Source organism: Argiope bruennichi, chromosome 5 (genome assembly GCF_947563725.1).
Source record: "Argiope bruennichi chromosome 5, qqArgBrue1.1, whole genome shotgun sequence".
Taxonomy (NCBI): Eukaryota; Metazoa; Arthropoda; class Arachnida; order Araneae; family Araneidae; genus Argiope; species Argiope bruennichi.
Window position 1 is genome coordinate 53855545 of NC_079155.1, and position 288358 is coordinate 54143902.

The window sequence follows — 288358 nt, forward strand, 5'->3', positions numbered from 1 at the left end:
GTTAGCAATTGAATCAATCTGTTAGTGCTGCCATCTATTGTGAAGATACTTATAATCAAACACGTTTAATGTATTTAATTAATATTTGAAGTTATTTCATATTATCGGAATTTTTCAGAGCATTTAAAAGAATATTTATGCATTTTCTTTTCTGGAACTATAGTTCTAAACAGGTCATTTATCAAAAAATGGCAGAATATTAAATAAAACCCTTTTCCATCAGCAGATTGTAGCACATTTTTCTAATGTTTTCTAATTAGAGGAATTGATTTAATATAATGCTTACTTTTTATTATAAAAACATAGTAATATTTCGATTTAGGTTATCTTCAAGAAAACTATAAATTTAAATAGATTACGAAATTTACAAATAATTACATTTAATAAGAATTTTTAAATTAAACAATTATAACAAATGCAAACCGTCATGCATTCAAGGAAATAAATATTTTATCCCGAACAGAAATTTTCAATAAACACGATTTTCAGTAGAATGGAAATCTTTATATACTTTTCCGAAATAGATTTTCGTCTTTCCGAAGGCAAAGAGAAAATCAGAATGGAAGACATTTCTTTTTCAAAATAAAAAAATACAGAATGATCTTTGAAATAGAGTCTAGTGCATAAATATAGCATTTCAGCAATTGTATCTTCAACAACTTCTATCTCTCAAAGGTGAACTGATATTAACTTATGAAAACTATTAACTATTTACAGACAGCGCAGGACAATAAACTTGCTGTTAGATCTATGTAAAACTGAGTTGATGGATTGCGCAGTCTTTAAAAGCATGACACTTATGTGATTGTGGTTCATACAGAAAAATTTGGCGATGTTTATATATAGCATTTTCCGACCTCTTTGTTATATATAAATTAATAATGTATTAAAAACGTCCCACATTAAACGAGATAGTACATTAATTTAAAATATTTCATAAAGGGGTTTCTTTAAGGGGTATTTCTAGTTTCCATATATTTTTATTTGGTAAATTTGCAATAATATGTCTGCCTTTGAGTTTTTTTATTATTTATTTATTTTTAGTCCCATCATTTCCAAAAACATTTAAATTACTGTAAATTATCACATATTTTTCCACCAACTTCAATCCCTGTACTTCAATAACTGCACTTAATTATCGCAAGCATCTTCTGGTCTAAAACTTTTAATACTTTTTTCTCTCACACAGCTAATTTATGCAGAAAAAAATTCTGTTTTAAATTCAGTTACCTTACTTTCATTAGTTATTTTTGTAGTGGAATTTTATTAAAAATTCTGAAAATATTGTATAAAGAATGAGAAATTTAACAAAAGGATAAGATAATATCGATTACGAATCGCTGTACGAATATTTTTGACCAACTTCGTTCGCATATGAAAACGATAATTAACATGCGCTTCAGTTAGGCCATTTTTTCTAAAACAATTCTCTGTCTTTCATAAAATCGAAAATATTTTCTAAGAATGAACCATCTTAAGAATGAATGCATTATGATTTTTATATGATTTTATACGATACCTTTTATATCAATCAGAAAATTTTCAGTTTTTCAGCAGAGAGACAAAACACAATCCCTCAGAATTAATTCGATAATCAATAATTATATCATTGATTACCATCACCATTTGTATGATTATCGACTTTTCAAAACCATTTCAGTAATTCGAAAAGTCTATAATTACAAAAATCATGATGATTACAAAATAATTTGCTATTTATTATTATTATTATTGAAATTTCAGTTTAAGCATCAAAAGAAATTGTTTCATTTAAATTATGAAATTAAATGAATTGCTAAATGTTTTTGATATATAATAATTTATCTAAATATTTGTTACAAATAAGTTTTCTATTCAATATTATCTTTTTCATGTACGAAAAAACACTGAAAGAATATTAATATCTTTTAAAGAATCAATTTTGAGATTTAAAAAAATTCTTTCATTTCAGACTCCAAACACGGAAAAAAAAATCGTTTGCATCAGTGAACTATAAGAACACCGCATTCTTCACAGGAACAATAGTCATATTCTGAACACAATAATTGTGTAAACAAAATGATAAATCAAATTTTGCCTGGAATTTTTGCATCAAAATTCAGATACATAGGAATTTTTGGGCCTCATTTCTCAACAAAAGGAGGCACTTGACTTATGCACAGGCTCGATTTTCTTTATAAAAATTAGATTGCATTATTATTATTATTGGATAAATTGGAACTTTTAACAACAAAGACTGCAATCCCCTAATGCCAAATTAGAATGTAAATATATATATATACATATATTAATAGATTTCATTACATATGCGTTGCCATTCACAAATATCATAGATAGTTTTTAAAATTGCGTTGATTTTCTTGTACGTTGATCGTTTGCACTGAAAATATTTCTTAGAATTTTAATCACTGCTTGTATTTTTATTTTCTTATGAAATAACATTCCATACAATGCAAATATTAAATATATTTTATTCTGAATATTATTTGTATTTTTAAAAAATATTATTCAAAATATATAAATAAAAGCTAAATTTTTAAATATTAGTAGATTTAATTTTTTAAATATATTTATTTTATTTTAAATATATTTATTATATTTATTTATATTTTTATTATATATTATTATTTATATTTAATATATTATTATTATATGAACAAATAGTCAAAACTGTTTCTTACAATCAAGATTGGCGAAAAGCGAACACTTACGATTTTTTAAAAGTAAATATTGAATTGTTTCTTGAAAATTAATCTAATTTATCATCTACCAAACTTAACCTAGCACCATTTCTAAAAGAAATCTTGTCCTTTTTTTTTTTTTTTTTTCTTGAAATTTTATTGCCACTACCTTTACCAACACGTCAACAAACTTCTGGGCTCTATTAAAAATGTCCCCATTGTATGGAAAATCCCCAGCATAACTTAACACAAATGAAATCATCAGCTTCGCGTCGATCTGCAGAAAGTGGATGGTGAAAGATTTCTTGACTGACTTGCAAGTATAATTTCTTAGTTCTCTGTCTAACTGCTTGAGCAACCGGGTATGACAGTTCTTGGAAAGCGGTGGAAAACCGCCAGAGAAAGGTGGTGATGAGTTATTAGCAGGATGACGGGATTTTGTAGGTGGAAAATTGGGCGTTTGATGAAAGGTGTCAGTGATGACAGGTTAAGTTAAGTTTTCGCCAAAATCTATGAATAAAGGGTTTTACCTTCGTATTTCAAATTATGTCAATGATAATGAAATTTATTATTTTGAGTTTAATTGAACAAAACTATTCTTGGAAATTTATTGAAATAAAAGTTTTATCTTGATATCAAAGCCTTGATATACTCGTGTATATAAGTTGCTCTTTAAACTTTAATTTCTTTTTTCTCGTGATTTTGTAAAATATCTTGTTTAATATTTTAAACATTTTTTTCGTTACTTTTATCAATAAATTTGAAATTGAAAACTTGTTTGAACTCAAAAAGACTGATTTGGTAAAGATAAATGATTAAAATCATAATTAATCGAAAGAAATATAGAGCATAGAATATGGATTATTTTAAAACTATTTCAGACACAAGTATATATATTAAGTTTCACAAAAACGGGGGGGGGGGGGGAGTGGGAATGATTTTCCTAACATTTTTTGGCACACTTTTTCATTTTTGGCTTATAAAGAGGCTACCCCACCCCCCTCCCTCTCTTGAAATCGTACAACTTGGATAAGGCCATGAATCTCATGCATGGCATTGGAGAATAAGAGTTAAAAATATAAATCTTTGACTTGAAGTCCTACTAGATTCAGAAGAGTTTTTATTGATGCTAGAATGTGATCTTTAGAGATTAATCGCTGGTATACGGCTAATGTATAAGCGCGTGAAAATCGAATACTTATTTTTAAAGACTTTTTTTCTCGTCCTGATACTTTGAGACATTTAAGTAACATATAAGTTAAAAAATCTGTTTTATGGAAAAAGAGCGAGAGAGAGGAGAAGGGATTTGATTGTGTTCTCTTAAGCTATCCGGAGGAAACTGATCTTCATTTGTGTTTCTCGTAGGAAAAAATCAGAAAAACCGTCAAAAGGCAGCCAAACCACGGGGAAAAGTTTGTTGCTAAAATACACATTGATCTATAGTTTAGGAATAATACCTAATGAGAGCTAATCAGAGAATAGAAATTATAACCATCTTCCTCCTATTTGTAATAGTGTTGTAAAAACGGCATGCGGTTCTATTTAATCCTTCATTATTAATGAGCAAAAACAGATTCGAAAGCCATTTTAGTTAAATAAAGAGTTAATAGTGAAACAACTGTTGTGTTAACTGAATCCACATCACAAAAGGTTATGAAATACTACTGCCTTAGGGATACTATTCATACTTTTTAAAAAAAATGGAATTCTGCTAATAGCTTTTACTGCAATAGTGAAACTGAATAAATTATTCTCACATGAAAGTTCTGATTTCCAATTAATATATGGCTGAGAAAATGGAATTCGCAAATATACATTAAACTACATTCTGGCAAATCCTTTTTTGGTTTATGGTCTATTCTTCCTTCAAGAGTTGGTTATTAATTTGACTAGCCTTCGTGACGGCCATACACTCTTCATTCACAATTGCCCAAATTTTGGGGATAGAGCATTCATTTGCCCTAAGTGTCATATTGATTTTACAAATAGCCGCATTCTGATCGACTACTTCGCGTTTCATTCCAGTCGCGATAAATTTTATTTTTGCGTATACGAAATAAACAAAGTAATGTAATTGTCAAAAATTCAATTCGAGATTTTGATGAATGAAGTGCTTCAGACCTTCTTAAATCTATAAAAAAAACATTTGTGGAGTTATGTCTGGCCATGAGCATGATAAAATGCATTGAGCTAGATATATGAAATTTAGCATGTAATCTTTACATTAAATTTGAAATTTTCCATTAAATTTTGAACGGAATCCATTCGGATAATATTTGTCTGTCCGAATACAAGGCAGTCCATAGATAAAACACGAAGATGGAAAAAATATATGTAATCCGATCGATGAAATTTGGTACACAGTTCTGGCATCTAAATTGTAAATCCTTATTAATTTTTGAATCAAATCCGTCGAGCGGTTGATCGTCTGTCGGTCTATATATGTAAACATGATAACACAAAATCGCAACGACTTCAATGAAATTTGTTATGTGATTTTTTTTTTATTAAAATCGTCGTTGTAGGTCGAATTTTAGCTTCATTTAGAAAAAGTTATTAAAATGCACATTCGATTTTCTTTACCGTATTAAGAAGCACACAACGCTCATGCGCGGAACTCAGAAAAGAGAGAGAGAGAGAGAGAGAGAATTCATGATATTCACGGCTGTGCCCTAGGTCGATACTTTTATGCAGTGGGGAGATGAGATTAGAGAGTAGGAGAGAAAGTTTCAGGCAAAACCACTCTTGCTAGTTGAATTTCTCATTTATAATATTGCATCACCTGGCGGGTGAAATGCATCGTCGAAATCTTTTAAAAGGTTTTTTTTTTTTCTTACATATTTGACATTTCCCACTTTGCTTTCTGACTGCGAATCTTCATGTCTCTTTCTTTTAAATAGTTATACTATTTTACTCCTCAAAACATATTTCTGGAGTTTTAATTATTGTGTCTGCGAACACAATTACTTAAAAATGCTTTGGGATAGACTGGTGAAATTTGGTATATGGTCTCTAAATTTGTAGACTTCTATCGATTAAATCCATTCAGAGGAAACTTGCTCCGCTGTTCGAATATAAATTAATATAATAACTACAAAACAAAGAAAACTAAATGAATCAAATTTGTGCAGAGACTTTACATCTACAGTATAGGTGTGTGATTAAAAATAGCTACCACCCGCCCCAAAGGCATTTGGAAAAATTGAATGAGCATAACGGCGCAAAAGCATAGGCTGGAGCTATAGTTGAGGCCTAAGACCAACGTCACCCATTGTACAATCTCTCCTGTAAGAGGAACATCTCATCATCGGTAGGGGGTAGCCAACCCCGCATCATTTCTATGCAAACTATGGTTGTGAGCCAAATTTTAGCTTTATTCAATGGGGAAAAATGAGTTCAAAATATATATTCAATTTTCAGACATTTATTTATTAACATCATCCCAGCGATAATTGCCCCTAAAAAAATCGCCAAAGATCGCACTCTGATATGTTGTTTCATGATTATTGTTTACCAATGACATATAGCAATAATGCACAAATATATTTATTAGAAAATAGGCAATGAAATTTCTAGTAGACCACTTCTTCTGATTATATATAATTTTATTTGCCTTAACAGCAGCTGCTAACTTTTAAATTTCTTTCTTAATTAATTTCGCTTGATTCACTTTTAACCATATGCTTAAGATAGTTTAGCCATGGATGATTCGGGGCCAAAGACTCAGAAACCAAACAGATCCTAGTTTAATTGTTAAATCCACTGCTTATCTTTAAGGAGGAAAAACATAAAGCAATGGGGAGTTTGATCTTACATGATACCCACCTTTATTTTTGTCATGTGACTGTGACGTCACGTTATTTCATTACACTCTTAGGTTGAAACATCGGTCATGCATTCTGGCCTGCGAAATTTTTTATACCAATTTTCAAAAATTAGAAGCGGATAAAATCATAAACATAAGGAGAATTTAATTTAAGAAGAGAGGCGTTTTTAAAATAAATTATGTTGTGGAGAGAGGTTTATTATCATCTCATATATCAATTTTGAAACAGAAGAAAAGAGGAAAATTCTTAAATGAGAAAAGCAGATATGATTTGTCATTTATGCATCAGATATGTAAATGATTTTTTTTTCTAAATCCCATGACTAACAATTTAATGTTCATATTTTGTCTTTCAAAATTTACTGTTTTAATTCAATGAACTTTTAAAATAGCGATAGCTCCGTCGAGTGATAAAAGTTCTTTTGAAAAATACAATGCATTATTCTTGAGATACTTGAAGTCATAAACCTACAGTTGGACTTAACTGCGCAGTTGGGAACCAGCTCTAAGATGCACAATTTGAGATATAGTTGTTTTCTTCAGATATTAAAACATATAATAATATGCAGTTGAAATAGAATGCAATGATCATGATTAAACACAATAAACCTGCTAAAAATCCTGCAAAAAAAAACATTAAAAAATGAGTATCTAAACGACAGCTTTATTTTCGATTTTCAGATATCGAAAAAATTTAATTTATTCATTTGAAGTTCCTTCCGTTGACACTGATGACCATCTGGATTGAAAAGACCTCAATAACAAAGACCATTTGCTAGATTTAAGATTAATATACGCCTGCCAAAGTTAAAATTACTTTGGGACGACTTTTTGCCGAATATAATCATGACAACTTTTATTGCAATTCTAAAAGCCGTCAGTCACCATTTTTGGCAGCCGTCCAAGATACCAGAATTTTGGCCGATTGGCACGATTTTGACTAGCTGAGTGAGAAACTGTGCATTAATCCTGTCTTACCGGATTATTTAGTAAACAAAATTAAATTGTATAGTAGTTTCCAAAGTTTTGTGTTCATGTTCGGGGCCCTTTTCTCTTTACAAACTCGGTAGAAGTTCAAGCTATAATACGACTTTTAATTACTAATTCATTTCTTAATATTTTAACCTGAAATTTCGTTTAAATACTGTTTCGCTTGTTCACTATGTTTGCTTTATTGAGTGCTATTTGGGTAAAATAGAGGAATCGGATACTATGTTCTTCCCAAGGCAGAATATATTCTATCCATATCTATATCTCGTCAAAGTAACTAATATAATAAGAAATTTTAGAAAAAGAGTCCCACATTTGGTGATTTATTGACTTTACAAAGTTACTTGATGCTATTAGTCACGGTTTTCGATTTTCTTATGGCCATTATTGCCTTCAGGATATAATCTCAACAGTTTTATATAGCTGTAATATTTTAATAATTTATAATGTTGAACTAAATTGGTGTCTCATACCCTCTTCTATCCGCACTGTCGCAAGTTGTGAGGAGATGCTGCCGAAATGATAACCCTCTTACAACAAATAATAAAGCCAGTAAAAATTGCCCGACTTCCCCTTTCATAAATAATATGATACGCTTGGTATTGAAATTGGTTTAATTTTGTGTATCAAGCTAATACATGTTTAGGTTCAAATCATTGCATTGAAATAAAAATAAACTAAAATTTTCTCTGATTATCTAAAGAAGACAAATTTTTTATAAGAATTTTAATAATAGAAAAAGAAAACTTTTTTATTATAGTATATTATCTAAGAGAAAGTTAAAAATACAATGTTTCTCCAAAAAACTGAACCTCCCAAAAAATATCCCGCTGTATGATTTTTCAGAAAGCTGACAATATATGCCCTTTTTCCAAAATAAGTTCTAAGCTTATCAAGTTAAGCAGATTATCAAGCAAGTAGATTCTGTATGTATTGTCGAGTGGTTAACTAAAATGCATATACAGTAGACAAGCACTATTTATAAATAATGATCATGGCTGCTTCTAATTGAAATTTGGCGTGTGATCTGTGCGCCAAATTTGAAGATGTCAACCAAATTTTAAAACAAATTAGTCAACAGAAAAATAATTTTTTTTGAGTGCTTGATTTTGCGTTTGTACTTTTATTTTAAAAATACTTACATATACTCTTTAGCTACTAGAAAACGCGCGCGCGCGCGTTTTCTAGTAGCTAAACAGTAATGCTATTTTGGTCAGTAAGCTAAACAGTAATCAGTCAGGTAGCTAAACAGTAATGCTACACACACACACACACACACGCGCGCGCGCGCGCGCGCGCGTGTGTGTGTGTGTGTGTGTGTGTGTGTGTGTGTGTGTGTGTGTGTGTGTGTGCGCGCGTGTGTGCGTGCGTGTGTGTGTGTGTGTGTGTGTGTGTGTGTGTGTGTGTGTGTGTGTGTGTGCTCACATACAAGAAAAATATACTTCTATATTGTTGTTTTGGGCCGCTGTCGCCTGGTGCTAAGGTCTTGGCTTCGAAAACGAAGGGTTTCAGGTTTGAGACCCGATTCTACCAGGGACCCGTCGTACAAGCGGCTTGGTGCACGCTAAGTCTATCAGGGCCAAACTCACTCTCGCTGATGTGGAAGCTTGGAGAGAGGGGTGCTAGCTCAGGTGTCTTCCTCGACATCTGACCGCGGTTCAAAATTACGAGGTCCGTCTCAAAATAGCATTACTGTTGCATTAAAACAGGACGTTAATAAAACTAAAGAGAGCTCTATATTGTTATTTATTAATTTGCACATTGTAATAGCTTCTAATTTAGATATCAACTGTATTCAAGTTATTTTGCAAAACCGAAGAACTAATTCTCTAGCCCTCACTAATCACCAGTTTCTCCACTTTTTATTTCATTTATAAGCTCGTGACATTAAGACACTTCATCGTCCTCACCTTTATTCGCTTATATTTCCAGGAGAAGTCTCAAAGGATGCAAAGTTCGATTATAAGCCATTTCCCCCCTTTCTAATATTCACGAATTTTCTGCTTTAATCACCATTTCTCCGTTCCTATTAAGAGGGAAACTTTTCCAAGAAAGCTTTCCGTAAGAGTATTCACGATTAATGAATCAACTGAAGATTAATTTTCTGGAAGTAATTCAAGTGATGAAGAAGAAAAGTGTGTTGAAGTTATTTCATGTATCTTTAAAGACGTAAATCATTTCATTGAAAACCTTTGAACTAATTTATTTTGCTTATCAACACTTTACTGAAAAAGCATTAATGAACTCAATTCGATTGATTATGTTATGCTTAATATTAATGGACAAACAGATAAATATTACAATTTTAAATTTTTTTTTAATTCCTATCTGCATGAGCATAAATTGCCTAAAATAACCAGTGGGGGTGGTTTGCATAATATTTTCTCGCATACTCCCTAATAAAAATGGAATCTCAAAGAACGCCTTGAATGGGATTGGCGTACAATAATTACGAAATATTAACTTTCTGCGTGAATTAAGCAATTTTTCTGAATATACCGTGTCAACTTTGGCAATTTTTTTAACGATTAATCCCTGGTATGCGGTTAATAGTATCCGAAAATCAAATTTGCATTTTAGACGCCTTTTTCGCAACCGATTGAAACAAAAATTTGACCCAAAGCTACACTTTCAGTCAGAAGATCCCATACCAAATTTAATATATTTAAGTCATTGCGTCTTTGAGTTATCGCATTTATACATTTCTGAAAGTACAAACCGACAGACGGTCAACCCCTCAATGGATTTAGCTTAAAATTTGATAAGTGTGTAGCAAATTGGTATGAGCGAGGATAGAACCTGGGACCTTGTGGTTCGCAGCCATTAACATGACCACGATACAAAAGCAATTGCCCGTGTAGCGTAGCTGTTAACTGGCGTATAAGCTTTCACCACAAGTGTCTACACTATAGATGTTAAATATGTGCACCGAATTTTAGTTTTGTAGTTATTGTGTTAGCTTATACTCAAACAGCCGGACAGACAGACTTCCTGTGAACATTTCTTTGCTCAAAATTTAATAGAAATCTACAGATTATCACACAAATCGAGCATCAAACTTCATCCGTCTGACCATAAGCGTTTTATTTTATCTTTGCCACCGACAGACAGACAGGCATTTTCCAAAAATAAGTTTTTCAAACTCAAAATTGTCTGAAAAGGGGAGATTCATCAATCTCTATATTATGCATACGGGAAAGTAAAAAAAAAAAGAAAGAAAAAATTCATAATATTCAAAATATGCATTAGATAAGATGATTTTCCCACTTTTATAATAAATGATTAATGTTAAAATTTAATTATTATTTTCAATACTATATAGTGATATAGTGATATATTAACGCTGAAGGAAACTTTAATATTATTTTTTAATGAATTTGCATCAGTAGTATTAAATTTTTAATGGTCGAAGTTGTTTATTAAAATTTCAAGCATATGACTTCACAGTTATAGGTCGTCCTTTCAAAGGCAGCAAATTATCGGTGGTACCATACATAAACTACTGAATTATTTTATAAAATAGAAGTTCTCATTTAATCCTTTCTAAGGGAAGTATGCTTCCCACCAAATGTATCAATCTTTGTATGAAATTATGTAGGTTGGCATAAGTTCTGACAATTTTTTTTAGAAAGACAGAAATTTAAATGATTTAGTTCTTTATCTCTCACAAAATGATGCGTCTTGATTTGTTACTTAATTATTAATTAACCAAATTAAATTTATCTAATAAGCTAAATGAATCCCTTTTCTTATTCTAATTTCAAGCCAAAAAATATTTAAACATAATATGACTAGAAAAATACGGCCCTTTAAAGGGTTAAAACGTGATGGAGAGGGAAATCTATAGAAAAATAAAACTTTTTTTCAAAAATTTCTGTACATAGAAAAATAAATATTACCACAGTAAGCATTTTATATGAATTAAGAATTTCGTAACGTTTCAGGAAACATCTGAATTGTCCTGGTTGCAATCACAAGCACCGTGTTTCTTTCAATTTAATCTTACAGTTTTCTATAAAGCTTTCAAAATCCGTTATTTATGAGAGACTGAAACAAAAGAGCTTAATCAGGTGATAGCCATCTTCCTTTATTTTGTGGTCCATTTAAAAATGCATTAATGATTACAGTGTGTGTGTGTATTTTTTGTCTTATTTCATTTAGCGCTCCTCATTTTCAACGTTGTTACCTACTTCCTGTATATTCTTTTCCAAATGTTTACCGTTTGCCATTAGAAAGTCAAGGCTAATTGACACAAATATTAGCTTGTGAGGCAATGGAAAGGCTTCCTTAACAGGATATTTCATGGTTTTTTACATTAGAAGGATGATCCTAAAAAAGCGACTTGTTGATCTTTTGGAGCATTCAAATCAAAAATGTAAAAATTCATGGTTGGTTGGTTGATGGAGTTTATTGGCGCAAGAACCATTTTTGATTAAACTGCACCAAACATACGGTAAGATTTAATCCTATTTTAAAAGTTTAAAAATTTCTTTCTAAATTGCATTGCTTTTCTGATTAATTAATTGAATTAATAATTTGTAAAAATTCATGCTTATAATTTAGAGAAAAATGAATCCCAATTTTAAAATTTATTTCTGAACTCCAGAATTTATCTGCTTGAAAGCATTGACACACACACACAAAAAAAAAAGCCATGAAAAGACATTTTTGATAAGAAAGTATCCTTCAAATGTTTAACCTTTATTTATTTATTTTTGCATTTTTATTTCTGTAAAACTTTTGAGTTTATTATTACTCAAAACCGATTTTATAGCAAGTTTAAATTTTCTAAAACAATAAAAGTCTCAGTAACATCAATTTTATCTTTATGAAATTTTTTCTTTAATTTTAACAAATTTTCAAAAATAATTTTGAGCATATTTTAGAACCATAGTTTTCATTGCTTTAATTAGCAAATTTAAATGCGCGTGTTTTTTTTTTTTTTTTTTTTTTTTTTTTGAAAATGCAAAGTTTTGCAATTATATAATTAAGAGTAAATTTAAAAAAACAAAATGAAGAAAGATGAATTAAGCTTTATACATCAGAAAAAAATTTAGATAGCCCAATTTTATTCTATGACTTAATTTCGGGACAAATTCATTTACAAATTCAAATAAAATATTAATTTCTCTTTAGTTAATGTTAAAGTCGATTTGTTTGATGAATTAAAATATTGACAAATAAAATGAAACTGAAATTGGCTATATAGAAAACAAGCGAGAGTTCTCTTACCGACAGTTCCTCAAATACTCTCTAGTAAATATACTTGTGTGTTATTAATCATATGCCAACAGCGAGCAATACTTACGAAAAAAACTATTGGCGTATGATATTAGGAGATATTTTCGGCGATTAATCGCTGCTATGCTTTTAATACGCCAATACTAGAAAACCAAAAGCGTAATTTGGACCCCCTTTTCTGGCCGAAATGAAAACAAACAGACACAGAATTAAAAGTGTAATCTCAAAATCACCGACCCAACTTCATATAATTAAGTTATTGCACTTTTGAATTATCGCATTTATATACTTGTAAAAGTACAGATAGGCTGCTAACCCCTTGATTCATTTGATTCCAAATATGATATATATCTACATTTTAGACATTAAAACTGTGTATCAATATTAATTTGGTTTTGTATTTATCGGGTTAACATAAGTTCAGAAAACGGGAATGCCCTCCCGCTAGTGTGGTGCGGAAGTTTGGAGAGGGAGTGCCAGCTCATATGTCATCCTCATCATATCACCGTGGCTCAAAATTACGATGTTTGTCCTGAAATAGCCCTAGTTCTGCTATAAAAAACGAGACGTTAATCAATTAAAAAAAACAAAAACAAGCGGACTGCTAGATAAGCGAATTTTCTCTAAATGAATTTCATTCAAAATGTGTTAGAAGTCTGCAAATTTAGAGTAGAGAGAATGCTCTAAAATTCATCAATATAGCTCAAAGCGTTTTCGAGTTATCGTGTTTATAAAGAGAAGACAATTAATTTAGCGTATTTCCAAAAATGTAATTTTTGGTTTCACGGAGGCCTGAAATTTCTGTTCACATTCTTTGAAAACTATAATGCTTTTTTTTTTTTTTTTTTTTTTTTTTTTACATACTTCGTATATGATAGTCAAAAATCTGATCAACTTTCTTCAGTAATAAGATGACAAAAATACGCTGTACCATCAGCGTATTTATATTTTAGTTTATAGGTAATATATATTTAATGAGTTTAATTTTATATTCTTGAAGAAATTTTGGCAGAAGTAAATAGCGAGTTCTTTGAATTTTATGGAAATCGAGTTTTAATTGATGGATAAAAAATACGAAAAATACATAAATATATTATAACGAAGACAGTAGACGCCAACATTTAAAGATGAATTGATCTTAATTAAAGGAAAAAGACGAATGTTGCAATATAATTTATGCAATACATTTTTTATTAATATTTATTACAATTACTTCATTTTACGTATTTCTTAAATATAAGCTATAAATGCAATACAAAAATCTATATATTGAAGCTCATTTCGCAGAAAATTAGTATTTAAAACAATAAACTGAGCCAATAGTTTATTTTTAAATTGTTAAAAATAGGCATTTACTTCAAATGAAAAACACTTTAAATATGTAAAGAGCTATTTTTTTTTAATGTTTTTGTAGTCAATAAGACCATGAATGCTTTGTATGGAATTTGCGAACAATAATTAGGAAATGTTGTTTTTTTATTTGAATTCATCATTTTTATTAAATCTGTCTTCTGATCCGTGGCGATTAATCCCTATAGGAATCCGAAAATTGAATTTTTGATTTAGGCATGTTGTTTGTAATTAACTGAAAACAAAATTTCGCACAAAATTACAATAAGTCATAAAAATCAAATACCAGATTTCATATATTTCATGTGTTTTAGAGTTCTCATCTTTATATACAAGTGAAAGTATAGAAAGACAGATGATCAAGTCTTGAAAGATTTGTTTCCAAATTTAATAATTATCTGCATTTTAAATGTTAAATCTATTCACCAAATTTCATTCATCAAGCTATCTTCCTTTTGTTTGTCCAGCTATCGTATTAACTTATAATAAGACAGACGGACAAATAGACTTCCTTTTAATGAATTTCATTCGAAACTTAAAAGAAATCTACAAATTTATTTTAAAGACCATACACCAAATTTCATCCAACTAGCTGAAAACGCTTTTGAGTTATCGCGTTCACAGACAGATATTATTCCAATAATGTATTTTCCACACAGTGAAAGGTCTGAAGCATGTGGATTTGCCATTACCTTCAACCCTTTGGAGGAGTTTGGTTTAATTTTAATAGATTATAGATATTTTAAAAGTGAAATACGTGAGCCGAATTTTATCCGTCAGTCTTTTTTCGTTTTGTAGTTATCTCATTCATTTATATTTGGACAGCCGAACAAGCAAACGTCCTCTGAATGGATGCTGCTCAAAATGTGATAAAATCTATCCATTTGGTTTAAAAATCATGTACCAAATTTCATCGGTCCAGCTCAAAGCATTTTTGAGTTATCTTTGTCACCTACACAGACAGTGAGGTATAATACCAAAAAATTGCTTTTCGAAATCGAGAAGATCTGAAAAATGGAGATTCATATAAGTCTCAAGTTTTTGGCGATTTTGGCGTAGAATTTTTTGGCGATTTCAGTACTTTATTTATACTTCCTATACAAAAAAGTAATTAAAAAAATCAACGTTTTCCAATGCCACAAATGTGCATGAGTTTAGCAGAAATGGAAAAAAAACATGAAACAGCTTAACAGATGATACTGACATTATTTAGAAAATGAGTAGAATTTTATTATAATACTATTTCCTTACATAAGATATTTAGAAAAAAAAAAACACGTAATATTTTAAAAAAAGGTTATTAAATATTTTTAATCGAAACTGTCATTCACTATTTTAATGATGCAACAGATTTTATCGATATAAGTTTCTTCTGAAAGTTGAACTATTCGTCATTTAAAAACAGTTTTTTTTTTCTTTTTTTCCATTAATGACTCGTACAAAAAATACCTGAGACATTTTTTAAAATGTCATTTAAATATGAGAGGTGTCTAGAAGCTGAATTCCACTAAGAAATTAAAAAAAAGAAACGATTATTATAAAATCTTTTTCATTGAATAATGAAGTAAAATCGAAGATTAAATTTTTAATCATTAACCATCAAATATTTAAACATTTTTAATTTTTAACTGCCAAATTATTAAACACGTATCATATAATTAAAATATAAACAATAAGATTTTCTAATAATTTTTTTCAAAGCCTTAAATGTTGTGCAAATAATTTTATAACGTTATTCATAATATTCTACAAAAAATAAAATATGAAAATCTTTTCATTTAACTTTTAATTTACTTGTATCAAACCCTCTGAAGTTGATTAATTCTACAAGTAACTTAATTTTTAGACTTAATTTTTTAATTGATTTATTATATTTTACTTTTTTGCATGTTATTGAAATTAAAGTTCTTTAATAAAGATTGCTATTACATTGGAAGTATTTTTGCAATGTGTACTTATAATAAATCACGTGTTTCCTATTTCAAGGAATTAGCTTCAGAAGCTTCAAATAATCAATACTAAAATGACCAATCTATAGAATTGTTGTAAGTATTTTTGAAATTTTATATATACACAATTCCTGTGATTAGGGATTGCAATACCGGTATACCGAATACCGGTATTTTGAGCCATTTGTACAATTTTGTAATACCGGTATTCACAAGTTTAAATACCGGTTTTTCAGTATTTAATAGAATTTTTTAAAATTGTCTCCACTATATGTTCAGGGATCGCCAACATAGCTAAATAGTATACATTTTTGTTTTTATGTCTCCCTATCGGGTGAAATTAATTAGCTAATTAATGGCTTAATTAATTGCTTAAATCTAAATTAGAGAAACATGGATTATCCCTGAAAGAAGATATTGTATCCATAACGACTAATGGAGCAACAGTTATAAAAAAATTGGAAAGTTGATTGGTGCAAATCAGCAATTGTGCTATGCTCATGGAATTCAGTTAGGAGTAATAGATGTATTATACCAAAAAAATAAAGAACAGAAGAATCCAAATACTGTGGATATAGAAACTTCGGATTCCAACTTTGAAGAGAGTAAGAGTGAGAGTGATATTGGCAATGAAGATAATGACAATGTAATTGTTGAAGAAAATATTGCTAATGAGGATGACATATTATATATGACATAACCCATCAAGAATTGCTTCTTATAATTGATAAAGTAATAAAAATTGTTAAGATATTTAAACGTTCCCCTACAAAAAATGCCATATTACAAAAATATATACTAACTGAAAATAAAACAGAATATATGTTAATAATAGATTCTAAGACACGTTGGAATAGTTTACTCCTAATGATGGAACGATTTTTGAAACGGAGAAATCCAATCCAAAAAGCAATAATCGACTTAAACCTGTAAATTAATTTTTCAGATAGTGAATTCGACTTAATATCTAGAACTATATCCGTTCTACTTCCAATAGAGGATTATATATAGACTATAGAGGCATTATGTCGGAGAGATTTTAATTTATTAATAGCTAATTCAACAATAAATTTCATTTTTCAGTCGTGAAAGAACAGCACACATCACTATTTGAAGAATTATATATTACATTGAAAAATCGCACAGAAGAAAGGCATACCAAAATAGAAAATGTCTTACGGTATTTACATAATTATAATGAATTTAAAATGAAAATGAAAAAGAAGAAAAGAAAATAATCAATTCAAATCTGATTAAGTTTATAGTAAATTTTTTAAAAAAATTTTTTACCCACAAATCTATCCACATTCAGAAGAATTCGGTTCAGTTATCGAAGAGTATGATGACACTACTGTCGATAGTGAAAAGGAATTGTCTCTTGAACAAAAATTAGAATTAGCGATAAATAAAAAAAATTCGACGAACCAAAATACAATACAGAAATCAGCTATATCCAAAACCATCCGTCGAGAATTTGATTTATTTGCAGATGAGGGATTTAGAGGTAAATACTTGGAAAAAGTATATCGCGCATTGCTAACAGTATCACTAATTAGCGTAAATGCCGAAAGAGCGTTAATTTACACAAAATTTATAATTTTTACACAAAATTACTTTTTAGGCTTAATGACAGTACAATGGATGCATTATTTTTTTTAAGATCACATTTCAAAAATTTGTAATAGTACCACAGACTGAATAGTGATATTTACACTTTTTTTGTGATTTAAATAAATAAGTTGTTCCTTTACTTTTTTTTGTAATTCTTTATATACTGTTATAATTTATAAGTTACATATTATTTTTTGTGATATTTACACTCTCTTATGAAACTGGCAAATAAAAAAAAGAAACACCTGTGTTTTCTTTCTTTTTCTAAAATTTCTAATACCGGTATTAAAACCGGTATCCCGGTATTAAGATCTAAAAAATACCGAGTACCGGTATTGAAATTTTGGTCCGGTATTGCAATCCCTACCTGTGATGTATAGAGCCTGTTGTGCGTTTAAAGTGTTGATTCAGTATCATCGAAGTCATACCATAAGTTTGTAATGCTTCATTTGTATTTACTATGGGTTGCCCGCTCTAATCATGGCCCAGTACCTAATTTCTTCATCTTTAGGAAAAGATATATATTTCCGATTAGATAAATACCTTAAATGATGAAAAGAATCCTATTCTATATTGTTTGAATCCTTGAATATATTATTGAAAAAATTAGGAAGTTCGATTTTTTAATATCGTCTCCCGTAGTCCTATTAATCATACTGAATATTAAACATCAGTAAAATATACAAAACAAAATAATATTTTAAGTAAAAAAAAGTTCCACACTTCTATGATTAAAATTGATTATTTAAAAAGATATTGATATCTATAATTTAGGTAATTTTAGACCTTTTCAATAGTGGCGCTTATTCGAACCGACCATAATTGACAAAATAATGAAATTAAAAGCTTTTAATCTCATTAAATTCTGGTAGTTTTCTTTAAAATTTTATGGTGCCAAATATGTTTTACTCAGTATGAATAATAAACAGTGGGGCTATCTAAATACTTATATTTTGAAAATTCTTCTCAAGGAACAAAAAATACGTTTTTAGAAAGTCTACGTTAAAAAAGTTTCATTTAGAACATTTTTGTAATTAGAAATATATGCTTATCTCTCACGACGTAGAAATTTGTTTTAGGGCCATGATTAAAGTAAACACACAGCATATGAGATACTTTAAATAAAACATCCAAATTCATCGCCTCCTTATACAAAATATTCCATTTCTATTAATAATAATATTCCATTTCTATTAACAATAATATTTCCATAAAATATTCTTATTCCATTTTTATTAATAATGTTTGCTAAATGGTTATAAATTACCTTTTGCTTTAGCAACTTTAAAATTCAAAATATCTTTTAAATTAAGATTATGAAACATATTTCAAAATTTCTTTCTTTTGTCCTTTTTAATAAAAGAATGTTCTTTCGAAGATGTTATCTAGTGAACCTTGCCATTTCCTTAAACAGTATAACCTGCTTGATTTGTAAAGCGAATTTTGCTTTCTTAAATTTCACAACTAACGTATTTGACCATCATTTTGTGTAGATCCATATCTACAATCCTATTTCGCTAATTGCTTTAAAATTCTACGTGTATTCCTCTGCACTTGTGTAAAGATATGATAATGACCCATAATGCAAAATTGTAATGATTTTTATGGTTAAATAAAGATGGAATACGTTATGTGAATGCATAACTCGTTGAAATAAAATATATGTTTTTCTTGAAATTCTATGATAACTTTAAAATTGATTTGTTATACAAGATATTAATGAATAAAAGTTTGTGATTTTTTTTTTCAATTTAATTTTGTTTTTGATACAGAAAACTATAGCAATATTGAATTTCATCAGAATTCAGGATAAACATTATATGATATGAAGCATATACACATGATCCGCTCAAATTGTCGCACAATAACTTATTTCCAAATACAAATTCTAATTTGTTATCAAAATTCTTTAAACAATTTGAAGAACTGTAGTTTATGTTACTAAGCATTTAATTTCTAAACAATCCTATAATACTATGAATTACATTTCATAAAATATTTTTGACACAATTAACGTTAATTGTGTTAAATATTTTAACACAATTTTTTAAACTTTTTTCTGCGACTAAAATTGACAAAAATTATACTGAATATAACCATTTTAATAAATGATTAAACATAAAATGTAAAAATCGTTTGCAATAATATAGCATACATGAATGTATAAATTATTTTAAAATATTTTAAGGATTAACTAAATATTAAATAATTAGGATTTCGCTGTAAAAGGGGAGCATGAGCAGCTTGAATATATATTAGCTTACGAATGTTATGAAAATTAGAACGTTTTTGTGAAAGTTCCGCTGCAATTATATGAAACGTTATTTACTTATTTATTAAAAATATAAAAAATAATCTTTAAAAAATTGAAAGAAAGAAATATGTATAAAAAAGCAATTTAAACAATATTAAAAAATTATTCATGGTAAAAAAATGCAAATAATTTATTTTTTTGGATAAAAATCTATATTATCCAATATATTATAATCTTTGCATGTATAATCTATCAGTGTCATCTGATATTTATAAAAGTATCTATACATATATTTAATATTTTATCTCTAATGTTTTATCTCATAGAAATTTTAGGCGCATTTTAAAAATTTGCTTCCGAGTTGCTTCTGCCTATGTTTTTAAATCTTTAAAAAATTTATTCGTTATTTATAGAAAAAAAAAATTAGTTTTCAGCGTGTTTTAAAAATCATTTAAAACAGCTGCATTTTTTAAAAAAAAAAAATATTTAAAAATTATATGGTGAAAACTAATATTTTTCGTTTTTATTAAAAAATGTAGATGCAGACAATAAGTGAATTTTGTGTATTGAAATTCGAATTGCAATGGCGGTACATCGTTACTGAATTAAACGAACATTAATAATCGTTCTTATCGGTTATTTTTAGAATAGAATGCATAAAACATTTTGTTTTATATAGCTGCCAGTAGTAAACTCAAATTAGCAACAAACTATTAAAATACTATATTTAATTACATCATAACCTCAATAATAAAAAAAGATTTGATTGCCTGTTAAATTGTACTCCTATATTTGGAAAAAAAATCATAAAAATGACAAACCAGCTTGTGGTTTTTCTTTCACCAATTGCGCCAAACAAAAGGCACCTCTCAATGGCTAGAAAGAAATAAAAGATAATTTTGGCGAGTTGTTTTCCCCTAGCCTGGTAACCCTGCGCCAATTGTGTCCGTTCCTACCAGAGAACCATCACAAAATAGCAGGTGTCCGTAGAATGCCACGCGACGAAAGTGCTCTTGAGCTGGATCGGAACGGTGAGTTCGTTTTCAGAAAATTCTTGTTTGTTTTTATCGTCTGCTAACACGCGTCATTTCAGCCCGGTTCCGGTTTCTTTATATTCTAAAACATTATTTTTAAAGTATATGAACTCTAACGAATCTATAATTCCTCACTCAAGTAAGAGAATCAATGTTTATACTTAGTGAATTGTCAAAATTTATTCATTATATACTTTAAATTCATTATGATAATGAGATAGGTATTAATACAGCAATGATATTTACATTCACTTTATTTTATTTCGTGAAAGATTTTAATACCGTTATAATTATTTGGAATTTTTTCCATGAATTAATCATAAAAAAAATTAACATTATAAAATACATGAAAATATTCAATGTTATTAAAATTTTGAATGCATATAATGCATATTTCAATTAATTTACTATAATATAATTTCAATATAATTTACTATATATATATATATATATATATATATATATATATATATATATATATATATATATATATATATATATATATATATATATATATATATATATATATATCAAGGATTAATTTTAAATATAATTTATTAAAAAATTTTTATAAATTAAATTCATGATTCTGCCGGTTCCTTTAAAGTTTATCATTATCGTTTATTTCGATATTTATTATTATTATCATCATTTATTTTAGTTTTAAAAAACCATTTTAACATTTCTAATCTAACATAACATTTTTATATCTGTTGCAATCATATTATATCTCATATTTTTTTACTGTGTTTGAATAATTCATCTTCCATTAGTATATCCACTTAAGTAAATTAGTAAATTTCATAAATTATTGAACTATTCATGAGAAACATGTAAAGAATGTTTTCACTGATGCTTATATATATTTTCTGCTTGTTCATTTTATATTTAATTTTAATAAATAATAGAAATAAAAAAATGTATACAAGAGAAAGAAAAATGACAGATTATGATTAAAGGATCTTCATCTTTTAGTCTTTATGAAGGTTATCGGATGCCTGTGCTATCTTTGATTCTATATAATCTTACGAAGTTTAAGAATTTGTTAAATTTTGCCGAAGATTTAATCGTATGTTTTTTCTTTGCCAAAAATATTATGCAATATCATCTAACATTAATCGGTTTTTGTCTATCATTTTTTAACTAATCTCCAAATTTGATAGGAAACTGAATTATTGAAATATTAAGAATATATTTATCGTAAAGCAATTAAATAAATTGAACACAATTCATGTATTATTTAAACATTTCTTTGAATAGTAATTTTTTAATTCAATACCAATTTATTTCTAATTTATTGATACTTAAAGCTTTATTCTGTTTCATCTTTCAATCACTGCCTGTTTAATTTATAATTTTGAAATTCATATTAATTAATGGTATACAGTTACATAAAATATTATTTTATAACTTAAAATTATTTTATTTTATGCATGTTTTGATAAATTTGCTCCTCTTCCCCGCTTTTTCAGAGATCGATTCTAATTGTTCCATTATTAATTTTCCACTTTAAAATGAGATTATTATTTTTTTTCTATTCCACAGTCGAATCGAAATTAAAATTGATAAGACTCGAAAATCTACAAAAAATACAATTATAGATATTATTCAATAAAAAAAAATCTTCGAAAATTTTTTAATAAATATCCAAATCAATTGAAGTAAAATAACGCCTGAATATGATCTTTAAGTTGTTATAATTGAAAAGAAATCTTTTTAATGTTCATTAATATTTACAAATAGCTAAAAAAATTAAAGATTTCTACGTATGGAAGATTAACCATAATGAAAGTTGACACCCACATAACCAGATTTGTAAATAAATATCTATTATTTAAAAGCAAAATAAAAACTCTACCATTGGCATGAAAAAAATCTAAATTTTTAAAAATTAATCTATGACATCATTTATACGATCTAAAATTCGATGAACTAAATCTGAAATTTTGTTTATAAATAAAACATTTAAAAAAACTACAAACCCATACAAAAAATAAAACCAACAGACCATGTTTATCAAAACATTCCATTGATAAACCTCCCTGCATCCTCTTTTCTCGGAAGTCTACGTGTTACGAGCGTGATTTGCTAACCTACTAAACGTTTTTGTTTATATTTTGACCGGCGTCTAATAGCGCAGACGACAATCTGTTATGCGACAGCCGGTCAGGAACAGAACGATTAGAAAATGAAGTTTGGATCGGCTCTGACGCGTTGACAGAACACGGAGAGTTAGATTCATCTTCTTACGAATCAACGTTTATATTGGCCGATAGCGTGCAAATAAATGAATCTTTGAATGAAGTTATTTTTTAATTAATTAATGGTTTTTTAGACATGTTTTTTAAAAGCCATGGCAAATAATCTAGTCTTTTTCAAAACAAAACGCCGTGACATGTTTCCTCGTCTAGAAATCCTTTCAATTCTTTTTTAATTGGTTTTATGAATATGAAACCAATTCAATGAATCGATTCAACAAAAAGGCATGAGATCCAGCCTTGGCTTATTTTAAATATGAATAAATTTTGTACAATTTTCTGGTAGACATGAATATTCAATATAATCAATATTAATTACGTAAATATGAAAAATACTTAATAATATGCATTGACTAATACATAAACATAAAATGGATTTATAAAAATATAACTACTTAAGTAGTTATCAGTATGACAAATACGAAAAATATAATTAATAACACACGTAATTATATAATTAACATAAAAAATTTAATTAATAAAATACATAACATTAAAACCAATTATCAAGAAATAAATTAATAATTTATGTTATTATGTAAATCCTATTACTAACAGTAAATTGTTAAAAATTAAAATAGTTTGTTTTTATTTTTTTATATAAATAATATATGCTAAATAATTTAGCAAGACACAATATGTAGTAAAAAATATTTTAACAATTAGCGAAATCTTATTAAAGAAATATCAATCCATATCGACAAATACAGAATGTTAAGATCTTAACCACGAAAATAAATAAAAAAGATAATGTTGTCGGAAGATAGAGAAGGTAGTAAATTTGAATCTTCTTTTGAAAAACTCAATATTTTCGCTAACAATATTTTTAGTGAGATCGCATAAAAATGATGTTAAAAATGAATAATTTAGATTTGTTTTCATATTGAGAAAATACTGCTAATCGAGATAAAGAAGTTGGTAATATTTTATTATGATTCATGCAGAATGGGAAAGGAAGACAAAGATATCAGGAGGCATAATTTTATTTAAAATTTGACAGTATATATTACAATATGTATCTTTTTCTTGTGGTTATATAGATTCATTTAGCTGCTTTCTCAAGTAGATCTTTATAATACATTAAAAATGAAAAGTTCGAGGAATTTCGCTCAGATTAATTTATTTTAAATTTGAAATCAATCTAACTACCAATGTACAATGAACATATAAATTAAAATGGTAAATATGATTACGAATTTTTAATTGTGCGTATGCAAAGTTTACAAATATATATATATATATATATATATATATATATATATATATATATATATATATATATATATATATATATATATATATATATATATATATATATATATATATATATATATATATATTGTAGTGACTAAAAAAATTCGACCTCAAAATTTTGATAAATTTGCACTATCCGTTTGTCTATGCCCATGTGGAACATATCATTAGAATTGAGATTTATATATGTTGATGTTGAACTAAATCTGTTTCAAATTTGACCGTTGGTCAATTTTTATATTGAGGACGCTATAACGTATTACTTAGATCATTGGAATTTGGTATGTGGTTTTGTCCTCAACAATGTACATCTGTATCATATTTGGTTTCAAATCAGTGGAAAGAAAGATGATTAACACTAGAACTACCAAGACCGTCATTTTGACGGTTTTCTTTCATGCTTAAAAATTTTGATATAATTTATGCATTGTTTTGGAACATTATGACAACTTTTAATGAAATGTAAGAACAATTACATATCCCTATTCAGTTTGAAATAAGCCATTTTAACTTCCATAAGCAGTATAACCTATACCTACTTTTACCCGTCAAATGACGGCTCTAGTAATTTTTAAGTTTATAACATTTTATGGATCATCTATGCAATGATGGAGATAAATACATATTTACATTCATTTATACATCACTTTCAGACATTTCCTGGAAAAATTTGAATTACATTTTTCATATGAAATTACATTGATTGATCCAAAGTGTTCGACAGCCGCTGTAATGGGATCTATTTTATTCCGATTATGATTCAATTTAGAACTAAAAGCTCTAACTGAATATCCTATAAATGCAAATACAAACTGTTTTTCTTGGTTATTTTTATTAGTAATTAATGAATTATTCTATTAAATGTTGTTTTTGTTAAATTATATTCTTTTATTTACATAAGCTAATTAGACGAGAATGGTAAAACTAGGTATATACTTAACATCGGCAGTTCTAATGTTAAAATCCATATTCATTTCTTTCATTATGGTAAACTGTAACCACTTGTTCTAGTTTTTATCGAATACAAACGAGGTTTCATATATCAGCACAATGTCAGATAAAAGATTATCGATTAACTGCTAGATTCAAATGACTGATGACAGGCAAGGCTGCAAGATTACGCGTTAATGAAAGCCTTAGAAGCCGCCAAAGCAACTTTAATTTCTTCGAACTAAGGTTCACATTACTTTGTTGTCTGATGGTAGTCAAATTAAAAAAAAAAAAAAAAGAAGTTTAAAAAGATTTCAACGAAGTTTTGAATTTAACTTTCTTTTGAGTTTCTTTAAAACGTTTAGTAAATGATTGATAATAAACATATGAACTTTTTTGCAACTTAACTAATTTAACAAACTTAATAAATTAACACAACAACGATTCAAATTTATATCATTTTATTGATTTTTTTCTTGTTTTATTTTAAATCATTTATTAATAGATTAATAAAATTAATTGCTTATTTCTTTTCTGATATGAAGTACAAAGTTTTAAACAAATCAATAATTTAATATTGTAATTATACTATAGTTAAAAATAAAAAAGATTAAAATTAGTTTTATTGAATTAATTTAATATACATAAAGGTTTATAGCTTTTACTGTAAATAAATGCCCAGATAAAGTTTAATATTTAAATTAAAAATTGAATAATTAAATAATAATTAAATTGTTTACATTTTTACTAATCAAGTCGTGCAATCATTATCGAACCTGATAGAAATCTGTATGTCTCCAAAATTTATCAAATCTTATTAATTTTCCTCTAATATATATTTCCATATTTATCCAAAATATTTTTTATCCATTTCTTCATTTCCAGTTTTGATATTAAAAATAACACCATTAAATTTAACAATTGCAGTAGACATAAATCAAGATTTAAAATCAAAATCGAAAATTCCCCTCAATAATTTTGAGTAAACTAAACATTCTTTTCAAGATCTTTAATTTTTAGAAAAATGTTTAAAATCGACAATTTTATAACTGAACGTTAAAAATTGCAATATTTGCTAATGATATAATAGAATATTAAAATGTTGATGACTGCGAAATTAAACTGCATAAAGTTTCTAAAAAACAAACACAGAATATTTACAAAAATTATATATAAAAGTTCTTTTGAATTAAAGGAAAATATTTAAATTGACTAATTTTTAGATATTACCTATATCTAATGCATTGTGCTACAAAGGCGAATCAAATAAAACAATCTATTGATTGACGTTTTCCATTTAATTATGAGTCCAAAATATTTCCTTATTTTTATTTATCTTCGGTATTCCTCATAAAATTAGTAATCATAAAAAGTAAGCGTCAGATTTGAAATGCATGAGAATTACCTTTTGTATATTTTTTTATATGCAAATACGTAAAGTCTTTAGATACCATGCATCTCTAAGTTATCCGAAACTTCTTTTTCCTTGTGAGATTTCATATAGACAGCTTTAATTAGGATAAAGAATTTTTAATTTTATGGACCTGTAAGTACTTCTGAAAACCGAAGTGAAATCAGTTTCTTTTCCTGATGCAAAAAAGAAATAATGCGCTGCTTTCATTAAATTAAGTAGTCCTGAATCTACTGATTTACGATAATGGAGTGCGGCGTTAAATAAGAATTTGCAACTGAGTTTTGCTGTTAAATCTTTGAGCAAAGATTTCTATTCATATATAAATGTGCATAAAATAAGGAAACATGAAATGAGAATAGGAAAAGGAAGCATCAATTAAGCCATTTAAAATGTAAGTAAAAAAAATTAAGCCATTTAATATCACGAATAAAAATAACTTTTAGAACTTTTCTTCCATTTACTGTTTTCTATCAGTAGTAAACAGATTTCACGATATCCTTTTTGGACAACATTTTTATTTGATTCAAAATGCATACATAATTTTTTTTAATAAAAAGACGAAATAATAAAATGAAATATTAATGAATAATAGGCAAAAATCTAACTTCATTTCTTATATTGAAATATAAAGTTTTAATGAGTTATTCAATTAAAGGAATCTTTCTATATTATTTCTGCAAATTTATGTTAAGGATTCGCTTATATGATTGTAGCGGTTGCATAACTCTACTACCTTCTCTTTTGATACAACAGAGGGCGTTACTTTATTAACATCAAGGTATATTTCCCATGACCCTGCTTGTGGATCATTATTAGATTGCATTCTAAGTGAGTGTACTGTATTTTCGTGTTCGTTTTTGTTTTGTTTTGTGAAATATGGAACTTAGAAAATAATTAAATAACTATTCCTAAAACTTGTTTAGGAACAATTATTGTTAATTGTTTCCTAAACTTATTATTAATTGTTTCCTAAACTTATTATTAATTGTTTCTTAAACTTATTATTAATTGTTTCCTAAACTTATTATTAATTGTTTCCTAAACTTATTATTAATTGTTTCCTAAACTTATTATTAATTTTGTAAAGAATCTCTACATGATTTGATTTGCGAGATTACCATCCATCCAACAACAAAATATTTCAAAATAAGCTTTGTAATTCGCTGTTATGACCAAATGGTGTGGAAAATATTAGTATTGCCACCATATTTTCCGCGGTTTCTTGACTTGTGGCAACATAAAGCTTGCACTATGTCCATATATTCCATGCACTTCGAATCTGAAATCCATGTTCATCCATTCCAAATATGAAATCTTACCATCAAACCACATCGATCATCACAGGAGTTCATTAATATCATAACTTACTCAACCGCAAAATTCGTGCACTCGGTCCCTTTGATCTGTGGTTTAGCCATTATTTAAATGAGCTAAATATTGCTACTAAATGTAGTTTCAAAAACTGAATTATAAGCAAAGCACAACAACCTGCTGCTTTGATAATTATACAGGGTGTCGGCTCTCATCGGACCCAATATCTAACTTTTAAAGCATTAGATAGTCGTATAGTTCTAGTTGGAAAAATTATCTAAATGACGCTAAGAATTATATTTTATGTTATTTGAGTTAAAAATGTATTTCTAAAAAATTAGAACTTTAATTTTTATGCAAACTTTATGTTTAATTTATCAGATTTAATAAAATATTATAAAATGGACACTCCAGTATTTTAAAATAAAATATTTCATTCAACGAAGCGCGCTGCGTTATTCGATGAATTTTTCTCAAGGCGGCTGAAGTATTTCTGAAATAGTGGTATACAAAGCTTTATAAATCTGTCAGTTTTAATCGCAAAAATGTGGAGATTTTTTTTTATGCTAATTGTGTAAAAAATATTGTACTAAATAGGAATTGTAGAACAAGAAGATTATGTAAAAATTAAAGCTTCGTAATTTTTTCGAACACATATTTATTTACTGAGGCAACATAATATAAAAATGCTTTCGGCATTTAGAACATTTTTTTTAGTTGGGAAATATTACGTATTTCTAACAGTTAAAGAATTATTTGTAGCCTATCTGCTACATATTGTAACAGTTGCATTGCTCTGTCTTCTCTTTTGGATAATAGATGGCGATGTCTGATTAGGTGCGCATTCCATAATGCATTGCGATTGGTATTATAATGAGATGAGATGCTGTTCTGTTAAGGTGTGCGTGTCTTGTCTTCGTGTTTGTGTTTGTTTTGTGTGAAATGCGATCATTAAAGAAATGTTCCCGAAAACATACGCCCTGTTGCTTCCACTATACGGATAATAATGATCTTCATTCCACCACAATATCATATATAAAGTTTTCGAAACAAATTTATTTGTTTACTTGATATGATTCTTGAGGATGATGATGGAGTTTTAATCGGCTTCATGTTCTAGACAATCAAATAATCATAAAAAACATTTTTCGGACAATCTGTCGGTTGTTGAAAGAATATACGGTGTTTTATGAATTTTCTGAATGAATTATACAGATTCAGGGCTTACGTAACAATCACAATTAAATATATATAAGTCCTCGGATTTCTCAGAGAATAAAACTCTAAATAAAATGTTAATTAACATTTTTGTTATAATCAGTTTGATACTTGTTTATATTGATTAAACTTTGACAAAAGAAATTCTTTTATGAGTTATCAAAGGAATTTGTTCGATCAACGTTTTGATTAAATTAGATGTTCCAAATAAAGAGAAGCAATTAAAATTTTCCACAAGATCATATTTTATAAAAAATGTTCCCTTTTTTTCATTGAGTTATTAAAATAAACTTTGTTTCCCAAAATGATTTAAAATTCAAAAACTTCTTTCTGGTGTCAGAGAGCTAACGTTTTTGCAATAATTATGATATTGCTAATAATCTATTAATTCCTTTAGCCATAAAAATGTTTTTCAAAGCTGAATTTTAAAATACTACAGCTTCTGTTTAGACATTACAGCAAATATATCAAAACCGTGTCTGCAATATAGTTTCAATTACGGCAATTTAGAATGAAATTTGCAGATTTTTTTTTTCTATTTGATGTGATTGTATGAGATGAAAAATAGGTTTACAATTTATATGAATGCGTAATCATGTTCTGTTGGGCTCGTTAAACAATGCCTTTTTCCCAAATTAATTTATTAATTAACCTGTCTCAATTACAACGACGTTCGTAATAACTCTTATATGTTCCCAATCACCCTAGAGACTTCTTACATACAGCCCACCGTCCGCCACCACTGAACGAAGCAGTATCGACAGCTCACCCTAGAGATTATGGGGTAATTTAGAGCGTCTGTTTTAGCTTCTCATTACGGTAACGAATTGATCTGAAGGGATTATATGTGAAATGATAAGAAATTATTGTTTATTGCTTCAGAAATTATTTTACCGTCTGTTACCAACTTCCCCAAGATATGTTTTTAACAATTATTCGATTAAAATATAATATTTATAGGATTTCATATAAATTATTATAACTATTTATTACTTTTAAATTTATATAATTTATAATCATTATATCTCCAATTTTATCAAAATTGAAAATGAATATTTATAAAAACAGAAAATATTGAGTTTCATAAGACACAAGAAGGAAATATGAAGACTTAGAAATGCATTTAAAGTGATTAAGACCTATCAGTTTAATATAATAATAGAAGGTACAGTTTTCACTTAAAGAAAGATGTTCAGTCTTCTATTGATTTTTCTCTGACAGTTAAGATTTCTGAAAACGTTTATTCAAGTGATAAAATCTGATAGAATAGATTTATTTGACTCTTGGAAATCTCAAACTGTCAATATCTGCCTAAAACAAATTGTGATTTAGTCAAATCTGGTCTTTTTAAACTCATCACATTCAGTTGACCATCACATTCGTCGATTCCATTAGTGACGCCGACTTACGAGAAACAGGTTTTCATTTTGGTACCTTCAACATAATAGATCAAAACATATATATTTGTTATATAGCCTCTACATTTCTCACAGTCTGTACATTTTTTTATTGAAGTTGAAGAGACAAATCATCATCTTCATATTCCTTCCTCGATATCATTTTTTTTTCTCGACATAAATTTTCTCCTTACTTGAATCAAACAGCATCACATCATTATTAATTACCATCTTATAGTTTTGAAAGTTAATATATATATGTAGATCATAGCGTTGATTCTTTTGAAATGCCAGTTGTTAATATGTGATAAAATAATGAGCATTATTGCCCTGATAGAATATGGTAGAGCTCCGTCAGATCGTATTACTTCCTATCATGCAAAAAATTACACCAACTGCTTGAAAAAAGGCAGTTTTTTATTACATTAAAACTACCACTCGATGAAAATTGTCAGGAGTATCTGAGAGTGCTTACCTGTTTCTAAGTAAAAAACGAAAATTGAATCTTATGCGTAGCCATTGGATCTTATAAATCCAAGAAAATTATAACTTTGGCAATTACCTTTCAATCAAACAATACAGAGAATAAATTATGATAATCAGGAAAGCTTTGGTCTTGCTTTAATTGTAGATAGTTGCAATTAAGCTAAACAAATGTTAAAAAATAACATTAAAATGCCAGAAAGTGTTGTTATTCGTCTGTTGTTGTTTCCGATGGCACTTATCATTGACAAGGCCACTGTGTAAGTTAGCGAATTTAAGCCGAAATTTTTGTTTCTCTTGTTTTTTTTCAGTAACGCCATTTAGGGCCAAAAGTACGACTTGTCCATTCACGCGTCACAACCCTTTTTACGGACCGGTTTTCATTCATTCAACCACATTTCGTAGTTTAGACCTGAACCAGAGATGGTATTACTCTCAACATGGAGACCTGCCACCACTACACACGGAGAGTCTTTGGCTGGCGGGTTCGAACTCACAACCCAAAGAATACGAATACAACGTCCTACCAACCAGGTTATCTCGGCCCGCTTGTCTTCATCTAAAGTGCCTTAACGAAGACGCATGTTTCCCTGTCCTCTAAGGCAACACTGGTGCTAAATGAAGTCGTTCCCAAATACTCCATCTTCTCAATTACCTTCCCCCCCCGACCTAATTCAGTTATTGCCTAGCCACAAATAAGAATTTCTTAAAATAATTTCCCATGCTGTGATTAGTTAGTTGCGTTAGTACAACTACTTGTTTTTAAATATTTAAAGGAAAGGGAATAACCTCCCTCAAACTTTCTCACATATACTCTAACAAACGTATTAGTACCAAGGATCACTCTGCATAACATTGGCGTACAATAGTTACAAAATATTAACCTATGGCTTGAATTTAGTAATTTTTATTGAATCTATCACTTCATCCTTGGCGAGGTATTTGGCGATTCATCACAGGCATGCGTTAATAGTATCCAAAAATCGAATTTGTGTTTTAGACATGTTTCTCTCAACCAACTGAAGCAAAACATTTGACACAAAACTGTAATAAAACTGTAAAACAAACAGCTGATCAGTCCAATTCTGTATTTGGCTCAAAATCTGATAAGCATCTAGACTACAGATGTTAATTCTTGTATCGAATTTTATTTATCTCGCTCTCTTTGTTTTGTAATGATCGTGTTAAATTATACTCAGACAGTCGGGCAGACAGACTTCCTCCGAGCAGAATTTCACACAAAACTTGACAGAAATCTACAGATTTGTCATAAAGACGGTATACCAAATTTCCTCCATCTCGTTCAAAGTGTTTTTGAGTTATTTTTGTCTCAAACAAACAGACATGCGGACATTTTAAAAAATGAGTTTTTCGAAATCAGAAAGGTCTAAAACGTGGAGATTCCTCGAATCTTTTAACAATTACTATACTTTCTCTATATTATGTATATGAGAGAGTAAAAAAACAAATATTCAGTATAAAATTAATTGACATTTTTCAGGTCTGTTTTGGAATTATTTTTTAAAAAAGAAGATTGGTTTTTATGTAAGGAGAGAAGAAACGCTCTTGCCGCTTTTTATCTTCATAAGAAAAGCATTTCTAAACCTGTTTATTACTATTCAAATATCAGGAGAATAATATCCATGAATACGATATCATTTTTTTTTAAAATTCAAGTGGTCAATCCTAGTATTAAATTATAAAAAGTAAATATAAAATTATAAAAATTAAATTCTGGGTTATAAGAAAGGATTTTATGTAGTTTATTTAAAAATGATGGAAATAAATGGTATAAAATGTTTATAAAAATGATTTTTTTAAAGCTTATAATAATTTTTAAAAAAATGGGAACTTCTAGCTGAAAAACAAGTTCGGCGAAGTTGAATCAAAGGTAAAAAATATAATTGGAAACTAAAATTATAACAAATATTGAGTGCCATGTTTTAAAAAAGTGTTAGGAAAGCTCTAAATTTAAGTACAGCTTTCCTAACGTTTTTTAAAATCATTTTAAGTATTTTTTGCCTTGATACTTAAAATAAATTTTAATAGGATAATGTCTGTGCACTAACATAGTATCTGAAAACTGCGTGTTGACAAAATTGATGAAAATGCACTACAGGGCAGCACATTCGACTTGGAACTATTAAATTTGTTTATAGTTAATTGCTGTTTAGAGAGAAAGAGCAAAATAAGAAAAGATGTTGCAATTAAAAAAAATTAATCATGAATTAATTGAAATTGTGGTAATTTTATGAAAAGTGTAAAAAGGTAGCTATTTCACATACTTCCTTAGCTTTCTGTATGATAAGAAATTACAGGTGAAATTGTGAAATGTATCAGCAATTCATTTTCGAATATAAAAGGTGTTCCAAAATTAAATTGAATTTGCCACGATTCGTGCAGTAAAATGTTGGTACCCCTATTTAAAAAAAAACCATTTGACAGCTGATAGTTTAGATAGTTTAGTTAGCTGATAAAAATGCAGTGTTACACGATAGAACAACGTGTAAACAAAGATTGAATTAAATAAAAATCACAGTTTTTTTCCCTTGAAATTCTTATTTCTTTATTGAATCGTAAAGTACACAGGATAGGATTATATATGGAATAATACATGAGACAAATGGCCTCCACGGCTTTTGCTGATACACACGCATTCTTTTGTCGAAATTTTCCATGACCATTGTGCATAAATGTGGATGCAGCGTTGAATTTCTTCTACAATGCATGCGTGCTTGTGGACTTGTTGGCATAGACCTTTGATTTCAAATAACCCCATAAAAAGAAATCCAATGATGTTAAATCACGAGATTTAGAGGGCCAATTCTCAAATTTTTGAACTGTAGCAGCAAGATTTTCATTATTCTATAAATACTGATCAACAATGAAAACACGCTGTTCTATCATGTGACGCTCCATTTTTCCTACCCTAAACTGTCAGCTGTCAAATAGTTTTATTTAATAGGGTTGCCAACACTTTACTGCAAGAATGGTGGCAAATCTTGCATTAATTTTTGGACACCCTTTATGATATATATATATATATATATATATATATATATATATATATATATATATATATATATATATATATATATATATATATATATATATATATATATATATATATATATATATATATATATATATATATATATATATATATATATATATATATATATATATATATATATATATATATATATATATATATATATATATATATATATATATATATATATATATATATATATATATATATATATATATATATATATATATATATATATATATATATATATATATATATATATATATATATATATATATATATATATATATATATATATATACAGGGTGTTTATAAAGTCCCGGACCCATTTTGATGTTTAATAACTCATAAAATAATAAAGATAGATTAAAATTAATAACATAAATGGTTAAATAGACTCAAAAAGTTTCATGACCCTTGTCAATGAACTTCCACGTGTGCCCCCTTCGTCGCACGGAAAATATCAAGTCGATAGTCAATTTCACGCCAGGTAGCGACAAGCATGTCGGTATCCACAGAGCCATTTGCGCACATTATGGCGATTAACAATGCCAGAAACATGAAAGGATGTTTCGGCGGAGAACATTATGCTCTTCAGAAAATCAGCAGCATCTTCTATCCTCCTTAGCATATCTGTTGCAAAGGCCATCCTCCTAGGCCTAACGTTCGGTTCCAAAATTTGAACAATTTGAACTTTGTATGCATGCAGTCTTAATTTTTTCTTAATAACCTTGTACACCGTCGAAATTGGCATATCCAATTCTATTGCCTCTGACCTCACAGATATTCTAGGATTGTGTAAAAATGTCTCTCTGACAGGCTCAACATCAAAATCACTTGTGCAAGGACGTCTGGAACGTTTCTTATCTTCGATACTTCCAATTTCTAGAAAATTCTTTTTCCACCGCAAGGTGCTGTTTTTGGATGGAGGATCTTTTTGGTAAATTCTTCTGAAATTTCTCTGTGCTTGCACTATCAATTTCATTTCTATGAACCACCATAAAATCTGTGCTTTCTCTTGTGGTGTATGCATTCTCCTTAATATCCGATCGAATAAAACATCACATACAAAAGTACTACATAGAACAAACATATCAAAAGTAAACATAACATTGCAATAGTTGACAAAAACAAAAGAGAGAAAAATGCAATTAATAAGCAGACAATATTTAGAAAAGTGCAGATATTTAGACTGGAAAATGAAATTATCTGAAATTAACCACACGCGCAGACGATATTTACAAAAGTAAAAATATTCAAACCTGAAAAGGAAAATATATGAGTTATTCCATCAATAAATGTCATAAGTGTGTTTATATCTTTATTATTTTACGAGTTATTAAACATCAAAATGGGTCCGGGACTTTATAAACACCCTGTATATATATGTCTTTTAAATATAAATATTATTAAGGCCTTCTCTTCGTAATTTGCTGAAATAACGTCTATCATTCTGTACAATATCTAGAAAAGTATGCTACATTTTCAAATAATTCTCATCTAATTTAGACTGAAAAAATGCCTAGGCGTTCTGTAGATGGCATTTTACATATTACCAGTTTCAGAACTAGAGAACTTGTTCTTTTCAACAATAATGCTTAAATAATGTTTGTGGCGTCACTGGTATTTAGGGGCCAGGGTGGTCTGGTGGTAAGGTCTTGGCTTGTGAGGTGTAGGGTTTCAGGTTCGAGACACGATTTCATCAAAGAACCGTCGTGTAAGCGGGTCTGTTGCACGTTAAATCAGTCATGCCAAACGTCCTCCAGCTGGTGTGGTGTGGAGAGGAGGGTGCCAACTCAGGTGTCGTCCTCGTCATCTGACCGCGATTCAAAATTACGAGGTCCGTCCCAAAATAGCCCTAGTGTTGCTTTCCAACGGGACGTTAATATAACTAAACTAAACTAATCTAAATCAATGGCATTTAGTTGATATATATGGTGTTTTCTCTTTTACTTATTTTACCATCTTTTAATTTTTCATGCTTTCATCGGATTAAATTTCAATGATATTTAGTTGATATCAGTGGTTGTTTTCTTATTTATTTATTTTATCATCCATTAATTTTTCATACTTTTATCGAAGTAAACTTCAGTAATGTTTAGTTGATATCAATAGAGTTTTTTCGTTTATTTATTTTATCATCCTTTAACTTTCATGCTTTTATAGGAGTAAATTTCAATATTATTTAGTTGATAATCAGTGGTGTTTTCTTACTGATTTATTTTATCATCTTTAGTTTTTCCTGCTTTTATCGGAGTACATTTTAGTGATATTTAGTTGATATTAATGCTTTTTCTAATTTATTTATTTTATCACCTTTTAGTTTATAATGCTTTTATCAGAGTTAATTTTTCAAAAGATGTTTCTTTATCTGAATGAATCGTTTTAAATCCATCCACATCCCCAATAAAGCATCCTCCTTTTAAGGGTAACATCCTGCATTACTAGATCTTCAACGGTTTCTGTCCTGCTCACATATGAAGACTGCCAATGCATTCTCTAACTAGTAAATTCTCGCTTAAAGCTGATTTTGATGCCCTAAATTCATAGGACCTCCTACAAATTATTCTACGGTAAATTGCTCTTCTCCCTGCTCGGTGAACCATTCTCATTTGAGATAGGACGGAATTATTAATAAGCCTGCTGAGACGCTTGGGGCGGTTTCATGACGATGGGGGCGAGTTATTAACAAGGAATGCAAATCAGCACTCCTGTTTATCCATTAATATTGTCTAATTACCGTGGAAATGAAAGCTAATTAGATGAATTTGTTATCCCATTGATGCGAACTGATAACCCTTCATTGTACTTGCAGATTTTCTATTTAACCCTAATTGGGTTCAGTGTTATAGAAAATATAGGCTTTTATCATTTCATAATTATAATTTTTCATAATTATAATTTTTCATATTTACTTAATTCCAAAACTATCCATACTGAGAAAAATCAACTGGATTTTTTTTTAAAGTTTATTGAGAAAATTCGTGATGAATTTGAAAAATTCACTATCACAAATTTTTAAGGCAACCGTAGCCTTAAGAATCTATATGTGAAGCAAAGAAAATTTTATTTTATGCTTTTTAATTCGTTTTAAAAACGCGGTGTATTTAAAAATTTATTAAATAATAATTGTCAGATTTTTAGTCGTGTATGTGTAGAAAATTTTGCTTTTCATTTTAAACGGACTTTTCGAAGAGCCGCGTCTGACGACGCAGTTTGTACCTAATTGCAAAAAAAAAAAAAAAAAAAACGGGCTAATATTGTCTTGTCACGCAGTTCTGAGATATGCTTAAAGTTTCATGTCTCTAGCTCATCGAAAAATTGCATATTAATAGATTAGTTTAAAATAAATTGCCAAATTTGTATCGAACAAACAAACAGAAGAAGAACAATAAAATGAGTGAATGTAAAGTGCTAAAAAGGTTTAAACTTGTTCGATAATAGTCAAGTCAACCAACTGACTCTCCGACCCGCCACGAAGGCACACGTATTTAAACCATAAGGCTGAATGACAGGACCGCCGCAACAGCAACACTGGCGGGAACTGTGGTTGAGTCCTAAGGGCCATCACCGGCCACGGTACAACCCTTCCCGAAGGAAGTACGTCCCGTCATCGATAGGAGGAGTCAGATCCCCCACCTATTTGTGTACCCTCCAGGGTGGCGAGATCCAACCACCTTGCCGGAAACATCTCATCCTCATTTCGAGGTTCCACCCCCGGGGGTCTTTGTTCGATAGTAAAATAAGCCAAAAATTTTTACTATTTATGCATATTTAATATTCGATAATGTATGATTTTCATGACAAGAGCACCCACAAACTATGTACTAGTATGCAAGTCTTTATTATTTTAATTATAGTTGAGGGAAAAACATGTTGCTGTTTAGTTCGATTTTTCGTATATTTAATTGCAGTATATGTAAACTTCTCTATGTTGACTATTTTGAAATTAATTTAAAATATGTGTACCTGTTTAAAATTATATAGAATTAGAAATAAGAAAAAACAGTATATTACAGCAAAAAAAAAAAAAAAAAACATAAATACACACAAAAAAAATAAAATGTAAATTGAAACCGATTATTAAGACACTTGCTTTTTAATTGGCTTTATGATAGCATAAGACTTGATTCTAATAGGTACTATTTGATTTCACGATTATTAATAAATATAAATGTTTGTGCTCCAGTAGCCACATCGGTTAACCCAAAATCACCAAACGTGGCACATATATACTTTGTAGGGCGGAAATGTGCACCTCGGATCGATTTTTAAAAATTTGTAATTAGAATTTCGATTAATTAAAAATTAAATTGATTTTTTGTGTTTTCCCGACAACATGGAAATCTATTATTGCACAAAAATAAATTTTTCACCATTTCAAAAAATTCGTTTTTTAATGATACCAATTTAACATTCGTGTGAATTTTCCTGCATTTTGACAATATTTTAAAAATGTTTCTCCCCTAATTTTTATCTATAGATTATATTGTTAGCCTGGAATTCCAATCGTTCTCATCGTTTTTTTTAAAATATTGAGTTGTTTGACTTTCTCCTATTGTTAAAATAGGAGAAAATATAGATATGTTTTTTAAAAAAAATATCTATGAGTTTACAAGGCACAAAAGTAAAGACACAATATAGCGAAATATAGAACGGCACAATTACGTTATTCATAGCGATATGATGTTAAGGACCATCTCCATTAAAAAAAAGGTTCATGTGCACAATAAACAGAACTTAGAATAGCTAGACTTTAATGTCGAATTATTTAGTGAAATCATGGACAAGGAATTATATCTAAACATTAGAGAAAACTAGCTGGTCGCCAGAATCGTTTAGTCGCCATACCGTTTGACTTATATATCTATCACATTTGGCACATATATACCTTGGAAGGAAGAAATACGCACTTCCGAGGGATTTCTAGAAATTTCAATTAGAATTTTAATTAATTAAAAATTAAGCTGAATTTTAGAATTTTTTCGCAATAATTTCGAAAAATAGTATTGCACAAAAATAAATTTTACACCTTTTTCATGGTTTCATTAGCTATTTGTTCGCAGGATTTTCTCCTATTTTTGGGAATTAAAAAAGAAGGATTTTGTTTAATATTTGTGAAATTTACTAGATGGATAAACAAGTGAAGTTTCGATACCGCGAAATTTATAAGATTCTAGAACCACACATTTGCACTTATAATAGCCTCATGATGTCATGGGACTATTCTCCACTAGGAAGTTTCATGTACATGACAAGCTGAGTATATAGAAAGCAGTTAAAATAATATATCTGTAATGTCTGGAACATCTGAAGTAATATCCTTTCAACTGAAAGTCAAGGTAACCAATAACCACGTTTTTAATAGCGATATGAGGCTATTTGAGTGTCTCTGTTAGAAAAATTCTTACATGCAATAAATAAAATTAACTGAATTAATAAAGAAAGGCTTTAATGTCAAATAGATCATTGATATATCAAATGATAATCATTGACATGAAGTTATATCTAAATGATTTATCTGAAAACAAATATAACCAATATTCTTGGCGAACCAGCTGGTCGCCTGAGGCGACTAGTTAATAAAAAAGATGATTGCGTATGTGTACGTCTGTGTGTTAGCGTTCTACAGGTCTGATAATTTGACCTACAGCTATCACATTTGACACATTATACCTTGGAGGGCTGGAATGTGCATTTTGAAACGATTTCTTTTTTGAAATTTTAATTAAAAATTAAGCTAAATTTTAAAAAATTTCCGTTATAACTTCCAAAAATATTACAGGAAAAAAATGAATTTTACACACTTTCAAAATTTTATATATTTTATATCTTTTATAATTATATCTATTTAGTAGGCGTGATTAAATATTTTGATTATTTGGGAATTAAATAACATTTATTTGAGTTTTAGTAATTAATTATTTATTTATATTTTTGTCTGATTTCCAATAGGAGAAAACATAGTTGCTTTGAAATTCACACCATTTTCATTGTTTCATCTAATATGTAATTACTTGATATTCCCCCATTGTTGAAAGCTAAGAAAAACAGATTGTATTTCATATCTGTGTGGTTTAAAAGACAAATAAAAACAATTATGTTACAGTGCTATGAAAAAAGAAGATAAACCCCACATTTACGTTTTTTTAATGCGCTATTATGTCATACAACTGATATCCATTAGATAAGAATGTAATAACAGTTATGTAAAAAATTAAAGTATCACAATTTTAATATTTGACCATTTGATACGAAATTATATCTAAACGATTTAGCTGAAATTAAATATAACCAATATAATTGGCGAACTAATTTGTCGTCAAAGAAAACTAGTGAGACATAAGACGTGCCATGCTATTTAAATATATAAGAAAGTCTAGGAAAAAAAATTGTAATGCCTAATACCGGATTTAAACAGTTTAAGGCCATTAAGCCTTACTTATTATGAGCCCACATTTTTTGTAAACTATTTAATTAAACTTCACATTTCAATATATTTTTAATTTAATCTACATATTAACAATTCATTTCAAGCTATTTTTTTTATTTTAAGAACTTTTTGAAAATGTGTATCCTTTATTAATTATGGAGTCTCAAAATAACGCGGCATCCATATTGACGCGCAATTCTATGTAAGCAAACGTTCGTCGTTTATAAATACTGGAATAACAAAATGAAAACTCATGAAATAAATAGGAAAGTATCTATTCCAATATTATAGAATTTTTATATTTCTACAAATTTATTTACTTGGCAAGTAGGCTATTAACATTGTTTAATCAACTTACAGAGTCCAATCAGCCTAGCAACCCTAAGCAAATGTCTAGTCTGTCGAGTTGGAAATTTGCCACTACTTTCAGCCATTAATGAATTTAATCGTAGTAGTAGCAATTATAGTAACTAATAGTGGACAAAGATACTTAATCATATAAATGAAACGTAGTTGCAATTTTTTTTTGTACAGATAAAACCAAAGATACGTCATTTGAATGTATGTTATCAATATCAAGATTTGCAATACTAATCCATGTTTTAAAAGTGAGTATTTGTGGTTTTACGATAAAGCAAACTGATATTCCCTTACTTTGATCTCGCATGTATTTATTGACTTTTGAGTTTGAGAGAGATATCAGCTGATAAAGGTTCTCTTCTTGTAAATTTCGAGAATGAAAAAAAAAAATGTATTTAAACAAACTCTTAAACATAAATGATGTCAAGGGATTATTTGTTCAGCATTCACTTATAAAATTTTTCAACAACAATCACATTTAGAGTGATTTCAAAACAGTAATTTGAGAAATGAAATTTCAGAGAGCATGTCTAGTAAGAGTTTATTGAGGTAAAAATATGGAACTCTTTTTAAATTTTTATTTACTAAAATTTAACATAATAAATATTTTTAAAAATATTAAATTATATTTCTTAATAAATATAAAGAAACATTCTTTTATATTTGTATATAAAATCATAAATAAATAATAATTATATAGCAAAGCATACCGCCTGTGCTTTAAAATTTTTGACTTTATTATTCATAGTTTTATCTTCATTCGCTTTTCTTCTTGAATCCAGTAAAGAAGATAAGTGTCTATTTTTAATTCTTAAACAAAAATAATGAAATATAAAATTTTGAATCAGCCATAGATAATGAATGTATAGCTATCGCATAATTAAATATTTATTGCAAAATAAGTAGCACTAAAATAACGAATATTATAAAAATAATATACAAGTATAAAATATTATGAAAGTAATATATATAATATACATATATATAAATATTAATAAGACCATATACAAATATATATAATATACAATACAAAAAAAAAATTACTAGGTTTATATTATTGAAACGTTTTGAAGCAAATCTAAAGTTTTATACAAGTTAGCAAGAACCGAAAGCTTATTTCTGCATTTTAAACATATTTGTAGAAATTAACAATAGTTTGCAATTATTCTTCGTTCAATTAAATGCTCAGAATATTGTTTTATGATTGTCGGCGTCCGGGCACAGGGGTAACGCGTCTTCCTCGTGATCTGAGTGTCCTGGGTTCGAGTCCCGGTTCGGGCATGGTTGTTCTTCATCTGTGAAATGCGTGAATGTGCCCCCGCTGTAAAAAGGGGCTGTGCAATCGAAGGTGAAGCGTGAGTTGCTAAGATGTACTCTTGGACCTAGTTGGCGCTGCTGAAAAACAAGCGATGCACCCTCGGCTTAAAATCGCTGACTTTGTCAGCGAGCCTGTCCATGGCAAGTGCCATTAGGAACAACAAGAAGAAAAATCGAATGCTTTTCTTAATTAAAGTTGGAATAAGATCTTACCTGTTTCTGTTTTTAATATTTCAGTTATATCTATTAATTAAACAAAAGAAAGTTTTTTTAAAAAAATTATTAGTTTTCTTTAAATATACTTCGGTATTTGAATGCAAACAGCATGTCATTGACAAACTTTAGGCTTAACCGCATGCCATTGGCAGCGTTCTGTTAGAAAAAGAAAAAGATGGGGAGGGGGAAGAACCTCTTGAAATTTTTCTCCAGTTTTATATTTATTTTGTTTATATTCAAAAAAATTTCTGTTCAAATGATTGAAGATTAGAGATAATAATGAAAAAAAGAAAAGAAAAGAAGAAAAAAAAAAAAAAACACTTCGCATATAGCGAAATTGGAACAGAAATAACTGAACACGATGGTTTTTTTGGAACGAAAAACAAAACCCTATAATCGCTTCTCGAGGTTTAGAAAATAAGGACGATATTTCATTCAAAATGCATTCTCTTTCTTTGTCCCAAGGTGTGTTTAATGCTGATTTTCTTCTTTCCTGCTATCATTTTTGGGATAATTGCACTCTTGTGAGCAAGAAATTCCATCTTTTGTGTTTATTCATATTAAACGAAGTAACTTAACGACCCTCTTGTTGCATTTTTCTTTTTCGAAAAAGGATAGATGTCATTACAACCAGCGGTGCTGTTTGCTTATGCCACAAAAAAGGTTATAGTGTTTATAATTTTCCAGCGATCGGACTTCTTATCAGCCTATAATCTAACGCAGTTTCTTCTTCTTCTTTTTCTATTTCTTTTCGGTAATCCGATATTTTAAACATATAGTGAATGTGTTGTGATTTTCTAATGAACTGCCCGGTTTTAAATATAATATTTTTAATATACACACACACAGCTACACTATAAAATTTACAAACACACATAGACAATTAGGTTAAAGAAAACAGTGTGGCGGAGGGATTCCACCGGTTCCAGCCGAAAGCAGCCTGCATTAGCGCAAGAGTTGCGCATGGGAAAAAGTGGACCTCAGGATGCAGGTCTCCCGTTCAACTGCTTATCTCTAAACGCCACAAGGAGGTGCTCTCTGCTCAGGGGGGAAAAAGAGGTGCCACAAACATATTTTTTATATGTTTAGTTTAAGTACGTTTAGGAAATAGATGTTGGCGTTTTGTGGGTTGAGAATTTAAAACTAACTTTAACCATTTAACCAATTATATCATTTATTCGATTATTTCGCATTTTTGAAATAAAATTATTGTGAAATTTTGCTAACTTTGTAAAAAAATGCCTTCAGAGTATGTGTAACGCACACACACACACACACACACACACACACACACACATATATATATATATATATATATATATATATATATATATATATATATATATAAATTTGCAAAACCAAGAAATTATCCTCCAGCCATAACCACTAATCCGATTTTCTTAATTTTTACTTCATACTAAATCTGATCCTTAGATACGTCAACAACAAATGAGTTCCCCACCCACTCTTGTTTTCGAGAAAACCCTCATGAACATAATTTTACTGTATACTTTATATGTAGAAAAACCTTGACGTAATTCTTCAGCCCCATTTATTGCCTCGATTTTACTAATTTTTATATTCTATGAAAGCTCAAGATCCCTTTATATATATATATATATATATATATATATATATATATATATATATATATATATATATATATATATATATATATATATATATATATATATATATATATATATATATATATATATATATATATATATATATATATATATATCATCAATGATCACTTTACTTTATTTTCCAGAATAAAATTTTGACAAATGTCACAGTTTCAACTACCAAAATGATTATTTATTTTACATGACCTTTCACGATTATTTATTTTTATACTTTTAGTGCCATCGTATAAAAATTATGTTTTTTTAGACGGCAGGGGTTTTGGATTCGATGAAATTTAGAAAAAAGTTAATACGTGGCTTATTTATATAACATAAATTGTATTCATTTGGATACAGATGACGCTTTATATAGAGATAGGTTCGCAGAAAGAATTTTGAAGTAGGATGATAAATTCTTGGTTATGTGATCGGATGAGCACACTTTCGGGATCCTCCAAATACAGAACAAAATTTTGTTGCCAGGTAACAATCTGGAGAGTAGAATGCTCGTTTAGATAGATGCTGGCGAATGATTTAATTAAATTTTAATTCCATTCAAAAAGATTCAAGAATCCATAATATTTTTAGTAATGGATTATATAATACATTGAAACCCAAAAATAGAAAACGATTAAAATAAGAAAATCTGTTTTTTTTTATCTCCTGATAAAAATATAAATTAAAGTATATTTTTATTAAATTTATTATTTATACTTTTTAATAACATAAAGTTTTCTGATAAAGTATTTTGAAATTGGAATCACTTTTACTGACTCTTTACCCACCTTATCATTTCCTTATAAATGTTTGAATGTTCATTGTTTTAATGTTCTCTGAAAATGAACAGAACATCACCATCATAAGTTCATTCGTATTCTGTCTGTGCAGACATGAAATCTTATCTTTTCAAGGTTTCCATAACTTCTATTCAGTGACAAAAAAGATATTAACTGTTGTAAATGTAGAAAGAAATGCTAATAATCTTCTGAAAATTTGCGTTGCTAATAAGAGGATTTTTTTAAAAAAGTTTCATTTTGTACGCCTCAGGAAACAATCTTGTAAGCGCCATCTTATATAAAGGCTTTATACTACCGTGACGCATGTCATTAATTGAAATGTTTCCTACGTATGTATTATCACATACATCTCATTGTACTAAGCTTGAATTTTGGCATTTTGATGCAATCAATTCAAATATTTGAACTTCTGAAATGTGTAATCGAAATAACAGGAAAATCAGACCTAGAATATTATTATATTTAGTTAAAAATGACCTTGAAAAAATGACAGAATATATCTACTTGTAATCAGAATATAACTCAAAAAGTCTCTTACATAATCTGTAGGGTTTCTGCTTTCACTTATACGATAAAATATTGCAACTAAAGAAAGTTTAGTTTAGTTATATTAATGCACCGTTTTAAATCGACACTACGGCTCTTTTGTGACGGGCCTTGTTATTTTCACTCACAATCAGAGGACGAGAATGTCACCTGAGCTACCACCTCAATCTAAGATTTCACATCACACTAGCGAGAAGGCGTTTGGTCCCGACGGATTTAGCGGGCACCAGACCTGCTCACACGACGATTCTTCGATGGGATTGGGTTTCGAACCCAAAACCCTCTGGTCTCGAAACAGTGATCTTACTACAAGGCCACCGCGGCCCAGTATCTAACGAAAAATTGCAGTCAAAATTTTAATAATATTAAGTAGGGGAAAAATATGGAGTTATATGTTTTGATTGCGTCAGCTTTTCTGTGTATCAAGTCCAGTTCAGTCGATCGTACAAAGTGTGTATGCCCGAAAGCAGTTTCAAATAAAGTGTAGCTGTATTTAACAAAGTGTAGATTTGTTGTTTTACCATCGAATGTCACCAACTTATTTTAAGATAAACGGGCAGATCACAATTACATTTATACGTATTTGTAAGAAAGCTAAGGAAAATAATTCTATAATAAAAGCTTGCTGTTTAAACTGATTTTCTGCATTATCATGTTTTGTTTCCTATTAATGTCTTCAAGCCCGCCTTAATTAATGTCTTCAGGAAAGGTAAAATCTTGGGAACGATGGCAAGATAAATATATAACTGAAGTGTTTGGATGTGGAGAACAGCGTAACACAACTTTACCTTGGGGAATGTCCTGGACATCTTTAACAGGTGTAATATGAAGAAATGGACTTTTGCACAATTTTGCAGGCATATGAAAGAATATTATGTCTATAATGAAGGTTAAAATTTAAATTGTGCTGGCTAATGCTTAATGCTTAAATGAATTTTTTGAAAAGAAATTTTCTGTAATTCTTTTCAATATTAAGAAAATGATAAAAATTTTAATTTTAAATAAAATAGCTCTGGAAAGATTAGGCAGCTGAAATTAAATGGCGCAATAGTATCTTTGTTTCTAGAATCGGATCGGTTGTGTATATTTGAACAGAGTAATTCAAGAAAGTCATGAAATTTCATAATCTGCCCTTATACTTACGCATTAAGTCTCTACCAAATTCTTGTATCAAAAGCAAACAATAAAAATTAGATTTTCTTCCCACGAATTTGAATTCTAAGAAAATGTATAACAAGTTTATGACAGGAAAAAACATGAGATTAAAAAGTGATGAAATAATAAAATAGAATTAATTTTATTACAATAAGTTATGTTATTTCTATAAAATATAGCTAAAATATTCAAAAACTATAGATATTAGTTTATGAATGTCCATAGATGTAGAAATAATAGAATGGAGCTAAAATTGTCGAAATCTTAATCATTTAATTGCTTTGTTTACTGTTCTATAAATAAGGTTACTCATTTTATGAAAATGTTTTGTTACATTATTATAACTAAAGGCTCCATAGAACATGTGAGATATTTATGTATTCCGTATATTTTATAATGAATTATAAGGTTATCATTAACATTTTGTTAATTCATAATTTCAAGAAGAAAAAAATTATTCACGTGTGATGCATGAACTCAATATTCAAGAGATGAAAATAGAACAAGTCGGTTTTTTTCCTAAAAATATTGAAAATTGGATGTCGAAAAGCATCAGATTTATATATTTAAAAAAAGTATAACTAATCATAAATGAAATAGATTTTTTTTAACTCTTATCGGAGAATTAAAATTAATGTACGTCCTAATTTTCGAATTGTTCCAAATCGAAATTTTTTTTCCGGATTCGTAATAAATCTACTAGGTTTTCCTGATCATTACTGATCAATTACAATGTAATATTAAAAAGTGTTGACTTAATCTTTCAAAAAGTAAATTTCTGAAAAAGCTGAAGGCTCAATTGAGAAACGATTTAAATGTCAAAAAAATTAATCTCGTTAAAATGCAATGATCAATATCCATAAAATTCAATAATGAGAAATGTTTAATAATTTGGTAAACGCGAAAAGTGTCTGGCAATTCTTTAAATAATTAATTTAAAAGAGTCTATAAAGAATTCGTTATTGTGGTATCCCTACGAACATTTTTTACTTTTCAACATTTTCGCTTTTGACACTTGGACGTTTCCTATTTTTTAGTCCTCAATTCGTCCTCCCTTATATATAGAATATCTTCATTTTATCATAAATGATGTGATGGCTGTTTGATGGTATTTTAAATACTTATAGATGATATTTCTTTATACCTTGCTACTTTAAGTTTCAAAACATTTCATAAATAACTATTTCGTTGTGTCAAATTATTTTGAGGTTTTGTTTACTTATTCAGTTTTTTTTTTCTTATCCCCCATCCCCCACAGCCAGTGTCCTAGATTCTTGATCTTTTGGATTCAATCCAGAAACTGCTCACTTTAAGTTTTAATATTTCAAAATTATTCGATTATATAATATAAGACACAAGAATCTTTTATGCCATAGTTTACAAGTGACAGTTTTCTTTGAAAATACAATATTAAGAAGACAGGATGATTGTCCGTTTTTATCTCTGGGAAATATTGCACGAAATTTCCCCCAAAAAAAATTCTTTTTTCATGCCAATGAAATAAATGTTTCTTGTGTAATCTAAACGCTGATTTAAGCATTATACAATATAAATGGAATAAAGAAGAAACTGGTATAAGCACATATGAAATAGAGCCGAAATTTTCAAACAAGGGAATAAATTAGAATAAAGAAAAATTTGTGTTCATTTCACTACACCAACCCTCCCCTTTATACTTTTTTTTTCCTTTCTATTCTCTGAACAAACGGCTGCTGCTCCCTAGATGAAAAAGGTGATCCATTGCACTGTACTACCTTTCCTGTTCACTTACGATCTCCTAGCATTTCCAAATTCTTGCTGCAGAAAAAAGGACTGCAATGGTTTAAAACCATTTTCAAAAATTGATGAGAGTAATCTTCTTGAACATGATTCTTTTAAAACTGATTATCATATCCTGCAACCCAAAACTTGGGCATGTTTTTTTAATTATTCATCATATACTTTTACTGTTTTTATTATTCTCATAATAAATGTTTTGCTTGGTTGCCGTTTATTTGCTTTGATGTGTTTTGTGCATTGTTTGCCATCGGTTTCTAAAACCTTCCTCGCTTTTGCGCATGCGTTAAGATGAGTTTAACTCGAGAAAACAGGTGTGAGAGGAAAGTTTACAGAAGAAGTAAAAGAAGCTTTATCAATAAGTAAATTCCGGAAATGCGCGCATCCTTCTGCGTTTCACCCCTTAGTGAGATAGAATCGTCGAAAAGCGGGTTTTCTCAGGATACTGAAATGAACAGTACATATCTTTTATTTTATACTTTTTTTATTATTTGTCTTTATAAAAAAGGAAATTTACTTCCGTCTATATTACTAAAATGGACATATAAGTGATATAATGTAATTTATATATTCTATATCATGTTTTAAATTTCTTTTGCAATTTCTAATATCAGTGATTTTTAAATATTTTTTTTTCTGTCTTATAGGTAAAGAATGATATATCTGGGAAATCATGAAAGTTTTCCTAGCACAAGACTATTTCCATTTCAAGGGAAGTGTGATTTTAGATGAATAAAAACATATCCACTGTTTGTTCCACCCGCAATTAAGTGCTCTCTCTATCACATCTCTCGTTCACTCATCTATCATCAAAATCTCACGTGCTGACAGCAAACAGAGATAAAAAGTATTTATTCTCTGGATTTAATTCAGACTTTGATGGATGAAAAGCTCTGTATCTAAGGTGGGAACGTAAAAGAAGAAAACGAATCAAAATGATAAAAAAACGACATGGTTCGAACAGCAGTCGCCTCAAAGTGAATTCGAGCGATGGAATTTTTGTTTTCTTCCCTTTCGATTGAGTTTTTTCCCAGAAAGAGAAGTTAATCTTGGTTTTATAGCCAATCGATTTTAATTTCCTTGGACATTTAATACCACCAGTTTGAAATTCGGAAATTTTTTTCTTAATAAAAGAAGATAGAATATTGTGATTTATGTGAAATAGGTAGTGTACAACTGTGCCATTCCTTCATTTGTGGATTTAAAAGTGAAACTGTCTTATTGATCGTTTTTTACACATTATCTACTCCCTCAACATAAAACTGCATATCAACTGCAAGTCATTCTCTCAAAAGTACGCCGTATTTGTGACTGATACATACAACTATTTATCCTCTTTGCTGTGGCTTTTTTGGAGAAAAAAAATGTGTGAAAGAATTTTATACATTTAATTGGCGATATTTGATTTCGATAATCGATCTTTTGATACAGCGTGACGGATACACGATAATGCCAAATTTTAATCATTAGTGAATAAGTCATTGCGAAGTTGAACTGTCGAAAATGGCTATTTCCCCTACTGCCAATGGTTCCGCCAATAGACCAATGACTCTTGCACCACCGTCTATCGGCAGACCCAGGAAATACAGTTTACCCGTTATTTACCCTAGACCTTCTTTGTCCGTGTACGCAAATGCCGCGGAAACCACGAAAGAATCGTTGTCGCGACGCAGGAAGTTCAGTCAGGTTGGACAGGTGATGGGACATCGTCTGTCCACCACAATAGGATGGCGCAGTCCCATTTCCCAACATGATGTCGTCAACCAAGCCAAAAGTTTGTGCGGGAGATATCTAAGAGCCAAGCTCAGGTCCTGTTCCGCTGTCCACAAGAAACTTGGTCTCCAAAGACTGAAGAGTGTTAGCAACTTAGCTTGTGGCTCAAACACAGCAGAGATAGCCAACGAGCTTCGGTAAGTAACGCTTGATAATTTAATAAGTGAAAAAAATGTCAATATCCATTTAGCATTTCTGGTGCTAACATCGGTTCAGGAAGTTATGAATGAAAGATCATTCGGTTACGAAAGCGTCTCCTATTTTAAGACAATGCAACTTATAACAAATATGTAAAACTTGCATCAAATTAAATTATGTGGATTTTTCTTTTTCCTTTTATAAATCTTAAGTATTTCTAGCATTTAAATATTTTTTTAAATCGGAAATTAAACGTTGAATTTAAATACTTTGCATATATCTGCTTCAGTAATCTTTTCGAAATAAATGTATGTGGTCACAATAAGCGTACAAACCAATGAATACATGAAAACTGCTTTCGATATTTTACGACAGTTTTATTTAGTTGTATTAACGTCCAGTTTTAAAGCAACACTAGGGCTATTTTGGGACTTACTTCCTAATTTTGAGCCTGAGCTGATTGTCCCCTCTCTAAACTTCCACACCACACCCTTGGGAAGAGTTAAGTCCCGACGGATTTAACGTGCACCAGACACGCTTACACGAGGGATCTTCGCCGGAATCGGATCTCGAACCTGAAAATCTCTGGTTCCGAAGCCGAGATTTTACCACGAGGTCACCGCGGCCTCTGCTTTGCCATTAAATCGATATAAAATGTTACGCTCTTAGTGTATTACAATTAATTTTTCTTCATTTTGTGATAAGAAGTGAGGCACAAAACATTGCCACCAGGGTTGAATGTGCGACTAGAATGTTTTACCGGAAGAGGAGGACAGCATAGAAATGTCAATTAAAAAAACTTATTACTATGATAACAAATAAATTATCTAAAAATACAAATTTTATAAATTATTAAATATTAAGTTATACTAGCACTTTAACGAATATAATTTGTCAAGTTCTTGCATTTTTCAATACATTCACGTAATTATTACAGTATTTTTGAAATTATTGAATTTCCATTTAAATGCTATTATATACTTATATGGATACCGAAATCCTAAATAAAATAAATAAATTTGTCTTCTTATCTTTATTCTAAGCGTTATTCTAAAAGCCTATTAAGAAAATGTGACAATTGTTCGCATTTTCCTCCTTCAAAATTCGATGTTAGTTTGCGCCAACACAAACATTATGTAGAAAGGAGATGATAAAATTCATCATCTGTATTCATATAAAAATTCAAGTTATAGTAAATATTTTATATTTGTTTATAGCTTTTCTGTCTTTAAAGAGTCGCCAGGAAAATTTAATGAATATCATCGAACCAATACTGTCAAAAGTACCAATTTATTTTCAGTTGTAGATTCTTGTAATCGGAAAATAATGTTTTCCCATATTTTGCATTTAAAAAATTCAAATACATTATTAGTTGCTTTGTTCTTCAAAAATAATCATTGGTTCACTGACGTCTCTGCCATTAAATTCAATTTCGTTGCCATTAATATGCCATTAACTGTGTATCTTAGAAGGATTGCATTTCTCCACGTGGTAGAATAGATAAAAATCTGCGAAGGATTTTTTTTTTCCTTGTACATTACGGAAATATTTCCCTGCAATAGAGACGAAAGTATTAATTTGTCTTCAATCATTTATGCCGTTAGATTAAATAAAATAAGGAAGCAAGTTATTTGTATAGCTTAAATATAATACAGATCACCAAATCATCGCAAGAATAGACAGATATCAAAGACATAAAACAATTCCTTATCTAAAAACTTTCATAACATTCGAGGTGTTTTTTTTTTTTTTTTTCAAATTATCAGTGGCGGATTTCCAACACAGCATCTACTTAAGGTCACTGATCCGAAGGGAAGAGTTCATTCAAGTCATCAAAAATAGTCATCATCCTAGATGTTAAATAAGTGAATGTGCAAAATATATGAATTCTATAACTTATAAAATATTCATATAATATAAAATCTTTACCAAATATAATCGGCCAAGTTTCTACATATCTGTTTCAATTCTGTGACTTAGTTATTATACTTAGTATTTGCAATTTGTTTAATACCTGCTTAAATATTATATGAAAAAACTTGAATGCCATGCATCATGAGTCATAATAAATAAATGAGTTAAAGCATAAATAAGTAAAGTAAAAGAAATAACTAAAATAAACCATTTACATGTTGATTTAATCCAAAATTATTTTAAATATAAAACTAAATTATCGAAATTTGCACAGACTAGGGCCACAAAATACTTTAGTTTAGTTATATTAACGTCCCGTTGTAAAACAACATTAGGGATATTTTCGGACAGACCTCGTAATTTTGAACTGCTGTCAGATAACGAGGACGACACCTGAGCTGGCACCCCCCTCTTCACGCCAAACCAGTGGGCGGACGTTTGGCATGACGGATTTAACGTGCAACAGACCCCCTTACACGACGATTCTTCAGTGGAATCGGGTCTCGAACCTGAAACCCTACGGCTCACTAGCCGAGACCTTGCCACCGCGGCCTATCACAAAATACCTAAATCCGCTACTGAAAGTAATGTGGTTCTACCAATTTGATAAAATTTGGCACGAAGGGCTTTTATTCAAGTGCATGCGACTTGGATTTTCGGCGCAATTTGTCAAAATTTTACGCTCGTACCTACTTTCTCGTAATTTTCGGGTACGAGTTAATGATGTAATTTCTTCCCCCAGAACAATCCGAAGCGGTTGTGCGCAAGGAAGTTTACTCTCTCCAACTCTTTTTAACATTTATGTTAACGATCTACCTAGAGCTAGCAATTGTCACTTAGCAATTTTTGCAGACGATACCGCCATTCTTACACAGCATAGAGATCCAAACATAGTCATAGCAAACATTCAACAGTACATGACCATTTTGCAGTGCTGGCTCATCGGCTGGAAAATAAAAGTCAACCCAAGTAAATGCGCGTGCCTCCTATTTACTAAAAAAGTGAATATGCCTGACCTAGCCCCAATCCAAATATTCGGCCAACCCGTCCCCTTTGTAAATGAATACAAATACTTAGGGTTAGTTTTAGACGCAAAATTAAGCTTTAATAGTCATATTAAAGCAGCCCTCTCCAAAGCTACCAAAATGAGTTGTAAACTCAACAGCTTAATTGCTCCATGGAGCCAGCTATCGATTAGGCTCAAGCTTCTGCTCTACAAAGCCATTTTAAGACCAATACTGATGTACGGCTCCCAAATATGGGGGGCGACATCAGCCACTAACATCAAGAGGTTGCAAGTCTTTCAAAACAGACAACTGAGGAAAATAGTTAACGCACCCTGGTACGTCAGAGGAAAAATAATACATAACGACCTCAAAATTGAACCTGTTTCGGAATTTATTAAAAGAACGTCAATTAAGTTCTTTGAAAAATTACCCCAGATTCGCAACGAGTTACTAAATCTACCTGCATACGATCCTGCTTTACCCAGCTCTAGGAAAAGACCTAGAGCTGCAATTGATAATATTTACATTAATTTCCCAGCCGTAAAAAAGCTGAGGACATCGTAACTCTGTTGCCAATTTGGTGGCTTAAAATTCTCAAAATTATTACTGTTTAGGCCCTAGATAGCTACGATGTGCTACACGCGTGAAAATTTTCTGTAATTTTTATTCAGCCCAGTTAGGATCAGTCCCCCATAGAAAAAAGGCACGTGCAACGTAAATCCATTAAAATTATCTATTTACCCCATAAATAATCTTTTTTATTATTTTAATTAATTAAATGAGATCAAATATTGAAAAATATGTATAAATTAAATTAATTACCAAATTTCATGACGTTAGAGCTTTACTGCGCTCGTCTAAACTAGTTCAATTAAATTTAACTTTCCCTAAACTAACAAATTAAAGTATCTATTCCAAATTATGATGTGGAGGTGCTCGTGACCACTTTGTCACATCGCGGAACTCCGAAACATCACGACGTTGCCGTTGTGGTTCTACCAAAATACGCCTTTGCGTTTCCTCACACCCTTACGTTATATAACTTTACCGCTTCGTATACTCTGAGGAAACAAGAAAAGTATAGACTTTCTACAGATTTATTTCTCGGAAGATGAATGTTATGGAAAATTTATGGCATTAAATTAAACTGCAAACTGTCTATGGGAAATCTCAAATATCTGCTTTCTTTTAGATCTAATATATTTCCATTTTTACTTTCTTGTCTACAAACTATGTAGAAAGCATAGCAATCGTCAAAAAGTACGAACTCGAGACTTTGACGAATCTCCACATTTTAGACCTCTCTGAGTTCTGAAAACACATTAAAAAGATGTCCGTCTGTCTGCCTGTCTGTGACAAAGATTACTCAAAAACGTCTTGAGCTTCGTTGAAATTTGGTATACGGTCTTTATACCAAATTTGAAGATTTCTATTAAATTTTGAGTACATTCTGTTCAGAAATTCGTCAGTCTGGCTGTCTGAATACAAGTTAACACGCTAATTACAAAATAAAGATATCTGGATAGATAAAATTTGGTACACTGATTTAACATCTATATTGTAGACACTTGTCAAATTTTGAGCGAAATCCAACAAAGGGATTATAAAAGTAAATGTCAGTCAGTCTGTACTTTTAGAAACATGTAAACGCGATAATTCAAAAATGCAGTGACTTAAATATATCAAATTTGGTATGGAATTTTGTGACCACAAGTACAATTTTTGTCAAATTTTTATTTTAATCAATTAAAAAAACCGGCTCTAAAGTACAAATTCAATTTTCGGGTATTATTAACCGCATGCCAGGGATTAATCGCCAAATAACTCGCCAAGGATGAAATGATAGATTCAATAAAAATTCTAAATTCACGCCGAAAGTTAACATTTTGTAACTATTGTATGCCAAGTGTTGTTGTTGCTTATCCCCCTTGAATTGAACCCAATTCAAACCATGAAAGAGGTCGAGGAAAGAGGCATGCAGTAGCTTCTGAATGTAAGGACCCCTGAGCACCCGAGGGCAGACGTCTGACTTCAGTTCATATGAAGATGACACTCACACTCGCTTACACAACCCGTTTTTACCGGGGGGGGGGGCTCTTTCACACACCTCACAGATAGAATACAGCCATGACCGAACCAAGGTTCGAACCCGGGATGCCCAAATCAAGGGGAAGACGCGCAGCCCCTAGGCCAGGACGCCGGCGTATGCAAAGCCTTTTCTGCATAACAAGTTTAACACAGAGTATGCGAGAAAGTTTTGGTGAGACTACCCCCACTGGTCTCTGATGAAATTAGTAAAATATATCTGCAAGATAAAAATTCAATGTTTTTCTTTAGACATGGAAAGATAAATCAGTTCAGAATACTATCCCACTCTTTTGTTGTAAGTTATTTAGAAATAGACTTTTTCTCATTCATAAAAAAAAAAGTTTCCTTTTATTTTACATTTCTTACATTAAAGCGTCTTTTCAGCAAAGTCCTTTTTTCTTTCAGAAATTACTAAAAGTTCACTTAGAAAACTACTCTACTTCAATTTAAACTTGGATTTGTGTCAAAGTAAATCTTATCTGTGGTATTAGATACGCCGAATGCTTTCAAATTCGCTTATGCGTTTCATAGCGATCCTTTGGATTGAATCTAAAATCCTCATCGCAAACTTGATTTTCATTTAACCGTTTCCCATTGTACTTCAGTATTGATTGCTAGCATAATTTCGTAACAGGCAATCTGGATCCATCCAGCTTCTGAAATTTATGATATCGATTTGTTTATTAATAAACCTAGACTGTCCATTGTTACTCTAGCATATATTTCACAATCTTCTCTTCTAAATTCTATCTTAGTTGAGAATGAATTTAAAACATTTATCTTCCAAATTAAGCCTAACTCGGTTACTTTTTTCAACAGTGTTTAAATAATTAATCGTATTAGAAATCCAATGTTGTTGTTTTCATATATATGTTGATATAATAAAAAAATGTACTTTTCTCTAATATTTAAATTAGAATCAGAATATTTTTCACTTCTTTCATCCATCAGTCTCAATACGTTGCTGACGGTTAGAGAGACATAATTTCAAAACTGTGTAATTCCAACTAAGTGAATTTTAACTCTGAAAATTCGTCGAAATCTCGAGGTTGTGGGTTTGAAGGTTTTTTTTTTTTTTTTTTTTTTAATGATTTTAATATTTTGTATAAGAGAAAGTGCAAATGGAATTTTTTTTTTCTTTTATTTTTTATATGTACACTGGGGAGGGACTATTTTACATTTATCTACATTTCAAATTTATGCTGAAAAGATATTTTGATTATTTCGGCTTAATAGAGATAGTAAAATTAAATAATAGCAAGAATTCTAAATAACATCCAAGCGTAATAGCCTCGTATCTAATTCTCGGTTTCGGGAAAACGGTCTAATTTCGTCAAAGATTTTCCGTTTTCTAGTGTATTCTTAAATTTGTCAATATCTGTTGTAAGAGTGAAATATCCACTAGCTGATACGGCATGAAAATTTGAAGCCCTCATCATCTGACCAATATTCAAAGTTATGAAATTTATCCAAAATTAGCTCTTATGGTATTACAAAAAAACATTTATCTAATTAAATCATACTAAATGTTTCTGTTTATGGATTTTAAATGAAAATTGATATAACCACATCGGAATTACCCCAATGCGCTCTAGGCAGGATAAAGAGAAATAATGATAATCGTCTCGAAAACTTGGGAGGAATTACTAAGGTTTAATCTTAATGGCCATCACCGACCACTCTACCATCCTTCATGAAAATGGAGGTAACTTGTGCGTACAGCGTTAATATACCTACCCGGAAACCGAGAACTAATCACCATGCCGGAAGTTTTTTATCTCCACCTCTGAAGAACTCTTTTGGTTGGATTAATAATCATGTAATTTGTACTTTTAGGGACAACATTAAGTTTATAAATATTACAATCCCAAAACATAAAATTCTAGCTATTGCCTTATACGGTTGAGTAGTCAAGATTCTTTCAACTTTTGTTGACCTTCGTTTTCTTACGCAAAAATTTGGATAGTTATGAACATAACAGCCAATCACAATAATCCCTATTTATATGGCTTAATTCTGAAGTAGTGAGGTGACTGACTAACTAAAAAAAAAAGGTTGAATAGTTTATTTTTATGATATAAATATATACTTCTAATTTTGTGGTTTTCATAGGTTATTTTCTGAACATCGTCCAAAAGATATATCTTTCTGCTTTCAGGCCCATTAAGTTTAACACATTTATGAGTCAGAGGAAATGACATTTCTTTTTACCGAAAGGATAAAATCATTCATTATATAAAATGAATTCCAACATAAACAGGAAATTCTATTATTGTTGAATTCCTGGCATTCATAGACAGAAGAATAAATTCCCTGGTAACCCAAAAGAGAAAAGCGCCACTTTTTTTTTTTTTAGGTCTGTTTGCTTTTTTCATATTGTTCTTGGAATCAAAGATTAAATAAATAATTATAAAGCTTAAGTGTTTTTAATTTTTGTACTCTTGTTACATACGTTAAAAGAAATTATTTTCCTTAAGTTCCTGCCTTATTTACCATTGTATTTATTTTTTTGTAATGCTCTTAAAAAAAGAATTAAATAAATAATTAGTACGTTTAATTTTCTTTTTCTGTTTCGTATCTTTGAAAAGAATTACTAGCTTTTTAATGATTTTTTTATTTTATTTGAGCAAGCCAGTCAGTTGCACGAATGAAACAATAGCACTGCAGAATATGCAAACAAATTGCAACGACTGCAATTTGAAATATTTGTGACGTGATTGTAACGTATTTTAAAATCATTGAAAGCTGCATCCGCTATAATTTAATACCATAAGAGGAATGAGAGAAATGCACTGCCCTTGACCATTTCTGGATTGAGACTTCCAAATAATTGTGGGCGTTCCATTAATTTTCAAAATGTGGAAACAAAGGTTTGAATAAAATAATTATAGGATCATTTTCTTGCATTTAGGTTCAACATTATCTCGTTCATAATACATTTATCTGTTCCTATTTAATTCCCAAAGCATTTTTATCTATGTTTTTCAGGATTTTTTCCAGTTTATAACTCTATTCTTCCTATCCCCTGCAAATTATATAAAAGGAATGGTATTGTAATTAAATCGCTAAAAATAAAATATTGTAATAACAGTATTTAATCTCTGCAGTTTCTTCAATATTTTTTTTATACTTTCTTGTAAAACACCGGGGGGGGGGGCACCTCAAAATGAGGATGAAATGCTTCCGGTATGGTGGTTGGATTTCGCCATCCTGGAGGGTACACAAAAGGTGAGGGATCTGGCTTCTCCCATCGATGACTACTTCCTTCGGGAAGGTTGTACCGTGGCCGGTGATGGCCCTTAGGACTCAACCACAGTTTCCGCCAGTGTTGATTTTGCGACGGTCCGGTCATTCAGTTTTCTTTATCCGTGTGTTATCGCACGGGTCAGAGAGTCAGTGATATGACTTACTTTCTTGTAAATGCACAAAGAGAAAGCATTGTAATCGTCAAAAAATTCGAACTCCAGATTTTGATAAATCTCCATATTTCAGACCATCCAAATTTCAAGTACGCCTGTTTGTCTGTGAGCACAATAACTTAAAAACGTTTTGATCTAAACGGATGAAATTTGATATATAATCTTAACACCAAATTTATAGATTTCTATCAAACGTTAAATGAAATCCATTCAGAGAAAGTCTCCTTGTCTGGCTGTTCAAATATAAGTTAACGCAATAATCTGAAGATGAAGATGGATAAAAATTGTTATACAACCTGTATACCTGTTATACAATTGCCCTGTTTCAAATTTGGTTTGAAATCCATTACGAAGTCACATGTCTGTGTATCAAGTTTGTTGTTGCTTCTTATGGCACGTGCCACGGACAAGCCCGCTGTTCTAAGACAGCCGATTTAAGCCTAAATGCGAGCGAATCTTGTTTTTTCGTAGAGCAAACTAGGGCCGAGAGTACGACTTGACTACTCACGCATCACTCATTCGCTTGCACAACCCCTTTTCACAGATGGGCATATTCGCACACCTCACAGATAGAACACAGAAGTAGGAGAACAACTACGCCCAAACCGGGACTCGAACCCGGGACGCCCAGATCACGGGGAAGACGCGCTACCCTTATGCCAGGACACCGACGCATCGGTTTTTTCACAAGCATGTAAATACGATGACTTAAATATGTGGAATTTGCTTTGCGATTATGTGATTATGATTGTAGCTTTGTGTGAAATTTTGGCTTTAAGGAATCACGAAAAAGGCTTAAAAAAATACACATTCGGTGTTCTGCTACTTTTGTATTAGCAGCAACCCAGCGATTAATCATGAAATAAAATAATCAAATTCCGCATGCTAATCAGCTCTTTTATGACTATTTTTCGCTATTGGTATACTGTTAATAATACACAGGTACATTTTTAGAGAGTATGCTAGAAAGTTTTGTGGAAATCACTTCAGCTAATTTTTTAATGTAATTGCTTGTACGTTATTTGCAATTTTCGAGTCATTCCTTAAACATTCCTTAAAAAAATAATAGTTTTTTGCCCAGAAAAAAAGTGGAAAATCTGCAATTTTTATAAACCTTTCAAATGAAAACACAAAAATGATATTTCTATGAAAGGTTTAAACTCTTCAACTTTGCTTTCAATGCATAAATTTTGCTCTAAACATATTTTATATTGGTAAGCATTTTATTCGAGATAATTTTAGTTCCTTTGTTAGCTTCAAAAAATGCATATGCTGCAAAGTTATGAATGTTTCTGATATTAGAAATATTAAAAATGGTTTTGTTGAAATTATCAATTATTTAGCCGTTGCGAACTTTTTAATTTCATAATGTGAGTTATTTATTCCATTCTTTCATGGTTTTTTTTAATAAAATTTTCATGCAATTAAATTACTTGCATTACTTTATTTTTATCACTCTACTTTTTTAAATGTTTTTCTATAAGAAAATTTATATTTGATGCAAAATTAATATATTAAAATTAATGCATTTTAATAAAAGAGGTAATGTTTTAACTTCAATTATTTTATATTCAAAGCCGGTGGAATTCGTAACATATCTCGCAATCACAAAATACCATTTTAATTTCTTTAAATTCAAAACATCATTTTTTCATTAATATAGTGAACGTCGCTTCATGTGATCACTGTTAATGTTATCACTCGTTTTATGTTATCAGAATCCTTTGATTCCTAGTGTACATATGCAAATATACATAAAAAGGCACATTTAATGTGATCACTATATCGTTAATGTTATCAGTAGCGAGCTAAAAAATTCGACTTATCCATTATTTTCAACTAGCATTAACGATTGACATTCGGGAAATTTCTCGCTTCACTTATAAGAAGAGATTTTGGAGTTATTTTCCCCACGTGATAGGGTACATGTTCTTTTATCTGGATAAAACGGTCTGGATTGGTTTAAAAAGACGGTTACGGTATCAAGTGTGGATTGAAATTTGAATAGTCATAAGTCTCTGTTACATGCAATTGAATTACTAAATCAAAATGCATGGAAAAAAGAGTTGATTTGGGGATTAAGGAAAAATTGAAATTCTTAAAAGAAATGAAAGTTAAAGAAGAAAGAAAATCAACGCAACATTCTGGCACAGTTGAACGTTTGACATCCTTTTCTTTGTAAATGTTTTGATGTTGTTGTTGTTGTTGTTAGAAATAAATGTTGACAATTCTGGTGGGGATGAGTGTGTTGAAGAAAACCTTCCAACAAACCCCGAAATAAGTCAAGGTTTTTTTATATAGGTTTTTCAATGCGGCGTGTATTATCATTCAATAAATTTTAAAAAACATTAGAAGTACGAATAATATATGTTTATTGTTAAGAAATAATTGTGGACAAACAACAATTAAGGATTTATTTATTTTTTTAAATAAATTATAGATAGCCCTGGTGTAAGTGTTTTTCTTCTTTTCTACTGATGTGATAAAAATATGGTTATTTGTATCTAATTTGATTATTGTAATCGATAATTTAATGTTATTACAATTCTTAAGTTTTGGAATGATCGCATTAAACAACAACAAATGTATTAACTTTATTTAATTGCATCTATTTTTATTTAATTTTAGTAAATATTTAAAATTATCTTTAATCTAATAATGCCTTTCATTGTTTTTCTAATAGTGTTATACACATGCATTTTCCAATGATATTAATTATATTTTTTGTGTACATGCAATTACTACTGTTTAATTAAGAGTAAATTTTGCATATAAAACCAAATTTTTCAAGCAAAATATTATCATTTTGTGTTGTTTCATTTGCATATATTTTATGCTTTTTTTTTCGAAATAAGCTTATTTTTTATATAGCTTGCTTTTTATAAGCTTATGTATTATTATTACTAATATTTTAATTTCTTTCGTTTGATTACTTTTAATTCATTTAATTTTTTTATGATTAAAGCGCCCTTCTTTTCTAGTCATGGTATATAAAAGCATTTTTAGGATTGAGACTGGCTTAAGAAAAGTGATTTATTTAGCTTATTAGATAAATTCAATTTGATTAATCAATTAATTTTGTTAATAAATAGGTAAGTAACAAATTCAGATACACAATTTTGTGTGAGATAAGGAACAAAAGCATCTAAATTTCTATCCTATAGAAAAATTTGTCAGTACTTATGCCAGCTTACATATCCTTACACAAAAATTGATGAGTTTGGTGGGAAACATACTTCCCACTGTCCAAAAAAAGAGTTAATAAAGATTCTGTTGTTTTGAAAGTTTAACGCCATCTTTAAACGCATGCAATTAACACAATAAATATACTGATATCCTCTACATTGATTTTTATAATTCACTGAAAAGCAGACAAAACTCATCAAAAACAGGCGAATCGATTATAATTTATATATATATAAAATGCTATATCCCACGTGATGAAAGCTCAGAATTTTGGTTTTAAATTAATGGCAAATATCTAGAATTCGAATGTAGTTCTGCTTGTCATAATTAGGTGTAATATCGTATGCACCGTTTCGGAATATGAAATAAAACGTGAGCACATTTAATGTTCTTTCCAAACCATATCTGTCATTTCCTTATTAATCAAATAACGATCTCGTGTATGGCTGTGCACGTGGTCGCCTCGTTTTCCTGTTCAATCAATGGTGGATTTCTCTCATTTTCCCAGAGGATTCACTTACAACAGGAAAACGTGCTCTGCTGAGATCACAAGATAGAGAATCTTTAGAAAAGTCATTGATAGTCTCAATTAATCATAATTTTGTCAATTAAATTGTCACTTTCATTGTGAATATCTTGATTTTAATTTGATACTTTTTCTTTGGAGAATCAAGTTTTCTTTAAGTATGTCAATACTGATAGCATAAAGTATGATTAAGACATTCATAAATATGTCGAATTCAGTATATAGGTCTTAAACAGTTTTATCATTTTCTTTTTAGAAAGTAATATCTGCTTAGCAATTACTCACACAGATGACACCTTTACAAGGCAAATTATAACTTGTTAATTGAGAATTTAGCTCTAACTGGTGTTTATTTAAAATTGGAGTAAATTATGCTAAAATGTTTTACTGAATTTTAAAAATATTCTGTTTATATATATATTGATATTACATGATTTTTTGAATGCTACCATTTTATTGTATATTGTATTGTAAAATCATTTTTATCCAAATGAGTAGCAATGTCTGGAAGTTAAGAACTTTTTAAGTCCAAGCATTCTGCAAAAGCCCCTGCACATCGGCAACCGATTGCTATTTAATACCAAGAAAATTTCTTGAGATTTCCATTAAATTTGATTCTTTGAATCATTTTTTGCCATCGTCAAAAATATACAAGCAAATAAATGAAATCTTGATAAAAATTTACAGAGACAGTAAATTCGATCACTTAATGGCTTATTGGCTTACTTTCAGCTTTGAGGTTCCAAGCGTCCGGATCTCATAGTTTCTAGACTTGTTCCAATAGAAATTTCGGTGTTTGCAGAACGTGGTACGTTTAGTTTGCTGTGTAATTACTTACGCTGTAAATACTTACACAGTATTGTTTAGCTCAATAAGATGCTATCTTTGATGGTTGTGGCTCAAAATTACAAGATTCGTCCTTAAATAACTCCAGTATAGCTTCGATAGGAAGGTTTATTGGAAAAAAGTACAAAATTGAAATACTAATTTTTAAAATTAGATATATGTTGCTAGTTTCTCTATGAGTAAATTTAGAAAGTTATTTTAGATTCTTTCTAACAGATAATAAGTCATTCCATATCAACCGTTGCAAAAATTTAAAAATGCTACTCTAATTTTAAATGAAGTGTTGTTAAGTAACTGTTTCTATATATAAAACATTTAGGCGTAAAAAAATACTTTAGTTTGATAAGAGTTCGAATTAGAGGTTACTTAAGAAGTTATTTGGGAATATTCTTTGCCATCTTCAACCTCAGTCAAACTGCAAAAATGACATCTTTGATTTCAACAAGTTACTTTGGATGATCTACATAAACATGAGGAATGCACTTGAACAATATATGCTCTCTAAAATTCTGTAAGATATCATCAGCAAAAGGATATATAATTCCAATGGATTTATCCTGCATCAGTTCTTCAAAGACATGGTTCTAGAAAACAAAGCATTTTTGCATTTTGCTTATAAATTTAATATACTATTTTTAAAAGGTTCGTCAATAATATTACTCTCAACATACCAAATTTTTTTTATTGTCAAGAATATCACCAACAAAATGTATTTCATAAAAAAATGTTTAACGAAACCTTTATAAACAGATACATTTCGTTCTTGAAGGATTTTCATTTTTGGAAGGAAGATATTTACTAAAACAAGCCTTGACTCATTATTTCTGAAACACCGAGTTTTGTTGTTTGTTTGTTTCTTATGGCACTTGCCACTGACAAGCCCGCTGTTACGAAGACAGCGATTTAAGCCTGAGGGGGAACGTCTCTTATTTTTTATAGCAGCGCCAACTAGGGCCAAGAGTACGACTTTGCCACTCACGCATCATTCATTCGCTTGCACAACCCCTTTTTACAGGAGGGCACATTCACACATCTCACAGATAGAACAACAGAAGAACAACCATGCCCAAACCGGGACTCGAACCCGGGACGTCCAGATCACGGGGAAGATGCGCTACCCCTATGCCAGGACGCCGGCACACCGAGTTTTAGAATTTTAAAGGAAAAAAGTTTTTTAATGAAAGATTTTTTTCTCTGAAAAAAAAAAGAAAAAGAACCACGCTACAATTTATGTTTTTATGGATCTTTCGGGCTTTTTTTAAGAAGCGACTTTTTAAAAATCTTACTTTAATTCAAAAATACATTTCATATGGATTCTTTATTAGTTGTAGAGGAATGGACAAAGATACTGTCAATTTGTTTTCTAAATACTACTGAAATAATAATTAATGATTTAGTTTATTTTCCTTTTTTTTCGCAATTGAAAGATTCGGCAAACTTACCAAACGGTGTCATACATTCGCAGAATTTTTGTGCCTCGGTCATTGTCGAGAAAAACACGCTTAAATTACGTACTAAGATGAGAATGTCATACGAATGGCGAAAATGGCTTCTTGCTAAGTGTTCAGTAACTTATGCCGATTGAATCTCCACTTTAAGAAAGAGATGATTGCCAGTTGATGACAAAAAAAGGACAAAAATCTTTCATTTCACCAAATCAAAGTTGCTATACTTACCGACCTAGCGACAAAATATTGCTCAAATAAGAGATTCATACCATGCATAATGAACATGAAGTTTCTGAAAGAGGCGAGTTATAATATTATCTTTGACTGTGAATGATTTTAAATGCTTTCATTAACCACTGAAACATTCATTGTGAACTTTTTTCAATTCATTTGTTTCTTAACCTCTCATATTACTTAAATAAAGCATTACTGTCCCGTATTTGTGTTCAATATTTTCTCGTCACTCATAATACATTTAATATGATCTATCTGATTTCCAGAGCATTTTATTTTTTATATAAGGGATTGCTTAGGATTTTGTCCCTGTTTGCAAAATTAAAAAAGCAGAACAATATTGTAATTAAAGTAATTCTTAAAAAATATGATGTTTTTATTAAAAGCATTCATTTCTCCATCGGGGTACTTCAGAAATGAGGATGAGAAGCTTCTGATATGGTGGTTGGTTCTCGCCACAATGGTGGGCAAAGAAATGGTAGGAGTCACCTACCTCCTATTGATGATGGGACGTACTTCCTACGGAAGAGTTATACCTTGACCGGTGATGGCCCTTTTGACTCAAGCACAGTTCCCACCAATGTAGCGGTCACGGTGGTCCGGTCATTCAGATTTTTCCGTGTGCCTTCGGGCAGCCCGGAGTAGCCGGTTATGGTTATATTAATGACATTCATTCTCTACTCTTTTATCAATTTCTTTCATTTTATTGTATAAGGAATATACATAAAGAAAATATGGCAATCGCCGAAAATCCAAACTTGAGATTTTAACGAATCTTCATATTTCAAATCACACCAAGTCTAAAAAACACATTTTTGGAATTTTGTCTGTTTGTGAACAATATATATCTAAAATGCTTTTAGCTAGACGAATGAAATTTGGTATGTGATCTTTATGCCAAATTTGTAGACTTCTATCAAATTTTGAATGAAATCCATTCTGAAAACAGCCCCCCGGCTCTCCGTATATAAGATAGAAAAATAACTACAAAACGAATGCAGCTAGATTGATAAGATTTGGTATACATATTTAATATTTAAAGTGTAGATATATACCAAATTCAGAATCCTGTCTATCTGTTCATTCATAAGCATGTAATCACAATTACTCTGGATATTTTTCCTGATTAATGACTATTTATTAATAACTTTTGGCTTTCACTCTGATTATCCCTCCTACGTTAAACATGTTCTGCATGTAACTATCACCGAAATAAATGTTCGCTCGAACACAACGTGCGCCGAAGCTAAAGTACGAAGCCAGCGAATTTATTCCTTTGTGATTTAATGATTTATGCCCCTGACATTGTTCGCGTCGGCTGAAAAGTTAATAAACTCAATTACTAGTTCGGAAATTGTAGCTGGCAGAGGCTGTTTATTCACCGCTAAGAGTAAATAACGATGACAATGGCGCAGCTTGCTTGGAATATTTCCCAGGGGTTAACACAAGAGTTTTCCGATTGTTAGGGATTTGTTCTATTGAATGATAATGAATATAATTTTTAAACTGTGTTTGTAAGGTTATTCGAGGTGCGATACGTAGTATTTATTTATAAACTGTGCATTTTGAAAATTTTTAACCATTTTCTCTGAAATTGATACTGGGGACGAATGTAATTCTTCTGGGGTGTATTATGTTAACTATTTATGAATATTGTCCGTTCTTGCAAATGAACAAACGGCAATTTGGTAGCAAATGAATTAAATTTAACTAAAACAGTTATTTTGTATTTTTCCTTTTACGTTCCCATTTAAATACCTGTTGCTTCTACAATTATAATTAGATTATAATTTTTAGGTACTAATACCTTTGCTCAATGGAAATTTATTGATAAATTGCAAAAGTCGTGAAAAAAAATTGGAATTGAGATTGGAAGTAATGGCATTAACCTTACAAGTTCATTGTGTAGTACTTGATTATAAGTTTTTATTTCCATTTATAAGCTTCACATGGCTGTTCTAAAGGGCAACAATGAGTGACTGGAAATTCCTTTCTTAAATTCTTTATGCCTTTTAATTCCTTTTTTAAATCCTTCCTTTTTTTTCTTGATAAATATTTACTGTAAAGACCGATATATGGCAATACAGGAAATAGAATAAGATTTATTCTGGAAGATTGAAAAAATACCGATATGGCTGTTGTATGAATAGTTCTACCATAAAAAATACTATCCAAATATTTTTTTTCTTTGCATTGTAAAAAACATATTGGTTAAATGGGACTTTTATTTTTATTGCAGAATTATTATAATGTAAGTTGGGTCACTGAGATATTGTTTAATTCATAATGTAGCCATTTGACACATTTTATTATTATTTTTTTAAATTTTACAAAAAAAAATTAAAAAATTTTAAATTATTTTCTTGAATACTATGCAATTATTCAAAAATACATTTTTTTGGCAAAAAAATGAATAAATAAAAAGTTATGCATTTTAGGATTAAGATACAAAATTGACTTTGAAAATGAAAATGAATTTTTATTTCCGTTTAATTTATATAATTTAGTATTAGATAGAAATATTTAACATTTATTTATTCATAAAAATAATATTTATTTGATATCAAAAAATAATTTAGTAATTAGTGATTTTCATGTCTATGCTTATTTATTTGTTTGCAATTGTTTTTGAAATTCTATATCGCGGTCAGAATGTTTGTAAGTTCATTAAGATGAAAAATTTCAAAAAATTTGTGAAATTTGAATCCTGAATTTGAATATGCGTTTCACATTTTGAAACCTAACTTTATAAATAATTTACCAATCAAACAATTTGAATCATTTTCGTAATAAGAAAACATTCTAGTTTCAAAGAAGAAATACATTTTTAATTTTCTTTGTCTTTTTGGATTGCGATATAGAATATCCCTCAAAATCGTATTCTAATATTTTATTCCTAAAACTTTAGCGATAATTATATACTTCCAGTCAGATAAATGCCATCAAAAACATAACTTGTAAAAAAAAACCAAGTCTCGCAACTCAGTTCTTCTGTCGTAAAAAGTTGTGAGATCCATGTAATACCAAGTCGGTCCATTTATTCAGTCCCTACTTAAGGGTCCTTCTGCCTTAAGTTATTACGCAATTAGCTAACCTAACAACATCTTATAATGACCATATCAATATTGAAAATCTTTTATGGTTTAAATAAATAGATTGACTTGGCCATCGCACTAAATAATCTAATTTAATATAATATGTTAATGTAATCTAATTTAATGTAAAGACACATTGTGTTTTGCGATAGCCAAGTCAATCTATTTATTTAAACCATAAAAGATTTTCAATATTGATATGGTCACTATAAGATGTTGTTAGGTTAGCTAATTGCGTAATAACTTAAGGCAGAAGGACCCTTAAGTAGGGACTGAATAAATGGACCGACTTGGTATTACATGGATCTCACAACTTTTTACGACAGAAGAACTGAGTTGCGAGACTTGGGTTTTTTTACAAGTTATGTTTTTGATGGCATCTCATTTCTTTTTGTAGATAGTCATTTTCTTATTTTTGTATGTAGTCTTCCCTTTTTCTTTTCCGGTACTACTTCTTGAGCTTCAGCTACAGTTTTTCTCAAAGCCCACTCCCTGTCTCTATGGGTTTTTCTCGTAAGCTTTGATGTTACAATTTTTGACAAGTCTGGACGGTAAATGCTTCTTAGCCTGTTGTATTCACAAATTGAGGATTCCTGCGCTTTAATACTTTCAAATCGACATTTATTCGATGTAAGCCGTCCAGACTTTGTATTTATATTCTTCTACCATATATATTATAACTTGTATATATATATATATATTTATATTACATATTTTGTAATATATATTTATATTACAAGTTATATTTATATTCTTCTGCCAGATTGATTCTCTGAAATTCACCCATTACGTTTGCAGCTTCCACAGCTTCAAATTGAATTATTTCAAATTAGATATTGTTACAAACCTGTAATTTTGCTTCCAAAGCTGTCATCATAAGAAAGACCGTTTTACAGTAATCTGTATTGGATGCTGTCGGATGCCGAGCCAGTGATCCCAGAGCTTGGTGACAAACTTGGCGACCATTTGGCGACTTGGTGATGAATTTGCCGACAAATTGGATAATGCTCGAAACTTCAAAAAATTTATCAATCCATCCATTATTACATGGATATTTTAGTTTTTCCTTGATTTATACACTAAACACTAATTGTGTTCTAAATTTGAAGCTTCTATGTCTGCTAGAAGTGCCTTAGAGTTTTGATGATCTGTCAGTCAGTCAGTGACAAAATTAACAAACTTTGACTAGTTATAATTCTTAAACTACTGGTTCAAATTTAATGAAATTTGAAATATATCGTGTTTATATAATGCCTTCTTGGTTACTGAAAATTCTGGCTTCTAGTTTTATCCACAACGAAGTTATAGGGGGTCGAAAATGGCCTGAACTGCTTCGAGAAAAGGATGGTACGGCCGTGCCGCTTGGTTTTGCTCGACTTGGCGGGGGCACTGCCGTGCCTCCAGATGTTTTTAAAGATGTTAAAAGATGTTTTATAGGTTGTTTGTGTCGAATAATTGTACTGTTGAAAAAAGTTACGAAGTCTTAGTTTTTATATAATTACCCAGATTTTTTAGTCATATTTTGTCAAATAATTTTAAAACAGTAACAATCCTTTTAAAAAAAAAAAAAAAAAAAAAATTGTGACTTATTTTATCCTTTTGAAGCTTTCAACACAACAATTTTAAACGATTTAAAGCCATTTTAATGACCCATATTCCGGAAAATCCACCATCAATATGTCTGGACCTAAAAACACTGCATCATTGCATTTATAATCGGAGAAGTTGCCATTTTTTAGCTGGCAACGTTTCAGTTATCAATTCCGCTCACGTGTATATCAATGAATACACTTTTGAATTCTGTATTGTTAGTTAAAAATATTCTTATTTCAGTTTCAAGTCTTTTCATACTTTGTCTATGAATAAATTGCTATTATTATAACCTATATCTGCAAAATGTTTTTATGTATCCTGAGAATTTATTTATGTCCACAGACACAATGTTCGGCATTTTCTCAAGGCGGTCGTTGATTAGTCGCGATTGTTTTTGTAGCTGTAATTAATAATTAGCATTAAAATATGCATTTCTATGTCTTCAGGATAAGCATATATTGTACTTCAGGATCTAAAAATGTCCCGAACTGTGTTTTATGTTGTTTGAACTATTAAAGTATTACCTAAAAATTTACGAAACCTTGATTTTTATACTGTCCTGTGCTGAAATACTCTTAATGAAATAGTCTTAATACACTACCACTTTACGTTAAAAAATATCACTGCTCCCCCCCACCCCCTCCTTCCCCTCTTCCCATATTAATGGAGTTAAAATTTGTATACCATTATTTTATGCCTACCATTAGCCACGTTCTGGAAATACCGTATGCTTTCGGAAGGTTTTTCTCAAGGCAGAATCATTTAAATAAACTAAAATCATTTTAATTAGTGACATTTGAAATACTAAAACTTAGTCAGTTTTAATCACAAAGGAATGTATTTTTTAAGCTTTTAGATGTGAAAGCAATATTTTATTACATACTAGCCGCCTTTGGCGACCAGCCTGTTCGCCAATCTTAATGTTCGTTTAAATTTTAATAATTAAATAGGTTGAACGGGAGATTAACCCCCTTCTTCGCCAAGTTGCGATAACGCGCCAAAGCGAGCAGTCTTTATTATGCACTATAATTGAACATCTGCTCCTTTGCTTTCGAACATTTCGCAAGGCCATTGTTGGCGATTTTTAAAAATTGCGCCAAGCAGTGGGTTAAACTCCGGTCGTACCATTAAATATTTTACGCAATTCCAACTTTAATAGATTCTTCAGCAAAATATTTTAAAACTTATTTTGATAGTCATATAATTCACTCATAATATTATAAAGGCCTTCAGTCATAACGTGATATATATATCTCTAATTTTCTGTTACCCCTCGTAGAATTTATGCTTTAAATTAAAGTGAAATGATTAATCTGCAATTAATATAATAATATTTTTTACTGAAACAAAGCATTTTTTTTAATAATATGATTACTGATAATAGAGTCACTGAGCGTTTAAACTTTATGGGCACTAAAGAATATCTAATTTACATTTTTAATTTCCTTTATTCTGTGTTATTTTAATTCAAAAGTACTTCAGAACGAATCTGAAACATGGATTAATTAACAATGTTTAATTTTAAATGCATCAAACATTAAGAAAATAAACAGAATCGTTTAAAATAATCCGCCGAAAAATATTAACCCTAGCCTCATTACTGTTGGGAGAAAAAAGAAACTGAAGCCTTACTCATTTGGCGGTGGGGAAAATGGAAGATTTTTTTTGGTGGAAAAGTTGGCGGTGGGGAAAATGGAAGATTTTTTTGGCGGGAAAGTTAGTTTTTAATTAATAATTAAAATTCTAATTAAAATTTCAAAAAAGGGACCCCAGGTGCACATTCCCGACCTCTAAGCTATACATGTACCGAATTTGATAGCTGTATGTCAAATGACCTGGCCTGTAGAGCGCCAACACACACACACACACACACATTGAGCTTTATTATAAGTATAGATATAGATGACTAATAGAACGGAGAAAAAATTAATAAAAATTGTATAAAAATTAAGCCTTCAAATTTTTTTCCCAGGAATTTATATATTGCCTCAAACAACAATAAAAATATAATTTTATATGTTATTCAGAACAATTTTTTCTATTGTAAATATATATTTGTCTTTAATAATTTAGAAAATAATAAATGTCCATGATTAGAATAGATGCGCTACTTAAGAGGTATTGAATAAAACGTTCATATCCATTTCCTTCATACCCAAGATTTTTTATTTCTATGAATATGGTTTCTCAACTCACTAGAAATTTCTATGCACATTGACTACTATAAATTTTAGAGCTCAAAATATTCTTTAAGTAATGCTAAATAACACAATCCAAATATAGTTTTCTTTTGACGATGTCGCTTTCTGTAATAAAAGATTGTATTTCTGAAAAAGCTATTCAATTGAACCGTTCTATTTCCTCAAACAGCGTGATTTATTTATTTTGTGAAATGGATTTCTATTTAGTGATTATTGCAACTAATGTATCTAAACATATCTGTTTGTAGAACCGAATCTACAGCTGCATTCCACAAATAGCTTTCGAATTCTGCGGGCATTCTTTTATTCTTGTATAAACACTAAAAAATTTCCTTTTAGTATATTCATAATGCAAATTTTAATGATTTTATTGTTTCTAGATATGGCTGGTAAGCATTGTGTTAATATTAAAAACTCATTGCGAGAGCGAGTGCAGTTTATCCAAATTCTTTGATGATCTTAAAAAGACATTGATAACGAAATGTAAATATTCATGATTTAGTCCATTGCGTTAATTCTGATTCAGAATATTATAGCATTATTTATTTTTTGTAACATTAAGTGTTAATATATTTTTTTAACATTTACGAGCCTTTATACGCTTCAAAGATTTTTTTATTCAGTATTGAAGCAGACTGACTTCAATATATTGTATTAAAATAACACATATAGCTCTTTTTACAAATATTTTTTGTTAGTAAATGCAATGTGATTGATAGATATTTTCTGCCGGCGTCCTGGCAGTCCTGGCGTAGGGGCAGCGAGTCTTCCCCGTGATCTGGGCGTCCGGAGTTGGAGTACCGGTTTGGGCATGGTTGTTGTTCTATCTGTGAGATGTGTGACTGTGCCCTCCTGTAAAAAGGGGTTGTGCAAGCGAATGAGTGATGCGTGAGTAGCAAAGTCGTAGTCTTGGCCCTAGTTGGCGCTACTATAAAAACAAGAAACTCTCCCCCACCGGTTTAAAATCACTGTCTTCGTAGCAGCAGGCTTGTCCATGGAAAGTGCCATAAGAAACAACAACAGATATTTTCTAAATTTAAACCAACGGGAGTGGTTTTCTCAAAACTTTCTAGTAAACTCACTAATAAGCTTGTCAAGCCAGACAACTCCTTGTATGGCACTGGCATACAATAGTTAGGAAATATTGACTTTTGGTTGACGTTAGCATTTTTACATTCCGTGGCGAGTTTTTTGGCTGTTAATCCCTTGCCAAAAAAGTAATGAAACTATTAATAGTATCCAATGATCGAAGTTGTGTTTCAGAAGCGTTTTTCTCAATCGATTAAAACAAAGATTTGTTACAAAACTGCACTTGTAGTCACAAATTTCCATACCTAATTTGATATATTTAAGTCATTGCGTTTTTAAATTATCGCGTTTACATGTTTTAAAAAATTACAGATCGACAGACAGTCAACCCTTCGGTCTTAGCTCCAAATATGAAAGATGTACACTACGGATGTTAAATCTGTGTACCGAATCTTATCTATCTAGCTCTCTTCGTTTTGAAGTTGACGTGTTAGCTTATGCTCAAACAGCCCGACAGACCAACATCCTCTCTACATCAGTGGGAAAACATTTTGGACTAACGGATTTAGCATGCACCGGACCCGATTTCACGGTGGAATCGTGTCCCGAACCTGTACCCCCTCTGTTCTGAAGCCGAAACCTTACCATCACGGCATCGTAGCCTCAAATTTAGGATCAAATATGAGTCTGAATAGTGATATTGGTCTTGAACCAAATTGCGACAACTTATAATTAACTATCTGTTATAATCTCGAGTCAAACGAGAATATCTAGACGATTTTTGACTTGAGAAAAAACATCAAGGGCATGAGGTTTGGCTATAAGTTCCTTTGACTTTCATGAAAGAAGTATCGAACTAATCAAATTATAGATAGTCTCTAGATAATTTTCATTTATTGCTATATTTTGTTTTCTGAACATAACATTTTTATACTCAGGTATTTCAATCATTTATGATGGTCTAATTTTTTCAAGCTAAAAAGTATATTAACGGATTAATTTGAAAAATAATAAAATATTCTTCTACATAAACATTAGACATTGTTTCACATTAATCATTATTATTTCTTATAAAATTATTTTTTTGCTTTATTATTTTCAGATTGCTGACCAATGAATTGGAGAACCTACATCCAAAGCTGTTCCAAAGCGTGGCGTCCAATCTGGGCCTGCACAATCTTCCTTCTGAAGCCATGGTTCACAATCTATTCGCTGCCGTAGCTGAGGAGATCTTCCGGGGCGACGTGACGTGGGGCCGTATTGTGGCCCTTTTTGCAATGACGGGGGCCCTCGCCATGGACTGCGTGAAAAGTGGCCACCCGGAATACGTGCTAGGGCTGGTCCAAAGAATGGGCATATTTGTAGAAAAAGATGTGGCTGCTTGGATATGCCAACAAGGTGGATGGGTAAGTACATAAATCTACGAAAAACGAAATAATAACATTCTTCCCGACTGCTTTAAATCTCTGACTGCGTATTTTTTTTTAAATCATTATTTAGATGAGATGTTTGCAAATAAGTTCAAATATTTTTTAAACCAAGTGAACTGATACTATATGTTGCACTTTAATAATATAATAAAAATCTCTAATTTTTAAAAATAAACACTCTAAACGGCAAAAAACGCGGGATGCAATAGAAAATGGGCTGTTTGCTAACCGCGGAAATCGCGTGATAAGCAGCTTTAGGGTTAAAGATCTGTATTGTTAATTTTTCTTGTCCAAAATTGGTAGCTCAATATACAAAAAAAAAAAAACCCATTGTTTATTTATTTATTTTAGTTTTATTTATATTTTATTCAAATAAATTTTGTCAAGTATTGAATAATTTTTAAAAGGCAATTGATCTAAATTTAAATACAATGTATCATTACTAATCACTGTAGTCAATGATGTCTGAAATTGTCAATATTGATGAAAAAATTGAGTATAATGATTATATTTTCAAAATATTAATGATTATCATCTTAATGTTTAAAAAGTTTTTTTTTTTCTCTTATGATCTGTATATTTGAAACAAAGAAGAAAGCCAAAGAAGCGGCCCTTAAGCCTCAGTCACTAATTCGATTTATATTTATTATTTTATTTCAAACTTCATGATGTCTAGATGAATCATCAGTGATCATCTGGCCTCCTGTACTCTTCATTTTCGAGAAATATTGCAACATAAAACCTTGTCTTAGATCGGTTTTGCCAAATAATTTCGCCACTTTACATACCTAGCTAATCAATCTGAATGCTCTATCGACAATTTTGACAATGTAATGAGCAAATATAATTTGAAATGGTATTTGTTTATTTTTAACTCCCTCGATAAATCGTAAGAAAAATGCAAAGTGTAGCCAGGATTGACATTGGTAACTCGGAGTTGGCGATCTTGGCGTAATCTGAAAATCGTCAAACCCTTTACCATGGAAATGTTGGCGTAATTTGCTAATTTTCAAATAAACCTGAGAATGTAATTAACTTTATGAAACTTTGGCTTCATGAATATAAAGGAGCTTAGCGATTTTTTTATAATCTCAAAACGCCAAATAAACCTGGAAATGTAAACATCTTGGCGGAATATTGGCCTCATTTGAAGATCGTCAAATAAATTCAGAAAGGCTGTAAAAACAAATAAAATTAAAATAGTATTTTTATTTAGTGCAACATGATATAATAAGTTGGTTCACCAAATTAATGTTATTAATAGGGTATGTCAACAGCTGGTGACCGAAAGCGGTTGCTGCAAATTACATCATCATTTATTTATTTTATGTTTATGTAATCAATTAGCAATTACGCAAATAATTGAAAACATTTGCTAAACAAGTGATATAATTTTTAGAAATATATTCAAAAGAGTACTCAAATGGCGAAATGTGAAGGGCCATTTCCTTAAATTTAAGAGAGAGGAAATGATTGATTTGGACTGGAAATCGAGGTACACATACTTTTCACCTGAGAGCACTCGTTTAAAACTGCTTCATCATCCGATTGAAATAGAGGCTGCTGCACTAATTAACTCTTTTAACGAACAGTTCAGATGAAATTACAGCGATGAATAAGTCACGGAAATCGCCAAGTCTCATTTTAAAGATCAGTTCCTTATCCGCTTTAATAACAGATTTTATGAGCATGTATCTGAGCTTTTATCTGTATTCTAAAAATAAAGTCTAAAATTGCTTATATGAATGCTGTTTTAGCTCTCTGGAGTTAAATAAGGGGAAAAGTGTCTTTCGTAATTTAAACTTTTAATAACGATTTATGAGATTTATAATCGCATTTAAAAATCTCATTTTCTGATAGATTTAACATGATAGAGAAAATGCATTCTGTGCATTAAAAGTGAGTTATAGATTAAATTACTTCATCAAATACGTCACAAATATGAATATAAAGTCCTATATATTAAATCATATCTATGGACATCTCTATTTTGCAATTATCCGCTTAAATTGTTATGTTTCCTTTCTTATAAAATACTTTTATTAACAACTGTTTTAACTTAAATTAAACAATTCCTTTTACAAACTAGATATTTATGAATCTTTCGACCATTGGATCACTTTTAAGAGGGCAACAACTTATAACATTTAGCAATTATCAGTTCTATTTCCAATATGTTAACCCTTCTTCGTATGATTTTTTTTTTGTGAAATAAATCAGAGTGATATAATTTATTCTCTAGATTAAAGGAAAAATGCTTTAAAAAATCCAGGTATAAATATACAGGGTGTCTCAAAAACCTTGACCGCGGCTTTTATTCGTTAAATATTGATCACAGACATATACTATAAATTACAAAGTTGCATAAAAAAAAGGTGCAAAATGTTATGAAATCGATTAAAATTTTCAAGGGATTAAACTTTAAACAATTCAAAATTAAAATTTTTATACGGACCCTCTACAAAAAATAATTCCCAGTGAGTAAAATGTGCCCCATCCTCTAATAAGGTCATGTACGAAATTTTATCACAAAAAGTCTCAAAGATATGAAACTGCATAAATGCTAACTTAAACCACTTTCCGATTCTTGGATATGAGTTCTCAAAGAGGAAAAATAATGTCAGATATTCTTGTTTTAGGGGTCGTAAACAAATTAACAAAGAAAGTAAAGATTGAATAAATGAATAATAATTTTGCTATTTTTTAATTCAAAAGTATTAAAAATTTGTCGAAATAATAACTTAAAGGAAAGATTACATAACTTAAAGGAAAGATTACATAAAGGAAAGATTACTTAAGAAAAGATTACATAAATTGTTTTACAAGTTCATTGACTGTGCTATTTTTAAGTTATATTCTGTAATTCATGATATAAAATGTTAACGTATTTTTCAGGAAGCATAAATTTTAAAATTTGTATTTAAAACTAAAGATATGAAACATATTTTATTTCCCTATGATGCATTCCTGCTTCGCGTCATATGCACTGAAGCGGTAAACAATTGCATTTTAATTTGTGATTGACCCTTCACCAATTTTCTTTTAACATATCTTTGAGAGTTTTCATGATAAAATTCTGAAATTTTGTACATGACTTATTAGAGGATGGTGAACATTTTACTCACAGCGAATTTTTTTGTACGGGGTCCGTATAGTAATTTAAATTTTGTATTTTTTAAAGTTTAATCCACTGAAAATTTTAATTGATTTCATAACATTTTACACCTTTTTTGACGCAACTTTGTAATTTACAGTATATGTCTGTGATCAATATTAAAAGAATAAAAGCCGCGGTCAAGGTTTTTGTGATACCCTGTATAATATAAAATAATTAAAAAACAGTATGATGGAAATATCCATCTTCATGCAAATTTACATTAAGCTCAGTACAAAATCTTCAATTTCTTTCTCTACTAAATTTCTCCACTCATTATCACTTTTATTAGCAAAAAAATCTCAAATTAGTTATAAAAATTATTCAAGGAATCGCACGTTTCATCCAATCACAACAAACAGCGGAATGACAAGTTATAATGATTGTGACATTTATTATTTTTTTTACAGCTACTTTCCCTATTACGCAACAGTCGTGACAAAAGTTGCCAGCAACAACCAATTTACAGTACACCTGTTTTGAGTACAATTTTTTGTTCACTAAATGGAAATTTCCATCATTATACAAAGACTGGTTAAAATATTTTTATTTAACAGTTCTTAATCGAGCGATTATTTAAAAATGTATATATTTAAAACAGTGCAAACCATTTCAATTGTTGAGTAAGCAGAATTACTGAGACGAGAATCGCCTCAGTTCAGACAATTTAAAAAGAGTCCTATGTATTTTTCCCATAGAAATTAAAAATTATATTTTTCGGATACCCATTACAGATACGACATCTTTCGAATCTATATTCATATCTTTAGATATATTTTGATGGCAAAATCGAAAAAGAATTTTGATTGGTGCAAACAGGAAAATAATTTAAATAAATGCTAAAACATTAAATCATATTCAATTATCATTTTCTAATCTATTTTATTCCATCCCTACACGTGTAAACTTATTGGTATTCAATCATCAGTCACATCTTCAAAAACATATCCAGCATATACTTGTTTTCTTTCCGAAAGTTATGCATTCTCCCCGGTATATTGGAAATCAGTGTGTATCCTTCAGATAGTTATTGTTTTCAAATGTCGGAATTATCCATCAAATTTTCCGAATATTGAACTTGTGTCGTGGTACTCACAAGTGGTGAAACATAAATAATGATTGAAGTAAAACACATGGCTTCAGCTTTTTCTATGTTTTATCTATGGGTCATTAATAAATACTATTGACCTTGACTACTTTGAACCTGTTCATCTCGATAAACTATCTGTTCTGACATTCTACCATTTTCCTCTAAGTTTTCTTTAGTCCATTTTCTAAGTTGAAAGCCTTTTTATGCAAAATCTGTCTCTCTTGAATTCTAATGTGAAATTACAAAGATAAGTTAAAGCGAATATTGACATTGTTTCTGTTTCATCTTTTACAATAAAATTAACCCCGCGACTTCATTTAAAATCTTTCCAAATCTCACCATTTTTTTTTTTTTCAATTTGTTGAAACAGTAAGGGGAATGAACAGGAAATTCTGATGATGATGTCTGCAAAATAAGTGAAAAACAACGAAACTTCTTGAAACTCAAGAACTTTATTTTAGAATTCAATATTATTTAAAAATTCATGTCAAAAATTCATTCCTGGAATTCATCGTTATTTTTCTTCCACTGAATTAATTTTCTATAATTCAATAATATCAGTAAAAAGTACATTAAAATATTTTCCGCCGGCGTCCTGGCATAGGGGTAACGCGTCTTCCCCGCGATCTGGGCGTCCTGGGTTCGAGTCCCGGTTTGGGCATGGTTGTTCTTCTGTTGTTCTATCTGTGAGATGTGTGAATGTGCCCTCCTGTAAAAAGGGGTTGTGCAAGCGAATGAGTGATGCGTGAGTGGCAAAGTCGTACTCTTGGCCCTAGTTGGCGCTACTATAAAAAACAAGAGACGCTCCCCTCCGGCTTAAGTGCCATAAGAAACAAACAAACAAAATATTTTCCGTGACTACATTAAATGGATGGCTAAAAAGATCGAATTGGTTTTATTAAGACATGAAGCTGAAAAATATTCACGAAATGAACCTTTAAATGGGCTAATTAACAGATCTGAAGCAAATGCCAAATTAGCTTCTTACATTAAGATATTCAAGTTTCACGATAATGATAAACTAAAGGTAGGTAACTACGGTCCGGATAAATTCTTCGAAAAACATTCAAAAATTGTTATATTTTTTTGAATATTTCCATAAAAAGGATTGAAGAAACATCTATGAAACCAAAATACAAAGGGTGTTCAAATGAAAAAGCACGAAACAGCACTGTGGGTATAAATGAAGACTTTATTCAAAGTATACACCATAGGCCTGAGCACAACGATCCCATTGAATAACGAGCCGAAGGATTCCTTGTTCCCAGAATTTCTGTGGAATTCCAGAATTCCTCCTTGAGTTCGCCATCCAAGGTCGAACTTGTTGAATTCCTCAAACACAGAAGAATCCTTAACTCCGATATATACCGTGAGACACTCCGAAGACTACGCAGGTCCATCAAGAATAAAAGATCGGGGCTACTCACGGAGGGTGTGGTTCTGCTCCATGATAACGCGCGTCCACGCTCTCCAGGTCATACACCCGGAACTGGCTCGAAACTCCCGGTTCAAGTGGGAGCAGCTGAATCATCCCATCCTACAGCCCGGACATGTTGCCTTTCGATCTTTATGTGTTTGATCCCCTGAAAAAATATCTGAAAGGGAAGCGCGGCAACTATTACAGCGAACTCAAGGATGCTGTGAAGGACTGGGTCTCGTCACGGCCATTCTGGGAACAAGGAAAGCCAAGAATTCTGGGAACAAGGAATCCTTCGTTCGCTCATTAATCAATGTGATCGTTGTGCTCAGGCCTATGGTGTATGCTTTGTATAACATCTTCATTTATACCCACAGTAAGTTCCAAAGTGTTTAAAAAATTGACAAAAAGGCTTTTTTGCAAAAAAGAGGTATAAAGCAAAAATCTTGTAGTTTAGAGGTTTATTAAATGATTTGCTTACAATTTTGCAGATAGCTTAAAGAATATATTATCTAGTTCCTAAACTAAAAAAATAAGCTGTATTTCTATCCATTCTATAAATATTGGGGTTTGCCTGATAAGTAACGTGAAATTTTCAATTTTTTGTCACTTTGTGAAGCACTAAAACAACTACAAAATATTTCTAAAGGAATAGATTACTCATTCATTAGTTCAGGGACTGCTGAATATACTGAGAAATTATTATGCCGAATTGATTGATATAATATGATTAGATGTTAATTTGTGAAGCTTTTGTTAAGAAAATTCTATCATATTCTATATTTGAGAAAATAACATCTAGAGATGTAAAATAGCATTAAAAAATGCGTAAATGCAAGTATAAAAATCAGTATAACTTCCCAAAAATAGACTTAGGAACAAAATTCGAATAGTTTTATAAAGAAACCTGTTAATAAATTAAAAATATTAAATAAAAAAAATAGTTCCGCGAAAAATCGACTTTTCAAGGTAGTCACCTACCTTAACTTCTGTTCGGCTTAGATGGAGTGCATTCAGTTTCTTAAAATAGGCATTGCGACTTAAAAGGACATTTGGCTCATGCTTGCCTGGTCTTCCAAAACAAAATATGGATTAATTTCTTTTAATTAACTTACATTTAATTATAGCTGTGCTTTCAAAAAAGTTTTGTCATTTACACAATGCATCAGGACTAAAGCTATCACATATGATTAGTTAGAAACTAAGCGTGCAAGAAACAATTTCTGGGGTTTCCGAACAGTTTACCAAAGTTCTATCTGAATAGTCTTCATGAATTCTGCAAATAACCAAATTTTAATCGATTTCTTGTCATTTGATTAAATTAACTAATTGCGCTGCCTTCAAATCTTCCATACTGTGAACTTGTCGGAACGTAGCCATTTAAATAGACAGCCAACGCGACGTTAAATCTAATAGTATCATAAACAAGGCGGACTTTGTCAAAATCGAAAATCTGGTGCCGAAGTCGAAACTTCATTATTAGGATATCACACCCCCCTCTCCCTTATGATACTTTCCTTTATGATCCCTCTCTCCCTCCTTTATGATACTGTTATTTATGACTTTATACATTTTTGATCATTTGATCGAAACATATTTTCTTACACAATATTAATTGATAAAGTAAGCTTCGTTAGCAATGTACATCACAATTGTGCTGCTATTACAAAACTGCGCATGCACACCAAATGGTTTGAAGCATCTGGAACACATAGACATCATTGTAAAGGAATATAGTAATGGAGACGTTTCGTAATGGTTTGCATTAATGTTGTAGGAAATCAATATGCCTTCCGTGTGCCAATACGACAAATTTAACGCATGTCAACTGTCAACCTTTTACAGATTTCCAGCTGAAAAATATTCCCGCATGCCACTTATATTCCCTGTATTTATATTCATGTTAATTATTAAATCAGTGTAGAGGATGTGAAATGATATCTCGCTTATAGCCCAAATCTTGCTCCTTCTGATTTTCATATCATTTTACAATTTAATTTTTTTTCTTTTTGGAGCAGTTGCTTGAAATCAAACTATTATCATTACAGATGACTTTGTTCTTTGATAAGGAAATATAAAATATGTAGCCTCATTATAATAAATATCTCAGTGTGGATGCCAAGTATGCTTAAATGCAGCCTAAGATTGTGCCTCATTTAATAATAAAATGTATTATTTCAATTTTTTTATTGACCATGAAGACTCTGGATATTTTAGTTCAATTTTTATTTCTAGTTAATGCATTGTTTAAGTTAATTTCTCATACATGCATCTTCGATGCTATGCAACATTTTTATTAATTTCAATGTTACAAGTAAAAATAAGAACACAAAATTAGACTAAATTCAATAATGAATCCGACAGGCAGATGCCAATATTTGGATGAAAAATAACAGCATTTACATGACTCTTTATGACACATTTTTTTATCTCCTTAACTTTAAAAACAGCTTTTGTGCTTTTTTTACCTTAAAAGAGAGAAAAAAAATGAAATGTTAACCTCGTTTTCATCTTAAAAAACGCGTACTCTTTTAGAGCTTCTTTGAAAAAACTTTTATTGATAAATAATGCAAAAAGTGTAGGTTGAGTATCGATCATTATTCAAACATGAATGCCTAAAAGCTTTTATTTATTTTTAACGAAAAACATAGCAAAATATATTGAAAACCCATACGCAAACTTAAGTTGACGTTTTATAACACACACCCTTCACCTGAAATTGGTAATTTTTTATACCAAATTCCTTTAAACTGAATGATGGATTGCGTTTCTTAGGAAGAAAAATGTCTTGGGGGGGGGGGAATTCTTCCGAGAGTTAGGATTTTTTTTTTTTTTTTTTTAATAAAAGGGGTAGTAGAAAAGTGCGCGTTACTCTAAAAACTCAAAAACATTTATCACAGAATTGAACATAGAAGCATACATTCAGGAACTCCCATCAATTTTGAATGTATTTAGATTGAATGTATTCAAATGATCGGATTCAGAATCTCTCGTTACGGAAATAAGGGCGCTACAAATAGATCTATGTAATGGACTCTAAATCATAAATTTAAGAGCAAAATATATGTTATAAAGTTTTTGAATTCATAAAAGTCCTGAAGATTTATTTCGTGGCTATTTCTTTGTGACCAATTTATTAGACTAAGTTTGTCAGCTATAAAGTTTATTTTCTTAGCACAAACAATCACTTTTATCGTCATTTTTAGCCCGGATATACTGTATAATAAGAAATATTCCATTGAGTTAGTGCTGGCGCGATATCATTCGCCACCTAGTAAAATATTGGCGTCAGTTGTCGCCAAATATTGGTGACAGCATAGCAGCGTAATATAAATATTATTCAAATATAATTAAAAAAAAGAAAAATGCTGGCCAAATGCATTTAAAAAAAAGTATGAAACCAATACTCGTCTAACTAAACTGTTGGCACCACTTGTCGCTAAATATTAAATTGCCACCATATATTGGCGGTGACATGGCAAAGCAGTATAAATAATGGTCAAATATTTCGTCAGATCTCGGCACATTAGCGTGATATATAGCGTTCTATCGGAAAAGTATTCATATTCTTATATTTCGGTCATTTTCTAAAATATAAATAAGTTAGGAAATAAAATATATATTGAAATACAGGGGATTTTAATAAACTGCAACCATGTTTAAAACCCTTTTTAGCAAACGAATGAAATTAAAAATGTGTCGCTTGGAATTGGAAATGGAAACTGACTTTTTGAATCCTGAAACAAAAATTTATTGTTTATTATTTAAACGAATTGATAATTTTGCTATTTTTGGAACGATGCGTTAAGTAAGGTAATATCATCGTTGGATTATAAACACTTATTATTGTTTAGTTTGCCATCCTATATTCAGAATTCAGCTAAAGGCGAACAATAATTGTTAACAGAACTGAGTAACATTTTTGTTGCTGATTGTCCTAACATATCAGCAACAATGGTGTATTTCATAAACTAGCCGATCTAATCATAATTTCCTGAGTCACCATTTCTTATCAAAAACATTGCAAATTTTAAAAGACCCAAGATATAACTAAAAAGAATATAGAATTATTTTAATTGGTGTATTAGATTAAAGTTTCATTATTAGAACAACGCATCAAAAGCGTGACACCGGAATAATTCAAATTATTAGACGTTAAAATACATTCATTTTTCAACCTATCCTTGTTGGCTTTAACTCTAATCATTTTTTAATAAACGAAATAATTCAATATCATCCAACTATCAATATGGAAGCTTTGATATTAATAAAAATATTTATGACACTTTTTAATTAGACATAATGGAATTGTAGCGGTTTGGTTTGCGAGGATAGAACCTGGTACCTTGTGGTTCGCAGCCCAGTAACATGACCACGATACAAAAGCAATTGCTCGGGTAGCGTAGCTGTTAACTGGCTTATAAGCTTTCACCACAGAATATTGTGTAACAACTTCTGCCCTTACAGCTGAAAATTCCCATTGATTGTTAAGGTAATACTTGAATTTTGTATGTGTATTCTTGAAATCAGCTTTTACTATTAGATTTTTTTTTTTTCATTTGTTAGCTTGAAAAAATTTTAAGCAGTTACATGAAGAAATTCTAAATATAAACATAATTTAGAGTATTTTTCTTCATTTTTGCTGTCTTGCTGTCCGCCATACGATGTATAGAGAAAGTATAGTAATCGTCATGAAATTCGAACTCGAGATTTCGTCGAATCTCTACGTTTTAGACATGCCTGTTAACAAAACTCATTTTTGGAAAGTGAAGTCCGTCCGTCTGTCTGTATGTGACACTTCAGTTTAATTTCTATCAAATATGGAGCAAAATCTGTTCAGATGAAGTTTGTATGTCCGGTTGTTCGAATGTAACTATAAAAAGAACAGAGATAGGATAGATAAGTTTCGGTACACAGATTTAACAATAATGTAGACAACTATCAAATTTTGGACCAAATCCAAAAAGGGGCTGAACGTCTATCAGTCTGTACTTTCAGAAACATATAAACAAGATAATTAAAAAACGCAGTGACTTAAATATATCAAATTTGGTATGGAATTTTGTGACCACAACAAGTGTAGCTTTTTAAATAATGTTTGTTTCAATCGATTGGAGAGAACGCATTTAAATACATGTTCGAGTTTCGGATGTTATTAACTTCACGCAGAGCTTAATCGCCAAATAATTCGCCAAACATGACACGGTAGATCTAAAAAAATGCTAAATTCCCGCCAAAACTTAATATTTTGTAACTATTGTACCCCAATGCCATGTAAGTCGTTAGGAGACCACTTCCATTGGTTTAATCCAGTTTTATATCCGTAATTTGTATTGTTTAGACGTATTGTCGGATATAGTTTTCACCTTCTTCTCAGTTCTTCTTCCCATTTTCTTTTATATTTTAAAAGCCATGAAAATAAAGATTGAGATGTTGCTGACAAGATTAAATACAAGCAAAAAAAACGAGAAATCTCTCAGCCGGCAAATGGGTGTTTTATACATACCAAGGAGTAATACCATTAAACGTTGCCTACTGTTCTTGTGTCTCCAAGCGTGAAATGAACATAAAAAAAGTGCTCTTTCTGTCTGTATGTCTTTTTTTTTTTCCTTGAAAAAGCTTCAAATGAATGTGGTTTTCAAGTTAACCGCATGGTTACAAATATTACGTAATAAACCACCGTTTCCAGCAGACTAATTAATACTTAGCGTTTCCCAGCATTTCTTTTTCTTTTCTACGCATTCTTCAAGTAGTTTGTTAAATTATTTATAATACTGCATTACCTCGAGAATAACAGGAAAGTTTGACCTTGTAGAATTTTTGGGTTATTTGCAATATACTGGCTTTCATAAAAAATGATGTGAGTTGAAACGATTATCATTGTAATAAAACAGGCTCTTAATCCGATGACACTAACATGAAAATAAATCACTTGACGACTATTTTGCTTCAAAAAACAGGCTGCAAATGCAATTTGTTAAGTGAATACCATTTAAAGAATGTACAATTTTGTTTTTGAATAAATATAATATTTAGTTCGTTAATAAAAAGAGAAAAGTAACTATTTGAACACTAACAGAATTTTATCCTTGAAAAAATGTAAATCGTTATTCTTGAGAGACAAATCTTTGAATCTTTATTGAAAGAAAATAGATATAAAACAACTTATTTTCAAGAAAATAATCATTTGGAAATAAAAGGGCACAAATTATTAAATCTAGTTGATCAATTTTAATAAAAACAAAATCTGTAAATAATGGAATAAATAATTGTTATTCAACTCAAACTAAGGATTTCAAATTATTTTTAGTTTTAGTTTTTATGAAAACGATAATTTTTTTTTATGTACAAATTTATTTCATTCCCCTCCCCCCTCTCCCTTTTCTTTTTCGAACTAACTGAAATCTTTTTATGCATAATAAAACATACCTTATCATTTATTTATTGTGAATGAGTATATTTCACAGCTGTTCTCTTTTCTTCCTCTACTTTTTTTCTTGATTAGCAACTGAAAATTAAATTTTAATATGCTGCATATACTTTTTCCTGTTTCTTTTTTTTTTTTTTTTTAATATAACTACTTCGTGTAATTCCTTATATTTCTTTAGTTCTTTGCAAACTAAACATTAAATTTGAATAACTGCAAGCGATAATTTTCTTCTTTTTGTACATACATTTCAAAGTTATTCCAAGTGAGAGCCCCTCCCTCCCCCCAATTATATTTTTGTATTTCTTTGTCTAGACATCGATTTTTTTTATTGCTCGATGATGAATATTATAAACCGCAATGAAAAAAGCAAAAAACAGCTTCCGTAACTTCCGAATCAAACCAAAATATCTACTACCTAAAATTCGTAGCTTTTTTCTCAGCGCAGCGAAACAAATTGTCATTAAATCTGCCAGTGTTTGACCCTTTCATGACCTTCCAGCTGGTTGTTCTATCCTCCCTAATATGGTCGCTGACCCGGTAGTAGAGAAAGCCTTGTTCGGTGGGTGTGCGCCCGGTTCTGCGGCAGAAAACGAAGAAATAGGGGCCTGGTGTGGGGGCGTGGTAGTGAAAAAAAAGTCGTTTGTTGTAGTTTAAACAGAAGAAAATTACCGATCTGCTTTCGTGTTTGCTGGAAGAAAAAATCGTCAGTAGAGCAACAGAACTGTGAAAGTTTCGGGGGAAAAGAAAGAAAGAAAGAAAAAAAAAAAAAAAAAAGAGTCGATTTTTCTTTATCAAATGGAATTTATTTTTTCTTTAGGGTTGACTTCGGGCTATTTTTGGAGATGAGCATTCAGTCGTGAAATGGAGATAAATAATTGATAATTCAATATTAGATTAGATTGAATTTAATATTGGAGATGTATTTTATGTTTTGCTGCGCTGATCTCTATACTGTATATTAAATTTAACATAGTCTTCTCGATAACTGAAGTTGTATTGTACAGAATAATTTATGTTTGCAAAATCTTGCGATGATTTTTCTTGTTGGATCGTTTTCGAAATATGTTGTATTCCATATATCCTTTTAGAGATATAAATAAAACATTCTTAAATATTTTTACATCCAAAAATGCACAATTTATTTAAAATTCATTATGTGAAATTTTGTGTGCAACGATTTATAGTGGGGCGGTATACAACAAGAATTATTTAATCATATGTATTATGTAATGATATATCTTAATTTAAATCCTAACTAATTTCCTAATTTTTATCTTAATTTAGCCCATATTAACATCGTTCTTAAATGTTCTTTTATTTCCTTATTCAATTCCCACTTTTTATTTAATTATTTTTAACACGCGCTTTAGAAAACTGATGATTGCAGCATTCTCTCATGCACCGAATGGAGAGATAAAAATCTCTAATGTTTAAAACATTCTTTTAAAGTTATTTTAGTGTCTCTTTTCTAAATCGACACGTGTCAAAGAAATCCCTATCGAAATCTCATAGCAAAGCCACTGAAAGGAAAAATTTCTATCTCTTTTGTTCTTGTATCGCGATGTAGACTGATGCCTCTTTTATCATCATTTGTTTTTTATACAAATCATGCCTCCCAGTATGAAATAAATTGAAGTTAAAATTTCAAAAGTTCCTTCTTTTCAGCCAAGCGCTGTTAAAATATGCTTACGTGTATATAGTCCTTTTTTAGGGAGAAATTTAAAGTTCGGAGAAAATATTCGAGGCAAAATAACTTTAAATGGCTTTTTACAAATTAATAAATATAATTGTAAATATATAGATGTAGACTTTTTAGTCTTTAAGGTATGAAAGATTTTTATTAACCTGAAATTTTACCGCTGAAATTCGAAATCGTTTTCTTTAAGGATTGAATTTTCATAATTTTCTATTATTAAATTATCTGGAATTATTATGTTTAATCCGTTTTCGTAATAATAATAATTATTAATTTCAGCAACTTTTGATAGTTTTTATATTTGTTCAGTTCCTTGTCATGTGTTGAGTAAATTGTTCCACATACTTAGCAAATCAAAAAGTTCAAAATAATAAATAGATACATTAATATTTAATCATTTATTTGTTTTATTTTTGAGATAAATTGTGCAGCGAAGAATTGTTTACAAATTGCAAATCGACACTAATAATTAGAAATCGAGATAATGATAATAACTAGTAGACTTCATGGAAAAAAATAATTTTTAAACATTTTTTTTTTTTTTTTGCATATATTTTCAGAAAAATTGTTCTTTAGTTGAAATACATATATTTCATTTTTCATTTTTGAACATTATTTGTGACAATAAAATATTTCAAAAAGTTAACTTAATCCAAAAATTTCTGAATTCTGAAGTTTTAGATTAAAATAACCTTTCAAGATTAAGTCTGACTAAGGATATATTTTATTTCTAATATTATCAACTTTTTAAAATTAATTCTTAAATATAATTTTTAACGTCATCTTCCATAATGTAAGGAAATAAACTTATTTGTGTTACTTCGCTGTTTTTTCAGTGAAGGTATTGAAATTAAAACTTTTTGATTAATTTTGAAAATATTTTTAGCTACGATTTTAAACTTATTTTTGCACCTATTACGTTATGATTTTCGCTGGGAATTATAATGTTGACCTGAAATCAATTAAATTGAATCAGAAGTAAAATTAATGTTATAAATTTAGTGTTATTTGTAACATCACTTTCTGTAATGTAATTAAATGAAATTTGTTTTAGTTTATTCACCAATATTTTTAGAGAAATGAATGAACTTTTTTTAATTTTTTAGCATTTAGTGCATTAATTTTGCATTTTCCATTTAAAATTCGTTTTTTTTTTGTGAACTTTGAGGGATTTAATTTTTAACTACTATTTAAAATCGATTTTTGCAACTATTTTATATTATATTAAATTATGATAGTATTAGTTTTAAATCTATTAAACTAAACTAATGTAAAAACCATGCTATTAATTTAATGAATAGACGAACCGGTCGCCGAAAGCGGCAATTTTGAACGATAAAATCACATTTTTTTTAAAGTATATGATGTTTCGTGTCAGTGTGTTATGTGCATTCAAAAAATTATGACGCACAATCCATAAATCAAAATTTTATTTTGAATTATAAGGCAAATAATGTGTCTATATGTATTGTTCTGCAATGTAGAATCAATTTGTAAAGGTAAGTGTTGCCAAATTCACTTAAATAATTCTTCTTCATGAGGAAGTTTTGTGCAGCGAAAGCAAATCGTTACCCTGATCGTTTTTTAATGAAGACCAAAAACATAACACCTGATGTCTTCAATTACAAATCAAGTATTTATCTGAAACAATAAAATTTCATTCCACTCTGCAATTTATTTGAGTATATGATGTGCATTCAAATAAATTATTACGGAAAAAACTTAAATCAAAATTCTCATCAGAGACAAAAACGGTTTCCAAATTATTATTTTCATATGTCTGAAACATTGTATTCACGCTCTTACATTTCTTAAAATGAAATTCATCCTTCGTGTTTCTGCATCACAGTTCTAACGTAATAAAGTGTCTATGATGTGAAATAATGTCGGCTGTATGCGTCAGAAGTCTTAATGTTCGTACGTGCCTTGAAAAACAAGCTGTTAGTCTAAATTGTACTGAGGTTACTTCCGTAAATGGTGACATATAGGAATTCAAAGAAATGCTATTTCATTCACTCTAGCGTGTGGGAAAATTTTTAATTGAATGAAAGAAAAAGTTTTTTTTTTTTTCTATCCAATGACAAACATTTTGATTGTTAATTTTTTTACTTAAAAACTTAATTTATTTTTTAGAGAAATTATGTTTTACGATATATTCAGTATCCCAACATATCTCAGTCGTATTTATGATAATTTCATGGAGCAAAATTTTAATTTCAAATCTATATTATGATATAGGTACATTAAAAATTGTTTGTTTTGTTTGTTTGTTTCTTATGGCACTTGCCACTGACAAGCCCGCTGTTACGAAGACAGCGATTTAAGCCTGAGGGGGACGTCTCTTATTTTTTATAGCAGCGCCAACTAGGGCCAAGAGTACGACTTTGCTACTCACGCATCACTCATTCGCTTGCACAACCCCTTTTTACAGGAGGGCACATTCACACATCTCACAGATAGAACAACCATGCCCAAACCGGGACTCGAACCCGGGACGCTCAGATCACGGGGAAGACGCGCTACCCCTATGCCAGGACGCCGGTTACATTAAAAATAAATATATTCAGTAAAAATTACTGCGTAGTGGAATTTATGTGCTTTGATTAATGGCGAGCGAGAGTACATGACCGCTTCTATGAGGGGACAAAACAATTGGCTTCTTCCTTTTTTTTTTTTTTTTTTTTCATAATTTTTTGAGACAAATGTAGGTTACATTCTGATAACATTATACTGGAAATAAAGTTAATAAACTTACCTTTGCCAAATAATAGAATTTAGTTAATTATGTTAACATGCAAGAAAAAAAAGTTTAACTGTTAAAAATGGCAGTTCCTGAGAAGAGAAAAAAAAAAAAACGAACCTTTTCTTAAGGTATTTGAACACATTCGGATACCTTAAAGTAAAAAAAAAAGTTATTGCTTGCCAACGGTTTCTAAAACCCTCCTTGATTTTGCGCATGCATTAGGATGGATTTTATTCGAAGAAATAGCGGTGAAAGGAAGAGATGTTTACATTTAACAATACAGTAAATTCCGGAAATGCATTGATCATTCTGCGTCTCATCCTTTAGTGAGATAAAATCGTCGAAAAGGGGTCGTTTCAGGATACTGACAACGAGCAGTACCATAAGTTATATAAATGAAAAGCTTTTAATTAGCCACGAATAAAGCACCCACTACCTTTTAATTTGTGTACAAAAAGAATAAAAGTAATGCTTTTCTCTGAACATATTGTGTTATGTTTATCTTATCGAAAATCTTTCTTATAAAATTTCCAATAAGATTATTTTCCGAATGTCGATTGTTGTTGTTACTTATGGTACTCTCCATAGATACTGACAAGTTTAAGCCGAGTTTGCGCAGTAGCTAATGAGGGTAAAGGCCCCTGAGCACCCGAGGGCAGAAGTCTGACTTATAGCTCATATGAAGATGACACTCACAACTCGCTTGCACAGCCCCTTTTTATAGGGGGGGGGGGCTATTTCATACACCTCATAGATAGAACACAGGGTAAAGAACAACTATGCTCGACAAGACGTCGGCAATGTCGAATGATTATAAAAATAAATAGAGTTGGCCAATTACAGTGTCTCAAGAATAAGTGGCACTGTGTATATTCACTTTCATTTATAAATATTATGTACTCTTTCTTGCACATTGCTCACTTCTGTAAATAATTCATGCAATAAAAATGTGTCTTTGAGAGTTCTGGTGTTTTCTCTTAACAAAGAGTAACATAATATGCAGGCCAGCTGCAGGAAGTGTGTCTCCTACAAGAGATATGAAACAAATCTTAAGATTATGTTTTGTCAGTCAGAGAAAATACAAAAGCTTCTAAAAACACAAAAACAAAATGAATCACCACAAAATTGAGAAGCCTAGTAAATACATTTTAAGAAGCGGCTGACAAAATAACAGGTTTCTCTGTTTATTCAACTGTCTATTAAAAAGAGGACTTCTAGTCATAATTTTCAAAAAGTAATTTGTTCTCGTTTTCCGATATCGAGCAATTTGTCCCCATTGCTTCATTCAATTCACCACCTTTTGCTAGATAAAATCACAAATCTATTTATTTCTGGGTGCTTTATTTATTTTGTATAATAACGGTTTAATTACTTTTTACAAATATTGCGTAGAATGCAGATTGCACCATTTTCAATAAAACTGAGATTTTATTTGTCGATCGGACCAAATTGCAGGTCCATTAGAAATTACATTTAACATTATGTTATCATGAAATCTTGAGAAAACATTTACATTGTTCAAATAATTTTATTCATTGCATTGCATTATTAATTAAATTTTGGAGGACAAAAATTAATGAATTTAACATGAATAGTTTCCAGTAGAAAATTCTTTTCATGATGATACATGACGATATTATTTTCTGAGGTTCATCATCTGAAGCACTCTGGAATTGAAAGAACTGTATTTGTCTCTCAAATCATTTCATTTACTTTCATTCATAGCGAAGAAGAACCTTTTTTTTGTTGAAGAGTGAAAAAAAAGTCGAATACTTTTTTCACTTCTTAAATGTCAGGCATTTTCTTTTTGGAAGATTTATAGTTGCAATTTTCATCTCAGATAAACCTTTCCTATTAGAGAGAGTTCTCTTTCCATTCAATAAATGTTTCGAATGATTTAATGTTCTTACTGGGTTTTTTCTGTTGTCAAATATGTAGGAACTCTGTGTAACGAATAATCTATGTAAAAAAATATCAAAATACATGCCGGTGTTTTGAAATAATCAATCATTTTTATTTAACAAAAACCTATCTATAACATTAAATCTCTGCTCTAATAAACTTGAAAATTCAGTTTTATTCAGAGACTTTTGCGAATGAGATATCTTTCTATATTCATAAATTCACAAAGTTTTTCAATCAGTTAATGAAATGCCGCAATTATCTAGTGTCTAATTAAAAAACTATTTACTCACAAAAAGTTCATAATGCCAATAAGAATTATTGTAATTATACGAATGAAATGGAAGTGTAATGCAGAGGATACCAACATATCTCTTTACCATGTAATCTTCGCATTGACGGACGCGAAGATTATATGGTAAAGAGATTACATGGTTATCTAAGAACAAATGCATTCGTCCCATTTAAGTAGAAGTTATGCCCCTGCCATTTAATGACGTCTTAGGTGTTTTCTTGATTCTTTATTGGCCTTAAAAAAGCGTACTTCTTTGTAGATGTTCATTTTATTAGTGCGAGAACAAAATAATCATTAGGAACAAAATCAGGGCTGTAAGTGGATTGACACACGCTTTCAATTAGAAGTTTTGCTTCTGATCTTGTTATTGCCATATAATATAGGACCCTGCATTGTCATAAAAGATGATGACACGGTTATTCAATTACTCGATATATTTTCGTCGTTAGCAAAAGAAGAGACGTATATTTCCCACGTATAAATCATGATAGCCTATAAGAGGCGTATTACACAACTGACTTCAATGAGAAATAAATTTTTAACAACTCTGTATACTGATTTTTGTAATTATTCTTAAACTGCCTCTACACACAACATAAATGGAAAAAGATATCCATTACTGCTCTGATAAGGGCCGTCTGTTGCTTCTCCAAGGAAAAATTCTTTCCCATAAAGATTTGTTTACGATTTGTGAGATGATGAACAGAGTGCATGTCCTCAAAGTTCTTAAGCTCCAGGCATAACATTTGGATTGGAAAATGGTTTGGTAATAATATTATTTAACAAGATTATTGTACTTAATAAGTTCAAATGTGCTTATTAAATACCAAAACTAATTTAGCATAATGAAAAAAATGATAAAAGAAAGGAGTGGGTTTTACTTAAGAAAATTTATTGGAGAAAGTCGGTTCAGGGACAAGTTATGTGGTAAAGCTTTAAGTCTAATGGTCTAATCGCAGACAAACCTACATAGTTTCTTAGCGTTCATAAAACTAAGTTCATTGGGATTGTAACTGAATTATTTTAATAGAGGCATTGTCGTTGGTGTCAGTTTTTACGAAAAGTCTGGTGGGCATTTTCTTGTGGAAGTGTGCAGATGTTCATTAATAGTGCAGAGTTGAGGGTCTTTTCTTTTCTCATTATTCCAAACAAGCCATGATTTGCTGCTGTTTGCCTCACCATCACATTTTGGAGCCTTTCTAGTTCTGTGCATGCATCTTTGCAGCAGTCGCCCAAATGTTGGATGCATAAAGTATTAATGACATAACATGAAGCCCTCCTGTGCCCCCGATGACTCTAACCAGTTAAGTGAGCACAAAATGGAATTAAAAGAAGGGGGAAGGGAGAAAGAAAAAGACGACAAACATCCAGGGGATGTCCACAAAGAGTCACATCGAAGTCAGTTCATGGGCAGCTATATTTAATGTTTAGCAAAATAATAATTAAATGAAGGGAAAAAAAGGGCAAAAAAAAACGTATGGTGATAATAGGTTGAACCTGCAAAGAAACGTTGATATTTACAGACACAACCTCTCTACATTTTTGAGGCCGCTAGCCGGGTAAATTAAATAGAGATTATTAATTAAAATTGAAACAAAAAAAAATGAGAATGATAAAAATTTATAACATTGTAATCATCTGTATGACCTATATTAGTGCATAAATAAATATTTTATATAGAACCAGAAATCTGGAGCTACTGTCTGGATCCTATGGTTTCGATTTCTATTTTCCTTAGTAAGGGCGTGGTTAGTTGGTTTTTGGGAATATTGAAACTGATTTTGAAGAGTGATATGTAAACATTGTTTCGTAGATGAATAATTTTTTTCCCTTGATAGATTTGGTTTCGAGTTAAGGAGAGAATATAGCTTGGTTTTTGCTCCTTTATAGTTGCGTTCAATTTTGTTGAATATTTTCTTGAAGGTAAGGTGTCTATATAGGTTACGCCAAACTATATTATGTCATTGATTCGTGGTATGTTCTTTTTTAACAGGTGGAAAAGATAGCTTTTTTCCCGACACCACTTTTTCTTAACTGATGTTTATTTGGATTTTCCCACTGAGTGAATAATTTTTCTATTAAGTGTTCAGTAAGCTTTCTAGTAATGAAATCTGATTCTTTATTGGTGCAGAAGATGTCTGCGTTATCAGTAAAAAAATAATTTTGGTAACTGCATTCTTAGTTATCGCAGGTGTAGATGTTCAAGCAAGTAGGACTTCTTGTGATCTTTTATATGATTGCCTCGAATGTATAAACTAACATTTGGTAAGAAAAAATCTGTTCATAATCATTCATTAAAATTACTTCGATTTCAGAAAAATTTCTTGAAAAAAAATTCTTGTATTGCCTTAATAGAATCCATCGATTTTCATTTAACGCACACTAAATGCAAATGGATTAAAGAATGCAACTTCCAGGCAGAAAAAGAATATAACATCGCAATACAGTTAACGATAATTAGCTATTTGATATTAAATGCTACGTTATGTTTTTTCATATGATTATGTCTTCACATGAATTAATTTCCTTATTTTCTATGAAACGCTTCCTTATGTTTCAATCTGTAAAAAAAAAAAAAAAAAAAAAAAGGCTTCTTTTTTATTTATTAATTGAAAATGACCAATGACCAAGAAAATTCTCTCCATCATACATACATATTATATTTTATGTTCGTGTATGAATTCGAATGAAAAAAAACACACCTTTAATTTGTTTTATTTTAAACTTATTAAAAAAAGCTTTCTAAAAATATCGTTGAATATCTAAATGCTGCGTAATTTTCCACATATTTCACCATTTTGTTTAACAAAACACGTTCTCAAGAATACAATTTTGTGATTGAAATTATTTGTGTATTTAATAAAATGTTATGCGGTTTTTAATGAAACAAAAATTGCAAAATTAATTTTAAATCAAGAATTGTTTTAATTAAATGCCATTTTTTTTCTAATTGTTTTTTGAATTTGTGAAACACTTCTCCAAATATTTTAATGCATTTAGAGAAAAAAATGGACTTTCAATTTAGCAATATTCTATTCAAAATTTGTAAGTAAATAAATATTCTGCCTTCTACTTAAAATCCTGTTTAAATTATATATTTGAATGTTTATAAAAAGTTGATAAGTGGCTGCATATGTGTTGAAGACGCATTGTTTCTAAAGATATGTTATTATTTGCTAACCGCCTTTAACGACCAGCTGATTCGCCAGGTGTATTGGTTATGTTTTATTATAATTAAAACTCTATACAATACTTGATATTTAAGTGTACTTCCCTCATCCAAACAGTCTTAAGCAACAATATGATAGACATTTTACATCTCTTTTGTTTATTGTATACATGAACTACCGACGAGGCCGGGATAGCCTGGTTGGTAGAACGTCGGACTCGCGTACCTTAGGTTGCGAGCTCGAACCCCGCCGGCCGAAGATTCCCCGCGTGTTTGGTGGCTGACGCGCGTTAAATCTGTCGTGGTCACAAAGTCCTCCATGTCGAGAGTAATACCACTGGGGGTACTGGATCAGGGGTGATCGTTCTCTGATTACGATCTGTGGTTGAGTGAATGAAATGCGTGAATCACCGTAAAAAGGGTTGTGACGTGTGTATAGCTAAGTCGTTCTCTTGGCTCTAGATGGCGCTACTATAGAAACAAGAGGCGCTCCCCTTCAGGCTTAAATCAGCTGTCTTCGAACAGCGGGTTTGTCCATGGCAAGTGCCATAAGAAACAACAACAACATGAACTATCGAAATAAAGTCCCACCGCATTACAATACCGTTAAGTATACAATGTAATTATTTGAAATTCCTGGTTCTCTTTCACGATACAGTTATTTCATTTTTATATGCAGATAATAACCAAACTTTTTCTTCCTTCTCTTTCAATTATAGCTAAAATTCTCTAACTAATAGATGTTGCAATTTGAATTTATAATGAAAATTATTGTTGTAGATAATGCAAAAAATACTATTTCAAAATGAAAGAAAATTTTCATGCTAATCTTAATGGTATCATTAAAAAGCCATATATAGAATTTTAAATAATATAAAAATTATTTTTGTGTGATAATATTTTCGGAATTTATCACGGAAAGCGGCAAAATTTTAGTTAATTTTGAATTGCAATTCTAATTTAAATTTAAAAAATAGCTCTTATTTATGTACTCATTTCTTCCCTCTATAATATATTTATATCAATTTGGTAACTAGATAAAACGATCTGGCCTGCAGAGCGTCAATAGATGCCCAAATATGAATTTTCTCATTTATTATTAGCAAGTTCAGATATATTGATTTTCTACTTTATTGTATGTTGAATAAAATTCCTTAAATGCTTTCATGAAATTTGAACATTGGTGTAAAAAAATATTTCAACCCAACAAATTTAACTTAGAATTTTCATGACAGAAATAGAGGCTATTTGTACGAATGCTCAAAAATTTCAAATTTCGAAAGTTCTAGAAAGAAAAGCGCTTTGAAAATATTGTCTTGCACAAATAGGGAAATATGCCGAGAGAAGATGGGTTCTTTATTTGTTTTGGTGTGCAGGCATTTTGCCAAACATTTAGAAATTTCGCAGCTGTGGCTAGAATTTCGAGAACGTATTTCATGAGAAGAATAACTGTGATTTCGTTTTCGTTTCGCTGTTCAACGCCTACAGTGACAAGAGGAAAAAAACTTCTCCCGTTTGTTTTGTTATTTAAAGATGACAGAAATTTCCGTTTTATGAAAATTCTTTTAAACTCATTTATTTTCTCAGGTGAAATATTAAATTTTATTTTACTGCTCGTAAATTGCGAAAAAAAAACTTTTAGAATCAGCAAATAGTAAGACAATCCCTAATCAAAAAGCATAAAATATAAGTCCTTTTTATTAAGCATACATCTGAAATAAATTTTTAAATCTAATAAATAAAAATAAATAAATAAAGTTAATCTAATTAAACTAAAAAAATAAATTAATTAATTAAAATAAAATTTTAGAACTGAAATCAATATTATAAAAAAGTTAAGCTGCAAGTAATACTATAAGAAATAAAATTCTTAAATTTGCATTAAAAATTTAAATGTATTAAATGTGATCAAAATTCCAATTTGTTTAAAATATTCCTACAAGTGTCTCGTGCTTTTACAATTTTTTGTATCATTTTTGATAAGAAGTTTTTTTCTACATTTAATACGCTAATCAATATTTCTCTTTTATTAATCTTCCATAAGGTAATCAATGTATCATATTTAAAGAAATATGTTTTCGAATATTCTTTCTCATTCATTTTAATTCTAAGAATTTCAATAAAATATCCTTTTAATTAAATTTCAAATAAAAATTCTTTTATGACTAAAATGCTGAATAAAAAAATAAACACGTTTATTTTAAGTTGTTCCGAGAAAAAAAACATTTGAAACTCAGTCTTAAAGAAAAAAAAATACTAAATTGAATTTCTTATGCGGAACCTAAGCCTTCCAAAGAACCTCATAATTGAATTCGAAGTGCTTTGATTAGCATTATTTTTAGTCTAATTAGCTATCTCTTATTATTCATTCGAGCAAATATCCTATTTCATATGAGTATAAAAAGGAGCAAACAAGTGCGTAGATGAAAGGATTTGTTTAAATATCTTATTTGCTTCCTTTGACTCCGTAGATTTGGTAATTTGCTTTGAAATTCTTTCTCCTGTGACTTGCTTTTTATAAAAAAAAATATTTGACTATTTCTTTAAGTGAGGATTTTGTTAATACTGCAAGTTAAATAAAATAAATTTTTGATAATGAGTTCCTTTGATCTTTGAACGTGAGTGTTTTTCTGCGATTTAGAAAATGCGTATTTTTTAAAGCATATTTCTTTTGAGGGTATTTCTTAAACTTTTATCATCTCTGTTTAGTTGGTTTATACACTTTATTTTTAATGGTTTCTGAAACTGAATATATTTATAAATTCTTTCCTAGTTTAATAATATATTATTTCAATCAAAGGAAAAACATTTTTTTCAATTTTCTCGATTTGTAAATTTGTCCTATTTTTATTTTCTTGTATATGTAGCATAGAGAAAATATAAGAATAATAAAAAAATGAAATTCGAACTCGAGATTTTGACCAATTTTCACATTTGAGACCTACATGAGTTCTAAAAACACATTTTTAGAAAATGTCCTGTGACAAAGACAGCTCAAAACGCTTTGAATTAGACGGTTGAAATTCGGTATATATTTATACCAAATTTCATCTATTATAAAAAATTTGCAGATTTCTATGATTATGTAAATAGTTTCACTCCTATTCCTTTTTTTAATATATTGTCATTTTTTTTCTTTGAAATCAGTTTCTGTTTTTCAGATGCTTGATTTTTGCAAGTGAAGTTGTGTTAGGTAGCATTTGTTTGTAATGTTCACAATCGTGAACTTTGTTATTCTTTTATTTTCTTATATTATATCTTTTATATCTAATTTGCATTTCCGTATATCAATCCTGATATCGGGTCTCTCATATTTATGTTTTTATTTACTCTGTTTTATCTCAGAGAATTATGTACGTATTTTAATTAAAGTATTTAAGATTAGTACTATGCGACATTTTTAAATAGTTGAGCCGATTGGATATTGCATTTGAAAACTCGATACAAGAAACCCTTTGCTTATGAAGGAAGACCAGCAAGCCTGCTGACGAACAGACGGCCAGAGAGCTCGGATGCATCTTCCATATAGTCATAAGGAATGAAATTGCATTAAGTTACCGTATAGTCATAAGGCATGAATTTTATAATCATAAAGAATGAAGTCGTGTTATATTATCGTATATTCATAAGGAATGAGTCTTATAATCTTAAAGCATGAGTCTTATAGTCATCAGGCATTAAGTCGTGTTTTATTATCGTATAATTATAAGATATGAGTCTTATAGTCATAATGCATGAAGTCGTGTTATATCATTGTATAATTATAAGATATGAGTCTTATAGTCATAAGGCATGAAATTATATATTATTGTATAATTGTGTTATATTATCGTATAGTCATAAGGCATGAAATTATATATAGTCGTGTCATATTATCGTATAATCATAAGGCATGAGTCTTATAGTCATAAGGGATGAGTTCTTGTTATGTTATGTTTTCCTTATGCATGAGAAATGTTAAAAAATCAAGGTAAAATAATCCTTGCTGTAATTATTATGTCCTATTAAGAAAATGGATAAATTATTATAGAAAGGACGGTTATAAAGTCTATCTCTGATTATAAAAAATGTTACAAAACAGCTATTGAACATAATTATGTACATTTTGTTACTGTAGAATAGTCGTGTTCGTAATTTTTTTAGTCCAACAAATAATGCAACTAATGTGGAAATAGTGACTTTACATTTAATTATAATTAAAATGACATCATCGAAGGAAAAATTTCATTGAATTCTTCTGTTTCAAGAATTCAAACTGGCTATCACAGTTCAGTGTCAGTTTTTTAATTATATAAAAAGGCTGAGCATTTGCAACGCCTGTTGAAGATATTGATACATTCAAAATTAAGATCACAGATATTTCTAATGTGTTGGACAATACTTGGTGTGAAATGGCAGACCACCTTATCATTCTTCGAGCTATCAGAGATCGACACATTGAATGCACTAAGTGATTTTACTAAAATATTTTTAAATATATTTTCAATATATTGAAACAATTATATGCCATATTATACTAGTTTTTGTTACAATAATTTTTGTAATCAGGTAAAAACTTTGTCACTACCCTGTAATGCAACAACCTATTTCGTGCAACAAATGTCAGCGAAAATGCCTCATAAAACATTATTAGCTTCGTGACATGCCTGAACTTTGACAATTTGAATCAAATGTCTTCTAGAAATCCCAATTTCAGAAAAATATAGTTCTATATCACGGAACATTGTGCAGCTGCTCGTAAGAACACACTGCTGAAAAAACACAGCCGTATTGACACGCTCTTAATGCCAGGCATTTTTCATAACTAGTACCCTTATTTCAATCCCAGAATCGTTCTTTTGATTTAATTCCTCACGTATTATGCTTTCGTACAACACGACATATGCCCTTATTCAACATAAGTATTCGTATAAATATTCATCTGATTTCGATGGTCTTTAATTTAACATGTGGAATGTAATAAAATATGTGAGAGAGCTGTGATTAATTCAGGTTTCTTATGTTAAAAATAACCACAACGAGCTTGAGGAATTTTATATTGCTGGGATTTAGAAGTTTTGAGTTTAATTGAGTCAAAAGCATTTGTTATGCTGTGAATATGGCATAATCAAACATAATAATGTTTATAGAATGGCTGTCTGTAAATTGCGTCTTGTTACTGTCATGATGAAAGACATTATTCAAAAGGGTCTAAAAGCCAGACCGTTGAAATTGATGTATAAGATCTTTCATGCTTTTGGGTATTAATTGATCTCTAAGAAAGGTTTTTTCAAAATTATATTTAAATATTTAATTAAAAATTAATTTAAATGCTAACATTGTTCTTCAATATTTTTAAAATGTATAAATGCACAAAACTTTTTCTATTCACTTTAAAATTTAATATATAACCTTTTCAGTAATATCAGTTTTATGCACGTATGATTTTCTTTCTCTAATTTTATTAAATTTAAAAAAATACTTTTAATAAGCCTTTAATATTAAAGTATATTTGTTTTCACCAATTGAATATGCATATAAATGGCAAACACAAAAGAGCATATGAAAATGTTGATTTTTTTATTATTATTATTATTATCTTTTCTTATCATTATTTTGCTTCAGTTCTAAAGGTTCGAATTCTTGAAAATAATTTTTTAGAAAAGTATTTTCTTTTGTTATCACTTTTCATCGGCCGTTTTGCCTTCCATTTTTCTCTCGGGATCAAAATGGAAGCTCAGTCCCCCCCCCCAACACACACACACCCTTTCTCCTACTCTTCGCCATCTTTATCTTTTTCATCTAAATATTCGTTTCTGGAAAAAATTCAACTTTCTTCGTATGATATCGACTTTTTCTTCTTTTGTTAAACTATACCGTTTCGTTCTCGGAAGTCATTCTTTCGATTGAAATTGGCTCTTTTTACGCCACTTTTTGTGGACAGTTCACTTCTTTTTTCTTGGCGGGAAAAAAAAGTGAGTGACTTGGCGATTTTTTTAAAAACTTCTCACCGCAATATCTATTTTACAATGTAGGTAGACCGAGATGAGGCAAATTTCGGTGAAAATTAAATCCCGAAAAAATAAAGAAAAGCACTGAAAGGTTCTGAGAAAATATGAGCTGATATAACAGAATCGACTCTAGTTCAAATATTGTAAATTTTGGAATATATATATATATATATATTCTCGAAATATATTTTTAATCTTGCATTGTTCTTTAGTCTAAAATAAAATTATATATAAATAAAACTATTATATAAATTAAACAATTATATATAATTAAACTTTTATACTCTTGTGATAGCAAGCAGTGATGTATCTATTATACTTTTCGAAAAAGAAAATTATGTCAAATTTGAAAAACAGGAAAAACTTAGTAATCACAAACAAATACATCAGAAAAGCCTTCCTTTTACGCAAAAGTTTCATAAACACTATTATATTTGAAAAAAAAAATCATTTTGACATTTCAAGTCAAATATTCGGAAGTATTTTTGACGTTAAACTCAAAAGATTCTTTTATTGAAATAGATGTGGTTCTTTTAATAATAATTTATTCATTTTGTATGAAAAAAATCATAATTCTTATTAAAAATTTCATATGAAAGGTTTTTCTTTTTATGAAATTTTTTATTTAAATTGGTTGTCCTTAAAAACAAATGTACGAGCGCAAATAAAAATATTTTCAAAAAATCATAGAATTTGAACTCAAAATATGTTTTATTGAAATAGACATAATTGTTTTGTTATATTAATTATTTATCAACTGTTTAATAATAATAATAAAGGTAATATTAGATAACAGAAAAATGTGTACTGAGAACTAAGAATTTCAGATTATTTTGAGCAAAACTGCTTCATAATCTGCTATTTTTTATTATCTGTGACCTTGATTTAATTATATGTGTGATTTTAATTTTATTTCACTAAATATATCAAATGCTTACTTTCAAAAGTCCCTTATTTGAAAGCAAATTTGTTTTAATTATTATTTTTAACTTAATTCTTGATTTTTCAAACGCACTTCTCCTATATCCCTACCTCATCGTACTTTTTGTACTTATATCGTTTTTCTTCATTTCAAATTCTAAAGATTATTTGCCAAAATGAAAAATGTAGTGTCTACAAACTAAAAAAAATTGTGAAATGAAAGTAAATGAAACTTATTAAGATCTCAGGATGGAATTTAAATCGAAAAACTCATTTTTTTTTTTATCAAAACCTGAAATGAAATTCTTAATCCCTTTTGAAGGAATAGCCAAGGGAAATAATTATTTTAACTCTTGAGAAAAGGCTTCAAAGACATTTCTAATTTGTTCCGAATTTATCCTCAAAATTATTTTGAAGAGTAAATCCAATACCTTCATAGATCAAGATGACTTTTTTTAAATAAAATTATTTGAATTATGGTTCCCAGAAGGAAAAATTAATAAATAATAAATCATTCATTCAAAACAAAACTCATTAAAAAGAAGGAATTTTAGGTAGAATTTTATAGAAAAAGACTTTGATTCTCTTTATAATAACCTAAATTTTAATCTTTCTTTATTATTTAGATTTTTATAACAGTAGAAATTACTGTAATGCTATTTTCAATATGTGGATCTATTTAAGGTTACTAGTCCCTATTGTAGGTAGATTTATATTGGAAGACAATGGGTTTATATATATCAAGGTTCGATCATGGGTTTATATATATATATATATATATATATATATATATATATATATATAGCAGGCTAACTACAGTAATTTTGTTTAGATGTTAACATTTTACTTGGAATATGTTGTTAAAAATATAAAAATCACAGAGGAATTCGTAAATGGCCCATCTAACTCAAATTGAATGGGAATGTTGGGGGGGGGGGGTTGAAATTTTCATTTTATTACAACTTTCTTAATATTGAAGATAGAAAATTGATATTGAAATCGATTTAACAAATTAGCACTTCATTAAGACAAACAACTTTTGTATTTTAAGTTTTTCGATAACTGCAATATCTTAGAAGTCAGGGGCTAAAAATTGGTTTTCAAGCCCTAATATTGACTTTTCAAACATCAACAATTTATGTTGCCAGGTAGTAACTTAGATGTAAAGGTGTAATCTTTGCCTTCCAGCTTGCCGAACGGGATTTTTTTTTATTTTATTAAAAACTATCAGAATTCTCACTGAATTAAAATTCAAAATATAGCGTTATAAGAATAAAATAATACAACTAAAGCATTGGAAATAGAATTGCCAGAAATCTCTGATTCAAAGAAAATGTAAGCAACTCCAGTTCTAGTCCTAAAAATAGGTCTCGTTTATGCGTTTAAATTTCAGTCATTTCCATTCATAAATAAAATGAAAATCCCAGCAACTATCCAAATACAAATCCTATTAAGGAAAAAATGAAATGAAACTAATTAAAACTCTATCCACTATATTTGAACCCAGAGATTTCGCAATTTTATGAAAAGTTGAAGCGAAAAATCCCACTTGTGAATTCCCCAAAAATTCTTTAAAGGAAAAGCTCCGATGGGGGAAGGGAATAATTATTCTAATCCTTCAGGTATGGCTTAAGAAATTTCAAGTACATTTCTAATTTGTTTCGAATTCGCCCCGGAACGTGCTGGGACTTTGAAAAAAAGAGAGAAGCACCATTTATTGATCGGCAGAGAGCAAAGGACGAACGAAATTGCAGCTGCCCCCCTGATTGATCGTCAACTTCCCAGAGAGTTCATTCGGTTGTAACGGGGAATTACGGCCGAAGAGTATTTTATGCTTTCTTTGGAGATTGCTACGTGACGTGGAGCAGCTCTGTTGCTTCCATCTTTTCGATTCATTTTAAGGAGATTGCAACAATATATTCTTGTTTTCTGTTGTTTATTATTTATAAAGGAGGCATTAGTTAAAGAATAAATATTTGTAATTTATTACTTATATTTATTTTACGATAAGCTATTTTCTATAGAGTATTGCTATTTGTAGTTCTACTCGATTTGAAGCGATTTATATATATATATATATATATTCCATATTTTCTATTTGATTTTTAAAAATTACAGTCGAATATTTTGTAATCCTGCTTTTTATTTTATATGCGTTATATTATATAGATCACATACGTTATATATAAAATCAATGCGTTTTATATAGAACAGATATGTTATATATAGAATGAAAGCGTTATATATATAACAGATATTTTATATGTAGAATGAATGCGTTATATACAGAACAAATACGTTATATATAGAATGAATGCATTAAAATGAATGTGTTATATATAGAACAGATATGTTATATATAGAATGAATGCGTGATATACAGAATAAATACGTTATATATTGAATTAATGCATTTTATACAGAACAAATACGTTATATATAGAATGAATGTGTTATATATAGAATGAATGCGTTATATATAAAATTAATACGTCATATATAGAACAAATATGTTATATATAGAATTTAATGTGTTATATATAGAATGAATGCGTTATATATAAAATTAATACGTTATATATAGAACAAATATGTTATATATAGAATGAATATGGGGAATAAATTATTTATACATTCACATTTTAAAAATTCTTCTGTTTTATAAAATATGTATTATTTTTTTCTATTTTATTATATTTATTCATTTTATAAATTCTTCTGTTCTTTTCTTCTGTATTTTATGGTACTTTGAATAGTATGTATTGAAAGATAGAGTTAATATGTTAACCAAACTTGAATTTAACTGTCAGGTAAAAAAAAAAAAATAGAGGACAATCATTAAAAAATCCTCCATCACATGAATTAACTGTCAGAAAAAAATAGAAGAATTAAAATCGTCAAAAAAAATTAAAGTTCTAATTTAGATGCAGTGGTCTTTTACCAACACTTCTGAGTTTTAGAAAAAATCAGAATTAATGTCTGCATATCTGTATATCAATATCAAAACGTAGAGTTATATACATGAAATTTGAGACACAGGATACATCTAAAGTTCTGATCGATATCAATTTAAATTACATCAGAAAAAGCGATGACTGTTTGTTGGTCTGTACCTTCTGCATACATGTAAACGCAATACTCAAAAACTCAATGATTTAAATTAATTAAATGTAGCATACGACCTTGTAATTACAAGTATAGTTCTATGCCAAAATTTGGTTTCAAAGGAACGGGAAAAAGACCTCCAAAACACCTATTCGATTTTCTGATACTTGTGTATTAACATCATGGCAGCAATTAGAATAAAAATTGCGCCAAATATCACAAGCTAAATTCTGTAAATACGTTAGATTCAAGCTAAAAATCAATATTTTGTAACTATTGTTCGCCAATGCAATGCAATTAATGCACGTGTATCCGTTTTCTTTACTATACTTGGAAACTTACAACTCTTATCCTTGGAACTCTGAAAATGAAATTGTAATCATTCTTGGCATTCTTGGCATTCATGATCCAAGCTATGGTCCATGCTGGAGGAAAGGAATTAACACTTTTATCAGAGAGTATGTGAGAAAATTTGGTTAGTCCACTCATACTGGCCTGTAATTCAGTACTAATGTAATGCATTAGCTGGCATTTTATTTATTTTAGTTTTGAAATTCCTTTTCGTACTCAAATTCTCCATCGTCCATTCCAATTCCTTGCACCATATGCGCAGACTGTGTTAGTGGGGACAAAATAAAAAATAAAAATTAAATGCAAGGTTAGAAAAATGCGCAATAAGCAGCAAAACTGAAAAAATTTCTTGTGCCTTAGTGCTGATTCCTTCAAAAGAGAAATTAAATGAATACAAGATGAGCATTAAAGCTGAACAAGTTCTTTTTATAAAAGATTAATCGACGAAGTTCATGGTCACATGATTCTTGCCACATTCTTAATTTTGGAATTCACTTAACTTCTTCATAGAAGAAAAAGAATTTAATAATAGAATTCAACACAATTGTCATGAAATAAGATTAACTAGATCGTTAAAAGGAAAATTCTCCAAGTTTCTATTGCATTATATTTGAAATTGATGTAACAAGAAACAACATTTTGTAATTGAAAATCAAATGTTAGATTTCTGATAATTGTACAAATTCACAAATATTCATTATTTTGGTTTCAGATTTTATTTTAATAATTGAAGAAATATAAATGAAAATATATATCTTTCTCCTTTTTTATTCTGAGAATTTTAAAAACGGAAATATGGATTCAAAATTGTAAAATATTTTGTGTTTATTTTTTTTTAAATGTGCATTTCTTAAGCATATGAATCTTCTTATAAAGCTAGGTAAGAAAAAATAATATCATAAAACAATAAAGAATTGGTTGTTTTTCTACGTAACCTTAATATTGAAAAGTTAATGAATATAACTTATCTATAGATAATGCCAAAATTTTGTGCTAGAAATTCTAAATTATAAACTATTTAATAAATTCCACATTTATGTTTTCATATTTCATATCGTCTACATATCGTAAAGTATAGTTTTAAAAATTAATTTCCATATCATGCTATTTTTACATATTTGTACATAATATTTAGATTTAAATTTGTTAAAACGAAAATAGGACAAAACTTATATATATGCATATTAATATCAATACGGTAAAACTTACCTGAGTGGTCAATAAATTAATTCTGCATAATATATAAAGTACACAAATATTCAACATCATTCAATATAAATGTAGCTAATGGCTATTAATATCTGACAATACTGATGAAAGCAAACAATTTCTGATCGTCTTTCTCAAAAATTCCAATTATACCGACGTTGTAAAGAACTCCCACGCAAAGAAGCAATCATGTAGAAAATAATAGGCTTCGGACAAAGTTATGTTGTTCAAAATAATATCAAGTTCTATAATTATAGTAAACAAAGAAGAATTATTTTTTCTTTTTCTTTTTTTATCCACCAACAGACATTGCAATTCTTCAGCCGCGGAAAAGGAAGCATATCAAACAATGCGTTCACCTCGACGTTTAAGTACTGGTATTTTAAACTTCGAAGTTAATGGTGAATTGTATAAAAACTAAATAAATTTTCCTGTTCCTGTTATTTTTAAAAGAAATTTGAAAAATATTAAATTTTTTGCAGCAAGTTATGATTCTTAATCGATTTTCAAAACATTATTTTGAGGTGTAATTGCTGATTTCATTTCCTGATCCTGAAAATGCCGCTTATGATGGATCAAAATAATAGTTATTCAAGTAGGGATGATTTTAAATTAATGATCAGACCTCTAATAATACAGTTTTTCTGCAATTTCTTAGATATTACCGAAAAGTCTGTTGGTAAACTTACTGAAAAATCACTGCTTTTTATTTATAATGCTTTATGGATGATTGATACCACTTCCAAAATGTATTGCTTCCAGATGTCACAATTGAGTGCATTTTTATTTGCTATGGTCCTAAGATTGTTATCTTTGTGTGCATGGTGGGTTTTTTACCACCAAAGAATGAAAATCCGAAATTCTTTTCGCCATTTATACTCATTACGAAGCAGTATTACAAGTTCTGCAAGCTACTGCTCTGGATTGATTTTGAGACTAATAATCACTTTTCTTCTATTAAGCATATGTATTCCTGGAATTTATTCTGCATATATCTTTATGAAGAATTATGAAAATCATTCCTTAAGTGAAAGTTGGAAATGCAGGTTTTTCGTATGGGTTTCAGAGTCACAATACGAGGCATCTATAATCTATTTCTTATGGCAGTTACTAGACCAGCATCTCTCTTGGAATATACATTATGCTATAGCTGTACTCTATTGCTTTAGCTGTATGCAATTGAATTCAATCATTTGCGCGTTATATTCAAATGACAACTTAGAATCTCAAAGAATATGGCAACGATACTTTTCGATTAGAAGATATATGAAGGAAATCGAAGGAAGATATTCATTTTTGATTTTTATTCTCATGGGCCGAGTGTCTGTTGAATTCTTTAGAGTGTTGACATTCTTCCTTCACAAGAAAGAAGTGATAATTGATGACTTATTCAGTGTAGTGACAATTATGTCTTCTTGCATTGCTTTGATTGTGTTTCTGTGTGTAGTTTTCGGTGCAAACTCTTTGTTATGCAATTACCGAAAACTGTGCGAAGTGATGACTGAATTGCCTAGAAATATGTATTTCACCGATAAAGATTTAGAAGCTTCAAGACTTTTCATGAAGGTGATGGCCGAAAAAGATTCCTTAACACTTACAGGTTGGGGATTCTTTCAGATTAAGAAAAATCTGTTACTTACAGCAGCTGCTACAATGATAAGTTATGGTGTTCTGTTACATCAGTTCCGGTAGTTAACATTTTTCAAAAATTTTGAGGGCAAATATGGTATTTTTTTTGAAAAAAATATTTAAAAATTGATGAATTCTGTAAATATCTTTCTTTTGGAAAGAAATGATAATCAACTGAAATTTTTTCCTTGCATCTTTATATTAAAAATTTGAGGCAAACATGTCCTAATTTTATTGAATTTGAAATTATAAATATTTTATTGATAAAACTGCTCTTAAGGTAAGTGACTGCGATGAAAAGTCGATTCTTTGCAAAACTATAATTTTGTTATTCAATATTCTTAATGTTTGAAGAAGTTTCTTTATGAAATAGTAAGAATTTTGTTACCATTTCTGCATTTTGGGAAGTTACTTTCATTTTTGTACTTGGGTTTACATACCTTTCAACGTTGTTTTATATCTTTAGATGCTATTTTTTCAAATATAGAATATGATAGAAATTTCTTACGAAAAACTTCATAAATTAAAATCTTATGTATATTTTTTGTTCAAATTTGATTCGATAATTTCTCAATATGTTCTGCCCTTCCTGAACTAAAAAAATAAGTAATCTATTTATTTAGAAATATTTTATAGTTGTTTTAGTGCTTCACAAAATGAAAAAATTGAAAACTTTATGTTATTTTTCAGTCGAGCGCCAGTATTTAAAGAATGAATAGAAATACTGCTTATTTTTTAGTTCTAGAACTAGACATTATATTGATGATGATGATGAGGTCGTGTCCGCGTTACCACGGAAAGGGGGTGCAGTAGCTTCGGAGGGTAAAAACCCCTGAGCAGCCGAAGGCAGAAGTCTGACTTCCAGCTCATATGAAGATGAAACTCACACATTCGCTTGCACAACCCCTTTTTACAGGGGGCACATTCACACACCTCGCAGATAGAGAACAGATGAAGAACAACCATGCCCGAACCGGGATTCGAACCCAGGACGCCCATATCACGGGGAAGAAGATATTATATTCCTTATGCTATATGCAAAATTTGGACAGATCATTTGATAAACCACTAAACTAGAAGATTTTTGTTTTATGCCTCTTTTTTAGCTAAAAAATGCCTTTTTTCCAATTTTTAAAACACTTTTAACATTTAGCAGCTATATTTTAGTTCCATAGATATTTTTTCAATCTTTTGTATGCGAATATTCTACCATATAACAGCCTTCAAACGCTTTTCAAAAAATTCATTCCGAGCCTAGTCATATTAAAGAATCATACTGGTAGCATTAAAATATCTATTATTATTAAATGGCTGAGATCATCTGACTTATATGTACTGACTTATATGACGTCATATGTACTTAGACCTTAAGTACATATGACGAATTAAATGAAAATAAATATGTTTTTCACGATTCTTGAGTCGAATGTCTAGCCCTCTTGTCATCTTCTTCTAACAGATAACACTGCAAAATTTATGATCTAGGTATCCTCTGACAAGTCCATTCGGAATATGAAAAATTTTACCGTTCTCATCCTTTTAAAATTTTTTATTTATTTCTAAATAAAGATGCAAAACTATATGCTGTTTCTTTCGGCAAGTCTGGATATTACTTCATACAAGTTTTCTTTTATTGCCGTAAATCTAATCGCTCATGAAAAGTATATTTTTGAGCTTTATAGAAGACATTGAAGTAATCTCCTTAATTTATAAAAAAAATTAAAGCTCAAAAATTTAATTATTTTGAATTATTCTACAGAAAATCTCATCACAAATTGTGATGAGAATACAGTGAGTTGCAGTATTTAAATGTAAAGTTCCTTCTACTTTTCTCTGATTTTTAAAAGGCAAATATTTCAAAAACAAAGGACAAATTAAATTAAAGAATAAACTAATCTTTTTCCGTAAATATATAAGATTACTTTGTAATCTTTAATAACAATAAGTTTTTAATATGGAGGTTTACTTACGTAAATGGAAAATATGCCTGAATCAGTCATTAGTGGTGTTTATGTATCATAAAATCATAGGCATTTTAGGTAATCGAACAGCAAATTAATCTAATTCAAACATTTGCAAAATAACATAATGCACCAAATCGATACATCTGAAATAACCCCACGCAAAGAAGCAATCTTATTTGGAATTATAGTCGTGAAATAGAATCATAGAAAAAAAATTCTTAATTATAGTAAACAAATATTTATGCCTTGGTGTTTCTTTCCTTAAGGAAGGCATCAAAAGATGAATTACATACAATTTGAAAGGACACATCTTTGAATTCTCCTAATACATTTTGTTTGTGTTGATATTTTCTTGATCTGATAAAGCATCTTGGAAGTCAGAACATTTATTAAAACAGATTTTGAAATGGAATATTTTATGTGTTCTAAACTGGATGATAATTTTTCAAACAGTTTATAAATAACTATACAATAATAACTTGTGGAATGGCGGATTTAGAGAATAAAGGAAAAATGATAGCGAGTTATGAAACTTTTCAACGCATTATGAAACCTATACAAATTCAGTTCTTTTTCAGTTTTATTAATATTCTTACTGATAAACAAGCCTCTAAAATTTGTGATATAGCAATGCTTATTATATATAATACCTTATGGATCATAAGTATTATTTCAAAAGCAATATGTTTCAAAATCTCATTTGGAAGTGTGTTTGCATTTTCAACTCTATCAAGATTGATGTCCTTATGTGCTTGGTGGACAGTTTATCGTCAAAGGACTCGGATACAAAAATCTCTCCAACGGATATATTACTTGAGGAACACCCTACAACTTCAAGTATATTATCGCTCTGGACTATTGCTGAAAATATCGATCTTTATTATTTTAATCAGTATATTTATTCCAAGCGGTTACGCTGCAGTGTTGCTTTTTAACAGTTTTGAAAATCGCACGCTTCATAAAAGCCATGAATGCTACTTTTTGAGAGAGATTTCAAAATCTGCATTCCAAAAGGCCATTGTCAGTTTCCTATGGCAGCTATCAGATCAGCATATCTATTGGAGTATTCATTACGCAGTGGCTGTTCTGTATTGTTTCAGTTGCACACAAATAAGCTCAACCATTCAATTTCTATGCTCGAAATCCATTTCCGATCCGCAAAAGTTATGGTTACAGTATCACATTATTCGCAAATGCTTAAAAGAAACTGAAGAAAGGTTTTCCTTTCTAATCTTCATCTTCATCGTGCGTTCGTGTATCGAGTTCTTTAGAGTGCTATCATTTCATCTCCACAAAACAACAATAATCGTTGATGCAACATTCACTACCATTGCAATTTTGTACACATGCATGATTTTGATACTTTTCACATGTGTTGTCTCAAGCGCAAGCTCTTTATTAAATAACTATCAGCAACTCTGCGAGATGCTGATGGAATTGCCTCGAAATATGTATTATTTAGACAAAGGTATTGAAGCTTCTCAACACATTTTAAAAATCTTGGATGACAAGGAAAGCGTAAAACTCACTGGATGGGGTTTATTTCAACTAAAGAGGAAATTTTTTCTTACAACAGCAGCTACATTAGTTACCTATGGTGTTATTCTACAGCAGTTCCATTAATAAAATGTAATTGGCAATTAAGCGTGCACTTATAGCACGGTAGTTTGTTGGAACTGAATCTTGATGCCGATATTTCTTTTCATTCTGTGGAAAATAAATACGTCCTTATTGCTAACAATATGTACCAGAAAAGACCAGAGAGTAATTATCCATTTCGTCTGGTCAGAAAATCTTGCCGAGATTAATCTGATCACTCAGCACATTACAAAGACAAATAAAAAGTCATAGTCACAGACTGACTCACAACCCCGCACGAAGGCACACTTATAAAAACTGAATGACCGAACCGCCGCAACAGCAATACTGGTGGGGAGTGTGGTTGACTCTTAAGGGCCATCACCGGCCATGGTACAACCCTTCCCTAAGGAAGTATGTCCCATCATCGATGGGAGGAGCCAAACCCTCAACTTTTCGTGTACCCACAGGGGAGGCTAGAAGCAACCACCACTCATCCTCAGTTATGAGGTACGCCACCCATGGAGTGAGACAAATGGAAAACCTGCCGACGCAGCCTATCCTAAAAATTGCAAGAACCAAAAATAGTTTAGTAGAAGTTTCATCGGAGGTACTCGGTTATCAGTTGAACACTTATTGATCTGCAATCGAATGTTCTGCCATTGAATTACTCCTACTTCTGCAGTGAAATCCGCACGGAAGGCTAAATCCTATTGTTACAGATAGCGATACTATTGCTGAGAAATAAAGGTGCGGAGAGAATCTATGCACCATCTAGACATAGTCTGGCAAAATTTAGCCATTTGCATTTTGCTGAACTGAAGAACCCCAATCTCCCTGCCCAGATCTTATTTCATTTGTTTGTTCCAAGCCATCAAACCATACATTACACAGACATACGGAACAACCTGTAAGATGAGATGAATCAATTATTAGCTACTCAATCAAATATAGTACACTCCCGAGTACCTGGCCTAATGTGGCGGATGGGCTCACTGGATAACAAAACAGCCAGATAGACTTGAGTTCTATGAACTCATTTCTTTGCCCACCAATACCAGAAGACAAAGATTTTTATACGCAACTCTCTGTTATAATTCGTATTTTCTCATTGAATACTAAGCCCTCCATTTATCTCAAGCCACGTAGAATATGAATGCGGCCGCAATCTAATGAATCCTAGTAGTAGATGCCGGTAACATGCCGAATTAAAATAGAAGCCTCTGTACTGGTAATTTATGTATGTTTATATACTGCACTGCAATTTTCAAGAATTTCTTTGAGAAAAACTAAGTTAAAGGATATAAATTGTTCCCATTTTAATATAAATTTTGTAATGCCTGACTTAAATGCAGGAAACATAAACAAAACATTAACCTAAATCTTAGGCCTAGTTCTTAAGAAAATTGACTCAAAGTAATTTTATTTTTTCACTGATAAATAATTACATAGATATGAATAACTATATGAGTCAAAACTTCCAGTTTTTAGTTTTTGGAAACAATCTTTAATAGATGATTGCTTCTGCACTTTAGCCTGCTTCCAATGTTTTGGTAATATTGACATGCAACGCCTTGCCTTTCTCATTTAATTGCGATGAAGAAAAACTAAGCCTGATACTCGGGAGTGTACTAAATATTCTTTTTCTAAAGAATATAAAACAATTGACTGCTGTGTTGAACGTATTGGAAAGGACCATTGGAAAAATGTATTTCTCATTGAACTAACTTTATTTACTTAGTGTAGATAACTTTTCATTTGCTGTCATACATTTATTGCTTATCATTGACATTAATTAAATGGGTAAATCTTCTTAAAAAGCAAAATTAAAAATCTATATCAATTTTCTTAACTAAAGCTTTGTTTATTATTTATTTAATAGCCTCATTTGAACCATGAATTTCTGTATGGATTCTTACTGCATTCACGGGAAGATGCATAAATCTTTTTAAAATAGAAATGGAATGTTTATTCGGCTTTGTTCAGTTGAAAGAGTTTTGTAGGAGATAAGGTTTGAAAAGAGATATTCATCCCTTATGTCTCTTTCATAGATAAGAGCTCTTTCATGAAGCCCTGAAAAGATTCGCTTTGACGAAACGAGTGTACTTATAAACCAACAATTTAGTTAAAACTCCTAATTTATTACTTCTAACTGTGTTTTAAGGGCTGTATTTTTAATTTATTATGGAAAGTGATAAACCTTTCTAATCAAAGACAATGAATTTTTTGATAAATATGCAAAGTGACAAAAATATAACGTGAAAATGAAAGCGAATGTTCTTTTCATTGAATTGTTTTTATTTCAATTTGAAAATGTACTACGTGTTGGGAGTGTTTGGTAGGGGTATATAAAAAATATCAGAATGAATAGGCTTGTTAATATTTACATATTATTAACATAATGTTTGTTTAGTAATTAACATAATATTATTAATTGCAAGATGTGGAAAAATAGTTCCAAGCACTTTACATTATGTTAGATTTTGGAGTGAGAGACATCAAATTTCGCAAGTTATAATTTCTTGGGCAAGTTATAATATCTTAGAAATAGGCTATCACTAAGATACGGTTTTCCCAAAATTTGTCATATATTTTGAATTAGTATAGAGTATAAAATAATAAAAGTTTTAATGTTGTTTTTTAATGATTTCGGGGCATATAATTGTAGAAAAACCGTTTCGTCTCACTTTGAAGATTAAATCATAAGTTTCACATAAATATAATTTTGTCTGCATGCAATATTTCAGTAATTTTAAAATTAAAAAAAAATATTTTTGAGTAAGTTTACAACTACATTTTTTATTAGTTACTGAAAACGTAAAAGCATAGCGATATTAAAAGTATTTTTTATGAATACATTATCGCTATTAAATAATTAAATTTAACTTTTAAAAATAAAGATAAACGAATGAATCATCCTAAGAAACTACCATGCTTTGGTGTTTTGGATTAGAAGTTGGTTGAATCACCTTTAAGTTAGTTTCTTAATTATCTTTTTTCTTCATTTAATTCCATGGCATAATACCATAAAATGAATTAAGTCAGATAGCTTTGCATTTAATTATTTAAGTTAGGTTCAAAAATTTCAAAGAAAAAAATCATCTGGCAATTTTTTCAAGCATTTAAAAAAATACAAGTTTTGCAAACGGATCAACAGGAAATACGTTAAGTTTTAAATTAAAATTGTGAAATGAATTAAACAAAATGAAATATAATAGCTTATTGTTGTTTTTAAATTCCTCTTAAATAATAACTAGCACTTTTACGAATAAAATTAAAATCGAAATGAAAACGATTTTTTTTTTCGCTACGTTTATTCTTTTTTAAAGAAAAGTTTAATTAAATTAAATGATAAATGTGTAAAAATAAAGTTAACTGAATGTTTATTTTATAAATGATTCTAGTGTGTTTACAAACTCTATTGGTGAAAAAAACATGCATCCATTTTAAAAGCGGATATTTTGTATCTTCAAAGTACTCTTTCAGATATATTATTAGGAGAAACTGAGAACAAGATAAATTGTTTGTTTATATGCATAAACTTTCTTCTAGAATTCATTCTAAACTGTATGATTAGCTGTAGCCATTGCATAAATAAAAGTTGTTGTTTTTTATTAGAAAAGATGAAAGACAACACGCAAAAGTGCGATTTCGGCAATTTGTTTCGCGTGCTGGTTAAACTTCTCAAAGCATCGAAGGGAACACTTTCTAAACGACTAATAAGCATGTGATGCCCATCGTAAAATTTTAAAGGAACTTGTTTGGAAACATGATTTTTTTGTGTGTTAAATTATTTTTTATTAATTTTATCACGGAAAAAAATATAAATGCAAAGTTTATTTTTAATTTAATTAAAATTGATATTAACTTAATCAGTTTTTATCGTCTATCAGTTTCTAACTATTAATTCATTAATTTTTCATTAAAATAAGCAAATACTCATATTTCATATTGTAGAATATTTCTAAAATAAAATATTTATTTTTAAAATTAACAATAAATTTTTTTTAATTACTTCAAATCTAAATGTAATCGTAAAACTCTAAATGATCATTTTTGTATGATAAATTCTTTAATGTAATTTCATTTTTCTATATTTTACACCCCTCATTCTATTGTTCAGTTTTTCCTCTCTTGCAGTTGATTGATATTTTATAGAATTTATTTTAATAATTTTATATTTTTCTATAGTCCTAAATATTGCAATTTAATAAAAGGAACAATAAAAAAAAAGGTAATTCAATTTCTTGGAGAAATTTCAGTAGTTCATTTTTCAGTATAGATTTATCATTTTTTTATAGGTTTTGTTTAAAAAGTCATTTGTAGAACTGAATACAATGTAGTAATCCTATTATTCTGTAAGAATTTAATATTTATTGGAATAAAAATTCTGATTTCATTTCATTTGTTTTTTATTCCTTGACACAAAAAGCAAAATCGTTTTTCGTTTTGATTTTGTTCCTTTGTTTGTTTTTTAAATTAAAAATCAAGCTGAAAATTAAAATATTCAAATATAAACAAAAAAAATTGCGCAAATTTGTTAAGACATGCAAAAATGAAATAAAGTCGACAGGAATTCTCAATCTTCGACTTTCTAATATGTTAAAGCAATACAGAGTATTTTGTATTGGACTGCATTTGGACATCTTCCTATTGGTGAATTTACCGCAAAATTAATATCGATGTACATTTTTATGTAAAAATAGAAACCATATTCAAATTTAGAACTTGTTCCGTTTATGTATCACGGTCTCAAGTACAGATGGACAGGACAGATACTTCCCACAAACGGGTTTAATCGAAATTTTCATTGGAATCTATAAGTGTATTGTAAAGACTGGCACTATCAAATCATATTCGTCCATTCTTGGGCGTTTTTTTATTTTTTAATTGTCTTGTTTTAAAAGGGTATTATTTCAAATTTTTTGATTCAGAGAAGTTTGAAACTTGGAGATTCGTCAAATTCTGAATGGAGATTTGTGTATGTGGGTGCAATACAGAGCATTTTCTCCTTATACTACGTATGAGGGGGAAAAAATAGCAATAATAGTGAGAATACGTAGATTATTTTTTTTACGAATTTGTAATATTGCTTCCCTTCCCAATTAGTGTCATGGTAAGGAAGTTTTATTGATGTTTTAATGAATACTGAATGAATGCAAGGCTAATGAATACGAACTTTGCGATCTTTTGGCGACTCCGCGATAAAAAAGTTTATCGAAAACACAGGAATTTTAGTGATATCTCTATTCGAAGCAAAAATGAGGAATGTTTTAAAAGTTTTCATATTCTAACATGGAAGGAATATAAGAGAATATTAGCATATTATTGAGTCCAAAGAATTCTTTCTATCTTTGAAGGAGTTCTAGGAGAACATTCCCTAGTTGGAACCTGAGCGTCTGTGCTGTGCTTTTATTCATTTAATGAATTGTAGTTTGTCTATGTGCTGTTGATGACTGAAAGTGCTGTCTTGTGTACACCTCTGCTACATTTTACAACTGTATTTTGTTTTTTCTTGCATATAAAGCAAGAAAAATTCGATATTATTCATTATCGAGATTGTTGTAAGCCCAATTGAGTGATTTTTTGTAAAAAATGTGATTCCAGAATACTTAATTCTCTGGATAAAAACCAATAATTCTACTTTCAGCGGTCTTTGTCCCAAAACTATACGAGATAAACAGATATACTGATAGAAATACTTTATTGGTAATGGATGCAACTATTAAAAACTTCTGTTATTTTATTGGAAAAAATTGCATTGATTTGTTGTCGCATTTCGAATGCAACTAAGAATGTTTTATCTTGTAAGAAATCCATAACAAAGTTTCATTTTTATTCAAGGAATGTTAAAATATTACTGTAATTTAAAAATTACATTTTTTCTAATTTTCATTAGAATACTGATTTTTTTCTATAATATTGTTTGGTTTAATTGAATCAGCAATTTGCAGAAGAGAAAGAATCCGTGAATTATTTTTGGTGAAAATAAGAAAAATATATTATTTATTGTTTTTATTTATATTTAAAGGAAGCTCCTTACATCAGAGGTTTATTTTATTTGATATTCTTTTACCTATTTAATCTAAAAATGTGGGATACCATCATCTAAAATGTTTCGAATTAAATCTTACAAAATCAATTTTGGTAAATTTATTCTAAGATCGCCGCTCCCTAGATTATAAAGCATCTTGTTAAATGCAGATGCTGTTATTGATTGGAATTGTTTGCAGGAATTCAATAGCGAACATATCTTTGGAATCAAAACATTATTTGCTAAAATGTTTGCAAATAGTTATTTCTCTTTGTTTTTCCAATGAATAATCTTTAAAGATTTATGTAATGTAATTGTTTTCAGTCTGTAGGTACTTTCGAAATTCTCAATTATTTAAGCGCAATGGAATATGAATTATAAATTGTTAACTGATAATGGATTCAAATTTAATTAAATTTTTTTTATTTTATTTATACGATCTTGAAAGGAGAAATTTCATGTGACATTAATCACAATTTTACAATCGATAATGATTTTAATTGTTTATTTGCTGATCACTTTCGGTTATCCGTTTGTTCACCGGGATATCGATTGCCATGTAATTTCAATTGAATCATTTATTTTAGCACTTTCATTTGAATTGGATAATTTCACATACATACGAAATTCCCTTAACACAATATTTTTGAACTTCACATCGTAATAGATATTTAAGCAATGTTACGTTAGTAGCCTTACAGCTGCACAGCAGCATTGTGCAATCAAATGAATCTATTGGAATCAAATCACATGACATAACTATCAGCGATATCGGAAATCTATTTTTACGTAACAACATGTAATAATGATTACAACAGTTTTATTGCGATAACCCTTTTTGAATTACCATTATAACCAAAACGAGATTCTCCTGGAAAAATGATATTTTTAATATATTAAACTTCAAAGTTGCTGTATCATTTATTTGAAGAAATTGTTATTTCTCGAGACGTGGACTCTTGCACCAGAAGTGAAAATAATTTGGCGATGTCATGTATTTTTTTTTTTTTCTCTTAGAAATAGGAATAGATTTTCAGAATTTTTTTCTCAAGGAATGTCTGTGTAATTTATCGAATGTCTATTAAAAATTACAAGTAATTAAAAATTTCTATATAAGGCTTTTATTTTTGCGGGAAATGCTATTTTTTGCATCATAACTTCCATAATGTTTTAGCGTTTGATAATGAATACGTTATTCGATAAATTTTCTTATTATTGTATCATTTACAAGGCGTACGTAAGCTGCCAGAAAGTTTAGGGCACACAGGTGTTAAAAGATCGAAACACAAAAGGAGGAAAGTTATAAACACCGCATAAATAGAAAAAGCAAATGATTTTTTGGAATGGAACATATGCGGGTATATGTATCTGTTATCCTTGACTTGTTTCCGCATGTGTTGCATAAAACTTCTCTGCTCTGAATTCTCTTATTCAAAAATAAGGTCAAATTATCAATAATGATTGTTTTATAGAATAGTAGAAGCATGTAGTTTGATTTTGAGGTGAGATTTCAAAAGTGATTTTTATATAAAAGAAAATATTTTCAAAATGATTCATTTAATTGTGATCTTTTATAAATCTAAAATATTCTTACATTTCATGTTCATATTTTAGTCATAAATTTAAACCTCTTCTAATAATAAGGATGAGTTTGTGCGTAAAAGTGTGTTCGTGCGTGTGTTTGTAATAGTATGTTTGTGCGTTTGTCCATGCGTGTGTGTGTGTGTGTTTGTGTTTGTATGTGTGTGAATGCGTTTGTGTGTGTGTGAATGCGTTTGTGTGTGTGTGAATGCGTTTGTGTGTGTGTGAATGCGTTTGTGTGTGTGTGAATGCGTTTGTGTGTGTATGTGTGTGTGTGTGTGTGTGTATGAGTTTGTAATAATGTTTTTGTGAATTTGTCCGCGCGCGCACGTGTGTGTTACATTTCTCTAAATATAAAAAAATGTGTTAGATATTTTTGTATACTTTTTTTGTTAAATGTATTTAATTTTTGTATTTAAAGTTTAATATAGAATATATGTTAATTTATAACCTCTACTTGTAGCTTTTTTTATTGCTTCTTTCAAATCACGATTAGTATGTCACATTTCAAATAATAATATTAACAGTAAATCAGTGTCATAGGTTATATAAATTACTCTTAAAATGAATAGAAAACAAACAAAATCGATCAAAGGATAACGGTTGACTAAAACATGAAATATTTAAAATTAATTTTATTACAGCCAATCAATCTTAAGTCCTGAAAGCTGTTTCTTTAAAAATAAAATGTTGCTTTATAAAATAGTAAAGTAAACATATTAACTAACTATGCACAAGTTAAATGAGTTATGTAGTGACAGTCATTAGCATTATAAAATAAGCGATGAGATAACGCAAAGAAGTGATTAATTTAGGGATCAAGGCAAATATATCCTGTTAATGAATATTCATTATCTGAAAGTGTGGATGCAAAGTTTAAATATTACTTTATACACAAAATGAAAATACCATGCTTAGATTTATGTGCAGGAAATAAAATAAAATTTTCGCTGTCGTCCGAAAATGGTTGTGGTTGTTTATCAGTTTAAATTTTGTGGAAATTCCTTTAATTTAAAAAGTGTTCGGTAAATTTTCTTTTTATTTGTTTCATGAAAAATTATGTGTTAATTAGTGTTATTTCGGCCTGAATAAAATACATTTAACTTATTATCATCGCTTTTTGAATCTGGATAAAAGGATTTTTACTTTCTCGCGTACAAAGTATAGAGAAAATATTGTAATCATAAACAAATTCGAACTCGAATTTTTTGACATTACATACCTTTCTGAAACGTTTTAGAAATTATATTTATCAACTTATTCGTGTTTTCTCGCATGATTGAGCTAAACAAATGAAATTTGGTATGGGAAACCTCAGAGGAATTCTATTTGGCTAGCTATCTAAGTACAAATGAACATGATTACAAAAGTAATGAGCTTGTTAGATAAAAATTGTTACATGGTTTTAGCATCTAAAATTTAGATTCTTATCAGTTTTTAAACCAAATCTGTCAAAAAGTTGGCCGTTTACCATTCTGTACTTTCGCATACATGTAAGCGCAATAACTCATAAACAATGATTTAAATCAATAAAATTCTATGTATGATCTTGTGACTAAAACTGTAACTTCGTGCCAAATTTTGGTTTCAATCGGGAGGAAATTGGCCAAAATATGTATTCTTCCAATAGATTTAATAAAAATGGCAGATTCATGCCAAAGATCTAAATTTCTTGACTATTATTCGCCAATGCCATGCCAAGCATTCAAGGATTTACACAAGGATATAGTTTTATGTGGAAGGTGAAGGATATAACCTTTATCGGAGTATGCAAGAAAGTTGCGGAGAGACCGTTTCCACTGGTTATTACAAAATATCCTAAAATATCATGGTTTTTTTAATGCTTCTTTAATTAATAATGCCATAAACAATAAAAAAGCATTTTTACTTTTTCCGCTCACCTAATTTGATATTTTATTTTCAATTTAGAAAATATTAAATTACCAGTGGTTGATATTTAACGCAACAAAAATTTGGAAGATGTGCTAAAACCCAATTTTGCTATTTATTGCTTTAATCCTATTTGCTGTTTAATTAAAAACGCCGGCGTCCTTGCATAGGGGTAGCGCATCTTCCCCGTGATCTGGGCGTCCCGGGTTCGAATCCCGGTTCAGGCCTGGTTGTTCTTCATCTATGTTTTATCTGTGAGGTGTGTGAATGTGTCCCCCTGTAAAACGGGGTTGTGCAAGCGAATGTGTAAGTTTCATCTTCATGTGAGCTAGAAGTCAGACTTCTGCCCTCGGGTGCTCAGGGGGCTTTACCCTCAGAAGCTACTGCACCCCCTTTCCGTGGTAACGCGGATACAACATCATCATCATTAAAAACTTTAGAGTGGAGTTCAAGCATCAATAGAGATGCAAAATTAATTCCTTGAATTTGGAAACCTTTGGAAAAACTATTTCGCTAAAGGCATGTAATTTAGCTTTATTGTGCATTTTATGTTTAATCTGATTTGTGGCTACAAATTTATTGTAAATAATAAAGAAATTGTTTCAGTTTTTAAAAACTTTGAAAGTCTCAAAGGGAAAAACTCATTCAGTTTGGATTAGATATTTTTCTGTTACAGAAGACACAAATAGAGTCCACAAATGTGAAAAAGGCATCTAAATTTTGAGTTGGCGAAAGAAATTTCATTACATTTTCTATTTAAAATTGATTGCAGTTAAATTGAATGAAACTCTATAAATTTCTCCAAGTCAGAAAATGGAGCCATTAATGTTATTACACGTTATCAACTTTAAAAAATAAAGGAGTGTGTGGGGTTGTTGAGAGAAATTTGTCATAATAAATTAAAGAGCAAAAAAGTCTTTAAGAGAATTATGATTATAACATGGATAAAATATCAATTTTTCCCCCAAAGATATCGAAATAATTTATTATGTTTGTTTGTTTGTGTTTTCCTCATACAATTAAATTCTTAAGACTGAAAACTACTGTTGCATACCTGTGAAAAAAGGAGAATAATCATGAATTTGATATATTTTATCAGAATTCAAACACCAAGTTACTTCTCCTCTTTTTTAAATTCCTTTTCTTACTTTAAGAAAACTTAAGACTATATTAGTAATAATACGATTGGGAAAAAATAATATTTATGATAAATATTTTCAGTTCTTAAGTATCGAAAAATAATCAAATTGTTTTTGTATTTCAATCATTCTGCAATATTTGTTGTAAACTAAATACTATTCCATTTCAGTTAATGCAGTGATGCATTTTCATTGGTCTTTGCTTCTGTCATGGCCTGAAATAAGTAAAGACTAAACTAAGCTATGTGAGAATGCGTTCATCAATCATTATCATTATCAAAGTGGAATCTTATTTACATTCAGTGGCGGATTTTCGATTAGGCAGTCTAGGCGGCTGCCTAGAATTGCTAAGCTAAGAAGCAGCCTCAAACAGGTCAATAGTAAAAATTTATTTTCTTAGGTGGCAAATAAATAAGTTTATTTAAAAAATGCAAATTCTCTGAATTGAAAAATATTAGGATAATTTTACCTAATTTATACTAAATTTAACAAATTCCTTTAAGTTTTATTATCACTTCATCGTTCGCTTAGTTATTATATATACTTAACCTATAATTAACTACTCTAATAAACACTGATGTCTGTTTCAGTGAATTGCATACGTGGAGATCCGGAATTCTTGATTTGATTGGCACAAGTTTGGCCAAACATGGCTCTTGCGCCATGAAACTTGAATCAACCAACTGGAAATCTTGAGCCATATTAAATAAAAGAAAAAAAAACGCCTTTTCAAACAAAAACAACAATTTAAATAAATTAAAATAAAATAAATCATCAGTATATTGGTTATATTAAAAATATATTGAAATGTAAAACAAAATTATCCATCATGTTATAAGAAAGGCCGCACTGCCTAGGAACGCAAAATGTCTTAATCCGCCATTGACTACTTTATTAATAACATTTTTAATTGCATAATAACTAACAAATAAAATAAATTCAGTAAAAATCAATTTATCTTTTCCAATACGATATAATAAGGAAAATGATACTGAACCGAATCTTGATTTAAAATGTGATGATTATATTAGCCTTACAATATAATGGGCGAAGATTAATTTTCAATAAGATTTTATAGTATAATCATTTTAAAATACATAATATTCTAAAACTATATATAATGTTAAAAAGTATTAATACACTTAAAAAAATTCTTTTATTAACACCTTAGCAACACTTACTGATAATTACGGTATTTTTATTATAATAACTCTTCTTTAGTAAATACACATATGTAATAATTTTAATTCATCTGCCTTCTAAAGATAATTTGTATTAATCTCAGTTGTGAAATGCATTATTTCTCCATATTGAATCGTATACACGCTGAAGTTAAAATACTACCCCAGCTAACTTCTCTTCTAAATCTATATGAATTCTTAATACTCACTCGCGTTTCTATCTTCCTATTCGAGTTGGGGCACTGCTTGTTCTTGGTTTGAACAAAGAAATCTTACTAAGAGCTCAAAATGGCAATTCATAGTATTTTGTTGTTAGAATACTGTGATTTTGCTATTTGTATTTCAGATAGACATAATTTTTTTTTGTATCTTCTTTACTTTATTGTTTTTAAAAAAATAATATAACTGCAATCAACTGCTACATTATTCATCAATCAAACAAAAAAAAAAGCCCAAATTTAGGATGAAATGCCTACGAAAGCTGCCAAATGTTGTGAAGCAAAGGTAAGGTACTATTCACTTAATGCAAAGCTATATTAAATGAATAGTACCTTATTTTTACTTATCTTATTTGCCTTACTTTTTAACAGTACGGGATAAAACAAAAAGTGTTTAAAAGAAAAGTAGAACTAGATTTTTAAGAACTGAGAAAGATGCATCTGGTAAAAAACTCAATTTCATTATTTTATGCGATTATCACACAATTTCAATGATTCACCTCTTAAAAAAAAATTTTTTTATAACTGCGTATCAAGGCTATTGGTATAGAGAATGTGTCCGCTGGTTAATTTTAAAAAAATACTTTTCCTTATCAAGAAAATGCCATTTTATGTACATAATCATTCTCGCTGAATTTTAATCACTGAACAATAATTGTGATTATGTGTATTATATACATTCCGATATATATTAATCCAATATCTCTATACATCCCATGCCAATAATCTACCTACTCACTCCATATACACATTCCTATCAGCTAATTCACCATCAACTACTCTATACATGAGAGAAAATAGCTCAAATCACCCGATACAAGCTACTGCAGTTTAGTTCTATTGCACGGGAATTATATACAGAGGCGGATTTATATATTTTACAACCGTATGAAGGGTACATTATGACACCACCACCCCCTTTCAGTAATAATATATTTGCGTTTCGGCACATTTTTAAATTATTATAATTTATTTCAGGCTAATATTATTTTTTACTTTATCAACTTAATGAATACGTATTTGCTTTTATTAACCTCTGATAAGTCTAGACTGCTTTGCATCCATGTTTGTACAGAACACTATTGAAAGAGACGTTCAATTTTATAAATATTTTAATAATTAGTTATTGTCGTTGTTGCTTCTTACTCGCCATGGACAAGCCCGCTGTTACGAAGACAGCGATTTTAAGCCGATGAGGGAGCGTCTCTTGTTTTTATAGTAGCGCCAACTAGGACCAAGAGTAGGATTCTGCTACTCCTTTTTACAGGAGGGTACATTCATACATCTCACAGATAGAACAACGGAAAAACAATCATACCCAAACCGGAACTCGAACTCCGGATCTCGGGGAAGACGCACTACCCCTATGCCGGGACGCCGGCTAATAATTAGTAGATGTAAGGAAACATATAAGAACCTAGCTAATTATACGTGATGAAGTGTGAATATTATTCTAATATTTTATCATTCATAGAATTTATATTTCTTTAAAAACTTATTATTTGACAATTAGGAAATTAAAACTTTTAAATTTACTTGCTTGCGGTTTCTTGTCAGCCTACTGTCTGTAAGTGCCTACCTAGTTGGAAATACGCCGTTGAGTATATAATCAGAAAAAAAATATGGTTATTTTTAATTGATTTCAAAGAGAAAATAATTGTGATTTTCTGAATTCAAAATAAGCATCAAATATCTGTGAAACTATGAAAAATAATTTTAATATTCATATGGATTAGAATCAGAAATAGAGGAAACAACGACTTACAACTGACATGCGAAAGAGGTTTAACTGTATAAAATAATTTTTAGAGTACATTAAACATGCATTTAAATGCATTTGCGTTCTGTCATCCATTTGAAGCATGTCTACGAATTTCTACAAATGGAGCTGAAACCCGTCGATGAGTCTTGTTACATAACCAACTCACACAATTGTTACCTCACTCTGAGCAATATTGACGGGGCACACCCCATCGACATTTCGGACTTTGGAGTTCATTAAGTCGTTTTATTTGCATTCGTGATTTGCATTCGGCCATTTTTTTTCAGAGAGAGTCCTGTCTGGATTTCGTCGCTGAGTCACGCAGTTCGGGTCCGGAAGATGTGTAATAGGTCCAGATAAACCCGAATTTTGACCGTGAACTCGCCGCGACCGGTCATCCGGTCTGCTACTGCCGATCCAGTTTCTGCCACCCCAGCGCCCTTTCAAAGGATATCCGTTATTCTCTATCGCAGAAAATAGTTTGCTTGTTTTTCTCGTCCGGATGTCTTTTTCTGTATTTGGGAATTAAATACTGAGAATTCGGTCATCTTTGATGTTTCAAACGTAGATGGATTTTTGTCAAAACCAACGGAGAATGAATTCTTTCGTAGATTTTTAATCATTTAATTGTCGAAATCTTTACAATCATTTAATTTTTAATCATTCATTTTGTAAAAGTTTGTAGTAAAATTTTTAAATGAAATTCGAATGTCGAGAAAAGAATTTTTTAATCACTTGTTTAAAAAAACGTTTAATTATTTCGAAAAAATTTTCTTCCCTTATTTCGCAGTAAAAAGAAAGAGAAAAAAAAGCAGTAAATTTATCGTCGACTTTAGAAATTAATTTTTGGGTTTTTCTTTCTTTGGTGTTTATTTTACTATTTCATTTATTTATTTTTTCAAAAATTATTTAAATTTTTTGTTACATTTTTGCTGAAGAAAGTATTTTTTTAAATTAATTGTGAAAGAGAAAAAAGTCTAAATAATAAAACTAAATCAAATCTTTAGTGACGCCTTCAACTTTCTTGTTGTCGTTTAAAACAAAAGAATAAATTAAAAATAATAATAATAAAAAATTCTGATAAAGTGTCGTCAATCACATACCGGAGGAAAAAGATATTTGTGTAAAAATTATCATTTAAGACATACAATGTATAAAAGTCCATTGTGTATGTTTTATAAGGAATAATACATATTTTAAGTCTCAAATTTTATTTAGATATCTAATTTAATATCTTTAATTTTCAAAAGAAAAGTCATAGCTAATTATTTATGTATCTGCCTCTTGAAGTGTAAAATTCATTAAATAATCGTAAATCGTGAAAATGAATCAGTTAGTACATAATAAGAATTTGAAGCATTTAGAAATTATCAATAAGTAATAAATTTAAAGGGAGAAGTTTCAAAATCATTAAAGTCCAAAATCTAAACAAATGAAATATTGATTTGAAACAAATATTTTTTTTAAGGAAAAGTAAAAAATAAGTAATAATAAATAAAGTAAATGTGACAGAAAATTCGTTAACGGATCAACGAGTAAGGAAAAAAAAATATGCAAACGATTTATTTAAAAAAAAAAAAGCTTCTAAAGGAAAATAATTAACATAAATGGTTTCAATGTGATAATGTTAGTAGGTTGATATGCTATTTGTAAATATTTTATGTCACGCTGATTTTAAAAAAATTGTTCAAGCCGTTCTATAGGACAAATCATCAGACTTAGAACTACCAAATCTATCATGTTGTTATTTCTTAGATTATAGGTGCTTAATAAGAAAGTGTTTTCAAACTGTAAATTAAATTTTTAATTTAAAAAATAGTTAAAACTTAAACGATTTTCCATAATAACTTCGGAACGTATAACTGCATAAAACTCGCTTTGACACCACTTTTTAATTAATAAAGAGTAACTTTTCAACAGTATCAATTTTATTTTTTCACAGTTTTTTCCCTCTAATTTTGAAGAATTTTTAAAATATTTTTAAGCATATTTTTTTAAAAATACTCTTCTTGTATTTATAATTTGGTTATTATTATGTATTTATATTTGGTTATTACTGTAAAAATTCTCTTCCAGTATTTACATTCATGCGAATTGTCGTAATATTAAATAAATTTTTGTGCACGTTATTACTGGTATATTATTGAGAATACGTTGCATAAATAAAATAAATAAAGACAAATGAAACCTCAAACCTAACCGTGGTAGATATAAAAGTTCGAATCTTTAAATTTTTACTTCCATAGAGACAATTTAAAGTGAATAATCAAATAAATACAAAAAATTCGTGTAACGATAGTATCTTTATTTGATAAAACGACGAATGAAAATCCATACACTAAGTACTTAGGTAATGTAATAACTATCTATCAATCTATTTCTTGTGGTCATTTCTGTCGGTGCGAATTGTGACGTCACATTGTTATCTCCCTCATATTTCCAAAAATATTCCAACACATTTCTATAAGCAATTTCCCCTTCTGCGGCTGCAGGTGAAAGAAAAGTGCACGATCTTTTAGTGCGAAATTGCTCTCACTGACCATCTAGAAAGTCGTTCACTTTTATTATTCTTGCCACTTTTTCCGTTGTTTGTATGTGACCTTTAATGCTGGCAAATGTCATTTCCTATTTTCACCTGCATTAATTCCCTGAAGGAAAAGCTGTGCTTTGTTGGGCCACTTAGTGAATGTGTTTACTTGCTTCTAGGGCTCATTAAATTTTATTGCCAGCTCTTCGTTGTCTAGGCTTCTAAAGTGAGGGGTTTGAAATATTTTGCTGGTATAGTTTGTACTTCTTCATTATGAATCAAAAAATGAAGAATTGAAGATTTTTATGTAATTGATTATAATTTTTTGTTTAAATATGATTCATTTTATGATTATATTAATTAAATTCATTCCATTTTAGCAAATATTCCCAAATTCCGAAATTTTTAATACTTTAATTTTTTTTTTTTTTCAAATGGTGGCAAAATTTGTTTTTTTCTTTCAATGACAAATGGCAGATTTGAAATGTTTTGCTGGTACAGTTTGTAGCTCTTAGTTATGAATCAAAAGCGAGGAATTAAAAAATTTTTGTTTGAAATTTTGTACTTAATTATAACTTTTTTGTATAAATATGATTAGTTTCATATTTGTAATAATTAAATTCAATACATTTTCCACATATTTAAAAATTTTGAAATTTTTAATATTTTAATATTTTTTTTAAGCTTAGCTAAATGTTTTTCTCTCTGTTAATGTGAAATGGAAGATTTGAAATATTTTGCTATTTGTTTAGTTTGTTGCTCTCAGTTATGAATCAAAAATGAAGAATTGAAGATTTATGTGTAATTAATTATTATTTTTAGTAAAAATATGAATAATTTTATTATTATATTAATTAAATTCAATCCAATTTTTCAAATATTTCCGAATTTAGAAATTTTAATATTTTAAATGTTTTGAATTACAGCTAAATGTGTTTATCTCTTTCTGCGGCATTTTTTCACATATTTTTGAATTTAAAAATTTTTAATATTTTTATATCTTTTATCTAAAAGTATTCTCCCTTTCTTTCTCTTTCTGTCTGTGTTACGTTTTCTCATCATAATTTCCAAATTTTTTTTCAAATATTTCTAAATTTCAAAAGTCTTAATATTTCAAATTGCTTTATTTAATCATATCAAAATACACTCTCTATTTTCATTGTATTTTCCATTTTTTTTTTCCAAATAATTTTGTATTTTAAAAGTCTTAATATTTCAAATTGTTTTTAATCGTATCGAAATACATTCTCTATTTTCATATCATTTTTAATTTTTTTCAGTTATTTCTGAATTCCAAAATTTTCAGTTATTTCTGAATTTCAAAATTTTTAGTTATTTCTGAATTCCAAAATTTTTAATATTTTAAATTACTTTTTAAAATTGTATCTAAATTCAATCTCAATTTAATCACATTTTCCATTTTTTTAGAAATTTTTCTAAATTCCAAAAGTTATAATATTTTAAATTGTTTTTTTAATCGTGTCAAAATAATTCTTTATTTTCATCCCATTTTCCATTTTTTTCAAATATTTTTGAATTTTAAAAGTCTTAATATTTCAAATCGTATCGAAATGCATTCGGTATTTTCATAGCATTTTCCAATTCTTTTCAAATATTTTTGAATTCCAAAAGTTTTAATATTTTAAATTGTTTTTTAAAATCATATCGAATAGAGAATCATATCGAAATGCATTCTCTATTTTCATCGCATTTTCCATTTTTTTTCATATATTTTTGAATTTCAAAATGCTTTATATTTCAAATTGTTCTTTTTTAATCGCATCCAAATACATTCTCTATTTTAATCGCATTTTTTCAATTTTTTTCAAATATTTTTGAATTTTAAAGGTCTTAACATTTTAAATTGTTTTTTTAATCGTATCGAAATACTCTCTCTATTTTCATTGCATTTTCCATTTTTTTTTTCGAATATTTCTGAATTCCAAAATTCTTAATATTTCAAATTGTTTTTTTAATCTTATCGATATGCTTTCTCTATTTTCATCACATTTCCCATTTTTTTCAAACATTTTAGAATTCAAAAAATCTTTATATTTCAAATTGTTCTTTTTTAATCGCATCCAAATACATTCTCTATTTTCATCGCATTTTCCATTTTTTTTTTCAAATATTTGTGAATTTCAAAATGTTTAACATTTAGAATTTTTGCAAATATTATAGTTAAATTTATTTTCTTATTCTTTTCCTCTTCTTCGTTTTTATTGACTTTCCAAATTCCATTTCAGATTAAATAATTTTATTATTTTTATTAACCATTTCGCCGTCCTCTCCTGTCCGCGAAAATTTCTATTTTTGCTCTGTTAGAACAAACAAAAATAAAAACTTAAACAAGTAAACATTTACAAAGCGTTTTAAACGTTTAGAAGTTTTAAAATATAGAAGACCGCTTGAAGTGCGTTACGGCCGCCCTGCAGAGGTTTCACTTGAACGCGCTAGACTTTATGGACGACGAAGAGGTTAATATACAGATTACTGAAGCTTTTATCACTAGCTAACTGAAACTTTTTCCACCGTCTAAAGTTACTCCCAAAATACCTTATTAATAACTCTCTATACAGAGAAGAAAGCTTGACAACTGCCACCGCTCGGCTGAACCGATAACTTTATTTACAAACATCGTCCACGTATTAAGAACTCGCCGCCTTATCGTAATCGGTCCTACGCCTTCCGGGATACTTCTGATAAAGCAATTATAAAAAAGACCCACACCTACACGGTCTAGCGCGTGATCGGGCTTCTTATGCCTTGGAATTGAATTTAAAAGTAGGGCTGGGCAATGATGTAACTTCATCATCACGATATATCTTCCAATACATATCGATATTTTTCGATACATAGTGATAACATTATTTATCTATAGTTATTATAAGTTATAAATAGCATCTCTTAACATACTGACTGATCAGAACAACTCCAAATAAAAGGAAGTTGCAATTTATATAATAAAAATATTTGTTTCTTTTTGAATAAAAATAGTTAGAAAAAAAAATTGCCAAAATCCCTTTAATAAAGTATGTCAATGCCAAAGCAATGTCTGCATGCTACAATTTATAACAATGCGTTTAAAACAAGTATTTTTATATATTAGAATATGTCAGTATTTATAGGAATATTAACAAAAATTCTTTATAAAGAACAATAAAATTGAAGAGCAACAAAAATAAACACTAACCGGTAACGTAAACGAAATCGAAAACATAAATTAATTGTGAATATCGATTTATTATATAGCGATTTATCGTGAGCCGCTAAACAAAAGCTGAAGTATAATGGAGTTTCTTTTTTTTTATGCGAGTATACTTAAGTGTATAAATGTGAGCTGCGAATAAAATTGAGAATTTGCTTTTATTTCTGAAGATGAATATTTAGCAATTAAAGAAACAGCAGCCTACAACTTTGTGATAGCCGCAATTATTTATTCACGATGGTATCATTCAGTTTATTCTAAAATGACAGGTTTAAAACAAGCGCTTTTATATATTAGAAAATGGCAATAGAATTATTAATAGAAATTCTATATGAAGGTGAAAAATAATGAAGAGCAACACAAATAAACACTAAACGAAAGCACAAATTAATTGAATATCAATTTATTGTATAGCGATTTCTGTTCATGATCCTGATTTCGATATATTGATATTTTTTGAAAACTGACAACGAAAAATTGATTTTTTTTTTCAAAAATATCGATTTTTTTTTCGATAAATCGAAAATTTTCATAGCCCTATTTAACCAACTACTTTAGGAGGAGTACTTAGTTCAGGAGGTGGTGATTTAATAGTACATCCTATCGATTAATTATCTATTGTCAATAACTTTCTGTCGACACTCTGAGTTAACCGTAAAAGGAAAAAAAAATTGTGTACACATTAACCACTTACATAAAACCACTTTTCGCGATTCTTTTTCTTTTTTTTTTTTTTTCAGTTCAATTGTTAGATTATATTTCCCTGTTGCCGGAGTGACTTGCTAAGGACGACGCGAGATACACAATACATAGTGAAATGAATTCATTTCTGGGGTCACGTGTATAGTTTCTTAGTTTTAATTTCCATCTTCTGTCAGATACTCTTTCAACGCAGAGTGTCATTTTGTTTTCCTTATAAATGATTGATTTCTGTCAAATCATTCAAGATTCTGATTTGAAATGACAGCTGGTATGCATTTTAATTTCAAGGTCTTAAAGCAGACATGTATTCAATTTAAGCCTATAGAAAACATTATTAGGTCTTAATATAATAAATGTGAAGAAACAGTTTCTACATCACGGTCGTAAGCATTCTAGAATTTGCTTTTTTTGTATGAAATAAAAAAAGAACAATTATTATCAAAGAATTCGAGTTTTTCATCCCTCAATTGCAACTTCAATTAGCTCAAATATCGCATAGCGCAATCAAAATGATTGCTCCGATTTTTTTTGTTTGTTTCTTTGCTTTTAATAATTGTTTTGTGTGATTTTCCTTGGTTATACAGATGATACCAGAGTGGTACTCCGTTTGATGCTAGATATTATGAAGTATGATCGTAAATGCAGGTTAATTTTAGCAAGATGGCGCTGATGCCGTGTTGAAGCTTCTTATAATATGTTTTTTTTCCCTCATGTAAGCAGCAGACAGTACAACTCTGAGTTGAATGTAGCTAGTGTGATAAATCAACCAACACCTTCTTCGCTGAATAAATTTGTTATGTTTGAAAAACTGGAATCTCATCTCGTTACAACCTACACTGTCTAAACATGGATATAGAAATGGTGTGAGGGCAGTTACTCCCACCGATGATGGGACGGGCCTCCTGTGGGAAGAGTTATACTGTGACCGGTGAAAGCTTTTAGGACTCAACCAAGGCTGTCGTGGCGTTCAGTCATTCGAATTTATCCATATGTCTTCGGACAGATTGAAGTAGATGTATATGGTTACCCTGTCGCAAGCAGACAGGATCCCGTGAATTTTATAATTCTTTATGTACATTTTCAGCAACTTCGTATATCATTAATGGGTTACTGAATATATATTTAGCATGTACATCCAATAGGAGGATTCGTTTACCAAATCAATGCAAAAACGCAAAATTATATATATATATATATATATATATATATATATATATATATATATATATATATATATATATATATTTCTATAAGAGGACATCGAAATCTTCTGATATTGCCCAGAATGTCTTCATTTTAGGGGAAAATTTCGAAGATCCTATGTCGACACTTACTTTATATTTGACATTAAACAAACAGAAGATGTGTATATGTAATGTATAATACAATTAGTGAAATGGACAACCTCTTGACAGTCCTTGGCTATTTGACCAAGTGAAGTGACATAGAGTAATTACTATGGATGTTGCGGGTTAGCAAAATTTTATGTTTCCTTCTGTATAGTGTTCAGATATTTTCTTCCCGTCATTGTTAAGAAGTTGTAGTTTTTTGGCTATAGCTTTTTTTTCGTAAGTTTTGAATTAGTATTATAAAGTTAAACTTTTAAATGGGAATCAATGCATAGTAAATTAATTTTGAGACTCTGTTTTTATTTTATTTCAACACCTTCTTCCTGGAAAGGAACGAAACAAATAAAGTTTTAATCAGCCTTCACCGATACGAGAAAAACTAAAAAATAATCTTTCTTTTGGTTGCAGACGATTCCTATGATTCTCACCAAAATGAATACTTTCTCATTTTGGGGAGAAGATGAATATAAAACATAAAGCATCGCGTGTAACAGGCCTCTGCTCTGCCCTTCGCAATCGCATTATGTCTGGAGAAATATGTAATTTTTTCGTTTCAAGCATGGAAGAGTTTCCGCGAAAATACTTTCGAAGAGAAAATTAATGACGGTTGAATGAATTCGTTACTCTTGAAAATACTTTTCTTTGTTCGATTTTTGTTAGAATTTTTATTGTTCATTGCAGATTTCTTTGAATCAGATTACTTGAAAGATGTTAGGTTGTTAATTTTCATTTTCAACTATTTAAGATGAATGCCATGAATGAGTTCCCAATGTTGTAAAATGTTGCCACGAAACAGCCATTAAAAATAGTAACATCATGCTTTTAATATTACATAGTCTTATTCTCAAAAGTTTTTTTTTATCGTCGAATATATATGAAACTATAGAATAGAAGAAACCTTTGAAATTTCAAAACTTCAATTTATTTCGCCACGGGAGGCATAATTGTCATACAAAGAACAGGTAGTAAGAAATACGCCAGTCTATATCGCGACACAAAAGCAAAAGAAACTAAAATTTTTCCCTTCAGTGATTTGACTATGAGATTTTGATAGGGATTTCTTTGACACGTGTAGATTTAGGATAGGGAATTTTGGGTATCTTTGAAAGAATGTTGTAAGTATTAAAGATTTTGATCCCTTCACCCGGAGCGTGAAAAAATGCTGAAATGCTGAGACCAACAGTTTTATAGAGAGCGTGTGAAAGTAAATAACAAAGTGGAATTGGATCAGGAGATACGAGGACATTTTAGAATGAAGTTAATGTTGGCTAAATTAAGATAAAAAAAATTGGAAATTAATTAGAATGTAAATTATAGTAAGATACATCTTTACACACACACACACACACACACACACATATATATATATATATATATATATATATATATATATATATATATATATATATATATATATATATATATATATATAGCGCATCAGTCTTAAGGTAAAGCAAAATATAACTTAAATTTTAACGAAATGGCAGCACTGTAGAAAAATGTTCAATGTGGTTTCTAGTTCAATGAAGGAAATTAGTCATTTTGTTCACTGGGCGTTTAGATGCTATTTTGAGCGCTATTCCCCATATGAAATAGGCTCATAAGGCCGGATTTTTTTTAACAGAGATGACAAATGCTCCTGTGGTAAAGAAGTGGATATAGTTCCGCCCATTATCAAAGAGTGTGATTTTTGAAATAATAATCGTGATTTGTGGCTTTCTAGCTACTTGGAAAGGAAACTGAAAAATTTATTTAAATTTCCAGTTTGTCAGAAACTTCATCGCCCTAATTATTGAGAAATTGTTTACTAAAAAAAATAGTAGAATGTCTAATCAATAATAACTATGGACGTCATTATTTCTTTCTTAAGTACTCTTATATTTTATGTTTATTTATTTTTATTTATTTACTTTATGTTTTCTTTAACTTTAATTTCCTTTTTTTATTTTTACTATTTCATACTATTGTTTGGATTCCGAAGAACCTTAACATAAATAAATTGTCTGCCAGCCTTCATATCATTCTTTTAATGATTAATGATTTTAAGCTTTCTATCGAATGAGTGACTTTGCCCCCTCCCGCTCCCCCCTCCCTCACATTCTTTCCGTGTGACTTCGGATTGAGAAAGTTTTGTATCTTGTGTATAATTCCTAAGATGTCAAGACCCTAAAACAATGGTATAAAAATGAACTATATAGTATTAAAACAAATATGTAATCATATGTAAACAAATAACATATGTGCCATTTCAAATAGATGTAACCCCAGATGATTATTTCCATCCTTTTAAATACCTACAATAATCTAAATAACCACAGTCAAGATAGCACAGGCAGAAACTGATGATGGAATCCTGACAACTACTATAGCGACCCACCCTTTTTTTTAGGATGTTCAATAATTGAAGTGGAAATAACTCAACTCCATATCATTGCTGCAACCCACCAAGGAGCTCTTTCTTACTTGTATAGTAGCCATATATATATATATATCAGATAAAATGACATTTTATTTTTTCAATTCGGATTTGGATTACTTTTCTATTTTGGATTTGGAGAATAGAATGTAAAGCGACGAATCTTATAACTGTGGCAAAATTATCCACTGACTTCCCAGGATAACTTTGACGTGTGGCAGATTTTTTTTTATTTATATGTAGTGCTCTAACATTTAATCCAAGAATATAGCTATCTTGTCATTTGTTTCTTTTTTTTTTATTTCATAGTAGTCGCCTTTGGCGATCAGCGTATTCGAGAGGAGTATTGGCTGTATTTAACTATGCATAACCTTGATGTACCAAAAAAAAAATTATATTAAATATTAGGATGGGATAGATATTAAATCCTGGTTAGTTTAATTCTTTTCTGTTTACTGTGTACATGAACCTTTCTATAATATCTCTTCCTTTCTATCTCATAACATTATAGTGCTAATAAAACATAAATGTCTTGGTAATCTATTTCAGAATGCACATAATCTTTTGCGACAATGTAATTTAACTTTCTGATTCCTAATATTACTTTCGCAGATAATTAACAGAAACTTTCTTTCTTAATTTTAAATAAAGAAAGAAAATTATACAACAAGATATATGATGAAACTAATAATGTTATGACAATAAAACTGCATCGTTAAAAATTATGCAAAAAAAAATAATAATTAATTTTCCAAAGCTGAATTTTAAAAAATTGCGAGATATATAAATTAATGGTCTTAAAAAAGGCAGTTTTTTTATGTGAAAATCATTTTTTGGAACACATAATTACCACAGAAAGTCACCAAAATATCTTTATTCATAAAAATTCAAAAGTTTTAATTCAAGTATGAATTTAATTATTCGAAATTTTAAGAAATAGGTCCTAACTGCATATTTCTAACTTTCAAAGTGTATTTATGCCAAATTTGGCAGTTGTAGATCTAAATTCTTTTCCATAGATCGCTAAAACGTACTTTTTCATCTTATTAATAGTAGAAACAGCGATGAAATAAAATGAAAACACTGATCGTTGCGATTTTCTTCTCTATAATAACCAAATGGAAAAAAAAAAAATATTTGCAATGCTGTTCCTGACCAACAGATTTTGCATAATTGACAACAGCATTTCAAAAAAGTCAGTTCTACGAAATGGTCAGTTTTTTTTTTTTTTTAAATTCAGCATTTCGTGACTGAAATTTTCAAGGAAGTATGAAACGAAAAAGAAATGCAGTCATGCTTTATCAGGCTGGGAGTTTCCGCACCTGTCTAGGATGTTCATAGAATCAGGAGCAAGAAAAACACATGGCATTTGAACACTTTCAATGATCATGTGAGTCACTGATAAATAATTTTTCGATCTCTTTTCTTCCTCTATATGCAGAAAATGTAAAATAATCATTTGATGCCCTGCCTCAATTATCTAAAGATAACTTATCAGTATATGATATACATTGTTAATGGGAAACTCACTTTCATATTTAATAGAATAAAATGCGTAGAATGAAATCTTTCATTTTAAATGTTAGTCTGTAGATTTCAAATAATAACCAGAGGAAGTGGTTTCCCCAAAACTTTCTAGCATACTCTCTAATAAAGAAGTAATAATTAGCGTACAATAGTTACGAAATATTAAACTTTGATGTGAATATAGCATTTTTACTGAATCTGAATTCTTGGCGAGTTTTTTTGGCGATTAATCTCTCGCATGCTCTCAAAAGTGTCCAAAAATTGGATGTGGGTTTTCAGATGCGTTTTCCCAACCCGATTGAGATAAAAATGTGACAAAATCACATGCCAAATTTGATACTTTTTTTAGTCATTGTGTTTTCAAGTTATTGCGTTACTTGCTTCTGAAGGCAAAGACCGTTTGGCGATCAACTCCCTGTCATATTTGGCTCAAAATTTGGGAGGCTTCTATACTAAAAATATTAAATCGATGCACCGAATTTTATTTATCTAGCATTCTTCGTTTTGTTGTTAACTTGCTTATATTCGAATAATCGGACGGACTGACTTCCTCTAAACGGATTTTGCTCAAAGTCTAATAAAAAATCTACAAATTTGGTTTTAAACCTGTATATCAAATTTCATCCGTCTAGCATTCGTCTAGAGTTATCTTTGTCACAGACAGGCAAACATACATTTTCCATAAATGTGTTTTTCGAACTCATTTTTGGAGGTCTAAAATGTAGAGATTAGTCAAAATCTCGAGTTTGAATTTTTTGACAATTACTATATTTTCTCTATATTTCGTATACGATGAAGTAAAAATTATTTTTCAACTGTCATGATATAAAAGCTACATAACTAAGCGATAATTAATGCAACTGCGCTGTGACTTTTTTTTCCCATTGAAATTGGATTTTTCCTTGAAAAAGTTTGTCACTTTAAAATGCATAATACAGGCGGAGAAATAATGTAGTAGATTTCAGTGTTAAATTTTTATTTTATTTTTAAGATAGGATGATTCTAGAAACAAAGTAGCCTTTTTCACGTACGAAGCTCAAATTCTCAGAAACATTAAAAGAATCAAATGAATAATAACAAAAAAGGCACGCCTTAAATATTCTACTGAATCAACAAAAAAAAATCATGTTCTGATGTTCTTTTCTTTTATAATTAATCCAAACGTAACGTTGTTCAAAATATCAGAAAAGAAAGGCTTGGCTTAATTAATGATCAACAAATATTCCATTATTTTTCGTGTTAAAGTGAACGTGATATGTATGCTTGTTCAGCTTGTTTCAGAAATCGATATCTAACCTTGTTTGTAAGTCATTAACATCCATCTTGGAGCAACGTATTCATTTTATTCACATTTTCTTTGCTCGCGTCGAAACACCAACATCATTTATGTATTCTTAATATCAGTTAGACTTTTTTTTTCTTTTTTTTACGATGCATCTGCTCTGGTATGCATGAATTAACGGTAATTCATGACTTTATTTGTGACCAGATGTTGCCACTGATAGAATAAATTAGAATTTAAAACAATAAATTCAAAATATTTTTTCTTTATGTTGAAAATGTACTAAAGAATTCGAATTGTGGCTGCGAATGAAATTAATTATATTTCTTTCGTATTTATTCATTCATTTATTTTTTTCGAAATAGGATCATTTTTGCCCTTTAGAAAGTTTTTGTTGTTGTTTAATATGACCAAGACTATGCTTTTACTTTCTCGTATTCTTGGTATAAAAAAAGTATAGTAATCGACAAAAAATACGAACTTCAAATTTTGACGAATCTCTATGTTTTAGACATCCCTGCGTTCGAAAAACATATATTTGGAAAATATCCGTCTGTCTATCTGTGACAAAAGTATCTCAAAAATCGCTTTGAGCTAGAGGGTTGAAATTTGGTATACGGTCTTTACACCAAATTTGTAGATTTCTATCAAATTTTGAGTGAAATTTCTTCGGAGGAAGTCCGTCTATCCGGCTGTTCAAATTTAAGTTAAAAAGATAATTACAAAACAAAGAGAGCTAAATAAATAAAATTCGGTACATAGATTCAACATCTATAGTATAGAGATCTACCAAATTTCGAGTTAAATCCAACTACGGGTTGACTGTCTGTTGGTCTGTACTTTCAAAAACATGTAACCGCGATAAATAAAAAACTCAAAGATTTAAATATGTCAAATTTTATATGGGAGTTTGTGATTACAATTGTTATTTTGTGTCAAATTTTTGTTTCAATCACTTGAGAAGCACGTTTCTAAAACACAAATTTGATTTTTGGATACTATTAATGCCTGCCAAGAATTAATCGCCAAATAACTAGCCAAGGATGACACGATTAAATCAGTAAAAATGCTAAATTCAAGCCAAAAGTTATTATTTCGTAACTATTGTACGGCATGCATATACCATGTAAGGCTTTCTTTGGCATGACAAGTTTATGGAGTATCCGAGACAGTTTTGGAGAGACCATTCCTGCTGGATATTTTTTTTTGTAAGCATTTATTGTGATTTTAAATTATTATCTACAGTGATCCAGTTATATTTCATATTCGTTTCCTGGTACAGTTTTAGGGACGGGTACCATTTGGCGATTTTCCGCCAAATTTTTCTCGCCAAGTCTCGCAGACGCTGCAATTTTCAGAATTTAATTCTCAATATTATGACTATTTTCAAGAGACGCTGACGACTTTATCTTTAAAGTTTGGCGCCAAATTATCGGTACCCATCCCTAGGATTTAGCCCGTTGGTATCCTTCCTAGAAAACTAATTTAGTTTTTTTAAGAAAATACCTTAACTTTTTCCTCACAAATATTAATGCCAATAGATATTTTTCTTTCTGCTATACTCTTTCTGATAAGATAGCAGTACCGACAATATTTTGAAGCATATTGTTTTCTTTCAAAAAAGTTGGTGTGACGAAATTCTCATGGATGTCCAGTAAATAAATAGAGAATCCTGAACAAAAGCTTGAAAGCACGAGAAGAGTTATTGAACTTCGAAATTAAAATATTCAAATGAAATACAGGAAGTTGCAAAAAATAGGTGGGAAGAATGAGCAGGTGTTGAATAAACATTGCTTAACCAATGGCCATCATTCACGGTTTTTATTTATTTTTATTGTACTGTCTGAACTCGATTGCCTCTTATTTACAAGCCGCTAGCACGTATGCACGTGCATGAAGCAAGATTCTTTTTTTTTTTTTTTTGAGTGAAGCACTATGATTATTTTATAGTATATGTGTGTAGTCATTCTTATATTATTGTTTCAGTATTTATAATCTAAAAACATATGTATAAAGCAGTAATTTTTTTCTTCGAAAATTAGGTAATGGAGTCATTAGTTCAAATGTGGAAACGTGCTATACATATGAATTTAGTTTTTCGTTGTAAACATAAAATTTATCACATTGTTTAGGTGAAAGAATTCATCTGAATTTTAATATATAGCGAAGTAAAATCATAATAGAGTAAGGAATTTATTTATATCAGTGATTAGATCAGAAATGAATAAATTCGGCGCGTCCTTCATTCTTAATTTTTCTGAAATCCATCATAAATCTATAAATATAAAACGCTTACGTGGACGCAAAATCAGGTCGAATTTGTTAATCGCCGTTTGGCAACACTTCGAAAATGTCCGGGAACTCGCAGTCAACTCGCGGTTTGATAAGATTTCAAACGAACTCTATTTTTGCATCGGTTTGAACATTTTTTAAACAAAAAATGAACGGACAAAAACGGACAACATTTTTTACGATGAGTTTTAGTCGTGCCGTATCGATTTTAAAACGAAATCGTCGAAAAAGAGAAGACAGGTAAAATAAAAATGTTCAAGAATCGTTCATAAGAAGATCCAGTCGTAATGAACGAGATAGGGTTAAACGTTTTATGTGTACGGAGCGAAGTGTTTTTTTTTTTTTAAATTTGTATCTTTGGTGGATGTATACGGTTATTTAAATGAAAGGGTATTTGTGTTTATAAAGAACTTTAATGCAGTTGATTTCCGCGAGTTTACTTTTTCCTTTACATTTTTTATTTCTTTCATTGTTTTTCATATTTTGGAATAAATTGAATCTGAATATATCAGTTGCTAGACTAAAGTAGTTTAGTAGATCGCGAAGCGATCCGAGAGGAACTGCTTTAGCAGTTCCTGGGAGTTGGCGGGCATAAGCTAGCAGGGGGTGGGGAGCCCCCTAGTTTATATATAAAATATTAAAATATTTGAAAATATTTTTAAATACATTCTGTAAAAAGTTTAAAATATCGATTTTATTTGTTGGCAACAAGTATACAGATAAACGTTTAATGCATTCATTTGCAGTATGCAGATGAATGTTTAATATACATATCAACAAGCAAATGAAAGATTAATTAAAATCAGTTTAAGATTAAGTAAAATCTTTTGGTTGAATATTAAAAGAAAATAGGATATGCATTTTATATTTTGATTTTTTTAATAGTTAAAAGTCAATTTTAGTTCAGAAAAACGTAAAATTCCTGTGAAAATTCAGTAAATGTGCATAAAAATATTTCTAAAAAATTAGCATTTAATTAGAATTACAAAATTATTCACAGTTTTATTCCAAAGGAATTTACATTGGTTAATTGGGAAACAATAAGTTTAAAAAATTAAAAATTAAGCCTCTGAAATATTTTTAAATTTTTAAAAATGGCATTAAAAATTTTTTTAAATAATATATTTTGATTTTAAAAGTTTTTTTAAAGAAATTCGACGTATTTATATTTAAATACATGCTCATAAAACGTTTCATAAACCTAAGTGAATAATTCGCAAAATTACCAAATAGAATCCACCGTTCCCTTAACTATTATTAACAATATTTTTGTTGTATTTCAAGTAGTCTATATATTATCATAAATTTAAATAGTATCGTTAGTTCATGGAAGACGAAAAGATCAAATATCAATTGAGACCTATTTACTGCTATAAACTCACGAAATATTTTTTTCCCTTCACCACATGCATAATAATATCATTCATCGGTAGCTGTTTTACGTCACGGACAGAGCTATTCGAGTCACTTTCAACTATTAAACATTCAGCCATCTAGACAACAGAAAAATAACAGTATAAATTTATGGCTGGCGTACAATGCATATGTCGTAATGATAAAAAAAAGAATTATTGGATAATTGTTCCATCGCATTTCCTTGATTAATATCTTAACATTGAACTTAAACTGTGATCAAAGAAGGTCATGCCAATGTATGCATCATTGTTGAATTACTGAAAGTCGATATCTTGAAATTTCAAACTTAGTTTCGTTCGTGTATTAAAGTTCATAAAACTATTATTAAAATTCTGATTAATTTTTTTTTAGTTTTTAAAAACTGTTTTCTTTGAAGTTTCAGTGAAATAAAACTTTAAAAAGTATGGCATTTTTAATCTCGGGATAATTTCTTGACATCAAAATTTTGATAAAAAAAATTCCATTAATCTAATGGCAAACGATTTCTTTTTCATTTCGAATTAAAAGTGAAGTTTAATTCTAAAAAATAGAAAAAAATTGATATAGATAAAATCGAAAAAACTGTTTTTTGAACTCCTTTTATTAAATATTTCTTCTTTACCAAATAACGATACCATTTTCAAAGTGAAATATCATTTCGTCTTCGGATATAAAAACCGACATAAAACTCGGCGTTTCCAATTTAATTCCATGGCTTCAAATCACGGTTAGGCTCTTTTTTTTTCCTTCCTTTTTTTCAAATCTTTTCATAAAAATTTCGCAATAAAACTGTTTTCGATTTGCAAACTATTTTAAATTCGCAGAGAAATATTTCTGAAATGATTATTTATTCTCTTTTATACCCATTTTGCTGTTTTGGATAAAATTCTTTCCCTTTTCGTATTTTTTATTTTAAAACTATGTTAACCGAATTCAGATTTTTTCTACAAAAATTGTGTAATTCCTGGTCTAAACACACCAAGTCATGCAAAAAGAATAATTTTACCCGCTACATTTTGAGCTTAATTTCTAATCAAAATGAATTGAAGAATAAAAATAATAGTCTAAATATTTTTTAAAAAATATTTTAAAACCAAAAATTTTGCAATCATTAAATAATTTAAATATCAATCATAATTATATCATAGAAAAATAATTGAAATGAGCAGGAATATTGTCATCTCGATTTTTTTCGTATAAAATAGCTTCTTTTCTATTCTCCTTCTATTCTTCTTACATCCCTTGAAATAAGGGGAATAATATAGGGAAGGAGGCAGCAAACCCTCGAAGATCATGAAAATTCGAAATCGAGAATGTTTTTTGCCTCAACTTTCGTATGACACGCTTTGTGCTTCGTAATATAATGATAAAAGCTTAGTACGCATTTCGGAAATTTTCGTTTTACCGAAAAAGTCCAAAATTTGACACAAGTCAACGGCTGTAACTACAAGACCACATATTAGATTTTATTTATTTAAGACTGACTTTTTTTTTTTATTTATCGAGTTCATAAACACGGAACACCTCCTAATATACTTTAGGAGGTGTTGAATTTACAGAAAAAAGTACCCTCTTCCCTACCCCCCAAAAAAGATTTATATACATCTATTACTCAGATGATAAATTTAAATAAAATATTTCATATTTATTGGGAGGTTTTTTGTGTTTCTGAATGTCCATGTTCACTTGTAGACGGACAGATTGACAGGCAGACTACAGTTGAACAGATTTCGATTTAATTTTGACAGAAATCTACAAATTTAATATTAAGAGTGCATTCAAAATTTCATTCCTTCATCTCAGTGCGTTTTTGAATTATCATGTTCAACACAAGCAGGCTAATTTCAAAAATGTTTCAAACCTTATCGGCGTGTTAGAGGTTTAAACCTTGAGAATTGGTGAAATTCTCAAAATTTCAATAGTTTCCCCCCCCCACTTTTCTCTTTGGGAGCTATAAGAGGGTGCAAATCAGAAATAATAGTGATGTGAACATTAATCACTGTGGAACGCAAAATTTAATATTAATTTCACATAAATAAAAGGTTATTTTCCATATTATGTTTAAAGTTTTATCCGAAATTTATGCAATTTCAATACCGTTGGGAAGTTTCTCAATCAAATTATGAAAAGTTGTAAATTATTCATAAGTCAATAAAGTTCAATTGAGTAAGTTCAAAATTCAAGCAGGTCTTTTTTAAAGCATATTCTCGAAATAAAGGAAAATTGATATTATTGAACCTAATAAGTGTTAATTTTGAAAATGAGGATAATCATATAAGGATTCCCATTAATTTTCATTCCTAGGACTTATCTTTAATGCGCTAGAAAGAGTGAAATTTCAGAGTATTTTGGCATTATGGTTGTTTATCTCTGAACACGATAACTCAAAACCGCTTTGAGCTAGACAAAAGAAATTTGGCGTATGGACTTAGGATCAAATTTGTAGATTTCCTTCATATTTTGAATGAAATCCATTCAAGGGAAGTCTGTCTGTCTGTCTGGCGGTTCGATTATAAATAGACGCAAAAACTCAAAGAGATAGATCAAATTTCGTGCGCAGTTTATCATTTAAGTTTATCTCTTACTAAATTTTGAGCTGAATAAGTCAAATAGTTGACAGTCTGCCAGTATGCACTTTCGTATGCATGTGAAAATACATTCGCTATAACTCATAAACAGATTGACTTAAATTAATGAAGTTTCTGTAATGTTACCTTGTAACTACAGCTGTACTTCCATATCAATTTTGGTTTTATTCTGTCGTCAAAAAATTCATTCAAAATACATGATAAATTCAAGAAAAAGGTGAGATTCACGCCAAGCCACTTTATTGTAAAAACTATTATGTAACTATATTTCGTAACTATCGTTCTTTGGTGCCATGCAAGGCATTTGCCGTCTTAAATAAGGTCTATGCGGGGTTGAGAATAAGAACTTAATAGCAAAATATTTAAGAAAGTTTCCGTAAAACCTCTCCTGCTGATTTCCTGTTAATTTCATAAAAATAACACGATCGTCTCAATGTGCGACTTTGTGCATTATAAGGTTAATTTATTATTAAATTGAATCAGTATCGGTGTCAAATGACAAAATCTGATTAAAAATCTTTTGCAAATTCACAACTAATGATTTAAATTTTGATAAAATCATATAAAATTATTCATATTTTTGCTAATTTAATCAATACTTAATTATATCTTTTAACAAATATTACAAATTTAGTTATTGAAACATGTCTGCACGCCTTTATTTCTCAGTTAATCCATATTTAAAGCTAGGCTTAAAAATAATTGAATATTATTCGTGGTTTTAAACAATAATAGTCATTAAAATTTAAAATCTGTACACAAATATATTCTATTATTTTTATGATCTCTCTCTTTTCTTTTCTTATAGCTATGGAAAATCTAGGATAGGAAAATCTATTTGGTACTCCACATTGCTAAATCTTTATTATCCTCTATTGTAAATCCAGCATATAATGTTGAATAATAAAGCTTTCCGAGCTTGAAATTGTTTTAAAAATGGTGGGTGAATAGGATTTCGGGGCTTCAACTTTATTTGAAATCGATGAAGAGCTGTCACTTTAAAATACCCGCATTTTCTCTTCTTCGCACGCGTCGTTTGGCAAAGAATCGATGTTCTGGCTCCCATTATTAAGATCTTGCTCGGTTCGTTCGAAATATTCCTTTGATAGAAGAAGGTAATGGACCCGATCATTCTTTGATGGATGGGGAGTGATTAATAAAGGATTGTTTTATTGCAGAAAATAGGTGTCCCAAAATTAACGCCAGATTTGAATTTGCCACCATTCGTGAAATAAAGTGTTGGCAACTCCTATTAATAAACCATTTGGCAGCTGATAGTTTAGGGTTTAAAAAAATGGATACTTATATACAAACGCATTATCATTATTGAAGAATATTTCAAAAATAATGAAAGTCTGGCGGCCACAGTTCGAAAAATTGGGAATCGGACCCCTAGATCGTGTGATTTAACACCATTGGATTTCTTTTTATGGGATTATTTGAAGTCAAAGGTATATTCCAACAAGCCAACAAGCACGCATGCATTGTAGAAGAAATTCAACGCTGCATCAACGAAATTCGACCACATTTATGCAAAATGGTTTTGGAAAGTTTCGATAAAAGTGAGCGTATGTGCCAACAAAGCCATGGAGGCCATTTCCCTACGTGTTATTCCATGCATAACCCTATACTGTGTACTTTACGATTCAGTACAGTGATCTCTTTAGCTGTCGCGGGTTGCGTTTTCGATACTATTCCTTACATCTAATTACAAAATATTGAACATTTATTATGACCTCTCCTTTTTTAGTTTATCTATTTGCAAATTAGGGAGAAGTTATTATAAGAAAACCCATTATATCAAAAAGGTGCTGTAAATGAAAACAAACTTACAATAATAGAAATCCCCCCCACATGTTTTTTTTGTTTTGTTTTTTTTAATTATGCGATACATGATAAACACTGCAAAGATCAGAATTTATAAATGCAAAACTTTCTTTATTCAAATGATACAGCAAATAATTGGTTCTTCATAAAACGCACATTTCATATGTTTTTTTTTTATTTTTTTTTTATTATTATTATTATATTTGCATTGTCGGACGCATCACGAATTTGTCTTTGAAGAATAATAGAACTATCCCATTAACAAAGGTTCCCAATTCGCAAAGGATTATGATTCCTGTTAGTTTTCCAGGAACAATGATACACTCGCTATTTCTGAATGATTCGTGATTTCTGCAGTGATTTCACAGAAAATGGAGGGAAAAAAATAAGTTTTCCATTTAATACTACTACCTTTTCTTGTTCCTGTCATAGTTTTCATTGATCACGAGAATTTTTCCCCAATGAAAGATTGCGTTGTAAACAATAAATGGCCACCGGAATCGAAATAAAATAAAAATCATATCAATAAAATATGTTATTGAGCACTTAAAAGAAATTGAAATGTGATGAGAGAGAGTAAAAATCATGTGAGCGTGTTTTGCAAAACGAAATAAAATCGTATTTTCCAGCATTTGAAACTTAAACAGATTTTAGAAATAAAAATAATATTATTTCATATACATTAATGTAACATAAGAGAAAAACAATAATTCTCAATCCTTTAGTATATGTGCCCAAATCATAAGCTGCCGATGTCCTGGCATAGGCGTAGCGCCTCTTCCCAGTGTTCTGCGCGTCCCGGGCTCGAGTCGCGGTTCGGACATGGTTGTTCTTCTTCTGTATTCTGTGTGTGAATGTGTCCACTTGTAAAAAGGTGTGTAAGAGAATATGACGCATGAAGTAACTAAGTAGTACTTTTGGCCCTAGTTCGTGCTACAGAATAAACAAGAGACGCTGTACTGACTAGCGCCCTCTATGAACGAACTCTAAAAAAGATCAGAACGAGAGACGCCATGATGGATGATGGAGTGATGTGAAACGGTGTCTCCGCTTGTAGCGGAGACATGACTAACGTAAACGGTGTCTGTGATGTGTTTCAAAGAATATGACCTATTGTTAACAAACTTAAATGCTGAAACCACTTTATATATGTGGTGTGTGCAAGTAATTACCTATTAAAAAAATATTGGACAAAAAGGTTGTTGACCATTATTGCTCTTAAGAGACGTCACAACGCTCATTCGGCTTAAATCGCTGACAGATAACTGTCAGTAGGCTTATGTCTTCAATTTTTCTGATTTAATGATTTGTTGTAGTTTTTCTCCTTTCTTTCATTCTTTTCCAATGAATTTTGAGATTTTGGAATTTAATTTATATTGAATTTTGTAACTAATATGTGCGATAAATTATTCATTAAGCCGTATTAAAACGTGATACACAACGTTATTGTAAACAAGTGCCCGGATTGTAATGGCCATAGAGTTTTCACAGCGTAGAAACGAAATTCGCAGGTGGGGGTCAATCTCGTATTTAACCCGATAAAAAGGTTCAAGCATGGAATGTTCGAACACTTGACCCTTTGATAGGAAGCGTCTCCTCCCTATGAGCAAATTGCAGGAAGTCTGGAGTGAAAATCGGAAACTTTCGAATTACAGACACTAACGATACGTTCTAGATTTGTCAGACGAATATCCTTTTTAACCGCTAATAGTCATTTCCCTCTTTTTCTTTTTCTTTTGGTATTGGTCTAGCTGAGTTAAATAGTGGATGAATAGAATGATTCTGTTCTAATAATTGAAGAGCCTTTGTGTATATTAATTATTTCCTCGCTTCAAATGTAAAATTTGCTTTTATTTAGGAATATTTTTTTAAATAAGAGTAAGAAATAAAGTAAATTCCATTATTTAAAATATGCATTCAAATTTTATCCTTTATCGTTTAATGTCGGTTTCACTTCCATTTTATTTCTTCTAAATAATATTAAATAATAAACATGATATTTTTTATTCCTTTGTCTAAGGGATGGTAATTCAATTGAAATAGCTAATATAAGAAATGCTTTATTGATAGGTTCGAAATTTGGGAAAGTTATGCAAAAAAGCGAGTTCCACCTTTCAAAAGCTAGTCACTACTTTTAATGATATAGCTGCAATTCAATTTTAAATATATTATAAAATTAATCCTTTCTAAGGCCGTGGGAAGTATACTTCCCACCAAATTTATCGATCTTTGTATGAAATTATGTAGGTTGGCATCAGTTCTGACAAATTTTTTTAGAAAGACGGAAACTTAAATGCTTCAGTTCTTTATCTCAGACAAAATAATGTGTCTTGATTTGTTACTTAATTTGTTACTTTGTTACTTGATTTGTCTTAATTTGTTACTTAATTACCAAATTAATCAATTAATCAAATTAAATTTGTCTAATAAGCTAAATGAATCCCTTTTCTTATTCTAATTTCAAGCCTAAAAATATTTAGACATAATATGACTAGAAAAAAAATGGCCCTTTAAAGGGTTAAAGCAATTTTTACAGCATTTTTAGAGTCCCACAAATCTGTAATCATGTGATTATAGGTTCGAAGCATGAAAAGAACTATCCGACCCTTTGTTGTCGATCCTGTATCTAGACAAAGTAGGCTCTCATATAATGCGATGAAAAAAATGCGTCAAATCCCCATAGAGCGTTATGAGCAGTCTCTCCTTTCGCAATATATATATATATATATATCGTCAAAAATTTTGAACTCGAGATTTTGATGAATCTTCGAGTTTAAGATCTTCCTGAGCAAGAAAAATAATTATGTTTGTTTTTTTCGGTTATTATTTTGTCAGATTATTATTTTTTTGGGGGGGAGGGGTTAATACAAAATATCTTTAAACAAGAAATATGGTGCCAAGTTCACAAACGAATTTTTAAATTTCCTTCAAATTTTAAACGAATTTTATTCACAAGTAGTTTGTCTGGTTTCCCGAGTAGAGGTATTTCACTACCAGTAGTAATAAATTTGAGACATTTCTGAATTTGCATAAATAAATATTACGTACAGTTCTTACGTAATATTTCTTTATTACCTGGAACGTATCCTCGCTTTGTATGAGAGATCACTATATTATGCTTTGAACTTTGAAGACTATTATTCAGTTCATTTTTTTTCTGCAAAAGGAATTGAAAAAGTGTATTAATGATATAATATAAATACCAACCATAATGGCAAGCAGACAGAATAAAGTAGTGAAAAATGCTACGAAAGACAAAGAAATGCAACTTTTAATAATCTTGTTCATTAGCCACTTTTTACCATGTTGCAACGATTGTCTGGTGGTAAGATATTATCTTCGGGACCGGAGAGTTCCAGGTTACAGACCCGATTCAACCGAAGAACCAAGCGGGCAACTCGATCCCATCGTGTAAGTGTGTCTGGGGCACTTTAAAACCGTCGGGACCAAACGTTTCTCACTGGTGTGGTGCGGAAGTTTAGAGAAAAGATTGCCAGTTCAGATATCTTCCATGTCGTCTGACGGCGGTTCAAAATTACGAGGTCTGTCCTAATGTAGCCCTAATGTTGCTTTAAAAAGGACGTTAAAATAACGAAACGAAACTAACTTGCCATGAAAATATGAAGTTTTTATTAGACAGATAAAGAAAATTGTTATCTTTGTTATCACTGATAAGTCTTATTAACAAACAAAATAAATTGGCTAAATAAAACACACAAAAAATATCTGTTGTTTTATCAATATGACAAATAACCCCAGGATTATTTTCCTCTGAGTATCGAGAGAGGTATATCACTTTTCTTCCTTTCCATTCTGCTCAGACTCGTTACTGCCATTTTTGTTATTCCAAGAACTTATTCTTGCGATGATGGAAGAACTTTCTCGAACAAGATCTCATTTAATCATACACAAGCTCCATCGCCATTTTCCGTCATGACGAAGATTAACTGGGGACAGCAGATGAGAGATCAATAGTAATACTTTTCTTTGCATTAGCCCTTCATCATTGATTGGATAGTGGATAAAAACGTGACCTGCAATTTTTTTTTTTATTTATTTATGAGTGTATTATTTTTGTGTGGCGTCTGGAAATTCCTTTTCATTTAGAGGTTTAAATCAGAAAAATAATCACAAAAGATTACGACAATTCTTATTGTTGATCTTATTGTAGTATGAGAAATTTTCAGCATGGTAATATTTTAGAATTGAATTTTTTTTTCTGTAAATTATTTGTGTAAATAACAGTTACACGCGGAATGCCACGGCTGGTGCAATCAATACTGACGAATGAAGCCAAAAATACTATTATGCTACAATATCCCGAATAAGCAAGATGTTATTTTTTCTTTTATCAAGCAGATTTCTTTTATAAAATAGAACATATCTTATAATAATGCTTATAGCCTGGCATTCTCTGTAATTTTCACAGAGGATGGGTTATTCAAACCTTAAATAATATTTTTAGTTAAAAATTAAATAAATTGTTTGACATTTTACTGGAAATCTTGTTAAAAAAACCTACGTTGACACTTTTTTAAATAAAAAAATAAGAATTAACTTGAGAGTGATATCTGTTTTATTTCCGTACAATACTTATTCTTAATTTTAAAAAAAAATATTACTTTAAGTAAATTTTCTAAGAATATTTTTCATTGTTGTCGTTATTTGAATTTAAACGTGCTAGTTGCAGCGATATTAAATACATTTTTTGTACACGTATCGGTAGTATGAAATTTAATTTTGTGTGTTTAATTTAAAAACAATTTAAAGATAGACTTATCAGATCTAAAATATTATCATGCTATGAAATTTCAGACTTCTTTTACATTTTTCTTGCTAATGGCTACTTAGGGCTGAAGCAGGCACTAAGATCAGCTACTTAATTTCCCACCATTAATTATTATTATAATTTTTATTCATTTTTATTTTCTAAATGCAGATTTTTTTTGCGTGTGCGCGTGTGTGTGTGTCCTCCTTTAACTTTGTTAATGTCAGATAATGATATAGGACTTCTGTTAGATTTTCCTTGTTTTGTTTTACATTTTTACTTATTTCTATATTTTACAGTATTTTGATATAGTAATTTTAATTGATTCCATTGTTTAAAAATTTAATCTAATAAATTAAAAATTCTATTAATCACAAGCAGAAAAACAAATCTAATTTATTTCTTAATTAAAATACTATAATAAGTTTAATCACCAGGTTCTCTGAATGTGCTAGGAAGAGAAATTTATCATTTATGTTCATTTGAGAATTCGAGGCATTTTAATTTCTCGCTGAACCAAACAACGTTATATCCATTTAGACAAAATTAACTATTCATCCTCTGAGAGTTAATTAGAAGCACTTTCTAATTAGCATTTCAGTGAATTTTCATGGGGAAATCGGGAGCATTTATCCAACAAATCTCGTCCTTCCGTTGATTGATTGAAAAAAAAAGCCCATTTGATTTTTCATCCAATGAAATAAGAAGCTTCATTGCCTGATTACAGAAGATTTGAATCAGAGCATCTGAAGGAAAGTTTAATTCTGAAAGATCAAATTTTGTGGGAACATTATTCTGAAAGTTGGAGCTTTTTATTATTATTATCCCTGAAATAAAATGACCTTTTCATGAGTATTTTATAAAGAATAGAAAGAGAAAAATATTGTATATAAATACAACCGATTAGCACAATAAATCAACTTATAGTAAACCAGAATATGTCCACTAAAAAATTAACTTATTGCAAAACTGGGTTTCATAATTTATTCAAATGCAAAGAAATGTTAACTCATTATGAAATTACAAAATTAATCCTCCATTTGTCACAATCAGTAGTTACATTTAAGTTTATGATACAATTTTATCGCCAAGCTGACAGAATATTCAGAATATTCGCCGATCGTTGAAAGGCTTGCCAAACGGCCTCCATTTAAATTAAAAGAAAATGAAGTTTCGTTTGAAATGAAATCTATTTTCTTTTTTTAGAAATATTGTCGCATTGAAAAGAGACAGTCGACTCTCCATGGCTGAATGGTCATAGCACTGGTCTCTTAATCAAGAGATCGCAAGTTCGAACCCCTCTAGAGACAATGCAATTCACAGTCTGTGTAAATATTTAATTCCTTGATTTTATGTTTTCCTTTATTTCATGTTCCAGAAGATTCCGGACATTTCATTGGTTTACCAGACAAGTGTTCTGGACTTTTCTTACTGTCTTCAGAAAAGTATTCTGAACTTTCCCTGCTAGTATAAAAGCAGAAGATCTATCAGTCACTGTGCTCTCAGTTCACAGTTGAGTTAATAAATTGGTCTAGATCTACTTCTTGTGTGTGTCATTGAGTTCCACACTAAAGAACCTACGTGACAGTGTTAATGACATGTTATGGATTATCCCCTTTGACGAGTTATCGCTTTTAAAAAATAGCAGTTTAACGACAGTACCATTGTGACTATTATATATTATTTCCAATGTAAAGTTAAGTAATAATACCTTCGTGAAATACATACTTTCAGAAATAAAATGAAATAACTTATTTTCTCTACGAAACACCTCTGTCAAGTATGTCACCTCTGACACCTCTGTAGTTGAACTTTATAACTTTTCTGTAATTTTCCAGTATTCCCACTATCTAGAAAAGGGCCGTTGTCCAGCTTCTCTCTCTTCACTTCGCACAAGCGTGTGGAAACACACACACACACACACACTTGTTTGTCATTTCCCCAATCTGGATACGTAACCAGCGTCATCCTATTTATCTTGAAATCTCAGGCACAGTTTTGGAAATGAAAAGTAAAGTGTACGCCTTAGGCCCCAGTAAGTAAAAATTGATTCTTCATATTTGATGCAAAAAATAACTATCGTGTAATCTCTAAAGTAGCTCGTTCGTGATTATACTGTAACTCTGGGAATACGTCCCAACTGACCGATCTTCAGAATGTTGGTACAAGCAACGTAGAATATGGGAAACAAATGCATATATATCCCATGGAAAACAAATGCATGTATGTTCATAGCTTTTAATAACACACAGAGTGATTCATAAAGATAGGTCAAGCATAGATTCAACAAAAGTTTAAACAAACTGTGTTTCCTCATAGTTTGTCTTAGTTAATTGATATTTTCCAGTTTAAGATGATAATCAATGAAGCAAAATATTTCTTCTAAAGAAGAATTCTTTAACAGTTTCTTCTAAACGAATATGAATGTGTGGTATCAAGTCTACCTCTGTCAGTTTGCAGCAGTTATTCACCTCTATTTTTTCTTGTAGAGGTGAATACCTCGTAGTGTTTTCTTACAGGGTGGCATCTTTCTGAGTTGGTCTGAACTTCTTGAATTAAATAAAACAATATTTTAATGCGTATGTTTTACCTGCCTAAGCTATTATATCAGAACTTCAGTGGACAATTTTACCATAAAGGAATACAAATTACTTTTGTAAAATATTTGGCGAATAATTGATATATATTCTTAAAGTTCATCGAAAAAAATTGTCTTCAGTAATTACATCAGTAGCTTCCATCCAAAGCTGAAATAATGTTTCAAAATTTAAAGAAATTTAACGATACTGGATGAAATTATTCATTGACTGTTTATTTTTTATGAATTAAAAGAATCAAAATGAATCAGGGCTATTTTATTTTATAATTAAGACACCGTTCTTGGAAACATCTTAAAGCTGGAATACATCATCCCATTCTCAACTGAGAATTCGTGCCATTTTATTATCTTTCGCACACAAGCAACATCTCTCCCTCAACTAATGGTCCATCCTCCGGGACTTGATTGGGAGAGTGTTTCCTAATTAACATCTTTGAGCATTCTCTCACGAATCTTGCCATCTCATTGATCGGAAAAGACACAACAGTTTGTCTTCTGAACCGAATAATGAGATTCCATTCCATGACAGCAGAGCTCACAGTTCTTACTGTTGATAATATTGGATCGAAAATAAAGACGTGCTGCTCCGGAATTTGTATTATTGTTATTATTTACGGAATTTCCTTCATTGGAGATTAGATTTTGAATCAAATATATGCAATAAAAAAGATGCATTATGTAAACACTGATGATTAAAATTTTAAATTAGTGCCCGTCTGTTGTATATCTAGATCTCCAACTTTTTTCTTTTAATATCTTCTTCCATTCAGTATCTTCTTTTCTTAGATTAATGTTCCGTATTCGTCCTTCCCGAAGTTTCTTAAAGAAGAATCTTATATTCCTGAAATGGGATCAACTGATAATAGTACTGAGCGTGACCTTGTTGTTTAGACTTTCATTTCTAGTTCCTGATGACACATTTCATATCCTCCAAGCCTATAATAACAGAAGATATTCCATTAAAGGGAGTTTTGCTCCCCATTTGCCATAATGCGAGAATTAACATTTAAATGCAAATATAACACGTGTACTTCCATGCATGCATCATTTCATTCTAGAATCATCAATAATACAGGGTGGTCATAAAATCTTTCTCCAATTTCAAAAAGTCATTGTAAAGAAATTTTATAAATTGGCATATGGTTGATTCAATACATGGTAAAGCCTTTTAATAAACCACTTACGGTAGTAAATTTCAGTATAAGAACCCTTGGTAGCTAGCTCAAAGATTGTCAGTTTTCACCACGTATTATCCAACATTTTAGCTGTCACACTAGATACAGCATCTGTGATCCTAACTTTGAATGCATCAATATCTTTAGCTGGCTGTATAAAACACTCTGTTCTTTATATAATCACAAAATTGGCATTTAAAGTAATAGTCAGTTTGAATCAGTTGGTCAGTTTCTTGGAAAATCAAAAAACACAGTTATATTTTTCCTTCCTTGGCATTGCTTTGATTACAATCGAATGTAAAATCACTCTTTCTGCATTCATTGCACTATCTGTTAGATTTAATACAATTTAAGAACCAGGAAATTCTATATTAAAAATGTAACAGAATTTTATTTGTAGTGATTGGATTTTGAAGCGTTAGGAAATAAACGTTCATAGATGGCGCTAGACAACTAGCGCGAGTGTAATTAAAAGAGTGATGTCATTCGAGTGTTTGCTCTTGGAGGAGAAGGAGTTACTGAGCAGAGTAACTCGAACGAATCTGCAATAAATTTGTTAAGTTTTCTATTTGCCTATTTATTCAAAGCACTCACGAACCAGCCACGACAATATTCAATAGCACTTCTTTATCACCTTTTTCATAATTTAGGGATAGATGTTATAACTATCCTTTAATTTGATGTACTCATAATAGATCTTCTCCTCATGTATATTAACGTATGCACCCGCCACGATATGTAAATAATATACTACAGATCTTACCTCAGCCTATTATTTACATATAGATTATTCATAATAGATATGTCGTTCAGAAATACAATTTATTTAAGTATAAATAAATATGATTGTGAATATGTATACTTATTTCAAATCTTCTCCTAAACATTAATGACAGGAAAAACCATACTGACAGCTTTCTGATATACAATAATTCATTAAAATATTATTAATTCAAAATGAACTCACATTTTGTTCTTTTTTTTTCAGAGCACTCTTATGAAATTTTTATATGCCATCTCAAGATTCCAGATTTTACTTTTTCATTTATTTCACTATCCTGTCAGTACAATTTTTCATTGAATTTTTATTAATTTTTCAAGATTTAAAAAAATATTTGAATACCCGATTATTTTAAAAGAAGGAAATTTATAAATACTTCATTTTTAAATAATATTGAGAATATGACCTCTACCTTTATTTTTTTAATACTTCGGTTTTATTTCTTTTAATTTTTTGGCGATGTTTTTTAATGGTTTTAAGAAAATTCTAAAGTTTAATTAGTAAAAATAAAATTATCGGCAACACGACAAAAGGAGTTTTTGTTTTATATTATTTTATACAGAAGAATTTTACAACATAATTATTATTTATATTTTAAAAATATAAATAATATTTAATTAATTTTATGATTAAATTATAAACAAATCAAATATAAATATAATTAATTATTATTTATTTTAAATATATAAATATTGTTCTATTTAAAAATATAAATTTAAGGCATGAAAAAAAATGTTTTCATTCCGAGAATACCTGGTATATCAGCTAGCTTATATAACAAATATTTTATAACATATCTTTCCCGCTAATAATTTAAATGTTTATTGAGATTATTTATCATTATGAAGTGTTAAAAAAACTGGTTCTTTTCATTTTATTTATCTATTGATTGAAGTAAGCGAAATTAAATAAATTTAAAGTTAATTGTTACATCGTGTGTTTTTTTAAATCTGAGAAAAGAATGAAGTAAAATAAAAAAAAATTACGAAAAGTCCAATTATAAAGGTATTAAAAGCAGATCTAAGTATAGTAGAGAAGTCCTGCTTACAACCATTTATTATCATCTAATAAACTGTTTTGAAACATATTAATAAACAGAAAAAAATCAGCAACTCTCAGATGCTAAACTTTAGATCCTGTGCAGAATTTTTTCACGAATATGAATAAAATGCTTAATATCTCTCGGTTGGGTTTTTATCATTAATTAATCATCATGGCATAATTTTAAACAAAAAAAAACGCCTTTTTACTAATGAGGAAAAACACCTATCCATTAAAAAAAAATTGCTATTTTTTTCCGCATTGTCATTCCATTTATCAGTTGGATATAAATCCTTTAATTTCCCTATTTGCTTATGCATATCATTTCTAAAAATGAATAGGCTGAGAACCTGTCAGCAAGAATTAATTTAAACGCTTACAATGTTTGCTCAATTAGTCAATTACAAAATAATTCTATCGTAAAGAGACAGGTAAAAAAATATGAATGAATATGTATCAAGGAATAATTCTTTATTTTAAGATTGTTTGTTAGGGAAAATCATATGATGTGTTAAAATTTATAAGCACCGGAAAACTTCATGTGATATGTATAGTATTTTCCGTAATGGTTTCTGTAATAACATTATTTTAATTTCTATGTTTCTATTTCCTACAAAAGCAGTATAAATGAAACCTTTTAATATAGAAGTCATTGATGTTATATCTCTCACTTTGCAATGAATGACAACGCAGTTCATAATTAATACCCGACTTCAGGTTATATTTGTTCATTATTTAAGTGCAATTATTAAACTACGTCTACATATTTTTGCAATATGTAGATATGTTTCCATTGCTATTAATGTTCAACTTTGTAATCGCATTATTTATCTTCAGATTAGAATAGTGTTTATATTATCACTATTGATAAAATTAATATTAATATTCTTTAAATGATTTCATAATTACATAGTTTGAATAAGAGAAAAAGCAAAATAATTGCAGGAGTCTTAATTAACATAGAGAAAGAGAATAAGAGGCTTATTAACATAGAGAAAATATTTAACATAATTTAAAATAAATGAAAAATGTTTTATTTGTGTGATAAACTGGGCAGGCTTGTGCATAAAACATTATGAAAGTGTGACATTCCAAACTTTAAAATAGAAAAATATAATGATAAATTTAATTAGCGTTGCATAAATATAATCTGTAATTATTTTAATTTTCAACGAAATATTTGAATTTTTCAATGTATATTTCCTCTTGGAACTTTCAGCCTGCAGAGGAATGGCACACCTGTCTTCACAGACGAAGAAAATTTTTCAAAATAATCTGCAATTACTTTCAAAGTGCTGTCTTTTTACTCGAAACTGATTTCCTACTACTGCGCAAGCGCATTAAGAAAACGCATTCGGTTTTTCGCAGTTTTAGAAGGGTAAAAGATATTGTCCAAAATACTGTGCCAGGTTTGTTAGAAACGAATTTTTAAAAGATCTTTCTCTAAGAAAATTTTATATAAACTTTTATAAATAAAATTAATGTAAAAATGTATTATAAAGCTTTCCTGCAAATGAATGTGAAAATAGCATTTCTACATGTGTCAGTATTTTAACATTAAACTTATATGATTCATCTATTGTTCAACTACAATAGCACACATTTTTATAAACAAGACTAAGAAATAAAGGAAATATAATTAATAAAACTTATTATGAATTGTTATTGATTATAAGCAGTTACTTAAAGTTCTTAATTTTACTTAGTTAGATATGCTGCTATGAAATTAGTAAACGTATTAGTCATTGATAAATTGTAACACTTGAAGAAGGAAAATATAATCATATCCTTTTGATTACCATATTTCAAAGATATTGATTTAATTACTTACTGGTTTTTCTTTTTGTAAGTAAGCAAAATGCTTATATAGATTAGTATGAATATTATAACTTTCATGATATAAGAATTTAATTGAATTAATTTAAAATAAAACGTTTGAAAACCAATAAAAAAATTTGCCACAAATATCAAATAGACATTGTATGAAAGAAATTTGTATTTAAAAATGGAATGTGATTATATACGATGATATTCAAAAGCTTTTAAACAAACAGAAATTTTCTGTTTAAGCATCTAAATAAATTAAACTAAATTTTTACAATACCTTACATTCTTTGAGTTCTTTCAAAGCAAAAGTGGAATCGGAGAAATATGCGTGCTCCATAATTCTTCATTTTAAAGAATTTTGCACCCACCATTCTCAGTATTTTTAATAAATTTTATATTCCAATAAAGATGTGAATTCAGAAAAGATATTTATTTTATGTTAAAAATAGTATTATAATATGAGAAGAAATGTAAAAAGTCATGTTTTCGGAATACCATTTCACTTATTTTGTATTTTCCATCTGTTTTCGTAAAAGAATAGTCATAACAATGAAATGAGATACATTTCGTGTAAACCTTTGCATTTTCAACTAGTATACATCGATTTTTGCTACTAACACATGCACTATATAAAGAATGGAAGCTTTAAATTGATACTGCGCAGGGTATGAATCGGACTGCATTACCATTAGAACATATAGAGTTTTATAGTAATATCTTCAAGTTTTTGTCCCTAGCCCTGCTTGTCTGACCTTGCCATAATAATAAGACGGGCAGAAAAATTTTGTTATTTACAAAATTAAAGGAAAAAATGATGAAGGCTGAATAATGATGATTTATTCCATAATATCAATTAATATTCATCACTGCTTCGGTTTTCAGTATAGATGTACTAATAAATAGTTTATTACACATATCGCATGCATTTAAAGTTCAATTATTTTATATTCTTCATTTATTATATTTATTTTATATTCTTCATCTATATCCGGAGAAAGAAGTATCTCTCTCTCTCTCTCTCTCTCTCTCTCTCTGTGTGTGTGTGTGTGTGTGTGTGTGTGTGTGTGTGTGTGTGTGTGTGTGTGTGTGATAAAGAGTATCACTTATAAAATATAAAATATTTTAAAGAAACGATGCTTTATTTCATCAACTTCATTTTAGTGGGTGGGAGGAAATCAAATGGTCATTTATAGAAACTCGAAAAAAAAAATTTACACCATTTAAATTATAATAATTTTGTTTCGGAAAACTTTTTTTAATTCCGTTCTCAGTTTCTCTCTGTAGCTCGCTTGCTTTGTGTTCTTTTAAACATATCTTCAGTTATTTGTTTAAATGTTTATCGGTTGTAATACTCCAAACGGTACCGTTGCCACAAAAGAAAATAAATGTGCAAAAGATTTTTTTTCTTTGTTTTCTTAACATTATTTTACACTAGTAGCCTTCGGCGAACAGGGTCAAGATATTAGTTATATTTACTATCAGTTAAATTGTTTGGATATAGTATCAGGTTCATGATTCCATCAAGTTACAGTCGTGCTATTTCAACTGTCTTACACATTTTCTGTTCATTATGCACATAAACCTTTCTAATGAGGACCAGTTCCTTGACATCAAAGCGCTATGAAAATCATAAATATAGGCTCGTCTATCTTCTAAATTTCGCTTGTAACATTTATATATATTTTTTTATTTTTCTTGGAAGCTACAGTGATATTAAACGGAATCCTTCTTCTTTGGCTTCCAACAATGGAAGAAAAACACACGATTAAATATTTGATGAAGTAATGGAAACGGTTTGAATCTCAGGGCAACAAAATAATTTCTTTTTAGAAATTAGACAAAAATAAATCTTTTTAAAAATTTACCCAAATTCAGAAAAAAAATTGTAGGAATATTAAATGAGTATCATTGAAAAGAGAACTTTTTAAATTTTAAGATGACGTAAAAATTATTTTTTTTTCTGCAATATTTTCGCAAGTAATGGTAAAAGATATCAAGATTTTGATTAATTAAAATTTCAATAAGATCGCTTTGATGTGCACATTTCTCATCCGTCAAAATATACATGTGCTAAGTGTGGTTGCTTTGAGTCAAATGTCTGACTTGTTGAGAGCTAATACACAAAAAACATTTTCATCTTTATTATTAGTAGAGCTACATCATGCCACAGGCGATGGATCGCAAGTTTTGTCCCTTATATTAAATTCTGCATAAGAATTAACAAATATTAATAAAATTCGCCGAAGTAAGATAGAATAGAAATTTGTAAGGAGTTGATTGTATATTTGGAACTTCGAAAATGATTCCAAAATAGCCTTTGTAAAACAAGATGTTAATTTCAAACAGAACATTGTTCAAAATTCTTTAAAATCTGTTTTTGTTCTAATTTTTTAATAATATTCTCGTTTGCTCAGATATTTAGAAAAAGATCACAACATAGTTCTTCCATATTACAAATGAAATTGATAAACAATCTATAAAATTTAAAACGATCTATAAACTTGTTTCCGTGTATGTGAAACAAGTTTACGCGCTTTGTATCTGATTTTCAGTTCTTGTAGTTTCACATTTTTGTAGTTTCAAAGACAAGTGTCCTTGTCTTCGAACAACAAATATAGAATTGTCATTTGTTCTAGAACACCGACGAATCGACAAAGGTGGTGCGACAAGGTGCGCTTTCGTGACAACTTCTTGTTTGTTTACAACTTGTAAGGAGTAAAATTCAGTCAAGCGCTTACATTAAATTATAACATTTGGCGCTCAGGCGAAACATTTCTGGAACTTTTTAAGCGAATAATGGTAATATTCTGTCATCGTAAACAAGCTTAAATGGATATCGTCACGATTCTCGAGAACTCATCACTGAAAAGTAGAAAAAATCACTTGTTTGGAATGCAAATGATATTTTCTATTTTAAAATGCAGCTTTGGAGAAGCATGATTTTTCCATTCTGAAAACAAATAGCAAATGATATTATTTTGCTATTTGCTTTCAAAGTACGGAATATGTATTGGCTCTACTTAAGAGTAAGATACAATTTTTTCTTTGGGTGAAAAGTGGAATTCCTCATCAAATATGACAAACCTGACAGTTTTTATTGTAACCCTAAAAAAATCCTTTGTTATCATTTCTTGTGTTCATCTAAGATGATGGACATTTGGCGAGTTCCTGGACGGTTGGCATGATTTTGGCTAGAAATTTCACGTTATTCTTAAGTCTTATCAATGTATTTTGTAGTTCATTATTTGAAATTAGTATAGCATGCTTTGATACTGCAATGAATATATATAATCTATTTGACTCCTGCTGAAATATTAGTTCATTTTAGAAGAATTTAAGCATTTTACGAAATTAAAAGCTTAATCAGATCATAAAATATAAATCAAGATAATATAAAATAATGCTTTTTAAAGTAGCTTTTATAAATATCGAGTTTACAAGCGTCAAATTGAGAAATAGTTTATGGAAAATGTAACCAAACGTGATTCTTACTTTCTCTTTTTTATTGTGTCAACAAGAAATTCTGCTGGCGATTGTTGGGTTGGTTGGTAGGGTTCATTGGCGCAAAATCATGCTTTCCCATGCTGTATAGCACTTATAATGGATTAATAGACTCACAATGTAGGCAATTGCTGGGATCCTGATTTTTTTTCATTCGGTTCAATTTCTATCATGCATTGATTCAACATGACTTAAGAACTAACTGAGGAGAAACGGAGACAACAAATCCTACACGGTGAATCAACTTGCTTAAGATTATAGAAGGCATAGCAAAGAGTGGGTTCAATTTCTGCCTTTAAAGGCAAGCTTTGAACTGGATTGGACAGGAGGAAGGTATTCACTATCAAGTATTCATTCTATATTTAAATAAGCTATACAGGAAGAAAGGTAGTCTAATGTAATTTGAAATTATATTCATATTTTCAATTACGTAATTCTTCTTACTAGTCTTCAAAAAAATAAATAACAGAAACAATTACAATTACATTATACAATAAATATTTTTATTGTATAATATTGTTAAAAGAATGTTGTATGATACAACTGTATTCAATCAATATTAAGCAGTATTCTCTTTTTAAAAAATTCTATCAACACAATTTTCTACTCTCCCGGTTGTGGGATCTTTTCAATGATATTCGAAATAGATAAATCCGCATTTCTTAATTTTAAAATGGGTATATCGTAAAAACTCTCTGGTATATTTTAATGATATAAATCCATAGTAATACCTGTTATTTTGTTTGCATTGTTTTTGTTGTCACTTTTATGTTAAGTCACGCCGTCTTATAGGCAAAATTGAAGTTTCCAAGTTGACATATACACAGATCAGTACATTTTTAAAATGTAAGAGTGACATGTCTTATCTCCAGTTTGTTGAAGGAGTTTGAAGAAGAGCACTGTTTAAGTGTTATCTTCACCATCTGATCAAAAGTTCAAGTTCACGAGACTAAAAAAAAAAAAAAAAAAAAAATGCTATGTAGCTTCAAAGTAAGGCATTAATCTAACTGAACTGAACATTGTAACGCTGTAACTAAATTGGACATTATTTTTTGTAATTATTAATCAAAACTTTTTGTAATTATTAATCAATTTATTTTTGAGAATATGAAATTTCAATTTTTTCTTTTCATATTTTTTCAAATGAATAACATTTTGGTCATAATTATTCCTAACTAGTGTTCCAAATTCCGTACTATCTCTAACTAAATGTACCTGAAATATATTGATTTTTGATTTGTATAACCATTTAATTGTTCCATAACATTTATTATTTGATATTAAATATAAGCTAATGTTTTATTAATAGTATAACTTACACCATATCGTTTCTATTCTGTTATACATGGTAATAACAAGAGAAGTATTTACTTTCATTTTTAAGAAATAAATTCTCGCTTAAAAAGTGAAAAAAGTAAGTAATCCAGGGTTTAATATTTGATCAGCTATCATTTGAAATAATCAGTGGAAAAACAATCAATTTTGAGTGATCACATAAAGATACGAAACCTCTGATCGAGTTTTGCTTAACCTGGGCATTCTAGAAAGCAACCAGCCTACTGAGTGTGCTTCTGTTCAATTAATTTTGATTCTCTTCGCTCGCTTCCAAGAAAGAATTCTAAGAATGTTTTTAACAGGTTGTCAACCGCACTGACACCCATTGACCCGGCGCCACTTCACGAGGGAAGTCGGTGGATGGAACAAGTGTGGAATAAGTTTTATAATAAGAAGAATCGGGACTACCAAAATCTTTTTTTTTTTCCCTCTCTTTGTTAAAAAAAAATCTTTCTTTTCCTTTTTATTTCTTTTGCGAAAGATTCATTTTGGCTGAAAAATTGTTTTGTTACATTAAATATATTATTGTATAGGATCAGAAATGATTGCAATTTCATGATGAATATTAATAATTGAAATGTTTCATAAATTTTTCATTATCACTCTATTGTACATAAAGATAAAGTATTTTAATCATCGAAAAATTTGAACTCTAGATTTTGACAAATTTTCACTTTTCAGATCTCCCCGGGCCCGAAAAATACAATTTTAGAATTTGTCTGTCTCTAAATATGATAACTCAAAAATGCTTTGGGATAGACGAATGAAATTTGGTATTTAGTCTTCGTACCAAATTTGTAGGTTTATACCAAATTTTGAACGAAGTCCACCCAGAAGAAATCCTAGAAGAGGTGTAAACAATAATTATAAAACTTTAAGAGCTATGTGAATAAAATTTGGCACATAGATTTGGCATCTAAAATGTATATCCGTATCACACTATGAACCATATCCATTGAGGTGTTGGCTGTCTGTCGGTCTGTACTTTCACATGCATATAAACAGAATAACTCAAAGAAGCAAAGATTTGAATTGGTGATATTTAGCATGTGATTTTGTTACTAACATACTAGTCCTGTATCAAATTCTGGTTTCAATCAGTTTATAAAAAGGCGCCAAAAAAGTATATAGGGTTTTCTTTTTTGATATTACGAGTCGCATAAGCCTCATATACAAAATCGGGACAATATTAAAGTGTTACACCACAGACTTGCATAATACAATAATTAATTTTGTAAAATTGTATCAATACAACATATTTTATTATGTTCCGCAAAAATAATTACTTCAAAGTTTTATTGCTTACAAGTCAAAGCAAATATATATTTTAGAGTACAATCCTCATAACATTACTACATTCATTCAAAAAATACTGATATTTAACAATGGAAGCACCATGCCTATTTGTGGAATTTTTATTTAAAAAAATTTCACATAACAATGCGATCGCTATTTTATACTTCTTAACTTATAATTTTAAATATATATACCATTAATTTTTCATAATTATTTTTCTGCTTTACACTTCGGTAAAGACCAATTTGTGGGTGGCTGGACGGAGTGCGCGAACTCAATGTTCTTAACCTCCGAGCATGGGTGAAAAAGGAACTTTACTATGATATTACATAGCAAGATGGTTGTGCTTTGAAAAATTTAATGATAAATAATAATTATTGAAGTTTAAATAAAAGTTTAATTTTGAAAAGGAAAAAAAGGGATTTTTAAATTATTGAGTGATTTGCAAAGTTCGGGTCTCGGAGTTATGTTGGCGCCGTATAACAGCAAGTTAATGGTGGCCTAATTGCAGCTCAATTATCGGGGTCTCCTAATATCCTTAAAATGTTTAGAATTAAAAGTTCCAATTTTTTTAATTGCGACATTATCTCATTTATCTAGTTTGTTAAAACAAAATCTTGTAGACATTTTTTTTTTTGAAATTCCTTAATGGTGTGAATCATTGATGTATTTTTCGAAATTTTATTCATATTTGAATAGGCTAAACGAAAAAAAGAACGGATAGCGATTTTTTTTTATTTGTATAAAAATGGACAAAATAAAATTTTGTTCAATTACTATCTTAATTTTTTTTTTATTGATTAGTTCGTTATTAAAATCAAAATGTGCTCGTGTGCATGCTTTAGCAGTTGCTTAGCCTAAGGAAGAAACTTTTGAAATTTTAAAACTTCGATTTATTTCACCAAGGAAGGCATAATTTTCGTAAAAAGAATGAGTGGTAAGAAGTATGTTAGTCTACATCGCGACACAAGAGTAGAAGAGACCAAAATTTTTCCCGATCAATTGAGTCGATTGAGGCAAGGGAATTTTGTGTATCTTTAAAGGAATTTTGTAAGCATTAAGGACTCTTATCCCTTCACTAGGAGCGTGAGAAAATGCAGAGACTAGTAGTTTTATAGAGCGTTTGTAAAATTAATTAAATAAAAAATGGGAATTGGGTCAGGAAATAAGAAAGCAATTTAGAATGTAGTTAATATGGGCTATATATAAATATATATAGTCAGAAAAAAAATAGAGATTTTATCTTGCATTTTTGTTATAAAAATCTTTTTTTAAATAAGATTAAAAATGCATCAATTCCATTCTTTCAGATGTTTTTTTTTTATGAATCTTACTATATTAATCAGAATTAATGACAAGATTAAACTCTAACACTTTTCCTTAAAATGATTGTATAATAAAATTTGAATTGTGCTAGGTAATAACTTTTTGTGTTATCGTAATAAAATAGAAGTAGAAAACATATTTTAAGAAATAAAAATTTATTGGCACTTTTTCCTTTCACCTGTTTACTACGTGTTTGATTAAAAAACGATTCCTAGAAATCTCATTTTAACTTTACAGCTCATGATTTTCTTAAATTGCTGAGTTTAATGTTTCGGGTATTGAATGCATAACATTCGGAAACAACAGGATTTAAAGTATATTCGAATTTCTTGTCTTAAGTGAGTGTTCTTAATCCTTCTTGGATTTTATCTTTTCCTCAATTAAAAATTTAGCGGTGAAAAGTAGGAAAATATGGATCAATTATGCAACCAGAAGCATCCCATTGTATATTAGAACTTTCGCCAAACGATTATTCCCTCATAAACATTTTGGTGGAATTAAATTGTACAGCACTTGTTTTCCGCCATTATCAACCAAATTGCACTGAACATTAAACAATTCACTAAAACACTTGGAACCAGGATTTTCTATCTAAAACCTGGACTTTAGGGTTGCAACAAAGACGGATTGGGTTACCACATTTGCATATAATCCCCTTTAAAAAATCCAGTTTGACAACAATACCTTACACTTCAATTTAACTTAAATTTTTACTTTCACATAGGCGAAATATCCATAGAGAAAATAATATAGCCGTCATAAAAGAATCGCCTTTGAGGTCTTAACGCATCTTTATATTTTAGATCACTCTGAAACTATTTTTTTTTTTTTTGGTATGATGATTGAATGCCTGTATTTCTTAAAATGAAAATGATTCAGTAAACATGGCAGTAAAACTGCAATGAGATAGATTTTTCTTTAAATCAAAATTTTAATTGGAGAACTAATAAAACGTATATGTATAAAAGTTACTGTATCATAAGCGTTGCCATTTGATGAAAGCATTATATACATTTTTTTTCACTTCTGTTAATTAACAGTTATGTCCAGGAAAGCTCTTTCGTATTTTAATTATTACTTTCCTTCACACGCATCTTGAGATTGCTAAATTATAAAATACGTCCAGTTACAAGCATATTATGAGCTTTTGATCTAAAATGTTTTCTAATATGAAAATTACCGAAGAAAAATATATTGCCAAAGGAAGAAAATAATTTTTGACACAATAATATTTTTAGGTCAGCATTTTATTTAAAAAGTTCTTGAAGCGAAAATCGTTGTTTGAAAAACAAATCGCAGAAAAAGAATTAGTATTAAAGAATTGCCGAAAATGGACAGACAGACATTTTTCTATCTAAATTGCAAAGTACAAAATTATCTTGCTCAGAATGCAACGGCTGAAGAAATCAAATCCAAAACATTCTTCAGCTACAATATTTTGAGCTTGGAGTTGAAATGTTATTTTATTTATACATATTTTCTTTAATTTTTTTTTATATTCCCACTGTTATAGCGAGAAAATGTGAAATTTATCCTTTCGAAATTCATCTATTATAGACTTTTCAGTGGATAAGTTTGGTTATATAACACATTGACAAAATTATTTTTGAGCGCTGTCTGTTAATAACATTCTCATAAGGAAGTATATAAAAACATTCGAGGAATAAACATTTCCATTTTTTTCCCTTCTCTTATTTTTTTTTCCTGTAATTCTGTTTAGTGGAGAAAGATACTTGTTTTACACGAAAGAAATTTCCAGAAAAGAATTTATTGCAATGATGGAAGTGAAATGTGTTTGGAAGTATATTTTATTAGAAAAGAAAGTCCATTAGTAATTTGAAAAATATATATACTATATAAAATTAAGCGTGGTATTGATTTTGTTTATGTAGTAAAAATAAATGACTTCCAACTCTTTTTCCTGAAAATTCATTGCAATAATCCAGCTTCACAAAGTTCCTCCATCTCTTTATACGAATTAAACAGGGGCTTCTTTTTTTCTTCCTTTCTTTCTTTTTTAGAATTGTATTATGATACATGCCAGCTACTAATGCTTATGTTGCTTAATTATAACACATTTCTTTACGTTAGAGACAAACTATCAAAAGTAACAATTTTTGAATTTATTTTACAAAAGAGCCAAAATAAGTTAGACCTATGTATGTGTAAAACTTGCTCTATTTCATTTTTCGACAGTGTTTTTCTCGAATATTTTTCGACTTTCAAATATGATAATTTATCCATACCAAAATGTGGCTCAGATAATGCAAATACGATTAAAACATTAAAAGCAGCTCATTTGGACTTATTATAATTTAGTTTTGAAAAGCGAATTTATTTGAATTTATTATTTATCATATCTGATAAATTTTAAGCTAGTATTTGTACTGAAAAGTTTTACAAATATCTTTTTGACATATTTTTTTATACCCCTATTATGTTTAATAAATTTGCATCAGCTAGCATTGCTGCAGCTAATGTCTCAAAACTGCAAATCTGTATAATATATTTCTTAGAATACTCTAAGATTTCATTGAAATCTCTGCTAAATTTAATTGCCGTTTTGCCTTTTTAAAAAATAAAATTGTTCAAGATATTAATTCCTAAGAGTGAAGTAAACATACTTCTGAGTCTTAACCCAACAGAAAATAGTTTAAGGTGTATGTACACACTTCAAACTTCAAAAATTGTACAAAATATCGAATATTTTTTATTGCTTAATAATGTTGTCTGATCCTTTAGCTTTCAAACGATACCAAGATGTTATCAATATTCGACATATTTCTCGAGTTATAATTAGTTTTCTTGAGGTGCTTTCATTAATAACTCTAGTTACGGTGTTTTTAAAACTCATTTTATGAAGAATGATATTTTTCCACTATGTTGCTTCATTCAAACAATCAGAACTCAACAAGAAATTAACCAAATACAGTTATTTATATATCAAAATAATCTGTACGAAATAGCGGATGTTTTGTGCCTCGATCAAAGTTATATTTATAGAAATAAATTTTTAATAACTGTTTAAAAGTTAAAATGACAGAAAAAATCTCGCTTTTTCTATGCATCGTTGATGAAAAAATTGTTAAAAAAAACTATACATTTTATAACTTGTTTGAGGCAGACAACATGAAGACTAATATTAGGCATCATTTCCATCTAGAATTGTTTGTCTGTACAAATTAGAATTTAAGATATCATGTTTCAAAAAATAGGCTAATTAGCTCATTAAATATTATTTAATTAAATTAATAATTAGTGTAATATGGTTTTTTCTCACTGAAATGAGTTTAAACATATATTAATAACCTACTGTGAAAAAACTGGATTTTTAAAGTTAAAATTTAAAAAAAAATCTTCAAGTGTGTACGTACACCTTAAATTTAAAAAAAAAACTCTTTTATAAAATTGAAGATAGAGTTTATTAATAAAATTCATCATTCATGAATTTTACATTTGAATTGAAACTTTTAATAGAAAATGCCAGGTTCACAACTCTTAAATAAAAGTATAAATACAATGATGTGTGTCTGCTTTTATCATTGCTGTGAACCCAACAATATTAAATATTCAAACCATTTTTATTGCCCCATTCTCTCTCTCTCTCTCTTTTTTTTTTTTAAGAAATAAGATATCGAACTTTTTTTTAAGTGAAAAAGTGTCTGTAAAGTCTTTTTACTTTCAAATGTATGAAGCATACAGAAAGAAAGCATCATCTTAAAAAATTCGATTTCGAGATTTTAATCGCGTTGCACGTTTTACACCTTTCTTAGCTCGAAAAAAACATAAAAAAATTTAGCAATAAAGAAACAAAACTCTCGTAACGATTTTTTTAAACTCTGAAAATCAAACTTTGATCTACAGTGAACCCATTCTTGAAATTCAGAATCCAAGTGCATGCAGACATAAAGCTGCTTGTTTAAAAAGAAAATGCTCTCACACAATTTAAGTAAAGGTCATTTCAATCCCACAATTTAATTAAGTTAATTCTTTCTCAACTTCACAGGCATGACCTCAAATTGCTAATAAGGAACATCTTTCATTCCGCCGAATGAAAATTATAAAATCTTTTTAAGTCGCCACTTTTCAGTTGAAAACTTTTCGCCTCTTATTCCTTTTCTTCTTATTATTATTCTTTATCCTATAATAAAATATTGATTTACGATTCTTCTCTGCTACATAATACAATGATTCTTTTTTATTGCGTCATTCGTTAAAACGACATTCGAGTTAGAAAGTCGTTTTCTTTTATATTTATTCACTTCGATTCATTTCAATGCTAAAAGATAACTTTATAACGTTGGTGGTATTCTATAAAGCAACATCTAAGTCCAGAAGGAATTTATTTAAGATATAAATACAGTTTTCAGTACTTTAATAGAATAGATAATTAAATATCATAATAGAAAATCATAGATTTTTTAATAAAGTTAAAATTTGATATTTTCTTTTAAATTTCTCAAAAAACAAAAGAAAAAAATCAAGATAAATTGTTACTATAAAGATAATTATTTTAATTTCTATGTATTGTTATAAATTATCTAAATTATTGCGATGTGTTTAATAATGAGGTTTATATTTTATTTCATGCATTCTAACGAAAACTCAACATAAAAAAATATCAATATAAGGTTCCGCAGGAAAAACTAATTCCAATAAAAATGTTGTAATAATCATAACATAATGTAAAAAGTTTGTCTCAGTTTAAATTGAGATTCAATAGTACATTGCTTTATGGTAATCCCTTGAATGACCTACGGAAGACGTTTTAATACAAAACACAATTAAAACTTTTTTTAAAAAATCCGATTGTGTCCCCGTAATTCAGTCACTGTATAGTTAATTCATAATTTGTTGAAGAATTTCTATGTTAATTCAAAACAGTAAAATTTCTCTTCAATATTTAACTCCTTTACTCGCGTTTGTTTAAAATTTAGTTAACAGAGCAATAAAAAGCACTAATTATACTAAAAAGTAAAGAATTAATTTAACAACACTGTTCTTTCTTTTTAATCTGTTGATATTGACCTTAAAATTGAATTTGACCTACAATTTGAAGCCATTTGAAGTGTATTATGAGTTAGACATATGTTTGAACCATCGTGAGAAAAATATCGGCAAGACACATTTGAACTGACTCTCCATGTTCATATTTCCTTTCGTAAGTGTGGGCATACTAACCCATTAATATAAATTGAATATCCATCATGCCTACATACTCGGCGTGTCTTTTTTTGGAATAAATGTTGGATTAAGATCCAAACCTCCAAGTTGAAAATATGTCGCCAGGATACCGTGACATTTCATAGATTAGCAAAAACTTAATTAATAAAACTAAAATAAAGGCAATTAATTGTGCAAGTAAAATGACACAAATTTAACGGTTGAAATTAAAGTAATAAAATAAAATTAAGTAGGTTCGAATTTTTAATCTAATGCATCGTTTCTCGATAGTGTTTTAGAATTGCTTCGTCTATCCTTATTTTATTTTATAAATTTATCCTTAATTAGTAGCGATAGCATAACTATGTCGTCACAATCCACGTGGATAGAAATACAGCAACTGGGACGATTAAAAATATTGTTGTGAAATAGATTTTAAAATATTTTTTAAAAATTAGTAAAATTAAAGCAATAAAATTGGCATCATTGTAAAGATTGGCGTCTTTTTAAAAGTAGTGTAAAAAATGCGTTTTGAGCATTAATGTTCTCTGAAAACAGCAACGTAACTAGGGTGGGTCGCCTGGAGTATAAAATGAATTTTTTTCGCTCTTTTCCCATTATCAATTGAAGATTTTCAAAAATATAAATTCTGCCCTATCAATTATTACAAGATATTATATGGTACTCCCCCCCGTTGTTATTGAATATTCTGAATGCCAAATAATATCGCCAAGATATCATAACAGTGTAATTGGTCTTTTTTGCTAATAGGGCGATATGAAATTAGCTTCCCCTCTTTTTTTTATTGTCCCTTCATCGTATATCACTTCAAAAAATGGCATAAATGCACTGATTTTTCGTCTGCATGGTACCTATTAAAACTGGCCTCCAAGAAATCTATATTACCCCCCCCCTCCCCCCGCTTTCTGTCGTTACGCCATTATCCGAAGATATTGAAGAAATACTTTAAAATATTGGAGATTTCTTAATTAAAATTTTAAGTAAACGCATATTATTCAGAAAGCAACTTAATGCCAAAATTGGTAGCTTTAGATTTGACAGTCAGCCTTTCAGAGATTCTGAACGACTTTTTGCATCATAAAAAACCATATGACACACTTCGCAGATAGCATGCCAGATTATAAATAATATCACGATAAAATAATTAATTATTCAAATGAAATAACAAAAATTTCCTATTCATTCAAAATATCATTCAACTTTAAAAACTTTACTTGCCTTTGTGTTGTGAAACAAGATAAAATACCACCTTCAAAAGCAGATAAAATAAAAATACTCAAAAAATAAAACTATTTTTAACATAATTATTTAAAGTTTCAAAATTCTTTGGGAAGAAGGGTGATTAAAACTGTTACAGAAAGTTATCTTTCATATACTAAAGAGTCTAGAACCGGCACTTTAAAAGTAAACTTCTAAGTAATTTTAAATTTCAGCAACTAAAAGTGAAACGAAAATCCTCTTTTAAGTTTTCAAAAAATTGTCTGTTCGTTTGATTCATTTTCTGAAAGATCTCCGACGGAAAACTCTTAGTTCTCTAGAGAGCCACTTATGATCGGGAGCCTGCTTTAAATTACTTTCAGCAGAACTTAGTAGAGATATCTCGAGGTCGAAACTTGGGAGAATTTCAGATTTAATTAAGATAAAGCATCTGCATAAAACATGGAAAGAGAGACCGTCTCAACCTTGACAAAGTCGATCTTATGAAGCATAACTCAGAAAGGATGTACTTTTATTTCTTTGGTCATTATTGGAGAAGTTCTTGGTTAATCAGGTTAGATTTATTTCTTTGAGCTACAAAAATGAGAATTATAAAAGCATGTTAGAGAGATCAAAAGAATTTATGATCATGTTCATGATCATTTTTTTTTTAATTCTTTAATTTTAGTGGGAATAAATTGTTTTTGAATTGGGAGTAATTTTTAGGGTACGTTCAGAAATTATTCAAAATTTATTTTGTGATTCATAAGATATTTTAACGAAAAAGTTAAAATAAAAATTCTTTTGTTTCTGGCATTTTGCGTATTTATGGTTTCCTAATATTTAAAAGCTTAATTGGCTTTTTTTTATTACGATTTTGACTAATAAGTTCTAACATTAATCAAGAAGAGGGAAAAAAAGGCATAGCACTTTCTTTTTATTTAATTTTTTTTTCTGGAAGCATACCACAACTTCATTTTTTAAAATTGTTTACATTGCCTTATAAAGAATATAACTGCAAGTTGAAATAAAATGTATCTTTAATGCTTTAGACATTCAAATCCATATGCACGACCCAGAGGCGAATGATTGGCTATACATTGTCAAATAAAAGACATATAAAATTATTTATGTTACCTAATAGAGATAGGTATATCAGTTATTGAAAAACCTTTATAGTTTCTGTAAGGAGTATATTCCACCCAGGAGTAAAGATAAATTTATTCAGATATATAAAGAGAGCAGGGATAGAGAAAAGCATGTAGCTCTAGAAAGTCAGGCTGAACTTGCTTGTAGTATTTAGGTTCATTTCGCCCCCTTATCACCTTCTTCGAATTCCTTGTTTATATGCCACATTAGAAAAACCAATTAATAATTCTCGTGTATTTGTGCTATTACTCACAGAATTACAACAAAAATAATTATCATTATCATAATTAAGTTAGGTAATTATTGTCTTATGGCCGCATCATTATTACTAGCCTACTAGTCTCATTTGGGAACTAGCTTACCTGACGGACAATTTACAAAAAAAACATATGCCAAATTATAATAATTTTCTGCTTTCCTTTTTTTTTTTTTTGTAATTAGGCAGACATTTTGTGAAAATAAACCTAATGTTAAATTTTCCTTATTTTTAGAGTGAATATTTAAGACTTTATATATATTTATTATAAAAAATAATACGCTTCACAGTTGCTACGAGAAGACGTTATTAAACCTTCATTATTAATTGCGCAATAAAACTTTAAAAAAATGTAAATTATAAACAATTCTAACTAGTTATTCTTAATATTGTTTTCAAATGAACCGAAATTTCGAACTAATATTATTATTATAATTCTATTATTACAGCATGTAATATCTGATGACATATAATAAGCTAAAACAAAAACCTTTAAAATTATCAATTCTATACAATAAAAAGAAATTCTCTATATATGGGGGGAAAAAATTGAAATCAGGACAAATTTACACTATTTTAAAATACCCACTATTTTGAATTTTATCGAATAGTGCGCATGTATTATTATACAAAACTCATCTACCTTTACATGATGAACAGATGCCTATTTAATGCTATAACTCATTTCTTAAAATCTGCTGCATTATAATTTTTCTATAGTATTTTGCTAAAATATTTAAATTTCAAAAAATCTCTAAAATTTAGTGGATATTTTATTGTCTATTTTTATCAGCATATAATGCAAATATGATGTCAAAATACATTGAAAATCCCATTTTACTTGTATTTGTTTATAGAACTAGCCACCTTTCACTGTCAGCTTCTTCGAGCGAAATATTGACTTTCCAGACCAATTTCAAATTATTAATATGAAACGCATTTATTTTAAATTCATTTGTAAAGACTTGTAATTTGACAATATATATATATATATATACTAGTCGCCTTTGGCGACCAGTTGGTTCTCCAATCTTAATGTTCGTTTAAATTTTAATAATTAAATATTTTACGCAATTCCTACTTTAATAGATTCTTCATCAAAATATTTTAAAACTTCAAATTTTGATAGTCATATAATTCACTCATAATATTATAAAGGTCTTCAGTCATCACTCATAATAATATAAAGGCCTTCAGTCATAACGTAATACGTATCTCTCTCATTTTCTGTCAGCTCTCGTAGAATTTATGCTTTAAATTAAAGTGGAAAGAATTAATCTGCAATTAATATAATAATATTTTTTGCTGAAACAAAGCATTTTTTTATAATATGATTACTGATAACAGAGTCACTGAGCGTTTAAACTTTATGGGCACTAAAGAATATCTTTCTTAATTTATGTAATATCTCAAGAATTTGTCAACAAAATTTTCTCAGATTCATCATGACCAGATCGATTAATTAACAATATTTAATTTTAAATGCATCAAACACTAAGAAAATAAAATGAATCGTTTAAAATAATCGGCCGAAAACAGGTTTTAAAAAACGATGTACTTAAAACTATAAGCATATACAAAAAAATATATAACTAACATAAATACAATTTAGTTACAAAAGCACGCAACTAACCTAAAAATTTAAATCAGGAATCATGAGTTGATAATATTGTCAACAATCATAACACAATACGCATGCGTGAATTTTCAACGCCAGTTACGGTAACACAAATGCGTGCATTTTTCTACGCAAGTTGGGGTAGCGCTATGCAGATGAGAAATTTTTAATTTCCTTTATTCTGTGTTATTTTAATTCAAAAGTACTTTAGAATGAATCTAAAAGGTGGATTAATTAACAATGTTTAATTTTAAATGCATAAAATATTTAAAAAAAATAATAAACAGAATAGTTTGAAATAATCGGCCGAAAAATGTTAACCCTAGCCTCATTACTGTTGGAGAAAAAAATTGAAGCCTTACTCATTTGGCGTTGGGGAAAATGAAAAGATTTTTTGGCGGGAAAGTTAGTTTTTAATTAATAATTAAAATTATAATTAACAATTCAAAAAAAGGGACCCTAGGTGCACATTCCCGACCTCTAAGGTATACATGTACCAAATTTGGTAGCTGTAGGTCAAATGGTCTTTTCTGTAGAGCGCCAACACACATACACTCAAACACATTGAGCTTTATATATACCGTCATTGATACATTTGTCTGTTGCAATAATTCAAAATTCATTTACAAAATGAAATCAGTTTCAGAAACATTTATAAAATAATGATAAGCATTGTAGCTGAAGTGAATGATAGCTGAGTTGATGATAGCTGACATAACTTGATACGTATATGCAGTTTATTAGTAAAGAAATGAAAAACTGAAACAATTATTTTAACCATTTTTTATTATCATATCTTCAATAATTTATATAAAAAAAGATTAAATTTCATTTAGCATACAAATGAGTTAATATTTTTTTATTTTTTTTTATTATCCGATTAGAGGAACTTATTATTGGCTCGTTCACTTACCTTTTTTAAGATATCCTTAACAAAAGAAATAAAATCATTTAATTGAAAATTCAATGAAGGTAACAAATGTTATTGCCATACAACATTTTTCTTTGTAAACAGTCAGATAAAGAATAGGAATTCATTCAAAACGAAAAGTAATAATTATCCGTGTGCACCTCCAGGTATTTTTCCAAACTTCTTTATAATTAAAAAAAGCAGAATTTATATAGCAGCAGAATTTTAAAGCAGTATGTTATATTAATCAGTGATCCGTTAAAACGTTTGTAATTCATCATTTTCAAATAAAATATATTATTTCTGAGAATTGCCACCGTGCACAGTAATACAAAATTCGAACATAAGATCGTGATACTTTATCCGTTACAACGTATCAAATTTATTGTATGCATTAAAAAATAATTGTGGAAAATGATATCTTATTCCTGAGAAACGTTTTCGGATAGGATCATAAATAATTCGAACATTCGGATTCGAAACGTAACGCAAATGCGTGAGTTTTTCTACGCCAGTTGGGGTAACGCTATGCAAATTAGAAATTTTTAATTTCCTTTATTCTGTTTTATTTTAATTCAAAAGTACTTAAGAATGAATCTGAAAGATCGATTCATTAACAATGTTTAATTTTAAATGCATCAAACATTAAGAAAATAAATAGAATCGTTTCAAATAATCAGCCGAAAAATCTTAATTCTAGCCTCATGACTGTTGGGGGAAAAAACTGAAGCCTTACTTATTTGGCGGCGTTCCACCCCAACACCGCGCACGAAGCACATTGTTGGTGGTACTTATTTGGCGGTGGGGAAAATGAAAAGATTTTTTTTTGGCGGAAAAGTTAGTTTTTTTGGCGGTGGGGAAAATGAAAAGATTTTTTTGGCGGGAAAGTTATTTTTTAATTAATAATTAATATTCTAATTAAAAATCCAAAAAAAGGGCTATCCTATCTTTTAAGTTAGATCAAACTGCACACGGTGTGCAAATTTGATTAAAATCGGTTAAGTAGTTTAGGAGTCCATCGCGGACAAACAACGTGACACGTAATTTATATATATTAAGATATGAATTTAATGAAACCCATCTCTTACAAATTATTGCACATGCAAATTAAATAATATATATATAAATGAATGAATATGAAAATCTTACTTTGGAGTGAGTGTCCAAAAAACAAGAAATTTCTTTCTTGGGTTTTAACTCTGGTAAAACCGCGCGATTGGATGTTTGATGGGACACTAAAATTAATTGGAATTTTATCATAACAATAAACAAAATTGTTTCAAATTCTGTGTATCAAAATAAATTTTTTAAAAATTCTAAAAAATTGTAACGAAATGCAATATCATTAAAAAGGAATTGTATGGGTGTAAGATAGGGTAAAAATCATTTTACAGGGATATTTCTTTTGGGAAAGACCGCGGTGGCTTGGTGGTAAAATCTCGACTTCGGAACAGCTGAGTTTCGGGCTCGAGACCCGGTTTTATCGAAGAGCCACCGCATAAGTGAATCCAAACGTCCTCACGTTGGTGTGGTGTGGAAGTTTGGAGAGGAGGGATGCCAGCTCAAGTGAAATCCTCATCATCTGACTGCGGTTCATAATGACGAGGCCCATTCTAAAACAGCCCTACGATTGCTTAAAAATGAGACTAAGCTAAACTTTTGGGAAATATTGTTGAAAAACGCAAAAAGAATAGCGTAATTTTTAATAACACATTTTATTTTATTTTTGCACATAAAAAATTGAAAATGCTTTTACTTTTGTTTTGAATAGCATATGTGTCAAACTTCCTCAAGATTGGGCAATACCTGTATTATACAAATGAGCATTATATGTGCGTACGAAAGGATAAGAATATATTTTTTTTAAATTCTTACTCAATATTGTTACGAAATTTCCTGGGTTTGTTTGGATAGTGGGGGTTATATGGTACGAAGAACGCTCAATCACCAGGCGGCAGTAGAAAACAAAACAACGACGTTTATTTACACGAAGACACACAGGACAGCACAAAAAACGACAACTATATACAGCACAAAAGACGATTATCTTCAGCCGAGACGTGCAGCATACAACAGTATACACAGCAGCTCGACTCCGTCGCTGCTCCGCTAGTCCCTAGAAGACGAGTTCTTCACCGTCAATCCCGACGACTACTACTCAATTACGACCACTCTATTCATCGATCTGGTTCACGACCACCCAATTCACCGTCGACTCCCCGGCAGCTGAAGTTCCTTTTATAGGTCTCAGGAGGCGGGGCTAGAAGCCTCTCAACCAATCAGGAACGTTCGAGGCGTATCTCCGTTCCTACTGGATGGATCGGGAAAATTCTCTATGTTTCGGGTATAATCTATTTTGGCGCCAAAGTCGCCAAATTCGTCGCCAAGTCGCCAAATGGTCGCCAAGCTCTGGGATCTCCTATGGAACCCACTATGCTGGGAGGCCGCATTACAGATTCGTAACAATATCTTTATGTAAAGAGAGCTGAAGAACATCACAAGCTGTAGTGGTATCCCTAAAATTTCCTCGTGTATTCTCTAATAAAGGTATTATCCCAGAGAACACCTTGCAAGGAAATGACTTACATTACTTAAGAAATATTAACCTTTGCCTTGAATTTAGCATTTTTATTGTGCCATTAGCGTGCCATCCTTGGCGAATTGTTTTGGCGATTAATCCCTGCTATGCGGTTAATAGTATACGAAATTCGAAATTGTGTTTCAGACAAGTTTTTCCCATCCGACTGAAACAAAAATTTGACAAAATACTTCACTTATAGTCACAAAATCTCATATCAAATTCGATATATTTAAGTCAGTGCTTTTTTGAATGATCGCGTTTATATGTTTCTGAAATGACAGACCAACAGAAGGTCAATCCCTTGTTGGATTTGGCTCAAAATTTAAAAGTGTACAAACTATAGATATTAACTCTGTATATCGAATTTTCTCTATCTAGTCCTCTCTATTTTTTTTAGCTATTGTGTTAAACTATATTCTATTAGCCGGACAGACAGACTTCCTCTGAACGGATTTTGCTCAAAATTTCATAGAAATCTACAAATTTGATATAAAGAACACGTACCAAATTTCATATGTCTAAGTGAAAGCTTTTGCGGTTATTTTTGTCACAGACAGACAGGAATTTTCCAAACATGTGTTTTTCGAACTCAGGTTGGTCTAAAACGTGGAGATTCGTCAAAATCTCGAGTTAGAATTTTTTTGATAATTACTATACTTTCTCTATACTAAGTATAGGAGAAAGTAAAAAAGCTAACAAAAGACAGTGTGAAGTATCTTTAATGATTGACGCTAATTCGATAAAGAAAACATCCTGCTATTTCTTTCTGTTTTATGCATCAAAAGAATAGATAGTGTTATTTTCTTCTTTAAACGGATGAAAGAAAGATATTGCATTATATTTAAATAAAATGCTTCACATTTTTTTTAACAATTTCTATTTTATTTATTAAAATAAAATAAAGCTCTGCTGCTGATCGATGTTTTTAAATCTCCTTTCCACTGCAGATTAAACTTTCATTTTATAAAAAGAAACCCGCAGCTAATCTCTCTTCACTTCATCTCTCCAATGCTCTTTAATCTGAGAATGAGCTAACCAATACCGCAAAAGGATCTTATCAACCGTTTTTAAAGAACAAAAAGAATCGAAAATAATCCTATTTTGGATTTCTGAAACAAGATCTTTTTTTAGGGGGGGGGGGGGGCACAAGTAGCTTGGTGAAAAAAAGGATGTCCACACAGCGCAAGAAACAGAGAGGAAATCCGTCCAAAGAAGGAAGGAATCGGACATCGGGAAGAATAACACACGGTGAAAAGGAAAGGAATCGGATAATCGATAAACCGTTGTCAGCATATTTCATGGTTCTTGTTCCCTCGAAGGGGCTGCTTGTGGAGGAGGAGGAGGATTATCGGTGTAAGATCTTCAGAAGAAAAGAAGACCCTTGAGAAGTTTCCAGATGCCCAGAATGAAAACACAATTATGCAAATTAGTTTGAGGAAGTGGCTGTGGATCATGGACCTTTCTTATTATAGGAGCTTTCCATAAATTTTATGTTTGACACACCTACGTGCATAAGATATGTATTTGCGCCACAAAACCTGAATCGACCAAGAAGCTACTGCACAAAAATAAATTGCCTTAAAATAAATTTAATAAAGCTGTTTGTAAAAAATCCGCATTTATTAGTACAGTAAAAAGGTGGTGTTTTTTTTTTTTTTTTTGTTTATTTGTTTTTTCTCATTTTCATTATTTTATTAATTTTACATCTTAAATCCTCTCTTGCTTAAAAATTTTTTTAAAAAAACATACAAATACTTTATGTTTAAAATTATTTATTTATTTCGAATTAATTAATTAATTGTGACCGGTTTAATTAGATAAAGTGATTCGTTCTCTATCCATTTATATTCAAATTGTGTCGCAGTTTAGGTCCCCATTAAATCCACTCTAGCTTAGATTATAATCAGGGATACATGTCCCATGATGTCAAATGTCATATCAGAACAGTCAAAATTATATAATTATTAAAATAATGAATCATTATTATAAATATTATGAAACCTTGAAATCAATTTTTCTAATAATCATTACAAGATATCGCCTCGTGTACGGAATAAAAATTAAAATAAATTAATAAATTAGATAATAATTTTGAAAACATTAGAATAGTATTAAGAAAACAAAATTTCAAAATTCTAGAACATTAGGAAATGAATTGAAAATTGATTACAAAATTTCATTTTCACAAGCAAGTAAAATGTCAAGTTTAATGAACATGTAGGAAAGTATAATCCGTCAATTGTTAATAACTTACTTTAACCTAGTATAGCATAAATCTTTTTGAAAAATGCATCATACTTTTTATGTTTTCAAAACAAAGTCAGTAAATTATTAATAGTTTTTCTAAATATGAAAACCTGTTATAACATCTTTCAATTAATTAAATTTTAATAAAATAAGTTTATTTGTATCGCTTAATACTTATATTATTAATAACATACTAAAAAGTAATATATACAAGGTGTTCATTAATTATTGTGGGGGTTTCCGTACCTCATAACTTTCGAATAAAAAATATTACGCAAAAACCGATTACGTATTCGTAAATTACAACTCAAAGAATTTTATTAATGATATTAAAGTGTAAACCTTGCACAATTTGCACTTTGTAGGTATTCAGCTGAAGGTAATTCTTTGAGTTGTACTTTACGAATACATAATTCTTTGAGTTGTAATTTACGTATTCATAATTCTTTGAGTTGTAATTTACGAATATATAATTCTTTGAGTTGTAATTTACGTATTCATAATTCTTTGAGTTCTAATTTAAGAATACATAATCGCCTTCAACTGAATCCTACAAAGTGCAAATTGTGCAAGCTTTGCACTTTAATATCATTAATAAAATTCTTTGAGTTGTAATTTACGAATACGTAATTGGTTTTTGCGTAATATTTTTTATTCGAAAGTTATGAGGTACGGAAACCCCGACAATAATTAATGAACACCCTGTATATATTTTTTTATTTTAACTCAAAAATATTAGCAATTTCCAAATGTTTGTTAAACAAATAAAATTTTTATTTAATATAATGAGAGATATTAAGTGTTAGTCATTTAAATTTTTACTCAATTTTTTTAATATTATTCTTTATTCAGAATAAATTTTAATTTACCAAAATATACATATATGCTTCGACGTTACAAAAGATTCATATCATTGACTGTTCCCCCCAGCAATACTTTATCAAATGATGTAGTAAAATCAGAACAAATAAAAGAATTTTAAATTTTACTTAGGATACAAGTATGTTCCTTATTTTTTCCTTTTTCTAGAATAAATCTCGCATTTCTAAAAATTGATTTTGTATCTTTTTCCTTCGATTCCTATAAACATTTTGTCCTATAAATTGCCCCAGAGTGGAAATATTTCAGAAAATGGCTCTATTAACTTCTGTTGCTCTCCGATTTCTGTGGAGATTTATACACATCGATTTTCTGCGCTCTGTTTCAGCCTTAACCAAATGGATGTAAATAGTCTACAACAGTGCAATTCTCGAAAGAATCTCCATCAATCCAGATGACTTGAAATGCAACTCCATTTCCGTAGATAATGCATTCACAAGATCATTCAGCATTATGCAAAATAAAAATGGAAGTAAAAATTCTACTTCGAAGTTACTATCCAAGAAAAGTAATTTTTTAAATCTTAACATTGGTAAAAGCCCGCGATTAAATGTTTTCATGTATTAAATGAATTTAATGTTATGATATCGTCATGATCAAATTATCTTAACAATTTATTAAAAATAAAGAAGATAATTGTGCGTAAATTACATTAATATCATTAAAAAGTTGATTTTTATTTTAAGATAATTTAAAAATCCCTTTTGTGAGATAATAGTTTGGGAACATTTGATACTCGTTTCTTTACTCAAATTACAGTGATTACCTCGATTAAACCGTCTATTTGATGGCTATTTTAACATCTCGATTTCTTTTACATCTTCTTTTCCCTAACTGAATGGAAGTTTTAGAGACATGTCGAGCCCTCCTGTTTGCATTTCTAATAATATTAAATTTCCTTAATTAGCTAAGGGAAGCATTGAATTAGTGCAACGTTAAACCATTGAAGTACTTTAAAATGTTCGAATGACGAATTGTTTGTATTTGATTGTAACATTCGAAAATAAGTAATAAAAATGATTTCGGGCCATTTCGATAGAGTGTATATGCTTAGAAAGGAATAATAGTTTTAGAATTAAGGATGAAAAGTTTCCTTTTGAAAATATGCAGTGCAAATTTCTTAAGATTTTAAAATATATTTAATAAAAATATTAAAAAGAGTGACTTTTTCCATTCATACTTTATTGATTTAATTTTTTTTCAACAGCACATCTCTTTTTTTTTTATAAATTTATAAATAATTTATTTATAGTCTTCACTTCTGTCTATAAAACTACTATGTTAGCATTTTTACAGATTTTTTAACTTGATTTGTTTTATATTTATAAAGATAGAATTTTGCTATCGATTTCGATTCATTAACTAATGTGCTTAAGTTTCGTAATTTTGTACATTTGTGTGTTCTTCGTGACCTTTATTATTTTTGTTATTTTCGTATCTATTAATAGATTAATTTCATTCAATTACTTTTCCATAATATATTTTACCTTTCCATATAATATTTATAAATAATGAATTTTAAATTAAAGATTAAAAATAAAAATAATTAAAATAATAAGAATTCTACATTTCATTTAAAAATTTTCTTTTCCCAACTTGATTTATTTAAAAAATGAAAAATAAAAGTTGATCGTTTTGCCGTTGTGGCCCACACTTATGTGGCCTTTCGTAATTCCTAGGAGGCATTATAAAAGATTAATGAATTTCTCCAAACATTATGTTTCGTTTTTAAGATAGAATACTTTTTCATCATCTTTTAAAGTTATGTTGACAATCAGTTCCCCATGTTTCTGAAAAAAAAATATGGATTTAATATTGATAGAATTGTTTTAAAAATCGTGCAATTCACAAAAAAATTCCATCAAGCTGCAATAAAAAAATAGATTCTGAAATACATGAAAAATACAAGATCTTTAAAGTAAAGGCACAAAATCAAAATGGCTTTTTAAAACGTGCCTATTTTTCTGCGTCTTTCTTTCCTTCTAATATTTTTTATAAATATTAGAAGGAAATTTATACTAGAAGGAATTTTTCAATTAAATAGGTGCGAAAAATAAATATTTGATTGAAGCAATGCAGAAAGATCAATAAAAGAAGATATTATTTAATAAAATTTCTAAAATAGTTTGAAATGAATTTCGCTGAACTCATAAGCTTTTGTAATCAACTCAGCACTAAATCTAAGTAAATAATATCTGGAAGACTGTTTTATTTTTTTCGGAGAAAATATTTAGATACGAATCACTACTGATTTCATATGAATATTTTGCCTTCTTATGAACTGGTCATTTAAATTTTAAAAAAAGTATGAATGCACTTAGTTTAACATGTTATTCGAAACAATCTGCTATATTGCATTTACAGCTGCTATATTCATTTTGCAGCTTATCCATCATTACTTATATTTCTGAACTCACAAATTTACAGTATGATTAATATGGGTGTAACATGGGTAACAGTATGATTAAATCGGGTCTGGGATGGCACTATATGACATTGTCAGCAGAAGAGCAGATATAAAAAGCTTCTAATAGTTAGTTATAAAAAAAAAAAAGTGTTTTGTGCGTGTGTGTAAAATCGCGGATGTTTTTTTCCTAGGGAAGACACTTACACAAATAAACTTAAAAATCAAAAATATGAAATGTAAATACATAAGTTTTATGGCTATCAAAATTTGAAGTTTTAAAATATTTTGATGAAAAAGCTATAAAAGAAGGAATCGCATAAAATATTTAATTATTCAAATTTTAACGAACATTAAGATTGGCGAACCGGCTGGTCGCCAAAGGCGGCTAGTAAAAAATAAAGCAAAAAACGCGACTAAGCACGGAGGACCCGCAACACATGCGTCATTCAGGTTGTTCTGACCAATATACTGCATGGCATACACTTGGAAGTGGAAGTTCAATATACTTATTCGAATAGTTAATTATAAAAAATGTGTGTGTGTGTAAAATCGCGTTTTTTCAGGAAAAAACACCTATATAGACAAACTTAAAAAGAAAAACCTTATCTAAATATAAAATTAGATCCCAATCGTTGGAGCCGCTTCCGAGATACACGAAATAAATAAATTTATATGTATACAAAAATTGCTCTCTTAAAGTTATAAGATATGGTTTGATTCATCTGTTTCCGTGGTTATAGTTTGCCTTTTAAACAGGTGATAAATACAGAAAAATATATCATTTATATTCACCATTGATTGCTACTTTGATTAATTGATTATAATCGTATGCAGCTCCACAACATTTTGTGATTGAGATGATGAAATCATAAAATAATGATAAGACCATTCAAGAATGTTGGCTTTAAAAGCAAAACAAAATACACAGGAAGGTTTCATAATTTTTACTACTTATAAACTGTTACTGTGACTATAGTAAAGTGGTATGAACAGTTCATTGACTATGTTTTTTATCTTCTTTCAGGCAACTCTTCTGACGAGATTCAAGAAAGACACCAGCAATTCCTATGCAAAAGAGGCCATATGTTCTTTCTTCGTCGTAGTGATTTTAATGATCATCGTTTGGTGGATTTTCCTATAACCCTTTTTTCCTACCTTCATCATCCCGATGTGTTTTTGTGTGAATAAAGTTTAACTTATTTCTCCGAGGTGCTCCTTCTTTTTTCTCTAATTATCGCAGATACATGTAGTCTTTACACTGATTATAAAATAAATTATATTAAAAATTAGCCTCTATATCCGCAACGCTACCTGTTTTTATTTATTTTTTACATACAGGGTGATTCAAAAGTCCGTTAACATTTGAAAATTAGATAATTCAAGGAATAATGTAGGTTGAGAGGTATAAATTGACACACATGTTTGAGATGACATGGGGTTTTATTGAAACAAAAAAGAGTGCAAAAAATTGGGGGGGGGGTGATGACGATTGTTTGTCTAATGTGCTGTGGACCGACGAATCCCGTTTCAGATTCGGAAGATCTGTTAACTTCCATAACTGCAGAATTTGAACGACCGAAAATCCAGGAACTGCCATTTGAATCCCATTCTTTTCAGTAAATTTTAATACCAAACTTACAGTGATGCAATGTTCTACTTATTCATTATACCTTTGGGGACTTTACACGTGTAGGACGAGAAATTTCTGATATGGTGATTGGTTCTCGCTTTCCATATGGGTACATTAAAGCAAAAGGGTTGAATTGCTTTTTCTTCTGAGACGTACCTTCTTCTGAGTGGTTGTATCGTGGCCGGTGATGACCAATAAGACTGAATCTTAGTTCCCACCTTCGCTTTGTCACGAGACAACAATTCAAATTATCCTGAATGCTCAGGTAAGGCGGGAGTGACTCCGATTTGGTTATGCATATTTATTGAAAGCCTGGTTGGAAATATGCAAGAAAAATAAAACATATACACATTTTATTATAATAATTAGCTATCGCACTTCTATCTGTGTTAATCTATCTACGTTAAATCAGGATTTTGAAATCTTTTTATCTAGTATTTATATAATGTGTTTTTAATAGATCTGTCAATACTATATCCTTCCCCTGAGGTTAGTTTTCTACCATTTTAAGATCCGCATTATTTAATGGATTTGGATTATATTAATTTCAACTATCATTCCTTTTTCATCAGAGAAAAAAGGAAAGCATTCCAGGTTTTCGTTGGATAAAATTGCTTTTTAGTAACGAAAGGGAGTACTTTTATGGAAATCAAGAATGGATTTTGCCTCAAAGAGTACAATCACCTAGTGAAATGCCATCAAGTCAAACTCTTAGAATCTCTGGAGGTTAATCAGAAATTCTTTTATGCATCCTAAGCATAATACAATATTGCATCAATAATATAGCGGACAAGTATGACTGCTGAACATTCTGGAATCATACTAGATAAATAAAAACAAATACATATTCGTAAAGTTTATACAGTATAAAATATTAACCTAAAGTAAACCACTAACATGTTAAAAATATATTAAAATGTGGGATTAAATTAATTATGCTATTAAGAAAAAGGGTCTCATAATGAGCATTATCAAGGGTCGCAGATTATATAATATGAACATTTAAAAACGAGCCATTGATTTAAACATCGTGGAATCTTTTTTAAAGTTTATCCCTTCAAAAAACCGCAAATAATATTGTGTCAAGACAAATAAAGAATTCTGTATAATTTGATAAATTACATTTCGATAAAGAATCCACTGGCATCATGTTGTTTTTAAGTTACTCCCCATCTTTATCTTAAGCTTAACTTAGGAATCCTTTATTGCTCAAAGATGAAAAATAGATTTACATATTTTATGTCGCTGACTGTGGGCAGTGCTAAAAGTCATCAGATTTTATGACATGCCAACTTGAGAGAAAATATTTTGACAATATTAAACGTCTCGATTCATTTAATGAATCGGACTGAAAAAAAACACAGTCCAGTTCAGAAAAGAAGCAGTTTTTATAATTAGAACTTGAATTCGTAATTAAAATGTTTTATTTAAATTTGCTGTTCGGGAATTCTTTTCGGCAAAAGAAAGTGTCAGTTATTGTAGTGTAAATTGCAGCCATAATTTGCATTGGAATGTAAAATATATAGAGAAAAAATGCCTATGAAATTTGTTTCGAATCTTAACTTTATGAACGACGAAAGCTAGTCACAAAAGTTGTTGCCATATAAAGTAACAATGCGCTGTTCAGTAAAATAGCTTTTACAGCCCCTTATTCGCAAAGTCAATGCTTAGTGCACTAATCTTGAAATTGTATGAAAGAGTATGGCTTCAACCTTAAATGCATGAATGTTGTAAACAGAAAGTTTATTTGTTATTGGCGATTTCCAACATTATTATTTTAAGGAACATATCGAAGATTAAGAAATGATTGTCATTAAATACATTTAGTCGTTTTTTCTTTATACATATATTTTAAATAATTAAATAACAAAATAATATTTTTGAAATTTTAGTAGTTTTTCACATCCTTTTAAATAAAAAACAATAATAATTTTCTAATAATCAATCGATTACAAAAAAAAAAAAAAAAAAAAAAAAGAATGAAAAAGCTTACATTTTCTGGAAGTCAAAAGATATTAAGTTTAATTTCAACATAGAGCTTAGTATCTCAGCTATATGAATTTCAACAACTCAATATTTATTCTAGGATTCTTCATTTCTCCTATGCAAAACTAATCAGCCAATTTTTTTGGACGAAAACTTTTAATTTATTCATCAATAACAAGAAGAAATATCAACACTCAAAAGAGCTTAAATGGGAAAATATAAAACCTCAAAAAAAAAAAATGAGTAAAATAACTTTTCTTCCCTCTCTTCAAAGTAAACTAATCAAGTACTTAACCGCTCCTAAAAGAAGCTAAGAGGAGAATGATGTAGGAGGGGGGGGGGACGAATGGCATTATTTTTTGCTCAGATATGCAAAACTGAAAAGCAGGGTACTTGCGTAGAAAATTTTTTCTTCCTTGGGCAGCAAAGCAGAAATGGAGAAACAGCATAAGGTTTAAAGCATTTTTTTTTTTTTTTCATATATATCATGGATGGGTGCTTTCTTAAATTAATGCATAAAATTAAAAGTGAAAAAATCTATTGAGTTTGTTAGACTTATTAAAAATAATAGGCAAGAAATGTTTTCCTTGATTTGAAGCTAGGAATACGACTCATTTTTTTTAACATAAATAAAAAATTGTTTTAAAAATGTTTGCTATACTAATACATTTTTTCAACTAAACTGGTGTAAGTCAGAAAATTCTTTTTTAAGAGTTTATAATTCTTTTTCAAATAAATATTTTTATTTAACTTGTATTTCGTATCGTGTTAAAATATCTCATTGTAAAGATTCGTTCTTTTTAAATTTTATCGTTTCTAAATACATAGAGTTAAAATATTTGGCAAAATATATTCGTCTTCAGATTCATATTAAATTTCATCCACTTCCAATCAAACTAAAGTTATGAAATACATTTTCCTTTTTACATTCTCAAATACTTACATGTCTTATGATCTGTGATAAAAGTAATTTTGGCTAGATGATATGCAACCAGCTACTTTGGATTAGATTGACAAAAATCCTTTAAAACTTAACAGGCACTAGATCTGCAAGATAGCAAAATTGGATCTATAAGCCAAAACTATGTCATTTGACTACTGCTACTTGAAGACCACCTGAACGCACTCCCTTCTTAATAGACCTTCTGTAACTATTTAATGATTCACTGAAATATTTTAATTACCTTTTTTAAATATTAAAAAGGACAAGTTAGGATAAAATATAAGTAATTTATGAAATAATGTTTATTAAGTTAAACTAATGGAAAATATAACAATGTTCCCTATCTTTAAGATTGAATCCAAATAAATATATCTCAATAAAATTCTTGATATTTTAAAAATGCTCACATTCAAGCAACTTAAAAAGTTTTGAATTCTTTCATCACATCAAAAATGGGTATTATTAGAATTTTCAAAAAGGAGTATAAACCAATTACACTAATTAAAAATTGTGATCAATATTTAGAGAACTGTATTATCTTTAAATCAGTGGCCTACCAGTTTATCAAATATAAATATAACATTACAATCTTCTATTGATCAATTTTGCTTTTCTCTGATCCCTACCAAATGACATGTTAGTCATTTAGCTTACAGGATTGGACAATTGTATTATTACTAAAATATTAAGATCACTGCCTCTAAGAGAATTTATTAATCATCTTAACATCAAACAGTTAGCTTCACTCTACCCTAATTTTGTCACTCCATATTTAATACCTGCATTTATTACTGAGAGGGAGCATAAATATTTCTATTTTCTCTTTGAATAACTTGAAAATGGGAGAAAGCATTCCATGTTAGCAATGCTATAATCCCCTTAAAAAAGAAATGTTACGAGTTCACCAGCAAACAAAAATTTAAAAACATGAATAAATAACTGATTATCTCTATTAAAACAATTCCTTTTTATGCATAGAATAAATACCACTTTCAAATCTTTCTGACCATCTGTAATTATAAGGGACTAGTTTAGACTAAATTTACAACCTATTCTTTAACTCGCACACACACAAAAAAAAATTCTTACTCAACTTTCCTTCCAAATTCTTAAAATTTTCAATTCATAAAGCATGATATTTCAGCCATAAAAGACTCAAGAATCTTGTTTGTTTTTTTATTGTACTTTAGCAAAATCAAAATTATGTGTATATTAAGTATCCAAACTATATTATGCCAAGATTCTTATGCTTTACATATCTGCTATCATATTTCTAAAAGGAAAAGATAGTAAAAAAATTAAATAAGAATTACTAATAGATTATAAAATATTAGATTGATATTATAAGGATTGCTAATACTAATAAGGATTACTAGGAGATTACAAAATATTAGACTGATATTATAAAAACTCCAAACATGCTATAAAAATATAAAATTTTTATAGTGTAGTCAGATAACATGAAATAATATGATTCCAATCCTTCCATTTCAGAGAAAAATGAGCATCTGTTCAATGAGTGGAATTGGATATCTTGATGATATAAAGGTATTTTATTTAATACATTAAGTTCATCTATTAGACTATGATAAAAATTATAAATCAAAAAACATTTCAGAAATCTTTTCAATTCTGGACAATAGTCTTCAATTCACTATTATTTTGCAAGAAAAATAGGAAATGATTCTTTGCTCAAAAATTATTTTATTATATCTAAGGTTACACAGAGGGAAAAAAATCAAAATTTTTACCTGTTAAAAAATTTTTTATAACCAGTAGACCACTCAAACCTCGATTCTATTCATAGGAAAGTCAATTTCATTTTCATGAATAAAATGAACACATTAAAAATGTTCTTTTTTATTGTATCTAGGAAATCTAAATGCAATTCCAAAATTCTGAATAATTTTCAATTGGCATATCTCTTTCACATTACTCAGGTTTTGAACTTCAAGTATTATCATTTCATTTTTTTTAAAGATTTTTTCTAATAATGTAAGGAAATTGAAAATAATTTTTATTCCTTGATATTTTAATATATGTTAAAAGTCTTAATATAGATCCATTATTTTTTTTAAAATTCCATCTATTTTTTTTTTGATGAAAATGAATTTAATAAAATTTTCTGAAATTTGATTTGATTTTAAAACTATCTTAATTTTAATACTTGTACTATAATTAAAATGAAATTCATTGAAATCTATGTTTTAAAATGAACATACTGGAAACAGAGTTTAAAAAAAATGGCGACAGAATACAGTGATAAAAGTATTCTTTTATTATTCAATATTTTTCTTGAATCACACAACATAATATACTTTGGCAAAAATATGAAAGCCTCAGTATCACTCACACATGGCACAGACATAAAAAATATGCTCTTATATTGAATGTGAAGATATTTAACATACACAGTATTTTAAATGATAAGAGTAATATTAACAAATACGACTATTGATCTTATACATATTTCTGCCTATCATGAAAAATAAGAGCAAATATTAATCCATTAAAATGTACACTTTTATCAATCTTTTTTGTTTTTGTTTTTTTCCCTCTTTCTATTTCAAAATCAAGCTGAAATGAAATTCTTTTAGCTTATTTGTTAACACTTCGTAATAAATAAAATTTTTATCTGATTTTTTAAAGCAATATAGCAAAGTAGCACTTTGTAAACAATCCTAGAAAAATGCAGAAAATAAAATTGAATGAAAGTATGATTAATTTAAAAATATATTGTTGTGTTTTCTATACCTAATATTAAATTAAAAATCATTCAATCAAATATGCACAAAATAAGATCTATAAGCTATTTAACAATTAAAATTTTTAGAAGCACTTATTCAATACATGAGGCTTTTGATAATTTAAAAAAATAAAATTTTCATTATTTTTAAATTTGGAATAACAATATTTTTTTTCATCACAAAATAATTAAGATTACGTTCAGAATAATATAAGTTCATGTATAATTCAATGGGGGAAAAAATCAAATAATACATAAATGAGATGTATAACATTTATGACATTATCTTCTTAGTATCTGCAATTTATTGAAGAAAATAATACCACGAATATATTTTTGAAAGTTTTTACCAAAGTATTTACTAAATTTCTTTTAATCTGGTAATACTCTTTTTACACTAAACACAAAGAATTACAATAAATTTCTTAGAATAACAGTTCACAACTAAAAATAAAATATATAAATAAATAGAAATTTACATTGCAAAAGTACAATAATTAACATTATCACATTACATAGAAAACAGTTTGGAAATTAACTTAGTATCAGAAACATAATTTTTTTTAAAAATAAAAACGACTCTTATTATCATGGTATTTAGTTTAAAGATGCTGAAAAATTAAAGTTTATTTTTACAATAGCTCCAATAGAAAAAGGTTCCATTATTAATCAGACATTCAAGAATTGATAAATACCATGCAGTTACTATTACACAATGGTTTTGAAGAAATATAATACTTTTAAAATAAGAAACCTCTACTTGCAACGCTTTGCAATATATTATGCAATACGAAAAGGTAAACTTCAGCCTTTCAATAATCAGAAATTTCTTACTTTCGGTGAATAAGGTGTACACATTTATATTCTGTACAAAAGTTATTTGTACTCTGTAAGGTTTAAGTCACATTTAAATACAAATGCACTTTCAAAAAATGCAGCTTGCAGCAAAACTTCATCAATCAATTTAAGTCCAGTGCTTCATCTTATGAACTGAACTTGCTTATTTATAAATAATAAAATAAAATTTGTTAGTTTTACACTGCCAACCCCAAAAAGGAGAAGGCTCGACGAGAAATAATGCTTTATTTCCAACATTAGAAAATCATTAAAAACAGTGTAAAACTTAACAGCTAAGATCACAACTTAAAAAATCCAGTTTTCATAAGAAAAACAGTTTTTCAGCTTTCATTCAAAAGAATCACAGTGGCCATGTTGATGTCATTGTTGCATGACTGGAGGGCACGAACAACATTTTGCCGTTCAAATCCCATTTCAACAAGTGTTTTCACCTAAAAGAAATTTTATTAGTCAAAAAATAAAAACTCATTTTAAAAATAACACAAATTTGCTAAAAATATGACTGTAAATGCAATTTTCAGTGAATAATTATATTACAAATGTACATAATAAAAATATCTTTAAAAATTTTAATGCAAAAACATGGTAATTATTCTAAAAATCTGCTAGTCATTCAAATTTCGAGTGTTTTTTTTTTTTCAGAGAAGGGGAGGGGAGGTAGAGAATAAAAAAAATCTTTAAAAATTTTAATGCAAAAACATGGTAATTATTCTAAAGATCTGCTAGTCATTCAAATTTCAAGTTTTTTTTTTTTTTTCAGAGAAGGGGAGGGGAGGTAGAGAATGCAGAACCTTATAATTTTTTTAATAGAGTTTGATGAGGGCTACATGCAAACAAGCATTCCACTCTTCAAAATTTATATCATAGTAGCATCCAAAACTTTAATCCATTCATTCATCAAGTCTGCTTGATAGATCCTGGATGGAATTGGGTCTTGAACAGTAATTCCAATTTCAAAACTGAGATTCTACCACAAAATCATTCAAATTCTACAAATTTTTTGCAGTTTTACATAAAACTATGCAGATATTTGAAGTTACAATAAAAAAAATACTTTATAAACTTTTGAGTTTGTACAAATCATTTTCTATTTCAATAAGGGATTTGACTGTTGCAATATTATCTATAATTGGTTACTAATATTTGTTTTAAATTGCCACTTTTCTACTAATAATTCCTAATAAGTTGATTGTTACTAAGTTTTTTGAAAACAAGACAAAAGAAAACTTCAGAAAATGTACCTGATTTAGATGAGAAATGGATATATAACACAGAAACCATTTACATTAAAGAAAGAGCATTCAAAAGCACACAAATTTTGTCTAAAATTTAATCGCATACATCAAAATTAACATAACATTTGTATTTTATTTTAAACTTTTGGATTTTGAATTTTTTTAATTTTAAAAATTATTTAAAATAAAACAAGATTCAAAACTTCCTTTAAAAATTCTATTGGACATATCAAAATGGTGTTAATGCCATAATTAAGAATCAAAATTCTACACATTAATTCTTCCAATAAAAAGATTGACGTCAGTGTGAAGAAATTGAAAATATAATAATAATGCAGTTATTTTAAAACGAAAATAAACAATGTAAATTACTTGATCCTCTTGAACAGGTGTGGATGCATCAATGTGATTTTGATTTATACCATTAGCCATTTCTGCAGAATCTAAAAGAAAGTAAGAATTGTATGAAAATGACAACTTGCATACATTAGTAACACATAATTTTTAATTTTATTAAAATTATTACATATGATACTGTAGCATATTTTTGATGACAAATTGGATGAATTCAGAGATAAGAACTTGTCAAAAAAAAAAAAGAGTAATAATATCTTTAAAAAAATGAGTTGTAGTAGTCAATGTAAATTCCTTATTAAAACATAGCAGATAATATTAATAAGATAAATAATTGTTGCAAAAAAGAACAAAACCATGTAAGCATGTAACAGTTAAATTATAAAAGAAAAATATTGCATTATTTCAATAAATAATATTCTAATTTTAACATAACTGAATAAAATAAGACAGCATTTTATATATCCATTGACTATTACAATTCTAAATTCCATGCATATCAAGGCCAAAAAAACATTTAATGATATATAAGTCAAACATAATGGCATGATATTTAAATATTTTAGAGTATTTTTTTTTTTCACAAATATGAGATGAATGTGAAATTTAGTTAATTCCAGAATTAACAATCATTACTTCAAAACAGAGCACTGAAATCAACAGAAACATGTAATAAAAGTAACAAATTATTAAAAAGTGCTAGATTTAATATTGTAATCATGTGATGTATTTCTCTTAGTGCAGCATAAAGATATATAAATAAGCACCATGTAATAATAAACTGATTAACAAGTAAATACTTAATTCAATTTGAAGCATAGATTTGATCTGATTTATTTTTAAAGATTATATAGTGCCAGGCAAATATAATTTTAAAAACTTTTTATAGATAAAAATTAAGAGTTTTTTAAAAATATTAAATTAAATATATATAATTATTTAAAAATTCCTTCCATTATCTTAAACATTAAAAAAAGTTTTTAAATTGCAACCTTTGCTCATTAATTTGAATAAATTGCATATTCTAACAGAAAATTATTTAAGAACTTGAGAAAACATATTAATGTTTTTTAATAAAGAAATACTGGAATGAAATATGGCTAAACCTTGAAGTGAAATTTAACTGTCTAATTAAAAAAGTGCTGGCATTAATGAGTTAAATGATGGTGATACAGAAGAATAGTAAACAAGTCCAAAAAACAGTAGAAACTTAATATGAACTGTCAGTTATTTTTATTAATTATTTTCTTTCTTTCTCTCAATCAAAGTATTTTTTGTATTTCAATATTTCTAACTTTTTATAATAGCTTTAAATCATTCTATAAATTAATTGACACTGCATTTAGTTATATATATATCCTAAATTTACTGTCTGAGACATAACCGTTTTACATTTTTATTATTTTTATCAAATGAAAATAAGTTCTGATCAATATGTATTCATTTTATAATCATGACACATCCATTTAAAAATGCTTGTTGCATTTTCCTCAATTCTTTTCAAAGGATCTAATCCATTGCTTGCAGACCAACAATAATACGAAAATATAAAATTAAATACCAGCAGAACTGTCTGTTTCTCGTTGCCGATTCCTTCTTAGCAAGGATGTTGGACTAAAAGTGTTATTCCAAATATTCTGATTGTGAAAACTACCAAAGAGACCTCCATCATTAGCTGGTGGGACTAGTCTTTCAGCATACCCTTGGGCCATTTGTTGTCGATTATGAAATCGCTAGAAACAGAAATTGTATATTATATATATATATATATATATATATATATATATATATATATATATATATGCTATAAAATGCACAATTTTTTTTAACAAAATGGGGGGGGGGAATACTTAAAGAGAATAGAAGATATTCTATTCTCGGGAATCCAATCTCTCAACATTCATGCATACCAGTAGCAATTTCTATGTATGTGCAAGCAATTTCAGCTGCTAGGAGAGACAGCAAAATAAGGATATCCACTCTTAATGAAGAAACATATTTGAGGATCATAAAATTATAAATTTTAGACGCATTTTCAAATTATAAATAAAATGCCACCTTTATTCTTACTTATTACGAGTAAATGCTTGTGTGAAAAGTAGTACTATGGACACCTGTTATGCAAAGCCAATAATTAGAGTGCAAAGTGAATTTCAGGATAACAATGCAAGCGGCTATATGGTAAGTCATTGGATGGTTACTTTTAGTGTTATATAAATTACTACCGAGTGCTCACCTTACAAAATACATTCATATTCTCAAGGCAAAATCAAGTCACAAATTTGTTTTTCTCTTCTCTCATAATAAATAATGAATGTAAATTTTGCAAATTTTTTATAACATTTTAAGGATTTAATGATAAATTAAGTACTTTTCTGAGTGCAGCAAAATAAAATTCAAGAACAGAGGAAACCCTGGAAAACCACCATATCTGCATGATTCGGCAAAAATGGAATCCAATTAATAAGTATACATGAATAAAAATATTGTGTTTAAAATCCATTTGAATTGCCAGGAACTTGATTCTGAATTAATATTTTACAAATATTAAAATCACAGAACTTTAATCTTTTGAAAACAATTATTATTTTCCTATACTACCTGAACAATGACTGTATTTAAAACAGCTAACTATTCAAACTTAATACAAATATTAAAAAAAAAAAAAAAAGTTAACTCTTGATTACCCATAGGTGAGTTACACATTATTGTTAATTCCAAAATGTTAAAAACAACTCCCATCACAAATTTAACCACTTGAAAGTTTCCCTTCCCACTCTATGGTGATGAAAAAGCCTATTTTTCATTTTTTGGGAAATTACCAAACAGGAACGAATGCTTAAAAAAAATAGGTGCTAGAAAATTTATTTTATATCTATTTAATAGTCTTTTAAAATTTAGTTTTCATGTAGTAAACTTTAAATAAGGAGGCAAGTATAATCTAACATTATAAATGAGAAACTTTTTATTTCTTGATCATTTTCCCAAAAAAATTCTTTTTAAGTAGCACAAAAAAAAGCTGCCTTGTCAATCTCATTTTCTAGTCAATCGGAGCACTCACTTAGCGAGTCAAAAATGTATTTCAATCAGAATGCATTTTATGCATTTCATAAATAATTAAGAAATATATGACAAACTAAAAAGAAATAGCATTTGTAGCAAGTGATGTACTATGCTGGTAAAAGCAAAATTCTCACTTTTCCAGAGTGAAAAGAATAATACAACTTAGTTTCTTTTCCTGCTCTATATTAATTTAACAGTACTATTCATTATCAACTTAGAACAACTTAAGAACACCAGACTCTTTTGTTAGAAACACTATAAATTAAAAAAAGAGAAAAAATCAGTAGATTAGACAAGAAAAATAAGTTCCCTCGGCAAAACTTGCAAAAATTAAAGAAAATCTCTCTTATAAGTACCTGAATGACATACAGGGAAAACAATAAAATGGTGTTAAAAAAAACACTAGCTAGTAATTTTGTTAAAAAGTAAACCAAAAAATGTGTAAGCTTGGAAAAATATTATATATGTATGCATAAGCCTGCATAATAAACTTTCAAAAAAGCCTTTTCATGTCAATTTGCATCTTTTGTTTTAGCCATTTTGCAGATTATCAGCAAAATTTTATTATCCACAGTTGTTGCATGCATGACCCAACTCCACAGATAATAAAGATCAATGTGTAATAATTTACCATTTGAAATTTCATCGTAAACAAATTTAAAATATAAAAAAAGCTGTTGTTTGGCAACTAGAATTTTAGAACATAACCCAAGTCAAATTTTCAAATACAAAAGCAAAGATATATTAAATAGGGAGTAAAAATGCATTACATGATAAAACATACATAATTAATAATTCATTTTGAATAGCATTTTAATGTATTCCTTACCCCCGAATTACCTCCTCTTGACTCTCTAGCTCTTGAAAGCAGAAGCTGTTGCTCCATCAAATCTAATTGCTGCTGTCTTTGAATTTCCAAAGTAGCACCCATGGGTACAGAATTCTCAACTGGAGGAGATGAATCAAGAATCCAACCAAGGCAGGCTCCAAAGCATTTTGCAATGAATTTGGGTACTTTAATAATATCTAAAACATGTAGAAAATTCCAGCGACAAATCACTCCGGCAAGCTAAAAAAAAAAAAAATCCACTCAATTAAAATATTATAGTTTAATCTTAAAATGCTTTTTAAGCATGTTTTATTTAAAAGAAAATTTAGCAAAAATCAAAACTTTCCAATAACTTTAATTTATTACAATATCATATGCTGCATATAAAATTCTGATTACTAAATTACATTTTAAAAAAACCTTACAAACTGAAAGAGGAACTTAATTTTAAAGTGTCATTATAGTGAAGAAAAAAGAAAAGAACTTTATCCAGCATCAACGTTTAAAGAAAATATATTATTGACATGCTTTAACTTTAAATTAACAATACTAAAAATAATATTTAATTTTGACTAAACATTGCAAATTGATGACAAAATATTTATAGTATTTTTATAATTATTAGGTAAATGAATGAAATATGAAATACAATTACTTAGAAAAAACAGAATGAAATTCCTTTCATTTTAGTTTAAAACATGCACAAATATCTCCAATTTCCCATCTAAAAGTTGCATTATTATATGTTAAAACCCATGAGTCATTAAAAAAAGATGAATTTGAGTGAAAATTCAATAAATGAATCCAAATTAATTTTCAAATATAAAAGCTGAAATATTATATGCTGCAAAAATATTGAAATTAGGACAGAAAAAATTAAAATTTCTATAAAATATTTCAAGCCAGTACAATATCCTATCTTTATAGCAAAGAGTAAAAAATCCTAAATATGAAAAATTCATATAAGAATTCAAAGAGATGTAACATTTAATAAAGCAATTTAAAATTATACTTAAAAGAAGAACTTACTAGAGAACAAATACCAGCAATCATGGATTCCTTGTTACTACTTATAATCTAGAAAAAAAATGAAGAACATTAGCAACAATATACATTTGAAGTTTTGTAATACATATATATATATATATATATATATATATATATATATATATATATATATATATATATATATATATATATATATATATATATATATATATACAAATGGCAGTGTTTGCTTATGCGCGTCTTCTGCAGACTAAAAAAACTATTGGACAGATTTTATTCAAATTTTGTATACAGATGTTTCTTGGCACCAAGAAGTTTTCTGGAAAGTTTTGAGTTAATTAACAAAATGGTTAATTTTTCTGTTAACTAGAAACTATTTTTCACATCTCTGCAGTTTACTTCTTTGCCTAAAACCTATCTATTGCTTTTCCTATGTGTAGAGGGGAAAGGCTACTGATTTTTTTTTTCTATGATAATCAGGCAAAGCTTCTAATGGCAAGGAAAATTATTTGTATGTTCACAAACTATTTTTCTTGTCAGTAGGATTTTAGAAAATATGATAGCAAAGCATTGCCAGATCAGTTATTATCAATAAAATAATAGTTTGATTTTCACCATGATTAGCATGAATATATCTTAAAAAGAATTCCAGCAGAAATCATTTCTTTCTTCATTAATTTAAATTGGTGTATTATTAGATGTAATTTATTATTGTTTGCTCTTAAAATCTGTTTTAATGAATTGTTCATGTTATAATATTTCATTATTAATGTTCATGTAATAATATTTGTTAAAGATTTAACATTTGCCTTTATCACGGAACAGGGCAATATACACTTCTTTAGATATTATAAGATATTATTCTCTGGTGTAACAGATTTTATATTAATTCAAATAAAATAGCTGTTGATAGAAAGATCTGTATTAAAATAACTCATATAAAAGAACCTTTTAACAACAACAACAAAAAATGTGCATGTACAAGCATCTGTATGTTTAATGCTGGTTTGATATATAATAATTTAACTTTTACTATAAATATTAACTATACATTTTAAATCTTACTCACAAAATTGTAGTACTAGGGAGATTTTAATGAACTTTTTTTGGTAAATAATATTTTAACAATTTTAAACCATGTTTCATAAATAGGAAAGATTTTTTATACCAATTCACAATGAGAATTTCAGATTATTTATTCTTTTCTAGAGTTGCAAATTGTAATGCTTAATTAAATCCTATATAACGCTCATAAATATCATTAGCAATTTATGGAAAAATATGAAATTTGAACAGATTTTTAAAAAAATTTTGGTGCAGTTTGTAATTTGGTGAAGAACTATGGGATTAAAAATAATTTATCAATTATCTCCTCATTTTAATTAACAATTGATAACAGAAAATAGGAAGATTTTGCATAACATAATGTTTATTAGAAAGCATATTTACAATAAAAATATCATTTTTTAAAAATGCCTTTATATCATAGTAACATACCACTGAATGCTAGCATTAGTTAAATAATTTTATCCCAAATAATATCAGATATACCAGCTAGTTAACTCATAAAATAAAAGTAGACTTATCAATAATCAATAATTTTACTACAGTTAAATTTTGTTCTTGAAATTCAATACCAATACCACCAAAAATTAAAATTTTAAAATGTATTGTTTTTTAAAAACTCCAAAATCTAATGAAAATAAATTTTAAAAAATAAGATTAACCAAAATACTAAAAACTCAAATACTTTTTTATTACATATATAATATTTCAATAATAAAAAAAAATACTGTAACAAATTCACAATGCGATTTAAAAAAAATTATTAGCCATAATATGCTTCAGCATGAAAATAAAAGATGTTCATATATTCACAGAATGAAATGAAAAATAGCATGCATACCTGGAGTCCTACCAAATAAGTTAGTGTTTTTCCTGTTACTGGGACTCCCAGAATATATGATTGTGCAACTCTTGGAATGTCCATAAAATAATTTGCAAATAAAGGAAAAATGAGCCCATACCTGCATAAAGAAGTTTAAAAATATTAACTATATATTTAGAAAGTTCCACATCCAAAAATGTTATTTTTAATTTTCAATAAAAAAGCTTAAAATCCTTTTTGTATAAAGAAAGTTTTTTGCTTTATAGTAGAAAGCAGAGAAATATGGAAAATTCAAATGTAAGTATACAGGCGATAAAAAATTTTTTTAACAATAATATATTCATTTGAGAGCAAGAAATGCATTCCAATGTGAAATTTAAAATCAATTTCTATTAATTCTGTTCAGCAAAATAAACATATTCCAAAGACACATAATAAAACAAACTGAAAACATACTAGTTCATTTTGGCATAATATTTTTTGAAAGCTTATTCTATAAATATATTTAAGATTCCAATTACATTTTTTTTCCCTTCTGTTTCTGAAATTTTTGCATTAAAAAAAAACAAAAAAAAAAAAAACAGAAGAAATTTTAGAAGACTGGCAATTAGCCTTCGTGTTTAAGTCGTGTGCAAGTCATTAAAATATGGATAAGATTAAGGAAAACTGTGAAAACAGTAATTTTTAAATTGCAAATAAATGATTAAAATCAGTTATGATACAAACAAAACCTCATATAATTTTGAATTTTGCCAAACAAACACCTAAATATAAAATAAATATGATTAATTAAACAATAAGTTTATACAGAAAAAAGCAGATATTAAAAATATAGTAAAATTATTACATAAAAGAAAATTAAGCGATCTTAAGAATGATAAATTTTAATTCCAAAAAAGTTTATTAACATAGCATTTCCATGAAAAGAGTCGTTGAAATACTTGGCATTTAAACTTTAAAATAATGTTCATTAAATCCTGTAATAAACATTATTACAAAAAAAGTTACAAATTTGCCACTTCTACATTTTTGAAGCAATTATTTCTTTTTAACACATTCTTAAAAATATACAAAATAAGAAATATTAATGACTTACGGTCCAGTAGGAAGAAATGTGATCTGCACATCCAAGTGATTAAGCAAATACACAAATGATAATTCCAGAATAGTAGAAACAGTACATGCAGCTAATAAATAAGACTGAAACATCAAAATTAGTGATTATTATTATGTGAGAAATATAATCAATTAAATGAAAGCATATTATATAAAATTTTAAAAATCAAGCAAAGAATATTTGCATGAATACATAAAAATTTTTAATCTACAGATATACTGCATATAAATAATGTTTATTCTAAGTACTTGAGTTTTTCCCATCTCTACTGTCCGAAATCTAAGAAAAAATAAACATAACAATTTCAGACTCTTTTTTAAGACTTTAATTATTCAAAACACAATCCATTTTCTGCAATGGAAGTAGAAATATAATTGCCATGTAAAAATATAATTGCAGAAATACAATTGCTGCATATACTACCATGGGCAATGGAAGTATACTACCTTTTAGTTTTCTCTTAATTTCTTTTAGATATATTAAATAATATATATATAATTTTAACTTAATTCAGGGTAGTTGAATTTCCTGTGACAATGCTTTAGGGGGAAGGGATGGTATGTATGTATATTTTTTTAATTGTTTTAATAGTTTGTTAGCCTAAAAACTGAATATCATAGGGATATCTCTTATCCTTCTATGATTTATTTATTCCTTTTGTGTCCATTTATATTTAAATAGTACTTCATTACCTATTTCCAAAAATACATTTTAAAATCATTTTTTTTTATATTGAAAATCTTCATGTCACATTTTTTAAGATTTGGGGCAATATTTTTGGTTTTCAATCACTCAATGGCAATTATATTTCCTAGAAGGTATCTATTGCATTAAGATTGAATGTTTCATTTACTATTTTATTCTAGTTTGCAAATGCATTGTTTTGACTAACACTTGATTTCAATAGTTCTTGAATTTAAAAATTATAAGTAATTTTATGCCCAATGTAATTCCTTATTAAAAAAGACCCATTACTTCATCTTGAAGATGATCCTCAGAACATCAGTGTTTAGTTTCTACAGCAATTTTATTTGCTCCTCTTTCTAATAGTTGAACTTTGTCTAATTCACAAATCTACAACTTTTATTCTAGAGCTTGCTTGTTTGCATTGTATTTTTAGCATTGTGGCAAGGTAACCACCTGTCTCCTTCCACTGGGAATATATAAAGTAACTAGTTTCATATGTATAAGAAAAACCAACAGCTAATTAGATCCTTTCTTTAAACTACTTAAAACAATTTTCAGATTCCTTCAGCAGTCTCATTCTTCTGTCTCTCTCTCTCTCTCTCTCTCTCTCTCTGTGTTCATTTAATTATATGGCTTTCTCCCCCCCCCCACTTCTTGAGCTTGTTTACACTGTAACTGCTTTGAAAGCAATATAACAGGAAATCCGAGATTAAATACCTTTTCCTTTTGGTAATTATAAAATTAATAATTTTAGATATTTAAAAGAAATTATTTGATTAGGATTTTCCTAAATAAAACAATTATCACCATAGCATTTGTTCTTTAGATCAGAAAGGACCAGTAAACTTGAATAGTTTATCAACAGATTCTGAGACGATCAAATTTCAATGACTCCCTCTCATTAAGGGGTGAGACGGGGAAAGATTAATGCACTTCCGGTATTCCCTTTGACCTTGGATTTTGCCTATTATATACTAGTAAATGTAAACATCTCCTCCTTTCACCTCTATTTTGAAGAATTAAACCCATCCTAATGTATGCGCAAAAACACGGAGGGTTTTACAATCCGTTGCTGAACTATATGATTTTATACACTAATTAGGATCATTTGAAATTCGATAAAAATTAAACATGAAACATCATATGGTAATCAAATTACTATCACTTTATAAGCAAAGTAAAAGAGAGAGATTGTATTTTGCTTTATGTTATTGACAATAAAAAAAAATCAAAAATATAAAACAAAAAACAAAAATATAAAAAGTAAGTCTGAGTAAAAGAAAAAAAAATTAGAATACCAAATGATAAAATATATATATAAAGCATGCATAACAAAATGATTCAGTCAATTATATAATTTGGGATGAATTTAGAATACTTTTCCTTTATCGGTCAACAATGTCTGCAGAAAACAATATATTAGTTTTTAAACGTTTGAACAGATTTCACTCCTTGATGAAGCATCAATGAAATTTTAGCAGCCTTATTCTATTTTTGTTTACATTATTTAGCCACAACATTAATGAAAGTGAGTATCACCACAAATGAAGAAATTATAGTGGAAAACAATTAAAAATTCTGAACCAATGAATTCATTTTAAGATTTGATTACATCATGGAAAAATATTGTTACAAAGATATTATGGAAAAATATTGTTACAAAGATATTATGGAAAAATATTGTTACAAAGATATTATGGAAAAATATTGTTACAAAGATATTATGGAAAAATATTGTTACAAAGATATTATGGGAAAATATTGGGAGCAAAACTATAACCAAATATAAATGTTTATTAAACTTGAGATTAGATAGAAACAGTTATATCCAAGTTATTTAAATGAATTCAGGTACTAACAAGATAAGAGATATAAAGCAAACAAGAGTAACTGATATAGCTTGTCATTAATTTCAATGAAAACAATTGGTAAGCTTAAAGATATGATAGTTATCAAGTTTGGGTATGATCAGCTAGTAAAAATAATAGGATCTACTTCTATGCTAAATTTAAAATAAAATGTTTGGTTTTTATTGTCAAACAAAAACTATTATCAATTTCTAGAAAGAAAAGAAAATGATATAATAAAATGCCCAATTCTAATCCAATCTTTTTTTTCTTTTTTTTTTTCCCTTCAAGTTGATGTACATTATTGTTGTTTCACTTGAACAACAGTTTCTAACAAAAGTATGTGAACTGAACTTAAAACAAATTTAAGAAAAAAATCGATTTTAATTAAAAAATTTTGCAAAATCTAACTAATGTGATATTTTATAATTATTTCCATAATTTATTTATTTTAGAACTTAAATTAGAATAAATCTTTTTTAGCCAAAAAAAAAAAAAAAAGTCTATGAAATATGCAACAAGTTCAAACACTTACCGCAAATTTATGTGAGCCATATCTCCTTTCAAAAATCCTAAAATAATATATCAATAAACAACCACACACTAAGTCTTTGGTTTCTAAGAAGGTTAACTTAGATGTAATCACTCTCCATACCTACAAAAAAAAAAAAAAAAATCAAACATCAACTTTTTTTCCCCATATCTTAAAAAAAAATGAATTAACTAATGAATATGCAATACTAATAATATAATGACAAAAATGGAAATAAGTGCATTTTTCTCTTCAAATGTAAAATTACTTATACATTTAGTATCAAAATTGGAATAGGAAATTTTAAGTATTCTGGAAAAAAAAAAAAATGATTCCACAACATTAAAAATATTCATTAAAAAAATTAAAGATATTTTATTCTTTTATTATCAAGATATTTTGCAATATTACAAAGAATTACATTGAGGAATCAGAAGAATAAAATTAAATTACAGAGAAAAGCATAACAAGCATTTACCTTAAAAATTTGAAGATAACCCAAAAAAATTATTAATCACAATTTGTTTTTATGGTTTTGTACATACAATGTAATGAAATAATTTTCATAAAAATATTATATCTCATTTCCCTCTTTTAAATAATAAAGTCATTTTTACAATTTAAATCAGACATCAGAGATAAAATTCAAAAATACATTAAATTTCACCAATATTTATATAATAATTTTAACCAAAAATTATCAAAAAAAGGCATTTTTTTAAATTTTACAAGATTATTAATTATGCAATTCTATTAATTATGCAAAATCTATGATAGTGAAAAACAGGCAACAAAACAAGCTTTTGAGAAGAAATAAAAGAATAAGTATCATTTTCAGAATGCTAATGCATTTTACATGATTTCAGAATACACACACATACCTCTAATTTTTGAAATATACTGGGTATGTTATACATAACATATTGTTTTATATGAGCAAGAAGAGGCACATTTAAGGCGCAAGATGTTAAAAACATGCATCCAAGAATACCTTTGGATACAGGAGCTTTATCTGGAAAAAATAAAAAAATTGTAACTTGCACAATTTTCAATTGAAAATATATTTTTTTTAATTCTAGTTTAATTCTGAACAGATAATTAATATACTAGCATTTATAACTGTTATAAATCTGTTAGATATTAGCTTCAATTTCTTACTTTCTAACTCATTATTAACTAACTATCTCTGTTGATTAAATGGATTGGCTATATTTAATATCCATTAAATATCTACTAAAATAATTTGATAATCTTGTTTCCTTAAACAAAGAAGATTTAAATATAAAATTATCACAGATATTAAAAGCAATGTATGCAATATGTAAGCAATGCACATCTATGCAAGGTATTTATAATATACGCATTGCATAAACATGTTTAAGACTATTTTCAAAGCCTTATATATATTTTATATACTAAACATATGAAACTCTTTACTAGAGTCAAACCACATACTGTCATATTTACATGAAAAATTTAACAATTTAATAACACAATCAAAGAATTTTACTGTCTTACCTTGAAGGCATTCAATACATGTGTGAGAATAAATCACCAGAAACAATGAAAAGTAGACCTTATTATAAATAAATCATGCATATGAATCTTACAAAATTTGTACCCTTTTTCTTAACAATGAGAGCAATAACAAGCCAGCACTAATACTGAAGCAGATAAGTTTTAGTCAACAATGAGTAATCAATTTTTTTTATCAATAAAAGACATTAAAATATTTTTATTTAGAGCAAACTAAGTTATATTATCTGATATTAAATAAAATCTTAATTTTGATACTTCTGTAATTTTTTAATTTCATTAAATTAATAGGATATAACTATAGAAGAATTAAAAACTTAGAAAATAGGCACTTGGGTATTAATGACGTGTCACTCGCAACATAATCAAAATTTTTGCTATGATTAATGTAACATCTTTGATAGCTTTTTTTTTTCGCCATTAATCACTGGCATACGGATAAGAAAACATAAAAAATGCTAAATATTTTACATGATTACTTTTTGAAAATAATTAAATAAATTAGAGCAAATAAAGAAATCTAAAATATTAATAATGTACAAAGCCTTAAAGTGAACAGAATCGACATTAATAAGAAAGGGGGGAAAAAAATTCTAAATAAGGGAAAATATAAAAAGAAAGATTTCAAAATACTGGGGTGGTTAAATCAAATTATGACAGACATTAAAGACAATATTTTTATGCAATGCATATATAGATTGCATAAAAATATATAAGGCTGTCTTCAAAACACATAAAAAAAAAAACAATAATCAGTGCACATAAAAAAAAATTTCTTTAGTTCAGATTTTATATATATATATATAGCACAAAGCTTTATTAAAAGATTTAACATTCCTAAAGCAATGCACATAAAAAAATGAATTTCTTTTCTTTAGTTCCGATTTTATATATATATATACAGTGGCTCAAACAATTGAGAGTACACCTTACTTTTCCTTGATAAATCCGACTTTCAATATAAATAACACATTAACGAGAAGTGCAAACATGTTTTTATTTTTTACACATAATAAATGGTTGAATTTAAAGTAAAAACAAAGAAGAATCAACGAAAATTTCTAAATGGAAAAATTTTAGAAGCATTTTAAATAAACATATGCAGACTTTTATCTCAAAAATTGAGAATACACCAATGAAATTTTTATAATATCTTGCATAGAAAGAAAATGTCAATATTTAGTTGCATGTCTTTTGGCTTTTATAAAGGCCTTTAAACATTGTGGTACCAATTAGACCAATTTTTGGTGGTATTTGAAGATATTTTACCCCATTCTTCTTGCAATATTTATTTTAAATGCGTTTTGTTTCTAATTTTGTTTTTTTGGACCACTGTTTCTAGTGTTGCCCACAGATATTTAATGACATTAGTGTCAGGGTACTGTGGTGGTGTGTCTAATGCTGTTTACAATGAATAAGACACTGCATTTTGACATTACTTACATTCTGTTTGGTGTCATTGTACTGCTGGAAAATGAAATTTCCATATAAACACAAATTTTTAGTACCTTACTTTAGATTGCTGTGAAATATAGCTAAGTAAACCATATGATTCATAATGCCATCTCTAAAAACTTAATTTTCTACCCTGGATGAAGCCATACAACCCCAAATCATGATGGAGACACCACCATATTTAACTGTAGGACGTAAATTATTTGAATCAAAAGCAGAATCAGGCTTTCTCTATATGGTGCGATGGCTGTCTCTTCCAAAAATGTTGATTTTCTTTCATCACTAAATATAATTTTCTTCCAAAAGTTATTGGTCTTCAGTTGATGAGTTTTTGCAAATTTCAAACGCTTTTTCTGAATTCGCAAGCTGATGAATGGTTGGTCTTTAACAATTTGACTTTTATATCCAGCTTGTCTAATTACTTTCGTCTGGTTTCAGTACTTACACGTCTGCCTATGATCTGAGAAATTTCTGCAGCAAGTTGGATGGACCATATAGTTGCAGTAATCTAAATGAAAGTGTTAAAAATTTGGGTTTAGATTAAAATTTCATTTTCCTACAGGACAACGACACTAAACACACCGCACATAACATTAATATGTGGTATCTTTTTCATTATAAACACACATCACCACAGAACCCTGACATCAGTGCCATTGAATATTTATGAACCACACTAAAAACAGTAGTCCAAAAATGCAAAATTAAAAATAAAATCCATTTAAAACAAGTGTTGCAAGAACAATGGGGTAAAATATATTGAAATACCACCAAAAATTGGTCTAATCTGTACCACGACGCTTAAACACCATTATAAAAGCCAAAATACATGCAACTAAATACTTACACTTTCTTTCAATGTGAGATATTACAAAAATTTCACTGGTGTATTCTCAAATTTTTGAGATAAAAATCTGCATATGTTTATTTAAAATGCTTCTAAAACTTTTCAATTTAGAAATTTTTCGTTGATTGTTCTTTGTGTTTACTTTAAATGAAACAATTTATTAAATATAAAAATAAAAACATGTTTGCACTTTTCGTTAATGTGTCATTTATAAGGAAAGTTGGATTTATCAAGTAAATGTAAGGTGTACTCTCAATTGTTTGAGCCACTGTATATAGCACAAATACAATAACTATCATGCAAAAGTTATCTATCTAGGTATTAATTAAATCTAAAATAAATAAAAAACTTACTAATAGTAAATCTTAACTTCTCTCAATATATAGTGTGCATTTCAATAAGGTTAATTTGTTACAAACATACTTATTAAACTATTTTTAAAATGCAGAATAAAAAATACATGATTTTATAAGATAACTGTCAATAACCAATATTAAAATACCTCATTAGAATCAGGCAGCTTCCATAAAGACCTAAATTATTACTAATGTCTAAGAACTTTAAAAGTTAATTTGCTGAATAACTAAAAAAAAAAAAAAAGGGCGTGTTATTAACATGAACTACATTGACAAATTAAGATAATTTCTTATTTAAAAAATAAAAAAATCTGCATTAATGCACAACTAATTTCATTTTTACAAAATTCTTATGAACAGATTAAAAAGTTATCAGATTTAATAAACAATGAAAAGCATTAAAATAAGAAAAAAAATTACCTAATAAATTCAATGTATAATCGTTGTAAAGTAACATAAATCTAAAAGATGTTACTTATTTTTTTAAAGATATTCAATTAAAAAATAATTCTAATTAGTTTAATTTGTACTTAATTTTAAATATTTTTTTAAAAAAAGAAAATGATGAATCAATATATATTGACAATTAAAAGAACTTATGTAAAATTTTATACTAAAGAATTACAGATTTTTTAAAAAGTACACAGAAGATTAAATAATGATTTACTCACAGAAACCAGTCGAACTGTTTTGAGAGAGGATTGCAGCCATTTTATTAAAATGAACCGAAGTAAATGCTTTTGTCCAGAGAAAATTTTATTGAAGGACAGAAGAAGAAATTAAATATTGTAAAACTGTAATATTAATCAAATCAGTTTTTCTAAAATTATAATAATTAGGCATTATAGCATGAAGTAAGGAGGAAACACAATTTGCAGAAATAGATACAATAATTAAACTTGATTAGATTGAAACAAAATAATCTTTTACAAGAGTTACGGATGTACAGCACATTTTCTAAATTTTACCTGAAGATGACGCTGTAAGGCAACGAAATTTAAAATTAGCTGAAAGCTTAAAAATATTTCTTAAAGCTTTGCTTCATAAAAAAATCTTAAATATGAATTTATATAATAAATTTTCAATTATTCATCGCTTTCTTTTATAAGTATAAATATTTGCTCTTTTAAATATTTCAAGAAACATTAACTTTAACTGCCTTAGTCATATGACAATTATAAATTTTCTTTTCATCGATGTGAAAAATGAAAACATTCGCACATGTATTTAGTTTTAGTTAGTGATTTTGATATCAAATCACTGTTAAATATGTAAAATTATATTTTGTGACATTCGTGAATTTTGATTATTGTTAACTGGGCAAAAACTAAGAACAACGATTCTGGAGCATACGCCGGAGAACACACCTTCCTTCCTATGTAAAATTATAGGATAGAATACATTCTTTAAAAATGAATGATAATCAGGAATTTGTTTTACCGTTAAGTAACAAGAACCTCTTGCCAAAAAATAATTTAGATAGAGGTCTGTTTATTTTGATGTCTGTCGGCATTCCATCTGTAACGATATGGGAGTTGACAATTTTATTCAGATTTTATCCAGAACTGAATTTCAACTGTGTTTGTCACTTAATTGTACAGTCTATTTTATTTATAAACATTCTGAGTAATTTGTTTTATTTACAAAGAGTTGACTCATCAGGAAAAAGGAAAAAATTGCCACATGTATTACATGCAAATTGGAAATATTGCCATTTTTGCCAAATAAATTCACCCCCTAGGTCATATCACTGCCCTATATGTGATGAATGTATATTAAAACGAGATCAGCATTGTATGTTTGCTGGTTGTTGTGTTGGTTTTTATAACCACCGATATTACTTATTGGCAGTTACATATATTATGCTCGGTAAGTTCATGAATTTATACTACATTTGTTACCGTTCAAATGTTATTTTTCTGTAATTGGGAAAGGTCTTTATATTATTCCAATATTCAAACTTAGCTCTGTAAATTGTGCAGTACAAAACAGTGTCATAGACTCTCATTCAGCATGTGAATATCAAGGGGCAGATCTACCACATGCTTAAAAAAATGGACGATAAATTCAATTTCAGATTATCATTTTGGTAAAAGATTATTTAATATGAGACTGATCTAAGAAAAATTCCAAAGATTTTTTCCAAGCAATTTTAAAATAAAATTATGAATTAATCATGTAAAAGTCCACATTCTTTAACTAATATTCATTGGATATTTTATTTTTAGGCATTAATTTCTGTTCATACTGAATTATATTATTAATTTTATGTCTTTTCACTATAGCAGTTTTATTCAGAAAATGGTAATTATGAGATTTTCTTAAGCTATTAACATCCAGTAATTTATTCATTAAATAATAGCATTCAAAATCTAAAATAATTTGAAAATAATGATGTATAATTATTGTCTCCAATATTTGAAAATTTATCTTTCTGCTGTGTTTATAATCATCTGTTGCAATAGAAACTGTTTCAGATATATTTTCATGTATATGCTTGGGAGAAAAATTCTTTAATGTTAACTATATATTGTCATATGCTTTGTATGCATCTTATAATTTAGATCTTATTATATAATATGTGAAATATCACTTTTCTTACATTGCTAATGAAAGAATACAATTATAAGGATAAACAGATTCAATACTTTTTTGAACAAATATATTATTGTTTATATTGACAAATAAATGTAATAATTTTTCTTAAATATATATGTCAGTTGTAAGGCATTTGATGATTTTTTTATTATTATCTGTTGAGGGATGATCATTTTTAATAGAAAGTGGGTGTGTGTGTGTTGAATGAATAAGAACATGTTTATTCAACACATAAAGAGATGCATTTCTTATATAGTTTCTACCCTCCCTATCCTTATCCTTAGTGTTATATACTTTTCTTTTAATTTCTTTATGTAGTTTCTTTATTCCCCCATTTCCATTCACATTCTCAATCGTCTATTACAGAATTTAGAATGAAAACAGTATATTTTAACTTTATTGTTCAATACTGTTTCCTAGCAAGTGTTTTTAATTTTAAACAATCTGCATCAGTTTTATCTTTTGGTTATGTGACTGATGTCTTGACTGCTTTATTCTACCTTTTTTTCCTCCATCTGCAATTAATTTATGATTTTTTTTGTGTGTGTGTTCCTTAAATTACTGCGTGTTGCTCAATCATAGCAGTTGTAAGATATATCCCCCCCCCTTCTTTTTTTATATATCTTTCTGTTTTTGGCACTTTTTATCCTTCTCTTCCTCTCCCCCTCCCCTCGGTTTACTTACAGATCTTTTTTTTTTTTTATCTTGATTATGTGTGCACTTACATGTATGTATGTTAATTCTAAAAGTTATAATATTTGATCTAATCCTTACAAACTTGGCACCTATATTTTGGAGGGTAAGAATACGTATCTCAGGACAATTTTTTAAAAATTAAGCAAATGTTTGGTGTTTTTTCCAATGTAACTTTCAAAAATATTCTAATATAAAAAAAAAGTGTGTGAAGTGATAGTCTTCTTTGGTTTTGCAGTTGTCAGTTTAAATTGTTTTATCCTATATCCTTTTCATGTATGCATTTTTTAACACCATTATCTGAAAATAAGAGATATGCTAAAGGAATATTTTTATAATTCTTTCATTTAGAAAATAAAGTACTTATTGCATTATTCTTAGTAGTTAATTTTAAATGCAAAGAATATTACAAAAAATATCGAATTTTCTGTATAAAAGCATGATTATATTATCTTTTTCCAGGCATTCCCATTTTTCATAATCTATTATTGTTATTATTATTTTTTGTTTTTCCCATATTTTTTTTTAAATATGGCAAACTGAAAATAGATATTTATTTTTAATATTAAAATTTCTTTCATTAATTAATAGTGATTGATTATAAAATGATAAATGAACAATTCATTAAAATTATTTTTAATTAATATTTCTCATCCTTTATTATTAATGATTTTAATTGCAATTTTTTTTTCATTTAAAAAAAGTATGAAAAATTGTAAACATGAGAACTGCTTCCAAATAAACTCAACTTTTAGTTTTTACTACTAATGTTACATTAAATAAAATGTAATATTATTGATATAAATTTTTTTCTAAGAAAATAAAAGTATAAGCATTATAAGCATTTTTATTATTATTTTTAAATATACCAATTTTTTTCAAGGGATACACTGTTTTATTTATTATTTATATACAATATTCTTTTTGTGTGTGGGATTTAAAAGATTTTTCTATGTAAATTCTTAAATTAGCAAAATTAAAATTTTATTTCATCTAATTTTCTATTTCTATTTTCAAAATAGAACAATATTTATTTGAATCATCTTCATATTTTTAATTATATATAATTGTATTACAGGTTCTTTGTACTATTCAATCCTGCAGGGGCCTCATGTCTTTGAAATTATTGGTGGTTACCATTGGATGTCTATTGTGTGTATGTTAGCTCCACATATAGCTGTCTTATTTGGACTACTTAGTATTTATGGTTTTATCTGTGCAATCACACAAATTATTTTAAGCTGTGTGCTTGTTCTTACTACTTATTTATTCTGTGTTCAGATAATGTGTATTGCTCAAGGTCAAACTATTCATGAGAACAGAGCAGGTATCACTCTTTATGACTTAGGATGGAAAAAAAATTTTATTCAAGTATTAGGCAGAAAATGGTATTTAGCTATCATTTTTCCATTTGCTTCATCGCCAGTAGATGGTGATGGCATAAATTTTCTTACATTTTATGATTTGAATGAAATTAAAAATGTTTGATCTTTGAATATTTATTGTATTCATTTCTGTGCTAAGCATTGTAAGGCAGAAAAATTTGTCATATTAATTTGCCATTTTGTTGTGCTTTGTGATCAAATATTTTATAATAGTAACTCTTAATATTTCAAGTTTTTTTAAAAAAATTGAGTGTTAGATTCTTTTTTTAAACATTAAGTGTATAGGAATGATACGTTGTTTCTATACATTAGATTCCATGATTTTTCCAGTATTTAAAAGGCTTTTATTTGTTTTAGAGATAAAAGAAAACCTGTTTCTAAGTATTCAATATCAAAAATATCTATTGATCAAATATAAACCGCTTGCATGATATTTTTATAATATTCTTGTTAAATGCAAAAACAGTAAAAATGTGGCTAAAAGTAAAGTTAGTAATTAAAAAAAAAGATTATAAAATGCAGATTTTTCAGCTTGGAAACTGTTAAAACTGTAATAATATATATGTTACTACATTTCACTGATAAGTTTTGAAATATTTTATTTAATATTTGAAACTCGTAATCTTGGTTCTAAGTTTTTGGAACAGTGTATGTTCATTTTTAAATATTGCAAAAATGTTTTTCCTTTTAAAAATACCATTAAAAAAATGCCACAACTACCATGAATATTGGTAGAATATCTTCCTATGGACAAATCCAAGAATTTTACAAAAGGATCATGAAAGATTTGTGATAATATTTTATCGGTAATGATAAAATGGCTTTCAGTTGCATAGAGTTTATAAAAGAGGGAAATTTTACATTGAAAACAAGGTCTTCTTAGATGTTCTTGGAAGATACTGATGAACACCTATTTTAATAAACAGAAATCTATTTTATAAATTAATATATTTGTGTATGTCATTATTGTTAAGTTTGATTTTTACAAAACTTTAAGATTTGCTGTTGAGTACAATGACTTTTTTTTTTTTTTTGCTATAATTTAATTGATATATTTGTATGATTAGATAAAGTAGTTATAAGTTGTTTTGGAAATATTTGTATATTTCATCAGTATGAAAATAATTTTTATTATACAAATGTTATTTTCTGATGTTTAAATTACTTTTCAAGCAAATTTTTTATTTTATTAGAAGTCTTTTTTTTTTTTTTTTTTTTTTGCAGATTAGTTGCCAATGTTAATTATGTTTATTAGAAGCTAATTTCTTAAAATATTGTTCAGGTGAATACATTTTGATTGAAAGATAGGTAAGGAATAACAAAATAAAAGAGCTTATCCCTGATATCATGTTTTATAAATAAATTTTAAAATGTTCATAGTTTCAATGGTTTGAAATCCCTGAAACTAATTTTCTTCTTTTTACAGATATTCTGTACATTTCAGCTATAGAGATTAATATACTAGTCTTGTATATTCATGAACAGAGTTTCAAATGTGTTTATTTAATGAATTCTTCAGAATTATTACTCTAAAAATATTAGAGTCACCAATGAATTTCTGTTGTTTTAGTTAATTATTTTTATTTTTGAATTTTTGATTTTTATTGTGTTTTAAGTATAAGGTTTATATAAAGATATAAGCCTTTTCTGTTTAGACTTCCAATCCATATCCAAGCCATAAAATTTTGACTTCCAAATGAGCGTTTGTGTTATTTATTTTGTTGATTTTACTGCAGAGATTAAAACTGAGCTTAAGTTATTTTTAGTAAGCTCCAGAGTACAATCCGACTATACCTGATTATTTTTAGTTGATTTTATTTACTTGATTGATGCTTTCAAAGTATGAAGATGTTTCAAATGTTCCAAGTAAATTCTCAGGAAATAGTTTGAGGAACTGAGAAATATTTTTACCTCAATTATAAAAATATTTTATTATTATTGTGAACCATGATTGTGATGCTTTAGCCATGTCAGTTGTCTTATTATGTCGAATTTACTTGAAATTCAAGCCAAACTAATATTAGTGAATACCTGTATACTTAACAGTTTTGTAGTTCATAGTGTTTATTTTTCAGTTTCTAATGATATTTTTGTTTATTTGTTCAAATGTTTAGTTTCCTTTTGCTTTTATTATTCAAACAGTATTCTTTATATACTTGATTTGTTTTAACAGATTTTTTTGTGTTTATTTTTTATGTGTGTTGTGTATTAAAATAATGTGGAAATAAATAAATTAGCAAATTAATGAATTGATTGTTTTAATACTATTCTTACAAAACATTTTAATCCTTAATCTGTGTTTAATTTCTTTCTTAAAATATAAGCATAATATTCAGTTTGTCTTTTTTCTGATGTATAATAAAAACCCATCATTAATTTTGATGTCTATAATTCTAACCTGCAATTTTTTTGATATGCAATTCACTTTTATATTATGGACTAGAAGAAGAATCAGATATCTCTTAATACTGGCATTATTATGACTGAAAAGAATTTTCTGTCATTTTTAAGTGTATTAAAATCTTAATTATCTTTTCAAAATTATTTATTAGGAATTTTTTAAAATAAATCCACAAACACTACCACACTTTAAGACTTTTATTATCTCTTTTATTAAATATCAAACTTCTTATATGCTTTCTTGAAACATAAATTGGTGTTGTGAAGAGGATTTGTAAGTATTACCGAGTTTTACTGTTTCCTTTTAAAATTGTTACGAATCCGTAATGTTAGTTCTATCGTTGGAAAGATAGTTTTATAGTCAGGTCTATTGGATGCTGATCTTATGTCAGATCAATGACCCCAGGCTTGGCGACAAAACGGATGATTTTGGCGATAGGACCAATAGACGAGTTATGCTTGATTATTCAAGAACCTTCTGTGCCCTGTTCCTGAAGTTATAAACGGTCGGCAGTCTAAGCCAAAGTCAATCATATAATTAATCAGCGACGAATTAGTTGATCAATGCAGCGAAGCGTTAAATGGAGCTCAAGTGAATGGTATGCTGAGTTTTAGAGACAAGTGTAGAAGCAGCATCGAGTCATGTATTGAGTAGCCAGTCATTTAGTAGTGAGTCGGTAATTGGGTACAGTTAAAGTGAGAAGACAGTGGAGAAAGTAAGCGTTTGGAGAAACCTCAGTGACTAGCTATGTGGATTCTGTCTTCCTGCTTAGTTCTGTCTGCCGCTCTATGAGCTATTGTGTTATTTACTACCGAATACTATTTGTGGGCTGCTATTGGTTATAAATGCTGCTGTTATTGCTTGTATATGTTTTGCTGTCTGTGTCTTCGAGTTAATAAACATCGTTATTGTTTTTGAAGCCTGTTGACTGTGTCATCATACACCCACTACAGCGAACCTGTCAATTTGAACGGATTAAAATTTCGGATTTAAAGATAGTTCAATTTTATGGTACTAGTTCGGTTATTAGAGACTTCCGTTGTTACATATCCGGGTTATCGAGTTTTTACTATTAGATGACAGAGCCGAAAATAGAACAGGTAAGAAAAAAACGGGGTGGGTGATCAGCTAAGTGATTACAGCAGAGACAGAGTAGTTTAATAAGAATAAAACCTCAGTCGTTTACTAATATAATATACTATATCATACCCACTTATAAGTAAAGATATTTTTTTTAAATCCTGTTACAGTATCAATACTGTTTAATTTATTAAAAAATTATTGCCTTTAATTTCTAGATTAAAAATTTTTATCTTTATTGCGACAATTAATACTATCCTTATTTGAATTTTTTTTATTTCTTATCGTAAATCATTCTTAAGACATTCCTTCATGCCAATATGGCATTCAGATATTTTATGTAATAATAACATGAGAAAAATTCTTTCCAGAATGTTCTGCGTTTCTGTTAGAAAATTTGAGAGTTCGAATTTTTGTGCGATTTCTTTAATGTTGAAAAAATTGGATTCATTCTTTTTTATAAAAAAAAAAAAGTAGCTTATTTTCAACGTTTTATAGAGAATTATTCTTATGAGTATTTGAATTAACTTCTATTTACATGACAAAGCAATCGAGAGTTATTTTTTTTTAAAACTTAAAAATTATCTTGAAATAGAAACTCGATATATTTTTTGTTCTAGACATTATTGTAATACAAAAGCATATATATTTATCCTTAAAAATTTACATAAGCATATGCATTTATCAAAGCAAAAAATATGATTTAAAAAACTTATTACCTATTTATAAGTTTATATTTATCTGCATTCTTTCTTAAAGTTGCTTTCTTTTAATTTAAAAAAAAATATTTTTTACATTTTTTTTTAATTCTTATTTTAAACAAATAATCTATTTCAAAATTTTATGACTGAAATTGATGCACTTTTAGATTATAAACAAAAAATATCATTTATGAAACTTCTTGTTTATAGAAGTAAAAGTGAGTAAAGAAAATTTTTTTTATTCTCTTTCTACTGCATGATGCCAATTCTTAATCTGGGGGCACGGCAGTGCCCCCGCCAAGTCGAGCAAAAACAAGCGGCACAGCCGTACCATCCTTTTCTCGAAGCAGTTCAAGCCATTTTCGACTACCTATAACTTCGTTGTGGATAAAACTAGAAGCCTGAATTTTCAGTAACCAAGCAGGCATTATATAAACACGGTATATTTCAAATTTCATTAAATTTGAACCAGTAGTTTGTTAAGAATTATAACTAGTCAAAGTTTGTGAATTTTGTCACTGACTGACTGACCGATCATCAAAACTCTAAGGCACTTCTAGCAAACATAGAAGCTTCAAATTTAGAATACAATTAGTGTTTAGTGTGTAAATCAAGGAAAAGCTAAAATATGTGTGCAATAATGGATGGATCGATAAATTTCTCGAAGTTTCGAGTATTATCCGTTTGGGCGGCAAATTCGTCGCCAAATGGTCGCCAAGTTTGTCACCAAGCTCTGGGATCACTGGCTCAGCATCCGACAGCATCCAATACAGATCACTGTTAAACGGTCTTTCTTATGATGACACTATTTGCGCTGGGAAGCAAAATTACAGGTTTGTAACAATATCTAATTTGAAATAATTCAATTTGAAGCTGCAAACGCAATGGGTGATTTTCAGAGAATCAATCTGGTAGAAGAAGAGCAAACTGATCTTCAAAGTATGATCGCAAAACTTAATGCCGATCAAAAAAGAGTCTTTGATATGATAACAATAAAATGGACACATCTGATAATAACGCTGACGTTTTAGGCTGTTTTGTGAGTGGAACTGGTGGCACTGGAAAGAGCTTTTTAATAAAAACTCTGAAAGTTTGGTTTAAGATGTATTTAAACAAAAAATTGGCAGTTAGTGCTCCAACAGGAATAACTGCATTCAATGTGAATGGATTGACTAAACATAGACTATTTGCAGCTGCCTGTAGAACACAAGCAAACACCGAAGTACAAGCCACTTTCTGATGAAGTGCTCCAAGTTCTGAGATCAGATTTGAAAGAAGTAGCGTTGTTTATCATAGACGATGATATCCAATGTTACTTTAACATACATTCATTTACGCTTAAGTGAAATATTCGACACAAGCGACGATCAGAATGGGTGGTTTGGAAAAAAACATTGTGTAGTTTTCGGAGATCTCTTAGAGCTTCCGCTTGTAATAAAAAAGTCACCTTTTGAAAAACTATCAACTGTTTAAACTAACAAGTTGTTAGGTTCCCTCAGTATACCGAATCTGTGGATTGAACTATTCATATACGATGAACTTACAATTAACATGCGACAACTCAATGATTCTGACTTAGTTGAAATGCTAAATAGAATAAGATTAGGTGCGATTCCACAAAGACCGCGACTTAACTCTCGACTAGATTATTAACTCTCAAATCCAATTCAAATGAAAACAGATTAATTGAAATAATTGAGTACCTCTCGAAACTTCCTGATGATACCGTTTGCTTATTACCTACAAAAAACATGTGTCAACAATTAAATATTGCAATGCTTAAATTTCTTCCACATCCCGAAATAAAACTTACAGCTGTAGATAGCATAACTGCCCCAGATACGTAACAAAAAGAGATCGTGAATGCATAAAAAAAAATATGAAGACGATGCTTCTATGACAGCAGGCCTGGAAGAGAACATAATTATAAAAATAGGAGCAAAAGTCATGTTAAGGCGAAATATTGACATGAGTCTTGGTTTAGTTAATGGTTCTATCGGTATAGTGCAAAGAGTAAAGGTTGATCCGGAAAATACAAAAATAATTAAGAAAATATACATTACATTTAATAAAGAACATGTTTACGAGCTTAGTCCGATCAAAACTAAATTGGAAATTATTAATAGAGCTTATGTTCATCGCGAACAGTTTCCCATATGACATTCCCAGTGACTTGGCCATCGCATGAAACCACAATGTATCTTTACATTAAATTAGATTACATTAACATATTATATTAAATTAGATTGTTTAGTGCGATTGCCAAGTCAGTCTATTTATTTTAACCATAACAGATTTTTAATATTGATATGGTTACTATAAGATGTTGTTAAGTTAGCTAATTACGTAATAACTTAAGACAGAAGGACCCTTAAGTAGGGACTGAATAAATTGACCGACTTGGTATTACATGGATCTCACAACTTTTTACGATAGAACTGAGTTGCGAGACTTGGTTTTTTTACAAGTTATGTTTTTGATGGCATCACTTTTAGAGGCTTCTAAAACAACAAAAATACAATGGTGAGACCTTATTAGAAAATGTACACAGGTGTCGGACATACACTTGACCTTTTACAATCCCTCAAAATAAGTAGTTGGTTCTCGACTGACGTGAATGCTTAATTTTTTTTGGGCTGCTTAAGAAAGTCACTCGCGTTCTTTCAACATCCTCTTCAGGTATGCGTATTCATTTTACACACATTCCTTTACAAAGACATTCAGTGTCTTCGAATTAATGAAGCCACCTGTGCCGAAGCTGATGTGGAATTAATTTGTTAACTTCCAGAGAAATTACACAAAGGGCAAACAAAGAAAGTTGCATGCTCACTAGATGACATTTTCATTTTAGATAAGAAATTTCATAAATGACACATGAATGTTATCGATTGTTCAAAATCCAAAATTAGAACGGTTGTGTTTTGCTCCCATGTTTAAAAGGATAATGGAAATTTCAGCGCAAGTTGACCTTTGATCCCCAGCTGAGACGGAAGGGGTGGAACTTCTCTTCCATTTTAAGGAATTGATTATTTTTATCCTTCTATTTAACTTTGAAAAATTTGGAATATTTTTAGGGACATTAAATCATTTCAGAATGAAATTTCACGAAATGGAGTTAATCTACTTTATCTAATTAAATAATTATTTATTATTATTATTTATCACAACGCGCATTTTAATTTATTTTTAAAGAAAATGTTAAGATCTTATTCATTATTTCTCTCTTTTCCGTGAAAAGCTTGCTTAGATTTATTCTCATGAAAGCTTTTTTAAAAAATTACATCATTTTTATAGGGATGTATTTTTCTTCTAATTTATTAGTTTTTATTTAATTCAAACTCGCTCTACATTTTGATAATATTTTTGCTGTAACAAAGAAGATGCTGAATATTCCTTCAATAAAATATAAGGGTGATAATTTAAAAAATTTCGTAGCTATAAACTTTTTTCTTATTATTTATTTCCTAGGTTAGGTTTCTTTTTTACTGATAATGGAATACAACTCTAAAATCAAGTCAATTTTTTTTTATTCAAAACATTTGTTGTTGTTGTTTCTAATGGCACTTGCCATGAACAAGCTCTTATTTAATGGCTCTTGCAAAGTATTTAAGCCAAGGGAGCGTCTCTTGTTTTAGTAGCGCCAACTAGAGCCAAGAGTAAGTCTTAGCTACTCACGCATCACATTCGCTTGCACAACCCCTTTTTACAGATGGCACATTCTCGGGACTCGAACCCAGGACGCCCAGATGACGGGGAAGACGCGCTACCCCTATGCCAGGACGCCAGCTGAAAACATTTAAAATTGTATAATGAAGTTATTATCCTGAAATATTTCAATTTCGAGAGAAAAAAGGTGGGTGCGGTGTGAAGGTGTACACATTCCTTTGCATAGTATTGGATGTGATTAATATGTTTTGTAAGAAAAAGTGAAGATATTGACTGCGATAAATTAATCACTTTGTGATAAGAGAGAAACCTAATACAAAAAATCAATTGAAGTAATTTCAAGAGGACTTCTAAATATGAAGTGATTTTATTTTAGAAATAGAAAGCAGAAAATTATAGTTAAGCGAATATGATTAACACTACTGCCAGCTTAACTTCAATTAATTTTATTTCAGCATGAATTTCATTAAAAGTCAACAAAAAAATTCAACTAAACAGTGCGAGTCTGCAAGTTTTTTCGGTTTTTTTTAAATGCCACATTCAGTAAATTTTGGCAAAAGTTCTATAAAACTTCGGTATTAGAAATCATGTATTGTTGGGTTTTTATAAAGCATATATATATATATATATATATATATATATATATATATATATATATATATATATATATATATATATATATATTATTCATGCAGATGAAATATAACGTAAAATATTTGAAATCTCAGCCTATTGTTGAACGAAAAAAAATTATAAAAGAATAATATAAAATGTTAAGTATTCCTTATTTTTTTATTTTAATGGAAAAATTTGCCATTATAAATGCCACTTTATTTATTTTACCACTTATTTGCGATTATAAATGCCACTTTAATAACATTTATAAGAAATAATTGAAATACATATTTTATTATAGTATTTTTAGATAAAGCAAATATTAACACATTTCAACAAAAAAAAAAAAAAAATACATGCCTGAATTTTCAAAAAATTTGTATTTTATAATTAAAATTTCAAACTTATGACATAGTGTGAATAAAATTCTACAATTGGATCTTTAAAAGAAAGAAAGAAAGAGTTACGAGCTTGGTCTTGAAATAAATCAAATAAACCAAGTGTAATAAATAATATAGCGTGCGGGGTTTAAAATAAAAATTGTCTTTTTTCACTGCGTTATTTTTTTTAAAAAAATCATTTTAAGCTAGCTTTTGAAATTTTTACTTGAATGAAAGAATAGCAATTCTCATATCTCAGCCAAGAATTGAGTGAAATTATTTAATATAATTCTCTACTTATCTGAATAAATATACATTTCTCACTTGATAGTTTGGTTTTTTTGTACTTCTATAAATGTTATTGAAACTTTAGTCCCAGCAAAGGCTACAATCTTCTATTTGACAAAAGTATTCATTTCAAAATCATCTTTATGAATCAGAAAAATATAAATGATATCCTATTAACGCAAAATAATATTGATACTGCATCTTCATGATAATACGCAGTATTCAGAATATCCTACAACGTGGAGATATTGTACGAGTTCATTTTACTGCTGCTACATTAATTATCGCAGTTCCTTCTAGAATTAAGTTTTTTAAATCGTATGCTAATAGGGAAACGATTGCAATCATAGGATATCTTTCCTAATTTGTCTATTTACCATTTTGTGATTTTACTATTTTCAGTCTTCCTGGTGTCGTTATTTATTCATTTGTGTTAATGAAATAGTAAAGATTGCTATGACACACATGAGTGGTTATTAACCTAGGCACAGTACTGACAGTTCAATAAAACTAAGCATCCAGTGAGCAAGATTTTTATTTTATGTATATGGCTGACGTAACCTTCAAATTAACTGCAACTGTCATTCACACGTGTGTGTCACGAAAATATTTCCCTGAACATTAATTCAAGAACAATTCACTGCGATTTCATTCTTACGGCATTTCCTTCATAAATTCCACTCTGAAGCACAGAATTATGCATTAGTTATTGAGAAAAATTTATTTCACTGAGTTTGTCTTCCATAAAGATTATACAGCCTTGTGAGAAAATGTCGCTGTCATGGAATATTTTGTGCATTTCCTTCATAAACGGACTTCTTTGCGTGACGATCAACCTTCTCCGGAAATAGCCAGGTATGACTTCGAGCTTCCCAAACCTTCGCTGTGCGGTTTTGGTCACGAAGTAAGGGATACAAAGTCCATTCATGATAAAGAATAAACCACAAGATTACTTGGGTCCGGAAAAATTCAAAATGAATAAGGTGACATCTGTTATGAAATGTGAAATGAGTGTATGAATAATCTTCGAGCAATCTGTGTAAAAATGTTTGCGGCGGTTGTTCAAAATTGCGGACTGTTGTTTGTACTATTTCATTTCTTTAATCCGCACAAAATGATTTACAAGGTCGCTACCATGTAATTGTTACCAGTGTTGCTAATTTGTGGCGTGCGGCTTGTGAAATAGGAAGTAATAATGTAAAATGGCGGTTTTAATAAAAAGTTTTAAAAATTGTTGTAAATATTTAAGGAAACAATATTAAAAAATCGATTTTTCCCTTTTTTTTTTTTTTTTTTTTTTTTGTGAGTGTGTGAGAGAGGTTATCAAAAATTTAATTTTATAATATTAAGAAAAATTATTTCGTATTATTAAAAAAAATTGAAAAAATCTTTTTCTTTTCTGTGTGAGTATGTGAGAGAGAATATCAAATATTTAATTTTATAATATTAAGAAAAATTATTTAATATATAATTAGGAAGAAGAAATTTGAAAAAAAAAATCGATTTTTTTTATCTTTTCCCGCCTTTTTTTTATGTGAATATGTGAGAGAGAATATAAAATATTTATTTTACACACACACACATACATATATATATATATATTCGTTATGCGAGATGATGTGGCTTGGATCACGCAATCTGAGACTTTACTGTTGTCTTTGTCATTGACTTAGATGTGAATTGACTTTGATATTGTCTTTGCCAATATTAATCGTGTTTCTCCTTAGTTTCAGATGCAAAAAAGAATTAATGCCTTAGGAATTAATCTTAATTCCAAATGCAAAAAGGAGGGAATTTTCAGTTGTTCGTCTTCAAAGTTTTTAAAGTAATTTTCATAATTTCCGGGAGCAAAATTACATTTGACAAAATAAAGTTACATTTACCTTTTTTTTGTTGTATAATTTTGAAACATGCCTTGTCCTAAATAGTTTAAATTATTCTTCATAAAAGTATTTTTTATTATTTTTTTTTTCCATTTTACAGATTAAACATTATCATTGGTTTCTTCAAACTTTTGAGCCAGATTCCGTTCTATGCCAAATTGTAGAACATCTTTGTTACTTTGTAATATGCTTTTCTAATCAGTCTTCATCTTCAGAAAATGATTTTCAAGTATCTTACTGAACATCATTTCTCTTCATCCTAAAAGACATCAAACGCCAGCATAATGTCTTAAATTTAGCAATTTATTGCAATCTGAAATCGGAACTTGCTTTCTTCAGCCCACGTAATTTATAATAATTAATAATTATTATAATTTCCAGTTAATTTATAATAATTATCAGAATCAATATTTCCACATTTCTTTCCATCTTCGTTTTGCACCATGGCATGGATTTAAGTACAGAAACAGAACATGATACATCCGAGATATCATATATCTCGGATCAGTGACTCATAATACAGATTGTCCATCCATTGTTTGGGATCCATTGTACAAGAGCTAACAGTTTACAATTCTAAAACGCGGTAAGCTTTAAATTCGAATTTACAAAAAACATGCAATTTTACTCTCTGAATTATGCAGCAAAAACTATGATATAGAGGAAATTCTCAAACAATTCTTGTAATTTGTAATTAAAGAAATATAATTCTTAAATAATCTCACTTTTTATATAGAAAAATAGCAATTTGATAGCTGTATTCATAAATGCTCAGAACATTAAACAACATGTTTTTATTAAGTACTAATGAGCATTGCTTAGACAATTCAACTGTTTTATATAGTTAGCCCATATTATGATAAGATTTAATGAGCCAAGATTCACAATGTCAAAAGAACAACAGTCTTTCCTATGTATATATAATCCAAAGATATTTCAATTATATTTACTTAGAGCAAATAATAGTTCATTTGGCGTACTTTTATGCTGCATTAGAGTAATAAATATGATTTCGTCATTTTTCTTAATAAACACAATAAAGAACAGTTTTGATAAAACTGAATACCGAACACTTCGATTTAAAGAGTTAATCAGTAAATAATCTTTAGTAATTGGCGTTTGACATCTGCTTTGAATATAAGCAATTAATATTTTTAATCCACGATAGATCTATTAACATTTGAGCAGAGTTTTAATTACAAAATAAATAAATAAAAAAGCGAAACTGGAATATTTAGAATATAACATTGTCGCATAATAATGGTTTAGACTTGGGTCGTCTTGATCCCTTGATTCAATTTTAGAATTCATTCTTAAATCCAAAGCAGCAATAATGCGCACACAAAAGAGCTATTTAACATCATTTCAGCGTGTGATATTATAAATACAGAATCTAAAGGAAAATTATTGTCATAAAATGAGCTTTCAAATATATTTTATATAAATTATTGCAAACAAATTCATTTCATAGCACTGAATACGTTTTATTTCAATTTTCAAGAACTGTAAAAATAGTTTTTGTGCAGCAGTATACTTCTATACATTGATTAAAATTTTAAATGATACTTTGAAAACGTTTATCAAATGAGCACCTTATACATTCCGAATTTGTCAAATTCGATAGCTCTTGGTACAATAATCTGCTCTGTAGAGCGTTTCGAACAATTTTCCAATTATGCGTGTCGCAATTTATTGACTCTATACCAATTTATAAAAATCATCAAGTTAAAAAAATTACAACAGAAAGGTATTCTTTGCTGCTGAATATCTATTGTAACGATGCACAGCAGATATTTGTCTCGGAATTTTAATTGGTACTTTAATTAATAAAAGTAGCGAAATTTGATTTCCCGTGATGACTTCCAAAAATATTATTGCTCAAAAATGATTTTTATTCCATTTAAAATTCAAAAAATTATTCTTTTAATATTATTAATTTATTTAGTGTAAAAAAAATTCCGAATTTTTGGCAATTTTTAAATATATACTTTTTAACAATAAATCTCGTTATTTTATTGAAGTTTTCAAATCCATTTAAAACAATCAAGCACCTCGACTCATGTGAGTCTTGTCATTCAATTTCTCAATGAGAGGAACACCACAGGTGAAATTCACTGGCAAATTTGTGAAGTTTATGAAGACAATGCAATGGGCGATTCCATAATTAGAAAGAGAATGCGGCATTTAAATAAAGGATGTAAAGAGTTTTCCGGCGTTTTGCTGTTGGACTTCATAACACATGAAAAAACAGCGAGACGGACAAACAGCTTCATTGAGAGACATTTAGAAAACTGCATCGCTCTATACAGAATAAACGCCGTGGCATGCTTCGGGACTGAATTTTACTCATTGCGATAGCAAGTTTTTCACCCGGATCTCGCACCAAGTGACTTTCATCTTTTCAAGCACCTGAAGTCCTTTTCTACAGGCAAACAGTTCCGGGACGATGACGAGGTTAGAATCCTCATTATCTAATGGTTACAATCGCAGGCGGCCAATGGATGAAATTGGAAATAATACAAACAATAAGCTGGTCGCAAAAAGAGCCCTTGAAGAGTAAATTTCAAGAAAAGAAACACATATTTAAAGTTTTGAAGATATTTATAATTATGTCAGTTAGAAAGAAGTTACAGCTTCTGAATAAAAGCAGAACAGAATTGCGAATATGTCGTTAAAAAAACTTAGAAAATAATAAATTGAATTCCCTCGATCGAATTCATTATTTATAACGGTTTATCACTTATCAATTATTTTCAAAGGGCGGTACATTTTTATTTTTTTAAAATAACTGGTACATGCATCTTTACTATCAACACTAATTATCCTTTTTAAATTTCCTTAAATGAATACTTTCAATCAGTTACGAACCCAAATGCAATCAATCTGTCGTATAAATACTCTAAGAGTGACATATACCTAGTTCTGCCAACTATATCTTCATTAATTAGAAAAACCAGCCCAGATGTGCCCATTTCCCAGGACAGTGGATTGTCATAATACAATGGATAATCATAACATTTGCAGCAATACCTGTTTAAGAACAAACAGAGGCCCCTTTAATCACATTTATTGATTCTTTTCGAAACAATTCAGATTTATCATTTGTCTCAATTCCAACACAATCAAAATTCTAATTTTTTTAAATTTGTTTTTTAATCTTTACTTTATACAATATACACTTTAAAAACATTTATGACAAATAAAGATATTTCATTCAATGAATGCAACTGTTTTATTCGAGAATAATAAAGGGGAAATGAAGTATTTATAAAATACGTCATCTAACATGTCAAGGATTATACAATTTCATTGTCCCACTACTATAATGAAAATAGCAACAAAATGTAATATTTTTTTGACCATGAATCAACATTTATTTATTAACAGCTATATCGAAAAGGACAGAAATTTTATAATTTAAAATTATATTGTTCAATCCCTCTCTCAATGAATTTATTTATTTTTATTTTTTGAATAGAATGTCGAATGATTGAGTGAAATTTAATGTCCGAAGCTCAGGAAGGAACAGGTCGATAATTTTGCAGAAATTGCTTCCGGAAGTGAGGTGGTTTTTAATATCCAGGCACCATATTCTTTCCTAAATACGCTGTTTTGAAAATATTATTTTTAATAGATTATACGAATATAGTGAAATAATTCTGACACTGCTATTTTTCTGAGATAGTTTCTGTTCATGGTTAATAATAAAAACTTAAAAACTAATCGATGGCTAATTTTTTTGTTACTAATCATGGCGCGATTCCTCCTTAAAATACTAATGACTAATCGATGATTAATTTCCTTTATTATTAACCATGGATCCTTTCCTGCTTATCGTTTCTGATTCAAACAGTTTATTTCTCATTGTGATAGCAAAAAATATTTTCATGTTTTTTTCTTCGATTAGTCACAGTAGTTGTACACATGTCACTGTGGTTAAATCTTTTGTTATTGTTATTGAGTAGGCTGCCTAAAAGTATAGAAATTTATTTTCAAATTTGAAGGGCCTCTGAAACTTGAAGACTAGAATGTATTAATATATATATATATATATATATATATATTTACGGATTTCCTATTAATGACTTTAACGATATATAGCGCTGTTCCTTTATTTCAAGAGCAATAGAAAGTTGCTCTCATATTTATGACTTGGAATTTTTCATTATTTATTGTATCACATTTTATATTATTTCCTTTCATATAATTTTTTTTTTTAATGTAACTGTACTCTGTGGGCCTCGTAAGGGTTGGATATGAACTTATCCCTGTCAATCGTTTGATCGTTCCATACCCTATGGGTGAGTGGAATGGAGTGTGAATTGCATTTATTGCATATTGATAGAATTTCATTCATGCTAAGTTTCAACTCTTTGCACTCGGATGGTGCCTCTCACTCATCATTAAAGACGGTGCATCATTTTAAAGATTTATTTATTTATTTTTAATTTTTATTTTTAAAAAATACCTAAAGAATGATAAGAAGATGTAGATTAATTTTTTGGTAAAATTCAACTTAAAACTAGAATGAATATTTTTTTTCGTAGCAATAAGCAAGTCTTTGTGTTAGCTGAATAATTTTTCATCGAATTACTTTCCCGACTGCCAAAGGTTAAAATGTGTTTATAATTACCCACCGTGAAATGAAAAAGAACTAATTTGTTTCCAATTGATATACCATTATTTATACTCAAATTTTACTCTGTTATGTTTGTATGAAAATAATTTAACTTTTAATAAATGCTTTAATAGCCGTGCTTGCAATTAAACATGAATACAGAGGTAAATTAAAAGATTAAGAAGTAAGTTAAAAGAAGTTTAAAGGTTTTTTTTTTTGTAATCGAGGATGATCTGCAACAAGCCGGAAAAAAAAAAAGAAGAAAAAAGAAGTGAATAATGAGAAACTACTAAATCATTTACAAATGGGGCTCATTTTTCACTCTAACTATCTTATGAATAATAGTAAATGAAACATATAAATAGATAACATTTAAGACAACGTTTTAAATACAATTGCCGCTTTAACATGTTGTCTGTCCGCGATTAAAAATAATGAGGTGTATTTCAGATATTCGTGTAGCTTCAAAATGGTTAATTAAACGACTCAAGTTTCGAACAATTAGCCAACTATTTAATCTAACAAATCACTTAACCGTCAGTACACCGTACATTTACGATGGTACGGTATACTTCCGTCTTAAATGACCGGCTATTAAAAAGAATCTAATCCGTTATAATGCGTGTTCCAAGAAACAATTGATCAAATAAAGTGCGATGATAATAGGATTCGACATGCCATGAAAGCTTTCATCACTAGGTTTTTCCTACCTATCTCAACGCACGTCAGTAGGCTGTCTAATCTCATCATCACGGATAGAGCATAAAAAAGATAGGGCTGGTAAGACAATACCTAGAAGGGGCGCGTCCATAAGGGTTACGGGCGCTGTTCTCAAAATGTACGCAACTAGTGTTTAAAGTTGAGAAAGTTGAGGGCGTGGCTCTTTGAGTGAGCTTCCGGGGAGTCCACGGGGAAAGTGCATAAATTGAGATTGCAATTTTATGAGAAGATATCTCTTAAAAATTTCCATCCTTCATATACTGTGTATGTATAAAACAATCATATGACCTAAATTAGCTGGAATTTCGCTGATTTTGGACTTTATAGTGGATTTATCCATTTTTTATGAGTAAAAAATTGAATAGGAAACCTCTTTAGAAATAAAAAAAATTAGATTTAATTAATATATAGGGCAAAAATATTAATTAAATCTAATTTTTTAATTTCTAAAGAGGTTTCCTATTCAATTTTTACATCAAATAAAGTAGTAAAAATGATAGTGTAAGTCGGTAGGCCAGTATTCAAATAATATTAGTTTAGAAAACAACTAAAAGTAGAATCCAAATCCTTTTTTTTTTTTTTTTTTTTTTCAGGTTCAAATGCTTTGTCATAATGAACTGGGCTACCAATGTGCTAAAAGAAAAAGGAAATTTAGTTTATTTTTCAGTAATGGACAAATATGGACCTCCGGAAGGGATTTATTACAGAATAAATATTAATATAAAAAATGTGGAAATGATAAATAAATTTGCATTGAAAAGATATGCAAAAATTTCCATAATTCAAAGCTTTCAGAAAACATTAGAGAATACTTAAATTAATATATTGTTTTTATCCAACAGGAAAATACCTCTTAATCATTCGATTGCTAGTTATTGCATATTTGATATTTTATTTTTACTATTATTTTTATATGATATTTTATTAAAAATACCTAATAGCCTTATAAACATTAAATGCAATTTAAAGATCTCTCATGAAACGCTTTAGAGATGAATTGCCATAAACAATTAATAAAAGTTTTCTACCTTATGGTATCCTAGAACTATTGAAAAAAAGCTAATGCAAGACAAATATAAAATCTAAATCGAACTAGATGGAATACAAAACAGAACTAGATGGAAGACATAGCATAATACATCCGTTATTGTTATGATATTTGCAATAAATGTCTCTAATTAAAATTTAGTGATATTAAGCGGCCAAAGAAAACACTTGTAAATTGGAAATTGAAAAGTAGCATAATCTGGAGTAAGGACGATTCAAATATTTATTGCATCTATCTAGTTTACTAAGTGACTTTTAATAAATGAATAATGGTTCTCTCTCCGACGACCTTTAAGATCTTACATCCTTTGGGTAGGCGGGTCATCGTGGAGTAGACCAAGACCAAGTTTACCAAGTGAATGGATTTATATAGAAGCCATCTCATGATAAATTTTCATACTGACTAAAATAATCGTCTGGAGTATGGCGTGTTACATGTAGAATTGGAATCTGACGGGTAATCTGTCACTTAACTGTTCCTTCTATAAATAATTGAAACTATTAATGTGCGAATAAACTGCGAGTCCCGTTGCAGATGTTTGCATCTGAATTCCTGCTGCTGGGTGCCAAAATCAATCTCACATCAGAGGTCTTCCCTAGAATGCGACAATCATTACTTTGCTATATGGGCAGTGCAATACTCAAACGTTATTTTATAAATTTGAATATTGTTGAGATGTAAATAAGATTATGTCATCTATTACTTTATTTTCTTATTTCTCTAGTAAAGAGTTAACTTTAAAGAGTACAGTTTCCATTTTCTGCTAGTAAGAGCTATACAACTGCTTTCTAATTCATTGAATGAATTCGAAACCATATATATATATATATATTTGTTAAAGTTACTAAATTTCTTTCATGAATTAATGCAAAATTCAATCTTTCATTATGGTGGCTAAACCTGAATAGCCGCACCAAATGAGGTATTATTTTGATCTTCTAAACACATTTCGAACATTATAAAAATTTCAGAATTCCAAAACGTTGTGAATAAATTAATAGTAATTTTCAGCCCCTAAAAAGGCTTTTAAGCGAAAAATAATTAGAAAATAATAAATCTAATTGCTTTTCAGATGACGATGTAATGAGCCGAAATTTAATGACGAAATTTCGCCTAAAAGGTTTTATGTTTTACATCGCACGAAGTAATTATTTTTACTGAAGCTAAAGTACATGTGAGTCAGTTAAAAAAATTCTGCTTGAAAACGAAAGTAAATATATTTTCTTCAAATGGTATAAATTAAAATGAACAGATGAATAAAAAATATTGTTAATTATGCATCATAAAAATAAATTTATTGGAATAATTACGCATAGTAAAAAAAGTAAGAAAACATATTAATTAGACTGTATAGTAAGTGTGTTGCGATTTTCTACTGAACTGCCAGGTTTTAAATATAATATTTTTAATTTACACAAATACAGCTACACTACAAAATTTGCATAAAAAAAACACATAGACAAGTAAGTTAAAGTAAACAGTATGGTGGAGGGATTCCATTGTTTCCAACCGAAAGCATTCGGTGTTAGCGCAAAGGTTGCACATAAAAAAAAAGTCGACCTCAGGATGCAAGTCTCCCTTTCAACTGCTTGTCTGTAAACATCACAAGGGGCTTCTGTAAAACGCCACAAGGGGGCGCTCTCTGCTCAAGGGGGAAAAGAGGTGTTACAACTGTTTATTACGCTAACTCAATAGCTGAGTTATATATTCACAAAACAATAGTTATTTTCCTTCAAATTTTTAAGAATAAGATGAATATATTTTTCTATCATTTAAAGAGTACATTCAGAATTTCACTTGTTAATAGAAATACGACAAATCTATTTCTCACCATTACATATTGAGGATTTGAGCAGCATTTGAAAAGACGCCATCTCAGTAAAATAAGACCGATTGCCATATTTGAAAATACTCACAAAGTTCAATGAGAATTCACTTTTAAGGAGTTATACATTGATAAGAATTTTGTACAATATCCTATATTTAATTTCAGCTTTCAATAAATAATTTTATAAATTTAATTTTAGTTAATTTAAGATTAATGTGCGGTCGCCAAATTTCACTAATTTTTGGATGAGTTTTTGCCCAAATATAATTGTAACAATTTTTTATTCCAACCCTGAAAACCATTTGTTACCAATTCTAATAGCTTCCAAATTGGGAAACTTTCGGCGAGTTTAGAAGAGAATGGCACGATTTTGATGTGTTCAAAGAAAAACCATGTATTATTTAAAATTTTGCTTTAATTTGTTTTAAAAGCCCTTTAGAACAGTTCTCAATGATCATGGTTCTTTTTTTAATAGTAAATAAAGACTAACTTTTTTTTCCCAGCCAGATATGATCGCAACCTCCGGGATTTTACAAAATTTTCTTCATTGTCTAACTTGATAGCCTTCATCGTTTAACTTGTGGCGCATTCAATTGATTCGGGATTTTATTTCATGTATTGCATATTAAAGATGTAATCTATAATTCCATAGTTATAGTTCCTGAAGCTTGTAGACCTCGTGGATTTAGTGGAATAGAGATTGCAATTTTTATGTTGAGTAACCATATTTCATATTTCCTTTTGGAATACATACACATTCTTAAAATATATTCGATTTGTATTTGATTGTAAACTGAGGAGTAATTATTCATGTTAGGGTTATAAAGGTAAATACACATTCCTTCCATAGTTTTATAATTAAAAATATTACATTCTTCTTAAATTACTAGTATAAAAACGCAGTTTTCAAAGAATTGTGTAGAAATATAACATATTAATACATAAATATAAACATTAATTAGTTAATTTAATATAAATTTTTCAAAAGCTCTATAATGAAATTAGTGAATTTAAACAGTCATTAATAATATTTATCATAAGCTTTTTGGCAATTTCTATCACAAAATAGTTATTTTTGCTCTGAGTCAGGAACCCAAAATAATCTGGATAACTGTCGTCGCCACAGCGAGAGGTGAAAAACTGAGGTTGAGAACTTAAGACTAAAGTCGGAAATAGGAAAGTTACACGTTAGGAAACACACGTCATATATCTATATTCGCGAAATATCACGAGAAAAATTTTAGCCCTATACTTTTTAATTCATTTTTGCATTATAAATAGGCTGAGTCAAAGCGCGATTGATTCGATTTTACATTTGCAATAGTAGAATGCATAAGATGGCGTCTGGGGCATAACAGTTATATTTTAGTTCTCTCCTTGATCACATTTGTCGACTTTTGAGTTGAGAGGTGTGAAAGATGAAAAATACTTTATATATACACTATGAAAATAATCTTAAAGTATGAAAAATGACATTTCCTTTTTGTTTCCGCAATTTTGGTGTTTTCAAGAGATAAATATGGAAATAGAATTATTTCGTTGGGGCTATAACCTATATAGTAGACTTGTAAACAATATCACACGTGTTTATTCGCAAAGATAGTCAAAAAGCAATTAGAACCTTCTTACAATGGTTCTTTACAAGTGGTTGACAGAAAAGAAAAATATTTTACTATAAAAATCAAAAACAAAAACGTTACAGCGTCTATTGATAAAAGCCTGCATATTTCTTGCAAATACCAGGCTTTACTATAGAACAATCAACAAAGTCACTAAGACAACCTGTCGAACGCCCAACAGACTTACCTCCTACAATTATAAAACTTCCTGAAAAACAATCGAGTAGAGGACGAAACCCCCCTGTGCGATTTCGGGATTAGTACTTACACATATCTAGAATATTTTTATAAATAGTTTGTTTCAAAGGTAATAGTATGCTGTGCTATAACTTAGTTACTGGAAAGGAAGTACTGTTGTGGTTCGAACTTATGTAGAACTTTAAAATAACAGTTCCTATCATTTGTTTGTTGTTGTTTTTGAAATGGTAAGAAAAGGTTATCCAGTTTTGTTCGAAAAAATATAAATTACGTATGATTGTTAAGATAATCTTTATTACCTCATAAAGATTATTTTGAAGTAAAATGTAGAATAAAATTATTTAAATTAACGGAGTTCTAATTATTAGGTAATTAGTAATCTAATAATAAATAATTTTGCAGAAAATAATTTAATTTTAACGCAGACTTGAAATCTAAACAATTTAGGGCCATGGAGATCATAGGTGACCGGTAACCTTTGAGTTATCGTTCAGCGCTGACAGATAAACTCTATGTATTTCATTGAATAACTTGATTAACTTAGCCCTTCTGCTTATTTATACAATTTGACTTAATAGTATTATTCGAAAGAAACAGACTATACGCTCATTTATAATAAAATTGTTCCATTAGCGCCGTGATGAACATTGCATCAAAAGCACACCAAAAGAGCATTAAACATTGTTTACAAATGCACCAAAAAATAAAATTGAAATTCTATTTATATATCTCTACAGGATGAGTTTGAAAAACCAATAGTCATATTTCAACTAATTTATATAAAATTCTATTCTGATCAATGTACAAACCTGTAGTGGCTCATTAAGAATGTGTAAAATTAAAGAGACCACAAAGATTTGAACGAAAAAAAACACCCTAATATACAAAAAAAAAGGTATATAAAAAACAAAATAAGTAAATTCGAACGAAATATCCATTAATGTAAAAGCAAAATGCCAATCGCAAAAAATGGTAAATAAATGAAAGTGACATGAAAATTGTTTTAATATTTTATAAAATATCAATTTCAATCGAGACCATATAATTAAATTCTTAACAGTTTGAGACATACGCATGGAAAATTTCCTAAGCGGTGTGATAAATCACACTTTATGTTGTTTAAAGCAATGAAAAAAAAATTAAGAAATCTAAATTTTTATGCAATTCCATGCTTCTATTAATTATATTTACCAAAATAATTAATAGTAATTTACCAAAATAATCCCTAACACACATTTAAAAAAAAGTTCTGTTGCTCTGCCAACTATGCTAAAAAATTATGGAGCTTTGAGTTCCATTATATTAGGCGAATCAGTGGCTTCTTCGAGCAAATGCACATTTGGTTGCCGGATTTTTATCGAGGAGACCATAAAAATGGTTTAAAATAATGGTATTTAAAATTACATAACTCTATCAGTTTTAATCAAACAAGAGTGGGACTTTTCTTGTTGTTTAAATAAGGTAACTAAAGGACTAAGTATATTTTTTTTAATGTTTTTAACTTATTTATACTTTTATTGAATATTTCTAGATGGGCCGGAAGACTGTATAAAAATTTCGACTTCTTAAAATTTGTAAAAGTATATTTACTCACTCAAAGATGGGTTTTCTCGCAGGGCAGCTAAGCTGAGAGCGGGCTGAAAGAAAGTCGATTAAAAAAATTTATTGTTCTATTTGCCAAATAAAAGAGTTTGTAGAAACGATAAATTCTATGGTTGATTATTTTTCTAAGATCACCATTAAAAAAATGGCAGTAACATTAAAATTCATAATTATGCCGGGTTTACATTCAGCCAGTTATAAGATGGCCAATAGGGAGCGCATGCGTAGAAAGAGACTAATTTATGTTTGCCACAATGTTATAAGAGAGATTCAGACATTCCAAGATTGGCTATAAATTTCCATTTTGGCGTCCTTGAATTTTTCTTTTTCACTGCATATCTTATTAAAATGATGGATATTTACATAAAGAAATATGGTAAAATAAATAAAAAAAAAGGTCAAAATACTTACATTTGGAAAACTATAGAAAAAAATGGCAAATAAATTGAAAAAAAAAATACAACCTTGCATCAGAAAGAACAAAGAGCAAAAAATGTCGGAATTAATCTATGATAAGTGATTACTTTTTTCACGCCAAAACAAACCGCCAAATTCAACAAACGCATGCGCAATAAGGAAAAAAACAACAACAATACAGCGACATGTTATTGTCCCGTCTGGACAATTAGTTGCCATCGATTGGACAGCATTTTTTAGCCTTTCCACGTATGCGCTGTCTACTGGCAGGCTTGTAACTGGCCGAGTGTAAACCCGGCATTAATATACATGAAAGTAACGAACTTCAAGAAAATTTGTGCAAAAAAATACTTTTATTTTAAAGAATTGAATACTTATATAGAAGTGGAAGAAAATGTGCAAAAATCTAACATTCGTAATTTCATGCATAAGTTTTGCGCATAATTGTTAATCATCACTTGTTATCGGCAGCTTCATTAACAATATCCAGCAGAGTCCAGCAATGTCATTTGCCTGATTCGTTAAGATGGATGGAAATAGGATTGTCACAAGCTGATGCTGCAAAATGTTTTAATACGTCTCATAGTGGGGTCAAACGACAATGGGCTCAGTTTCAATCCTAGAATTTTGCATCTTGAAGACATGTTCAGGACCAACATGTACCAAAGAGTTACAAAACCTGCAGGAGACCGTTATTTAATTCTTTTGTCCCAAAGGGGGGAGGGACTCCTGTTCCGCAGCTCATGGGAGATCATTTCTGGCAAAATAGACATCTCCTCTCCGCTACTATAGTACGAAGACCTTTTCAGAATGCAAATCTGTATGTAAGACGATTAGACGACACACAGGAAAAAGTCAGGACGAAATTCCTATATTGTATTAATTACAGAACTGTTTGGTACACATTTTCTTCAGATTTCTTGTTTTTATATTTATTCATTCTCAAATTAAACGCAAAAAAAAAAAAAAAAAAAAAAAAAAAAAAAAAAAAATTGTACCTTAATTTTTGGAGGTCAGTATATTTATAAAACCAAACATATGTTTCAATAATATTGAGTACAAACATGGATGATGGGAAGTTTGGATTCGTAATAAATAAACAAAAACTAATACATAGTTACAAAATTTAATAAAGTAAAATTTATTTATCTAAAACGAATCATTAACATGTTAAAAATGTACTGAAATGAGAAATTAAATTGACCATCTTATAAATAGAAGGACCTTATGTCGTACACTGCCTAGGGTCCCAAAATACTTAATAATTCTACCATTGATCTCAAACACTATGAAATATATTTCTTTACGTCACTTAGAACATTTATCTCATAGAAATAATGAAATCATAAACATATCTATAAAATGTAGCTATTAGGCTGCAATTACAATGACATTCTGTAAAAAAATTTCAAAACTGATTGATAGAAATTGGATAATTAACGGATGTACAATTATTTACCTCTGATATGAAAACATAAGTTTTAAGCACTTCGGGTTAGAAAAACTTTACAATGCGAAGAAAAAAGAATCACAATGGAAATATTGGAATAGTTCCAAACACAACATTAAAGCACTTAATCATAAGAAAACTTTCCTCTGGATTATGAAACACTTTCTTTGAATTAGTTTTATAATTTAACAAACACATTTTCGGGAGAACTGACATTTCTAATGAGTGAAATTATTTTCATATACATAAAGGGCTATCCATTCCAATTTGTCCTAAATGCCAAGTCGGTGGCATCATGGGAAATACTCCTCAGAAACATTTCCGCCTTGGTTCGAAAGAATTTAATTCAAGAAGTATCATCAGTTTTCATTATACCCTTTTAGAAAATATTGCTTCGACTCTTTGAAAGATACTCTTGACCACTATGTGACTCTATTTCTAGGAATCAAAGTTTTGTAGGGTATTTTTGTTTCGGTATCAACAAATGGATATTAGTAACAGATATCAATTATCTCAAAGTCGAACAACATTGCGTGCTAATGAGAGAAACTCGTAGAGATTTCCAAAATTAAAAAGTTATTACAGTTGCTACGTAACTTGATCTAGTAAAAGAAAACTCTTCGAAACTTCTAGAATAAGCAAACAATAGAATAGGAAGTAAGAAAACGTGTTTTAGAACGCAAATGTGTCCTTTAGAAAAGGCGTGCCGTTTTGCTTTTCGAAAGTTTGATTGTGATTTAACACGCAATATGATACTGCTAAATTATAACTGACATATGATGCTGAATATAAAGACATATGCAGCATAATGATTAGATCTTTTTTTTAACATTTAATTCAACGGGCTCGGGGTACAGAGTATAATTGTTTTCATAATGGTTTCGTGAGAATGCAAATAATAGATTTGAATCTAATAATAAGCATATCTAATACTAATAAATTTGAATTTAAGCTAATCTTTCAATTTAAAGAATTGCCTGTGTTTAAAAAATAAATGTGTTTTTTTTTCAAGAATTGTTCGAATTAAAATAAACATTTTGTGTGATTTCACCTTGACATATTTTCATGAATTTTATTTAATGATTTTGTGAATTTTTATTTAATGCTTCCAGGAGTTATTTTGGAATTTTTGCAGAGATATAAAAACTTAATTATTGTTAACAATGAGAACTGTTATTTCTTCTTTCAATCGCGGAATTGGTATTATGAGATTAATAAAAGATAATGACACATAGAAATGAGAATTGTTAAAAATTACCTTTTTTAATATATTCATAGAATTTTTTTGACGCTTTAAATATCTTGATCTAAATACATTTTCGGAATTATATTTGTCTGTCTGTGAACACAAAAACTCATAAAATCTGTGAACTAGAGGGATGAAATTTGGAATATGGTTTTAACATCGAATTTGTAGATTTCTATCACATTTTGAACGAAATCTATCTGTCCGAGTACAAGAGAATACTATAGCTATAAAACAAAGAAAACTAGATTTATAAAGTTCGACACATAGATCCAAATACATCTAAAGTGTAAATAGGTGTCAAATTTTGAATCAAAAGATCAGAAATTGACCGTCTGTCGGTCTGCACTTTTGTATGCCTGTAAACACGATAATTCAAAAACTTATCAACTTATGTAAATGAAGTTCAATTCGCAGTTTAGCATCAAATTTTAAATAATATCTGCCAAAGGTCAAAGATCCTCTTTCAGATTGTACTTTCGCATGAATGAAAACATTATAGCTCAAAAATGAAATGGATTAAATAAATAAATTTTGGTATGTGATCTTGTGACTGCAGCTGCAATTCTATGACAAATTTTGCTTTCAATCTGTCTGGGAAAAAATGCATATTCTTTTTTCTGGTACTTGTGTATTAAACACATCCTAGCAATTAAACGTTGAAATAATCGCTAATCAATCGCTAAAATAATTACACTTTTATAACTAGAGTTCATCATTGAAATACGATTAATATATCGCATAATACCAATAGAACGATAAATAACCAATACCGTTTTTTTTGCTATATTGGTTACACTGGTTTTAGTTTTCATGCGCCGATTCACTCTTCTGAAAAACCTTACTTGGATGGGCCAAATCTGGATTATGGAGTAGCCGCAGGTATTTGCCATAAAATGAACAATCCTGAACAGCGTGTAAGTGCCAAATTCGAGTGTCGGAAAATGCCCTAATTTTAATACGGTAAATCTGAAAAATAATATAAGTCAACTAAAATGCAGTTATAAAATACAACTTTGCTTGCAACTCAAGTAAAGACGTTTTAAACAGTGAAAAGTGACCGTACCTGTTATGCATATTTCGACAAAGTAATTTTGGTAGTCACTGATGAAAGATTTTTGAAGGAATTGTCTATATCACAAAATTAAAATAATTAAAGATCAGAAACGAAGTGAGTGTCCGTAGAGGTTCATTTCTGACAAAATAGAATAGAACACTCCTTTAATCCACAAGCGAGTAGATTAAAAAATATTATTAGCCTACTTGCCAAATAAATAATTTCGTAAAAAATAGAAATTCTAAGAATTATAAATTATTAAAATAACATTTTATCAAATGCAAATAGTTTAATATCTGTTTAATCACGTTCGTTTAGTTATAATAATATTTTTAAATGCCTGTAGTTTTAAATAATAATGTACATAAACAGAGATCCCTCAGAGGCATGAGACACACTAAATAAGTAAAAACATATACCATAAGGTAATAAAAAAAAAAGCGTTAGCATGATGTTAAACTAAAAGTCTATTGAAATGTAGAGTTGGACATACATGTTCATGAAAAAGAAAGGGTCTTATAAATGTGTTCTATCTAAGAGTGCAAAATGCCTAAATCCTCTGCTAGGTCATCAACACTTGCGAGGTTTTTTTTTTTTTTTTTTCTCCTCCAATAATCAGCTCTGACATCAATAAGGAAAACTGTGTTCAGGGCATGGTAATATATTCTAGCCTTCTTACAATATTTAATTTTAGAAACTAGCAAATATGCTCTCATATATTACAGGACATCTATACTACTCATTTGTTATCCTGCCACTGATGCAAATCGTCATTTTAAATGTTTCTTTATCATTTATTGAATTATTAAGAAAATTTAATTCTTTTGACTCAACTACTCAATGATTTCTTTACCTTTGCATATGCACACATCAGATCCTGGCATTTGATCTAGAATATATATAGCACATAGAAACACACAAAATTTTGCACATAGAAACTTTGGAGTATGGAAATGTGCACTTGGAGGAGAATTTATTAAAATTTTGATTAGAATTTTCGTTAATTAAAAATTAAGCGAAATTTTGGCATTTTTCTTTAATAATTTCCGAAAATATTACAGCACGAAAATGGTTTTTACATCATCTTAAAGTCTAAAAAAATTATCTTTTCAATGATGCCAATGTTTTAACCTATAAATACAGTTTATGTTTTTAATCAATTTTTTATTAAGAGACCAAGTTACGCAAATTATTTAATTGGAATTTTAGTGAGCATTAATACTGGCGAACTAGCTGGTCTCCAAAGGCGGCTAGTTTGAAATTAAGAAATGTTGAAAATAAGATATTTATATGCATGTTTGTGTATCTATATATATGTGAGTGGATGAAAATGTGACCATGGGAATTTCTTCTTAAATGAAAAAGGTTTTTTCCCCACAAATTTCAAGAACTTAATTTGCATTAAATTTGATTCGCAACATTCTTTAGATTGTTTAATATTGTGTTTTATTTAAATCATCTAAAAATTATTTATTCCTGTCACTATAACGAAATTAAACCCTGACGAAACTATACAGCAAACAAACTAAATCAGGATTTAAAAATTCACGTGTACACCTAACGAAATAAAACATCCTCAAATTATGTAAGAAAAAAGGAATGGAAGTTACTACCATATCCTAGTGGTAGTACAAATAAATAAATAAATAAAACTAATAATAAATAAATAAATAAAAATAAATAAATAAAATTTTCGCTCCCCAATAATCCTAGATTTTAAGAATTGACATCTGCTGGATGAATGGGGCCCCCATAAGAGTTGCGATAGATTGAGTTTAATCGGTCAAAGACCTGTCTTTCCATCAGGTGTTAATCTAGATCAACGTCTCCTTTGAAAGTATAACGGAAAGGTTAACATTTTTTTTTTTTTTATCATGCATTCTTTCATTCACATTGCATTTGAACTTTCTTCTGGTGTTTACTCTGACTTCTAAAGTCACTACTTCAATGTTATACTATTCCTTCAAAAAATATTAAAAATAAAGTTAACAGAATGTCATTAGAATAAAAAAAAAATCTTTAATATCTTTGATATTTTTAAGAGTGAGTATTAAAAAAATAAAGAGGCTAGTTAATTGCACGTGTATATCTGGTTTTCCATGGCTTCAACAAAAAAATTAAGAATTTCATTTTTTTTAATTTGAAAATAATAGCAATATATTGTATTATTAATATAATATGCATTTTTTAAAGCAAGTTTCTAAATGAAGAGAAATTAAAATTAAGAGCCGAATATACATTCTGTAGCTTATATTCGGAAATTCTTTTCTGAAATGCATAGAATTATAGCAGACATCTTGTGTTTAACAACTCTTTGCAACATTAAATTATAAGATATTCAAATACTCTTTTATTAAAAAAAAATTTGTAAGAAGATTTTATTGTAATTGAATCAATTGTATAAAAAATTTCATTCCCTTTACTTTAAAATAAATTAAAAGCAATACAAATGCGCATAAATAACACATATATTTGAGAATCAGAATAATTAAATGAAATAACTATTATCTCATCTTTTATGATGATTTAAAAAATTGCAATGGACGAATGCTTATTGTTAATTACAGCAAATACTAAAGTTAGAAATGTTTAAGGATATAAGAAAATTTCAAAACGATTACTTTCAAATAGTAACGCTCAGTACAACCAAAACCCTTTAAAAACAGAAACAAAAACATTGTAAATTGCTGAATTTCAGAAAAATAATAGCTAACTTCTTAGAAATCATCTCCATAAGGAATGATTGAAAAAAATTAATGATAAGTAGAATATTTAATATCACATATTTAAACACATTTTTAAAAATTTCGAATTAATATTTGCATAAAATTACGACAAATTTCAACAAACTGCATACTTTGAATTCATATGCAGAATAGATGAAAAAATACAACGACCATTATGGATTTTTTAAAAACAGTTTAGTAGCAAAAGATTTTTCTAGCTTTTAAATTTTTTTTCTTTTTTTTTTCATCTAATTGTTTGAATTATAGTTTGAGAAGGTTTGAAACCAGTTCATGCCCCTGAAGCTATAACTCTTTTACATATTGATCGCTTTGGAGGGGGTAACCTGATATCTGGTTATTTAAAAGGCGCTGTGAGGGTCATAGGTTCCTGGCAAAGTAGATTGATCTTTGAGCTATCATTCAGCGATGTCAGTATGTATGTATGTATTTTATGTATAAAAGTATTCTATGTATTTTATTGTATAAAGCGACTGACTTGGACCTTCCGTATATTGCTGTGATTTGGCTTGACGGTATTATTTAAAAGAAATGCTATATATATTCATTTGTAGTAAAATTATTCCATTGCATTTGTGGCAGATATTGGTGACCGTGCATCAGAAAAGCTTTAAACTTTGTTAAAAAATGCACCAAAACCATAAAATAATAATTATGTTTATGTATTGTCACAAAATATGCCTGGAAACCAACAGCCATTTTTCAATCAATTTGTATAAAATTCTGTGACCATCAATGTGACCTATTTTTTTAATTTCACCCACTGAAATTCTAGATAATGAATGGAAAGTTATGGAAACTAATTTAATATTTCTGAATTTCTTTTATGTTATTTTGTTGTTTATTTCTTTCCATTAATTTTAATCTAGTAAGTTCTTGTCAAAAAAATAATCGTTGTGAGGAATTTCTTTGGCGCAATCCAAGTTCATTGAATTCTGAATATCGTAATGCCACTTATTTACTATCGTAATCCACTTATTATCGTAATGCCATAACACCAACAATGATCGGAGATTATACATTCTTTTTAACATCCATTCTTGCATATCATCCTTAGAGCTTTCATTTCATAAACAACTTTAGAATACTACTTGTTAAATGAAGAACTTATTAAGAAGAATGCTATTAAAGTTTTTTGGTCAAAATCCAATGTTAAAAAAAATATAAACGATTTCTCCCAAATTTTTCCAATATTTTGAAAAAAAAAATATTTAGATTACTTTAAATAAGGCAAAAGATGTGAGTGATTTGGATTGAGTGTGTGCAATAAAATTTTAACAATTCGTATTTTAAATAATACCAAATTTTAAAAAATAGGACTCACAAGCCTCTTTTTTCGAATGATGGTCAGCAATTTTGAACTCTTCTTTTGAGACTTTACTTGTAAAATGTTTCAAATTTCTCCCGTATTCAAAAGAATACGATTTGAAACATTTTGATAAGTATCAATGATCTAATGACTGACTCTGGTTTTGGAAATAAGGAACGTGGATACACAGTACCGTATACAAGCCTTAGTGCAAGTTAAATCTACTAAATGCATTAAATATACTTATCTAGACAAAGTTCTGAAATTTGAAAAGTTGCCTATCAATTTAAAATTTGCCATACATTTGAACACGGTGCAGTTTTTTATTTTCAATAATCTTCATAATGCAGTAAAACCAATAAACCGAATCATTGTAGAGTATTGGATATAATTCAACAATATTTTATCACCAAATCTTATTTTAACTTATTATTCCTTTTCAAGGGCTTTTCTATTGAAAAGTCCTTTACAAATGTTTGTTATTAAAAGATATATATCTTTTAACGTTAAAATAAAAGGAATTTAAGTTTGCTTATGTCCGATTTCAAAGTTAAAAATAATAAATTTATGATTTATCTCGACTGTCGACTGCAAAGGTTACTTTACAAATGTCCTTTACATCTAAGTTACTATCTGGCAACATAAACTGTTGATGTTAGATACAGTTAATATTAGGGCTTGAAATTCGCTTTTCAATCCCTAACATCTAAGATATTGCAATTATCGAAAAACTTTAAATACAAAAGTTGTTCGTCTTAATGAGATGCTAATTTGTCTGATTGAATTTATTTTTCTCTTTTCAATATTAAGAAAGTTATAGAGAAATGAAATTTTCAACCCCCCATCATATCATTTCCACCCATTTTGAGCTAGATGGAACATTTACGAATTCATCCGAGATTTTTATATTTCTAACAACATATTCCAAGACAAATTCCCCCCCCCCCAAAAAAAAAATTACTCTAGTTATCCTGTTCAAAAGATAACAGATAAAATGTTACTTTTGAAACAAAGGGTATGACCATAATCGGTGAGGAACTAATGAAATTCTCTCGAAGTCTTGCCATGAGAACCAATATAATAGGTAATCTTCCTATAAATACCCAATAGAATTTGGTTGCTATTTGTTTCTTATGAAATTAAAAATAATATTAAAAGGGTATTCCTTCTGAAATCAAAACCATTTAATCTTTCAAAGCATTTTTACGAAGTTAATTAATTTTTTCGAGGAGAATTTTCGAGACACGGCAATTTGCACACTTCCTGTCGTTCAAGTGGCAGAGTTGTTAATTAAGCTAAATGGAAATTCAATGAAATCAAACTTTCTTCTTGTTTAATTTCGTATAACTTCTGTTTTACTTCCTCTTTCCAATTAGGAAACCGAATAATTTAATTTATGGCCATCCCCGCGAATTTGACCGTGAAACTAATGGTCACGCCGAAAACTTGATGATGGTTGAGCTGCTAATATACGTTTTTCACTTTTGGAAACACCACCTTCAACATTTTTTTTTTCTCTTTGTGTTTTCAAATGATGGAATTCGTCATAAAACTTTTGAACGCAGATATATACGTCATATCTATGCATCACTGTGTGCAAAGTGTAAGAGGGGATCTTGCATAGTTCCGCCTTAAACACAGATTACGCAGTCTTCAGTTATTGATGCCAGATTATACTTTCTATCGCCATTTTTGGCGATTGTTGGTCGGAGGGGAAAACCGGTTAAAGGAGTTTAGAAAAAAATGCCTATATGCATGATTTATAAAGTTAGGATTAGGAGAGGGGAAAAAAAGATATATTTAAATATTTACATTGGTCTGTGTTGGTTTGAATTCAAAAACTGACAACAGCAAATTCATAGTAAATTTGGTAGAAGAACGTGTGATTTTGAAATAGTGAAATCAGAATGAAATGATTTTTAAATTTGAAAAGTTTTTCTCATTTTTGAATACTAATTTCATAACTTTATTTTTTGTCATAATATAAAGATATCGAATGTATTCTTTTTTTTTCCCTTCATCATAAGAAGTATTCCATAACGTAAGAAAATGGCAGAGGATAATGTAAGAAGTTCTCAAGATTTTAAAATTTTGTACTATATAAATAAGAATCAAATATATAATTACCTATAATAAAAATTCCTCTGATTAAAACGCATCCTAATTGGCATGTTCTTAATTATTAAAAAAATATTTAATAAAATAAATTTGTACTATTTAATTATATTCGCAAAAGGAACACTAGCATTATAAAATGTATACTATATATTAAATAAATAGTCAGTAATAATATCTAACATCAAATATTACAATATATTACTGATGAGAATCAATGTAACTGATAAATACACCAATTATAACTAATTTCAATTTATCGGTCTTTATTTTAAATTAATTCAAGCATAAGTTAAATAAATAAGAATAGTCACTACAAATTCTTGGAAAAGTATACAATTCCTTTCAATATTTAACCCAGGAGCCGTAACGAGTTGTAGGATGTAACTAATGTAGTAGAGGCGCGTTGAAGTTGGAAAAAAGAACTTGTAAAATTAGTTATTTTGAATTATAAGGAATAAAACAAAATGTTAAAAGGGATGATATTTCACATTCATTTAAATGTTTTGTATAAAAGTTGATCACCATAACTAAAGTAATGTGTCTTTTATGGTAATGTATCATACTTTGATTATATATATAATACCTAAATTCTAGTTTAGTGCATTTTAGTCAAACGCCTCATTTGGAACAAAAACAATTTTAGAAAGTACCTCGTAATTTTGAATCACAATGGCAATATATCAAATAACACCACCTGCTCCTCATCAGCTGCAGGACATTTGTCATTTGAAGAATTTGGAGAGCCCTATAACCGGATATATAGATCATTTGCGGGATCGGATCTCGAACTTATGATCTTCCACACACACACACACACACACAAAAAAAAAAAAAAAAACCGAAAATTGTTACGACAACTATGGCATGATATTTATTACATCAAATTCTTTTTCAGTTATGGTTTAGACTTTTATTCGGTCCAACATGTGTATATACAAAATTTGTAAAAAGAATGCATGTCATAAATAGTTCATGAAACATTATCATTATTACTACCATAAATGATTTCATTAGAAAATGAAAAGATAAGAAAAATTATTTTTCTTCATTTAGAAGAATGTTAAATAGTTTTGAATAAGCTTAAAAACTATATTCGAGTGATGTTAGATTTAAATGACTAGGGCCAGGTATGAGATGAATCTCGAGTACGAAGATGAGAAGTAGGCGTATGAATAAAAGAATTCTCATCTCTCCAGATGGTATATTAAAACGGCAGAGGACTGGTTGTCGATCTCTTTTTCACAATGATATAGTGTATCTCTATAGAAACGCAGCATATTCGAAAAGCGGAGAACCCTTATTTTTGGTGCCTAGACATAGGCCATTTAACTATTGTTCATTTTGATCCTGTGCCAGCTCGTAAATTGATCAGGTAAAATTTTGAATTAAACAAATGGGGCGAAAAACTCATATATTCACAATGCAGCATTTATAGATTTTGTTGATTATGAAAGCAGTTCAATAGATCATATTAATTTCTGATATTAAATAAAAAGCAGTATTCATAAGAGTTATTTTAAAATTTTCAAGAAAATTTATAAATTTCGAGACGCATTATTTCTAAAATACTTTCGGACGATAAAATGAAAAATATTTCGCTCATTAACTTTTAGTGTAAATATAAATATTTGAAATATTAAAAGTAACTTGATTCTTAATCTGTTACTGAAACATCTGCATTTCGAAATTTCTAATTTCAAAATTCTCAAAAAATCTATTTACTCGTATCTCAATAGCAAACATCGCATTAATTTCTCAGAATATTTTTGTCCATTGCATTTTATATAATTTAATAGTATGCTGAAATCTTTCTCTATTTTGACATAATTATAATACTGGGTATTGCAGAAAGCTACACTTTCTTCATATATTTTTAATTCCACATATTGCTGAAACAGTTAATTGAAATAAAGCGAATATATTCTCTAACCACTAAATAATAAAAGGAATGTGAGAAATAAAAACAGCCATGCCAAATTTTCATGCAGGAATATGAAACTTTTTAATGAAGTTCGAGCCATTTCCCCAAAATTTCATATCATGATAATGTTATATATTATATTCGTCTTGTTGAATTTAATTCTAAAATTTGTTTTCAATTGAGTGTTAAAAGTAACGTGTGAACAAAGTAATGTGTTTAACATCATCATAGTCCCGTATGCAGTACAAATCCAGACAATAAAAAGTATTATTATAAAATATAATTAACATATTTTGAAAAAAATTATCAAAATCAGCAAAAGATTACGCAAAAATAAAATTGATATGACTAAAAAGTTTATATTTAAATTTAAATATGGCGCGAAAAGGATTTTGTGGAGTAAAATGCTCCGCAGTTAAAAAGAAAAAAAAGTTTAAAATTCGATTATTTTTAATTAAAAGTAAATTTAAATTTTTATTAATTTTTAGATAAAAATAAATTTACAAATTTTGATCACTTTTGCTTAAAAATTTAATCAATAATCATAAAAAACTCTTGTTTGCTAAAATTTATCTAAAAAAATATACCAAATTTGATAGTTTTAAGTACAATGATCTGTCTCGTGAAGCGTTTGCGCGACTTTTTCTTTATGCATATCGCACCACGCATGATTTAATTTATATAGATTACTTGGATCAAGAAATTACATCGTTTATTTATTATTGCATTTTAATTTTTTTTCCCTCTTTATAATCCGAAAAAGAGTTTATATTTCTCAAGCTGGCAAAATGTCAGTCTCAATTTAGTTCAAGTGCATATCAAAAATGAATCTGTTGAATTCTTTATTATTAGTTAAAAATATTCTTACTTTATACTGGGTGTGTTGTGATTTTCTAAGGAGCTGCCCGGTTTTAAACACACTATTTTTAATTTCCACAAACACAGCTACACTACAAAATTTACAAACACTTATTATTACAGACACACACATAGAAAATTAGGTGAAAGAAAACAGTATGGTTGAGGGATCTCACAATTTCCAGCCGAAAGCATTCGGCATTAGCGCAAGGGTTGCGCATAGGGAAAAAGTCGACCTCAGGATGCAGGTCTGCCGTTCAACTGCTTGTCTTCTGTAAAATGCTACAAGGGGGCGCTCTCTGCTCAAGGGGAAAAAGAGGTGCTACAGCTTCAATTTCATGTTTTTTTCATAGTCTGTCAATAAATTGCTATTATTATTACATTAAATTAAAATATTTATCAAGTATCTCGTGAATTTATTTATATTCACAGATACATACTATGCAGCTTATAAACATTATTAAGTTGAAATCCAATCGATTCTCTGTAACAAAAACATATAGTCTATTTATCGAAAACAATAATCAATTCAAGTTAAGAAATATTGTCTAGAAAATTTCGAAAATTCATGAAAAGTTATTTGTTTATAAGTTACATGATCTTTCTTTCCTCTCTTTATTATTGTTTCTTATACTAAGCAAAATAGCATAGATACATTCAATGTAAAAAATTGTTTTATTACAATTTTAAAACGAAATGGTTTTTTTTTAAAGTATGATTATAGTTTCAATTGATTAAAAAGTAGATTAGATGGTGACATTCTTTTGCGACAACTCTCGAATACACTTCGATGCAAAATTCCTTTTTGCACCATTTTAAAATTAAAAAAAATATTAAAATGGTGATTTTATTGGTATAAATTAAATAATCGTTTTTTTTTTTTTTTTTTTTTTTTTGTATTTTGGCACGAAAAAATTTTTTCCGTTATTTTCAATAACAGATTTCATTGTTGCGATGGAATTTAAACTATTTTTATTGTTTCATCAAATAATTAATTGCTTACTTTTCTTCTACTATTAAAAGTTAAAGAAAAAAAATATCTTCGTTATCTGCACAATTTTAAGAGGAATATGTATATGAAATTATAGTATTGCAAAAGACAACGACAAAAACGACTTCTGAAAATTTATTGCCTCTTAAAATTTTCATGTCACATTAACTATATATTTAATACTAACTACATATTTAGCATAAACCAAACCCATAAACATGACAGGTCTTTGATAGTAATGGATTTCGAAAGGGTTGGATTGATAACCAGTTTTACTGTATCAGGTACAGATTGATATGATTCTCGATTATACCTGATACATATGATTGATAATTTTTGTACTTGCCACAATCTATGATTAATTCTTTTCCTATCGGAATGAAATCGGGTACTCAGAGGGTATCAATCTCGCATTTGTGCCAAGACTGATTGTTGATAACAATACCAATATGATTCCATATTGACATTTTGCTTCTTCGGAAAAGGCATTAATGACGGTGTGCCTGCCGATGGCCTTAATTTTAACAATGATCGATGTGTAGATTAGAAGAGAAAAGGAAAGATATTGTTGATATAATTAACACGAGAGAAGGAATAGCCTCTTCAGTGATATGTGTGTCGTTAAATGGGTGTAAAAGGCAGCAATAGCTGGAATGAAACATGTATAATTTTTTTAAAAGCACATGATAGGAGAAGGACATCGAGCTTAATTATATTCACCTAGAACTTTATAGCAGATTGATATAGTATCACCCAGCAGAAACCGAATGAGGTTAAGGAGACTATCAACTCAGTCCAAAAACTAATACCGAGTATTATAATCGAAGTCTGTATCAATTTTGTTCACATGATGTTTTTGGATACCTGATACAAAATATCATATAATTTTGATCACATAAATATCATATAATGTTCGTTCAATTTGAATCGGCGGAAAGTATATTTTAAGGAAAATTTTCGGTCGAATTCGTTGATGAACGCCAAGGAAGAGGAAACAGTATCGTAGGTTGAAATTTTTGTTTGCTATAAATTGCTGTTAAAGTGAATAATTGTCTTATCTTAATTAATAATGTTCTTTTTAAATATTTTAGCATCTGCCAATTCTTAGTAGTTAACTATTCGTTATCCTATCATCCTATTCGTTATCCAATTCGTACTGGAACAATCACAACTTATGCTTAAGATTTGTCGTTCGTCAATTCGATAAAGGTAAATGTTCTAAACAAAAAAAAAAAGAGCCATTATTTAAATTATCCAACGAGAGCATCATTATAAGTTTTATAATGACAATTATAAGAAATAACTCTTTTTAAAAATTTAATTCTGATTTTCTTAATTTCATACTTCAAAATGGTACATACTCTGGCTGTTGTCATTCAAATAACTTCATTTCTATTTTCAAATCTGTTCTGGCTTAATAATAAAGTCAGTTCTAGAATAATAGAGTAATTTTATTAAAAGATAATTATTTAATTTAATTATAAACGATTCACGAAGTAGTAGAAATTGTGATTTCGCTAGTTTCTTTTGGAAAATGAAATCTTAAACTTAAGAAAGAATTTCGCATTTGTTGCATAACATATATGTTATGCAACAAATACATGTACACATATAAAAAAATGGTTTCATAATTTTTTTGAAATACTAACGAAATTCTGTTTGTAAGCCATGAAAATTATTTCATTAGAGGATAAAAGTGACGGCACTGCTTATCGGAAATCTAGTATAACATAATTCGGAAACAGCGTTTCTGCAAAATTTCCTTTTCATCAAATAGAATTTCATAGCTATAAAAATCCTGTAAGGTAATGACGAAAAGACATTTTAGTTTCACTTAGATGAAAATCTTTCATATGAATCACCGATATCTTTTTTTTTATTTATTTACGAATTGTTATGTCGTTTCCTCTTTTAGTCATAATCATCTGGGTCAATATATTTCAATAATGTTCACTGAATTCCACGTTAACAAAAAGATTTTTTTTTAAAAAAATGCTGTTAATATTTAATTTTCCAGTTTGTTTGTCTTTCTGATTTTTTTAGGAATAATAATATTAAATACTAGAATCATTGAATTCGATAGCCAGTACAATTTCAGCTTCTTGAAATGATTCGATATGTTGATATTTTGTGGCCGTTTTTCGCACAGGAGCTAGAGGATCTCGCCTCGCCTCATATGATGCTTTAAAATCTATTCGAGGTGCATTGCAATGCTAAGTCGACGAAAATTTACGCTATTCGGTGGGAAAAGAGCTTTAAACAATGTGGTGTCTGTCGCCTCAAATGAGCAAAATCCGAAACTACTGATACTGAAGTTCCGATGAATGATAGTTGAAAATCATGCATTTAGTTGTGAATTTCTAACTAGGCAGACTAGGTAGCTGCCTAGAGCCGCAAGCATGTCAATTAAAAAACTTCATTTTTCTAATTACCAAGTGAATAAGTTTACAAAAATTCCAAATTCGATTAATTATTAAATACAGGATGTAACATTCCCCGTCTCCCAGTACTGATAAGACATTTACAACCAGCTGTGTCGTCGCTGTTACTTACTAAACTCCTCGAGATAGCAAGATGGTGGATTTTTTCACCTGGGTGGTCTCGCATCTGTTCATTAGCGACTACAGTGAAAGACCACATGTGGAATTCCTCGTCCAAGAGGTATTGATAGTGCCGTCAAAGAGAAAGAGGTGTCCAAACATCTGGATGCTAGATGTTTCTCTTTGTGAAAGGACCTTCTCACGACCCACTGGCGCCGCTGAGAGAGCATAGTGCTGAACTCTGATTGGCCGAAAGAAAGCTCAAATGATCAACGTAAATTAAGAAGCGGAGATTGTCGCCGAAATAAAGTACAGAGATTTTTTTAAGAGGAGAGAAGAAACGAATTGCAGGCGGACTGTTGGACTACGCGCACCAGTTCGGAGTCCGAGAACCAACTGAGTTTCAAGAAAACCTTCAACTTTGACTGTTGTGTCTCCTACTACAGGTGTAAATAACTATTTATTTAAGCGAGATTAGATCAAATTGTTCTTTTGTATATATAAGGCTGTAAAATAAAGAATGGTCTGGAAATTCTGCTTCGTTATTTGATCAGTCTAGATCAAGACATTACAAGGATAATATTAACAATTTATCAAGTATAATTGACCAGATTCTATAAGTTTCATTAAGATCATTGAGTTATTACAGCATAATTCAGGAACACAATATAACTGTAAACATAGAATATCTACTTCAATAATATTGATTTCAAACATGAGTGCTGAGCAATTTGATTATCTTGTTAAAAGAGGAGTATCTTATAGCGTGCACTGCCCAGGCGCGCAAAATATTTAAATCTGCCACAGCATGCACTCGCTTAGACGTTACTTTTACTTACAAGCAACCTTAGATCATCATGAAGATTCCAGCATTGATGGAAATAAAATGTGAAATTAAAGAAAAGCATTTTTTTTTTTTTTTCGTTTCAAAATGAATAAAAGTCAAATACTCGTTCTATTTTATTATCAATCATTTATTTCTTAATATTTTATTCAAATGTTTCGCCAACATAAAGCAAACTTTATAAAAACATTCATAAATTAAATGGCGTGACATTAGTGTAGGTGTTTTTTTTTTCTTTCCACTTCACAGAAAGCATAGTTGAAAATGAAATTGTTTGATGTATATGTGGAGCAAAAAATAAATAAATTTCTATAGAATTTTTACATTTTTCTTTTTTCAAATGATTAATGATTAAAAATATTAACATTTTTATTTCATCCTTCTTTTATTCTTTGTGTAAAGTCCAGAAGGTCGCGAGTTCAAGGTTAGAGCCCATTGAAAACTCATAATGTACGCAGGCCTAGTACACGTGGAATCAGTTGCAATCAAACGGTCTCCTATTGGTATAGTGAAGAAGTTAGGAGATGAAGCTGCCAGATCGGATATCGTCCTCCTCTTTTGCTTACGATTTGAAGCTACTATGCTACCTCCAAAATGGTTCTCCACAGACTTCAAAATATAAAGTAAAAGAAACTGAAATACTTAATGCACCGAAAAGAATTATATGTTCTTAATTATAAGCATCATAAATAATTATTTTAAAAGCAGAAGTATATTGGTATGTTTTGAAATATATCGCTATGTAGAATATCATATAGTAACGCCCAAAGTTTGCAGAAATAAAAATAATTTTGTAATAAATTTATAAAAACTTAAGAGGGCATTCTTTTTAAAAATGAGTGAAATTAATTATTTATAATTTATAAAATTATGCATCCTACAACAAAAATGACAAGACAAGCGAATTTCATGCAAAATATATTTCCATTGGAGATGGAGAAATTATAGCTCGTAATGAAACTGGCTTGTCTCAAGAGGACTTAGCTATTTGTACTTAATTGCTAATTTGAGTGTTTCGTATGCCGTTTTCCAGGTTATGAAATTAATTCTGAAATTTAAGCTATCACCGGGGAAGCTGCCCAAAAGCCTCGAAGCAGACATCTGAAAGATATTTATCCAGAATATTTATATCAACGGCAATGCTATAGATATGGGGACCAGGAACTTCTGATCGTATGGAGGTCCTCGCTTTCGTGACGGATATAATAATGGTGGAGGCTTTTACCTCTTTTCTGATGGTGTGGTGTATCCCTATGTGAGAGGTACACACGATTGCGCTATAATGGGGATATAATGCTTTCACACGGTCAGATTATCCATAATTTCAAGGCAAAAAGGGGCTACTTCTACGACAATGTAGAGACATATTCTTCTCTTGGTGGTTACTTTTACAACAATGTAGAGACATATTCTTCTCTTGGTGGTTACTTCTACGACAATGTAGAGACATATTCTTCTCTTGGTGGTTACTTCTACGACAATGTAGAGATATATTCTTTCCTTGGTGGTTACTTCTACGACAATGTAGAGACATATTCTTCTCTTGGTGGTTACTTCTACGACAGCATAGAGAGGGATCGAAAAACTCTCTTTTAGTTACACTGCTGTGTGTGAGACTATTTCTAGACAAACTGTATACTAATCGAGGAGGAAATTTTAATAGAGACCGTTATTAGGAAATTAGCCTCCTTTCCCATACACGCATGCATGCATAGCCGTACATCGCAATTATAGAAATTCTGTCATAAATTGGTATTCTTATTGGAATTTCTGCCATTAGATAAACATCAATGCAGTATATTTGTATAAGATCGCTCCTTATTACTAAATTTTTATTTTTTACTCTTTTGAAATCATTTAATTTCTGTGTTAATGATACAATTTTCTTCCTTTTCCTTCTGACTTTAGGAGTTTTTCCGTCACTCTGTGAGTTTCTTGGAAATTTAAAGAATTCCTCGCTTTCAAAGCATTTAATAAATTTCTAAACGCCTATAATCTAAGAATAAATTGATGCAATTTTAATAACTCATCTCGCAATCAGTAGATAAAATTAAATTTTCTAGCCACAATTTTACGATGGCGCAATTATTCTTAAAAAGTAATTTAAAACGCAGCACAGTATATTTTTATGCAATGTATTCAAACAACATTTATGTATTTAAAACCATTTCCTGGTTCGTCATTTTAGTTCATATTTTTAAAGATCGATTATATTATTATATAAATTTATAAAAAGAACTTCAAAAATAATATATTTTAAATCATATATCAATAATTTTTAGTTTCCTTTTGCCTCGGGATATTTTTGCGTTAACATTTTCTTTTATTACATTGCACGATGGCAGGTAACTAAATGATATTTTTCGGAATAATTTATAATAAATAGTAATAGGGATAAAAGCATTAATTGAATATTTAGTAGAGGCATTTTGTATTATGTAGATCTCACTAGATAGTAAAACCGAATAAGAAAAATAAAAAAGATACACTCCTAAACAAATTTTATATTTAGGGCAATTTTTAAATTTATTGTTGGACAAAAAATTTAACAAAAAGATAAATGTATAAACCCTTCAGTAACTAATAACAGATACTGATGCATAGCTGATATCTATGAAGTGCATTCTTGACTAAGCGATTCAAAAGAGGTGCTAAAAGAGTAGTTTCATTGTGAACTTCTATTGTGAAGCTATTGTGAATTTCTTTATAGTATTTCTTCACATATCAAGCATAAATTATCTCTTACGTGATATTTAAGTCTAAAAAGTAAGTTGATTAAATCTCGCATTCAATATTTTCCCTTTTCTGTGTCTGACTATTTCATCTCCTTGAGTTATCACATATGAAAGCTATAGACCTTCTAATTAAGGGAAAACGGCGAGACAGGATTTAATGTCACTTCAACATCAAAGAAATAAAGCCATATCTTTATACTGAGTATAATGCCAGCTCATAACATAAAACTTTGGTTATAAAAATGAGTTCCATAGACATTTTGGATGAACTTTCCTATCCATCCAATATTTGCTTCTCGTATTCCTCTTGATGATTATTCGGAACTCAACGGAAAACACCGCTTTGTATTTCTGTCATTGAATGTGTTTTTTTTTAATGTTTGAATTTGGCCTCAATAATGGCATATTCACTGCAGAATGCAAATAATGAACTTCTGGATATATAAGTCAACTTCATTTAATTTTTTTAAAAAATGGATAGACACGCAAATGCGGGCAAAATTTTCAAATCTAGGAGTAAAATTTATATATATTTTTTTCAATATTATATTTGTAAATACGATCTTTTTAAAGTGACGATTCTTCATGATTGCCAGCACAAAACATTTTCACTTTCATCGGTTCTTTTTAAATCATAAGACCATATTCTTGCCAAGCTTATTACTCTAACGGCAAACTATGTAGCGACAACTTTAGTGCAATTTAGTAAAATGAGCGAATATTTCATTGTCTGCAATCAAATAATGTTTTATTAATGTTTTGCCGTGTTTTATTGCTATAAATTTTGAAAATATAAAGTGCATTTTTCAGAAACAATGGTACATATTTCATCACAAATTTTCCCACTTGAAATTTCAAATGAACAAATGATTCAAATTCAAATTTTTTTACATGAATTACAGGTTTGGTATTACAGTATGCGCCTTCCTTATCGCCCCATTTATTTTGCGACTAGCACTGTAGTTGGAAAATCAATTGTATATAAATTGTTTATATGCAAGAAGCGCGTTTCCATACTCGAGTTTTATGCTCTATAATAGTTTATCAGAATAGACATCAAATAAAAAAAATTGATAAAACAAGCAAACGTAAACAAATAAATAAGTGCATTCAAAATATAATTAAAATAAAATATGGTGAGATAGATAATAAATTTTTATGCTTTTATAACGAGATAATTTTATAACGAGATAATTTTGAGAAATTTAACATACCGATTTTGAGATATTAGTGGGTTTAATAATTCAAGTTTAATTTTTCTTTATAAGCTTGATATTATGTTATTTATTTCTACTTAAAGCGAGTCTGATCGATAGCAATTTAAATAGAGTTATTTAAAAAGGAGGCGCAGATTTAAAATATTTATTTTTAATGAACGACAGTATATAGACATGCATATGATACATCACTGGACAGAGGAAAGCTCGAAGTCTTAATTTACGCATTAAAAAAATCCCTGCAAAAATGACGCTATTTTTTTGTTAATGAGAAAATGGTAATACTTCAGGAAAAGACGTTTCATGTACAGCAGAATGCAAAGAGTGAATCCATTATGGCATTTCATTGTTCAGCAATATATTGTCTTGTCATAAACAGATTTACAATTGGTGCAAGAAATCTGCAGCAGATGGTTATTTGTGTAAACGGAAAAGAGTGGTAATTTATTCACATCAGAGGAAAACGTCAAGCATATCCAAGCAACCATAGAATATAACTAAAGGAATCTACAATCAAAGAGTTTGAAATTCGGAAACTAGGAATGGGTATGTTTTTAAAATTTACGCCAGGTTCTTTTCAAGATCTGTAAGATTGTATTGTTTCAACTGTGAGTTCAATAACCAATGGCCAGTTCCTTCATGTGCGGCAAGAAAAGAATTTTCGAATCGACGTTCTTTTAAAATTTTAAAAGTTTGCAGAGCGTATTGTATAGTTCATTTACTATGAAAGATGAAAGGACCTAATATATTTTCGTAATTGTACTTAAATTTAAAACATTGCAATATACATACAGACATCTATAATAATTACAGTTCACTATTAGTAGATAACTATTTTTGACTCCTACTAATTGATATCTTCTATCTACAAATAATTTTCTTTCTTTCTTTAACCTTTTTTGCAATAACAGAACATTTTATTTCCTCATGGTGATATTTACTTTTATTTAACAATCGCGAATCAAAAATTCGATAATGTAAGTATATAAGAATTACAGTCTCAGCAATTTTCATTTTTCATATATAATTTATAAAGCTTTGTTTTATTGACAAGAATTGTAAAATCTTTCAATTTTGTTGGCATTAAAGCTCTAATATTTCCCGTCACTTTTTTTTTCAGCGTTCAACAACTAATTCTATGTTTTCAAAAATAACTATTAAGGAATCATTTGAAACAAACTAAAAATAAAAATAATAATACAACAAAACAGATATAACTTATTTTTAAAAGCAAGATAAGTGTGAATCAAAAAGTACTTTTCAAAATTCATAGTTATGTTTCAAAATTTTCACCACCATTTCACAAATTTTAACGTGGATATTAAAAAAATCTTGGCTTAATTTATTAATAAACAAGATCATGTACAATGAACTTTATTTCAAGGAAATTCCATTTCAATGTCACCCTGAAATATTAATAGCCACAATAACAGTTTATTTCTTGGTACTTTTAAACCCATCTCCAACCGATAAATTTAGAATCCGCATCTTGGAATAACCCATTTCAAGCGCCAACAGAAAACTTCTTTTCGCCAATGGTCTTTCCATCCATTTATCAAACAAAAATTCACTGGCACTTCGAAATTTGAATGTTCCATCTTAATCAAAGGGATCGTTGTCTTCGGCTGCTTTGTTTGGAAGATTAGAAACTGTTTGAACAATAAAAAAGAAACCACGCTGTTGATTAATTGCACCAGGGGCAGCATCAAAACCGCAATATTGATAGAATGATTGCCAGAAGATAACATCTGATATTCTATCCAACGTGACTGCCAGTGGTACTCTTTTTCATCACATTTATTTTTTCACGTTCCTACATCGCAACGTCTATGATGTAAGCTCTAAAGGGCATAACATAAAAGGTCGCGTAGAAAGAGTACCCTGCTTTATAGATATTTGGTATTTCCATACTCATCCCATCTGGCTCACCCGATTTTAATCCGAAATAGTTTTTTTTTTATTTGCACCGAATGGGTTTGCATTTTATCCACTTCATTTTATAAAAGTGCATTGTTCGAAAAGAAAAGAAAGAGCTCGACAAGTGGTGTTGATAAATGGCGTTCACAAATGTTTTTGATAATGATTTATGTATAATCTAAAGAACAAGAATGATTGCCGCGAAGTGTAATTTTAATTAAAGTAATTATAAATAATTTTTTTAGAATCAATTTTTAAATATTTAAATCGATAGGTATTCATAAAAAAATATAAGTGACGAATATGTTGTTGCAATCCACAAAAAATAATTCGTTTTCTTTTTTCCATATATTAAATGACATAAATAGAAATCTGTCCTCACATTTTGATGAATCTAGCCATTTGACCTTCTGAGTAGGTGAAAGTAGTTTTTGGAATTATATATGTTTACTAGTCTGTTTATCCATGAAAATTATAAATCAAAATCTTCCGCAAACAGAATGGCCTTGGCAGCAAAACTGTAGATATTTAAAGAATTTTGGGTGAAATCTGAATGCAGTAGTCCGTATACCTTTTAAAAACGTGATGAACTAGAAGCATGGACTATGGACGATGGATTTATTACTATATTGTTAATATTTTATGAAAGTTGCGCCAAATCATTCAAAAAAGGCAAGTATCAATGGTGAGTTTCCGATTAGTCTTAAATATTTCTCTATAAAAGGGTTAGCACAAATGTTGTAATATTAAACAGTAAGAATTTCTGTCTGATCTGACTTCTAGTCAGCCTGTAGAAAATTTTAAGGTAATCATATCTCATTATTCGGTGAGATAGCAATTTATTGTTAATACAGGATTGATAAGCAAATGTGGAAATTCCTCAAAATCTCAAGTTCATTTTTTTTATTGATTACAACAATTTTATTTCGTACACAAGAAAGCAAAAAAAGCAAACATACGAATAATTCTCAACTTTAAAAATAAAATAGTAAAGGTGAAAATAGTAAAAGTGATGACAAAATGCACCATTTATCCTTTTTTTCTCTTTGCTTTTTCTCCGAAATCTTTTTTAACAATTGTATATTTTACCATTTAAAAACCTTTTTAATATTTTAAGTGTTTATTCGTTTACTAAATTTTCCCCAATATTAATTAATCATATCGAACAGTCATCAAGAAGTTAAAATGAACAAGATAACCTAAAGATAGCTGTAACCGGCTATTTATCAATACAGTCGTTAAATATTTATTCAATTGCTAAATTAAATTAATTTATGTTTAAAAGTCATTGACCTGCATTTTATACTATCACAACATAATTTTTTTCCAAAATTGTTGCGAAAATATTCCCAACACACGAAATCGGTGTTTCAGATTTTGTTTAAAATAGGAAATTTAAGTATTTATTATTTTTTAATAATCTATGACTTTATTTTTTTTGAGATCTCTCAGAAAATGAAATTTTATAAATGTCATATTTACAGTATTAATACGTTTAATCATACGTGGATTTATGACAAACAGAATCTCAAAAATTTCAAACCTGGATCGCTGAAATTTTGTTCAAATCAGATTTATGTACAGAGCATTTAATCTTTAAATCAGAGAGTAACTTGTTTAAGAAATAAAATTATCAGAAATTTATTCAATTCATGTTCACTCCAAATAAACAGCGTTAATTCACTTTTTTTATTATTTAATTGCTTATCTTGTATAACGAAAAAGCAAGGGCATAATTTCGCTATACATTATAAAATAATATAGAAAAAATATAGATAACGTAAGCCAGAAATTTTCAAACTTTTAAAATTTTATATCTCATAATAAGAATAAAAACCATGCGCATCGCCATGAAAGTGTTGAGATCAAAAATCAGTTATTCTGAAATGGAGTGTAAAATAACGGAATAAAGCATCTTAAATTCATGTTATTCGATTATATTTGCAAATAAAATGTTTGCATTACAATAAAATATAAATATATTGTATCTGTGAACATGATCTTAACATGGTAAAGGAATAGACGAACGGGTATCAGGGGCTTTTCTGATTTAGGCGTTTTGAGGCCCAGACAATGCACTTTACGAGACATCTCTTTTCACAAATATGTTAATTTAGTTTCATGTTTGAACACATTTTTTTAATTTAATCACCAAATTAATGATTCATTTTAGGTTAATTTTTTATAATAACTTATTGAAAACGTATGAAAGTATTGTTTATTTATTATGACTCATGATTGCACGGTATCCACATTTGATTATAAGATCATTTAAACAGATTTCCTGTGTTTATAAGCAATTTAAAAAATAAATGCAAAAATTAGATAGAAACCTGACCAGCTATATATGACAAAGTGTTAATATTATCTTAATTTCTTATGATTCCTGGAATTTTTATTATTTACAAATTTATTATTACAACTGGGCTTATAATATTTTTTTAATCAATTTGCCTGCGCTCCCTTCTTTAATTCATTGGCACTAATCTTCTATCTGCCTGGTTGGAAATCCATCACTGGTCAAAGCTGTAATTAATGTGAGGTTTTTTTTGTCCATTACTGTATGTACCAATTTAAGAGAGAATATTAAAAATAAAAAAGTACAATGTATATCTAAATCATAAAAATTAAATTATTATCATAAATTATTTATCATAAAAATTAAAATAAAATATTAAAAAAAGAACTTTTTTTTATTAATTTTGATCATCGACTTAAAAATTGTCTTTGTTTAAAAAATTGTTCTAACGAAAATAATATAGTATGTCATTAGTGGAAGGTGTAATTTGAGAAAACGTGACATGCGAAGGTGCATATGTCATATGACAAAAGCGTCACGTGAATTGGCTAAGAAAAATAATAAATTTTCAGCAAGAAGTTTCTTTATTTAAAAAAAATAATAATCTCCGTCGACGAGACGTTTAGACAATTTTTTCCAGCTTCCGGTTAAAATAGTAATTGGATAGTCATAAACATGTCTCAAGGTCGGAAATTTGATCAAATTTCAACTTTTTGCTGTGAAAAAGGAAACCATTTTCTCTTGCCGATAATATTATATTGCATATTAAAAATATAAATCAAAGAACCGTATTAACATCCTTTTCCTTAAAGTTTTGGAATATTGCTTTCAGTAAATCACATGATTTTCAGTAAAACATGATTATTTTGTTAAACATTTACTTTTTTTTAAACCTTTAGCTTAAAAAAAATTGAAGAGAAAAATTCTAGATCTCTTTTTTTTCTCCAATATATTTGGCAAAGCATGAAAATTAAAGCCTAAGAGCAATAAATTACCAAATAAAATATTCTAAATTAATTTTTCTGAGATTTTTCTTGAGAAATCATCTTTTTTTTTTTTTTTTTCAAAAGAAGATGATTTTTTATGTAGCCTTACAGTTATCACTACTAATCTAAAAACTTTCAGCTTTGATATCATTTTAAAAGAATTTCATGAAAAAAAAACCTATGACAGTTGGTGATCCAATGACATAAGTTTTATTAAAATATTGAAATCTATCTGAGATTTTAATAGAGGATAAAACGATTTTGAAATTTATACTGCATTAACTAGCCTTAAGTCTGAATAAATTTAAACCTATAATTTGCAATTTCCTTCTATATTTATGAATTATAAATCTATAATTTATTTTGTATCTCTATAACTTTAATACATTTTTATAGTCAGTTATTATTTTTAAAATCAAACATTTATTAAAACTGAAATGAAATCTTGGTGCCTTCATGGTTCCACCCATATTCCATCAGTAATTACGCCACTATAAGGAACAAGGATTTTATTCCTTCTCTCTGTAGTCTACCAACCAGTTTAGAGGGAAGCATCATCCGTGTAGGATCTGCTGTTTCTAGTTCTGCAAGTAAATTTTCAAACCAAACAAGACATATAATTTTTATATATGGAAGAAAATGAACCACAGAACCTTGAAAATCTTGAATTTTAGCACCCAAAAGGTCACCAGCAAATGTTTTGTTAGAATATTTTATCATCCACGCCAGCTAGTTCAAGAACATTAACCTCGTCATTTCGAAAATGATGTAGTGACTTCTATTAGAACTTAAATTAGTATGTGGAAACGAATTTTTAATATAAATAAAAGCCCTTGTGAGTAAGCTATATATGTATGTTCCACATCTTCTCCTAAATGATCAGGCTGATTTTAATTAAACTTTGGATGTTCATTCGTTCAGACTAGAGAAAGAGTACTGTCGATTTTTCAAAGTGCAAAATTTAATGAAATATTCAAATAATTAGAAATAAATCGAAATTTTACTGCTTTTCTGCAGTAACTTCAAAACAAATAAATTTTCAAGAAATGTTTATATACTTCTTTAAAAGTCGAAATTTTGCCATTTCAATTTTTAATTGTACGCTTTTACACAATACAATACATTCTCAAGTACCCGGTTCGCGATTATTCTACCTGGTTTTTCAAAAACTAAAAATTTTTAAGTTTTAACTCTTATCTTAGAGTTACCTGTTCATATCTGTGTATCAGTGAAACATAAAATCAGTTTGAGACAATTTTCTTAAAAATTAGGCCTACGATTTACGTAAACGTTTTGTTTCATGTTTCCAGCATTTAAGTCAGGCACTACAGAATTTATGTTAAAATTTGAACAGTTTACACCCTTTAACTTCCTTTTTCTTTGATAAATTCTTGAAACGTGCAGTGCAATATATAACTATCAGTACGGAGCTCTCAATATTAAATCGAAAAGTCACCAGCAAATGCTTCTATTATTCAACGGGCCACGACCGTGTTCACATTCTACGTGGCTAAGATAAATGGAGGGCTTAGTACTCAATAAGAAACAAGAAAATACATATTATAACAATGAGTTTTGGTATAAAAAACTTTGTCTTCTGGTATTGGTGAGCAAAGAAAAGAGTTAATAGAACTCCGGGCCTATCCGGTTTTTCTGTTATCCAACCTGCCTTTCTGTCACATTAGGCCGGATACTCGGGAGAGTATTGTATGTTTTTCAATTTTTATATATTAATTTTTTTTAAAAAATTAAGCACATTAAAACTAGTTAACCTTGAATATCATGCCACTATTTTATTTTTCAATTTCTGTTTTATTTTAATCCGTATCTGTTTTGCTAAGTTTTTCTTTGTTTATATGTATTGGTTCAATACTACTCAAAAATAAGCATAAATCAATACCTGAAACAGAAGCAAAAAATGTTATGACTTTGCGAGCAAATGATGAATTATAATTGTGGGTGGGGAAAAGAGAAAAACCATTGGAAAATCTGTTTTCAACCTAAAATTAAAATTAATTAGATAAAATAATTATTTATTGCAAGACAAAAAAAAATAATAAATAGAATAAAATTAATAATTAAAGAATTGAACAATTCCAAATTATTTTTTTAAAAAAAGCCAGTGCTGCGTGGAATGGAAATTCTCGAATTTAAAGGTTCTTAACCTCCGGCCATTGATACAAAAGAAAGTGGCATCACAATATAACTACATAGGTGAATTAAAAAAGCAAAATTTTAAGCTATGCACTCAGGTGTTATAGCTCAATATCAGATTAAAAACGAAGCAACCCTTTTCCTCCTAACGATAGCAATATATGAGCAGCTAATAATACCATTGAAAGAATATTTTATTACTTTATACTTATAATTAGTAACTATAATGATTTCAAGTTTTTGGTACTATTAAACGACAATATACAGTTTCATCAAAATTGGCAATCTATTTAATAGTTTGTGATAAGTATTTGTACAAAATTTGTTCGAGAAGTGAGTGGGTGATTTCCTCACTACTTATAGATAAGATCATCCTACGAGCTTAAGATTTAAACCTAACTTACACTCTTGAAAGCTTAACCTTTATCTCCAGTTGGAAGAATATTGCTTTAGATTTCGATCTATGACATAATTCAATGGAAATGTTTTATTTATGTGTTTATTTCTTCTATTTTTTCTATTTTTATCGGGCATTGACAGTTTCCGCTTCCTTTGCTTGACCGAGAAATGACATAACGAATCTCCCACATGATAGCGCAAAAGAAAGCAAGAAAGTAAACATACATATGGCGTCATTCAATTCTTAATATATATACCTCATCTTTTTTATTAACATTTTTTTCATATCATGTTGCAATCAAAGTTGAAATTCGCGTTTGTGAGATTATTTTTATGCTATATGAACTACTTCAATAGAACTAAATGGACTTCTCAGAAAAAAAGCCATAATTGAAACTGTAATCATATTCCGCTAAGCAATTAAATGCTTAAGAAATCATAAGAATAGAATAATTCTTTATTTTTATCATTAGGTTAGGCAGAGGGAATAACAATAATAATATGAAATAACGCATTTTTTAAATTAAATTTTTTACTTATTTCTAAAATTTAAAGTGCGTCTTTATATTTTTGCGTTTAACTCCTCGCAATTCCTAAAATTAATGTTTGTATTCCCCTTTTTTTTTTTTTTTTTCTTCTAGATTTTAAAGAAGCATTACCACATTTTATTACGATATCACATTTTGGTTAAAGTATTGCAATGTTCAAATTCAATCATTTTTGAGTTGGCAATTTCTATATCCCTACGGTTCTAGTCTAATTCTGTTCTAATTTTCAATTAATAGTATATTTGAGATTTTAAAATTACTTCCATTAATATGCATAGTTGCATAGGTTACTGTATTGATATACAGGTAAACTCTTTATGTTCTCGAGATATTCTCTTTTACAATATAGTAAAAGAGAATGTGTATGTGTCTGGCGCTTTTCGAACAGCCCCTTTTGATTTGCAACTACTGAATTTGACTCAACTATATTTTGAAAGGTGAAAAACTGTATTTTGGAGTGTTTTTTTTTTCTTTTTTTAAATTTTAATTAATTAAATATTTAACTAGGTTTTCGCATTTTTCCAAAATAACTCCCAAATATATTATTCGCAAAAATAATTTTTATCTATTCTAGAATTTTAAAATAATGTTTTTAATAACACGTTTAGTTATTTTATGATTCCCTCCCCCTGAGTTTTGGCACTTATTTAAAAATATTTTTTTATGCATTATTTTCAAGAATCTATTTCATTTTTACAATGAAATTCAAGCCATTTTCATTGTTTCATCAAATATTGAATCGCGTGATTTTCTCCGCTGTTGAAAGTTAAGGAAGAAAGATTCTCCATATTAATTTACTGCGCATACATGCAGTGGCGGAGTTATGGCTAGGTGGAATCGGCAGCGGCCTAAAGTCGCTGGTTGAAGAACTCACAGTCAATTCGATTAAAAAGATATTATTAGTCGAGTTACCAACAGATCATGAAGAATAATTTCAATTACATTAGCCTTATCATTTTTTTCTGGGGAATTTCTTAATGCGCCCCTCCATTTTATTCATAGTATGTGTTTAAGCATCCTCTAGTACCTCATGTTTTATAATCGCTTGATTGTTTTTCATTCATACTGTACATTATCATGTTCATTCATTCAGTTTTCTTGTACTAAAGATATTTTTCATTGTCCTCCGTTTTTTTATGTAGTATAATTTTTTTGTTTTGTTTTTAATAAAGTCCTCCTACATATAAAGCAAACCTGAAAGCAACCACACGAGGTGTAATGTGGTGTTAAGTGTACAAAGATAAAAAATTACAAATCATAAAATATTAGAAAAATAGAATATTAGTATAATTGTTATAATAAATAAAAAAAAAAACGTATGTATTTATAGAAGTTCACAAAAGCCAAAAATTAGCCTAAATAAATCATTAACATACGAAACATATTTAAATATAGAACTAAATTATACAATTAATTAAATTAGATGTCTTAAAACATATAACATCCAAGGCCGCAATTGTATTACAAAATAAAACAAAGGGTCTTTAATTTATGCATAGAAAATTTAATTAAAATCGAACATAATCAATATTCTCGGCGAATCAGTTGATTGTCAAAGGAGAGTAATAATAAATCGATAAATATGCAATAACTGGGAAAGCTCAAAATGCTTTGAAGGTAAATGCAACAATTTGATTGATTTTCTTTTACGCCAACAAATCTTTTGGATGATCTCATTAACAAGCGTGATTGTTCAGTAAAATTCGAATACATGTACTCTTTGAATTTTAAAAGATTTATTGATATAAAAAGAAAACTTCTAAATAATCCCTTATCAAGAAGCTTATTCAGTTGCTATTTAAATCACATCTATAAATGAGATTCGCTGAAGGCATACTAATTGATAGATATTATTAATTATATATTATTTATCTAACTTATTTCTAAAACAAACTAGGTTTTGATTTCAATTTTCCCTTCACGTATAAGTATCTGAATCAAAGAAAAGAATTTCAATAATGACTGTTTGAATGTGTGTTAGATTAAGTGTAAATGCTGTCTAGATTAAAGATCTATGTTTATGAGACAATATACATCGACTTAAAAAAAGACAACAAAAATTTATTTATTATAAATAATCTTTTAAATTTTATAGGAACTCTAAACAAATTCTAAAAATAATTAACCAGTCCTCGCGTATAATAAAATAAAATATTAATAAAGAATACGGATATAAAAATGCAAGATAACTGAAAAATACTTATAACTACTTTTTTTAATATCGAAATTCGAAAACCGAGAAGCAGTCCTATTCTAAATAGGTTTCTCAACGATTTTAGATGGTTTCCTATTGGTCGGATTTTCAAACAAAAGTGACGAAAATCAAATTCTAAAAAGAAAAGAAGTTCTTCTTTTTGGCGATTGATTTAAAAGTAGACGAATAACGGTATTCGAAAAATGAATTCAAGTTTGATATCAAAGACAAAATTTGACTTAGTAAAACAAATTTAACTAAGTAAACTAGCTTAACTTAACTCATCACTTTTTTTTTTTTTTTTTTTTTTTTGAAAATCGACCATTATGATACCACAGGTAATCACGGAGTACCAGTTTCAGAATGAGAATTGTTTTCGGTTCTTAAATTCTGACTGATAAAAAAAATATACTGATAGGCCTTTTTTGGCGACCTTGTTTGCTCAATAAAGTTAAATTTTCTAAAAATAATTCAAATATCGATCTGAGATTTTTACCAATTTTTTCTTGGTGCATTAAACATATTTAAGTACAATTCCAAAAATTCCATTCATTTTTTTTAAATTTAAATGTTTTTTCAAATTAAGATTTTTAACATTTATTCTTGGTCTAATTAAATTGCCATTGCGTTTTATAGCTCATTCTATAATTTTTTTAAATCTATAACTTTTTAATTTAAACTTTTTTAACTCCACTAGTAGTATTTTGTTTAAAAGAGAGAAAAAAAGAAAAGATTTAAAAACTCTCTCCCCTTGTAACATATCCGATTGCAAAATTAGACGCTCATTTTGAATAGCCAACATAACAATTTGAGCCAAAAAAATGTATGTTTTGACATTTTGTTTTATTTTACTATAATTCGATAGGACTAAAACTAAACATAGGCTATATGCTTAAGGGAAATTTTTTTTATTTAAAAAGACTGAATTAAAAAATAGTCATTGCTCTTTTGAATTATTTAAAAAGAATATTGTTTGTCACAAACCCTCTTAAGAATTATACTAATTCATTTTTTTATATATTTACCATAACTTAACATTTTGCAGTTGGATAAAGACAAACAATAAAATGCAATTAAATATTCTAAATTATATTATTCTAAGCAAAGTAGAGAATCGAGTGATTTTGCAATTTTCAATACAACAAGCTTTGTGCCAAAAAGAGAAATGGGAAAGCTTCTATGTGAAATACGGAGTATTACCAATCACTATGGCAATGATGTTCAGTAGAGATGGAATTATGGGTTTGTTTATTATAGACAATTTTTATTTAAAACAACAACGCTTATGTGGCTGCGCAGCATGTATTGCTGTTTCATTTTAATTTCACTCAAAAAGATTGAGTTCCATGTATACTATAAGAAAACAGGGGGAAACGAGTATTACTGCTGGGTGGAAAGGTGAAAAGGATGAGTAAGCCAAAGAATTTTAAATGATTCCAATAATTTGTAAAATTTTACACACTATTTTAAATCAAACTGTAAATACTATGATTTCAATTTATATTAATGTCATATAACTCTAATCATATATTTATACTCTGTGTAAAAAAAGTAGAAGAACACTAGATTTATTTTTTTTTTAAAAATAAGGATTTTTTATTTTTACTGCAATTATTTTATAAGAATTATTTTTAGATCATTCATCGAAAAATTATTAGTATCATTATCATGATATTCAAAAATAAAATATAAATGACAACAAAAATTGTTTCTTTCATTTGAAACTTTGTAAAAAAAAGTAGGGCAGTTATAAAAAGAACAAAATATAAGCGGTTTTAGTAAGGAATACTCTTTCCATTATGACTTCGAATATTCTGTGTGGAAATGAATCATACAAAGATTGGATTTCTGTTTGACAAAAATTGTCCCATGAGGTATTTAATGCCACTCGAAACTCAGAGAGCGATTCAAACTGCTTCCCTCCAGTGTATACTCGACAAACCAGCATTGCCCGGATATTTTCTACTATATTCAGATCAGGGTTTTTAGTTGGTCATGGTAAAACTTGCACATTATTTGCAGCGAACCAAATTTTAACTCTATTGGTGGTGTGGACTGAGGCTCCATGCTGTTGAATCATCCACCGCTCTCCTCCAAATTCGGCGCCATAAAGAAGAAGCTCCGAATTCAGAACATTAATGTAGTCTGTATGCTTCTGCCTACAATCGAGAAAAGACCAAATTTATTCTTTCTCCATAACCAACTGCTAACCATCATCCTCCATCATTGACCATCACACTTCCTCCACCCATTTGTCTAGTTGAATAATATTGTTCTGCATTCTTCAGACAATGCCAATTGTATTGATAACCGTCTGGCCATCTAAATTAAACTTTCACTTAACTAATTCTGAAAATATGAAAGAAGTCCGTTCTGTAGTCCATGACATGTGTTCCTTAGACTAAGACAAACGATTATTAATATTGTTTGTTTTCATTTTGGTTGATGCCCTCCTTTTTTTAACGAATTTTTTGGATGGATGCAATTGTATACTGTTTGCTTGAACACATGAATAAGTCCTGCTTGATTTCGAGCTTATGCAACACTTCGACTACTCTATTTTTAAGCTCATGAACAAATTTTCTTTCATCACGAGGCATCTCGTGATGCCTCGTGATTTCATCTTTTTATGCCTCCACCTTCTTTCTTATTCCGTGCCTGTTTGGATTTTTAATAAAGTTAGAAAATGTACTAGGGCTGACTTGTAGTATACGAGCGATCTCTCTCATACATTTACCTTCATTTTTATATGCAACAATTTGATTCTTTGAAAATCATTTAAGGGTCATGCCTCTAGACATTCTGAAATTAAAGCACTAGTGAAATTTTTAACAAAATACGTTTTCCTTTGAAAAAACAATTTTAAAAAAGCATATATTCTTACTCTTCTACTCGTGCACATTCCACCAAATAAAACAATGTAGTAGGTGTCATTCCACTTTTTTTACACTCTGTAAATCATATATTCTCGTCTTCCTTATTATAAACAGTGATAGCCATCCATTTCATTTTTACATGAAAATAAACAAAACATTGTTAATTAAAACCTACATAAGAATCTATTAACCAGAATAAAAATACAAAAGAAAATTTACAAAAAACGACTTTTCTTCTGCTTTCTTTACTCAATGTATAATGTAATTTATTTCTCTCCTGGTGTTTATTACCCTGTTTTAGCTGCCATACCCGTATTACTGACAGTCTTATTATGCATTTGTAGTTAAGAGAATTGAATATAACAAAGTTACTGAAAAAGTTAAAAAATTCGAAATTGAAATACCTGAATAATGCATTTCCAAATACTAAAATGAATCGAGGGGAGTAGTTTTCTTGAAATCTCGTATATTTCCTAATAAAGATGTTATCTCACCTCCTACGTCATGAAAATTGGGACGGGGGTGGGCAGCAGGTTCGGAAAGGTTGCAAATGTCTCGAGTGTTCAGATTTTTTTCAATTCACAAATGGGTGTTGTCACACATGGGTTTTCACTCATATGTATTTCACAGCAAAGTGAAGAAAACATGAGTATGTATTTTGGAAGCCACAATATGATACAGAACTATAATTTTAGCAAGAAAATCGTATGTCAATTTACTCAAGCCATTTGAATTATCGAAGTTACAAGCATGAGAAAGCACAGATCGACAGATGATTAACTCGACTATACATTTGATTCAAAATTTGATATAGATTTATAATTTAGATGGTAAAATTGTGCACTAAACTGTGCATATCTAGCTTTTCCACATTTTCATTCACAAGCTCAGAGGTTCATTTCACAAGCTCATTTGCACTCGAACAGACAGACTAATAAACTTCATATGGATAAATTTTGCCCAAAATTTAATTTTAAAAAATCTATAAATTTTGTGTGAAGATTAAATAATAAATTTTATTCTCTAGCTCAAAACAGTTCTGAGATTTTTGGTCACAGACAAACGCACAAAACGACAGACAGGCAAACATAATTCGAAAAATGTATTTTTCAGATTCAGAGAAGTCTGAAATGAAGAGATTCATCAAAATCTAAAATACGAATTTTTAGAAATTACAATACTATCCTCTTGTGTACGTGGAAATTAAAATGCATATATAAGGCTACAATTTCCCATTTTTCCTGTTAATGATTTATTTTTAATAAAATATTTATTTTTAAATAAATAAACGATATTATTATAAATACACTTCACCAAACGATATTATTATAAATACTTCATTATCTTCACCAAACGATTTTTTTCTCCCTAGTTCATTAAGTTTTAATTTTATTCTTTGTAAAATACATTAATTTTTTTAATTAAATTAACTACTGCAGAATGAAATCCCCTTTCAGAGTTTTTTTCCGGAATGCCATATAAGTCGATATTACGGAGAGATCCGTGTCTCATCGAATCCTTATTACTATCATACTACAAATGTATTACTAAATCATTTATCATAATTCATTTCCGCGTCTTTCGAATCTGAACCGGCGAAAGTCAAAACAGTTGGCGCAGTTTCGAGCTTGGCGACTAAATGAAAATGACAACAAAAAAAGGTTGCCCTCATCTCTTCAGCCGAATTAGAACCGTGTTTTCCCCCACTTATTCCAGAATTTGATATAAACACACGAGGATCCTCGATTCCCATCTCACTGTCATCTTTCTCTGTGAGCCTCGAACAACGAACTTTTGGGCCACTAACAGTGTTGCTATTGATCATTTTCACTTGGTAAGTTCATTTATAATTATTTTTTTGTGTGTAAATTAAAGCATTGTGAGTGAATGTCTACTACATAAATGTAATTAATGTTTTATGGTGTATTTTAATAAATGGTGATCACAGTCTATAAAGATTATAAGCGATCCCTGTTATCAGTATAGTTCCAGATAACTGTCATCATAAATATGGAAGCTGAATCTTTTTATGACAGTTCTCTTTTTCTTTCTCTCTCTCTCTCTATTTATAATGAAACATTTTATTATTCATCTTTTAACGAAAAATACTGCTCTAATAATACCAGCGGCTTTATCTTTTTAGTTCAAAAGTATTAGCGATATCATGTCTTAGTTAGATTCATTAGATTATTATCATATGTATCAAAAATTTAGATCGCTTTGGGGTAATTAATTAAGTTTTGATTGGTAACAACATTCAATTATTTTTGTTAATATTATTTTTCTGATATTTGTATATATAGGACTGATTTCTGATTTATAAAATAAAATATCAATTGGGCTATGAAAAGACGAAAGTGGATTGCATTCTGTTAAAAGCTGCGTTTTTATAAAAAGAAAAAAAAATTGAATATTAAAATTTGCAACAATTATATAAATTTTGATGTCTCTTTTAATATTATTGTATTAAAATAAATACAAAAAATTACATATTTTTGTAAGCCTGAATGAAATTTAAAATTTTCTCTTGAAAGTTATGTTAAGTGTTCAGAATTTTAAACGAAAAATCCATAAATGTAATTTTAAAAAATAGGACTTTTAATGTAAAAGTCCATATTATAACGTTTACAGAATAAAAAACGAGATATGTTTATATCAATTTGAAAACTTACAGAGAAATCAAATTAGGCAGCGTATTTTTTCTACAAGTGTTTTTGTTGCATCGAGTACGACATACGGTGCGTAACAATTTCCCCAGTTTTCATTAATCAATGCTGAATGTGACATTAAAAGTGCAATTGATAAATTACACGTCGTAGTAGTTTCAGATGAAATGGCTGTTGCAAAATCTTACAACATTTGATTGTGAATCATACTCATTCAATCTTGATAATATTTTTAAAAGATAATACTAATTATCTTATAAGTTTGAATCGGTCTGAATTGTTTGTGCAATATTGATGTTGATTACTTTTATATATCAAAGGGCCAAAGCAACATGGTCTCGGTTTCGGTATTTGTGTTCCAATTTCGGAACCCGATTCTATCAAAGATATACAATATGAACCTACTGCACGTTAAATCTGATATTAAGGATCAGATGTACTGACACTACTTTTGCGTGGAAGCTCAGGAAGAGTGCGGGATCAAGAGACACCATTGGCTTCCGGACACGGCTCAAAATTACTCTCGTATTGCTTCAAAATAAATCAGAGATGTAATGAAATTGTATTTATTTATTTTCCCGCTAACAACAGTAATGGAAAATTTTATCGTTTTGTAAAAATGGTAAAGAATTCTTTTTTTTCAGATAATTTCTACTATGCAAATATATTAAATCTTAATTCCTAAATTTATATGAACATACTATTTTATTTTTATGGAATTGTTATTGTACCTAGGATTACATTTTTTTTTGTGTTCTTTGAAATATAGATAGATTTGCGTTAAAATTTTAAACATTTCCTTATTATTTTATATAAATTTGATACTATAGGATAGCATAAAAACAAAAATCATAATTTTTTAACATTATTTGGGACTTCTCTCAAATTTAATTATTCCAATCAAGAAAATGTTAAATTCGTATTGCTTATTTTTAAATAATTTTTACCAATATTATTGAAAATATATTTTAGTTCGAAAATCTCAGATAACGACAGTTTGCCGTTTTATAATGCAGCATACTTATAATGCTTAAATTTATAGTAAAAATAGAAACATATTTATAAATAAATCTGAGTCTGATGATATACGAATATACGCCAGCACGATAATACGAATTTCTCACGTAAATGGAATAAGATCATTCACCTTTTGTTCCATCTTTTTTTAAGTGGCATGCAATAATTAGAAAACCGCTATGCTGCATTTTGTTTTTAATTAAAGATATACTACGCCTCCATCAAAACTAGAACAACAGCAATTACAATTATTGTAAATAAATAAAAAAAAGGAAGGAAGCTTTCGCCTCTTAGTCATCTAATATTTTGAACTGAGAAAGTCAGTTGGCCCACTTTCTTTACATGAAGATTTCTCTAGTTTTGTTGAATCGCCTCTGGGTTTCGTGGGGCACTATTATTTTCCGTAGAGCGGCTTTTCCATTTGTAGACAATGGCTCACCTATCAGTTTTGTGTTTATTTCGCAATTCCTGCTGGACTGGTTACATCACTCTCTATCATTTTTCGTTTTCTTTGCAAGTGCTTGAAATTAAATTCCTAAGCACGCACTTTCCCTTTTCTAACTTATCTATAAATAAGGTGTTAAATTTCAGCGATATCGGACCGCATTTGTTGATTGATTGAATTAAGTAATAAGTTTAATAAGCCTGCTAATTATTATAAACGCTGTCCTTGAATTTAAATTAAATAACAAAAATATTTTCATTCAATAACTACTTCACTTGGGTTTAACCAATACCGTCACGAGAGCAACTATATATTCCAAGATGTAATTAATTAAACCAATAATTCCTCTCTCAATAAATTTCATGGGAAATTGTAAATAGTGATGATATTTAAATTAAAGGAAATTAAATTATTGTCAAGCATTTATTATCCTATTCAGATTCTGATACATAGAAAGATGTTTTGATCAGGTGTTTCATGGTCTGTTTCATTAAAAAACAGCCATCTTCTGAGGCGCGCCTACATTATCTATTATTATAATTTAAGCGCAACTTTTTTTAAAGAATGTCAAATTCCAGAAATTTTTTAAATGATAATAAATTAAAATGGCATCACTAAAAAGACAATTTGTTAAATTTTAAAGCGTTCAAAAAATTAGTTAGTGCAATAATATTTTTGGAAGTTATCTCAGAAAAACATGAAAATCTCTCTTTAATTTTAAAATGTTTGCATAATTAAGAAATCTTTATCAATAGTGGAGTATATGTTTAATATTAGACATTTTATACTAATATTTTTGTTATATACTTAACAGTTTTGTTCCGAAAGATTCTGTATGGAAATATTCATATTCAATGCTGTATGAATATATTTATCTGTAATGATGTATCTCATCATTCTGGTAAAACTTCGAACTTAAATTTCAAGAATATATTTGAATAAAATTTTCGTGATCTATATTTTGATTGTTTCTGTCTGCTTTAAGACTGTATTATCGGGACCTGAATATAGTAATATTTGCTTAATCTCATTAAATTTTCTGCATTTTTAATATTATATATTACATATAAAATTTATTATCTTATTTTACTTTTTATATATTATATACATCTTCTTACTTTTCTATATTGCTTTCTTATGCAAAGTAATAAAAAATATGAAATTAAAAATGACAGTTGAAAAACTGATTACATTTCGTATTTGGAAGTTAAATTATGAAGTATGCGATTTTTAAACGAATCTACGTATTTAAATCCTTTGTAATCAATTGCTTTTCAGACAAATAAAAAAATTGTTGGAAAATGCAAGTCCCGTTTGTCGATCTTACATCCGCAATTATACAAGATACTGATAACATATCCGCCGATTTTACGTATTCCGTAACAAATTTACTTATATAACTGATACTATATTCCATTTCATAAAAAATTTTAAAAAAATCGGTGCTGTTTTTTTTTTTTTTTTTTTTTTTTTTTTACAGTTTTGACCAAAGTTGCTTTGTTTAGTTGTGGTTAGAATTAAACCATGCAGAAATTTAAATTTTTAAATATTTTCTTGTTGAAAAAATTAAAATTTTCTTTAAATATTACTTATTTTTTATTCTGCTTCTTCTCATTTACATTTCAATATTTACTTACCAAATGTTTTTGAAGAATTATCATGCTAAACTTAATAGAATTAAGCATTCAACTAAAAATATCTAAATTAGCTTCGCAGAAAGAAATATTTTTTCCAAAATTTGCTGTGATTTTTTTTTTTTTTTGGAAAATATCCAATTTTCGTTTATTTTTTTTTTTTTATTTTTTTCTATATTTAATTTTTTTCTTATAAATATTTTTATAAATCCATCCCTAACTCTATTAAATTGGTGTTTACGTGTTTCGAAAAAAAATGTAAAAAAAAAAAAGCAATTTGAATAAAATATATTTTACTATTAGCATTTTGCAATAAATATAATTTCTTTCAAAGCAAATTATTGAGAGAGAAACAGGTTTAAATATTTAAATACAGAAATATTAAGATTAAACCAACTTATATCAAATCTATCTCTATTATAGCCAGACATGTGTAAGTCAGAAAATAATTATCTACTAAAATTTTATTGTTTCTATAGTTAACGGCACAGAAATATTACAATTAAACCAACTTATATCAAATTTATCTCTATTATAGCCAGACATGTGTAAGTCAGAAAATAATTATCTACTAAAATTTTATTGTTTCTATAGTTAACGGCACAGAAATATTACAATTAAACCAACTTATATCAAATCTATCTCTATTATAGCCAGACATGTGTAAGTCAGAAAATAATTATCTACTAAAATTTTATCGTTTCTATAGTTAACGGCTGTTTTAATTAAGTTTTAGCTATAGTTAAAAAAATTTAAAAATTTAGGAAATTATTGTTTTTTATTTATTTATGTTTTTATAGTCAATATTTTTAAGAAATATTTATTATTTCATTTTATCAGATGCTTTTTATCACCCAAAAATAAATGTAAAATATTAAATAAAATATAAATCGAAAAAATTATTTTGAGATAATCAAAGTTTTTGAAAAAGAGCATGGAATAAAACTGGTTTAAAAATATATGTACAAATCTCAATTATGTAATCTCAATTTTTTTATAAACATAACTATACAATAAAAAAGCAATAGTAAATTTTAAGTTTTTGAAAGTAAAATGTTTTAGTAAATATTCCTCTTGTGATTGATTTCACTTACAAATTTGACAGCCAAATTCAAAACCGTTTTTGAAATTGTTTCATTTTAAAAATTTGACTTACACACCCTACACTTCCTGCCAAATATAATAAAAAAATATGTTATTATGTTAACTCACAACATTTCGAAATTTAACAGATTAACAATAAACTGTATTTGAGTCAAGATAAAACAAATTTTTTTTTTCAAAAATTTTTCTGAAGTAGATACACAAAAATTAACAACGAAAGTTGAGTGAAATAATTAAAAATGCAAACAATAATTGAATAAACATTAAGGTTTACAGGAAAATGTTTTGCTTTACAAAGCAATTAATTTGATGTCTTGTAAAAAGCATAAAGTAAAACAATCGAAAAAGGCTTGGCCCTTAATGTGTTTGTCAAAATGACTTCTTAACTCTCTAACTCTTCGTCTAATCTTTTTGAAATTTTCAAATAATTCAGTCTAAGGATCAAAGATACTTTTAAACTCAAAAAAAAATTTTTAAAGAAAAAACGCCATTTTTAACGATTTTAGAGTACCGCGTCTCCTTCAATTGGAAAGGTACAAAACAAATTGCTTCAGCCTGACAAAATAATTTAAATCATAAATTAACTTCAATTAGATATTAAAACAAAGAATTTTTAAAAGGAACTTTTCTATCTTCGTTTAAAAGAGAAAAATAATTTCACATTGGGAGAACAATGAAATTTCTGTTGGCATGCAATTTTAAAAATTGCAAGAAAGGAATTTTTAAAAATTATGATAATGACTTTTGTTGAGCGTGCGGCATTGAAATGTAATTTAGCTTCGAATTATGGCCTGCTCTCAGCTTTACTTCTTTTCATCTATCAACAGCAAAACTTTTAAAGATAGATTATCATAATTCATCCTTTTCATTTTCAGTTTTGGTCAACAAATCCTTCAAGTACCACTGATATGTATTTCCTGTCGTTTAGTGCTTTGAATGGTGCATTATCTGTGGAATTCCCTAATTTTTCTTTTCTTTTTATTTTTGTTAGAAAACTGCACCGGCAAAAAATATCTCCTTCTTTGACAGGGAAACGTAAAATCCCATTTAGTTACGCTCGAATGATTAACTGCAGCATTACAGAATCGTGACATAACTCTCGACAGTTGTCATTTCGCTCGTTTGACATCCTTTCAGTTGTACATCGCTTGTCGGCATTCATGTTGGCTTTGAAAACTATTAAGAAACACGTGCTTTCGGTGCTTTTATCAAATAATATAATCAATTAATATTATAATTTATAATTATTTTCACAAGATTATGAGCAAACGGCTTAAGTATATATCGAAATGTTCGAGTTAACATCTTGTGCATAAATTTTAACACTTCTATTTCGTACGACCAGAGTTTAATTAAGATGATAATTTTTAAATTTAAATTCAGAAATAAAATCAAAAGAATTTTTTCTGTTTAATTTTTATATTTCAAATAAATTGAGTTACACTTAAAAAAATTATTTTCGAATAAATATAAATTTGTTAATTTTTTTTTTACCAATAGGTAGAGGGAGAAAATATGAAGTATGTTCAATCTGGATACATTTTTTTTGTTAGAAAAATATTTTAAATCTTGTTTAACAGAATATTAAAACAAAATATCTAACTGACAAGCCAAAATTCATGTTTTAAAGTATGTTTAAAGGGGTAAAAAAATAATAATAGTGAAAACTAAGAATTAGAGAAGAATGAAACAATAATCAGAGAAGAAGAAAGAAAACAAAGAATAAGAAAAGAAACAATAAAAGAATCTTCTTAAATATAAAAGAACATATTTGCTTTGCAAATGTACGTTTGCTGCAAAAGCAGCATACGTACATAAGCGAAAGTGCTTTGTAGATCGCATTTTAAATTATATATTATGTTTATAAAAATTAAGAACAGTTTCTTAAAAACTTTAAATATTTATGTATTCTCGTATTTTTGGAGCGACGCTAGCATAAGTTTTCCATTAATTTCACATTGTAACATATTGAACATAAGACTATAAAGTTTACTGTTATGAAAGTAAAACGTAGATGTGAAAATTGAACACAAATTTATCTTCTTAATAAAAATTAATATTAAAATAATAGTGAAATAATGAATTAATGTTATTGAATAAATAAATAATGAATAATAATAAACCTTTTTAAAAAAACTGGTAAAAAATACAGATAACTGTACTTGCGATCATTTGTCATCAATCAATTGCATCAGTAGCATTTGTAGACCTAAAAATTTCCTAATTTTAAACATAAAAGAAACCTTTTATATTTGTCTATAGTAAGTGTAAATTATTTCGATTAATTTTCTTATAGATTATCTTAAATTTTAATGCAATTATCTGTCCTTTAAAATCGGAATATGAAAAAAAGTCGTAAAATAAGCAGCACAAGACAATCATCAATCAGTCTCTAAATTACTCTGTTGTAATAATTAATGAATTGATATATATCAGTTATTATTAATTAAATTTAGCGGATAATTTTTATTTATTTTAATTCAACTAGATTATTCTTTGCCTTGTTGATATTTTAAAGATTTTCATCATTATTCTTTTAAATAAAATTAGGCAATATGAAGCTTTATAATTAGAAATTCTTATTTTCCTGCCATAAAAAAAATGACGATGACTACGGTAAACAAAGCTAAATAGATTTTTGCATCTTCTTGTCAGGACTGCTGAAAACACTTAGCGGAAGTAGAGATAAGAGCATTCAAGGTTTTGAAAACTTCCTTCCACTTGCAAAAAAGGATTGTGAAACATAGTAGCAAAACGAGATTTCAGTTTTGCAAATGCTGCTTTTGTTTATTGCTTCATTCGATGCTAACTATTAATGTTTCCCTTTCAATAAAAATAAATAAAATATGAATAGGAGGAAGTGCCATCCCATTTGTCCGAAGTTATTCAATAAAAGATAATAGACATTGCATTTTGATGTTAGACGTTGTTTTGTTAATAAAAAGTGAAGAATTAAACAAAAAGACTTGTATGAGGTCAAAAGATGACAACTCTATGCTATTTATTGTGTCATTTTAGTTTCTCATCAAGTACATCACTTTATAAGTGACCACTTATATAAAATGTGCCAGAAACGGAATGATGTTTTGTTTATTTTCTTACCACGCCTCGAATATGAACAATGTTTTCTTCGACTCTTTTTAATTTGTTGTAGCGGTGGAACTAATTATCATCTTTAATCGAATAAAAATAGTGAATTAAAAAGCACGTATTATATTATATAAAACAGATCTTGTATTAATATAATTCTTTTCGAAATTTAATTAATATTTCAATTTGTTTTATTTGGAAATCCATCCGTTTTTACACTACCTGTTATATTTGAATACCATTGTAACCACTATAACATTTGTATTGCTATTTTTAATATCAAAAACTCTTTATTGGAAATGTTATTTATAGAAATTTATTTTTTTCGTTAAATGTTTATAGTTTTAAATCTTGTCTAATTGGAGCCTCCTTGTAAAAACGATTATAAGTGTTAACCAAAATAAAAACACATTTTTTTCTCTAAACCCTTCATTATTAACATCAACTAATTAAAAAGTAAGTATATTTTTGGAATTTTTCCCTCTATATCTTTCGAAAATATTCATAAAAATCATTTTTACACCATCATATAATTAAAAAATATTAGCTTTTCACTTACTTCAGTTTTATTTTTGTGCGCTTTTTTTTGTAACAATGTTTTTATTGTTATTTAAACTATGCCATTGTTCCATCAAACTATTTATTCACGTGATTTTACTAATGCTAATATTAAGATAAAAAAAATTGCTTTGTTTGGGTATTAATTCCGAGATATGATTATTATTATTATTTCGTATTATATACATTTTTTAATTTGCACTCTCAGAAATTTGTAAACCACTGATTCCATAAAATTCATAATATTTATTCTTATCAAATAAAAAAGCTAAAAATTTAAATAAATGCACCGTATATAAATAAAGAGACAGGCATTCCGATATTTCAATCAAATAAGGTAGTAATCAAAGAATGCTTGTCTGTTTATCAGAATCATTATTGAAGTTATATTAATCTTTGGATATCTACAATTCTTCTGTAGTTTATATTTAAAGTATAAAAAATAATTCAGAACTATTTTATTTTTTGGTATGTTAACTAAAATGCATATTTTATAAAATTTATGTTAAAAGTCTGTTGTATGAGTGAGCTGAAATGAGTTTTTCAAAGATGATAATTTTGGACACAAACTGCAATTTCATACAAATTCTAAAACACTTTGAATCAGTAAAAAGAAGAATCAGAAAAAGACATTCTATAAAAAATATTATAAATCGAAATTTGCAAATAATAAAATAATTTCATTTATGTTCATAAGTATTTATTCTGTTTAAATCCATCCATAGCTGTAATCGCGGTTCTCTTTTCATGGTCACCAAATGATTGGATACCATTACGGCATGATTTATATTGGTAGATATCAGAAGTTTGCTTTTGTTATGGCGTATCCAACGTTTAACTTTCCTCGTAATTCTTACTTTCTGAGGTAAGATTCTATCGACTTAGGCCTTGAGTAACCCATGAATGCTATGATGTAAACAATCGTTTCGCGCATCTCGTCATAGCATTGTTCATCTTGGAATTCAGATATAACGGTCCGTTTAGAAAAAGCACTGCTACGTGCATTGCATAAAAAAAAACGCTTTTATGGGTCTTGAAGAACATAATAACATCCAATTTATAATATGCACCTATTAATTATTTATAATGGATATAAGTCATTGCAAATAAATCGAAAACACTATAAAATTAAAGCAGCTGAATTATGAAATATGTTAATTTTTGATTTCCTTTACATTAAAAAAAATCCTTACAGCTAGACGATAGATTAGCTTTTAGATTATGAACTGGAAATATTAGTCTAGATTCCTATAACTTTTATTTATGTGTGACTTCTTTTTATGTTTTCGTATTGATGTCCTTGGAGATTTTCAGTGCAAATATGGATCATGTTTTCTTTCTATGGTCTTACATTTTTTTGATGCAAAACTGCAGCTTTTATTTGTAATATTTAAATATACGTTCATCGTTGGATGGGAGGAGTAAAGAATGAAATCAAGGCTTTACATAAGGAATTAACATCCAATTACTATCAATAATATAAATAAAAATTTAGGAGAACATATTAAATTATCTGCAATGCAAATGCATATTAAATTATTTTATTTTATTTCTTGCGAAATTTTTAGCTGAGGAAACTCATTTGGGGATTTTTAAATTTGTTTTCTTAAATAAATGCTTTCAAAATTGATTACTTATGCTCTCGATAAATATTTTTATAATTTCAAACTTTAGGTCTTAGAAATTTACATGTTCATTATGAAATTTTATCTTGTGATACAAAAGTTTTCACCTTGATTTACTCTTAACTCTAAAAATAAATTCCTGACCAGCAAAGTAAGTCAACGAAAAAAAAAATGGCTGAAAACATAGAAAAATTTTTAAAAGTAAAGAATTAAAATAAAATAATTTTTTAGAATTTTGTTTTCCAAAGATCGTGTGAGAAAAGGAAGTTATGTAAGTCAGGAGGCCTAATAATTACAGCAAAAAAAATATATTAAAGCATTAAAATATTTATTACCTTTCGCGAACACAGAATCAATAGAAAAAGTATAATCATCTAATGCATATATTAATAGTTAAAGACGCAGCTCAAAACATGGAATCATATTCATTTTCATTAATACTCTTCACAAATGTAGTTTTATAAAACACGCCTCCATTATACAATCTCAAGAATTACGTTGAAATTATCTTCCTCTTGAAAGTTGATTATTAAATTGAATAAATAGTAATTTTCATTAGTTAATACAAGATTGTTTATTTTTATTACTAAACTGCAAAATTTGCGACTAAAACTGTTATAAACAGTGGAAGTGGTCACCCAGAAACTTTCTTGTATATTTTCTAATAAAGGTCTTATGCCACGTCTTTCGCATAAAATTGTGGACGTTGGGTAAAGCTGCGAATAACTTATAAGGCACTTAGTTCCGAAAAAATAGATTTTTAGCGTGAATCGCATTTTTACTGAATCTGTCGCGCGAATATGTATTTTGGACGTCTTTTGCCGGCAGAAATTCAACGCAAATCTGCAGTTGCAGTCACATAACGAATTACATTGATTTAATTCATTTCGTTTTATGAATTATATCATTTACATGCAAGTGAAAGTATAGATTAAAAGACGGTCGAACGTTTGATGGATTTGGTCCAAATTTCGGTAAGTATCCATATTTTAGAAGCTAAAAATGTGTACCAAATTTTATATACTCAGATTTTTGCGTTCTCTAGTTATTGAGTTCATTTGTAATCGAATACTCAGATAAATAGACTTCCCGTGAATGGATTCCATTCAAAATTTTATAAAGATCGACAAACTTGGTCGTAATTCCATATGTCATGTTTCAACCTTTTAGCTTAAAGCGTTTTTCAATTATCGTGTTTACATGCAGACATTATTCTAAAAAAAAAAAAAATTCTGCCTCGTGGAAATGCCGTAAAATTTCGAGTTCGAATTTTTTGACGTTTACTATACTTTATCTATACTTTGCATATGACAAACTAAAAGCGAAATGAAACTGGAATTCGGAAAGAAAATAATATGTAACTGTTATTAATTTGAATTTTTTAAATTTTTAATCTTAAACACTTAAATTTATTAATACAGATTTCTTTTGGGAAGGGAAGAGGGCAATAGTCAAAAATAAAAAGTGTCATCAAGAGGTACGAAAAAAAATAAAAAGTTGAGAGATGCTATTATAATGATGCACAGTTTCTTTATTGATGTTTTACTCAAAGAATAATGGAAGACTATCAATTTATATTATGTAATAATTATGACAAAATTTATAGAAAAACGGAATTTGATAACCTAAACTGGAAAATGCGATGTAAAATTTTAAATACTAGCGAACATGTCTTTAAAAAGTTTTAAAAAAACACACAGATATTATTATGCGAATTATTGTCATGTTTCAGGGACAAGTTGTAAAAATATTATTATAATGATTTTGGAGAGAAAAAAACCCTCAAGAAAAATGTGAATTTTAATTTTAAAATTATTCTTTAATTATCCTTTATTTTGATGTTTATCGTGTCGAAATTTCTTGATTATTATTTAAAGAAAACTGCTGCCACCAAGTAGAAATATATAGCTACGGATAAATGTAAAAGAAGAATTTTCTTTTATGCTAGACAATTACGAGAATTAAAAAAAAAAAAAAAAAGGGAGATGTCTAAAACGTTTCTTTTCAGGGTCAGTTGATGCGAAAATTTCAGGGTGGTGATTGAAATAGAAGGTCATAAGGGCTAAAGGAATTTTTTGATTTATCTACTAAAGTAGACATTTACCCTTCAAATCTGACAAGGTTATTTTATAGCTCACTGATCAAAGATTACTTCAAAAATTTGTTTTTATGAAATGTTTTCCAACAGGATGTTTTATACTAATATTTAATATTAAAAATGATGAAAGTAGTTTTTTTAGTGAGAATTTGTATTTATTTCAAATTAGATATCCAGAAAGTTATTTGAACAAACTTGCGTGCAATTGCAATATTAGCGACAAAAATAATTTCATATTGTTCTCAAAAAGCATTATTTGATACTAAAACAAATTAATAGGAGTATACAAGTACTATTAATTAATAATGAAGTATTAGTTTATTTTTTAATTGATAATTTATAGCAATTTTTATTAGTTAAATATTTATTAATAAATAAATTTCAATGCTATTTATTTATTTAAAGTTATTCGCATTGCTGTAAATCTACGTTAGCTCACCTGTTAGATATTTTACGGAATGATATATTCAGCATTTTTCATAAAGTAAATGAAAAGTTTGATTTTTTTTAAATGATAAAACAAAACTGTAAATGTACAGATAGTATTTACTTAAAGAAAAATTATGTTCCATTAATAAACTGCCATTTATTGAAGATAATATTAATTATATTTGTGCCAAGATTTTAAATAATGCATTAGATAAAAAAAAAAAAAGTTCTGATTTTTGCAGTTGATGTTAAATTAATGCTCGCAGACTCCAGTTTGCAATGCTTTGGTAAAATAAATTATATTTAATTTTTCTATGTTGAATTTCTTTAAAAAAAACTGGATAATTAAAAATTTACTGCATTTTTATTTCATGCTAGAACAAAACTGAATGAGGCATGTAATATATTCATAGTTTAATTAATTTGAGAGTACTGATGATTGACATATTGATTAACTCTTTTAACATTAATTATTTTTATTGTTTATTAATTTAAATAATTACTTTTTATTGATTAATTGTTATTTATTTATTTAACCAATTACTTTTTATTATTTGTATTAATATTTTTTATTATCATTTTGATA

The 288358-nt window shown here is 28.9% G+C and overlaps 4 protein-coding genes across 4 annotated transcripts in view; 3 read left to right on the top strand and 1 right to left on the bottom strand.

Annotated features, from left to right (window-relative positions):
* Positions 1-20848: 20848 nt before the first annotated feature.
* On the top strand, positions 20849-187252 carry LOC129969620 (bcl-2-related ovarian killer protein-like). Its single transcript, XM_056084268.1, has 4 exons — positions 20849-20933; positions 49129-50391; positions 74081-74384; positions 187071-187252. The coding sequence occupies exons 2-4, from the start codon at positions 49985-49987 to the stop codon at positions 187185-187187; spliced, it is 828 nt and encodes a 275-aa protein (XP_055940243.1). The 5' UTR covers positions 20849-20933; positions 49129-49984; the 3' UTR covers positions 187188-187252.
* A 5608-nt stretch (positions 187253-192860) lies between these two features.
* LOC129969485 (ubiquitin-associated domain-containing protein 2-like) lies at positions 192861-211861 on the bottom strand. Its single transcript, XM_056084079.1, has 10 exons — positions 211635-211861; positions 207651-207781; positions 206773-206892; positions 203683-203786; positions 202605-202725; positions 200720-200767; positions 199691-199930; positions 197360-197531; positions 195817-195887; positions 192861-194640 (listed from the first exon to the last, which is right to left on the bottom strand). The coding sequence occupies exons 1-10, from the start codon at positions 211672-211674 to the stop codon at positions 194530-194532; spliced, it is 1158 nt and encodes a 385-aa protein (XP_055940054.1). The 5' UTR covers positions 211675-211861; the 3' UTR covers positions 192861-194529.
* Positions 211862-212139: 278 nt separating this feature from the next.
* Positions 212140-217839, top strand: LOC129969672 (probable palmitoyltransferase ZDHHC24). The gene is made up of 2 exons (XM_056084329.1): positions 212140-212832; positions 215333-217839. The coding sequence occupies exons 1-2, from the start codon at positions 212376-212378 to the stop codon at positions 215740-215742; spliced, it is 867 nt and encodes a 288-aa protein (XP_055940304.1). The 5' UTR covers positions 212140-212375; the 3' UTR covers positions 215743-217839.
* Positions 217840-274796: 56957 nt separating this feature from the next.
* Positions 274797-288358, top strand: part of LOC129969510 (leukocyte elastase inhibitor-like) — an 18539-nt gene continuing 4977 nt past the window's right edge. The window contains exon 1 of the mRNA XM_056084114.1: positions 274797-274940. The gene's annotated coding sequence lies outside the window, so the exon portion shown is untranslated. The remainder of the gene's footprint in view (positions 274941-288358) is intronic.

Coding starts and splice junctions, on each gene's coding strand:
- LOC129969620 (XM_056084268.1), top strand. CDS start 49,985: ATGGCTATTTCCCCTACTGCCAATGGTTCCGCCAATAGACCAATGACT. Junction 50,392..74,080: donor GAGATAGCCAACGAGCTTCG/GTAAGTAACGCT, acceptor TATTATTTTCAG/ATTGCTGACCAATGAATTGG. Junction 74,385..187,070: donor TATGCCAACAAGGTGGATGG/GTAAGTACATAA, acceptor ATCTTCTTTCAG/GCAACTCTTCTGACGAGATT.
- LOC129969485 (XM_056084079.1), bottom strand. CDS start 211,674: ATGGCTGCAATCCTCTCTCAAAACAGTTCGACTGGTTTCT. Junction 206,893..207,650: donor GTATATTTCAAAAATTAGAG/GTATGTGTGTGT, acceptor TTTTTTTTGTAG/GTATGGAGAGTGATTACATC. Junction 203,787..206,772: donor ATGGCTCACATAAATTTGCG/GTAAGTGTTTGA, acceptor TTGATGTTTCAG/TCTTATTTATTAGCTGCATG.
- LOC129969672 (XM_056084329.1), top strand. CDS start 212,376: ATGAATGATAATCAGGAATTTGTTTTACCGTTAAGTAACAAGAACCTC. Junction 212,833..215,332: donor AGTTACATATATTATGCTCG/GTAAGTTCATGA, acceptor ATTGTATTACAG/GTTCTTTGTACTATTCAATC.